General features: G+C 39.8%; 1 protein-coding gene and 1 pseudogene across 3 annotated transcripts; one reads left to right on the forward strand and one right to left on the reverse strand.

Moving 5' to 3' along the window:
* Positions 1–3,242: 3,242 nt before the first annotated feature.
* BCAT1 (branched chain amino acid transaminase 1) lies at positions 3,243–135,556 on the forward strand. Of its 3 annotated transcripts, none has more exons than XM_065940316.1 (11): positions 3,243–3,264; positions 49,011–49,082; positions 67,178–67,378; positions 76,119–76,229; positions 79,264–79,383; positions 100,068–100,231; positions 105,123–105,265; positions 111,176–111,261; positions 113,915–114,055; positions 116,720–116,794; positions 128,148–135,556. In XM_065940316.1, exons 1-11 carry the CDS (start codon positions 3,259–3,261, stop codon positions 128,187–128,189), a joined length of 1,161 nt encoding a protein of 386 aa, XP_065796388.1. In that variant the 5' UTR covers positions 3,243–3,258; the 3' UTR covers positions 128,190–135,556. The 3 variants fall into 3 exon arrangements, with proteins under 3 accessions (XP_065796388.1, XP_065796371.1, XP_065796380.1); XM_065940299.1 differs by lacking the exon at positions 3,243–3,264 and adding an exon at positions 47,776–47,903; XM_065940308.1 differs by lacking the exon at positions 3,243–3,264 and adding an exon at positions 48,120–48,234.
* Positions 135,557–144,921: 9,365 nt separating this feature from the next.
* On the reverse strand, positions 144,922–236,533 carry LOC136165398 (heterogeneous nuclear ribonucleoprotein A1-like; annotated as a pseudogene).
* Between the last annotated feature and the right edge of the window lie 51,825 nt (positions 236,534–288,358).

The following is a 288,358-nucleotide window of genomic DNA, read 5'->3' on the forward strand; positions in this document are numbered from 1 at the left end:
TAATAACACTGATGACAAAATGGAGCTGGGTTTCTGGGACTCTGAAGTCCCCTTCAAAGCTAGCATCTCTGGAGAATGCTAGAAATTCTATCTCTTCTTCAAGTTCAGCAAAAACAAAAACAAACAAAAAAACCCACTGTCTATGAATACAGATATGGACTACATTAAGTTTGAAGAATCTAACTTCCTTTGATATCTTTTAACTGTGACTTTCTTGAGTCACTGACAGAATGACAGTCTTGGCTGATGATGACACTCTTCATTTGAGAACAGAAATTTTGGTGTCCAGGAGGGAAGTTTGGGAAACGTGTGCATGTCACAGTGAGGGAGATCTGTGGGACCCTCCTCTCAACACCAGAGGGAAATGGGAGAACAAACACAGCCACAGCCGGATGGTTCTCAGGTCCTTCCGTAGATGTTAACTCCCCCCATTCCTCTTTCGCTTTACTTCTAGCTTCCCTTTGCCTTTATACCACCTTCTCTCTTCCTTCATTGCTGAAAGAATCCTTTCATGGGGAAGTCATTGGATCTAGACGTCATTGCCAGGCATGGTTCAGAATCTGCTCGTTAATTTGTTCAGGTCTGTGACCCCATCACTCTCTACCACCTTCCCATGCTTTATTTCTTCTCATAAAGTTTTCTACTAGCTACCTAATTTCTTAAAAAATACCTTCATTGAGATGTAATTCACCTCACACAATTTACCTTTTTAAAGAATATAGTAGTAGTGTTAGTTGCTCAGTTGTGTCCAGCTCTTTGCAATCCCATGCACTGTAGCCCGCTAGGCTACTCTGTCCATGGGATTCTCCAGGCAAGAATACTGGAGTGGATTGCCATTCCCTTCCCTAGAGGATCTTCCCAACCCAGGGATCGAACTCAGATCTCCTGCATTACAGGCAGATTCTTGACCATTTGAGCTACAGGGAAGACCTACTTAAAGAGTATAATTCTATTTTATTATACTCACAGAGTGGTACAACCCTCACCGCAATCTAATTTTAGAACATTTTCATCATCTCCACAAAATATTCAATACACATTAGCAGTGACTCTCTATTTCCCCATCCTTTCACCCCAGATTAGCAATAATCATCTATTTTCTGTCCTATTCCAATATTTCAGACAAATGGAATCACGATTGGTGATCATTTGTGACTGGCTTCCTTCACTTCGTGTAATGTTTCCAATGTTAAATGCAGCATGCATCAGTAGTTCATTTGTTTTTATTACCAAATAATATTCTGTTGTGTGAATATACCACATTTTATTTATCCATTCAGCAGTTGATGGACATTTTGCTACTTGATTTATGTTCATACAATTTAATCATTCATTCACCTAACCAAATTTAGCTAAGCATCCACACACACATTTGTGTTGAACACCCCCTCTCCAGGGTGATCGATATGATCTCGGGTGGCCTCGGTCTGAGATGGCTTGGAGTGGGGCTTGGGTTCCCAGCCGGAGATTGAGGCCGGGTCGCAGCGGGGAGAGCACCAGATCCTAGCCACTAGACCAGTGGTTAGTGACAAGGGCCCTGACTCTTTGGTTTGCAGAAAAGAATTCCTACAAAGATGGAAAGTAATGAACCAAATCAAGTATTTATTAAGAGGGGGAAAAAAGTAAAATGCTTGTGGATAGCCACACAGGTGGACTCCAAGAGTGTTGCTGAGTCGCGTCTTTGTGGCAGTTTGAATTACTTTTATGTGGTATTTCTTCTGGGTTTCCTTTGGCCAATCATTCTGATTTGCCTGGTTCACAGTCCATATTTGGTATATCTCAGGATCCTCCCATGTGTGCACACACATCTCTTAGCCAAAATGGATTTTACCGAAAAGGCGTATGTGTAGAACATCCCTTGACATACTCCCCCTTTGACCTTCAAGGAACCTTTTCTGTACTTGTGTGGTTGGGGAAATCTCCTGACTTCGAGAAAAGAACCATGTGGTGGTCTGGGCAGGGCCCAGCCTCCTCCCTAAATTGTCCTGCTTATTCTAGAGTTTCAGTTCATAGGGGGTAAATCTTCAATTGCTTGATGCTGCGGGGTAGGGAGGTATCTGCCTCCTGCCTCTCATTAGGTTTAGGAGATGACTAGCACAAAGGATCCATCCTCAGGAATCTCATAGTCTAATGATGTAACACCGTGTATGCATGCTTAGTCGCTATCCTTTCCGACTCTTTGCCATCCCGCGGACGGCAGCCTGCCAGGCTCCACTGTCCATGGGATTTCCCAGACAAGAGCATCCATGCAAACAAACAATTAAAATAAGGGATATGGACAAAGCACAGTGCACAAACAAGGGCTCAATTCTGCCTGAGGGATTCAGCTTTGATTTCATAGTAAAGACATCAGCTGATCGTTACAAAAACGGGAAGTTGCCTGATTGACTGAGTTGCGGTCAACGAGGAGGGCATTTAAGCAAAAATCCTGGAGCCTGACCTGAGATCTGGAGAAGTAGCAATGCTGGAGCTTTCCTATAGAAGACAAGAGAGGACCCAGAGAGGATGAACTGGTCTAGCAGGCAATGTTCAAATCAGAAAGAATTTCACATGTTCAGTCAATTAATTAAAATGATTTTCCCAGGTACAAAAGAAATTGACCAGAAATAAAAAAGTTTGAGCAGGGACTGTGGGACTAGAGGAAGGAGGTGGGAGAAATAGAGATTGGGCAAACTCTCAAAAACCATGCATGTTCTCCCTACTGTGCAAAAAACAACATTTAAATTTTTCTATTTTAGATGTCGGGGATCCACTATATAATTTTGAGCAGGGGCATGCGGGAAAGTTGCTCTGGGGAGAGTCGGAAGTCAGGTGGGCAGGCGGCTCAGGAGGGAACGGCAATCAAGGTCTGTGATCTGTTTTGTTTTGTTTTGTTTCCTCCTCCTTGACATGCTACATTTTCACATCAAAGATACACACACGCCCAGGCACTAATCCAAGGGTAACGTGTTTGAAACGCTAGCATCTTCCTCTAACCCCAGGGGTGAGCTGAGCGCTGGATAAGGGTCTGAGCTGGGTACCGGGGAGGAATTTTCGTGTTGGAAGACACGCTACCCTCTGGGGGCAGTGTGGGGGAAACACAGCCTCAAGATTCTTCTTGCTGATGCAATCTGCCGGAGAGCCAGCAGACTCCGCTGCCCGGGCCAGTCTGCGACGCGGCCGCTACGTGTGCCCGCTGCCAGCCGGACCGCTTCCCCGGGACGCAGCGCCTCTGCCTCGCCTCACCTCTAGGTGCTGTGTTCGAGCTCTGGCCCCACGATGAAGGTAACCGCTTCTGATTTCTGACTGTGCTTGTACAACAACGTGTGTATGAATTGAGCCCGCGATTCCTCAGAGTTGGCAGACAGGGGATGGAGGAAGAACCGCCTGGGTTGTTGCCATGCAAACGCTTGCAGCATCTTCCTTATCAATGAAGCTCGGACCGGACCTTCCCTTCATTTTTCTCTTAAGGTTTCGGCTCAACCCCTCACAGGATGAGCCGCCTCAAGGTTTTTCACAGCTTATTTGTGAACCGAGATAAAAGGCAGCACGCAGCTCCTTCCCCTGCCTGTTTTGAAGTCCGGAAAGGGAGAGGAAGCTCTTCTCAATTTCTGAGATGCACAGGAGGTGGGGGATTTTGAAGAGGTCTGGGGGTGTCACTGGTGGTACATGGCGGATTTTTGCTGGCTGTAAACTACAGAGGTTCAGAACTAAGTGACGGTGGGAGATGGAAGGAAGTTGTTCCATCTCTATTTAAAACAGAAGTCTCCTCTTATTCTGTTCCTTGTGGAAATTCAAGCTTCTAGGAGTTACAAATCATCAAATAAGCCTAAGGGCATTTTTTTTTAAATTCAAGAGCACCCTAGTGACTTTTATTCTTATGCTAATCAAAGATAAAGCGCCTAGCTGCTTCTTACTTAGGAAGGTGTAGAAATGAACCCTTTTAAGAGTTCTGTTTTCCCACGTTGGAAAACTGCAATTATTTATAAAACTGAAGAGTAGCTTTTTTTTTTTTTTTTTTTAAAGAAAAGCGAAGCATGGGCAAGTACTGTTGCTATCCAATATCCTGGAAGTAGGCGAGTCCTATATACAGTCTGAACTTTGAGGAGAAAAAAGGCCACAGTTCAGAGTTTCCTGGGAGAGCGTTAAGTACAGTTGCTGACTGGGCTTATCCACCACCCATCCCAGTCTACAACTGTGCTTACAAGAAAGGATGTATCAATGGTGTCTTCTCACCAAACAAAAATCTCCACTCTGATTAAGCAGGGAATGAGTGGAAAATGTAGTTCTGTATTAAAAGGGATCATGCAAATGTTCTGTGTCGAAAAAAGTCTCTAGAGATTTCTGACTTGCTCATGTCTGTCAATTTCAGATGAAAAATATACTCTGAGCATCGAATTAGTGAGTAAAAAGAGAAAATTATGAGGATAAACAGTCTTACTTTTCAGCTTTCCCCTGTCCCAGGTGGAACTTAGTGGATTATGCCTTTTTGTAAGTTCATGGGTGCTTTAGCATGAGTATAAAACCCCCGGCCCTTTACACAGGAAACTGGAGGATCTCTTCAAATAGTCTCATGTCTGTTTTCTTATAGTTTACTAAGATTAAGAAAGAAATGATTATGTGACCTAGGCATGGTCTAAGGCGTATGTAAGGTTCCTTTAAGTTGTTTTTATTATTTCAAAAACCTTTCTACTCACCTTTTCCCTCAGTGTTTCTATCATAATCATCCTTTTAAGAAATGTGATTTGCACACGGCACCATGATAAGATCTGCTGTGCTGCTGCCGCTGCTTAATCACCAGGTCATGTCCAACTCTTTGCCACCCCATGGACTGTAGCCCACCAGACTCTTCAGTCCATGGGGTTTGCCAGTCAAGAACACTGGAGTGGGTTGCCATTTCCTTCTCCAGGGGATCATCCCAACCCAGGGATGGAACCCGTATCTCCTGTTTGGCAGGCGAATTCTTTACCACTGAGCCACCTGGGAAGCCCTTGATAAGTTCTGTCCTCAGATAATTTTCCAGGCATAGTCTTGCCTGGGAGCTGTTATTTTAAGATGGACACAAACAGAACAAGCAACTGAGTGAGAAAAATTCCATATACATTGAATAAGATGTGTATAAAAGTATGAAGTACCTATTATAATTTACTGAATGAAAGTGGAGATGACGCGTATCTAAAAGGACAGAGACAAGAAGTCTTTGTCAGGTTAAGTGAAGGAAGAGGGCTGTTTGTGTGTGTGCAGGGGGCCAAACAAGAGGCCTGGCGGGGAGCGGGTGGGGATTCACATTCCAGACCCAGGATGTGGCCCCTCAGGCCAGGCTCAGAGAAGTGCAGCTGGTTAAGCAGCCTAACAAAGGGCCTTGGTAGAACCTGAGGTGGTGAGAAAAAAAGAAAAAGCAAGAACAAAGGATGAGAGTTTCATTTTGGCCAGTATTTCATTTAGAGAGTCTCTGCAATAAATAATTTCATCTGATTTTAGAACTATAGGGAGAAAGGAAGGTGAGTTAAGAAAACTTCCATTTGTCAGGCGAACGTAGAGGGATCCGGTGGAGAGGGAGGTGGGAGGGGGGATCGGGATGGGGAATACATGTAAATCCATGGCTGATTCATGTCAATGTATGACAAAAACCACTACAGTATTGTAAAGTAATTAGCCTCCAACTAATGAAAATAAATGGAAAAAAAAAAAGAAAACTTCCATTTGTATGCAAGAATTTCTCTTGCTTGTTGGGTCATTGAATAAAAAGGTCTAAATATTTGAAATGGGCTTAAAATCTTGTGGAAGAAAGCTGAAAATAGTTGATTATTAGAGATTTATGCAAAGAATTAATATCAAGTTATGGTTTCTTTCAGTAATTGTGTATCTCCCAATTATTTTCATAATTTCAGATGTTATCTCTTAGCTCAGGTCAGGACTTTTAGCTCTATAGAGGAGGAAAAATAATTCTCCCTCTATACTTCTCAATTCTTGGCTAAACTGTTGTTTAGTCACTGAGTTGTGTCCAACTTTTTTGTGATCCCATGGACTGTAGCCCACCAGGCTCCTCCATCCCTGAGATTTCCCAGGCAAGAATACTGAAGTGGGTTGTCATTTCCTCCTCTAGATCTTCCCAGCCCAGGGATTGAACCAGTATCTCCTGCTTTGGCAGGTGGATTCTTTACCACAAAGACACCAGAGAAGCCCTCTTGGCTGAAACATCCCCATAATAAAACACAGATTAGTGGGGGAGGAGTCAGGCTGAGCAAGTTTAATAACATGTATACCTCCTGTGTACATCGAAGATATCCAGGAAAACTTGAGTAACTCCTTGAAATGATCCAAGCTACCACTTTAAATATCATCTTCAGCTAAAGACTAAAGACAGATATTGAGGTTTGGGGCAAGCTAGTTATGGGAGGTTATCAAACAACACACAGAAAACAGGAATAAATTGCACGTTTAAGTCAGTACCTTCTCCTTGTTAAGAGTTTCTAGAGATTTTATTATCCTTCCTTTCCTGATACAGAGAGGGAGACACCCTACCAAATGGAGATTTCCCTTATAAATGCAACTTCTACTCTGTTTTCAGATATTCTTTTGTGTCTACAGCTTTTCAAAAATGATCAGCTCAAAATTGCCCTTATGCTAAAGAGGCATATTTTGGGGGTGGTCTATTCTGCTCCCCTTAAGTTCATTATTTCTGATGTCAAGATAATAGACCAGGGAAGGGTTGACCTAAAACAAATAGACTGCAGCAAATATTTCTCTGACACAGATGGGTTTATTTGGAGGTGAGCAGAGAATTAAAATTTGAGGTCTCAGCAATCCCACTCCTGGGCATACACACCAAGGAAACCAAATCTGAAAGAGACACGTGCACCCCAATGTTCATCACAGCACTGTTTATAATAGCCAGGACATGGAAGCAACCTAGATGCCCATCAGCAGACGAATGGATAAGGAAGCTGTGGTACACATACACAATGGAATATTACTCAGCCATTAAAAAGAATTCATTTGAATCAGTTCTAATGAGATGGATGAAACTGGAGCCCATTATACAGAGTGAAGTAAGCCAGAAAGATAAAGACCAATACAGTATACTAACGCATATATATGGAATTTAGAAAGATGGTAATGATAACCCTATATGCAAAACAGTAAAAGAGACACAGATATACAGAACAGACTTTTGGACTCTGTGGGAGAAGGCGAGGGTGGGTTGTTTCAAGAGAACAGCATCGAAACATGTATATTATCAAGGGTGAAACAGATCACCAGCCCAGGTTGGATGCATGAGACAAGTGCTCGGGCCTGGTACACTGGGAAGACCCAGAGGGATGGGATGGACAGGGAGGTGGGAGTGGGGATCGGGATGGGGAACACATGTAAATTCATGGCTGATTCATGTCAATGTATGGCAAAAACCATTACAATATTGTAAAGTAATTAGCCTCCGACTAATAAAAACAAATGAAAAAAAAAAAAAACTAAAAAAAACCACACTGAGATACTGTCCCTCAGAGAAATGCTTTTTCATGGGAGTAAAAGGCACTTTTGTTAGGGCTATTATTTTAACTTCTTTAATAGGCATTTCTGTAATAAATTGCAAGTTTGAATGCTCATTCAAAAAAAATAAAATAAAATAAAATTTGGGGTCTGTAAGGATATGGTTTTTCCAGTTGTCATGTATGGATGTGAGAGTTGGACTGTGAAGAAAGCTGAGTGCTGAAAAATTGATGCTTTTGAACTATGGTGTTGAAGACTCTTGAGAGTCCCTTGGACTGCAAGGAGATCCATCCAGTCCATCCTAAAGGAGTCCTGGGTGTTCCAGGACTGATCCTGAAGCTGAAACTCCAGTACTTTGACCACCTCATGCGAAGAGTTGATTCATTGGAAAAGACCCTGATGCTGGGAGGGATTGGGGGCAGGAGGAGAAGGGGACGACAGAGGATGAGATGGCTGGATGGCATCACCAACTTAATGGGCATGATTTTGAGTAAACTCCGGGAGTTGGTGATGGACAGGGAGGCCTGGCGTGCTGCAATTCATGGGGTCGCAAAGAGTCGGACACGACTGAGCGACTGAACTGAACTGAACTGAACCAAGGCCAGCCACACACAGCAAGTCTCTGCATAGCAAGGGGAGAAGTCTTTACAGAGAGGAAATGGACATTGGGAGGGCCATAATAAACAGAGTCAGTGGCTTTTCAGTGAGTTGTTGCTGGAGTCTTTCTTCCTCTTTTTGGACTTTGCTGATCGTGGGTCTGGGGCTAGAGAATTCCCTTTTCTGTTCTCCTGGATCATTTAGTTAAAGTTTTAAATTTTTTTAAAGAAGGGCACATCTGGGTAGTATAAACTGGGAGGTCTAGGGTTATGAGTAGGCTATTTCTGTGCATAAATGAAGAATTATTTCTAAACTGTGGGTACCTCGTGTGTTTGGTTTAGTTATATCTCTGGGGATTTCAGGTTGTCTGATTCTCAGTGGGGGTAAGAAGATGAAAATGAAGGGCTTTCTCTAGCTTATTTTAGGCTTGGCAACTGTTATTCCTCTAACAGATGCCACTCTAGACAAACCTAGTGGAATGGTCAGCCTTATTATGCCTGAGGGGATTTGGTTACCATATTAGAATGAGAATCTGGTAGCTTCCAAGATGGACATCATTATCCCAGGCATCTTCTACTTTCTATATAATACTATCATTCTTTGTGAGCACAGGAGGAAACCGTGGCCAACCTGCTCATTTTACAGTTGTAAATATGGCAGTCTTTGTGTCGTAACTTTATCCCCTTAACAGCTGTCCAAATGCTCTAAACACTTAAAGTGACATATGGTAAAAATTCCTACTGATGGGCTTTCCTGAGCCTCTGCAGCCCATTTGGTAATACAGGTCAGTGGTCATTCAACTAAGTCCACTAAAATTGGACACTGTATAACATCAACTTAAGGTACAACGTGCTTTAAATGTTTTAAAATGGAGTCTTGGGGATGCTCTGATTCTTAAACCTAACTTTGCAATTGCAAACATTCTTATCATAAGATCTAGTCTATGATTGACAGTATCAACAGTGAGTATGAAGCCAAAGCAGAAAGTCTTTTGTATCACACACAAGTGTTCACGTGTCAACTGCACCTGTGCTTCTCATTTGTCTTCTCAAGTCTACAGGCTGAATTACCTCTAGAAATTGAGTACTTATATCCTTAAAATAACTTAGAAATTAGATCAGTTTATTAATATAGCATAGCATATACATATTTTCCTATTGTCATATATAGGCCATGCCCTTTTTGTAGGAAAAACCACTTTGCAAAATATTTCTCTCATGTTCAATGATTAATGGGAGAAAGAAAATGTTAAAGAAAGAGATAATCACACCCTGGAAATATAGGGAAAAGGTCAAGAAGAAAGGAAAAAGGAAGACAAGTTAAAAAAAAATAGAGGAAATTACATTACAATAAGCAAAGGTCTGGAAGAGTTGTACTGAAAACATGTGATTCTTTGTGATTGAAAAATTGTGAAATATATGTAAAATTTGGCTAGTTACATTAACAGCTCTATTTTTCATCTGAAAAAACAAATTCATTGCTTTTTTTTTATTTTGCTATGTGGACCTGAATATGTGACCAATTGCATATACAGTCTCACCCCTTGTCTGAGAAATGATTTTGCTATTTTGACTGGAAATGGTTAAGAATTCTAGGACATGAAAGTTCAAATTCTGACTCCTTATAAATCTTGATATAAGGGGCACCTGTTGGGATGTTCTAGGCCAAACATGCCACGAATGTCTCTTATGTGACCAACAAAGACCTTCATGGAATTTGGGTTTAAGGCCAAGTATGGATTTGCACACGGTGATCACTCAGCAGTTGTTAACATTCCATCACTATGGTAAAGGGCAGTTTTGCCTAGTACCTTTCATTTCATTTTAGGTGACTTAGATTCAGAGTTGTATTGTTTGGATTTTAGTGCTAGATATTAGTGCAGGAATCTGTAATGACAATGAATGTTTCTTTGAACTTTGAAGATGAAAGAGTTGTAAGGTCTGCTTGGGAAAGCATAATAATGCATTATGAGGAATTTCATGGTTGGTGAATGGTCTGTATACTTGCAAGGTTAGTTTTGATGTTTATAGAGGAAACACATCCAGGTTTTGAGAAGGACTTCTTTGTTTAACAAACGTAGAGATGCTTTACATTTCTGAATGCTGTATAAGTTACATAACATTGAATTGTAACCTCAAAATCTTCATGTGAGGAAAGCATGACAATTATATTATTAACTCCTACTTTACAGATAAGGAAAATGAAGATCAGAAAACTTACTTAAATTGTTTAAGACCATAAATAGCACAACATGATGAGGAACTAGATATTTTGACTCCTAGTCCAGTGTGCTATCTCCTTCACTGGTGTTCTAATCCTTTTGCGGTCTCACACCACTTTATAAATCTTAGAAGAATGTACAATCTCCCCCAACAAAAAGTACAAATATATATAGGCACAAAACTTTATATCTAAATTATTTGTTGTTAAAATCAGGACAGTGTAGTCCATATAGCATGGGAGACTGGTGGCAAAATGCTGAAATAACCTAGTTTTTACAGCAGTGGAGAGTTATTGGCTCTTGCTCCTGTAATCAGCTAGAAATATAAGCAAGAGTTCCATACTGCTCTTTGAATATCAAACATATCTGCCTCTAGGGACATCCCTGGTGGTCCAGTGGCTAAGATTCTGAGCTCCCAATACATGGGTCCCAGGTTCAATCCCTGGTCAGGGAACTAGATCCCACCTGCTGCAGCTAAGTATTTGATGTCACAACTAAATGATCTCGCATGCTGCAACGAAGATGCAAGATCTTGGATGCCACAATTAAGACCTGGCACAGCCAAATAAATAAATCAATTTTTCTTAAAAAGGAAAATGTCTGTCTTTAGACCAAACAGAAAGACAACCAATATTTTCTTTGTTTTTTAACCGTACATGTTATCAGTTTCTGCTTTCTCTTTTATCTCATAAAGACCCAAGGTGTAGAGTGTAGGAGAGGAAAACACATTTTCTTCTATCTTTTAGGTTAATTTTTGGTGTTTTGCAAATTAGGCTGACAAAAGACAGTGTAAGAAGAGGGGAACCGTTGATTATCTCTGCAGCTTGCATACATACAGGAGAAACTCAGTGATGACTAACTCACAGGGTGGTTAGAATGTGGGTTTATATAACATCCTAAGAAAGAAAAACACCTTTGTAGAGAACTGATGAGGCAAAGGCAAATGTTTTAGATTTCCAAAGGCAGCAATCTGTGGGGAGGTAAATATACAAGGGATACTAATGGGGGTGAGACTTGTTTGTTCAGGTCCATCTCAGCACTGACTTTCTGGTTCCTTTGGGGCTGTAAAGCTTCAGCAGGAGAGAAGACTTGGGCAGTCCTCATTTCTCAGATGTTTCTACTTTTAGTCAGTGAAAGGGAGGCTCCAGGAAGGCTTCCTGCTGTGTCTGTTGACTCTCTTGTGCCTTCAGCTTAAAATAACCCTTATCCCAAAGTGGCATATTTTGGGATGTCATATTTTGATCTGCTACAATGGTCAAGAGCAGAACTTAATTCATGGAAGCTGCACCCTAATTTATTTGATCTTCGTCTCATTTTGAAGTGTTTACATGGCCATTTCATTAAACAGGGCTAATACATAATTTCTTAGTAGAGTTTAGTAGTTTGGGGTGCTTAGGTTTCCCATTTCATTAATAACTTCCTGCCCAAAGGGAACATCTATATGGCTGTGTTGCTACCAGATGACCCCTGCCTTAGCATATTTGGCCCAACTCCAACCATCTTTCATTTCTTTCTTATTCTCTCATCCCCCTCAACCCACTCCATTCCAATCAGATACCATATTCTACGGATTCTATTTTATTTGTTTCTATATGTTCTCTCTTTCCCACTGCTGGCGTAACAACGATTTATGCTCTCATTATTTCCTGCTTGAATTATTTCGAAAGTCTTTCAGTTGGTCTCAAGATTAATTTTTAAAAATTTTCCTCAGGCATTATTTTGATTATGTCACTCCCTCACTCAACATACCTCTTTGACTTTCCCATTGTCTATGGAATTTAACTTAGTGCGTGAAGTCTTTTTCTAATCTATCCTCTCTTTTATGTGTATGTGCTCCTCCGGTCATAGTGGAGGATTTACTATTCTTCAAGATGAGCTTTCACATTTCCATATATTCATGTCTAACTCCTTCCTTCCTGGACTTTGCTGGTGGTCCAGTGGTTAAGAATCTGCCTGCCAATGCAGGAGACACTGGTTTGATCCTTGGTCTAGGAAGATTCCACATGCTGCAGAGCAGCTAAGCTCGTGCATCACAACTACTCAGCCTTGCTCTAGAGCCCAGAAGCCACAACTACTGAACCTGAGTGCTCTAGAGCCTTATCCCAAAGTGGCATATTTTGGGATATCATATTTTGATCCTCTACAATAGTCAAGAGCAGATCTTAATTCATGGAAGCTGCACCCTAATTTATTTGATCTTCATCTCATTTTGAAGTGTATACATGGCCATTTCATTAAACAGGGTTAGTACATAATTTCTTAGTAGAGTTTAGTAGTTTGGGGTGCTTAGGTTTCCCATTTCATTAATAACTTCCTGCCCAAAGGGAACATCTAGTTGTGTCTCCACAACTAGAGACACCACTGCAGTGAAAGGCAAGTGTACCAGAACTAGAGCGTAGCCCCCACTCACCTCAACTAGAGAAAGCCGTGCACAGAAATAAAGATCCAGTGGAGAAGGAAATGGCAACCCACTCCAGTACTCTTGCCAGGAGGAGCCTGGTGGGCTACAGTCCATGGGGTCGCAGAGAGTCGGACATGACTGAGCGACTTCACTTTCACTTTTCACTTTCATGCATTGGAGAAGGAAATGGGAACCCACCCCAGTATTCTTGTCTGGAGAATCCCAGGGACACAGAAGCCTGGTGGGCTGCAGTCTATGGGGTCGCAGAGTCGGACATGACTGCTGTGACTTAGCATCAGCAGCAGCCAAAATTAAAATAAATAACTTTCAAAAAAAGTCCTTCCTTCCCACTTATACCTTCTTCCCATCTGTCCCCTCCATGATGCCACTCATCATGTGGCTCACCCCCATGTTCTCATGTGACTTGTTTTACAGTGGAGTGTAAAGCAGTGACTTGTTTTACAGTGGAATAAGAACATGACAGATGGGAAGGTTAAAAGTAGAGTCTCCTTTTGGAGTCAGGAAATAAGATATTGATCATATCCTACAATCTCTGCACTCAGCTTTCCTCTCTTGCGTGAAGCCTGTACCATCAGTGGTGCTTTTACAGATACTGGTTGAGCTAAATCAACATCCTCTTTCTGGACTTCCTAGATTCAGATTCATTGATTCTGTTTTATATTTCTTTGTTTTCAAACTGTAGATACATTTTTTCCACATCAGAATTTATTTGATGTCAGAACTGTAATTGACCACCAAAATATAGAGGGTTATAAAAACACAGACAACAGTAAACTCATGTTTTAATGCCTATTGCCAGATTCATTTCATACAGCTACTGAATGGTGTTTTTAGAGTGTCAGTGGTGACACTGAACATAGATTGTAAGCATACATTGAAAACATTTCTGGAAAAGTTCATTCAAAAAGATGCTACGTAACAATATGAACTGGACCCATGAAAATCATAAGAAACAAACTCAGTAACGCCGGTTCACTAAAACACTACTGCCTGCAGATTTAGGCAGTGTGTAAAGAGAAAGGGTCCCTGCCACACCCCAAGGAACTGACTTAGAATTTAGAACCAAGTCTTGAGTCTAGGAATGTTAACTAGTTCCCGTACTGTTTAACATGGGGATTTTTTGTTGTTGTTGCAAACAAAGCAGTTTTTAAGCAAACTAATTAATGCATGCGCCTGGCAAACAAATCCAACAAAAGAGGCAGTTAGAGGCAGTGTTCATTGAACACTGGAATTTTGAAAGAAAAAAAACCTCTTAGGTCATCTTAGGCATTTACTTCTGCTAAATAAGGATTGTTTTAAGTTTATTTTTCGAGCTTTCAATTCTATTCCACACAAATACCTCAAGAACCAAGACTTCTCAAATCTTCTGTGAACAATTTTGCCAGTTACTATAGTCACTATTTAAAGGTTTCCTGAAAAATAAATAAATAAATAAAAGTTCCCTGAAAATTAACTTCTTTTTCTTTTCTTTTGGGTCTGTATTCTATTTGCTCTAATTAGTAGTGTAATTTAATGAATATGTGGATATCCTATGTCAATAATGTTTATGCTACTTTAATGATTTCATGCTTGCCTCTTACATTAACATTGTGTCTGAAAACAAAACAAAAAAGCCTTGTGTCTGCTAGTCCACCAGGCAACCAAGTACCTTTCCTCCTCTTGATGTTCTTAGAACATTTATTCACAGTAGCCCATTGGTCTACAATTTGATATTAAAAGACAACATTTTGATGCTGGGAATGAGGGATCCTTTGCAACCACATGAACTTAACCACACACTGAGATAGATTTAATAGTTCAACATCATTGTTAATGTTTAATTAGAAGTGACTTGTATTTACTTGTACCTGTGTGAAATGACATCCAAACCAGAGAATTTACTGCAGCACTGTTTGTAATAACAAAAGATTGGCAGTCACCCACATATCCAACAGATGTAAAAAAGAATGAGGTTTAAAAAAAACAAACAGAAAAACTAGTGGAGGGAAGAATGAGTAAGCTCTCTATATACAGATTAAAGGAAAATCTCCATGATCCTTTTAACTGTGTACATTTCTATATTTGAAAAAGTCTGATCAGAGATGTCAAGGGAGGATTTACAGTGGAGGTGATATTTGAGCAGAAGCAGGAGAGAAGGCCAGCCGAACAAGGAAGTAGGAGCATTTTAGGCACATATGTGGTCGACTTCCCAACCCAACCCCAGACTTCTGGACCTAGGTTCAATCACCCATTCCTTTGCTGTAAAAGACCATGAGGAAATGTGTGCCTGGCCTCTCTTCCAGACCACTGGTAAATACAGGGCCCCGCATACCCAACATTCTCAAGGAATGAACTATGAGAACTCACAACACTGGCAACCCAGGGACTAGTTAAATTCACCACATCACACTTTGCTCACAGTATCTCCATTCTTCACTATCCCCCGGTGCTCTGGGTTTGTCTCTTGTCTCAACCCTAACTGGAACCTCCCACCCAAACTTGTCCACCGCCCCCCAACTCCTTCCTTAAATGCTTCCACCCCTCCAGCCCTCAGGTGAGATCACTTCTGTCACCTGGGGAGGGGGCTCACTTTCTGTACTCTTCCCTCTCAAGTTAGAAGGGGTTGATCTCCTTCACCCTGCCCATTCTGTCCCCACATCAGACTTCTCCTAAAATCCTCTCTCCACTGCTCAGTCCAGAAATCTGTGCCATCTCTTTCTGCCTCTTAACTATCACATGCTCTCAGACTTATCCACTGAAGATTTTAGCAATGGCTCCTGATTCTCTCTTCCATCCTAAGTCCTCTTTTCTCACATTATTTCAAGGTTCATGGATGGTCCATTCCCTTTTCTTGCATCTCATCTCCATTAATACACAATATTCCTCATAATCCACCCATACCTATGGTCATATCCCAGACTTTTAAATGACATTTAATTATACCAAGTCCCATCAATTGTTTTTGGTTCAAGATACATCTTACATCTCTGCAGTTCTCTCCGTTTTAGCTGCCATGTGCCCAGTTCAAGCCACTCTCTCTAGTCAATGGGCTTATATTATATGGGTATATAATATATATGGGTATATATATAATAAATGGATATTAAGTGGGTAAATACTAATAGGTTTCTATTTCTGTTTACCTCTAGCTTATCCATACCCCCACCCCAGTCTGTTCTCCACAAAGCCGAGTGATCACAACTCTCATTGGCTTAAAAAGCTCCTCAACCCTTTGACTAAAAGGGTTTGACTAAAAGCCAAAGTCTCCCCCATGCTCTAGTAGGCACCAGAAGTTCTGATCACTCTTACCTCTGCAGCCTCACTTCATCCTAGCTTCCTTCACCCCCCCAAAATTTCTTCAGGGCTGATCCTTTTGCCTTGGAGGCCTTCCCCCTGCTCCCCCTCAAGCTAGCTCCTTACCACCCTGCCAGCCTCCGACTGAATGTCACTACCTCACAGCTTAGAGCACTAATTGCAATTTACAGTTATTTATGGGTGTGATTGGGCTTCTCAGGTGGCTCAGTGGCTAAAGAATCTGCCTACAATGCAGGAGATGCAGGAGACTCAGGTGTGGAAAGATCCCCTGGAGGAAGGCATGGCAACCTACTCCAGTGTTCTCACCTGGAGAATCCCATGAACAGAGTAGCCTGACTGGCTAAAGTCCGCAGGATCTCAAAGAGTTGGACACGCCTGAAGCAACTGAGCACGCACACACCCACGCATGCATGTGATTATCTGTTCGGTTTGCGGATTGATCTCTGATGTACTCTCCCACTAGATCGTACATTTCTTCAGGACAGCATATCCAGTTTTTTGCCACTGTGCAAACACATGTAGTCCAATACTTGGCCTAGGATAGGTGGTTGGTAAGTGTGGTAGGCTGAATAATGAACTCTCAGTGATGCCCGTGGCTTAATCCCCTGAAACTTTTATGGTAAAGGAAATTTTGTGACTAAGTTATAGATTTTGAGATGGAGAGCTTATCTCTGATTTTCTGACTTGGATTAATCTAATTGCAAAGGTCTTCACAAGAAGAAGGCGGGAGGCTCACAGGAAGAGATGTGACAATGGAAGCAGAGGTTGGGGGAAAGAGGGACAAGGGAGGGAGAGAGAAAGAGTGAGATTTGAAGATGCTAGACTGCTTGCTCTGAAGATGGAAAAGGGGCCTTGAGCCAAGGGATATAGGCGGCTTCTAGAAGGTTGAAAAGCAAGGAAACAAATTCTATACCTTAACTTGGAGGGGCTTCCCTGGTAGCTCAGCTGGTAAAGAATCTGCCTACAATGCAGGAGACCCCGGTTCGATTCCTGGGTCAGGAAGATGCGCTGGAGAAGGGCTAAGTTACCCACTCCAGTATTCTTGGGCTCCCCTGCTGGATGGAACAGTAAAGAATCTGCCTGCAATGCAGGAGACCTGGGTTTGATATCTGGGTTGGGAATATCCCCTGGAGAATTTGACTAGTATCTAAATTCTGGAGAAGGGAAAAGCTGCCCACACCAGTATTCTGGCCTTGAGAATTCCATGGACTCTATAGTCTATAGGGTCACAAAGAGTTGGACAGAACTGAGCAACTTTCACTTCATTTCACTTCACTTGGAACTCTGACCTCCAGAATTCTACGATAATAAAGTTCTGTTATTTTTAAGCCACAGACTTCATGGTAATTTGTTACAGCAACAACAGAAAATGAATATGAATTTTGGTACTGACTGTAACAAATACCTGAAAATAAGGAAGTGGCTTTGAATTGGGCACTGGACAGAGGATGGAAGAAATCTGAGGATCACAGAAAGAAAAGCCTAGACTGTCTTGAACCGATTGTTGTTGGAAATACGGACATTAAAAGCATTACTGATGAGGGCTCTGAGAGTATTGGGGAAGACGTTCAAGGAAAGCAGAGGAAATCCTTATGATATAGCAGAAGAAACCTTAGTGGACTTGTGGGTTATAGCTATATGAAAACAGAACTTGGAAGTGGTTAGCTGAGATTTAGTTGAGATTTCTAAGCAACGGTCTGAAGGGTTCTTCTTTCTGATTATAGATAATAAAATGCAAGAGGAAAGAGAAAAGTTGAGGGGGAAACTGTTAAGCCCCAAGGAGGCAGGTTTTGATTGTTTAGAAAGTTATCAGACTCTCCAGATTATAAAGTAAGATGCTCACACGAGGAGATTCACCATTAGGAAAGCCTGCTTTGGTGAGGCAGCTGAGGCTGAGTTAGGAGATTACAGCGACATGCAAGGAGAGGTGATGATGCTTGGATTATTGGGAGTGGTGGTGGTGTGAGGTGTGAAAAAAGACAGGGATGAGTTGATTTTATTGGGACTTTGTTTAGGGTCCATTTGGGCCTTAAGTGGAGACGGATGCTATACTCTTAGTGCTCCCTTTCCTGGCCACCTGAACTGTTTGGCCTCTCTGTAAACCCTCTCTGGAATGTTCTTAGTGTCGCTTGGGACCAAATTATCATTTTTTGCTTGTATGCACTCTGGATTTCTCCTTGGATTAAAGGTCCAGTGAAGAGTGGTCTCTAGCTTCTTATTCTTCCCCTGCCACTCCACCAATGAGTCTTCTCGGTGCCCTTTAAGGAACTCACTGGATCCACTTGGCCCAAGACACAGTCACCATCACCCCCATTTCACCCTGGGCTCAGACCAGAGGACGAGGCCACCTTGTCCTCAGTCCTTGTGTAGCAGATGAGTTAATACTGTCTTAACAGGATTAGACAAAACAATGGAAACAGTGACAGACTTTATTTTCTTGGACTTCAAAATCACTGCAGATGGTGACTGCAAGCCATGAAATTAAAAGATGCTTGCTCCTTAGAAAAAACCTATGACCAACCTAGACAGCATATTAAAAAGCAGAGATATTATTTGCCAACAAAGATCCATCTAGTCAAAGCTTTGGTTTTTCCAGTAGTCATGTATGGATGTGAGAGTTGGACCATAAAGAAGGCTGAACACTGAAGAATTGATGCGTTTGAACTGTGGGGTTGGAGAAGACTCTTAAGAGTCCCTTGTACTACAAGCAAATCAAACCAGTCCATCCTAAAAGAAATCAGTCCTGAATATTCATTGGAAGGACTGATGCTGAACCTGAAGCTCCAATACTTTGGCCACCTGATGTGAAGAACTGACTCACTGGAAAAGACCCTGATGCTGGGAAAGATTGAAGGTGGGAGGAGAAGGGGATGACAGAGGATGAGATAGTTGGATGGCATCACCGACTTGATGGACATGAGTTTGAGCAAGCTCCAGGAGTTGGTGATGTGTTGGGAAGTTTGGCGTGCTGCAGTCCATCGGGTCACAGAGTCAGACATGACTGAGCAACTGAACTGAACTAACAGGATTAGAGAGAAAGGAGAGATAATAATAAAATAATGGAGCCACCAAATGACCCAAAGCCTGTCAGGAAGAAAGAAATCTCTTAAGGAAGAGGTCCAAAACCTAGAAGAACCAGAAACCATTGGTGCTGAAAGGAAAACAAAGCTGAGATGTGGGCAGTGATACAAGTAATAGCAAAGGAGGAAAAACATCCACCTCCTTCTTTTCATTTTCCTCAGGGTGATGACTTCAGATTACTGTAATGCATTTCTCTCTCTCTCTCTCTTTTTAAATAAAGTTTTTTTTTTTTAATATTTTGAATATTGATTTGTTTATTTTTGGTTGCACTGGGTCTTCATTGCTGCCAGCGGGCTTTCTCTGATTGCAGAGAGCAAGGGCCGTTCTCTAGTTGTGGTGTGTGGGCTTTTCATCATGGTGCCTTCTCTTGTTGCGGAGCATGGGCTCTAGGGCATGTGGGCCTCCGTAGTTGTGGCCGATGGGCTTTGTTGCCGCACAGCATGTGGAATCTTCCCAGACTGAGGCTTGAATCCTGCAGTGGCAGGTGGATTCTTAACCACTGGACCACCAGGGAAGTCCTGTAATGCATCTCTTGAACGAACATGTGAAGAGTCCTTTCTGTGAAAGCTTTAGGCACTTCTCAAGGTCTTGGAGCTTTGAGGAGGAAGAGTAGGGACAGTTGACACAGTTCATGGCACTTGTAGGGAAAGGCCAAGTAATGTGATGATTTTGAAGACAGTCTGGGGCCAGACTGCTGGTGTGTGATTCTCAGCTTTGCTCTCAAGTGATCTTCAACAAGTTATTTAACTGTGCCTCCGTTTTCTTATCTATTAAGAAAATAACAGTACCTACCCCACAAGGATGCTGTGAAGACTGAATAAAATAACAAATGTAAAGCCCTTCTATCCATGGTTTCCCTGGTGGCTCAGATGGTAAAGAACCACCTGCAATGCAGGAGACTTGGGTTCGATCCCTGGGTTGGGAAGAGCCCCTGGAGGACGGCAACTAAGTTTATTCTAATGTCCTCTCAAAGGCTAACAAAATATTTCAATTAGTGATGCAGTAGGAAGAAAATAAAATGAAGTGATGTTATGGTGAGAGAACTGAGGGGAAGCTGGTACTGAGTTGTACTGGCTACTCAGGGAAAGCCTCACAGGGGAGATAAACTTTGCACTAAGTCCTGTGTACCATGACAAGCCACCTGTGTACCATGACAAGCCACATGGAGGTGGCATCCCATACATGGTGAGCAGCAGAGTTAGCTTACTAAATTTCCCGGAGTTTAGTGAGCGAGGGGAAACATCATGAATACTCCTTTAAACCATGAGAAGGAGTGTGGATTTTATACAAAGTGTAGTGGATCATTTGAGCAGAAAATGGAATTCCATTTTAAAAAGTCACTGTGGGTCAAGTAATTTATTATGGTGACATTTTTGTTTTTCTTACACAACTTTTTGTCTTTCCTATAGTTAATCATTGCCTTAGTATCTTCCATTTGCTTACTTTACTATATATTTATTATGAATTATTCTCAACTCTCCAATAGCCTCTATAATTTTACATAGATCAAATGCATCCATTTATTTGTCAGTCCTTTTTTTTTTCCCCGGACTCTTTTTTTTCTGCTTCTCTTTTTGTTCTTGTTTCAGTCTGTGTTGGTTTCTCTACAGGCCAGTTGTAAAACTCTTTCGAAGACTTCTACTTGGCATCCTATATCCTCTGTGTAAGGTCCCAAGATTTCTGAATCTTGTGGCTTCCTCTTTCTTAGTTTACTTCCTCATTTGTGTGGAACATATCCTTCAGTAGTGGCCAATTGAACAGTATATGAGAGATAATGTTTTGATTCCTTGCATGCCTAAAAATGCTTTTGTTCTACTATTGGGCTAGAGTGATATTTGGTTGAGAACAGCTTTCTGAATTAGAAATGACTTTTGCATCCAAATTTTAAGGGAATTACAATGTTATGTTCTAGTTTCCTGTGGCACAAAGGAGAAGTCAAGGGGCACTCTTATTTCAGATCCTTTTTATATGCAACCTCTTTTTATTCTTTCCAGAAGCATTAAGGATCTGTTATTAACTTTATGATATGGAGAAGGAAATGGTAACCCACTCCAGTATTCTTGCCTGGAAAAGTCCATGGACAGAGGATCCTGGCAGGCTGCAGTCCATAGGGTTACATGACTGAGCATGTGTGCACGAGGGTGGAGGGAGATGGGTTGGTAGCAATAAACTGGTAGAACTAAAAAAAAAAACCAAAAAACTTTATGATAACATGAATCCTTATTTATCCTAGGATATTTTCTGGTCATTTATCTTTTGATAATTTCTTCTCTTCCTCTTCCTTTGTTTTATTTTCCTTAAATTCCTATCAATTTATTGTTAGCCCACCTTGATTGATTCTCTAATTAAAAACTTTCTCCCCAAAGGTCCAGTTTTAGGAGGGGGATATTTTATCAATGTTATCTCCCAAGCTTTTCCTTGAATTTTAAAATTTTAGTCTTCATATTTCTAAGATCTTTAAAAATTCTCTAATTATTAATATAATATCATGTTATTTCATGGATGAAATATCTTTTCTTTATTTCCGAGGAAAACAATTATATTTAAGCCATTTTTCTTCTACTGTCTGTATTAGCCCTCCCCTACACCTCTTATTTCTGTATTTTAGGGCAGAGGCCAAGCAGGTTGCCTTTCATGTAGGAGGTTTTCCTCAAATATCTGTTGACCAGTGGCACCTCATTTATATTTAATACTTAGGGCAGTAAGAAACCTCTAGGAAGCTCTGTGTACATGTTTAGGGCGTTCTCTGGTCCATTTCAAAGTTTTATGAGCATGCGGTAGTGACTAGGCTATTTCATTGGAGGACTCCCAACTAGTCTTAATTCTAGCTCTGTTTTCAGAGCCTTATGTAGTTTTTTGGAGGAAGAATTATCCAATTTGCATAGGACTTCATGCCTATGTTGGGCTTCCTTGGTGGCTCAGACAGTAAAGTATCCGCCTGCGATGCAGGAGACTCTGGTTTGATCTTTGGATCAGGAAGATCCCATGGAGAAAGGAATGGCAACTCACTCCAGTATTATTGCCTGGAGAATTCCACAGAGGAGCCTGGTGGGCTATAGTCCATGGGGTCGCAAAGAGTCAGACACGACTGAGCGATTAGCAGTACATTCATAGGGAACTAAAGGTTCCATCATTTAGTGTGTGAATTTTCACATATTTTCCCAGAAAAGTGTTTAGATTCCTTCAAGCCTGAATCGCTTATGTCCCATTTCTCCAGGGAATAAATCTCTCATTTCCTACTACAATTTGGAAGCAGTTACCTGGCTGTACTGGGTGGGTGTGGAGACCCAGAGGTAAGAGTATATGAATCTCATATGGGTGAGCGCTTACATACCAGAGCCAGAGTGTGACTCTCCCTTGGGATAACTTGGCTGACTGGTGCTGCCTGTGATGGGAGAGTCAAGAGAGGGGTCTTCAGAGGATGCAGTTTACAATTCCAGTGTTTCATGAGGCAAAGATGCCACGGGCTATGTGGACTCTTAGGAAAAGAGCCATATTAGAATCACCTGGAAAGGACCTGCTTTATACCACCTGCTTAGAGGGTGTAATGCTGGAGTCAGAGCTGTGGGGGTCCTTTCGGAGGTGTGGCAGAACATGCAGGGCAGAGGTCTCTTTTGGTGATGGGGCATGAGAAGACAGGTGTGAGACATATCCATAAATGCACTGTGATTTTATAAAGAGCCAGCATTTGACCATTTGCCCTGGGGGATGGGGGTGGGAGGCAATTGTAACAGTCCTAGCAAGTCTATTCCTGTTTCTTCGTGTTCCTGGTACACCTGACCCTGGGGGATGTAGAAACAGCAGCAGGGGAGTGGAGAGAAGATAGAACAAGGAAGGTGGTAAAAAAAACCAAAACAAACAAAATGTAAAAGGCTGCATTCCAGCTCCTGAGGTTGAGGTGGGGCCTGCTCAGAGAGAAACAGCTATCAATGTGATGTGAAAGTTTCAATTCAGTTCTTTCTGGGTCTTTTAAATACTTGAAAACAAGCTTGAACTCATACTTAAATGTGACTGGAACACAATAGGATCAGCCTGGTCATCTCCAGATGGGGAGGTAGGTTCAAGTGAGATTGAGGGTGGTGGTGAGAGAAAAATGAACTGTTTGCTGATTGTACTCTCCTGGGTTAATGCCATTGCAGTAATGGTTATGCAGATTTTTATCACAACTCCCTACTTCAGCCTCGCCTTTAAAAGTCCCTGGTGCCTTTGTTCTGAGTCTTTCTGAGCTTCTACGAGGGCGATCAGGTTTTCATTAGTGTCTCCTTTGGGCACTGTGGTTTTAGTGCTTCCTAAGTTGCAGAATTGGTAATTTCTCCACTCTTGGCTTTCTGCCTTCCAGAACGGGTTTACATCACTCAGTACTATTGCTTTGTCTCCCATGCTGTTTCCTCTGTGGATTGTACTTTAAAAAACATCTTTGAGGAACTTGCCTTGTGTGATCCAGTGGTTAAGACTCTGTGCTTCCACTGCAGAGAGTGCAGGTTCAATCCCTGGTTGAGGAACTAAGATTCCACATGACCACAGCGTGGCCGAAAAAACAAAAAGGACTGTTGTCTCAGTGAGTTTCTGGAAGGACTGTGCAAAAATGGTCATATGTTCCACCATGTTTAATTGGAATCTCAAGCAAATATTTTCAGGATAAATATTAATAATAACATACTCAGTTTTCCCAGTACTGTTACATAAAGCTTGTGTATATAAATCACCTTGAATTCTCCTCTTATCCCTCTATCCCCCATAACTGGATTTTTGGTCATTTCCTCATCACCAAAGAGCTGAAGATTTTTTCAATTTGGTTTGATATTTTTACCTTTTTTCTTTTTTTTCAGCTATGCCACACAGCTTGCAGGATCTTAGTTGCCTAACCAGGGATTGAACCTGGGCCACAACAGTGAAAGCACTGAGTCCTAAACCACTGGACCACTGGACTGTCAGGGAATTCCCTCTTCCTTTTTAATTCAAATTGAATCTGTGACCTGATTCTTTGAGACTGTGAATATCTCATTCTCCAGTCACTTTTATCTGATGAATTTAGCATCCCTTGAATGATCTAATTATATCACTCTAGCTTGCGTTAGCTAGCATTCTCTTGTGAAGGAGGTTTCCGTTTCTCTCCCTCCTCTCTCATTGTTATTTTAAGTTATTAAGAATTGCAATATTTTTTAGGTGGGATTGAAGGCGGGAGAAGAAGGGGACGACAGAGGATGAGATAGTTGGATGGCATCACTGACTCAGTGGACATAAGTTTGAGTAAACTCCGAGAGTTGGTGACAGACAGGGAGGCCTGGCGTCCTGCAGTCCATGGGGTAACAAAGAGTCGGACACGACTGAGCGACTGAACTGAATGGAATATTTTTTAATAAATTAAGGGCAATTTCCCCAGTCAAGGAAAGGGAGGAAATGAGACAGTAAGTTACAATATACCTGATTGAAAATAATCATGCCAACAGGTAGACCAAAAAGCCACCTGGTCAAAATCAACTTGTATTTTTGTGTTTGTTTTATAATAAAATCTGACAGTGAATGAGTAAAAATTAAACAAATTGATTGGGATCTCCAGTAATTGCAGAGATGGGCATGGGCTACATAGACTGCTTTCTACTTTCGTTATCAGTCAGGTTTCCAGTAGTCATGTATGGATGTGAGAGATGGACCAAAAAGAAGGCTGAATGCTGAAGAATTGATGCTTTTGAACTGTGGTGCTGGAGAAGATTCTTTAGAGTCCCTTGGACAGCAAGGAGATCAAACCAGTCAATCCTAAAGGAAACCAGCCTTAAATATTTACTGGAAGGACTGATGCTAAAGTTGAAACTCGGAGGAGGAGCTAAGATGGCAGAGGAATAGGACAGGGAGACCACTTTCTCTCCTACAAATTCATCGAAAGAACATTTGAACGCTGAGCAAACTTCACAAAACAACTTCTGACCGCTAGCAGAAGACATCAGGCGCCCAGAAAAGCAGCCCATCATCTTCGAAAGGCGGTAGGACAAAATATAAAAGATAAAAAGAGAGACAAAAGCTAGGGACGAAGACCCGTCCCAGGAAGGGATTCATAATAGCGGATGTTTCCAAACACCAGGAAACCCTAGCACTGGTGAGTCTGGGGGAAGTTTTTGAATTTCGGAGGGCAACCTAACTGGGAGGAAAAATAAATAAAACCCACAGATTACATGCCTAAAAGCAACTCCTAGCAGAAAAGTGCCCCAGACGCCCGCATCCGCCACCAGTAAGTGGGGGCGGAACGGAGAGGAGCGGGCGGCATTGCTTAGGGTAAGAACCAGGCCTGAAAACCCTGAGGGCAATTGGAGGGAGCTAAAGTGAGACAGCAACTTAAACTGTGGGACAGCAAGAGAGACAGAGAAAATTAACCGGCTGAACACACTGCCGACCGCAGAACAAAGGGACTGAGCGATCCCAGAGAAGAGCTAGCCGGCTGTGGACCGGCCCATCCTCCACCGGAAGCAGGAGGCAGGGGGGAGAGGAAAGGGTCAAACTCAGCCCCAGAGACGGCACCCCTACCAAACTGCGAACAGGCTCCCAGTTTCTAACCAAAGACTTCCTGAGATTCTGGATGGTCGACATCCTCCGGGAGGGTCGCGGCTAGAGGCCAGCTCCCGAGAACAGACATAGGGCGCACGCACCCGACTGGCGCGCGTGGAAACTGAGGCTGGGACGGCGGAGGGGAGAAGGCGCACCGCACCGGGGAGAGTGCGCCCGGCAAGCGCCTGGCTGCCTGAGCTGCTTGGGCGGGGAAGGAGCAAAACGCAGGCCCAACCGAGTCCACGCTTTTGTGGAGGACCCGAAAACGGGAACTGTGCACAACTCAGGGCCCACCCCCTATAGAGCAGCCGGGAGCCTGAGCAGTGTAGACGGGGAGAGCACACACCCACGAGCGGGGGCAAACCCAGTGCGGCCGGAACACTGCGAGTGCTCCCCACACAGGCCAGTGATATCTGTCTGCAGCGCCCCTCCCTCCCCGCAGCACGAGGGAACAAGCGAACCTGAGCAAGAGACCACCTGCGCCCGCCTGTGTCAGGGCAGAAATTAGACACTGAAGAGACCGGCAAACAGAAGCCAAATAAACAAAGGGAACCGCTTCAGAAGTGACCAGTGCAACAGATTAAAATCCCTGTAGATAACACCAACTACACCGGAAGGGGCCTATAGATATCGAGAAGTGTAAGCTGCAACGAGGAGCTATCTGAAACTGAACTGAACCCACACTGACCACAACAGCTCCAGAGAAATTCCTAGATATATTTTTACTTTTTTTTTAATTAAAGAAATTTTTTTCTTTTTATTTTCTTTTAAAATTCCCTATTACTCCTCCATTACTTCTTAACTTTCATTTTCATATACTTTTACTATTTTTTTATTAGAAAAAAATTTTTTTCTGTTTTTCTTTTTTTCTCTTATTTTCTTTTAAAGTTCGCTATTACTCCTCTATTACTCCTTAATTTTCATTTTCATTTCACTATAACCTTGCAAAAAAAAAAGAAAAGAAGAGGCCCTATTTTTAAACCAAACTTCATATATATTTCTAAAATTTTTTGGTTTTGTTTTTAATATTGTATTTTTAAGAGTCTAACCTCTACTCATGATTTTTAATCTTTGTTTTTCAGTATTTGATATCAATATTGGACATTTAAGAATCCAATATTCAGTACCCATTTTTACTCAGGAGTGTGTTGATTACTCTCTCCTACTTTTGACTCTCTGTTTTCTCCCTCAGATCACCTCTATTTCCTGCCTTCCCCTTCTCTTCCCAATCCAATTCTGTGAATCTCTGTGGGTGTCTGGGCTATGGAGAACACTTAGGGTACAGAGTACTGCGTAAATCTATCTCTCTCCTCTTGAGTCCCCCCTTTTTCTCCTCCTGCTCATCTCTATCTCCCTCCTCCCTCTCCTCTTCTTCATGTAACTCTGTGAACCTCTCTGGGTGTCCCTCACGGTGGAGAATCTTTTCACCATTAGCCTAGAAGTTTTATTATCAGTGCTGTACAGTTGGAGAAGTCTTGATGCTACTGGAAGAATAAGACTGAAATCCAGAGGCAGGAGACTTAAGCCCCAAACCTGAGAACACCAGAGAACTCCTGACTACACGAAACATTAAGTAATAAGAGACCATCCAAAAGCCTCCATACCTACACTGAAACCAACCACCACCCAAGAGCCGATAAGTTCCAGAGCAAGACATACCAGGCAAATTCTCCAGCAACACAGGAACATAGCCTTGAGCATCAACATACAGGCTGCCCAAAGTTACACCTAACACACAGACCCATCTCAAAACTCACTACTGGACACTCCATTGCACTCCAGAGAGAAGAAATCCAGGTCCACCACCAGAACACCAACGCAAGTTTCCCTAACCAGGAAACCTTGACAAGCCAATCATCCAACCCCACCCACTGGGTGAAACGTCCACAATAAAGTTGAAACTCTGATACTTTGGCCACCTGATGCGAAGAGCCAACTCACTGGAAAAGATTCTGATGCTGGGAAAGATTGAGGGCATGGAGAGAAGGAAGCGACAGTGGATGAGATGGTTGGATGGCATCACCGACTCAATGGAAATGAGTCTGAGTAAACTCCGGGAGTTGGTGAAGGACAGGGAGGCCTGGCATGCTGCAATCCATGGGGTCACAAACAGCCGGACACAACTTATTGACTAAATGACAATGACAATCAGTCAGGTGCTCTGTGTGGTCTGAAGACCTGGGTTCTTGTACCAGCACTGCCCCTTTACAGATGTGACTTTGATCAGGGCAGTCAACCTTCCTGAGATGCAGTTCGGTTATCTCTAAAGTGAGCATGAGAACTTTACTTGGATGCTTCATGCCCTTTGTCCTCAGTGACAACCTCTCTACAATTGGTCAAGTCAAAAAGCATTAACAAAGTAAGCCTGGGATGGCTCATCTTGGAAAGATCTGCTGGCAAGGCTGGCCCTTGTCTGGTGTCTGGGAACTTGAATTTTCAGAGACTTACCACAATTCCCAGATAAGAGTGGGTCATTGTGCCCACTTGTGCCCGCTTGTACAAACCATTTGTACAAGCAATGTGTTTTCTGCCAAACATCTATTTCTTTCTAAGAGTCTGAAATTAGTTATGCTGGTAGAGGGTGCCTATATGGCCAGCCCCCAATAAAAACCTCTGGCACCGTGTCTCTGATGAGCTTCCCTGGTGGATAAGTTTCACACGGGTGGTTGCAACGTGTTGCTGGTGGAATGAAGTGCATCTTGTGTGACTGCTGGGAGGGGACTCTTGGAAACTTGTGCCTGGCTTTCTCTGGGCTCTGTCCCCTGTGTCTTTTCCCTTTGCTGATCATCCTGTAATAAATCACAGCTGTGAGCACTGAGTCCTGCACATCATCCTAGGTAATCATCGCACAGTTTCCAATTTTCTCATCTGTAAAATGGAATGTATAATAACAATAATATCTACCTTATAGTGTTGTTGTATGAAACATGAGTGGAATTAAGGGCCTGATGTAGGATGTATCTGATAGAGGGTGGTTGTTATTATGCAGTATGTTCATTGTTTACATAAGGAACATCTTGTGTTTTGTGTGTGTTCATATCTTTTTGTCAAAGTAACACTGACACATCCACTCACGTAAATTAACTCTCAAATCTTAGATGACTCATTTGATGAGAACAACAGGTTCACATGCCAACTTATAAAGACACCTGCTTCTTTCACTAAAATGTATGTATGTGTGTGGGTGTGCTTTATCACCTAACAAATGTGAAATAATTTGAGGGTTTTTTTATGATCTGAGTGTGTCTCCCCCCGCCCCCACCCTCCAAGCATTCACATGTTGAATTCTAACTCCTAAAGGTGATAGTATTAGGAAGTGTGTCCTTTGGAAGGGGATGGAACTCTCACACTTGGTTAGTACTTTGGAAAAGAGACAGACAGATCCCTTGCCCCTTCTGCCACATGGGACAGGACAAAAAGTCTGCATCCCCAAAGAAGGTCCTCACCGGCCATGTTGGTACCATGACCCTGGACTTCCTGCCTCCAGAACTGTGAGAAATAAATGTTTCTTGTTTATTAACTGCCCGGGCTGTGTTTTGTTGCTTTGTTAGAGCAGCCCAAATGAACTAAGACAATTTTTCTTTCCTATTTTTTCTTTTTTTCTCATGCTTTCTTTTGATGTGACCCTGGCAATCTGTAGCGTGAGCACGCATTGTGTATTCTAACAATAGAAAGTTACAGAAGTGAGGAAGGAGCATGGAATGGATTTAGAGAAGAACTTTAGTTTATTGTGCATTATGCGCTCACTCAGTCATGTCCGACTCTTTGCGACCTCATGAAGTGTACTCCATCAGGCTGCTCTGTCCAAGGGATTTTCCAGGCAGAAATACTGGAGTTGCCATTTCCTCCTCCAGGAGATCTTCCAGACCCAGAGATCGAACCTGTGTCTCCTGCATTGCAGGCGGATTCTTTCACAACTGAGCCACCTGGGAAGCCGCTTATAGTTGACTAAGTTGTGACTAATGGAAATTATGAAAACAAAATGTACTAAGGATACATCATCAATCTTCACTCCCTCTACAACTACAGCTATTACAGAGTTTGTGCTTTGGTTGCCTTGAAGTGAAGGAGATGCTGCTGAATGTCTCATTAAATAATCTGGAGACCTCCAAGGTGTGTTATATCTCTTTCAATCAAGAAAGCAAACCACGGAGAATGCATCCGTGCATGCCTCAACACCACAAGCACCCACCACACTGCATGAAAGCTGATTTTCGGGAAAAACATAAATCACACTCATTAAAGGCAGGATTCCAGAATAGTATTGGCTCTTGGTTCTTTAACTTCAGATTGAGAATGGTCTCATATTGAACATCCATCCTTGAGAACTGTTTGTTAATGCTTTGTATTTAGAACATGGTAGGGGAATTTCCTGATGGTCCAGTGGTTAGGATTCCAAGCTTTCACTGCCAGAGATGTGGGTTCAGTCCCTGGTCAGGGAACTAAGATTCGTCAAGCTGCATGGGGCAGCCAGGAAAAAAATAAAATTATGTCATGCAGAAAACACATTTCAAAAAATAAATAAAGAAATAAAACATGATGGGGAAATAAAACATGATGGACTTTAGAGTGAAAACCGTTTTTCTTCCTCCCTGGTCTGCCAGCGAGTCAGTTTTCGTTCTGCAGACTCCAGAGTTTCTACCATTGATTGTCTGTACATTTTTTCTGGGTTAGGCCCCAGATGGTGGAATACATTCCCCAAAGAGCTCCCCTCTTTCAGTTCCTCCTGCTTCAAACCACTCTATACATGGTTGGGAGAATGATATCCCATGTAACGGTGTCACCTCACACCTTTCAGAAGGACTGTTATCAAAAAGACATCAACTAACAAGTGTTGGTGAGAATGTGGAGAAAAGGAACCCTCATGAACTGTTGGTTGGAATGCAAATCAGTGCAACAAATAGGGAAAAGATTATGGAGACTCCTTTAAAAAAATTAAAAAATAGAACTACAATATGATCCAGCAATTGTACTTCTGGATCTTTATCTGAAAAAAATGAAAACACTAACTCAAAAAGATTTATGTACCCCTATGTTCACTGTCAGACTTCTCTGATGGCTCAGATGGTAAAGCATCTGTCTACAATGAGGGAGACCTGGGTTCAATCCCTGGGTGGGGAAGATCTCCTGGAGAAGGAAATGGCACCCCACTCTAGTACTCTTGCCTGGAAAATCCCATGGATGGAGGAACCTGGTGGGCTGTAGTCCACGAGGTCACTAAAAGTCAGACATGACTGAGCGACTTCCCTTTCACTTTTCACTTTCATGCATTGGAGAAGGAAATGGCAACCCACTCCAGTGTTCTTGCCTGGAAAATCCCATGGACGGGGGAGCCTGTTGGGGTTCTGTCTATGCGGTCGCACAGAGTTGGACACGACTGAAGCGACTCAGCAGCAGTAGCAGCAGAAGCATGTTCAGCAGCACTCTTTACAATAGTCAAGACATGGAAGCAACCTAAGTGTCCATCAGCAGAATGGATAAAGAAATTGTAGTATGTACAGATACATATGCAATGGAATATTATTCAGCCAAAAGAAAAAAAAAATCTTTCCATTTGCAACAACATGGATGGACCTTGAAGGCATTATGCAATGTAAAATTGAGTCAGACAGTGAAAGACATATACTGTATAATCTCACTCATATATGTAGAATGTAAAAACAAAGAAACAAAACCAAGCTCATAGATGCAGAGAACAGATTGGTAGTTGCCAGAGATGGGTTGGCAGCTGGGCAACATGGGTGAAGGGAGTCAAAATGTACAATCATCCGGTTATAAAAGTAACTGTAGATATAATGTACAGCGTGATGGCTGTGGTCAACAGCACTGTACTGCATAGTTGAAAGTTGCTAGGAGAGCAGATCTTGAAAGTTCTCATCAGAAGAAAAAAAATTCTGTAACTATCTATGGTGACAGATGTTAAGTAGACTGGATGATCATTTCACACTGTATGCAAATATAGAATCATTATGTTGCACACTTGAAGCTAATATGTTATCTGTCAATTATACCTCAATTTAAAAAATATGTAAGTATAAGATACATGTGCTCACACTTTTAAAACCATCTTTTTCTATGGCAGAAGGTAGAGTGGTATGAGAAGTGCAATTCTTTACTGGCGAGCCTATTTTTATACAGTAGATGCGTGCATTATTGTAAAGTTATATTTTGTAAACTAATCATACTCAAATGCACACAGTAAATTGCTACTTAAAAGCCATTTGTGGTAAAAGTTTGCATTGTAGAAAGCCTGTAATATATCTATTTTGTAAATTGAGACTATCATATATTGGACTTACTTTAGTGGGAAAAATGTATACTGTCATCATTAGTGCAAAAGAGCTTCCATACCAATTTTTAAAAGCAGAGAAAAAAATTAACCAGACTTTTTGAAGCAAGTTTTAATTTACTTGAGAATTGCACCAAATCCAAGCATTGAAGCAGTAATGGAAAACTGGTCTTCTCTATGTTGCTCCAATAATCTGAGGGAAGGCTAAAAAGCCAGTGGACCTCTTAGTACAATGGTAGAAATGCTGACCACTTAGGGTGGTCAGTTTGCCAAGAGGATTTAAGGGGCATTTGAGGTGAAACTCCCACTTCTCAGCCAAACAGCAGGACTGAGTAAAGACCACAAGGTCTATTTGTAGCAAGGTGAAAGTCCTATGGTTCCTTTCATCTCTCTAAAATTAGAAATAATTCCAGTTTCACTGAGGCCAAATTTTCTCAAATATGAAGATTCAATATGAGTTGTCACCACAATAATTATAACCAACAGTGAGGGCTTACTGCATGCCAACACAGGCCTTACATGAATTACCTCATTTAGTCCTCATGAAAGCTCTATTAGCATTTCACGAGTGGAAAAACTGAGACACAGAAAGGTTAAGCAACTAGATGACGCTTGCAGAGCCACTGAATCTGGCTGGCAAAGTTACTCCAGAGTCTTGCTTGCTTTCTGACTGCGTTATAGGGTCTGTCTATAAACTCGATAACTTTATGTTAGAAAAAAACAGCTCCAATATAGTCTGTTCTTAAGTTTGCAAAATGCTTTAACTTACTTATTTCCTTTTTACCTCTGTAGAGAAAGTAGCTGAGATTCAGAAATTCATGTGAGGCTTACTAGAGCCTGTTATACAAAGTCAGGAAGAGAAGAACAAATATCATATATTAAAGCATATATATGGAATCTAGAAAAATGGTACTGATGAACCTATTTGCAGGGAAGAATGGGGACTCAGATATAGAGAACAGACTTGTGGAAACAGTGGGGGAGGGAGAGAGTGAGGCGAATGGAGGAAGTAGTGTCGACGTGTGTGTTTTACTGTCATGTGTAAAATAGATGGCTGGTAAGAAGTTGCTTTGTAACACAGGGAGGCCAGCCTGGCGCTCTGTGATGATCTAGAGGGGTGGGTTGGGGGAAGGGGAGGAAGGAAAAAGAGGGAGGGGATCTATGTATAATTGTGACTGATTTGTATGGTTGAACAGCAGAAACCACAACACAATATTGTAAAGCAATTTCCCCCCAGTTAAAAATAAATTAAAAAAAAAAAAGAAATTAATGTGAGGTTTAGAGATATTAGGTGATTTGCCCAAGGTTACAGATCTCCTAGATAAGGGAGCTAGAGGTTGAAACAAAATCCTATAATGAACTTGGAACTCATGACTTAGATTCAGAAAAAGTTCCAAGGGACATTTCTATTCAGAAATGTTTGGAAGTTAGGAGACATAGGCAAAATATCTTGTAAAAAGGTAAAGGTTTACAAGGTTCATTATATCTATGACAGGGAGCTTTAACAAACAGCCTCTTTAAAATCTGATTCTTTAATGCCTAACACAATTGAGTTTATTTAGGTATCTGTATTCTACTTTTTCTCCTTCTCTCCTTATATGCATGTTTGTGTAAAACATATCAGCTTATTTGTCCATTTTTTTTGATTGTCACAGTAAATTTTGTTAACATCCATTATATCATTTTTAAAATTTAAACAAAAGCCTGGTGGATTTATACATTCAATCAGTTTATTCAGAAGATATTTTTTGAGGTTCACATAGTTGTCTGGCTGTGCACTAATCACTGGAAATCCAAAAGAGAGCAAAGTCACTGCCCAGACGAGAGAAAACTGTGGTGAAGTGTCATAGCATCTCTAATAAATGTAGGTTAAACTAGCATCTTCCAACTGGGGGCCTAGGAAGACTTTCCAAAACAGCACCAGAGACAATTAACTTTCAGATACTCAGCCTTTATTTATTTCTTTCCCAAGTTCTGCCTGAAGAAACAGGAATTGCCTACATCTGAGGAGCAAGCAGCTTGTTGGTTCTCTTTTTCCACTTCCCTTCTCACAACAGCCCTTCTCCCATGCTACAAAAGAAAAGCTTTTCTTTCGTTCACTCCAAATCACCCAGCAAGCCACAAGAGCATGAAGAAATGGACAGTTCAGATGATTGTGTCAATAAAGCCATTTAACCTTAAGTCACCATAAACGTACTGCAGGGCTTCACTTCTTTATCTTATTGCTGTTTTTCACTCTGAATGGAGAATGGCATTAGAAGCAGGAAGTTTTAGAACTTACCTGGCAGTTCAGCAGTTAAGACTTTGCACGTTCAATGCAAGGGATGTGGGTCGATTCCTGGTTGGGGAACTAGGTTCCTGTTGCATGTCGGAAGCAAAAAAAGGGAGCAGAAAGTTTTGGTGTGTGTTGTGATAGTCTGAATTTGGACCATGTTTAAGGTCGAGGCAGCAGAAGCAATGACAACTTTTGTTGAAAGGGCTTGCCTCTTCCATTCCCTGACTCTGTTTACTGAATCATCTGGGCTGGCGAGGAGCATTGAAGAAAGTAGGGCATTGTTTTTCCAGGTGACAGACACACATGTCTGTCTTTTAATCTCTCCACTTTAAAATTAGAGGATTTGAGGTTTATAAAAAGCCTGCTGTAAATGACAGATATCCAAGGCATGCCCTTGGCCTTTTCACCTTGAGAAAGCTTGACAGCCTCACATTCCACTTGTTTGCATTTCTCTTGCATACTCGGAATGATCTCAAAGAGCAGGTGGTGATAAGTGCCCTGTTGACAGTTCTGATAGGGAAAGGCACTTCTTAGAGTAAAAGGGACATATCTGAAAGAAGCTAGTATTTTGTATTTTCTTGAACATATGTTATACTCACAGGAAAGGCACTTTCATTAACTTTTTCCAAGCATTCACTGTATTCCAAAATATCTAATTTTCCTCTGCTTTGTATTTTTGCTTAGGTCAATCATCAACCACTTCTCATTTTTTCCTATTTACCTATGCATTTATTAAAAGTAGTTTATCTTAATGGAAGTATGTTGTGGATTCTACTGTAATTAGAACTTAAGAATCATGATTAAAACTTAATACATCTACCTTGGTCGTGGTCCAAGCAAGGCCTTTTCTTTCTGCTGTTAATTTCCTCAAAGTAGATTAACTTGTGCTCTTAAAAAAGGGAGCAGCTGCTTTTGGTGGAAAACAAAATGTTCTCTAAAACAATCCAGGATATAATACCTTAGATTTCAAAAAGCAAACCTCATTTATTTAGGATTAATTTCTCCCTCTCAGAAGTTGATATGTGGTGCTATTTCTGTAAAATGCAAAATGATAAGTGTAATTGTTTCCAAACATGAAATGAAATTTCTAATCTTTCTGCCTGGAATCTTTAGGTGTCTGTTTCTCCGTCCACCTGTCACTCCTTTTTTAGAGTATGTGGAGGTGACCCTAGTGTAGAGATTTGCCATGCTAGGGGTTTCTTCTGTGTATCAAGGAAAGTGAGAAGAGCCAGTGAGAGTGAGGGGAAGGGCAGGAAGGGCGAGAAGGCAAGAACTTCAGGACATGCAGAACCCACTGAGGGGTCTGCACTGTCTGCAGGCTCAGTGATGGTAAAGTGGGTGTGCACACCCACAATGTGGACAGAGGCAAGTAGGGTGTCAGAAGCATTGATTATGTTTTCTCTAACATCTAGGAAAAAGTGAAATTGTACTAATATTTAATTTACATGAATCGACATGGGCACCCTCTACTCAGTCCATCAGATGGTCATACTGTCACCAACTTTGAGCAGTGAGTGTCCTGAGGAAAAGGGGAGAATCTCCTGTGTAGCCTCAAGGATTCACCCTCTTTCAGTAGAGTGAGTTGTGACTGGCAATTTATATGAGCTGGGTTAAGGGGCTTTGCTGTGTGGATCATAATAAACTGTGGGAAATTCTTAAAGAAATGGGAATGCCAGACAACCTGACCTGCCTCCTGAGAAATCTGCACACAGGTCAAGAAGCAACAGTTAGAACTGGACATGGAACAAAGGATTGGTTCCAAGTTGGGGAAGGAGTACATCAAGGCTATTTGTTGTCAGTCTGCTTATTTAACTTATATGCAGAGTACATCATGTGAAATGCTGGGCAGGATGAAGCACAAACTGGAATCAAGATTGCCAGGAGAAATATCTATAACCTCAGATATGCAGATGACACCACCCTTATGGCCGAAAGCGAAGAGGAACTGAAGGGCCTCTTGATGAAAGTGAAAGAGGAGAGTGAAAAAGCTGGCTTAAAACTCAACATTCAAAAAATGAAGACCATGGCATCTGGTCCCATCACTTCATGGCAAATAAATGGGGAAACAGTGGAAACGGTGACTGACTTCATTTTCTTGGGCTCCAAAACACTGCAGATGGTGACTGCAGCCATGAAATTAAAAGATGCTTACTCCTTGGAAGAAAAGCTATGACCAACTTAGATAGCATATTAAAAAGCAGAGACATTACTTTGCCAACAAAGGTCTATCTAGTCAAAGCTTTGGTTTTTCCAGTAGTTATGTATGGATGTAAGAGTTGAACCATAAAGAAAGCTGAGCACCAAAGAATTGATGATTTTGAACTGTGGTGTTGGAGAAGACTCTTGAGTCCCTTGGAGTGCAAGGAGATCCAATCCATCAATCCTAAAGGAAATCAGTCCTGAATGTTCATTGGAAGGACTGATACTGAAGCTGAAGCTCCAATACTTTGGCCACCTGATGTGAAGAACTGACTCACTGGAAAAGACCCTGATGCTGGGAAGGATTGAAAGCAGCAGGAGAAGGGGAGGACAGAGGATGAGATGGTTGGATGGCATCACCAACTAGATGGACATGAGTTTGGGTAAGCTCCAGGAGTTGGTGATGGACAGGGAAGCCTGGCGTGCTTCAGTCCATGGGGTTGCAAAGAGTCGGACACAACTGATCGACTGAACTGAACTAAACTGAAGGGGCTTTGCAGACAGACTATGTCAGCCAGTGTTCACTGAAGATCCTTCAGAAAGGGACAATGAACTTGAAAAGATTTCTGCAAACAGAAGAAAACAAACACAAACAAAAGTCAATGCATATATCATAAAAGAGCGTACAAATAATAAATTCTGGAGAGGATGTGGAGAGAAGGGAACCCTCCCACACTGTCGATGGGAATGTATGGAGCTTCCATAAGATACTGAAAATAGATTTACATTTGATCCAGCAACCTCATCCTGCATATATCCAAAAGAGATTAAAAAAAATAATAATTTGAAAAGATATATGCATCCCAGTGATTATAACAGCACTATTTACAATAGCTAAGACATGGAGACAACTCTAAGTGCCCATCAACAGACAATTGGTTTAAAAAGATGTGGAGATATATATATATATATATATATATACACACACACACACACACACAATGGAATATTACTCAGTCATAAAAAGAACAAAAGCTTGTCATTTGCAGCAACAAGGATGAATCTAGAGATTTTCTTACTAAATGAAGTAAGTCAGACAGAGAAAGACAAAGATTATATAATATCACTCATATATGGAATCTAAAAAACAATCAAATCAACTTATTTACAAAACAGAAACTGACTCACAGACATAGAAATCAAACTTATGGCTACCAAAGGGGAAAAGGAAGGGGCAGGGATAAATTAGGATTACAGGATTAACAGATACACCTTACCATACACAAAATAAACAACAAAGATATACTGTACAGCATAGAAACTATATTCAATATCTTGATATAATTTATAAGGGAAAAGAATCTGAAACTGTATACCTGAAGCTAACACAATATTTTAATAAATCAACTCAGATGGTAAAAAATCTGCCTGCAATGAAGGAGACTCAGTTTCGATCCCTGGGTCAGGAAAATGCCCTGGATTAGGAAAGGCAACCCACTTCAGTATACTTGTCTGGAGAATTCTGTGGACAGAGGAGCCTGGCGGGCCACAGTCCGTGGGGTCACAAAGAGTCAGACATGACAGAGTGACTGACACTAACTACCATAGTTAAATTTAGAGAAACAATAAAGTATTAGTGATACAAAAATAAGGAAATAACAAAATCAAAACAGCACTATTTTTCCAATTCTTATTACAACTTCTCCATTATCCATATTCCAAGATAGAAATATTGATGATTTAATCAGAATTAACAAACAGTGGAGCACAGAATTGTGGTATCATCAAGAAGACTATTTGAAAGGGAATTCTATCAACTGTCATTATTGATTACTTAGTCGTTCTGTATATTTGGCTTTTAACCAAGGATAGTAGAAGAAAACAACCATAATTCAGAAAACATTTTAAAATGCTAATGATTTCATGTTTATCTCATCTTTTTTATCCCTATTTTTGTGTATGACATTATGTATTAAGTTATTTTCATAAATAACTATATAAATATATGTTAGGCTTGCATGCTGTTTTGGTTAACACTGCTATATAACCAATTACCGCACAATTCTGTGACTTAAAATAATGTTTTATCATCTCTCACAGTCTGTAGATTATCTGGGCTCAGTAGAGTAAGGCTTTTTTTTTAAAAAAACTTTTTATTTTATATTACAGTATAGTTGATTACCAATATATTCATTTCAGATGTACAACAAAGTGATTCACTTATATATATACATGTATATGTATATACACATACATTTGAACTCTTCAAATTCTTTTCCCATTTAGGTTGTTATACGATTTTGAGTAGAGTTCACTGTGCTATACAATCCATCCTTGTTGGTTGTCCATTTTAAACATAGCAGTGTGTACCTGTCAATCTCAAACTCTCTATCCCTCCCTTCTACCCTTCCCCCCAGTAAGCATAAGTTTGTTCTCTAAGTCTGTAGCAGCAGAGCAGTTTGCAAAGGGCGTGTGCAGCAGCCTCAAAATGTAGTGTGGTTAGCTTTTATGAGTTGGGTAATTTCATAAGCTAATAAGTAGGTGGATTATTCCAATGATTTTGGGGAAGGGATGGAGATTTCCAGGAACTGGGCCACCACCCACTTTCTGATCTTTTGACATGCCTTGAAACTGTCATGTCACCTCTGGGTGTGTCATTTAGCTTGCTGACTGAGGATCAAGTCAAGTTGACTTGTCTGCCATCTTGGACCCATTTGATTCTAATCAGTTTATGTTGTGTCCTTGAGCTATGTCATTCTTTCAAAAGTTAGGCCCTGCCCTCTTCCCTCCTGTTTCATCCCTCCCTCAGAGATTTTACTCCCATATTCTTATGGGATCCTGAAGGATGATGGTCCATCATCTATAATTGCTTCAAGAAGAGCAGAGTAGTTTTAACCTGAGGTTTCTCATGTGGTTTGAGTCATCTGAATGCTCAACAGGGCTGGATGCTCCAGATGACGACTCCCACAGCTGACAGCTGATGCTGGATGCTGGCTGGGAGCTCATCTGGGACTGTTGATTAGTGAGCCTTACAGCATGGTGGCTGGGTGCCAGGTGCAGGAGTCCCAAGCACCTTCCAAGAGGAAGATACAGAAGATTCCAGGGCAGTTACAGTACATGCCTAAAACAGGAGCAGCATCATTTCTCTATTTCTGTCCTATTCTATTGGTTAAAAACAATCACAGATTCAAAAGTGGGGGTGGGGTGGGATGTGGAATTCCACTGCTTGATGGGGTTGAGCAGAAGAGCATATTCATGGGAGAAAACGTTGTGGCTAATATTTGGAAAACACAGCCTACCACACATGCTGCAATTTTTACTGATATGTTTACGGTCATAAAACCTAGAGCCACTGGAACAAGACACAATTGTAGGTGAGATCACAACCTTGTGGACAAATTGACTTAACTAACAGCTCTTTCATTCTGAGAAATTTAAGTAATGTCTCTGAATCACTAAAAATCCAGAAAGTAGAACCTATGGTGGTGTGTGGGGGTAGGGGTGAAGGGGGCTCTTTGGAATATTAGATGAGAAAATGTGTACCCAAAGTGTTCCAGAACCACACTTGAGTCCACTGGCCCATGTATGGTACAGTCAGTCTACTGACCCAGGTTTTGGTGAAGGAAAGTTCAGTGTTTATTGTAGGGCACCGAGCAAGGAGTCCAGGACAGCTAGTGCTCAAAGCACCCAAGTTCCCTGGTGGGTTTTAGCAAAGCCTTTCTAAAGTCCAGGTCAGGGAGGGATGTTCAAGGCTATGTGATCAGCTGGTGCACAATAATGATGGATTGATAGTGAAGTAATAGGGGTTCACAGCATCAATCTTTAGGAACTGATAGGTCTGGGAACTACATGCTCATGATTGTCAATTATTAACTTCCCCCATTTGGTGGTGGTTTTAGCCTCTGTAAAACAACTTGACATATGCATTAGATATGATTATCTAGGTACTTTAGAGAGGAGCTAAAGCAGAGAATATGGGGGAGGGGTCTCTCTTGGGAAGGCCCCAGCAGGTCTTCATTAGGTTACAAAGTACCCAGAACATTGTAACTGGCTCAACCTGCAGCAGATATCATTATGGTTTTGAATTGGGGAGTGACTGGTTTAGAAAAAGCTTTTCAGAGTGAGCACTTTGATGACAGCATGGTGGATGTAGGAAAGCAGGGAGGAGATGGGAGGTCAAAAATGGAGGCGGTGGGGGGATCTCTTGTGAGACTGTGGCCAGAAGAGAGGGGCAGCGATGAAGGAGAGAAGCTGGGGGAGAAGAGTAATATGCAACCCAATGAAGAGCAGCCTCTGCTTGCTGAAAATGGAGAATAGTCCAAGCACAGCAATGAAGACCCAGTGTTCCTAAAAATAAATTTAAAAAGAAAAAGGATAGCTTTAAAAAAAATAGGTTTTTTCAAACTCGAAAGAGGTTAGTCATTTGCTCAAGATCATAGAGCTGATAAGTGGTAAAGCCAGGATATCAACCCTCAGCTATGATCAAACATATTGTAATGCTCCCAAACTGCACTAAGACCAGAGCCACACATGGCTATTTAAATGAAATGCAAATGAATGAAAATTAAGCAAAATTAAAACTTCAATTCCTTAGGCACACTAACCACATTTCTACTCTTCAATATCCACACATGACTTGGCACAGAGACAGAATGTTTCCATCATCACATTGGAAAGCATTGATCCAATCCCTTAACAGTCATAATATGTTGAAAGCCCATAGGATGGCTGGTTAAGAGAAGAGATGAAGTAGTGGAAGAGAAGAGAGGAAAAGGAAGGAGAAAGATTTAGAACAGTTTTATGGAGAAAGAAGCCTAGATCTAGCGATAGATTAGCCCTGTTACATTTGCAAACTTTAGTAGTTAAAATTTCAAAATATGTTAAAGACACACTTTTAAAATATTTGAGAGCTGCAATTCAACAGTTAGTAAAGTCTCATTTGTGTGCCTGGCATTGGTTGAGGGGAGATTGCTAGGCAAACAAAATAGACACACTTTCCCATCATCAAAAATAGAGTAACTTTAATCAAATAATTAGAATAAAGCATTTCAGTTATTTTGTAGTGGAAAGGATTCTGTAGAAATAGCCAGGGGCCCGTGTAGCCTAGACAGGGCTCAAGGATCTTTCCCCTAGGAAGTGCTATTAAGTAATCTGAGAAAGGAAATGTTTCAGGGAAGAGAGTGTGGTGTAAGAGGATGGTCACTTCCCGGGTCATATCTGAGTGCCTCAGACGGCTGCCAAGTCTGAGTTCTTGGCTTTACACAGGAAAGAACTTAAGAGTGAGCCATAGTAAAGCGAAAGGAGGTTTATACAGGGAAGAAACACACTCTATAGACAGAGTGTGGGCCAACTCAGAAGAGAGAGGTGCCAGGGTATAGGGTTATTTTCTTGGTCTCCAAAATCACTGTGCACGGTGACGGCAGCCTTGAAATTAAAAGACACTTTCTCCTTGGAAGGAAAACTATGGCAAAACTAGACAGCATATTAAAAAGCAGAGCCATCACTTTGATGACAAAGGTCTGTATAGTCAAAGCCATGGTTTTTCCAGTAGTCATGTACAGATGTGAGAGTTGGACCATAAAGAAGTCTGAGTGTTGAAGAATTGATGCTTTTGAACTGTGAAGATTCTTTTGAAGAAGACTCTTGAGAGTCCCTTGGAGACCAAGGAGATCAAAACAGTCAATCCTAAAGGAAATCAGTCCTGAATATTCATTGGAAGGACTGATGCTGAAGCTCCAATGCTTTGGTCACCTGATGCGAAGAGCCAACTCATTGGAAAAGGACCCTGATTCTGGGAAAGATTGAGGGCAGGAGGAGAAGGGGAACACAGAGGATGAGATGGTTGGATCACATCATCAACACAATGGACTTGAGTTTGAGCAAACTCCAGGAGATAGTGAAGGACAGGGACTCCTGTGTGCTGCAGTCCATAAGGTCACAAATAGTTGGACACGACTTAGCAACTGAACAACAATAAAAATTTCATAGGCTAATGAGTGGGAGGAGTAATTCCAGCTTTTTTTGGGAAGGGGTGAGGATTTCCAGGAATGGGACCACCATCCACTTTTGATGTTTATGGTCATTGTATCTGTGGGTGTGTCATTTAGCATATTAATGTGTTACAATGATCCAGATAACCCGATGTTATGATCACTTACCTCCAGCCAGACACCCTGGAATGCAAAGTCAAGTGGGCCTTAGGAAGCATCACTATGAATAAAACTAGTGGAGGTGATGGAATTCCAGTTGAGCTATTTCAAATCCTAAAAGATGATACTGTTAAAGTGCTACACTCAATATACCAGCAAATTTGGAAAACTCAGCAGTGGCCACAGGACTGGAAAAGGTCAGTTGTTATTCTAATCCCAAAGAAGGGCAATGCTAAAGAATGTTCAAATCACTGCACAATGGCACTCATCTCACACGCTAGCTAAGTAATGCTCAAAATTCTCCAAGCCAGGCTTCAACAGTACATGAACTATGAACTTCCAGATGTTCAAGCTGGATTTAGAAAAGCTAGAGGAACCAGAGATCAAATTGCCAATATCCGCTGGTGGTGATAGTTTAGTTGCTAAGTCGTGTCTGACTCTTGCAGGTTCCTCTGTCCATGGGATTCTCCAGGCAAGAATATTGGAGTGGGTTGCCATTTCCTTCTCCAGGGGATCTTCCTGACCTGGGAATCGAATCTGGCACTCCTGCACTGCAGGCAAATTCTTACAAACTGAGCTATGAGGGAAGCCCATTGTCCGTTAGATCATTGAAAAAGCAAGAGAGTTCCAGAAAAACATCTACTTCTGCTTTAAAGAGTACGCCAAAGTCTTTGACTGTGAGGATTACAACAAACTATGGAAAATTCTTAAAGAGATGGGAATACCAGACTACCTTACTTGCCTCCTGAGAAATCTGTATGTAGGTTAAGAAGCAACAGTTAGAACTCGACATGAAACAACAGACTGTTTCCAAATAGTAATCAAGGCTGTATATTGTCACCCTGCTTAACTTATATGCAGAGTACATCATGAGAAATGTAGGGCTGAATGAAGCACAAGCTAGAATCAAGATTGCCAGGAGAAATTTCAGTAACCTCAGATATGCAGATGACACCACCGTTATGGCAGAAAGCGACAAAAAACTAGAGTCTCTTGATGAAAGTGAAAGAGAAGAGTGAAAAAGTTGGCTTAAAACTCAACATAATGGCATCTGGTCCCATCACTTCATGGCAAATAGATGGGAAAACAATGGAAACAGTGAGAGACTTTATTTTTGGGGGCTCCAAAATCACTGCAGATGGTGACTGCAGCCATGAAATTTAAAGACGCTTACTCCTTGGTTATGACCAACCTAGACAGCATATTAAAAAGCAGAGACATTATTTTGCCAACACAGGTCTGTCTAGTCAAAGCTATGGTTTTTCCAGCAGTCATGTATAGATGTTAGAGTTGGACTATAAAGAAAGCTGAGTGCCAAAGAATTGATGGTTTTGAACTGTGGTGTTTGAGAAGACTCTTGAGAGTCCCTTGGACAACAAAGAGATCCAACCAGTCCATCCTGAAGGAAATCAGTCCTGAATATTCATTGGAAGGACTGATGTTGAAGCTGAAACTCCAATACTTTGGCCACCTGATGTGAAGAGCTGACTCATTTGAAAAGACCCTGATGCTGGGAAAGATTGAAGGTGGGAGGAGAAGGAGATGACAGGAGGAGATGGTTGGATAGCATCACCGACTCAATGGACATGAGTTTGAGTTGTTATAGCCACGATTTCCAGGAAACAAACTCACTCAGAAGGACAATGCAGATAATGGAGTGCAGTTTATTACACCGGCGGGCCCAAGGTAGAGTCTCCTCTTAGTCAAGGACCCCGACCAGCATTTGTGAAAATCTTTTAGACCCCATGTGTACGTGTCCAAACCCACCACCCCAAATCCCTTGAGGCTTACAAAGGAAGGGTAAATACAATCACAATAACCCCATCATTCACGTGTTATGTGTTCAAACAGTTAATAATCAATAAGCCCATGGTTACATTCCAACCAGTTATTAACCGATAAGCCTGTGCTTACATTCCGATAGATACTGTCCGGAGGCAGGGGTGATTAGTGTCTGTTTTCTCTTAGGCGATGAGAAACCTGGAAACCATCTTCAAGGTTCCCCTGTCCGGAGGGGGTCTTATCCTTCCATTGTCGTTCCCACAGGCACTAAGCAGAGAGTTTAGAGTCCACTGGAGAGGTGGCCGAGCACGATCAGCGCAGACAGGCCTCAGATGGAGTCCAGGCCCTATGAATTCCTTCTTCAGAGTAAGCTCCAGGAATTGGTGATGGACAGGGAAGCCTGGTGTGCTGCAGTCCACGGGGTTGTAAAGAGTCAGACACAACTGAGTGACTGAACTGAACTGAACTGAGAGCCCCTTGGACATTTAGGGGATCAAGCCAGTCAATCTAGGGAAATCAACCCTGAATATGCATTGGAAGGACTGATGCTGAAGCTGAAACTCCAGTATTTTGGTCATCTGATAATGAGCACCTGACTCATTGGAAAAGTCCCTGATGTTGGCAAAGATTGAAGGCAGAAGAAGTGGGCATCAGAGGATGAGATGGCTGGATCGCATCACCCATGCAATGGGCATGAACTTGGGCAAACTTCGGGAGATGGTGAGGGACAGAGAGGCCTGGTATGCTACAGTCCATGGAGTCACAAATAGTCGGACACGACTAGGCAACTGAACAACAACAAACTCTCTAAGGCACTACCAATGGCCGCTACCTGGTTGGCTTTTTGCCTACCCTCCCAGGCTCACCTTAGCTGGATCACCCTCCTCGGGTGCCTCCTTCAGCCCTCATCTTTTTTTTTTTTTTTTTTAAATTTTTGGCTATGCTGGGTCTTCATTGCCGTAAGGGCTTTTCTCTAGTTGCAGAGGCTACTCATTAGTTGCTGTGCTTGAATTTCTCACTGCAGTGGCTTCTCTTGTTGTGGAACATGGGCTCTAAACCACAGGCTCAGTAATTGTGGCGTGAAGGCTTAGTTGCTCTGAGGCAGTGCCATCTTCTCAGATCAGGGTCTGAACCAGTATCTATCTCCTGCCTTGGCAGGAGAATTCTTTCTGGCTGAGCCTCCAGGGAAGCCCACCCTCTTTTGTAAGCTCCACATTCCTTCCCTTTTTAGAGATGTCCTTTCTGCCTGGAACTCACTTTCATCCCCGACCATTCTTCATCCTTTCTTCCTGTAGTTGAATTTTTTATCCTCCAAATCTTTCCTTAAGGATTCCTTGCTGGGCCTTTCTAAGTCAGTTACATCTCTTTAGTAGAGGCTCTTAAGCACAGGTAGCACTAGCTGCATATGCAATTTCACATTTGCAGGGATTAGTTAACACTTTTCAATACAAGTAACATTTTTCTATTTGGCTGGAGACAATGCTAGATAACAGGATGGAGGTGTGCTCACACTGCATCTCCAGCACTTAGCCCAGTGCAGGCACAAATGTTACACACTTAATGAATATTTTAGACTTTTGATTGTAAGCACATTACTGATCACGAGAGAGTCGGACTGAAAAAATAGTATTTAGGAGTCATCAGCATATAGGTGGAGCCATAAAAATGCTCATGAAGCAAAACCATTGGGTTGAGCAAAATGAAGGCTACTAGGAACCTTGCTTAGGTGGAATAATTGAAGCGAAGTCAAATTATAGTCACTTGAAAAGGAAGGAAGTAGCAGCAGTTAATACAGATGGTGATTGCCCACCAGAGTCTGGCTCTGAACAGGAGGAAAGAGGAAAGGTCAGTGGGGCCCTGTAGTAATTCTTTAATAACATCATTCTTGTATGATACAGGCTTTCTTGGATGAATAGGGAGGATTTACAGGTCACTAAAAGGTCACTTACAGGTCATTCCTTAAAATGGCAAGGAAATCAGAGCTGTTTAGTATCTACCTATAAAACAATAATAACAGGCTTTGAATGAATAGTAAGGTATAGACATTTGTGCTCAGTTGCTCAGTGGTGTCCAACTCCTTGTGACCCTATGGACTGTAGCCTGCCAGGCTCCTATGTCCATGGGATTCTCCAGGCATGGATACTGGAGTGGGTTGCCACTTCCTTCTCCAGGGATCTTCCCCATCTCTGGACCCAGGAATAGAATCCCAGTCTCCTGTGGTTCCTGCATTGGCAGGCAGAGTCTTTACTGCTCAGCCACCTGGGAATCCCCATACACATTTAAACCAGACTTTTGAATGCAAATAATTTGTTTGTAACTCTTCAACTAAGCGTTTCTTATTTTTATGCTTGGGGTAGGAGTACACTTAATTTGTATTTTCTTTCAACAGTATCCTTGAGTATACTTAATCTATATTTTCTTTTAATTGTCAAAAGTATACTTGAGTATACTTAATCTGTATTTTCTTTCAATTGTTCAATTTTACATCTATTTAACAAGAGACTCTGGTTGCCAGTGACATGTGACCTGTTAGGATTCCACCCCAGCATAAGAGGCTTTTCTATGTCTAGTACCAAGGGGAGAGAGGAAGGGAGAAGTGTATGCAATTTCTGGGCGATAAGATTACAGCTATATTGACTTTAGGACTGTATAAAATCAATTCTAAAACTAGACTGGGTTTAACCACCCTCCCACGTTCTAAGATCAAATCAGCGCAAGTCACCACTTCCTATTCCTTTAAAAGCCCAGAAGGGCTCATAATTTAGTCTGACATTGCTCCAGGAGCACACAGCAGACAATAGCCATTACATTCTTCCTTTTCCTTTTCCGATGTCACTTTCCCAGCTATTTCTAAATGTTTTTATCACACGCCGACATCAAAAAACTGTCAAAGCCGCTTGGTTAGGAGCTCGTGGTCTACTTTGCCTGAAACCGATGGATGGGGGTGGAGGGGTGGTAAGTGGGTCTAAGTGGCCTTGAGGTCTTTGGGCAGAAAAAGGTCTTAGGGGCTGTGAGCCTAGCAGCCCAAGTTTGCAAATCCGACTTGGTTGGCGGTGAAAAGAAATCTAAAGCCCGGACTCACGTTCTCCATCAGTTTGCGCGTTGAGGGTCAGTGGCAGATAACTGCCCAGGCATAATGGGCAATCCCCAGTTGTAAGTTCCCCGGGCAGGAGGGGCGGAGGGAAGCAGAAACTGCCTTTTGTGGGGTTGTGAAAGGAAAATCTGTCCTAAAGAAAATTAATTTCCCAGAGGTGGCTTCCCCCGGGCAGAGGGCGTTTCCAGGCCCACCGTGGCGTTGTTTGGTAAATAAGAATGCTTGCTCAGTGCCGGCTCCCCCTGAGAGGCGCTTCTGCACTCTCGTGCCCAGGGGGCTGGGACTAGGGCTTGGAGATTCCCGTCTGGAGGATCGGACAGTTTCTCCCCCAGGCATGATGGAGGGGCTGCGCTGTTCTCTGCGCCGGGTGGCCGGGGCACCCGGGCGCTGGCGGCCGGTTCCGCGCGGTGAGTGCGCTGGGGCTTGGCCGCGCCGCCCGCTTTCTCGTGGAGCCGGGTGCAGCGTGTCGCCGCCGATCTCTGCTGCCGCGCGCCCCGGGAGGCTCCGGATGGCCAGCCCGCCCCCCGCCGCCGCGGCCCTCGCCCCTCAGGTACCCAGACCACAGGCTTTCTCGGGGTGGGAGTAGGAATAGGGGTGGGGCAGACTGGACCCCAGGCTCTCGGAAGTCCACGGGCCTGGCCGGGCGCGCAGCTGCTGTTGCCCGCACCATCCTGCCTCGCCTTGCACCAGCATTCTGTCTGCATCCGGGAGTCTCCTCTTTCCCCATCCCTGCCCCAAATCTAGAGTCCCAGTCTGCGAACGCCTCGGAGAGGCCCCCGCCAGCCAGATCTGAAAGTCCCGCCGGTGACCTGCTCCGGAGCGAGGCGCGGACAGCCACCGGGAACATGAGGGTCGCCATGGAATCCGCTTTGGTGGAAGAGGTGGGGGTGGGGTGGGGGAGCAGAGGGAACGGAATTTTGGGGCTGCCAGAACTGACAGCCACATCCTGCGTGCCTTCGCCACCCCAAAATATTTTGCCCGTAGCCTTTTGCCTCCCTGAATCCTTTTCTTCCTCCTCTTTCCCCTAGTGATGTAGCATATTAGGTTTTTTTTTTTTTTTTTGAAGGTCAGTACCTTTTCCTGTTTGACCTGTTTCCATTGCGTCCTTAAGTGTTTTTTAAAATTTTACGCCCTCATTCCATGAGTTCTGTCCTTAACGGGTGCCCTTGCGTCTGCATTGGAGGACCCTACCCGTGGAGGAAATGGTTCACTCTGGTCCCCATAGCTTTTCCAGGCTTGCTATTGTGCGCCCATGATCGACAAGACCACGAGGCTGAGTGCGCCCAGGAGATTTCTCTGTTAATGGCTTTAAGCCCTAATCTAGACTATTTCCTCGGATAATAGGGAGACAATTACTTTCTTGTTCTTTGCTGGTGAACCCTGGCGCAGCAGGGCGAATCTGGAATTTAACCAGTCTGCTCCAAGCCAGCAGTGAAGGAAAAAAACTGCTGCGACCTCCGACAGGGCAGAAAGAGAAGGACCGCTCTCGCAGGACGCTCTCCTTTGGGGCTGGTGCCTGGGTGTTTGATCCTCTTTTTCCTGTTTGCTTGGGGACCAGACCCGAGCGCAGCGAAGGGTGTGATGGTGAGTGATATTGATTACCCCAGACCCCAGTGAGACACCTAGTTTTACTTAATGGAATTTATTCTTCTTTAAGGACTGCAATAATGGATGCTCCGCAGAAGGTACTGGAGAAGGCGGGTCCAAAGAGGCGGTGGAGACTTTCAAGGTAAGTTACTTGCCAGAGGCTAAGTGAAACAGCAGTTCAGTTGAATACAGCCATTTCTTGTTGAGATTTGGGGCAGTTTCTCAGCACAGGTTTATACAATAATTTAAATAACCTGCCATGCTTTTTAAATTCCACTCTTCTGGGGGAAAAGTCGTATGGGGAGCAGTATAGGACAGTCGTATAGAATTACCGGGCAGTTAATTGCTTATTTCATGAATTATAAAAGTTTTCTTGGAAAATAACCAGTTCATGACTTTCACCTTGAGGTTTATCTGATTATATAATACTTTTAACCCTTCACCCTATCTGTGGAAAAAGCTAAACTCATTTGTTTCCTCTTTAAGCAGCAGCTAATATTTTACAGTAAAAAGAAAAAAATGGTTGTATTTCCTTCATTTCTCTCTAAATTCTGGGGTTTATATATATTAAATAACCTCGTACTTCACAGAGGAATAGTGAGAAGAAAGAGAGAAAGAATCTTGTAAAGTATTTTTAAAAATCATAAGAACATAAAGGTAAAGTTTATTATCATTTTCTCCTTAATTCATTATCTCCACCTACTCGACTCCTCCAGGCCATGGAGATTTTTTCCTCCGTGGCTTTTCTTTTTTCCTCCTTCTGTTCTTCTGCTGCCTGTTTCAGCCACTGTCAATTGTCATCCATAGCACAGAATGTCCTAATGATCTCACATCCTGGCAGGGTTCAGAGACGGATGAGACTTGCTCATCAATTTCAAACATACCCAGCTCTTACTACGTGCCGGGGACTGTGCTAGGCATTGGAAATCCAAAGATAAATTTAATGTAAGATCTCTACTCTCAGGTTTTTTTAAAAATCAAAATATGATATAGTAATTTCCTTACTAAAATGTTTGTGAATTTTATTTGTTCGTGTTATTCCTTGTCCTTTAAAGATAGTGTCCTCCAACCCAACAGTCGATATACTCTGCTAGTCTATGAAAGCTAAGTTCTAATACATTTTAGGGATGTAGATGTTGAGATATGGATCCTTGAAAGAATGAAATAAAAAGGATTCCTACTTGATAATCTCTAAAGGTCATCTTATATAGTAAATTCTTCACAGGCTATAGATAAATGAAAAAATTTCCCAAAAGGCTTTTATACTTTTATACATAGAAGAAGTGTTTGCAAAGTGAAGGGTTAATTCATCATGTAAATTATCTCTTTGTTAATTTAAATTTCTGTATTTTAGATTATAGTTAAGGAGAGTGTATTGATATGCTCCAGGCCAGAATACTGGAGTGGGTAGCCTTTCTCTTCTCCAGGGGATATTCCCAACCCAGGAATCCAACCAGCGTCTCCTGCATTGCACGCAGATTCTTTACCAACTGAGCTATCAGAGAAGCCCATTGATATTCTATACGTATGTGTTTGCATATCAAAACATCAGTGGTAATGGTGGTTGGATTCACAGTGCAATGTGATGAGGCAAATGAAAAATGAAACTGGTAATTTGTGGGGGAAAAAATGGTGGATTTTACAGGACCCTGTTGACTTTGGACTTTTTCTATCTCCTTCTTGATCACCTCCTTTATAACTTTAAATTGCCTTTTGATCTCTCATGGATAGTTTTCATATTGTATCCCTTCTCCCATTTTGATACAGTCATTTTATTTTATTTATTTTTAAACTTTTTATCTTGTATAGGAGTATAGCTGATTAACAGTGCTGTGATAGTTTCAGGTGGACTGCAAAAGGACTCATTCACACATATACATGTTGATCCAGTCATTTTAAAGTAAGGAAACCATTTTCCCAGAGGCCGGTAATGAGGTACCTTATTACTGGGAAGTCCTAGGGAATCTTTCTGTGGACTCCAGGGTTATCTTCATTTCAAGGAGGTCAACTGTCTGTTTCTTCCCTGTCCCTCTCCTTCCACAGCCCAAATTCTCTCCACAACCCTAACTCTCCCATCCATACACTTCCTTATTAGATTTTTAAAAAGTGTCTCTCCTCCTCCTAAGTCGCTTCAGTTGTGTCTCTAAATGATAACAAATGTAGCACCCATGGCTTTCCAAGAAAAGCAAGACAGATGCCCTTGTTTTAAAGTTATGCAATTTCTAAGGGCTTCCCAGGTGGCACAATGATAAAGAATCTACCTGCCAGTACAGGAGACTCAAGAGACACAGGTTTGATACCTGGGTCAGGAAGATCCGTTGGAGGAGGAAATGGCAACACATTCCAGTATTCTTGCCTGGAAAGTCCTGACACATGTAATCCAGAGATAGCCTTTGAAAGTTTAAGTGCCAACTCAGAGAAGTACTGATGGCAATTGGGTGTTGCTTGAATTCAGAGCTAATAATAGCCCTCAGGGGCTCTTAACCTAGTTGCACTAGTCTGGTGCATGCTTCCCCATCCTGGAGCAAATGGTTCCCTAACCACACATTTTGCATCAAGAAATGCTTGTTTTTTTAATATGCTCTGTTTTTGTCATATTTCATGTTGTTTCACAGCCCAGTCATTGTGGCCTTCCAGATTTTTCCACAAGCATATGGTATGAGACATTCTGACTTTGAAATCATTGGAGAACATTGGAGCATTAGGAAGAGACAGAGTAATCATGAAGGAGAAAATAACATGTTACAAATATTGCTATCCTATCCATCTTTAGAAGGGAACTATAGGACAGAGATGGCTTCTAAAGAACCCTTATAAAAATTGTGCATAAAGTTAGTTTCTTTTACATGAGTGCTCTTTTCCTCTTTGATCTGTACTTCACATCTACTCAAACCAGTCACACACCTGCATATTGCCTGCTTACTTTTTATAAAATTTTTTTATTTTTTTCATTTACTTTCATTAGTTGGAGGCTAATTACTTTACAATATTGTAGTGGCTTTTGTCATACATTGACATGAATCAGCCATGGATTTACATGTATTCCCCATCCTGATCCCCCCTCCCACCTCCCTCTCTACCCGATCCCTCTGGGTCTTCCCAGTGCACCAGGCCCGAGCACTTGTCTCATGCATCCAACCTGGGCTGATGATCTGTTTCACCCTAGATAATATACATGTTTCGATGCTGTTCTCTCGAAACATCCCACCCTCACCTTCTCCCACAGAGTCCAAAAGTCTGTTCTGTACATCTGTGTCTCTTTTTCTGTTTTGCATATAGGGTTATCATTACCATCTTTCTAAATTCCATATATATGTGTTAGTATGCTGTAATGTTCTTTATCTTTCTGGCTTACTTCACTCTGTGTAATGGGCTCCAGTTTCATCCATCTCATTAGAACTGATTGAAATGAATTCTTTTTAATGGCTGAGTAATATTCCATGGTGTATATGTACCACAGCTTCCTTATCCATTCGTCTGCTGATGGGCATCTAGGTTGCTTCCATGTCCTGGCTATTATAAACAGTACTGCGATGAACATTGGGGTGCACATGTCTCTTTCAGATCTGGTTTCCTCGGTGTGTATGCCCAGAAGTGGGATTGGGTCATATGACAGTTCTATTTCCAGTTTTTTAAGAAATCTCCACACTGTTCTCCATAGCGGCTGTACTAGTTTGCATTCCCATCAACAGTGTAAGAGGGTTCCCTTTTCTCCACACCCTCTCCAGCATTTATTGCTTGTAGACTTTTGGATAGCAGCCATCCTGATTGGTTTTGTGCATTTCTCTGATAATGAGTGATGTTGAGCATCTTTTCATGTGTTTGTTAGCCATTTGTATGTCTTCTTTGGAGAAATGTCTGTTTAGTCCTTTGGCCCATTTTTTGATTGGGTCATTTGTTTTTCTGGAATTGAGCTTCAGGAGTTGCTTGTATATTTTTGAAATTAATCCTATTTCTGTTGCTTCGTTCGCTATTATTTTCTCCCAATCTGAGGGCTGTCTTTTCACCTTGCTTATAGTTTCCTTTGTTGTGCAAAAGTTTTTAAGTTTCATTAGGTCCCATTTGTTTATTTTTGCTTTTATTTCCAATATTCTGGGATATGGGTCATAGAGGATCCTGCTGTGATTTATGTCGTAGAGTGTTTTGCCTATGTTCTCCTCTAGGAGTTTTATAGTTTCTGGTCTTACATTTAGATCTTTAATCCATTTTGAGTTTATTTTTGTGTTTGGTGTTAGTAAGTATTCTAGTTTCATTCTTTTACAAGTGGTTGACCAGTTTTCCCAGCACCACTTGTTAAAGAGGCTGTCTTTTTTCCATTGTATATCCTTGCCTCCTTTGTCGAAGATAAGGTGTCCATAGGTTCGTGGATTCATCTCTGGGCTTTCTGTTCTGTTCCATTGATCTATATTTCTGTCTTTATGCCAGTAACATACTGTCTTGATGACTGTGGCTTTGTAGTATAGTCTGAAGTCAGGCAGGTTGATTCCTCCAGTTCCATTCTTCTTTCTCAAGATTACTTTGGCTATTCGAGGTTTTTTGTATTTCCATACAAATTGTGAAATTATTTGTTCTAGTTCTGTGAAAAATACCGTTGGTAGCTTGATAGGGATTGTGTTGAACCTATAGATTGCTTTGGGTAGTATAGTCATTTTGACAATATTGATTCTTCCAATCCATGAACACGGTATATTTCTCCATCTGTTTGTGTCCTCTTTGATTTCTTTCATCAGTGTTTTATAGTTTTCTATGTATAGGTCTTTTGTTTCTTTAGGTAGATATACTCCTAAGTATTTTATTCATTTTGTTGCAATGGTGAATGGTGTTGTTTCCTTAATTTCTCTTTCTGTTTTCTCATTCTTAGTGTATAGGAATGCAAGGGATTTCTCTGTGTTAATTTTATATCCTGCAACTTTACTATATTCGTTGATTAGCTCTAGTAATTTTCTGGTAGAGTCTTTAGGGTTTTCTATGTAGAGGATCATTTCATCTGCAGAGAGAGTTTCACTTCTTCTTTCCTATCTGGATTCCTTTTACTTCTTTTTCTGCTCTGATTGCTGTGGCCAAAACTTCCAACACTATGTTGAATAGTCGTGGTGAGAGTAGACACCCTTGTCTTGTTCCTGATTTTAGGGGAAATGCTTTCAATTTTTCACCATTGATGGTAATGCTTGCTGTGGATCTGTCATATATAGCTTTTGTATGTTCCTTCTATTCCTGCTTTCTGGAGTGTTTTAACCATAAATGGATGTTGAATTTTGTCAAAGGCTTTTTCTGCATCTATTGAGATAATCATATGATTTTTATCTTTCAATTTGTTAATGTGGTGTATTACATTGATTGATTTGTGGATATTAAAGAATCCTTGCATTCCTGGGATAAAGCCCACTTGGTCATGATGTATGATTTTTTTAATATGTTGTTGGATTCTGTTTTCTAGAATTTTGTTAAAGACTTTTGCATCTATGTTCATCAGTGATATTGGCCTGTATTTTCTTTTTTTGTGGCATCTTTGTCTGGTTTTGGAATTAGAGTGATAATGTCCTCATCGAATGAGTTTGGAAGTTTCCCTTCTGCAATTTTCTGGAAGAGTTTGAGTAAGATAGGTGTTAGCTCTTCTCTAAATTTTTGGTAGAATTCAGCTCTGAAGCCATCTGGTCCTGGGCTTTTGTTTGCTGGAAGATTTCTGATTACAGTTTCGATTTTCTTGCTTGTGATGGGTCTGTTAAGATCTTCTATTTTTTTCTGGTTCCATTTTGGAAAGTTATACTTTTCTAAGAATTTGTCCATTTCTTCCAAGTTGTCCATTTTATTGGCATAGAGCTGCTGGTAGTAGTCTCTTATGATCCTTTGTATTTCAGTGTTGTCTGTTGTGATCTCTCCATTTTCATTTCTAATTTTGTTAATTTGGTTCTTCTCCCTTTGTTTCTAAATGAGTCTTGCTAACGTTGTCAATTTTATCTATTTTTTAAAAAAAACCAGCTTTTAGCTTTGTTGATTTTTGCTATGGTCTCTTTAGTTTCTTTTGCATTTGTTTCTGCCCTAATTTTTAAGATTTCTTTCCTTCTACTAACCCTGGGGTTCTTCATTTCTTCCTTCTCTAGTTGCTTTAGGTGTAGAGTTAGGTTATTTATTTGACTTTTTTCTTGTTTCTTGAGGTAGGCCTGTAATGCTATTGAACCTTCCCCTTAGCACTGATTTTACAGTGTCCCATAGGTTTTGTGTTGTGTGTTTTCATTTTCATTCGTTTCTATGCATATTTTTATTTCTCTTTTGATTTCTTCTATGATTTATTGGTTATTCAGAAGCGTGTTATTTAGCCTCCATATGTTTGAATTTTTAATAATTTTTTTCCTGTAATTGAGATCTAATCTTACTGCACTGTGGTCAGAAAAGATGACTGGAATGATTTCAATTTGTTTGCATTTCCCAAGGCTAGATTTGTGGCCCAGGATGTGATCTATTCAGGAGAAGGTTCCGTGTGCACTTGAGAAAAAAGTGAAGTTGATTGTTTTGGGGTGAAATGTCCTATAAATATCAATTAGGTCTAGCTGGTCCATTGTGTCATTTAAAGTTTGTGTTTCCTTTTTAATTTTCTGTTTAGTTGATCTATCCATAGGTGTGAGTGGGGTATTAAAGTCTCCCACTATTATTGTGTTACTATTAATTTCCTCTTTCATACTCGTTAGCGTTTGCCTTACATATTGCAGTACTCCTATGTTGGGTGCATATATATTTATAATTGTTTTATCTTCTTCTTGGATTGATCCTTTGATCATTATGTAGTGTCCTTCTTTGTCTCTTTTCACAGCCTTTATTTTAAAGTCTGTTTTATGTGATATGAGTATTGCAACTCCTGCTTTCTTTTGGTCTCCGTTTGCATGAAATATTTTTTTCCAACCCTTCACTTTCAGTCTGTATGTGTCCCTTGTTTTGAGGTGGGTCTCTTGTAGACAGCATAGATTGGGGTCTTGTTTTTGTATCCATTCAGCCATTCTTTGTCTTTTGGTTGGGGCATTCAACCCATTTACATTTAAGGTAATTATTGATAGGTATGGTCCCGTTGCCATTTACTTTGTTGTTTTGGATTCACGTTTATACAACCTTTCTATGTTTCCTGTCTAGAGAAGATCCTTTATCATTTGTTGAAGAGGTGGTTTGGTGGTGCTGAATTCTCTCAGCTTTTGCTTGTCTGTAAAGCTTTTGAATTCTCCTTCATATCTGAATGAGATCCTTGCTGGGTACAGTAATCTAGGTTGTAGGTTATTCTCTTTCATTACTTTCATTATGGCCTGCCATTCCCTTCTGGCCTGAAGGGTTTCCATTGATAGATCAGCTGTTTTCCTTATGGGAATCCCTTTGTGTGTTATTTGTTGTTTGTTCTTTACTGCTTTTAATATTTGTTCTTTGTGTTTGATCTTTGTTAATTTGATTAATATGTGTCTTGGGGTGTTTCGCCTTGGGTTTCTCCTGTTTTGGACTCTCTGGGTTTCTTGGACCTGTGTAACTATTTCCTTCCTCATTTCAGGGAAGTTTTCAGCTATTATCTCCTCGAGTATTTTCTCATGGCCTTTCTTTTTGTCTTCTTCTTCTGGGACTCCTATGATTCGAATGTTGGGGTGTTTCACATTGTCCCAGAGGTCCCTTAGGTCCTCATTTCTTTTGATTCTTTTTTCCTCTCTGCTTCATTTATTTCCACCATTTTACCTCACTTATCCTATCTTCTGCCTCCATTATTCTACAGTTGGTTCCCTCCAGAGTGTTTTTGATCTCATTTATTGCATTATTCATTTTTAATTGATTCTTTTTTATTTCTTCTAGGTCCTTATTAAGCATTTCTTGCATCTTCTCAATCTTTGTCTCCAGGCTATTTATCTGTAACTCCAGTTTGTTTTTAAGATTTTGGATCATTTTTATTTTCATTATTCTAAATTCTATTTCAGGTAGGTTCCCTATCTCCTCCTCTTTTGTTTGACTTGGTGGGCATTTTTCATGTTCCTTTACCTGCTGGGTATTTCTCTGCCTTTTCATCTTGTTTAGATTGCTGTGTCTGATGTGGGCTTTCTGTATTCTGGAGGTCTGTGGTTCTTTTTTATTGTGGAGGTTTTACCCAGTGGGTGGGGTTGGACGATTGGCTTGCCAAGGTTTCCTGGTTAGGGAAGCTTGCGTCAGTGTTCTGATGCATGGAACTGGCTTTCTTCTCTCTGGAGTGCAATAGAATGTCCAGTAATGAGTTTTGAGACGGGTCTATGTGTTAGGTGTGAGTTTGGGCAGGCTATATGTTGACGCTCAGGGCTATGTTCCTGCGTTGCTGGAGAATTTGCCTGGTATGTCTTGCTCTGAGACTTACTGGCTCTTGGGTGGTGGTTGGTTTCAGTGTAGGTATGGAGGCTTTTGGATGGTCTCTTATTACTTACAGTTTCATGTAGTCAGGAGTTTCCTGGTGTTCTCGGGTTTGGGGCTTAAGTCTCCTGCCTCTGGATTTCAGTTTTATTCTTCCAGTAGTCTCAAGCCTTCTCCAAATATACAGCACTGATAATAAAACTTCTAGGTTAATGGTGAAGATTCTCCACCGTGAGGGACACCCAGAGAGGTTCACAGAGTTACATGAAGATGAGGAGAGGGGAGGAGGGAGATAGAGATGAGCAGGAGGAGAAAAGGGGGGACTCGAGGAGAGAGACAGATCTACGCAGTACTCTGTTCCCAAAGTGTTCTCTGTAGCCCAGACACTGACAGAGATTCACAGAATTGGATTGGGAAGAGAAGGGGAAGGGAGGAAATAGAGGTGTTCTGTGGTAGAAAATGGAGTCAAAAGTGGGAGAGTAATCAACACACTGATGAATAAAAATGGGTCCTGAAAATTGGATTTTTAAATGTCCAAAATTGATATCAAATACTGGAAAAAAAGATTAAAAATCATGAGTAGAGGTTAGACTCTTAAAAATACAATATTAAAAACAAAACAAAACAAAATTTTAGAAATACATATGAAGTTTGGTTTAAAAATAGGGCTTCTTTTTTTTTTTTTTTGGCAAGGTTATAGTGAAATGAAAATGAAAATTAAGGAGTAATAGAGGAGTAACAGAGGACTTTAGAAGAAAATAAGAGAAAAAAAATAAAACTGGAAAAAATTTTTTTTAATAAAAGAAGTAGTAAAAATATATGAAAATGAAAGTTAAGGAGTAATGGAGTAATAGGGAATTTTAAAAGAAACTAAAAGAGAAAAAATAAGAAAAGAAAAAAAAAAAAGTAAAAATATATCTAGGAATTTCTCTGGAGCTGCTGTGGGCAGTGTCGGTTCGGTTCAGTTTCAGATAGCTCCTCTTCCAGCTTCCACTTCTCGATATCTATAGGCCCCTTCCGGTATTAGTCGGTGTTACCTACAGGGATTTTAATCTGTTGCACTGGTCACTTCTAAAGTGGTTCCCTTTGTTTATTTGGCTTCTGTTTGCAGGTCACTTCAGTGTCTAATTTCTGCCCTGACACAGACGGGCGGAGGTGGTCTCTTGCTCAGGTTCGCTTGTTCCCTCGTGCTGCGGGGAGGGAGGGGCGCTGCAGACAGATATCACTGGCCTGTGTGGGGAGCAGTGTTCCGGCCACAGCGGGTTTGCCCCCGCTCACGGGTGTGTTCTCTCCCCGTCTACACTGCTCAGGCTCCCGCCTGCTCTATATGGAGCGGGCCCTGCATTGCGTGCGGTTCCAGTTTTTGGGTATTCCACAAAAGCACGGACCCGGTTGGGCCTGCGTTTTGTGCCTTCCCCGCCCGAGCAGCTCAGGCAGCCTGGAGCTTGCCGGGCACACTCTCCCCGGTGCAGTGCGCCTTCCCCCCTCCAAGGTCCCAGCCTGTTTCCGCGCGCTGGTTGGGTGCGCCTTGTGTCTGTTCTGGGGAGCTGGCCTCTAGCCGCGACCCACCTGGTGGATATGGACCATCCAGAATCTCAGGAAGTCTTTGGTTAGAAACTGGAGGCCTGTTTGTAGTTTGGTAGGGGTGCCGTCTCTGGGGCAAAGTTTGCCCCTTTCCCCTCCCCCCTGCCTCCTGCCTCCGGTGGAGGATGGGCCTGTTCACCTTTGGCTAGCTCTTCTCTGGAATTGCTCAGTCTCTTTGTTCTGCGAAGGGTCGGCAGTATGTTCCGGCGGGTTAATTTTTTCTCTCTCTCTCTCTTGCTATCCCACAGTTTAAGTCGCTATCTCTCGATAGCTCCTTCCGATTGTCCTCGGGGCATTTGGTCCCGGTCCCTGCCCTAAGCAATGCCGCCCGCTCCTCTCCGTTCCACCCCCACTTGCTGGTGGTAGATGCGGGCGTCTGGGGTACTTTTCTGCTGGGAGTTGCTTTTAGGCACGTAATCTGTGGGTTTTATTTATTTTTCCTCCCAGTTAGGTTGCCCTCGGAGATTCGAAAACTTCCCCCAGACCCGCCAGTGCGAGCGTTTCCTGGTGTTTGGAAACTTCCTCTATTACGACTCCCTTCCCGGGACGGGTCTCTGTCCCTAGCTCTTTTGTCTCTCTCTTTATTTTTTATATTTTGTCCTACCTTTTTTCAAAGATGATGGGCTGCTTCTGGGCACCTGATGTCTTCTGCTAGCAGTTAGAAGTTGTTTTGTGAAGTTGCTCAGCGTTCAAATGTTCTTTCGATGAATTTGTAGGGGAGAAAGTAGTCTCCCCATCCTATTCGTCCTCCGTCTTGCCTCCTCCTGCCTGCCTACTTTTGAATTTCAGTCAACTGTGTCACCTCGTTGTTTAGATTTAGTTTTCTTGTTATTTTTAGTTTCCAGAATTGCAGGAATTTTTGTCAATAAAGGAAAATTGGAGTTCTTGATGAAATTCTGAAGGCACCTATTAGTGTGCTGCTTTACAAAGCTGCATGTAGGAGCAATCCTTATGTACAAATCAGAATGTTAGAGAGTTGCAATTTGCTTCATTAACAAATTACATGTCTTATAAGAGGATGTAGCCGTTTACTGAAAGGAAACTAATACCTAGCAATATAATCATTTATTTTTTATTTCTATCAACTTAACTAGTATTAGTAAGTTATTACAGTAGTACTAGTTGAACTTAAAAACATAAAAAAAGCTTTGCCATTAACAGTGAGTCTCACCCATTATGGGGTGGTGTTAGAAGTATTTTGAAGAGAGGATTCAGAAAAGTATATACCAGGCCCAGATTCAAGTTGACTCTATAAGGGTTTGAAATCACAACAACAAAAAAGTGTTTTATGCTTTATAGTAAGTATAGGCTTTTGTTTTCAGTTTTGTTTTTACTATAGCAGTGTATTATGTTGAGATATCCAAAACCATGAAGATCAATCCAGGTTTAGTGAGGTTTAGAACAGAATTAGTCAAGCATATTTGATATGATACTGTGCTAAATTAGAGGCCAATGTGATCAAGAGAAATGATTCTCTTTCCCAATTGTTTAAATCAATCCAAGGGACTTTATAGAGGAAATGAAGCATTTGGGAGAGTGAACTGTCTATATGAAGGATTGCATGAGACATGGGTAAGGCAAGTGATTGGTGGTTGGAAAGCAGAGGATACCCCAGGCTACTGGGTTGGGTAGGGGTTCTAGTTTCCACACTTACTGCTGGAGAAAAAGGGAGGGAGTTGAGATAAACTGGAGGTGCCTTATGTTCAATTTTACATGTGGAAGAAATAATGGAAAAAAAGAAGTGAGAGTGGGAAGGCATCTGTAGCCGAGTTTTATTCCTTCTATCTGTTCCCATGTTAGACAAAGACTATACACAAGAATTCCTAAGTGCTGAGGCACTGGGCTAAGGTATATACCCATTACAGCCCTAGATGTGCTCAGTTGCTAAGTTGTTTGACTCTTTTGCAACTCCATGGACTGTAGCCTGCCAGGCTCCTCTGTCCATGGGATCTCTCCAGGCAAGAATACTGGAGTGGATTGCCTATGTCCTCCTCCAGGGAATCTTTCTGAGCCAAAGATCGAACCTGTGTCTCATGCATCTCTGTGTCTCCTGCGTTGGCAACGGATCCCACTGAGCCACCTGAGAAGCCTCATATACAGCCCCAGACATATTCCTTATTAACAGAACTCTGGTTTTGTTTGCAGTTCTCTGACCAACCCTGAGTGACAAACCTGCATTTCAACCTCCCCTGCAACTAAAGATATCAGTGTGATACATTTCTAACCAATAAGACATAAGGGAATTTCTGAGGATTTTTGCTTTTGCGATCAAAGGGTACAGATTTGTCTGGTATTGTCCTTTTCCTCCCCTTTCTTTGAACTTTGATTAGATCCTTGGGCTTCCCAGGTGACACTAGTGGTAAAGAGTACGCCTGCCAATGCGGGAGATGTGGGTTCAATCTCTGGGTTGGAAGGATCTCCTGGAGGAGGGGATGGCAACCCACTCCAGGATTCTTGCCTGGAGAATTCCATGGACAGAGAAACCTGGTGGGCTATGGTCCATGGGGCTGCAAAGAGTCCACCATGGGTGAAGCGACTTAGCATGCACACAGTAATTTGCTAGCAGAGGTCATCTCTGGAAAGCGTAAATGTGATTGCCAGGTACAGGTTAGAGATTTTTACTTTTCATTTTTCTTTCCTTCTTTTAGTAGAATTTTTTGAATAAAGGATGGAGAAGTCAGGAAGTAGAAAGCAATATGAATATCAGACACAGGTACCCAATTTTGAAGGAAATATTATGTGTTCCATTTTGGACATATTCTCTTTGAGATGACCGAGTTCATATGATTGTGAGAGAGTACGTGACTTTCTGTAAGAATTCACAGATCCGTGAGATCTGAATCTCTGTTGCTGGTTCTCAGTCCTTCCTGTGCACTAGCCTCTCCTGGAGAGTTTTAAACTAAAACTGATGTGGAGCCCCACTCTTGATCTCTTTTTCACTGATCTTATGGTAGGGCTTGGACATTGGTATTTTTCTTAAAAAAAGAAAAAAAAAATCTTCCCAGGTAAATCAGCTCAGTAGCCGATGATGGGAACCATTGCTATTAAGTTGATGAAATTTTCAGGAGAAATGTTACGGTATGTTTCTCAGCCCTGACTGTAGTTAGAATCCACTTGGATAACTTAAACAAACAAACACAGTCCTGTTCCATCCCTCTGGGATTCTAGAATGGTGTCCAGCTTTGTGTTTTTAAAAATGTCCACAATTGAGTCCAACGTTTTTTCAGGATTGAGAATCTCTGATGCCAAAGGGGAAGTGTAGAGGCTCAAAGAAAAAGCTCAACATCACCCAGATTCTCTTATTTTACCAGTGAAACTCTCCTCCTTCTTTCAACTTTGCTCCTTCATGCTTCATAAAAACAGAAGGAAATTAAAACATGGTAGCCATGCCTTAATGGCTCCTTCAAATTACCAGGAATGGAGAGATAAACTCAGGTTACCTCAACTGCCAGCAATGTCTATGGTAAAGGTCCTGGGGAAATAAGAAAGTTGGGGTACAATCTTGGTTGCATAGAGGCAGATACATGGAGAACTGAAATCTCAAATCAGTATACAGTTGGGTGGGCTTCCCAGGTGCGCTAGTGGTAAAGAACCTGCCCGCCAATGCAGGAGACTCTAGAGACACGGGTTCGATCTTTCAGGAAGATCCCCTGGAGGAGGGCATGACAACCCACTCCAGTGTCCTTGTCTGGAGAATCCCACGGACAAAGGAGCCTGGCGGGCTACAGTCCATAGGGTCACTAAGAGTCGGACATGACTGGTGTGACTTAGTGCGCGCACGCGCACACACACACACACACACGATGGGGTAATTGGTTCTCTTGGCCCCTCCCTTTCCCTGCTCCAGAAGTCACAGTGCCTCTAAGATTTTCCTGTCAATTCACTTCCCTTGCATCCTTGTCACACTGACTCTTTTTTGCGTTTCCTGTACCTACCAAGTGTGTTCCCACCTCAGGGCCTTTGCACTTGTTTCCTCTGCCTGAAGTACTTTGCCCCTAAATCTCTACATGACCTACTGTCTTCATTCAAGTCTCTGCTCAAGTCACCTCATCTGGGAGGCCTTCCCTAACCCTTCCATGTAAAATGAGCATTCTCTTTCCCATTCTATCCCTTTAAAGTTTCCTTTTTTTCATAGTACTGATCACTTCTTGACATCTATTTATTCCCTTACTCTTTTTTGTTTGCTTTTGTGATTGTGGTTGATTTTATTTTTTTCTTTATAATTCTTTAGTCTTTTTCAAATATTTGACAAGTAACACATACTGCATTTATAATGAGGGGGAAAAGTGCCACTTGTGAAGGGATTTTACAAAAACAGTAGAAAAACACCACAAGGTAATTATGCCAGCTCTGAATTTTCCAGGTATTTGTTATCTATTAGCATAATATGCCTGCCTTCTTTTTTTTTAATGTTAAAAATCTTTTTTTTTTCAGTTTAGTTTAATTTAATTTTTTTAGTACCAAAAGCATTTTGTGTTTGATTATAGCTGATTAACAGTACTGTGATAGTTTCAGGTGAATAGCAGGACTCAGCCATACATATACATGTATCCGTTCTCCCCCAAACCCCCTCCTATCGAGACTGGCACATCCCCCTGGCCCGAATCACTTATTCTTTATACTGTTTTTCCCCTCACTAAGAGAAGAGGACTTATTTCATTCCCTGAGTTTCTTTGTGCCTGGCTCAATACAGGTACATAGTAGCTCAAAAAGTTGTTAGGTTAACTTGGTACTGAATCGGTTGAATGGACCTATGCTAGGGTTCTACTCTGGGCCAAGACCCCTGTGTCTGCCAGGGAGGTTCTTTTTCTGGTCAAATTTGTGCAGCCAATAACAAAACTGAAGCTGAGCCTGGAGCAGCACAAGCTTTATTCAGTGGTGATGTGGGAACCCTCACAGATCAATTTTTCAACCCCAATCAGGCAAAGACACCAAATGTATAAGAGGATTGAAGTATAAGGGAGGAAACTGGGAAGGGTGGGAATTATAACATCCATGCATTATCTGAGAACAGGAGTGTGGTTTGGACCCGGAACTGACGCACCTCTGCTTTCCAGTTCCCGGATGTGGCTCTTCTGGCTGTTGTCATGGCAACTGTCAGCTGTCATTGCGCTGGTGGGTGTGTCGTTTAGCTAATGTATTACAATGTGTGTACAGTGAGGCCCAAGGTCTAGTGGAAGTCAGATCTTCTGCCATCTTGGTCCTAGTTAGTTTTAACCAGTTCTGCTTTTTTTCCTCTTTGTAGCTTCCTCCTGAAACTTAGGTAAGTTTCTGTTGGTTTCTGTTTAACAGAGGGGCAGGGGGATGAATTTGGGTAACAGCCTTGGTAACTGAATGAGTAACCCTTGCTCACAGAGGCTCCCACTTGTCCTTGACTGGCAGCGAGTGTGGCAGAGAAGGAAGACTGAACCCTTGCATCTTGGTATCTCCTGTGCTTGCTTAGTGCAGTGCCCACTGAGTGAATAAAAAGGCAAAATACTAAGAAGAATAAAGCAGATAAGGAAGAAACAAGAGTAAGGGAAGGAAAAGAAATCACCCTACAGTCTGATATTTGGCAAAGTCATAGTCTTGTTTTTAAAAGTTTCTATGCAGATTGTTGTTGAAATACTAATGGGAGTGTTAGTTGCCCAGTCTTGTCCAACTCTTTTCTGATGGACTATAGCCTGCCAAGCTCCTCTATTCATGGAATTCTCCAGGCCAGAATACTGGAGTGAGTAGCCATTCCCTTCTCCAGGGGATCTTTCTGACCAGGGATCAAACTCGGTCTCCTGCATTGTAGTTTGTTGGAAGAAAGTTGTATATATTCCATTGCCTGTTGGTTTCATGGCAGGTAGGGTTACTAGAAATCCCAAAAGGTAGAAAGACCCTGTGTGATTGGCTTCTTGTTGATTAACTAATGATAGAATTGACTACCTAATATTAGAAATAGCAGATAGGAAGTCAAACTTCATTTTACTTTTTTTAAAAAATTAAATTGCTTTATTAAAACCACACAATTTAGAATTTTTCCTTAGTCATTTTACTTTTGAAGAACCATGCAAATCATTGGTTTTGTCTTTGAGAAAAAGAAAAAGCCGATGTCTGTTGCCTTTGCAGTGTTTAAGATGTATCCTGAAATCACGGATAAAAAACTCACCCCTTCTACTCACAGTATCTCCACCCCATTTTCATCAACTTTCATCTTTCTGTTTTTGTTGTGTATCTTACTACTCTCCCCTGTTATTGAGAAACTTTTGTTAATGGTGTTAATAAGTGAAAATTTGCGTTGAGTTTGTCTTCTTGTATTGCTATAGTTCCAGATATTTCTTAGCCCAGGATCCCCCTAGCTGCTGAAAAAAAAAAGCTAACCAAAGCAAAAGCACAAGTGCTTCATTGTACAAGAATACTGTGAAACCATTCATGTAATAAAAAGTGTATGTTAGGATTTCATTCACTTTAAATCCTGGCCATCTTCTGGGAATGAGTCTGTCATTCATTATGGAGTGCAGCTGAAATCAACCAAATGTTATTTTCAGCATCTCAGAAAACCTTTACTGTTGTGTGTGCCAGGCACTATGCTGGGGCTGAACATTTAACTGCAAGTACTCTAGCTAGAGTTCTTATCTAAACAGTCTCAATGGACTGGCAAACTTCTTTTTTTTTTTTAATTCCTTTTTAATTGAAGGATGATTGGTTTACATATTGGTTTGATTTCTGCCATACATCAACATGAATTAGCCATAGGTATATATATGTTGGAATGGCAAAGAATCTGCCTGCTATACCGGAGACACGGGTTCGATCCCTGGGTCGGGAAGATCCCCTGGAGAGAGGGCATGGCAACCCACTCTAGTATTCTTGCCTGGAGAATCCCATGGACAGAGGAGCCCAGCAGGCTACAGTCCATGGTCGCAAGAGTCACACACGACTTAGCGACCAAACCACCACCACCACAGGTGATAACTGAAGCTATGGAAGTGAATGAGACTGTCTGGCAGGCTACAGTCCATAGGGTTGCAAAGAGTCGACTCACTAAAGCGATTTAGCACGTACACGTGCTGTTCTTTATGCTTTATGCTTCTTTGTAATGGAAGCTTTCTGATTGTTTTAAAATAAATAACATTTTGGACCTAAATATTACTCTAAACTTAACCGATTTTTTAATTATTCATAATATGTCAAACTATAAAGGTGGCTGTAAAGCAGTGAATTAATCAGATGTAACTAGGTCCTTCAAAGAATAATGAGGAGAGGTGATGATCCAAAGTGAAGTTCTGAAGCTCTGTATTTGCTTTATGGGGGTGGGGAAATGACGACTTTGTGTATTGAAAGAAATGAAGTCTGACCTTCCTAACAGCCTGAACTTGTCCTTGGTTCGTTCTGTGCTAAGTCGTCTGAATGCTCCTTCCCCTGTGGTTTGTGTCAGCTGTTTCACGTTTATGGTAAAGTTAGTGATGCTATTGTCTGGGTTCCGGATGCTTCTGTGGTGGTCATTTGTAATGAGCAAGCCGGCTGTGGAGAGCTGGTGCGACGGGGCTGTGTGAAGTCGTTTCCTATTACTCTTATTTATCTTTCTTTGAATAAGGGGTCCTTTGTTCACTGTTTCCTCAACACAGAATAGAGGATTTATATCTTAGTGTTCAATCTCCATTTCTGCTTTCAACGAGGAAAACATTTGCTTCACTCTGCTGCCTGTCTCCTACCATGTACCCAGAGGGTTTTGGAAGCTGCTGCCAAGAATTCTTTGGGGGAGCTGGAGTATAACCATCCCAAGAGGTTCAGTTCTTAGTGGCATTTTTTTTAGTTTAGTAAGTCATTGTGAATGCTGCTGTTTTGATTCTGAGACCCACCTGTCTTCTTTCCCGAATGTTCTACACAGGTCTGATGATGGAAGTGAAGAAGAGATATGTTCTTCTTTTAGGATGATTTCACTACATCTACTATTTCGTCCCAGTTTCTAAACATCACTGAAAAATTATAGTTCTGATATTTATTTGGTAGTGTACATTGCAAATAATTGTCTTATTTTTTTTTTGGTTACACCTTGCAGCTTCTGGGAGCTTAGCTCCCAAACTAACCTCTGGACTGCCAGGGAATTCCCTGCTTTGTAGAGATTTGAAACAACAGATTCTGAATGGAGGCATGGTTTTGCTTGGCTCACCCAGTGTTAAGTTTCTGAGTTAGTTGCCAACATTTAGACGTCAAATGATTTCACTTTTTAATGGCCAGTTACTTAACTTCTGTCTTTTTACTCTCTGCTTCCTCTTTCTAGTTCAGTTCAGTTCAGTTCTAGTTCAGTTACTTTTCTTTAATGATGCTGACTTTTTTCCCCAGGCTGAAGATCTAATAATCACACAAGCCACCGTTTTAAAGGAAAAACCAGACCCCAGTACTCTCGTTTTTGGAACGGTTTTTACGGATCATATGCTAACAGTGGAGTGGTCCTTGGAGCTTGGATGGGAGAAACCACGCATCAAACCTCTTCAGAACCTCTCACTGCATCCGGGTTCATCAGCTTTCCACTATGCTGTGGAAGTAAGTACTTGGAAATTAATGATGGTGACATATTGGTCTTCTCTGTGGTTACTAAGTAGCTTTCCCTGCTCAAACAGCTCTAGGGCAGTGTGGGCTTTACCATATTAACTAGAGGCAATCATAAGTGTCTATAAACAGTTGGATTTGAAGGTGAGTCTTAACTAATTTTTCAGATAATCTTGAATTTTTAAAATTGAAAAATCATGTAGGTGGTAAGCACACTGTAGGGTGTAGAGAATAGAAATATAATGCTTTGCATATGAAGCTTGTAACATTGGCTTATAATATTATCAGAAAATTATTTGGAGCAAATGGGAAGGAGAGTTGGCAAGAAAATTAGCCATCAAAAAGCCTGTACTGTTAATATCTCACTAAGTCACTGCTCTTCGATCTAATGATTGAGAATGGATCATTAGGTACAGTATTATATTTTAATGCTAGCTGCATGGTTTTATGACAGCAATAACTTGTTATGCATGTTAAGGGACATTTAATTAAATATCAGCCTTAAAGCATGAATGGAATAATTATAAGCATTAAATATTAAATAGAAGATGCTTTCTGTGGTCCTTCTTAGGATACACACTTAGCCAGATATATAATATACTCCCTGTTCCCTGTGTGGCGTCCCTGGTGGATCAGTGGTAAAGAATCTGCCTGCAATATAGGAGACCCAGGTTCAATCGCTGAGTAGGTAAGATCCCCTGGAGAAGGAAATGGCAACCCACTCCAGTACTCTTGACTGGGAAATCCCATGTACAGAGAAGTGTTGCAGACTGCTGCACTCATTTTTAATGTTTTGGATATCTTTCCTAGAATATTGGGATTCAAGAATCAAGCAACAGTCTATTATTTAAGGGGCTGAAAGATGGAAATAGTAAATATTCATATTGATATTGATAAAATAACTACATTTGTTTATTGAAATCCTGCAATATACCCTCTACTGGGTACCTTATATGGGTCAGCTCTTCTAATTGTTTTAAGTGAGAAAAATGTAGTTTATCAGTCAGATTCTGGAGTTAAACATCCTGGGTTCAGATCCTATCTAGAGTCATATTATTTTGATCCTCAAATCAGCATGCATATCGTCTCGTCGGACATCTTTCTCCTCCACTCATCAACCTCATTTTTTTTTTTTGTTTTTAGAGCTAAAACTACCTGTGGTTTTGTTGATTTCAAATGTATTTTTTGATTAAAAAAAGTGAAAATGAAAGTTGCTCAGTCATTTCTGACTCTTTGCAACCCCATGGACTATACAGTGAATTCTCTAGGCCAGAACACTGGAGTGAGTACCCTTCCCCTTCTCCAGGGGATCTTCCCAACCCATGGATCAAACCCAGGTCTCCCATGTTGCAGGCGGATTCTTTATCAGTTGAGCCACAGGGGAAGCTCACGAATACTGGAGTGGGTAGCCTATCTCTTCTCCAGTGGATTTTCCCAACCATAAATAGTAACACTTTCACATAGTAAAGGAGAGAAATGGAAGTGTGAGTAGGGAACCTGGATGAAAGAAAATGAAATTTTGCAACATGTACTTCATTTTTGGGTTGAGATAAATATTTAGTGACATAACGCATAATTTGAAAAAGTGGACAGCATACTATTTAATGAATTCTTATAAAGGAGTGCCCAAATAGCTACCATCCAGGCAAGGAAATGGACAGCTTGAGTATCCCAGAAGCCTTCTTTGTGCCCTTTCTATGTCATAAACCCTTTATTTTCTGGCATTTGTTATTCTTACTTTTATGATGATTTTTCTTTGCTTTTCACTTGGATTATGTGTACCTCTAACACTGCAGTTTTGCCTCTTTTTGAACTTTGTGTAAGTGGAATTATATAAACATATATATTGCGTGTGTGTGCACAAGCACACATATCTATTATTTGAGCTCAATATTATGTGAGATCTATCCATTCAGGACCAGTCCTAATGTCTGTGGGGTCTGGGACAAAAGTGAAAACAGAGACATCCCATAGTCCACCCTGTCCGTCTGTTTCAATCCTGGCTTATCCTGTACCACAAGGGGCCTTTTGCACATTCACATAGATGCCCACGCCACCTGCAAACAGATGACCCTTGGCCATCCCTTGGACTTAGATGCAAGCACCCTAGTGATTCTGTCTGTTTTTAAGAGGATGAACCTGTGGAGGCCCATTCAGACCCTGAAAATAGAATCAGGGCCATTTGGGCAGGGAATTCAGGGAATCCCTAGAACTGAGTATTTGGAATCTGTCTGGAAAAGGGTCCAGTCAACTGCTTGCTCCAAGGAGGTCACAACTAGGGGAAGATAGAGGTGAGAGGCCCTCGAAAGTGTGAAACTCAGGGCAGAGACCTGTGTTATCCGAGTCTCAGGGTGGTAGGTACCACATCATGTGTTCCTTGTAGCAGTAGTGTTATATTATGTGAATATATTCAGTCTGTTGTTGACTTGGCACTTGTTTAGTTTCCTTCTGTGAACATTCTTGAAAATAGTATGCTGGTGTACTTGTTTCCATGTTTCTGTAAGTCAGCAGTTCTCCAAGTGTGGTCCATAGACCCCCTAGGCTGCCCTTTGAAGAGATTGCCTAAGGTAAAACTCTTCACAGTAATACCAAGGTATTACTTTTCTTCCTCATTGTGTTGACATTTGTACCAGATAACGTTTTGGCACCCAACCTCTGTTAGTCATTATATTGTTTATTGCTGTGCATCACAGTATAAAAGAATGTCAGCTTTACTTAATGTTCTCAATGAAGCGTAATAATGATCGAGTTTATTAAATCTTGACTCTTACATAAACATTTTATTCTGTGTGAGAAAACATCCATTTCCCATGAAGCACTCTGTTGTACTGAAATGCTATGGTTGCCTCAAGGAAAAGCAACCGCATGATTGTTTTTTGTGTGGTGAACTCAACTGGCTACTTTTTCTACCTGGCGCCATTGTTCCTGGAAAGAACAAAGTTGTTCAAACTTGTGTGTGTTTTTTTGAAAATGAATGAAATAAGCCTGTCACTTCAAGTAAAACAATGAACTATATTTATTGGCAGTGATAAAATTCTAGCTCTCAAGTGAAAATTGGAATTTTTGGAAAATTTGTATCCACCACCCTTTCCTCCTATTAAAGTGGTCTTATTTTGTATTATATTGGTGGTTACCAATGTTTTAATGATATTGGTGGTTTTAAAAGGAGTTACCTTTTGAAAGATCTGTGTAACTCAGGCAACCAGTATTTTTCCAAATGAGTGTTCCATGATATTACGAATTTATGTATGAGTAAAGATTCATTCAAAGTGCAGGATTTCCCTGGTAGCCCAGTGGTTAAGACTCCATGCTTCCACTGCAGTGGGCACAGGTTCGATCCCTGGTCAGTGAACTGAATCCTGCTTGCTGCAGCCATAAAATTAAAAAACAAACAAAACCCAAAAATCCCTGAAGTACATTTTAAAATGAAAAAAAAAAATTTCAAGTGCAAGATAGGACTTTTGATGTGTCAGTTTGGTTATGTAAACTGAGGTCCCTAGAATTCGGTTTTTCATTTCCCTTTGGGGATGGACTGCAAGGACATTCTCTCGTGAGCCTTGGAGGACTTTGGGAGGTAGTGATCATTTTGTAGTGTGCACATGCCTTCTTCTTCTTCAATCACACACTAATCTGGGTGGCGTTTGAAGGAATTTTGCAGATGTGGTTAAAGTCCCTGATTGGTTGATTTGAAGTTATCCAGAGGGAGCTGACTGTGGGTGAGCCTGACCTCAGGACAGGCCTGGCTGCTCACATGCACTCACTCTCTTGCTCTGCCTCTCCCTTCCTGAGTCAGCTGGAGATGGACTGCAGCGCACATCTCCTGGTCCAGCCTGCTTGTGACCTTCTGTTTCTCCGTGCTTATCCTACAGATTTTGGACTTTGCTTAGCCAGCCTCCACAGATGCTTTGGGCACTTTCTTCTAATACATCTGTAAACGTTGTATATTTTTCTCCTGGTTCTGTTTCTTCTCAGTGGAACCCTGACTGAGACCATTGGCTTTTAAGAAATTAACAGAGTATAAAAACCTCGTTGATGGGCTTTCAGATTCTGCGGTGCAGCTAAGCTGTAAGGGACCAGCAGTTGTCAAGTTTTAGAGGAGTAACAGAGATTAATAGCCACGATTATCTGAAAAAGTTATCAAAAGTACTTTCTTCCTCAAGCGTATATCAGTATGAGACTCGATTTTCTTTGTGTACTTCAGCCAAAATTTCTTATTGCAAGGGACTGAATGCAGAAGCAGATATGAGAATCCAGTTGTCTTTTGTTAAGCCAAACGTTAAAGATTGGCAATAATGTAAAACAGGGCCACACTTAACATTAATCCTCTTGGAAAATATAGATAATGTGAATGAAAATATTTTAACGTCATAGCCTATTATTGTTAATAAATACAGTTTCTCACTATGGCTATGGTAAATATTGATAGAATACTTTTAAAATAAAAGGTCTTTGAGACCTTTATAATTTTTAAGAGTGGGAAGGCACCCGATACCAAAAAACTTTGAGAAATACTACTTGAGGGTATATTTAGGAATGTACTGCTGATATTGAATATATCTTCAATTTTATGAGAAACGGGAAACTTTTCCATAGTGATTTTACCATTTTTTTTACCCACTAGCCATGAATTAGCAAATACATTCAATCACAACTCATCAACTTTGCCAGTTCTTATAGCCTGACTTTAAATTTTTAGCCTATTAATAAAATTGAATGTTATTGTGATATTAATTGCCACTTCTGAAGAGGTTGATCACATTTTCAAATGTTTGTCAACTGGATTTCATTTTATTTGAGGTGCCTGCTTGTTTCCATCTTTTGCTCACTCTATTGTGTTGTCTTTTTGATTTGTAGAAGTACTTTCTATATTTTGAGTATGGGTCCTATGTCATTTATATGTGTTTTAAATATCTTCTTCCACACTCTGACTTTTTATTCTCCCCATAAATTTTTGATGACAAGAAATAAATTTCACTTTTTGGGGAGGTGGGGGGCTATGCCATGCAATTTGTGGATTATTAGTTTCCCGATCAGGGATTGAACCCAGGCCGAGGCAGTGAAACCCCAGAATTCTAACCACTAGGCCACCGGGGAACTCCACATTTCAATATTTAAAAGTTGAATTTATCAATCTTCGCTTTAGGTTTGGTTTTGTGTCTTGTTTACAGAGTCTTTTTCTACCTCTAGATTATGAAGACATCTTTCTGTATGATGTATTTTATCCGTGACAGTTAGGTCTTTAATTTCAGAAGTTGATTTTTGTATGAAGTAGGGGTCCAATTTTTTTTTTTTTTTTTTTTTTTTTTTTTTTTTTCATTTATTTTTATTAGTTGGAGGCTAATTACTTTACAATATTGTAGTGGTTTTTGCCATACATTGTCATGAATCAGCCGTGGATTTACATGTGTTCCCCATCCTGAACCCCCCTCCCACCTCCCTCCCCATCCCATCCCTCTGGGTCATCCCAGTGCACCAGCCCCGAGCACTTGTGTCATGCATCCAACCTGGACTGGTGATCTGTTTCACTTTTTGTTTGTTTTGTTTCCCTACGGATACCCAATTGTCCCAGCACCATTAAAGAAGACTTTTTTCCTTCTGATACATCATAGCACATCTTAGCCTGTACATGAGGCTCTGCTTCTAGATCTCCATTTGTCTTCCATTGTCTTGTCTATCTGGATCTCTCTTTTGTTTCATTGTTTTGCTTGTCTATCTGGGCAAAAGCCACACTGTCTTTATCTCCAAATCACTATAAGGAGTCTTTTTTTTTTTTTTTTTTTTTTTAATAAGGAATCTTAATGTCTACTAGGACAAGTCCCTCTGTTTCACTCTTCAAGAGTGCCTTAGATATTTCTTGTTCTTTTGCTTTTTCTTATAACTTAGATTCAGTTTATCATGTCAGTCCAACTTTTGTGATTCAGTTTGTCGCAAGAAAAATAAATGTCCTGACATGATTTTCATTTGGATTGCATTACATTTTATGAGTCAATTGTGGGAGAATCGGCATCTTTATATGTATATGTATTTTAATCCTAAAGCATTTTATTTTTTTAAACTTTTGATTTTGATTAGAGTACAGTCGATTACCAATATTGAGATAGTTTCAAGTGGCAACTGAAGACTCAGCCCTGTATATACATGTATCCGTTCTCCCTTGAACTCTCCTCCCATTTAGGTTGCCACATAACACTGAGCAGACTTACCTGCACTGTATATTAGTGCAGTCTTTATCATATTGAATCTTTCAATCTATGACTATGAGATTGCTTTCTGCTTTAGTTAGGTCTTTAATGACTTGGTAAGTTTTATATTTTCCTTATGTCATTCACTTATGTTACATTTTACCCACCTAGGAATTGGTTTTAATTCTACCTTAAGTAATGTTTTTATTTTTTAACTGCTGCTGTTACATGGGAATATAGTTTCTTATCTGGTTACCTTGCCTAAACAGGTAATTTCAAAAGATTATGTCAGTTTTTCTGGATTTTCTACATTTAATTTTTTCTGTGTCTCAAGATCTATGACATTTTTTTTTCTTCTCCTAACTTTATACTTCTATTTCAGGGTTTCTCAAGTGGTGCTAGTGGTAAAGAACCCTCATGCCACTGCAGGAGACATAGGAGATGTGGGTTTGATCCCTGGGTCAGAGAGATCCCCTAGAGTTACTTCATAACCCTTGCTTTATTTTATTGGTAGTACAATATTGATTTAAAGTATTTGTAATTACAGCAGGCAATGTGTGATGGCCTCAATCTGAAAGAAAAGCTTTAAATTTTATCACTTTAATAGGTAAACAACAAGGACCTACTATATAGGACAGGAAACTATATTCAATATCTTGTGATAACCTATAATGGAAAAGAGTCTGAACAAGAATATATATAAGTATATATAAAACTGAATCACTTTGCTGCATATCTAAAACTAATGCATTGTAAATCAACTATACTTTTTTAAAAATTGCCATTTTAAATATAATATTTGTTGCCAATTTATTGAAGAAAGCCTTTATCACTTAAGGAAGGTTATTGAATATATTTTTCCTTAGTTATTGAGGAAATTTTATTTTTAAGTCATAAATGAATGTTCAGTTTTATCAGACACATTTATTATATCAGTGAGATGATATATAGTTTTTTTTCACATAAACTATTACTATAATAATCATATAATATATAAATTTCATATATTTTCTAATGTTAAACCAATGTCTATTGTTGGGATAAATCCAGCTTAGTTAGACCATTATCCTTTGTATATTTTGCATATGCATTATTCAATGACATTATCATATAACCTTTATGTAAATTCGAACCTATATCAAATGTGTACAATTTTTAAACTGAAATAAACTGAACCTTATAAAGTTACTTACCTTCTTTATTTCCAGCAGTGCTTCTTGTCTGAAAGTTTGTTGTGTTATATATTTAGCAATATAACCTCACCAGCTTCATTTTTAAAAGTGTTTATATGACATTGCTTTTTATGCTTTTTTGTTTCAGATGTTATCAGCTGAATTAATCTGACAACCATATCTTTTAACCAAAGCTCTAGTCTTATTACAGTTAATAAATTAACCACATATTTGCACTTCAACAAAACTCATTTTGTGCTTTTTAATTGTGCTCCAGAATTTGTATTTCTTTTCTTGTGTAAGCTTTGAGGCTGTAAGCATCTGAAGGCTCTATTTTTCATTCTCATTCAGCTTAGCATATTTTCTAATTTCCATTATTTTTCTTCTTTAATTCACACTTAATATTAAGTAATGGATTTCTTTTTTTCCGAAATGTGTATATCTTATGGTTATATTTTTGCTTTTGCTATCTAGCTTATCTTAAACATGTGCAAAGATCATGCCTTCTGCAGGTGGTATGTGCTGGGCTTTGTGTCCACTAGGTTAGTTTGTTGTTCCTGTTGTTCAAATCATCCATATCTTTACTTTGTTTTAACCTGTTTGTTGTATCAATCACTTAGAGAACCTGTGGTAGAAATTTCCCTTTTTAAAAAAATTTTTATTGTAGTATAGTTGATTTACAATGTGGTGTTAGATTTTGGTCTACAACATCATGATTCAGCTATGCATATACATACATTCATCCTTTTTAGATTCTCAAATAGTTTATCACACACAAAAAATTCCCATTAAAATGTTCGCTTTTTTCCCTTTTCTATATATTTACCAATCAATATGCACTGACTTCAAAGTCTTTTCATATTTTGTTTGTGGCCTCACCCTAAGAAGGTGGCGTTGCCCTAACAAGAGTCTTTAGCTGCTTGATTTCTGTGATTTGGGAGGCTGACCCACCTCCAGTCACATCTAGATATCCACTCTTCAGAGTTCATAGGAGCCAGATAAAATGAAAAGATACATGGGTGTTTGGGGATGGATTGGGGGCAGGGTACTGTGGCGTCTTTGATTCCATTTCTGTTTTTTGGAGGCAGTCAGTCCACGTTGTGTACACATGTTTTCTTCCAGTCTCCACTGATGTGTTATTTAACCATCCAGCTCTGTAGTTGGAATAACTCTGAATTCCCTCCAGATCTTGGTGATAAAGGGACTTCCCTTTTATCCTAGTGACTAAAACCAGTCTGTCTGGCTTTTCTAGATTTAGGGTCTGTGTCAATAGCTTTACATGGTGAAGGTGATGAAGAGCCATAGAAAAGTCAGTCTTCAGAACATGGGGACTGTTTTCATCTATTTACCTTCTAACAAGTATTTTTCTTTTATCTTCAGTTATTTGAAGGATTGAAGGCATTTCGGGGAGTAGATAATAAAATTCGTCTGTTTCGGCCAAACCTCAACATGGATAGGATGTACCGATCTGCTATGAGGGCCACTCTGCCGGTACGTAAATTTAGGAATTTCTCTTGTAATGGGTCACTGAATTCCACCAAATGAAACATTACTGAGTATTTAGGTCAGTATTTACTGTAAACCATATGAGCACTGAAGTTATTTCTGGTCGGTTTTTTAATCAGTGAGGTAAAAATGCAAGGATGTAACCATCTGGCAATCCCACAATCTATTTCTTTGTGAGTGTCTGTGAGGATTTAATGTGTTTGTGGGACATAACAGGATAAGGAAGAAAAATATGCCTCAAACTGAAATAATAAAATTTAAAGACTATATGAAATTGTAGTATGAAATATGGTGTACTGCGCAGATAATTAAGGAGTGTTTTCCCTAATTGCTTAAGATACTACTAATAAGTATACAGTGATTTAAATAGTTGTTTTGATATTTTACCCCAAGTTTTATTAACTTTTTTTAAAAAAAGGATGTAAAAATGTTTTCTCATAGCCACTGGGTCCTGACTATACCATTGTTTGTTATGGAGCAGAATTCATTCTGAGGTGGGTTGGAAGACCCTAAGGTTCATGCCTAGGCAGGAGGTGACTTAGATTACTTTCATTCCCTGAGACTTGAACAGGCTGCGTTTCTAAACTGAAAGAAGTCTTTTCTCCATTGAGGTATTTCATTTGTCCCTGACCTTCACCTGAAGAAACCCAGGTGATGACTGTTTTTAAGCCAGGCTCTTCTCCTTCCTTTTTATTTTATTTTGGCTGTGCGAATTCTTCATTGTGGCATGCAGGCTTAGTTGCCCCACGGAGTGTGGGATCTTAGTACCCCTACCAGGGATTAAACCCACGTCTCCTGCATTGGAAGGTGGATTCTTAACCACTGGACCACCAGGGAAGCTCTTCCTTCTTCTTCCTTTTGGAACCCATGCTTCACCCACTTTCTTCAGAGGCCATAGTATAGTAGCAGAAGGAACATTCAGGTAATTTCTTTTGATTCAGTCCTAGTTCTACTCTTTACCCGTTACAGACAAGCCACTGGGAAATCCTTTTAAAATGGGGACAGATGAAAAGGGAAGTAACATTTATTGGACATCAACTCTGCCACAAATTGCATTATGTGGTTTTACATCCTTTGCATTTTTAATCGTAGCAGTGAGCCACTGTCAAGAAGGCATGCCTTGTAAATTTTAGCAGCACCTTTGTACAGATTAAAAAGCTTAAGCTCAGAAATCCGTGGTGACTCAGATGGTAAAAAGCTTAAGCCCAGAGAGATGAGATGACTTGCCTAAGCTCACACAGAATAAAGGGACAGGGTAAGAACTTGGATGTAAGTTTTTCAATCCCTAGTCAAGTTCTTGCCACTAAATCTTATCTCTAGACAGGAGTAACAGAAACCCTGTACTTGACACAGGGAGATTGGATGTCCTAGATGATTGGCAGCCCTGATTTCTGTAACACTGCTACGCTCTGATTGCTATTACAAGTTAGTACTTCAGTAGCCAAACCCTGACATCATGAACTCTATTCGTGTGTGTTTCTGACTCAGGTCTACCTTGAATAACCCATCCCATCTCTCTGAAAGTATGTTTCTTTGCCCTGCCAAGTAAGTAGAAACTACTTACTTTACAAGCTATCACCTATTTAGTACATAAAACCCTTTTTCAGCTTCGTGAAATAAATTACTCTTTGCTTTTGCCCATTTTCTTATTGTATCATTTGTCTCTTACTGATTTTCAGGTTATCTTAACATTTTCCATTTACTATCCTTTGTTGGTTATACTACCAAAAAACTTCACCCAATGTGTCCCTTTTTTTATCTTTTGAAAAATAGACGGTCTTAAGTTTGTTTGTTTGTTTGTTTTAAATGTTGGGACCACTGCTTTTATTTAAAAGTTTTATGTTGTTTAAATACACTTGGGAGAGGTGCAAAGAATTCTTCATATGTCATTAACTTTTTATACCAATTCAATTTTTCCACATAGGAATTAAATACTGGAATTTTATATTGGAAGGAATAAAAAACATCAAATATTTGAAGTCCTGATTTTGATTATTAAGCATTACATTAAATGTATTACTGAATTTAATCCAAGAGTTCATTAATATTAATGATAATGAGGGAAGATAAGCCCTTAACATTTACTTAAGTCCGAGGCTTAACTGAAAAATATAAATTCCCTTTATCTGAATATAAGCATGCTTTCTTTTTGAACACATTTTGAACATAACTGTTCAGCTCTATTAAAACCAATATTCTAAGACATTTCAACTTTATTAGACTGAAGATTTAGAAACCTAATCAAATGGATTAAAGATATTCACACATAACTCTTATTTTAATAAAATCTACCCATCACCTATATCCCAGGCCATAGTATCTTTCTGGCAACTTAACCCCATTTGATGGGATCAATACTGGATTATAGTCATTTCAGTTACATACTTTATAAAAAGCATGTTGTATTTTGCTTTACAACTCATTAGTTTTGTTTTTAGGTCAAATAATTTTCTTGGTTGGACAGCCTTAAGTTTTAAATAGTCAAATTTTGTCCATTTTTTTCCCTTAATGATTTATGTTTTATGTCTTTTATTTAAGAATTCTGCTTTAAGGTGACACTGATGCTTTGTATTTTTTTTAATAGAAATCTTAATGTTTTCTTACATCTAAGTACGTCATCAACTACAGTTGGTATTTGGGTTTGGTAAGAGGTAGGGAACCACTTATTTATCTTCCTTATGTGACTAACCTATCATTCCATCACAATTTGAGGGGGAAAAGTCACAGAAAAAGTTGCTTGGTTTTATTATTATTAGTTATAAATTTGTATTTATTTATTTGCTTACTTATTTGGTACTTTTTTTTTTTTTGCCCATACTACGTGGCTTTGCATGATCTTAGTTCCCTGACCAGGGATTGAACCTGGGTCACTGCAGTGAAAGCACCAAGTCCTAACCACTGGACCTCTAGGGATTTCCTTCTTAGTACTTTTTTAAGCGTCAAAGCTCTCATGAGGATCATTTCTTACTGCTGCAGTAGAAAAACGTTGCATTATTCATTGTGTTTTTCATTCCTTCAGGCGTTTGACAAGAAAGAGCTTTTAGAGTGTATTCAGCAGCTTGTGAAATTGGATGAGGAATGGGTCCCCTACTCAACATCTGCGAGTCTATATATTCGTCCTACGTTCATTGGAACTGAGGTGCTGACTGACTTCCTATTTCGGGGTACTTTGGTGGGCGATTATCATTGTTTATGCTTGTGTGAAACTTCTAGTAGGTAGTTTGAAATAACCCCCCAGTAGCATCACTAATGCTCCTTTCCCTTGATCATTAAGACTGTAAACATTTTCTTTAAAGGGCCAGATAGTATTTTAAGCTTTGTGAGCCATATGGTTTCTGACACTACTCAGCGCCGCTATGTGGTACAAACACAGCCACAGCCATCAACATGAGTAAAGCAAGGACCGAGGCTGTTTGCCTTTCCCTAAGGCTAACCGCATCTCCCCAGTTTACCGGTGTAATGCCTCCTATCTGGGTAGTTCTCCTCCAAGGTAAGAGTGGTAATGGTTTTGAAATTTGGAGGAGAGAGAGCTCCTGTTTTTTAATCTTCATTTTCTTGCGATTACATGGTAAGGAGTGGGAGTGAAGGACCTTCTTCTCCCATAGAAAATGTTGAAAATAAAGTTCACAGTAGGTAATAGGGAAATACTTAAGAGCTAGAGAGGCAGGTTTAAACAATTTGGCTATAAGATCTCCCAGTAGTTCAGTCTATTGGTTGGTGACCTTTCAAAAGAAGGACATACTTTAAGTGACCACAGCCATTTGTGTGGGTGAGTATGTGATATAAAATAGAAAGACTTTGTCCCTGTCTCCTTCCTCTACTGAGCAGGGTTAGCCCTATGGAGAATGGGTGATGTGAGGGGGAGATTGATTGCAGATGGTGGATGAGGAAGGTGTGGCATATGGAAAATGGGACAGAGCATTCGCTATAGTATAATTTGCTCTCTCTGGGGTAATTGTATAGTTACCAGGTTTTCCACTGCGTCATATGAATGTAAGCAGTAGAGAAATATATAAGGCCAGAGGATAGGTACCTAAGTGGTCCTTTGGCTTCCTTTTGATGCCTTTTGAAAGACTTAAGCATCTGGATAATGAATTTCATAAATTGCAGTCTTCCTAATAACTGTTAAAGAATTGGAACAATTTAAAGAGTCATCTTCTCCTTGAGTTTCTGATATTTGAATATTATTGAGTTTTAAAATATTATTATTTAACTTTAGGAAGAAGCAGTTTTTAAATTTTCAGAACACTACCTTCTAGTGATCTGGGGTGCTTTCCCATTCTAAGACCTGATTCTTCCAGTCTTAGTTTGTTGAGAGTTTTTGTCATAAATGGAGGCTGAGTTTTGTTGAATGCTTTTTCTAAATGTCTTGACATGATAATGTGATTTTTGTCCTTCATTCTATTATAATGTATTATATTAACTCATCTTTATATGTTAAAACAAACTTGTATTCTTGGGCTAAATCCTACTTGATTATGGTGAATAATTCACATTATGTTTTGCTGTATGCATTTTGCAGATATTTTGTTAAGGACTTTTGTGTCAGTGCTTATGAAAGTTATTGGTCTTTAGTTTTCTAGTTCTGTGATTTAGTCAAGTCTTTAAGCTCCTGAAGTTCTGTAATGTAGAGTTAAACAAGCTTTTAAGTCTGATTTTATAGTCTGGCTGATACTCCCAATAATTTACTTTATTGATGGTCTTCAAATCTTTTCATATGAATTACCCAGATAGTGTTTAAAATACATGTATTTCTACCAATCCCAAGATATTCCAGTTGAATATTCTGTTGCTCAACCAAATTTAAGAACTTCAGTGACAAAAATCCTGCCAAGTAGTCCCCTCCCATGGCACTCTATCAGCTTATATATTTGATCATACTTTGGATCTCAGAATCAAGAATTTTTAAATATCTGCTTTCCAAGTAGTAAGCTAAGAATTGAAAGAAAAGTCTGATACCATTTGATGTCAACATTGTTTATATTTGGTTGCTATGTTTATATTAACTGCTGCTGCTGCTGCTGCCAAGTCACTTCAGTCGTGTCCGACTCTGAGTGATCCCATAGACAGCAGCCCACCAGGCTCCCCCGTCCCTGGGAATTCTCAACTAGAATCTTCTAATTCATGGTACGGGCAGAAAAAAAAATCACCAGGCATTCAGCATGAGCATGTTACAAATAGCATTCAGTAAAGCATGTAGATTTAAAATTTGCACACCACACAAATGTTGTATAGTTCAGTCTGGTAATTATCACACATTGCCTTTCCATGGTATCTACTTTTGATACATGAGATAAAGGCTGGAGCATTGGTTGGTGCCCATGGGTTCCAGATCAGTGGGATTCTTCTAGCTGGGATGACTAACTTTCCCTTGCCTTTTTATGTTACTTGGTTCCCTGATGGCTCTGTCTTGTCTCTGCCTTCATAGAATTCCAGGCAATTCTATATCTGTTATCTGGTATTTTGGTCTTGTGTGCAGAATCTGGCTAACATCTGTCATTTCATCTTTTCATGGTTCTCTTAACTGATTAAGTGGGTCTTTTATCCAAGAGTTACTCTGAGTCGGGTAATTTTTAAAGAGATGTAACCACCAACTTGCTCACATGTACTAGGTCTGTAGTCTCTGGTATGGCACTCACTTGTGTATAGAGAATATTCTGTATTCTTCAGTAGACATATTTCTACTGGGCCCCAACTCAACCCACATAATCTAAATCCGTGGATCCAAGATCAAACACTCTGCTTTTAAATAAAGTCTCCAGAGATTTTTTAAAAAAACTTGCAATAGAATCGCCATCCCAAGTCTTGTGAAAGAATTAAAAATATGTCTAGCGGTCTTTAACACTTTATTTCCTCCAGGAACTGCAAACTAGTACCGAGGTGGAAATATTTTTATCTTTGAAAATGTCACTTCATCCTAAGGGCAGAAGTGCTGTTTTCACTTTCCTGAGCTGTGACATGACAGCCTGTTATTAATTACTGCTTCTCACACCCAGGAAGGCTTAGTAGCTGCCATATAATCTGAGAGTAACTCTGACACCAACTTATGGATTTCATTATGTTTTCAAAGGTACTGTGCTTCTTTACGTGTCTTATAATCAGCAGCTTCTTCATTTTTTAAGTTATTTTACGTAAGTCTGACTCTTTTCGACCCCACTGACTGTAGCCTCTCAGGGTCCTCTGTCCCTGGGATTTTCCAGGCAAGAATACTGGTGTGGGTAGCCATTCCCTTCTTCTGAGGATCTTTCTGACCCAGGGATCGAACCTGGGTCTCCTGTATTGCAGGCAGATTCTTTACCATCTGAGCTACGGGGAAGTCCTAATACCTATGTACCAATGTTTTTGTGTAATTCTTCTTGTCTTCCGGCCTTCTTTGATAATAATTGGATTCATTACTAAAATCCTTTGAGATTTAGGATGGTAATAAACAGAGGAGTATTTATTGGGACATGTATTAATAACTAATTAACTAATTAAATAGCCAGTGAGTAGAGAAAAAATTGTTGAAAAAAATTTATTTTCTAAAGTTTACATTATTAAACAAAATACTGAACAGTATTACATAAGCTTTTTGTAAAATATAGAGACTAAGATCATTCATTTTCCCAAACATATTCTGATATTAAAAGAGAATTTTGGTGGCTCGGTGGTAAAAATATCCACCTGCCAATGCAGGAAACCTGGATTCGATCACTGATCTGGGAAGATCCCAAAGCCTGTGCACCACAACTATTGAGCCCGTGCTCTGGAGCCCGGGAACCACAACTGCTGAAGCCCATGCTCCCTAGAGCCTGTATTCCACAGGGGGCTCTGCACCACAACGAAGCCTGCACACCACACCTAGAGAGGAAGCCCTGCTTGTCACGCCTAGAGAGAAGTCCACGTGGCAATGCAGACCCAGCATAACCAAAAATAAACATAAAATAAGAGAGAATTTCAGCATCATTTAAATCAACATCTTCTGAAATATTTACAGGTAGTTAAAACTTCGGAGAAGGCAACGGCACCCCACTCCAGTACTCTTGCCTGGAAAATCCCGTGGACAGAGGAACCTGGTGGGCTGCAGTCCATGGGGTCGCTAAGAGTCGGACACAACTGAGCGACTTCACTTTCACTTTTCACTTTCATGCATTGGAGAAGGAAATGGCAACCCACTCCAGTGTTCTTGCCTGGAGAATCCCAGGGACGGCGGAGCCTGGTGGGCTGCCGTCTATGGGGTCGCAGAGTCGGACACGACTGAAGCGACTTAGCAGCAGCAGCAGTTAAAAACTTAGAAATTAAAAGCAAACTGCTGCTGATTGTTAATTAGAAATTAGATAAAACCTGAAATCATATTTAAATTAAAAAAAATTCGTAGACCTGTCATTCTTTTCCTTTTATCACCTTGTAAAGTCTTTATATTCCATATATAATTTTACCTATAGTAATAACGATTTCCATGAAAAGAATTCCCTTTATTCGTAGCCCTTGTTTATTTATGCTTATACATCTTATCATCTTTTCCCTTCACAATTAGCCTCTAAATGAAAGAATCTGAACAGATTTGAAAACTGGTTATCAGAGCAGCAATTTGTCATCATTCACTTGGGTTTTGTCCATACTTTTAATGTATTCTTTTGCAGTCCTTTTTAAGATTATATGTGTATCTCATTCTGCTGCTATAAACCATCTTAAAATCTTACTTGGCTAACTGTTAACATGTTTCATATTAATAGCCCCCTTTTTTGTATCTTCAAATCTCAATTATCTGTTTTTAGAGATACAGCTTGTTTGCATTGATTTTGGTCTGTGATTATCAGTTTGCTATTATCAGGCCACTCCCCCACATCCTCTTGAGGCTGTTCTTGTTCATTTCAGCATTATCACGGATGATAGTTATTTGTTATTATCTTTATTTTTACTTTGAAGTGTTGGTGCACTTAGTTAATAATGATACCCCTCAGTTCATGCCACTTACCATTTTGGGGCAGAATGTGACCATCTCTTTGGTTTTTTTATTCCCTTTTCCACCCCTTCTCTCAGTCTCTGGAAATCATTCTCATGTATTGAATGAACATTCTTTTGGTTTATATGTGTTTTAAGTGTCTCTTATTACCTTGGACCCACATAATTAAAATTTATATAAATGGTTTCGTCCCACGCACCTCACTGTGTCTCTTAATGTTTTCCCTCCATGCTGTGTTCTCATTTCTATCCAGGTCATTATGTGTGGGTCCAGTCCACCACCTTTTTTAAAAAATGTTTTATTTTGTATTGGCTATAGCCGATTAACAAACAATGTTGTGATAGTTTTAGGTGAACAGCAAAGGGACTCAGCCCTATATATACATGTATCCATTCTCCCCCACACTCCCCTCCCATCTAGGCTGCCACATAACAGTGAGTAGAGTTCCATGTGCTATACAGTAGGTCACTGTCGGTTATCCATGTAAAATATAGCAGTGTATAGATGTCCATCCCAAACTCCCTCGCTGTCCCTTTCTCCCATCTTCCCCCCGGCAACCCGAAGTTCATTCTCAAAGTCTGTGAATCTGTTTCTGGTTTGAAAGTAGGTTCATTTATATCACTTCTTTTCAGATTTCACATAATAAGGATCTCATGTGATATTTCTCCTTCTGTCTGACTTAGTTCATTCAGAATGATACTCTCTGGGTCCATCCATGTTGCTGCAAATTTCTTTCTTATACACACACACACACACACACACACATCTTTATCCATTCCTCTGTCATTTATCCATTCCATGGGCATTTAGGTTGCTTCCATGTCTTGGTTATTATAAGCAGTGCTGCAATGAACATTGGGGTGCATGTATATTTTTGGGTCATGTTTTTCTCTGGATACATGCCGTGGAGTGTGATTTCAGGCTCATATGTAAGTCTTTTTTCATTTCTTTAAGGAGCTTCCATTCTGTTCTCCCTAGTGGCTGTACCGATTTACATTCCCACCAAAAGTGGAGAAGGGTTCCCTTCTCTCCACACCCATTCCAGCATTATTTGTGGATTTTTTGATGATAGCCATTCTGGCTGGTGTAAGGTAACATCTCATTTTAGTTTTGATTTGTATTTCTCAAATAATTAGCAATGTTGAACATCTTTTCATGTACCTATTGGCCATCTGTATGTCTTCTTTGGAGAAATGTCTATTTAGGTCTTCTGTCAATTGGGTTGTTTGTTTTGGTGCTGTTAAGCGTCATGAGCTGTTTGTAAATTTTGGAGACTAATCCCTTATTGGTCATATCATTTGCAAATATTTTCTCCCAGTCTGTGGGTTGTCTTTTTGTTTTGTGTTTCCTTTGCTGTGCAAAAGCTTTTGTGTTTAAGTAGGTCCCTTTTGTTTATTTTTGATTTTATTTCCATTATTCTGGAAGAGACAGTCCATGACTTCTAACTGCTATACCGTTCCCCATGCTGGACATGACTACACTTTGTCCTAGTTCTCTTACTGGGATTCCGTTTCCCTGTCCACTTATATGATACTGCAATGAGCAGTTTGAAAATATATATAACTTAGGGAATTGCTGAAAGAGTTACTATTTCCCTGAAAGATACCCCAGGCTCATCTTACTTTTCAATCTCAAGAAAGTCCTGCCTACTTTCATTCAGGGAAATCCTGGTTCTCTTTGATGAAACACAGTGGTCCAGTCTGCTGTTGCACCCATCACCTGACATTGTGAAGCTCTCCTGAGTGCTGGGCGCTACGCGTAGGGCTCTCCCTGCAGAAATTGACAGCCGCCCCATGAGGAGGTGCCGTTGGCATCACTTGAGAGACAGGAAACTTAGCCTACAGAGGTGAAATCAGAACCCCTCTTCTCTTGCCTCTGTTCTGCGCATCCCTTACGTGCTGGTTTTGGAATGCGATGCTAGGCAAAAGCACCTCCCTGCCTTCGTGGAAGTCAGTGTCTCATGGAGCTTGTGGAGTGTCAGATCCATGAATGAATGTATTGGTAGATGGAGGTCACTTTTGTGAAGAAATGGGTGTGTGGTTCAATAAGAGTGCTTATGGAAATGTAACTCAGATGGGACTAATAATTTCTTTCCTATTTTTTTTCTTTTTTATGGTAACTTATTTTGACAAGCATGTCAAAGCAGTCCATTGGGATAAAGTATAATCTTTTTAAAAATTAATTTTTATTGCAGTATGGTTGATGTACCATGTGTTAGTTTCTGCTATACAGTAAAGTGAATCAGTTATACATGAACATGTATGTGCTTAAGGAGCTCAGTCATGTCCGACTCTTTGTGACCCCATGGACTATAGCCCAGCAGGCTCCTCTGTCTGTGGAATTCTTTAGGCAAGAATACTGGAGTGGGTTGCCATTCCCTTCTCCAGGAAATCTTCCTGACCCAGGGATTGAACCTGGGTCTCCTGCTTTGCAGGCAGATTCTTTACCCCCTGACCCACCAGGGAAACCACCAGGTAAGTGGATACATGTATATATATCTCCACTCATTTTTAGATTCCGTTCCCACATAGGCCATTGCAGAGTATTAAGTATAGTTTCCTGTGCTATATATACAGTAGGTCTTTATTAGTTTATTTTATATATAGTAGGGTGTGTATATCAATCCCAATTTCCAGTTTAACCCTCCACCCCATCTTTTTTTTTTTTTTTAATTATTTATTTATTTTTGGCTATCCTGGGTCAGTTGCTTCATGGGCTTTTCTCTAGTTGCAGTGCACAGGCTTCTCATTGCCTTGGCTTCTCAAACTGCAGAGAACGGCTCTGGAGCACAGGCTCAATAGTTATGGCACACGGGCTTAGTTGCTCCGAGGCATGTGGGATTTTCCTGGATCAGGGGTTGAACCTGTGTCCTGTGTTGGCAGAAGTGAACACACTTTACCACTGAACCACCAGGGAAGCGTCCCCCTTCCCCCCATTTTGTAATAGTGTTAAGTCTGCCTTTGTGTCTGTTTTGTTTCCTTCCCTGAGCTATCAGCTTTCTTGCTCTCAGTTATATTTGACAATAATCGCTGCAGATTTTCTATATTGTACTGTGTATTTTACAATATGTAACATGTATCCATTAACATACATGTACACTAAGTCTAAAGTTCATTCACAATGCTTCTGAGTTTAAGAATATCAATTTTCGTGTGCAACTTGCCAGTGTATTTCTGGAATTTTAAGCAGGGAGGGATTTGAGGGAAGGAAAAACTTGGTAAAAATGAAAATAGTACCAAAAGCATACAATGAAAAGAAAGTTTCCTTCCTACTCTCATTCTGATCCAGAGTCCACTGTTCACCTTCTTCTAAGCAACTCCTATTGCCAGTTTATCCTTCTAGAGATATATATTGATAAATATTCCCACCCATACCTGCTTACATGTGTTTGTACGTTAAGTATTAGCCTTCCTTTTTACAAAATGACAGTAATTCTTTGTTCAATTTTTGCCAGTAATCAAGATTTTTAAAAACTACACGAAACACACCTACTCCCACCCACCCTGCCCCCACCCCCACACACGCAAGGTTTTAAAGGATAAAAATGAAAATCTGTGGACCCAACACCCTGTTAAGATTAGAATATGGCTAGGACACTTGACACTCTTTTATATCCTTTCCTGTCACCTCTCCTCCCCTCCCCAGTACAGTCACTGGCCCATCCCTCCTCCCCTGGGGCCAAATGTCTACAAATGGACATTTGAGTTATTTCCAACTGTTCTAACTATAGCTGTTGTGCACATCTTTGCATGTATCTTTTTGGTGGACTTATATTTGCATGTATCTTTTGGTGGACTTACACACATACTTCTCTTCAGTGTTAACCTCGGAGATGAATTGCTGGGCCAGAGGTGATATCATACACATATATACCGAAATTATATATGATATATAAAAATATATCTATATCTACTAAATACTGCCAGTTTTTTAAAGTATTTGCACCATTTCACTCCCACCAGCAATGTATGAAAGTTTTGCCTCATATTCATGCTAACATTGGTGTTATCTTATTCATTTTGCCCTATCTCTTTGTGGTTTTAATTTTCTCTTCTCTAACGCCAAATTATGTTGAGTACCTTTTCACATACTGACTGTCAGAAATCCTTTTGTGAAGTGCCTTTACGAGTCTTTTACCATTAAAAAATCAGTTTGTCCACTTTTTGCCCTCGTTTTCCTAACTATAAGCTGTTTCATTGTACATTATGCCATACTTAGTTGAATACAGGATGCTATAAATTATGAGGCAGCATTGTTTTATGCACTGATATGGAAACACATTGCCAATTACACCATGACACAGCACTTTTCTAGATAGTCCTGAGTGACTTGTGTATGAGTCATACCTGTCTTTTATTTTTTGAAGTGCATATTTTTTTCTGAGAAAATCTGTAGTTTCTCCTGCCATCAGATGCACTACTCCACTTGTGACAGGCATATTTATTTTTACATGTGTCTTAATAACAAAAGCTAACAACATTATCTTATGAGTTTCTGCTGACCATAGGTCCCATTAGATGACTTGGTTATTGCTTTGCAAGAAAATACTGAATTGCACTTGTTTAATATTAATACACATTTTTGTTTCACTAATAACAAATACATGTCCTGTTCCTGTTTTTGCTTTTTTCTTTGTAGTAATTTTTTGGTGCTAAATCAGAATGTAGTTTTTTGAAGACATTCCATATGGCCTATTCAACATTTGTAGCCTCACCAATGCCCATAGACTATTGGAACTGCCATCAGTATGAACAGCTATTTCTAAGTCTGAACAACTTTCCCATGATTGCTGCTTAGCCAATAGCAATTATAAAATGCTGAGCCCAGATTTTGGACACATTAAATGTGAAAAAGTAGACATCTTAGAATCTGTGAAAGAGTGGTGTCTTTTATATAACCAGTCACCTGTTGATTAACCATTATATTGTCAATATAACAGACATAAGAACTGTAATTAATATAGTGTGCAGTGTAGGAAAACTTGAATTTGGATCTTTAAAAAATGCAGACTTTCTTTACAGCATTTATGCTATAGACATATCCCCAAGTGCACATAAAGACAGACATTCAAGGATATTTATTACAGCTCACAAAATTTGCTTAGATCTTTATGAGAGTAAGAGGAAAGATGTCTAGTTTTGCTTTGGAGCCATTATTGTTGGTTAGTGACCATTTGTTGGGATGGGGGAACGTGAAGGAGAGGATTTTATTTGTTGGAGTGACGATAGGTAGACCGAAGAGTTCAGTCTTGGATGTGGGAATTTCAGCCAGTGATATCAAGTTGGTGGGTGGATACACCAGACTGGAATTCAGGAGGGATTTGGAGTTTTAAGTGCTACATTCCTGTCTTAGTATAAAATGTCTTTATAATCTGGGGCTTGGATGAGGTTATCAAGGAGATAGCTATAGAGAGAGATGAAAGGAAAGCAAGGAATGAGATCTGAGGCAGGCCAGCATGTAGAGAAAGGGAGAGGAAGAGGTGTCAGCTAAGGGGTCTGAGAAGCAGCAACCTGGAAGGTAGAAAGAAAAACAAGAGGGCTTGGTGTCCTGGAAGCCAAATGGAGAACATGGAGACGCAATGAACTGTGGCAAGTCCCACCCACAGGACCAGTGCCATGAAGCCCAAGACCTGATTATTGGATTTGACAACGTGGAGTCCTTGGTGATCTTAAGCATCAGTAGTGGGACTGAGAGCCTGAATGTCATGGACTCAGTAGAGGATGAGAGGAGGGAGGTTGTGATTGTGAGTATGCATTAATCTTGTGAGGAATTCTGCTCTGCAGTGGAACAAAGAGATGCGTGGGTACTTGGAGTGGGGCGGGTGATAAAGGGAGAATGGTTTTTTGAGACTGGAGGTGTTATGGCGTGTTTCTAAGCTGATGTCAATGGTCTAGAAGGAAGAGGAAACTGATCAAAGAGTCACAAGGTTTCCCAAATTCTACTTCTATCATGCATCTATTTCTGAAGGTGACAGTGTCAGCAGGCAGTGACATGTACAGGATGGAGGGACATCCAAGAACCCCCGCCTTGCTCCTTGGCTTGTGGTTCTCCACCTGACATTCATGTCACTGAGAGGGCTCTTCCGTGAGTGTAGCATCCTTCCCCGTTCGTCAGTCAGCTCACAGGCTGAGACTACTGCAGTTGCCAGCTCCCTGTGTTGATCTTACCTGTTGCTCTCCTCCAAGCCAGTGGCTTGCTTGGCCCAGTCCATTGAACCAATCTGGATGGAATCCCGCAGTCCAGGTCTGAGCACTGAGGCTAGGTCAGGGAGGAGACCCTGGTTTTAAGGTGATACCAGCCTGTGGCATTTTTCTGGCATCCAGAGGAAGGGCTGGCAGACATTGTCTGTTAAGGGCCAGGTGTGTGTACATGCTGCGTGTCTTCAGTTGTGCCCAATCCTTTGTGACCCTGTGAACCGTGGCCTGCCAGGTTCCTCTATGGGATTCTGCAGGCGAGGATACTGGCTTACCACGCTCTCCTCCAGATCTTCCTGACCCAGGGCTTGAACCCACGTCTCTTGACGTCTACTGCATTGGTGGGTGGGTTCTTTACCACTAGCGCCACCTGGGAAGCCAGGTAGTTAAATATTTTTGGCTTTGCGTTCCTTGCAACTATTCACCTCTGCCTTTGTAGCACAAAAACAGCAATAGGCCACACGTGAATGAAAGATTGTGTTCCAGTGAAACTTGAAAACAAAACTGGCAGCAGGCTGAAATTTGCTGACCCTTGATCCTGAGTTACTTTAGAAGGGAAATGAAGCATGGCTTTCCTAAGAGTGATTCATTTTGGCTCTCCCTGGGTACTTCCTCATCCCGTATTCTTAGACATTTGCTTAATAATTCATGCTGAAATTCCTATTTATGTTTCACATTTACCAACCTATATGTTCCACATCATCAGTACAGAAATCCTCGTCTTTTTTCCAAGGACCAACACGTTCTCCACAGTTCCAACAATGAATATTGACTAGTTCATTGCTCAGATCTACAATCATTTTAATGTCATCTGAATGTCCTGTAAATTGGTACATGTTGAATTTATTTACCATTATTACTATTATCATGTATTATTTATTTAAAAATAGTAAAAATTGGTATTTATTGGATGCATAAAAAAGATCAGACCCTGGGAACTTTCACCAACTATCTAATCCTTATTCTAACCCAGTGAACTATTAGTATATTATCACTGCCTTTACATATTATTAGACTGTAAAGTGTTCTTTTAGTCTTTCTCATCTGAGCTTTATTTTCTTTTAACAGTGTTTTTCTTTTTAAAATTTTAACATCATTTTTATTGAAAAATTAAAAAAAAAAAGAGCTGAGTGGTTAGTCTTTCTGTCTAATGTTAAATGTATAGTCTTTCTCTTTGAACAGGACTGAGAAACAAACTCAGCTCTGTCCCCTACCTGTTTTATAGCAGGTCTCAGAAAATGCTTGGGTTTTGTTTTCCCCATGATATTCTTTCAGTGTCTATATATTAACTACCCATTAGTCTGAAGGCCAGCACTAAAGGAAATGAAGCAGGAGACAGGAATATTTTCTCTATGGCATCAACTGAACAGATAAGGATTAGCATCAGCTTTTTTAAAATAAAATAATTCAAACTTGCTAAGTAGTTATCTAAGTTGGTTTCATAGCCCTTCTCCGTAAATGTCTTATTAAGATGGCCAACAGTTCAACCGATGTCTAGTCAGTACCTGGTATATCAAACAACAGAGGATACTTTGTGTAGGAGGCAAAGGTCCTGCACTTCATGGAGTGCATAGATGACTGAGTGGTGGAGAATTAAATAAGCAGTTGTAAGAAAACATGATGGGTATTTTATCTACATTTGAGGAAGTGCTAGATGCTATAATACCGTGTAACACAAGCACCTAGGCTTGTAACTGGAGCGCATTTCCTGAAGTGACAGTTAGATGACATATAAATAGAGATTTAAGGGTTTGTATTACTTAGAGAGCGGGGATGTTTTGATTGGTTTGTGTTGCCACAGAAAGTGAAAGTGTTAGTCGTCCGGTTCTTTGCAGTCCCCTGGACTGTAGTCCGCCAGGCTCCTCTGTCCATGGAATTCTCCAGACAAGAATACTGGTGGAATGGGTTGCCATTTCCTTCTCCAGGGGATCTTCCCGACTCAGGGATTGAACCCACATCTCCTGCATCGTGGGCAGATTCTTTACTACCTGAGTCAGCAGGGAAGCCTGGTGCCACAACAGAATTTCAAAGATGAGGCACTCGTGATGTTAGTTTCCCAACCAGGTATCAAATACTTGCCCCCTGCAGTGGAAGTGCAGAGTTAATCTCTGGACCACCACGGAAGTCCCAAAGATTAGGTGCCTTAAACACCAGAGTTCATTTTCTCAGTTTTGGAGGCTGGAAGTCCATAGTCAGAGTGCAGACAGGGTTGGTCTCTGGTGATGCCTCACATTCTCGCTTCCAGGGGTCCACTTTGTCACTCTGTAGTGGGAGGTCGCAGGGCACATCTGCTCTGGTGTCTCTTCTTAGAAGGATAACAGGCCAACCCACGTGGCTCAGTGGTAAAGAATCCATTTGCCAGAGCAGGAGACACAAGAGACTCGGGTATGATCTGCGGGTCAAGGACATCCCCTGGGGGAGGAAATGGCAACCCACTCCAGTATTCTTGCCTGGAAAATTCCATGGACAGAGGAGCCTGGAGGGCTACAGTTCATGGGGTGGCAAAGAGTCGGGCATGACCAAACATACAGAGTCCCACAATCCCAGCAGGATTGGGACTATGGTGCCAGCCTTTTGACCTCATTTAACTTTACCTCCTTTAAAGCTTTATCTCCAAATACATTCACATCAGGGGTTAGGCCTTCTACTTATATATTTTGAGTAGGAAAGCAAGGAGGAATCTAAAAGGATTCCATATGGTTTGAGCAGAGGGTGCATAGAATATGAGGCTGTGATGAAGGCTAAGGGTGGAAGGAAGGTCTGGTTTGAACTCGTTTCACATTAGGAAATCTCGAGAATTTCACCGATTTTTTTCTTTTCCCCTCTCTCAAATTTTGATATCAGAAAAAGAGCTCTGGACTAAAAGAAGGATGTCCAGAACTTAATAATGAAAACTCTGGGTGAATCATTTGAGCCTCAGTTTCTTTAACTTAGAAATAGGAATTACAACTCTTAACTTCCCGGATTGTTGGATTTTCTGAGATAATGGCTATAGAATGTCTTGGAAACCTGAAAGTACCGTGTAATTATTGAGGGTTGCTAATTATTTTTTTAATCTTAAATCAGACCACCTAGTTTTTCCTGTAAACACATTCCATGAATTTGGTGTCTCTCCCCTATGTGACTCACACTGAAACCCTACATGGGTCATTGATCAGTCCTGTGTTTCTTACAGCATCCCCTTATTTCATTGTTTTGTTTTTGTTTTTTTTAAAGATAGAAACTTAACCAAAAAAACATTAATTAACCAACTTGGCTAACCTGTCTTAGTCGAGGCCGATGGGGACTTTTCATGGCGGCAGATGGACTCTCTAGTTGGGGTGTGAGGGTTTAGTTACCCCACAGCATCTGGGATCTTAGTTCCCCAACCAGGGACCGAACCCGCATTCCCTGCAATGCAAAGCGGATTCTTTTTTTTTTTTTTTTTTTTTTTTTCATTTATTTTTATTAGTTGGAGGCTAATTACTTTACAATATTGTAGTGGTTTTTGCCATACATTGACATGAATCAGCCATGGATTTACATGTGTTCCCCATCCCGATTCCCCCTCCCGCCTTCCTCCCCATCCCATCCCTCTGGGTCTTCCCAGTGCACCAGCCCTGAGCACTTGTCTCATGCATCCAGCCTGGGCTGGTGATCTGTTTCACCCTTGATAGTATATTTGTTTCAATGCTGTTCTCTCAGAACATCCCACCCTCGCCTCCTCCCACAGAGTCCCAGCAAAGCCCGGATTCTTAACCACCTGCCTACTAGGGAAGTCCCAGTTCAGTATTCTTTGTCAATCATCCCCTTTAACTAATCTTTTTTAAGAACTGACAGAATTTTTTTTTTCTAAATTAGTCTACTCTTTGGATCAAACAAATAATTTGGAGCACCCTAAAAATTTCTTTTTGAAAAATGTTCCCCAATTATTTCTAATTATATTTTTTCTTCTGTCCCTTAATTGCCTTGCCTGGCAAAATCGTTCTCAAGCCTTTACATGGCTGCGGTGCTTCTCTGCATTCCAGGCCAAAACATGGACTACTAAGTAATACATTTCTCAGTTTGCTGAATGCCCACTGCAGATGGATCACCCTAGAAGTCCTGCCTTTCTATAAAGTAATTTTCTAAGTGACCCAGAAGTGGTCATTTCCACTGTGAAATGTGTCTTTATTTTCCATCACACTCAATTGTCCTGTTATTTTGTGTAAAATGTACCCACATTTAATGCTCATATATATATTTATTTGTTATTCGTGGAGTATAACTTAAAAGAGTATATTTTTTTAACATAACAGAATTTCAACTTCAAAGTCAATGTGGTCCCTTGAGACATTATAAACTTTGCATCTAAAATTTTGTATTTCTCATTTTCCAAGGGATTTCTTAGAAGCCCCTTTCAGTTCTTTATGTATTGAAATAATCCAAGAAACTAGTAGAGAAGTATTTTTAAAAATCAATCAAAATAAGACATTGAAACTGGTCTACATAACTTATCAGCTGTTACTATCCATATTTTTTTTTATGTATGTGACTTTTATTTTATTTCAACCAGACTCCTGATCTTGTGATCATAGAATGTTGTTTATTGCCATTTGATTATTATTATGCTATCATAAACTACTCTTTACTGTAGGGGTAGTGTAGAATTTAAATTGCTTTCGGGGAAAGAAGAGAGAACTGAGGAGCAAATGTTGGTTTCAGAGGGGAGAAACAGACCCAATCACCAGGTTCCCTTCCTGATCCAAAAAGTTACATTTTATTTACTCTCACTTATGAAACAGTGTGATCATTTTCAGTAAAGTCATAGTTCTTTTCATAGAAAAATATTTGACATAAATAATTATTTAAGGATGAAGGTGACTGAGCTATGATTAACACCAGCACTTAAAGTGCTTGCAAAATATGAGTTGACCTTGCTTAAATTTCACAAATAAAAGTTAGTACACATAAACACATTGTCTCTCAGCATTGAAAAATTCTAGTCTATAATCTACCTGCTTGCTAAGAATGGTGGTGGTTGTTTAATCCCTTAGTCATGTCTGACTCTTTGCGACCTTATGGACTGTTTAGCCCACTGGGCTTCTCTGTCCATGGGATTTCCCAGGCAAGAATTCTGGAAGGGGTTGCCATTTCCTCCTCGAGGGAATCTTCCTGATCCAGGGATAAAGATATTGTTTAAAGATTTTTATCAGGATCTCCTTCTCTAGAAATAGATTTAGTGTTACTCTGTTTTCCATCTGTTTTCTCTCTACTGCCATCTAGTGGATTAAATGCAAGTTTACCTGTTAATTAAAATCAAGGGAAGGAAATTAATAACATGAAATTTATCCGTGATGTTGAGTTATTGTTACTTTTTTTTAGTAGAGTGTAGGTTGCAAAAAATACAAGAGTGAAAAAAGTCCAGGCATTCATGTGATGTCAGTAATAAAATGCTTATCGGCTTATCCACAAATAAGGTATTTTATTTAGAACATTAGAAGCTAGATACATTATTGATACTGTGTCCTGCATATTGAATTTCTAAATTATGTTGAGAAGCTTAATTCCTTATTACAATGGTCAATAATTTTTTTTTTTAAGTGTAAAGCTTCAAAGCCCCCCTGATATAAAGTGTACTTACTTAACTGGCAAGTAGATAAAAGTGCAGAGATAAGATAGTCCATTTTTATCAAAGTTGGGAAGAAAGGCAGATGCATGTGTTATTCTGGGAATTTCTTTTCCAAATAATGAAACCAATAAAAGCAAATGGAGTTTAGGTCTCCTCATTCTTTGTAGGGGTGTCCTCTTCAGCCCCCACTAAAGAGCAAACCCAAATGAGCAAAAAAACCAAAACCTGTTGTTGCTTGCTGGCTGTTTTGCTGAAAGTTTTCACTTTTGTCTCAGGTCCAGAGGATTTGTTAACAAAATAAGTCACTCGTTATATACAAATAAGCAATACAAATATTTCTTAGAGAACTGTTGCAGGAAGGGGGCCCCTTTCCAGGGCCCGAAACTGGGCTCTTGTCTAACACTCAGAAATGAATTGTCTGAGGAGACACATGTGCTGACAAAGAAAGAGATTTTATTGGGGAAGGGCGCCCAGGTGGAGAGCCGGAGGGTAAGGGAACCCAGGAGGACTGCTCTGCCGCGTGGCTCGCAGTCTTGGGTTTTATGGTGATGGAATTAGTTTCCGGGTGGTCTTTGGCCAATCATTCTAATTCAGAGTTTTTCCTGGGCATCGCTCAGCCAAGATGGATGCTAGTGAGAGGGATACTGGGAAGTGGATGGGCATGCAGTGTCTCCTTTCGACCTTTCCCTAACTCTTCTGGTTGGTGGTGGCTTATTTGGTGGTGACTTATTAGTTCCTTATTCCTTATCAGGATCTCCTGTCATAAAACAACTCATGCACATGGTTACTATGGTGCCTGGCCAGGGTGGGCGGTTTCAACCAGTGTGCTTCCCCTAACAGAACTATCTAGTCTACTTTCAATATTCTAACATAAAAGAAAAAAGAAATAGAAACAGCAGAGGGGAGCAATAGTATCTACATCACCAAATTGGATTTGCCAACATCCGGACTTAAACAGCACTGGGATGTCTCGTGTGACAGCAGTCTGGAGTTCCAACTAGGCAAAGGTCCCAGGCAGCTTTGTGGGTGAGACTTCAAAGATTGCATTTCTCCCGCTCATAATCCCAGGATGCAAATTGATATATCATCATCAGTTCAGTTCAGTTCAGTCGCTCAGTCGTGTCTGACACCACGGGCTGCAGTACCCCAGGCTTCCCTGTCCATCGCCAATTCCCAGAGCTTGTTCAAACTCATGTCTATCGAGTCAGTGATGCCATCCAACCATCTCATCCTGTCATCCCCTCCTCCGGCCTCCAGTCTTTCCCAGCATCAGGGTCTTTTCCAGTGAGTCAGTTCTTCACATCAGGTGGCCAAAGTATTGGAGCTTCAGCTTCAGCATCAGTCCTTCCAATGAATATTCAGGATTGATCTCCTTTAGGATGGACTGGTTGGATCTCCTTGCAATCCAAAGGACTCTCAAGAATCTTCTCCAACACCACAGTTCAAAAGCATCAGTTCTTCGGTGCTCAGCTTTCTTTATGGTCCAGCTCTCACATCCATACACGACTACTGGAAAAGCCATAGCTTTGACTAGACGGACCTTTGTCAGCAAAGTAATGTCTCTGCTTTTTAATATGCTGTCTAGGTTGGTCATAACTTTCCTCCCAAGGAGTAAGCATCTTTTAACTTCATGGCTGCAGTCAGCATCTGAGGTGATTTTAGAGCCCAAGAAAATAAAGTCTGTCACTGTTCCCGTTGTTTCTCCGTCTATTTGCCATGAAGTGATGGGACCAGATGACATGATCTTAGTTTTCTAAATGTTGAGTTTTAAGCCAGCTTTTTCACTCTTCTCTTTCACTTTCATCAAGAGACTTTTTAGTTCTTCACTTTCTGCCATAAGGGTGGTGTCATCTGCATATCTGAGGTTATTGATATATCATCATCAATCTGTCAACAAAACTGCAGCTCTGGTATTATGTTATTTTTTTACAATGCTGTTTCCTTTTTTGGATAAAGAATTGGCAACCCACTCCAGTGGGCTTGCCTGGAGAATCCCCTGGACAAAAGAACCTGGTGGGCTACAGAGGCTGAAAGGACTGAGCAACTAACCCTTGCTTTGTTACGCAAATCTTGGAATGTTACTAAGTCCTAGGAGTGGTAGGCCAGACCTCCTCAAGGGACTTGACAAATTCCAAGATCTGCTGCCTCTCTATTTATTGTGTTTCTCTTCTCACACTCACAGCAGGTGTGGCTGACACCCACAGCAGTAGTCAGGGCTGTATCCATGTAGGTCAGAAGCAAGGTCGGAGGCCTGCTCTGCTTTGTCTCTGAAGCCTAAACAAGACTTTAATTTGCCTACCACTGACTCGTTTCTTTATATTTTTCTTTAATTTGAACTTTTTATTTTGCATTGGAGTATAGCCTATTAGCAATGTTGTGACAGTTTCAGGTGGACTGCAAAAGGACTCAGCCATATATATACACGTGTCCATTGTCCCCCAAACTCCGCTCCCATCCAGGCTGCCACATAACATTGAGCAGAGTTCCCTGTGCTATGCTTTAGATCCTTGTTGAATACAGTTGCATGTTCTTGTCAATCCTAAACATGCAAACTATCCTTTCACCCCATCCTTCCCCCCTGGCAACCATAAGTGTATTCTCTAAGTCTGTGAACTGACTCATTTCTTTAACTTGGTACCTGTCACTCTTTATCCGTTTCCTTTGGGGCCAACCAAGCCCTGTGTGACCCTCAGGTTCACATGCTGTGTGAATGGACTCAGTTTCCCATTTCCTAAGCCTCTCATACAAACACACTGTATCATACTTACACAGCTTTTACCTACCTCATTCTTCATCTGGGCGTAAGTAGTGGGTGAGGCCTCATGAGCTAAAAGCTAGCAGAGGAGATTTAATTGAAATTCAGAAAAAAAATATATAGCCCCAGGTCCACTTTTAGCCAGTTTCATTAAATACTACAAAAGTCACGAATTAGCTGAATTTGAATCTCTTCTCATTATTTTCACACCAGATTGCTACCCCATCCAGGCAGACTAGGCTTCTTTTTTGAAGACTCAGCGTACGTATTTTATTGACCATGACTTAATACAATAGGCTTAATTTGTTTTCTTACCTGCGTGGCCTGAAACTGTACAGGATAGCCCAGCAACCTTTAATGCCTTTAGGATATGTAACCCTCAAAACTTTTTAGTCTCTCAACTTTCCTCTTTAAAAAACAACTGAGGGTAGCCACTTTTGCGCTGAAGGAATTTATGATTGCGTTGTTGGCTTATGATTTTCTCAGTGTCTGTGGGGAAGGCCGTTTTCTCTCCCTGTCATTCCTAATATGAATTCCTGAGTCCTTCGTCCCCTGTCTTTTGGTGGGCAGGGGCCCGGGTGGCGGGGATTTGTCTTGTCTGATGTCTTTGCTTCTAGTGAAGCTACACTCTTGGTGTCTGTTATCCGTCACCGGTGGATGTCCTAATGGCACGTCCCCCAGCCCAAGTGTGCTGGCACCAGAGTGTTTTGAACGAAGTAGAGGGGCAAGTTAGAGAAGCAAATATTAGGTTTCAAACCCAAAGACTGAAATCATATCTAGGTTCTTTGCTTTTTCAGTTCCCAATCACTGCAATCCCGAAAGGTGTTATATGGCTAGTTGTCAAAAATATATGGCTAGTTGACAATGTACTGGTCTTCCCAGGTGACTCAGTGGTAAAGAATCCACTGACAGTGCAGCTGCCCCAGGAGACATGGGTTCGATCCCTGGTCAGGAAGATCCCCTGGAAGAGGAAATGGCAACCCTCTGCTGTATTCTTGCCTAGGATAATCCCATGTACAGAGGAGCCTGGCGGGCTACCGTCCATGAGGTCACAAAGAGTCAGACAGGACCGAGCAACTGAGCATGCACAAAGAACCTACTAATAAAACAATAGACAAATCTGCCTTTCCTTTAAAATTATAACTCTGAAAGCAAAGCACAATGGAACTAAGTCTTGGTGTTTTCTTCTCAGAAGACCATCAGGCTTTGTGTAACTCAGCTTCAGGAGGAACAGCTGTCATTTGATGACTTCTGGGAGATGTTACCGATCTGTTCTAGACTTTGAGACTGGCATCTGCGTTTTAGATTAACAGTTGTGTGTACTTTTACTATATTCCAGCCTTCTCTGGGAGTCAAGAAGCCGACTAAAGCCCTGCTGTTTGTAATCTTGAGCCCAGTGGGACCTTATTTTTCCAGTGGAAGCTTTAATCCTGTGTCCCTGTGGGCCAACCCGAAGTATGTAAGAGCCTGGAAAGGTGGAACTGGAGACTGCAAAATGGGAGGGTAAGTTGGTCTGTGTTTCTTTCTAAAGGATGGAGTCCCTTGTGACCATTTAGTTATGGCCATTTCACTTCAATACAAATATATATATTAGTATTCACACTGGAATGTTCATTTTTATTTTGTGTTTAGTCTTCAGTGGTTTGAATGTGCTAGTTGTTTGAAGGATAACCTCTGCGGCCCTTTGTAAGGAAGAAACATTGACCGTTACACATAAGCAAGAACTAAAGTAACTACACCAGGAATGAAATCAGTGCTTTGGATGAACTGCCCGGGATGCTGGTCCCTGGCCGCGGGCTGACAGTTGGCATTCGAGAGCATCTGGTGTCGGGGCCCACGCTCTCAGTCGGCTCCAAGGAGTCCTGTCTGGAGAAGGTGCCTGCCTCACTGAAGTGCTGTCTTCATTCCCGCAGATTGCTACCCGATCTGCTGCCAACTGGCTGTGGGACAGCCCTGCTTTGGCTCGGTCAGGCCAGTCTCATAGGCCATATGTAGCTGGCTGGAAATAAAAGAGCATTTGAAAGCGTTAGACGATTTCAGGGGTGGACTTGGCCGTGAATTGGGAATGCCCCGACGGGTGAACAAGGATAGCCGGGTTACCCAGTGTGGCTCTTCCTTTGGAAGAGCACCAGCTGGCCTGCAAGCTGACTCAGTGGCAGTCTTCTGGGCCCTGGTGCAAACTGTAGAGTCTCAGAGCCCTGGGAGAGAGGAAGGATGTGGTGCTGACATGCCAGAGAGATCTTGACAGCTGGCTTTGAACCCTCCATAGACTTTCTCTATTTCTCACTTTTCTACCCCCAAAAAGGGGTGGTGGTAAAATGCTATGTCCTGTCATCCCTACTGGCATTCACTCACTAACTGCAGTCCCTCATCAGATCAGAAAAATCCTGATGGTGGTGGCTTAGTCGCTAGATTGTGTCTGACTCTTGCAACCCCATGTAGCATGCCAGGCTCTTCTGTCCATGGAATTTTCCAGGCAAGAATACTAGAATAGGTTGCCATTTCCTCCTCCAGGGGATCTTCCCAACCCAGGGATGAAACCCAGGTATCCTGCATTGCAGTCAGATTCTTTACTGACTGAGCTATGAGGGAAGCCCAGAAAAAAAAAAAAAAAAATTCTGATGGAGTTCATTAAATAAACTAAGTCACTTTTTTCCCTGTTAGATCTCCTTCCTAAGTCCTAGGCTAGCCAGGTCAAAAACTTTTTTGTTTGCTCTCTTGATGGCTTTTTTACTTTTTCAGACTTATTCACAGAGCATATCTGTATTACTCTATTAAGACTTCTCTCAGAGTACACATGTCAGTAAAACAACAGTCTTGATGAAGAGATAACTTAAAATTTTTTCTTCTTTGAATCTTACTCGATTTTTTTTTTTCAATTATTTTTATTAGTTGGAGGCTAATTACTTTACAATATTGTAATGGTTTTTGCCATACATTGACATGAATCAGCCATGGATTTACATGTGTTCCCCATCCTGAACCCCCCTCCCACCTCCCTCCCCATCACATCCCTCTGGGTCATCCCAGTGCACCAGCCCCGAGCACTTGTCTCATGCATCCAACCTGGACTGGCGATCTGTTTCACACTTGATAAAAAAAAAAAAAAAGCCAACCATTAAAAAAAAAGGAGGAAAAAAAAATCTTACTCTCTAGCTCCCCCTACCTGCCTAGGGAAAAGATAATGTGGGGACGCAGAAATTGCAGGGAATCCTTTAGTTTGGTGTCTGGGCAGATGGTTATTTGTTGCAAAGAGGATATTGAGGCAGTCTCATAGAATATACAATCATTAAAAAACAGTTAAAAATCAATACTTTCTGTACAACACAAAGACTGAACTCTGGTGTTACTACGAACAATAAGCATTTCAATATTGTCTCATCAGTTATAACAAGTGTACCCCACTAGTGTGAGATGTTAATAAGAAGGGAAATAGAAATTGAGGAATAAGAGTTATAGAAGCTCTGTTTTTTGGTCAGGTTTTCTATAATCTGAAACTTCTCTAAGAAATAAAGCGAACTATAAAATAAATTACTAGTTTGACTCATTAGGCTCACATGGACCAGAATCAGTGGACTTGAAATTTCTTAGAGAAGAGAATATTGGGCCTCATACATAAAAACAAAATTGGCAAGAGGGCAGGCGTGAAGCAGAGGGTGGATTTGTCACACACCCGCCTGTTGTTTCCAAGACTTTCAAAGCTCTCTGCTCCTGTGCTCCCAACCTGGAGGATCACAAGGAAACAAATGATTTTGCATCTACCGTCATTCAGTTTAGTTAACAAAGGCATTTGGCGGCGACCTTAGATTTATGTATTATTGTTCTTTTCTAGACCTAACTTATTCAATGCTATGCTATGCTTAGTCGCTCAGTCATGTCCGACTCTTTACAACCCCATGGACTGTAGCCCGGCAGGCTCCTCTGTCCATGGGGATTCTCCAGGCGAGGATGCTGAAGTGGGTTGCCATGCCCTCCTCCAACTTATTCAATAGTTACCTTCTAATCTTTTTTTAGTATCCCTGTAGTCAATTGGTAGTTATTAAATGTCTATTGACTTTCATGAGCTCAAGAATTTTCTGCTTTCTGTCTAAGTGAATCTGAGGAAGAGAGAGAATATATATATATTTTTTAATTCTAAAATTAAATTTTTTAATCTTAGAACTTTTAAACTTAGATTAATTTAAATTCTAAGCCTTAGTTTGCTCATTGATAAAGTGAGGGTAATAATGCCCACTTTACCTGTGAGGATGAAGGAGGACAATGTGACGTGCCAAGGATCCTGGCTGTCACTTAGGGAGGTCTCAACAAGTATGGAGTCAGAACCTAGCAGTTCCCAGCATGGACTTGGGAATCAGAGATACCCACGAACCGTGCACATATCTGCATGATCTTATGCAATTAAGTCCTTTCTCCCTGCAAGTCCTCAAAAGTATAATAACATCTAGGGTTGTGTTAAGACAATTTGTTGAATAATGGGGTTCAGAACCTAGTGGCCTGCCTGGTAGGTGGTACTGTCTCAACAAATAGTTTATATTATGAGGCTCTCTTTCTTTCTGGTTTTACCTCCTGGACTCTCTCCTAGGAGCAATCAGTCAGATTGCACACAATAGGATTTACTCTTTTGGAGGGATGTATTTAGTATTCCTAGTCTCCCAGATTCTACGTTAAGATTATATGTAGACAGTTTCCCCACTTTTTCATTTTCCTCTTTCCTCCAAGGACATGTGTTTTCCTTCTTAATACTGGCAGCATGTGGAAGGAAGCCCAGGTATATTCCCAAAGTATCAATAACCCAGTGGACATCACCTGAGAGAGAATTTTGATACACATTTGTATTCAGGGAAAAACACACCTATAAATGGACTCCCCTGGCCTCAGTGGTAAAGAATCCACTTGTCAGTGAGGCAGATGCAGGTTCAATCCCTGGATCAGGAAGATCCCCTGGAGGAGATGGCAACCCACTCCAGTATTCTTGCCTGGGAAGTCCCATGGACAGAGGAGGCAGGTGGACTATATAGTCCATGGTATCACAAAACAGTCGCATATAACTTAGCAACTAAATAACAAGAAATAGATGTTAAAGAGCTGCATCTGGGCCTGTTGGCTCCAAAGCCGGGCTCTGTCTACCAAACTCTCCCTGCAGGCTGGTTTATACTCCTTAAAAAGTATTCATAATTGAACCCAGTTACTGCGCATTTGCCATTAGTTCTGAATATGGGTGGTCTGATGTTTTATGGTCCTTAAAAATGAAAGCCTCCTGAATATTAGAATTGTGTCATCTCCAGACTGACTAGTAATTTACATTTCATTGCCTGTGTTTTGAAGTATACATGTTGAGGGTCTTTTAAAGGAATCTGAACACCCTGGTGTAAGTAAATCTCATCATTCCCCAGATTGTATGATATCTATTTCCCATAGATTTCTAGAATACTTCAGTTATTAGTCACTAGTCTTTGAGTTACAGGTCAGAAGACTAGCTCAATCCATCTTGAGCAGAGAAGGGATTGACTGGCTCATGTTAGTAGGATGGTAGCTGTGGACCAGTAAGAGCTCGAATCATTGTCACCAGGTTGCTTTGCCCTTGCATATGTCCTGCTCATGCTACTTCCACCCCAGTCTCTCTCTTCCCTCCTTTTCCCTCTCTTTCCATCCTTCCCCCATCTCTTGTCAAACTTCTGGCTATGTGTTAGCCTAAGGCTCTCTTACTTCAGATGTCTTCTTTGAATGCTGGTGATCATGGATACAAGAGACCCAGCATTATAGCAGACAAGCTGCCACCATTCTCAAAAGGAGAAAATACATCTTTCAAAGGGTTTTTTTTTTTTTTTTTTTTTTTTGTACATTGAAATGAATGAGTGAGTAAACTCAAAGAACTTATGAGCAACTTAGTTACTTGCCCACCCTGGACTTCTGTGTCCTTCACTATCTCCGAGAATTTGCTCAGATTCACGTCCATTGAGTCAGTGATGTTATCCAACCAGCTCATCCTCTGCTGCCTTCTTCTTCTTTTGCCTTCAATCTTTCCCAGCATCATGGTCTTTTCCAGTGAAAAGAACTAGAACCTTGGAACAAGGGAAAAAGTAGCACGCCTCCAAAATGAAATAATTCACGTAAAATTGATTGGCATGTGACAAAAATACTCAATAACTGGCTCTTCACCTGTGTTCTCTTTTCAAGTTAGAATTGCAGCAGTTTTTCTTTGCTCTCTCTCAAACGAATGCAGTTAGACCATGTAGATTCTCGAATGTGTTTCCTTTAATATTATGCAGTTAACTGGAAAGGATATATAATTAAGAACCTAGTACATTGACTACATCCATGCTTGAATTAAAGACTTGCTGGGAGGTAGGGACTGAAGTATATTCATAATCATGTGTTTCCTCTTTCTTAAAAGGAATTATGGCTCATCTCTTTTTGCCCAATGCGAAGCAGTGGAAAATGCGTGTCAGCAGGTTCTGTGGCTCTATGGAGAAGATAATCAAATAACTGAAGTTGGAACTATGAATCTTTTTCTTTATTGGATAAATGAAGATGGAGGTAATCCACTCAGATTTCAGCTCTCTGCTATTTTTCAATCATTTTCAGTGGGATTGGAGAGAAAAGAACTAAAACCTTAGAACAAGAGAACGAGTAGCACACTTCTAAGATCTTAAGGTTTTCTGTGCTTTTGCTGTCCAGGTATACATGAGTTTAAGTTTACAGTATTTACAAAGATTTTTGGTTTTGTTTTTTGGCTTTAAATGTACTTACTTTTGAGTTGTCAACTTAAGGAATTTAAATCTCCACTATTTGAAAATGTGCTGCCTTATCCTTTTTATTATCTTATCGTTTTTCCTATCTGATTATTTCAGTGGTCATTTACCATGCATGCATGCATGGTCAGTTGCTTCAGCCATGTCCGACTCTTTGTGACCTCATGGATTACGATCCATGAAGCCCACTAGGCTTCTCTGCCCATGGCATTTCCCAGGCAAGAATACTGGAGTGGGTTACCATGTTCTCCTCCAGGGACTCTTCCCAACCCAGGGACTGAACCCACCCCTCCTCCATAGCAGGTGAATTCTTTACGTCTGAACCACTGGGGAAGCCTGTGGTCATTTACCATATACTATGTATAAGACACTGTAGTGTTAAACATAGTCTACTGTTTCTACTGATATGAAATTTAGTACACTCTTTTGTTGTAATTCATTTAACAATCATTGCCCTTTCTACATATTTTGATAATACATTAGAAACCTTCAAGATTTACACTGAAGCTCTATTTGAGTAAAGGACACCGTTTTTAGGACAAATTGATCTTATTTGGGGATTGTATTTAGATTGTGGTTCATTTAAGACCATTAACACATATCTACTACAAAAATCAGTACTTCTTTATTACCTTTAATATCCTGAATGCTCACTTTCCTTCTTTGCAGTTCTTTTTTTTTAAATTAGTTGGCAGAAACCACAGACTACAAATGTAAAATGGTAAGTTTCCAAATGTGGCTCCTCTGTCTGTAGGATTCTCCAGGCAAGAATACTGGAGTGGGTATCCATTCCCTTCTCCAGGGGATCTTCCCAAGTCAGAGATCAAACCCGAGTCTCCTACATTGCAGGTGGATTCTTTACAGTCTGAGTCACCAGGGAAAGCCAAATGTAAAATGATAAGTTTCCAAAGATTGAGTTGAGTTTGAACAATTTTTTGGCCAACCCAATACTGCTGAAATCTTGGTATTGGTTTTAATTCAGATTTTAAATGAAATTTTAATTTTAAAGCAGATACAGTAGCCTCTATTGCTCTTTTGTTATTTGGCTACAACTAGAGGGAAATGGTGATTCAGATGTGGCTGACTTCAGAGCTAATTTGAGCATTGCTTTCAGAGAATTACAGATGAGCCTTATATTCCAGTCACAGCGAGAATAAACAGAAGGTGTGGTGAGTGAGTACACTATGTTCTGGGATTGATCCTTGGTAACCCTTGGCATAGGAAAAGCCAGATATAGATTATGTTTGTCCTTCCATACCTGGCTGTTTGTAGTTGACACTCTTGAAAAACAAAATTTGTACTGGAATATTTGTGATTTCTAATTTGGAGTTTTGCATATGACATATATCAAAAACTGTGCCTGAAAGTTGACAGCCACTGTTGAACTCTGTACATAGGAGATAATAAATTGATTCAGCTCATTCTTTCCATCTACCCACTGCCATCCCCATCGCCAAGAAAACCCACACAACCCCAAACAAAACCAGTGACATCATACAGACAGAAATGGCACCATCCTTATTTATGGATGGGAGATGTCAGGATTTAAGCACAGTCTGAATCAGAGCTACATAATTTAACCAGAAACACCAGAAACTGTCCTGGTGAAAAATGACCCCTTATGCAAACAATAATCATGAACCATTTCCATGGCTTTTAAAGGTCAGAAGAGAATTGAATGAATTTGTCTTCTGGCTCTTCTAAAACATACAAGACCTTGAGCGTTCCTATTCAGGTTATGAGATAAGTATAGTTTTAATGTGAAGATGCTCCTTCAATTTGAGGGTGCTCACTGACAGATCAGATAAAATTTAAAGTAAGGAGAAAGGAAATGGAACAAATGTTTGAGCAGTACTCTGAGAGAAGTGAGGGAAATGTCAGGAATAATCTTTGGGCTTAAAAAGAAAACAGACATTGCAGCAACTCTAGTAGCTTTGATTTATACTGTGTGGCTTTAGGAAAAGACAAAGAATAATGTGTTGAAAATCAGCAAAATATTGAGTTTTTTCCCCAAAAGCTTTCCAATGAGAGTTACAAGCAGAGTTCTTTCCATGAGCACCCACTCTCACCGTTCCTTTGGGCCAAGGCAGCTGCCACAGTGTTGTGCCCTGTTTTGTGGCACTTGGCTTGGAACTCATGGGTTTTTTTGGTTTTGTTTTTAAACTGAAGTATAGTTGATTTATAAGGTTGTGTTAGTTTCAAGTGTATATCAAAGTGATTGAGTGTGTGTGTATGTTTATATTCTTTTTGAAATTCTTTCCCCTTATAGGTTATCACAACGCTGAGTAGAGTTCCCTGTGTATACAGTAGGTCCTTTTTGAGTGTCTTTTCATGTGGGTTTTGATTCCATAACCACAGCCCTGATTGTAAGATCACATGGCCCCGAATTCTTCTTTATTTCTTTGATGAGTCATATGACATACACACTTGCTGTTCACTGTTGAGAAAGCAGTTTTATCTAATCTAGACACTGGAACTTCTGTGAAAGTAAGATGGGATTGTCGTGGATGAGTTTCAGAGTGAGTTTGGGATGCATTTACACCAGATCTTCTCAGAGTACCCTTGCTGGGTGGCTGCTTACTCACCTCTTTCAAGTCTTTGCCACACACCCCATTCTCAGTAAGGCTTTTCTTGGATACCTTAATACAAATCTTAAACTCTCTCCCAACACTCCCCATCACCTTTTTTCCCCCCCTTTCATCACCTAACATGCTATTTAATATAATTGTTTGCCTCTGCTCATTAGAAAGTGAGCAAGGAGTTACATCGATTTTGTTCACTGCTGTGTCCCTCGTACTTAGAATGGCCAACAGCACTGATGCTGACACTGATTCTGATCGATGCTCAGTATATATTGTTGAATGAATGAATGATTGTGCTGTTGGTGTTTAGGTCATTAACAGAAACCCACATTCCTGGTTCCCATTAGTGCTTGAATTTGGGAAGTCAGATGAATCCTGCTGTTACTGCTTCTAAACTCTTCATCTCCCCCAAATGATTTCTCTGTCAAAAACAAGCTGTGTTCGTAGGCTCTGTTTTCCTCCTGTTGAGCAATCTGGAGCTCATTCTGGCTCCTGTAAGCTTGTTTGTGGTTGCAGAGGAAAATGAATATTTCTCACCCAAATGTTGTCATGTCATCATCTCTGTCTGGCAACCAGAGAAGCAGATGTTCTGTTCCTTGACCTCAGGCTAGTGGTTACAGATTTGGGTGTTACATATGTTTCACAAAACTGCATTTGCACAGGCGGGGCCACTGTTTTCATTGAACTTTATGCAGTCTTAGGAGGAGGGCAGGGCAACTCATTCCAGTATTCTTGCCTGGAGAATACCATGGACAAAGGAGCCTGGTGGGCTACAGTCCATGAGGTCACAAAGAGTTGGATACAACTGAAGTGACTTAGCACATGCAGTCTTAGAGCCCAGCAAGTTTTAGGGGAGGTCCAGTATGGGGGCACTAGAAGTGTTTTTTTATATGTGAGGGGTGTGTGTGTGCATGCACATATAGATCTGTACATCCGTGTATCCAGCTTGCTTGCTATTGCAAAACACATGTTTATTTTGAGATCAAAGTAGCCCCCAAAACATTGCCAAGAACAAATTTACTTTTGAAACAGTGGTTTTAAGCAGATGATTTTTTGATTCAAAATTAGAAGAAATCGTACTGCTATACCCTAGCAAAGAGGATTTTTTTTTTTAAACTCAAAAACATTAAGTATGTATTATATACTCATTACAGTGGTATGTATTACATACCACTCCGGGCCAGGCATGTTGCTGAGTTTTGGGGACATAGGAATAAACATAGGGTCTTGGCATTCCAGAGAGCTGTGTTGTTGTTGGGGACGTCTCACATGGCCACAGTGGAGTGGATGAGTCCAGAGCACAGTCTACAGAAGGAAAGGGCGGTGGCCACAGTGTTCAGAGACTTGAGTGCTGACATTGTTCCCCAGTGTCACCAGCCTTGGGAAGTCACATGTTTCTTCAGCCTCAGTTTCTCCTTCTGTAAAACAGGACTGTGCTAGGTGATCTCTAAAGTCCTTTTAGGCTGCATCAAGTGGCTCTGGAACTCAAAGACTGATTTCTACCCAACTTTTGCTACCCAGCGGTCCTTTCCAGCATCCCTTGTAAAGTCCTCTGCAGACACATGACAAGCAACACATCTGTTCTAAGGTTCAACATCTATATAAAGTGGTGGTTTAAGGCTCGAATTTCTCACTAGATTCAGCTTGCTAGGTGCCAGAGGTGAGGAGAAATGTTGAGTACCAGAGGCATCCTTCTGTAAGGAGACTGTGTGGCTGGTGTGCTACATTTTTTTTTTTTTTTTGGTAAGATTTATTTATTTTTGGGTGTACTGGGTTTTTGTTCCTGCAGCGGGAGTTGTTTGTTGTAGTGCACAGGCTTCTCGCAGGGGATGGCTTCTCTTTTGTGGAGCATGGGCTCTAGGTGCATGAGCTTCAGTGGTTATGGCACTCGGACTCAGTGGTCATGGCACATAGGCTTAGTTTAATTGTCCCATGGCCTGTGGGATCTTCCCCAGCCAGGGACTGAACCTATGTTCCCTGCATTGGCAGGCAAATTCTCAACTGCTAGGTCCCCAGGGAAGCCCCACACTGAGTCTGGTAGACAGGTCATCATGCCAACTTGCACTGTGGTTGGGAGTGTCTGCAGTCATTCTCTTAGTACACCAGTGTCTTGGCTTTGGCCCTGTGGGTCACCCCTGGAGTATTATTTTGTTGTTTGGATTTCTTCTTGTCTTCTTTCTTTATGTTTTCTTTATTAGGCATATACATGCTTGAGCCCGCCCTGAATGCATTACACTCGAATTTCAGAGGGTGAAGTCAACATCTCCATACTTGATGTGATGCTCCTCCATGGCTGAATGTCACCCTGGATAGACTTGTCAAGGCCAGTGTGGGCGCGGTGACAGCCTGAGTGGGCATGCATATCTCCTAGGACAGGGTTACCCCACCGTACTCTTAGAAGGTTTGGTAATGCCTAGTGTTTCTGGATAAGAGTCTACCTACATTTTCCTAATCACAACCAGCTTTAATCTTTTGACTTTGCAATGTTTTTTGACTTTTGGATTGTTCCTCTTTGGTTGGAATGTTTTTTGACTTTTGGAATGTTGCTCTTTGGAGTATTTTATAAGTCTTATTGTTTGTTAGTGGGAAACCATCTCAGTTTTCACTGGTTAAGGATAAATCAAAGGTGGTAGGATGACTGATTGGGCTTCCCTGATGGATCAGTGGTAAAGAATCCACCTGACAATGTAGGAGATGCAGGTTCAACCTCTGGGCAGGAAGATCCCCTGGAGAAGGAAATGGCAACCCACTCCAGTATTCTTGCCTGAAAAATCCCATGGACCTTGGGGTTCCAGGGAGGTCCTGGTCCTCGAGGACCAGGCTATAGTCCATGATGTTGCAAAGAGTCGGACACAGCTTAGTGACTAAACAGCAGAAGGATGACTGATTTTCTTTCATCTTTTTTCTGCCTTTTTTTTTTTTTAAAGAAAACATCAGGATCTACCTGAAGTATGAGTTGATTTGGAAATTTTGACAGTACAGAACAGTGGCCCCCTTTTCGTGTTTGTTACCAGAAAAATAACAAGAAGTGTTTTTAAAAATAATAAGAAGTGTTTGTTGTTTAAAAAAAGCATCTAATAAAGTTTGAAACTATTCCAATTTCTAATTGATAGAAGAAGAACTGGCAACTCCTCCGCTAGATGGCATCATTCTTCCAGGAGTGACGAGGCAGAGCATCCTGGACTTGGCACACAAGTGGGTGGGTACCTTCGGCATGAACCCCTTTTATAAAAGCATGAAATAAAAAGGAGTCAGAATAAGTCCAGCTTAGTGTTGAAATAATATCCTGTAGTTCCAACCAACATTATCTTATCTTTAAATCATAACTTGAGTGAAAAAAACTCTTCTAGAAGGACTGTCTTGGCAAGACTGTCAGTTAAGTACTGTTTATAGGGAAGGGCAGGCAGAAACCAGTTTAGCAAGTTGTCCTAGCAAAGAAGTATTCTAGTACTAGACTCAAGCTTTATGCCACGTATCTCCTATCGATTCACCTGGTTTATCCTCTGTGTACTTTCTTTTTGCCAGCCTTTTAAAATCTAAACACTCAAGTAAATGTAAAGTTGTTTTCAGTAGCCCTTCTGATTCGCATGACACAGGCAAGTCTGTTAAACCATTCGGTATTGGAAATGACTTCGCATATTCAAGATGAATATTGAATGAGTTGGTTAATCTGGCAAAGATTGTTGGATGGGACTTTTGACCCATGTGTTGAAATGGTCTCCAGGGGACAAGAAAAGGCTCTGAACATACTGTGGTCAAACTGTTAATAGGACAAATGTTTAGAAATACAGATATCTAGGAGAGTACAGTTTCTTTGGAAAAGGCTTTGGAAGTAGAGAAAATGTGCTATAAATAATTCTACAAAACCCTGAAGGAGACAAGACCCAACTGCCACATGCTGGCTGGCACATTGGGCATGCCATTTACAAACTGCTGGTATAATTTCAAACAGCTTGCCCTGTCCTAAATATGTTTGCAATTGGAAAGATGTATTTTCCAAGCTCAGTAATTTTTGTTTCATTAAAGAGAAAAATCAACCAAGTACAGAAGGTTTGATGACAAGTTGCAAGTGGAAATGCTTTCCCACACTAATGATTTGCTCGCATGAAAAATAGGTTATTATGGAGGAAGTTTTTTCTTGACTCCTTAGCTATAATTTATTTTTAAAACTGTGAGACATACACGCCAAGAGGCATGTGGGGGGTTACCAGTATTTGCCAGACAGGGGGAAATTGTCCAAAGATAAAGGAGGGTGAGGAGAGGAAAAACAATTCTGTTTATTTACAGGAGATTTTTTTTTTTTTTTTTTTCTTTTCCAGAACACAGAACTCAGCTTTAACTTGGCTGATTTTCTGGAGCTTATTTATTTATTTATTTACTTACCTTTGTACGACTTAATTGCAGTTGCAGACTGAGATATGTTGAAACTTACAAAAATCCAAATCTCTATTGCAGGCATATTTTTTCTTATCTTTCCGAATATACTTATAGCGTGAAGCAGTCTTCTTCTAATGCTTTGAATCTTGCCAAGGGCTGTGATTTCCATTTGTATTTGTTGTGGACTTGTACATTAAAAAAAATGCTCTCTTCTTACTTGAAGTATCCATGCTTTGCTGCCCTTAATTCAAATAGCCTCTTGACCAGCTTTTTTTTTTTTTAGCTTTAACTACTAACAAAGAATGAGAATTAAATAGATTAAAGAATGAGTATGAAACAGTTAGTTTAAACACAGCTTAAAAGCATCAGGTGTTTTTTTTTTTCCCCACTTCCTATCCTTGAGCAGATGTTCAGATAATTCAGAGGAAGTTGATGAAAGGGTATACCAATAATTCTGTGATGTAACTCAACCTAAAATGGCATCAGAGAAAAAGAAGAGGATTACTGCTGTAAAGTCAACTGAATCAGTGAGATTAGGGGGAAAAAAACACACAGTGTAATTCCTCAAATATGCTATCTATGTATGTTTTAAAATAATGAAATATTTCAAATATTTAAACTCAGCCCCTGTTTCTACTCTGTAAATGACACAGTAGGAAGAGGACTAGATTTGGAGTCACTCAGATCAGACCTGAGTTCAAATCCAGCTTCTGCCATTTCCTAGCTGTGAGGTCTCAGGGGTGTCATTCAGTGTCCTTGAACCTTAGTTTTCTCATCTGTAAAATAGGGTGATAGTACCCACCTTAAAAATTAGAGAACGTGGTGTGTAACTGACGCTCACTAAATAGTGGCTCTAATTACTAATATTAGATAATAATGTACTTTGTCTTATGATAAAGAGAGTTTGGAACACACATTAAGTAACACTGGAGTGCATCTGCTTGTGAAACTTTGGCCATGATAACAAACAAAAGGCAGAAAAGAAAGCAAGTGTTAAAATATACCGTGTACTTTATCATGCTCATCTTATATTTTATATTCTGGTCATCTCATTTAGAGAAGCGGTGACCTTGGAGTAGGTTGCTTAGCATCTTGGTGTGTTTCCCAAAAGATGATGTCACTCTTTCCAGCTTTTCTTCTAAACATGATTATGACATTGTTTCAGTTCAGCCAGAAGGTAAAGTAGAAAGGTCTGTACCTCAGGGCATTTTTTGCGTGTCTTTTCCTTAAATATATATATATATATATATATATATATATATATATATATATATATATGTATACACACACACACACACATATATATACACACACACATATATATACACATATATAAATATCTATTTTTTAATTGAAGGAAAATTGCTTTACAGAATTTTGCTGTTTTTTTCTGCCAAATAACATGAATCAGCCCTAGGTATACATCTGTCCCCTCCCTCTTGAATTATATTTGTTTTTATTTCTATTCCAAACAGGGTGAATTTAAGGTATCCGAGAGATACCTCACCATGGATGACTTGACCACAGCTGTGGAGGAGAACCGGGTGAGGGAGATGTTTGGTTCAGGTACCGCCTGTGTGGTTTGCCCTGTTTCGACTATACTGTACAAGGGTGAGGTAAGACATTGTTCTTCACTTCCTTCATTTTCAAACATTTGCCTATAATTTAACTCCTTGGATACGTATATGGACAAAATGCTAGTTGGCCTCAGGATGCAAAGGATTTTTTAAATAGCTTAATATTCTGTTAACTGAGGCAGTTGTCTTTATGAACCTGTGTTAGCAAATGACTTATTCATCTTTGCAGTGGTTTTCTGAAAGCTCCAACAGTTTCATCCTTGGTTATCATGCCTGCCTTAAGTATGCCAATAGGCTTACACTCATCTAGCATCTCGCTAAGGAAGGTCTTGTCGTTCAGTCGCTAAGTTGGGTCTGACTCTGCTACCCCGTGGGCTGTAGCCTGCCAGGCTCCTCTGTCCATGGGATTCTCCAGACAAGGATACTGGAGTGGGTTGCCATATCCTTCTCCAGGGGATCTTCCCAGACTAGGTGTCAAACATGAGTCTCCTGCATTAGCAGGTTCATCTTTACCGCTGGGTCACTAGGGAAGCCACAGGGGAGGACTTACAAGAAGTCACTTTCAGTCTCTGGTTTCCAAAAGTACTTCCTAACTGCGGGAGGAGGAATAGCAAATTGTTAAGGAAAACTCATCTGAATGATGAGTGAGTTTTTTCATCTTCATCATCATCGTTAATTAAACCACTTCATAAAAAACTTTCATTTGGCAAACATGATGCATTTACTTCCAGAAGCCTTTAGTTGGAAGACATTTTCTCCTATTAAATTAATCTTGTTTATATATGCTGTATTTCCATTTCTTGTCAGTGTTTTTTTGTTGTTGTTGTTTTTTCTGTCTTCTTTATAACAACATAGCTCTGTCCTCATCTAACTTCATAATTCAGAGGCATAGGTGCATTGTTTTTATAATATAATTGGCTTAAATTATTCATAATAGTAAATACAAATTCTATTGGTTTTTAAATTCAACATTATAATTATGTTTCCTCAACTGGGTGAACTGATTTTTTTTCTGCTGATTTAAATGGTGGTTGCTTCATTGCTTGGGATTTTCAAAAACTTGACATAATTGCATGAACAGATAGATGATTTCAAGGGAAAAGGATTATTCTATTATATATGGATACTTGTACTGATTATAAAGTTACTGTTTCACATTTTACTGTGGTAATAACTAGATAATATATTATTGGTCTACACTTAAATGAACTAAAGTTGTCATTAGGTCAGTTTCTTTTTTAAAGCACATGTTTCTTTTAATATTTGTTTATTTACTGTATGGGGTCTTCGCAGCATCATGCAGGATCTTTCCTTGCAGCATACAGAGTCTCTCTAGCTGTGATACACAGGCTTAGTTGCTCCACAGCATTTGAGATCTCGGTTCCCTGACCAGGGATCGAACCACTTCCCCTGCCCTGCAAGGTGGATTCTTGGTCACTGGACCATCAGGGATGTCCCTGGGTCAGATTTTTAAAGTCCAGTTGTTAGTTCATCTCTCCTGCTGCTGCTGCTAAGTCGCTTCAGTCGTGTCCGACTCTGTGCAACCCCATAGACGGCAGCCCACCAGGCTCCCCCGTCCCTGGGATTCTCCAGGCAAGAACACTGGAGTGGGTTGCCATTTCCTTCTCCAATGCGTGAAAGTGAAAAGTGAAAGTGAAGTCACTCAGTCCTGTCTGACTCTTAGCGACCCCATGGACTGCAGCCCACCAGGCTCCTCCATCCATGGGATTTTCCAGGCAAGAGTACTGGAGTGGGGTGCCATTGCCTTCTCCGTACTTCAACTCTAGAAGTAAGTTTATAAAGTTTAACACATTTTGTGGTCTTGTTTTAGGGGAGCAATCAGAGCCAAAAGGCATATCTAATTATCTTGTTATCCTAAAAAGTATAATAAGAAAAGTAGGAGTATAGACTGTCTACTAAAATCAAACTATCAAAAGCCTGAAGCCCAGCAAGGCATGAGTAGGCATGACTCGAAATACAGATTAGGGTCATAAAATCTCTTTGCCCCGACTTTAGCCATCTGTGCAACTTTGTGGAATTTGTGGCCCTTAGAAGCTTGGGTTAGAACTGACAGATTTAGTAACGCCTTTTGTGAAGACACAGACTTGTTTGCATTTATGTTACTGATGGACTTCCCTGGTGGTCTGGTGGTTAAGGCTCCATGCTTCCACTGCAGGGGGCACAGGTTCGATCCCTGGTCAGGGAACTAAGATCCTGCATGCCGTACAACAAGGCAAGAAAACAAACAACAACAACAAAAGCAACTTATGTCCCTGAAATGACTTGCTTTAATTCGTGGCAGAATATCTTTTGAGTTCTCATTCCCTGCCAAGAGGGTTAGATGTGGAGGCTAATATCTCACCTTTGTAGATTCTCAGGATGCTGGAGGAAGTAGGGTTCTTTAAGTTTAGCCACTGTTCTAGGTACCCCTGGGTTCTCATTGGTCCTTCAGATCAACCTGAAGATTGGCATATAAACCATTGTGCTTTGAAATCAGCTGGTAGGAGATGAACAACCTAGCATTGACTAGATTGTGTTTATTCAAATTAAGAATAAGAAAGAATCTTTGGCATAGAAGTTAGTATATGTAACAAGGTTATCATAGTGCCATTCCCTATTTTGGTAAAATTGCTTAGTTACTTACTTGTTGTCACTGTTACATGAATATCCTCTAATTAGTTCATGTCTGGTTTTCTTTTATAGACTATACACATTCCAACTATGGAGAATGGTCCTAAGCTTGCAAGCCGCATCTTAGAAAAACTGACTGATATTCAGGTAAGAGCATTTATTTTTAAGATGTTATTTATTTCTTTCAAAGCCTAGAACCAGATCTTACCTCTGTGGAGAGAAGAGAGTAAGTACTGTCATTTGAGGTCAACAAACTAAATTTAAGGAAGATGTTCCTGATAGTATGTGTGGGCATGAGAAAAGTGGAAATGAGAAAAAAGATGAATATTAAAAAAAAAAAAAAGGAAAGAAGGGGGAAAAAGACACACACACACACACACACATTATATACATACACAGAGAGTCAGAGACTCAATTACTTAACATTAAAAAATAAATATATTCAGTAAATTTGATAACACTTAAAAATCTCATTGAAAAGTGTAACATACTTTTATAAAAGAAAAAATCTTTAAAGTGAAGTGGAAGAAAGCACAGAAAAAATAATATTACCTGTGATTCCATCAAGGATAAAAGCACTGTTAATTTTTGATATCTTGATTTTCAATATTTTGTAAGCATTTATATATTTTTAGATAGATGTTTTTCTAACAATGGGATCACATATAATTTTGTTAACCTGCTTTTTTAAATTAATAAATCATTTGCTTTTTGATATCAGTAAATTTAAAATTTCATGTATAAAATTCCACTATGTTGCTAAAGAATAATTTTTAAAGAAATCTTATTGTTGAACATTTATGTTGTTGGAAATTCTTTCACTATTATGAACAGTGTATTTTTAATTTTTTTCTTTAGGATAAATTCCTGAAATTGTAATTATCATGTCAAAGAGCATGCACACCTGGTTTTTAGTACTGCTAATTTTGTTTTGTCTTTTTTTTCTGAGAAACAATCTACAGTAATATCATCAGGCAGTTAAGCCTCTTTCTAGGTAGGCAGATAATATACTCGGTAAACCTGGCTCACCTGTAAAAGATATTTTTTCAAAATTTGGGGAGCCTAGATGCCATCATTGCCAGTTGGTGAAAAGTGAGCCGAGATTCAGATTGAAATGTAAAATGAAGTTTAATTATGGGTGACATCAAATGGTGTGGGGTCTTAAAAACTAAGCAAATAATTAAAGTTGATTGGGAAAGCAACAGGTCCCCACAGAGCAACTGAAGACTTTGGATAAAATATGTTATTTTTTGAAGACTTAGCAACTTTTGTGCAAAATTTATAACAATAAAAGAAAGATTGTGGGTTTTGAATTTATGAGTTGTCTTATTTCTACTCTTCAATAGAAGTTGTCTATAGGAATTTTCTATAACCTTAAAGGAATATCTTAATATTAGAGGACTTAAAACTTAGATTTGTTTTCTACTTTTGTATGTAAAAACAGTCAACAGTAATTTGAAGAAATTTAATAAAACTTTTCAGGTATTTCTCTTTTAGTGAGTCTTTTTTTAAATTGATGTATGGTTGATTTATGATGCTTCAGGTGTATAGCAAAGTGATTCTTCTTTGCATATATATCAGTTCAGTTCAATTCCGTCACTAAGTCATGTCTGACTCTTTGTGACCCCGTGGACTACAGCATGCCAGGCCTCCCTATCAATCACCAACTCCTGGAGTTTACCCAAACTCAAGTCTGTTGAGTTGGTGATGCTATCCAACCATCTCATCCTCTGTCGTCCCCTTCTCCTCTCGCCTTCAATCTTTCCCGGCATCAGGGTCTTTTCCAATGAGTCAGTTCTTCGCGTCAGGTGGCCAAAGTATTGGAGCTTCAGCTTCAACATCAGTCCTTCCAATGAACACTCAGGACTGATCTCCTTTAGGATGAACTGGTTGGATCTCCTTGCAGTCCAAGGGACTCTCAAAAGTCTTCTCCAACACCACACTTCAAAAACATCAATTCTTCAGTGCTCAGCTTTCTTTATAGTCCAACCCTCACATCCATACATGACTACTGGAAAAACCATAGCCTTGACTAGATGGACCTTTGTTGGCAAAGTAATGTCTCTGCTTTTTAATATGCTGTCTAGGTTGGTCATAACTTTTCTTCCAAGGAGCAAACGTCTTAATTTCATGGCTGCAGTCACCGTCTGCAGTGGTTTTGGAGCCCCCAAAAATTAAGTCTGCCACTATTTCCACCGTTTCCCCGTCTATTTGCCATGTAGTGATGGGACCAGATGCCATGATCTTAGTTTTCTGAATGTTGAGCTTTCTGTTCAGTTAGGTTCAGTCTCTCAATCGTGTCTGACTCTTTGCGACTCCATGAATCGCAGCATGCCAGGCCTCCCTGTCCATCATCAACTCCCAGAGTTTATTCAAACTCATGTCCATCAAGTCGGTGATGCCATCCAGCCATCTCATCCTCTGTCGCCCCCTTCTCCTCCTGCCCCAAATCCCTCCCAGCATCAGAATCTTCTCCAATGAATCAACTCTTCCCATGAGGTGGCCAAACTACTGGAGTTTCAGTTTCAGCATCAGTCCCTTCAACGAACACCCAGGACTGATCTCCTTTAGGATGGACTGGTTGGATCTCCTTGAAGTCCAAGGGAGTCTCAAGAGTCTTCTCCAACACCACACTTCAAAAGCATCAATTTTTTGGTGCTTAGCTTTCTTTACAGTCCAACTCTCACATCCATACATGACCACTGGAAAAACTATGGTCTTGACTAGATGGACCTTTGTTGGCAAAGTAATGTCTTTGCTTTTTAATATGCTGTCTAGGTTGGTCATAACTTTTCTTCTAAGGAGTGTCTGTTAATTTCATGGCTGCAATCACCATGCGCAGTGATTTTGGAGCCCAAAAAAATAAAGTCTGACACTGTTTCCGCTGTTTCCCCATCTATTTCCCATGAAGTGATGGGACCAGATGCCATGATCTTAGTTTTCTGAATGTTGAGCTTTAAGCCAACGTTTTCACTCTCCTCTTTCACTTTCATCAAGAGGCTCTTTCATTCTTCAGTTTCTGCCATAAGGGTGGTGTTATCTGCATATCTGAGGTTCTTGATATTTCTCCCAGCAATCTTGATTCCAGCTTGTGCTTCATCCAGCCCAGCATTTCTCATGATGTATTCTGCATATAAGTTAAATAAGCATGGTAACAATATACAGCCTTGACGTACTCCTTTTCCTATTTGGAACCAGTCTGTTTTTCCATGTCCAATTCTAACAGTTCTAACTGTTCCTGACCTTCGTACAGGTTTCTCAAGAAGCAGATCAGGTGGTCTGGTATTCCCATCTTTTTCAGAATTTTCCACAGTTTGTGGTGATCCACACAGTCAAAGGCTTTGGCATAGTCAATAAAGCAGAAATAGATGTCTTTCTCAAATTTTTTTTTCCAATTTAGGTTGTTAATAGTGGAAGTGAAAGTGTTAGTCACTCACTCATGTGATTGTTTGTGATTCTATGGACTGTAGTTCACCAGTCTTCTTTGTCCATGGAATTCTCCAGGGAAGAATACTGGAATGGGTAGCCATTTCCTACTCCAGGGGATCTTCCTGACCCCGGAATCGAACCCAGGTCTCCTGCATTGCAGGCTGATTACCATCTGAGCCAATAGGGAAGCCCCCAGGTTATTATAAGATATTGAGTACATTAGTAGTTGCTTATGCGATACCATAGGTCCTTGTTGTTTATTATTTTATATATAGTGGTGTGTATTAATGTTAATCCCAAATTCCTAGTTTTTCCAACCCTCTGCTAGAGTAGTTTTATATTTTTGTTTTTTAGAGTTGTCTGAGTAAATCTGATGAAGGCAGATAAGTTATTAGTGTTTGCTCAAGTAAAAAGCATAAATTGAAGAAAAAAATATATAATTTGAGTTGTGAAAGCCTTTATCCAAAACAGAACTTAAAAGATTTTTAAGAGGGGAAGAAGTGTGGCTACAGTGATAAGGAAAGATTACTTTGGAGAGTTTTCTTGAACAAATTGTACAGAAGAGCACATTTCAGTCTATAGCAGTTAAACACAAAATAGATTCCAATACTACCACTTAGAAATGATATGAAATAAGAAAATTTACACTATTTTGATTTGGTTGTAAAGTGTTAGAAGAAAAAGTAGTCAAAAAGGCTGAGGGAAAATTAAATTCTATTAAATATGAATCAGAAGAAAAAGCTAAGTAGCGGTGTTCAGCCAGCATTATCATGAAACTTTGGAAGACAAAAGCAGAAATGAGTGTCATCTCCATTGAGATTGTGACTACATCTATGCCCCCAAACCCTAAGGTATGAATAAAAGAAGTCCAGAGGCAACTTTGGGACAAGATGGGAAGCCATTGCAAAAGGTCTCAGAAAGAGCATTTTTATTTATTTGTTTATTGGAGGATAATTGCTTTACAAAGTTGTATTGATTTCTGCCATACAACAATGCATATCGGCCATAAGTGTGTGTGTGTGTCCCCTCACTCCTGTTCCTCCCTCCAACCCCAGCCCTCTAAGTCACCGCAGAGCACTAGGCTGGACTCCCTGTTGTTGCTCAGTTGCTAAGTTGTGTTCAACTCTTTGCAGCTCCATGAACTGCAGCACGCCAGGCTTCCCTGTCCTTTGTTATCTCCTGGAGTTTGCTCAGACTCATGTCTATTGAGTCGGTGATGCCATCCAACCATCTCATCCTCTGTCATACCCTCCTCCTGCCCTCAGTCTTTCCCAGCATCAAGGTCTTTTCCAATGAGTCGGCTCTTCTCATCAGGTGGCCAAAGCACTGGAGCTTCAGCTTCAGCATCTGTCAATCCTAAAGGAAACCCTGAATATTCACTGGAAGGACTCCCTCTGTTATATAGCAACTTCCTACTAACTGTCTATTTTACCCTTGGTAGTGTATCTATGTCAAATCTTTGTGTTGGAGTATAGCCAATTAACAATATTGTGATAGTTTCAGGTGGATTGCAGAGAGACAACCATATTTGTATCCATTTTCCTCCAAACGCAGTCCATTTCAGACTGCCACATAAAATTGAGCAGAGTTCCCTGTGAGAAAGAGCATATTTAGAAGTAAGATTGCAGAACGCAGGGATGTAGGTGACAGAAGTGAATGGTTTTGATTCATTCATTCAACAATTATATTGAGCACACACTGTATACAGAGGCTGTTCCAGATGCCCAGGAGTAGAGTAGTGGAAAAAGTGACCAGGGAATTGGAGAAGTCAGAGCAAACTGATATAGCAGGACAGATTTATTCAGTTTAAATTTGAAACCATATCAAAAGGTTTAAAAATAAAAGTTAATATGAAGTAGAAAAGGAGGAGAAATAGAATATTTTTCTCTTACTTGCATGTATTCTCTTTATAACTTGGCTAAGAAGTTAGTAATTTCTCTTTTTACCTTAGGTAGGAAAGTATAATGGTAATAACACTAAAAAACTAATGATGAGTTCAAGAGCTCTCTACTGAACAAAGAAACAAAGGAATGCAAGCATGCATTTGATCAGTCATGTCCAACTCTTTGCAACCCCATGGACTATAGCCTGACAGGCCACTCTGTCCATGGGATTCTCCAGGCAAGAATACTGGAGTGGATTGCCATGCCCTCCTCCAGGGGATCTTCCTGACCCAGGGATCGAACCTGCGTCTCTTGCTTTTCCTGGCAGGCAGATTCTTTACCGCTTGAGCCACCTGGGAAGCCCAGGGATACATGAGATTCTGAATTAAACCATAAACCAAGCACCAAATCTGCTCCAAATTGTTAAGTAACCCAGGACCATCCCTTTGGAATCTAAGACCACCTCTTTCTTCTTCAATTATTTTGTGCCTGTGGGCATAAACCTACAGTTTCAAAATTATTCTCTTACAAGATGGCAAATTGATGCTGTCAGCCAAGCTACTAAATTGTCTGTTTCTCTCCAAGAAAAATAATTTAAGTAATTACTGAGGAAAAAGCATAGAATTGCACCATGTTTTACATTTGATCTCTTTGACTTACATGGAAACGTGTCGTTTCCTCCCAAGTTCTCTGAAATTGAAAAGGAGCGGCAGTAGCAACCAAAGAATCCTCAAGGTTCTTGCCAGTTCTTTCTCTGGGGGGAGAATTCCTTCTTAACCACAGATCTGATTTTCATTTAACTTGTATATTTCTGTACATCAGCAAGAGTCTCTGAGGCTGAGTGTTCATCCCATTTGGCTAATTAGACATATAGTTCCCTGGGTCTTATTGCTCTACAAATTACCTCTTGGGGGGAAACTTTTCAAATGGCAAGGTTTTAGAGTTTTCCCCTTTTTTCTTTTCCAATTTTTTTAATCAGTGAATGCAGGCTGATTTTGTGATTTTTTTTTTTTTTTTCAGTATTTATTTGAATGTGTTGGATCTTAGTTGTGGCACGTGGGATCTTCATTGCCATTTGGGATCTTTCATTGCACATGGACTGTCTAGTTCTAGCCTGTGGGCTTAGTTGCTCCTTGGCATGTAGGATCTCAGTTCCCTGACCAAGGATTGAACCATTGTGTGTGTGGATTGTTAACCACAGGATCAACGGGGAAGTCCCTTCCTCTTCTTCTTCTTTTTTTTTTTTTTTAATAATGTTACAAAAAAACAAAAAAAGCACTTCTGTGTTCATACTTAACCAGACTTTAACTTGGAGAACATCACCATGCTGTCCATATCCCTCGCTCTCCCATTGCTCTTTGCTGTACCTGTTACTGTCATATCAGCTTCTGCCATCTGGGGATCTCCTCTGTCCTCCAATATGCTCTGCTCTATTTGCGTCCTTCCTGCCTTCCTGTATCTTCTACAGTTTGCCTGTTTGATAAGATGTTGGTTGTTTCTTCAAGATGCATCTCCTTGAAGAATCTTTTAAATCTCTGGAATAACATCCCCTTTCCTCAGTACAAACATATTTACCCACTTAACTGCTGCTTCTTCCCCATTTTCCATAGCCTCTGGATGATCACGTAGGACTTTTAAAGTCTGTTCTGATTAGTCACACACTTGCCTTTGTTCCGTGGTTGTTTGAGTGTAGGTGTTATTTTATTCTCTTTTTGTAATTCCAATATTCTCACAGCATCTGTGCCATAGTACATACTTAGTAATGTTTCTTTCTTTTTTTTTTAAATTTTTTTACCCTGACTCCTGCTAATATTTTCTCTTTGTACTATATTCTTCCATTTAAAAAATTAATTTGTTAATTAATTTTTTTTAATTAATTCATTTTTGGCTGTGATGGTGCTTCACTGTGCCATGGGGGCTTCCTCCGGTTGTGGTACATGCGGGCTCCTCTTGTGGCACACGGCCTCAGTAAGTGCAACACGTGGCCTTCTCTAGTTGTGTCGTGTGAGTTCAGTTGCCCCGTGACTTGTGGGATCTTAAATCCTTGATCAGGGTTTGGACCCAGGTCTCCTCCGTTGGAAGGCAGGTTCTTAACCACTGGACCACCAGGCGAGAACCTCAGTAATGTTGAAAAAGGAATGAATGGGTGAGTGATACACCAAGCAAGTACTGAAGAACAGAAACGTGTTGCTCTTGTGTATTAACACATTCTGAGAAGAGATTAAAAATGTCAAATTATTTTATGAAAAGAAAAGAAAAAAACTTGAGAATCTGATTTAGATTTTTTCAAAGTGAGATATACATTGAAACTGCTGTCAGGATCAGATAAAAGCTGCAGTCCAAGTTGTAAATATTGGGGTAGCATATTTGAGTAACTAGCCGTGCTGCTATGGTCATTTCAGAAAGTGGGAGGAGTGATTGTCAAGACCCAGAGGTGGACATCTTCAGTAGTTTAGAATAAGGGAAGCTGAGTGGGATCAAAGCGTGATCCGTATTGATAGCCCATCACCAGATAGAATTTTAAAAATCTCTTTTCCCACCTGTGGCTGCAGCTTTGTGAGAATAAATAACCGTTCTTTCCCTGGAGAAGGCCTGAGCTATTCTGTGTGTGTGTGCAGACTTGGTGAACTTTCTAGATTGCTTTGATGGTGCAGTCCCTTGCTCAGCTTCCCAGCCCCTCCTTGTTCCCTAATTCACGCTTCACCCATTGTTTTCGGATCACAGAGCTTTGCATGGCCATTGAATATGACCTACAACCAGGATGATGAAGTGTTAACTGGTGGGCAGCACTGGTTCTATTTTTATTGGCCTTGTTGAGAGTTAAGTGCCTAACTTGCAGCTTGGCCTTTTTATGTTTTAGAATTTCCTGCCAAATGTAAAAGGCACGTTTTAGCAAAGGCCTTGTAAAATTATTTGCCAAATGTGCATTGAATGCAAGTAATAAGCTTGTCATTATTAGTCACGTTTTAGTTCACTGTTCTAATTGGAATTGATGAAAAGTTGAAAAATTCTGCACATCACACTGAGCCTTCCACATGGTCTCAAAGTACCACCCCACAGGCTGGATTTGCTTTACTGCATTGCAAACATTAAAGGCTATCACTATGGTAGTGTTAAGGATGCATTTTTGTTGTTTAGTCACTAAGTCATGTCCGACTCTTTGCAACCTTATGGACTGTAGCCTGCCAGGCTCCTCTCCATGGGATTTCCCAGGCAAGAATGTTGGAGTTGCCGTTTCTTCCTCCAGGGGATATTCTCGACCCATGGATCAAATCTTCCTCTCCTGCATTGGCAGGCAGATTCTTTTACCACTGTGCCACCGGGGAAGCCCGTTAAAAGCACTGACAGCAGCATAAGGACAGTCTGGTCCATGCAGACAAGTGTTTTCTTTCCCCGTCTTCTCTGGATACCTTTTAAAGGAAGTGTGTTTCTATTCCTGCTAAAATCTGTCATCTCTACTTTGAATTATTTCACCTTGGAAAATTAAAGTACATTATTCATTATTGAAATGAAAGGTGATAATCACCTAAGTCTAGATATTATGAATTAGCTGTATTATCACATCCCTTGAATAACATCTCAAGATACTATGATTTTACATGAAAGCATGAGTTGCAGGACAAGGGAGAAAAACCTTAATACATATTCTGTAGGTTCCTAGAATTACACAGCCTATGACTGTCCCTGTATTCAAAACTGATCTTGACTGTTGATAAAACTAAAATGGGTAACTGAAAGCAAATTCATTTTAACTGGTGAGACTCATGATGAAATTATAGTCATGAATCAAAAGTTTGTAGATCTGCTAACATGTCAATAGGGCTTCCCAGATCGCGTTAGTGGTAAAGAACCCAGCTGCCAGTACAGGAGATGCAAGAGATGCAGGTTTGATTCCTGGTTCTGGAAGATCCCCTGGAAAAGGAAATGGCAACCCACTCCAGAATTCTTGCCTGGAGAATCCCATGAACAGAGGAGCCTGGCAGGCTACCGTCCATAGGGTCTGTAGTTGGACACAACTGAAGCAATTTAGTATACAAGCATACACATACCCAATAGGAAATGTGGAAACCCACGTAGCATACAAAATATCAGTAGGCTGACACTCAATTATTACTAATGGCTAAAGTGTCTAATGTATTAATGGAAATTCAAATAGGAAAAATAAAATGTGTATTTCTCTCTATATATAAATCAGGCAGAATTTGGGAATGTTTCGTCTGGCATTCATTATGAAATCAACAGTGTCAACAGTGGGAAGCCATACTCTGTAGGCAACACTTTCTGATGTGGATTAAGTAAGTCACTTAGTGACATTGGCTTCCTTCATTCTCCTTTTCATGTAAACCAGAAGGTTATAGGGGGACCCATTCTTAGCTTCTAGTATTTTTACCAATTTGATAGATTCTGCTCTCTGAAGTCTTTAAAGCTCATTAAGAGGCACCCAGGACACAGACAGTGTGATGGAGGAGGAATAGCATTGCACAGATACAGAACTGGGCTGTAGTTAAGAGGTTCCTAGAAGAGACCAGATTTATGGTTGCCAAGGGGGATGGGAATGGAGGAGGGATAGATTAGGACATTGGGATTAGCAGAAGTAAACTATATAGAAAATGTATAAACAACAGAACCTATTGTATAGGACAGGTAAATGTATGCAGTATTCAGTGATAAACCATAATGGGAAAGAATATGGAAATATATATATGTATATATTTACATACATATATGTGCTGTGCAATGCTTAGTTGTTCAATTGTGTCCAACTCTTTGCGACCCCATGGACTGTAGCCTGCCAGGCTCCTCTGTCCATGGGATTTTCCAGACAAGAATACTTGGTTGCCATGCCCTCCTCCAGAGGATCTTCACAACCCAAAGATTGAACCCAGGTCTCCAGCATTGCAGGCAGATACTTTATCTTCTGAGCCATCCAGGAAGCCCAAGAATACTGGAGTGGGTAGCCTATTTCTTCTCTCGGGGAACTTCCTGACCCAGGAATCAAACCAGGGTGTCCTACATTGCAAGTGGATTCTTTACCAGCTGAGCTACCAGGGAAGCCTATATACATAGGCCTTTCTGATGAATATATAGATGTAGGAAGGGCTGAGACTAAAGCTGAAGCTCCAGTACTTGGGCTTCCTGATGCAAAGAACCAGCTCACTGGAAAAGACTGTGAGAAGGGGGCGACAGGATGAGATGGTCGGATGGCATCACCAGGTCAATGGACATGAGTTTGAGCAAACTCCAGGAGATAGTGATGGACAGGGAAACCTGGAGTGCTGCAGTCCATGGGGGTAGCGAAGAGTAGAACATGACTTAACAACTGAACAACAGCATGTATATATAGACATATATATGTGTGTATATATATGCACATGTGTATTCATAGACATGTATATGTGTATATATGCACATATGTATATATAGACGTGTATATGTGTGTATATATACACATATGTATATACAGACATGTATATGTATGTATATATATGCACACACATGTATATATGTATGCATATGCATGTATGAATCACTTTTTATAGCATAACTTAACATTACATTGTAAATCAACTATACTTCAATAAAAGAAAATTTTAAAAACAGAGTTTGCTAGAGCCTTAGTGTCCTTAAATGAGAAGCTGGACTTAAAAGTTTATTGCTCTTCACACTTGATTTTTTAAGACTTAGAACTTTCTGCAAAAGAGACCTTTCCTGGAATCCCAGTATATGAAACCAATAGAAGTGGAACTACTCTGAAGTGAAATCCAGAGCCACACTTATTTGGCTCATTCCCTGCAGACTAGACAATTTGTAATGTTCTTTCCAATTCAGGAATTCTAATGTTTTGTATTCATTTCAACTGAAGTTATATTCGTACTAAAGAGGCAATTCAAGCGAAAACGGTACATGATCTGAGAAACTAAATACAGAATAGCAGTGAAAAGGCATATGTAAGGAACCTATACCAGCTATAAATTTGAGCTCAACTATAATTATAAAATCTATGATTCTTCCCAGGTATTTGAATGGTTCTTTATACATAGTCTTATTTTCAATATGGACCTGCTTTTAATGTACAAAACAGAAGTGAACCTTTTGTTCAACGTTGGTTATATCATTAAGTTTATTTATAAGCTGTTCCTGTGCTGTTAGCTTTACCACTGAAACATGTTTTCTTGCTTTCCTTGTAGTACGGAAGAGAAGAGAGCGACTGGACAATCACAGTAGCCTGAGTGGAAAAGAACAGGATATCATTTGCGTGCGCTTGGGACCGACTGTTGCGTTTGAATTATGAGAAATGTCTTTGGCTACCTGATTTTAGTTGTGCATCATGTTGTTTGTATTATCTGTGTTACCAGGGCGATTGTTTCCTCATGCCAGAGAAGATGAATCACAATCATCCAATGGTAGTTTCTAAATTTGCTCCTAGAAGCTTTCCTTACCTTCTCTAGAGAGTTGATTATGGAAGTCATATAAGTGTAGGATTTTCCTCCATAATCTTAGTGCCTCCCTTAGAGCTTCACTCAGATTTTTAAAAAAATCTTTAGTATAAGTTATGTCCTGCTTCTCAACCAGTGAGTGTCTTTGTGTTTGAAAGCTGATCTGAGTACATTTCATAGGTACCATTTCCCAGGCCACATCTCCATCTTCAGAAAAGTGTGTTGTTGTTGTTGCTGTTTATAAATCAAGACTTAGAGAGACTGAATTTCTTTCCCGGTCCCCTAAGTCCATCTTAGGGAGAATCTCTCCTCCTTCCTGACATCACAGTCTGCACCAGGCTCCACTGGGACATCAACAAGCCCACCGCTGCTGTCTCCACACTGTGTTGTAATTCGTGGGCAGGCTTCACCACAGGACTGAGGGTCTTGTGCCTTATAGATCTTTGCATCCCCCAGCCTGGCCCATAGTAGGGAATGAATGAACATTTAGCTTCTATAGAAGTGTACCTTCTTTGTTTCTATATTATGAAACCTCTTTATTAGAATTTGTGATTGGTTCTGACTTTATCTATATTTACCTCATGCCTCTTTAGCTTCCACGGACTGCCAAGTCATTAGAGATGCTCTGATTGTAGTTTGTTCGAGGAATGATTTCTTATTTGAAGACTGTCTTGGAATTAAAGTAATAATTCTAGAAAGATGGTGATATCACACCAACCAAATAGAAATGACATGTTATATGTTAAATACATAAATGTTTAAGTGTTAAATACAAAATAAATCATATTTAGTTTTTTGGTAGAAAGAGAGGAATATACTGTGGATTTTATACTCTGGTTTTATAGGTGCTCTTTCCTGTTGAGGGGATTAGATAAGCACATGGTTAGGGTATAGAGAGAGTGATTATAGGTGATATTTTCCTTGTTCGGGAGCCGTGAGTTAAAATTGTAGTATCCTGGTTTATCTAGGGGAAAGTCAAATCTTGATAGAAAACATTTACCCTTGGAAGGTCAACTCTCAGACATTTTATTTTGGTTTCCTTCAGTCCTAATAACTTTCATCTTGCTGATCATATTTCATTCTCTTTTCAGAGCAAGGAAAAAAATTCTAAAAGTTTGACGTGCTGGAAAAATTTCCTTAAGGCATTTAGCAGCACATAGCAAATGGGGCTTTGATTCTTTTCCAAGACTTTTGGCCATAGGGTCTTTTTAGATAGGAATGGTAAAATGAAAATGAGGAAAGTAGAAGATGAAAAGGAATGGTAAAAATATCTTTTTTAGGGGGCTCTTAATTGGCAATCTGAAGTCTTGGGAGAGTCTGTTCTTTTCAGGTCTGACATGCTTTAACTGTCCTTCATGCCCGTTGTTCACCAAGTAGCATTCTAAGGCTATGCGTTTGCCTTTGCTAAACCTTGTGACCTCGCTTTCAATGTTGTAGTCTAGAAATGACCTAAGGTAATTCTAACCTGTCAAGTAGCACATAATAACCACACTCAACATTCCTATGAGAAATGGAAGTCATTTGTTTGCCACAAATACATTTTATACTTTGCATCTCTAAATTTAGTATAGCTAGACATGTTCCTCGTAAAAGTTGGAGAACAATATGTCTTGACATTATGTCTGTGTGATTTCTTTCATCAAACCTTAAGAGCATTTTAAGCCCTTAAAAACCAGACTTCATGAAGATGAAGAATATACATACATTTAAAGGAACCAAGTCTCCTAAAACAGCGAACACAATCTGCCATTCTCATTTAAGTAATAAGACAGGAAATTGACCTTGATACTAACTTGTTAAATAGATTTAAAAGGAACATCTGCACATCTTTTTTCCTTGTGCACTGTTTATTTAATTGCAGTGGATTAATACAGCAAGAGTGACACATTATAACTAGGCAATTATCCATTCTTCAAGACTTAGTTATCGTAACACTAATTGATCATTTAAGGCGTAAGATAGTCTAGCATTAGGAACATGTGAGGCTAATCTGCTCAAAAAGATCAACAAATTAATATTGTTGCTGATATTTGCATAATTGGCTGCAATTATTTAATGTTTAATTGGGTTGATCAAATGAGATTCAGCAATTCACATGTGCATGATTATAAACAGAACTGGTGGCACTTAAAATGATAATGATTAACTTATTTTGCATGTTCTCTTCCTTCCATTTTTTTCCCCATTTTTACATGTCAGACCGAGTTCATCAGCCTTTTTCAAAACAAAATCAGTAGAAACCAAGATCTTAAAACAAAGTGTTCAGGCATTAGAAATGACCAGAGCATTTCCTAAAGCTGTTTGCTTTTAGGAATTTCTCTGTTGCAGTCATTTATCAAGGAGTCAGCTCACAATACATCAAAAGATGAGTCCATTTCAGGGACAGGTACTGTGCTTCCCAGAACTTGCAGGAATGAATACGCTCATAATAAAACATTTACTTCCAAAAGTACAGAGGAAAAATAAAAGGGAAAAAGGAATAAATGCCTGGGAAACATTGTTCGAGAATCTCTCTCTTTTTTTTTTCCTACCTAGTAAACCCCCTTTATTCTTTTCTTAAAAGGTTGTCACTAGGGAGAAAAAAAAAAGATCTGCAGTAGCTATAAGAAAGTGCAGTGTCACACTGATTATATGACTTGGCAGTGTTAGCCTTCTGAAGATCTGAGAAACTTATGTTATATACCCTGGATGAGAACTCTTCATCATATCAGTTTTGTTGCTTGATACAGTTGTACCCAAACAAGTGGTCTCAGTTCAGTTCAGATCAGTCGCTCAGTCGTGTCCGACTCTTTGTGACCCCATGGACTGCAGTACACCAGGCCTCCCTGTCCATCACCAACTGCTGGAACTTGCTCAAACTCATGTCCATCGAGTCGGTGATGCCATCCAACCATCTCATCCTCTGTTATCCCCTTCTCCTCCTGCCTTCAATTTTTCCCGGCATCTGGGTCTTTTCTGATGAGTCAGTTCTTCGCATCAGGTGGCCAAAGTATTAGAGTCTGGCATTCCTCAAATCAGAACACTTTGGGGTACTTGTTCAGTTTCTCTGTCATGTCCGACTTTCTGTGACCCCATGGACTGCAGCATGTGAGATTCCTCTGTCCTCTGCTATTTTCCAGAGTTTGCTCCGATTCATGTCCATTGAGTTGGTGATGCTATCTATCTAACCGTGTTGTCCTCTGCTGCCCCCTTCTCCTATTACCTTCAATTTTTCCCAGCACCAGTGTTTTTTCTGAGTCAGCTCTTCCCATTGGGTGCCCACTTGAAGGCAATTAATGAATATATCTTGGTCAAAAGAATTGTAGGAACATTTTATTAAAGCTGCAGTTTCAGCTCTGTTTTAGGGAGTTGGTGCTATAAAATCAGTTGCTGACATAAGCTTATTTATTTTCCCCACTCCCACACAATCACTGTATTCTTTTTCCTTAAAAAGTTCCTTTTTAAAATTGTATGTTCAGTTTGCCCTTATGATTGGGAAAAGAATATTTTAAGCAGAAAACAATGTTTGTTTACTTTCAGTGAGTGACAGTTTTTATAATATTGAGAGCAATAAATATTCGTGGGGTGCACTAAAGCTTAGACAGGGGTTAGAGAAACGTTGGGCTTCCCTGATAGTTCAGCTGGTAAAGAATCCATCTGCAATGCACGAGACCCTGGTTCAGTTCCTGGGTCAGGAAGATACCCTGGAGAAGGGATAGGCTACCCACTCTACTATTCTTGGGCTTCCCTGGTGGCTCAGATGGCAAAGAATCTGCCTGCAATGAGGGAGACCTGGGTTCAGTCCTTGGGTCGGGAAGATCCCCTGGAGGACAGCATGGCAACTCACTTCATTATTCTTGCTTGGAGAATCCCCATGGACAGAAGAGCCTGGAGGCCTATAGTCTATAGGGTCCAAAGAGTCAGACCTGACTGAGTGCCTAAGCACAGTACACAGCCCAGAGAAACATTATAAGGAGGATCCCTGATATTCCTGGAATGTGGGTTTCTTCTGTGAGAGTGTGATAACTAAGTTGTAAATAGTAATCCTGGCAAGTAATTTTAGTAGATATAACACCTATCCGGCTTCCCTGGTGGCTGAGCAGTAAAGAATCCTGCCAGTGCAGGAGACACTGGTTTGATCCTTGGATTGGCAAGATCCTTGATACAGGAGAAGGAAATGTCAGCCCACTCCAGTATTCTTGCCTGGGAAATCCTATGGACAGAGGAGCCTGGCGGGCTACCGTCCACGGAGTCACAAAGAATTGGACATGACTTAGTGACTAAACAACGACAATAACACCTAACATTTTGTTTTGCCACAGGTAGAATTTGTTCAGGTGTCTGTTTTCTAAATAACCTCCCCACAAAAGAAGTCACTGTTTCAATAAGCTTAACATATTGACTGATAAAGATCACAAAAGCTTATAGTTAATTTGATGATGAGTTCATTTGGTGATTAATGTGACTAACAACTCACAGTAGGGATTAGAAAATAAGTAGTATATAGACATTACCCTCATGGCATTTGTACTCTCCTATTTAAAGTTTTAGGTATAAAAGTAGTATTTATTAATAATACAGTTAGATAATGAAGCAAAGGCCAGAGCACATCTGTTATCAAGAAATCACAATGAACATTTTCATCTCATTTTTAGAAGAAGAAATATGTCCTATTTTTTCATTCCTTTCTTTCCCTCTCATGGGAAACTGCATAGTAGATTAATGCTTAGCAGGAGGTAGGAATTACCTCCTGGTTTACTGCTTACTGGGCTATCCAGGTGACTCAAGAATCTGCCAAGCGTTCGATCCTTGGGTGGAAGATCCCCTGGAGTAGGAAATGGCAACCCACTCCAATATTCTTGCTTGGAAAATTCCACGGACAGAGAAGCCTGGCGGGCTAGAGTTTATGAGGTCTCAAAGAGTCGGACGCGACCGAGCACACACACACATCTGCATACTGCATATTGGAATAATTGTACCAACTTGGTATATTTGTTAACTGCATTCCTTTGGAGCTGTTGTGGTACATCTAACAAAAGAACACTTCAAAGTACAGCATCCTTGCTGATCTTCTTAAACACAAAGTCAGGTATTATTGGAATAAACAAAATGTTTCTAGAGTGAGTTTTTCTGGAAAATGTCAATTATGAATCAAACTGTTTAGACTTAGCTTGAAAATGATGGATTACAGCTACTCGGAAAATAGCAGGTGGAAGACTTAACACAACAGTTTTTCACAGCTTGAGGTTTTAAAAGAAAGGCCATTTAAAATATTGCAAAGAGATTTTTTTATTTTTTAAAAAATCATTGCCAGAAAGCTGTTTTAAAAACACAAAGGTAGGGAATTCCCTGGCTGTCCAGTGGTTTGAGCTTGGTGCAGTGAACTGCAGGGGCTGGAGTTTGGTCCCTGGTTGGGAAGCTAAGATCCTGAAAGTTGTACAGACAAAAAAGAAAAAAATTTAAAAGTGAAAGAAGAAAGTGATTTATTTTCCATCTTCAGCATACGCACCAGATATTCATCTTAGGGTATGATAATGAAGTTTGGAGTAAATAAGTCAGATACATGTAAATATATTTGCTTTAGTGGATGATAAAGGCATGAAGTTGTCTTAGCAAATGAGCCTGCTGGATTCAAGTATTGGTGTTTCAGGTAAGTAAGTATAGTTTTCATACCACAGTAGACCCATTTAATAAGGTCTAAAACTTGAGTTACATCATGTTTACCTATGGAATCCACTGTTGGGATGGTAAATATTGTGAACTGTGATATGAGAATGAATTTAAACGTATTTTCACTGACATTTCTACTCATGCTCACTATTGCAATGGCTAGATTCCTTGTTACACATCACTGAATGGAGACAATTTTAGTTAGAGATATTAGAGGAAGAAAGGTTGTAGAGAAAGAAAGGAAAATCTCAAACTTGGGTCTGTGCTGTCCAAAACAGCTTTTATTTCTTGTGCCAGCCATAGGGATCTCCAGCTTTCAATATAGGTGCCAAGTACAAGCATTGCCAGCTAGGAGATAACTAGATATAGTGGTCAGCTTATCAGATACTAGAATTTTGCCATGACCTTGAGGTCATGTTACATGGGAATCTAAAATTCGTGTTCCATGGGAACCACTTTGAATTACTACCAATATGGTTAAGAGTTCATAATTGCATATATATAAGATCTATTATGTCTTTTCTTCAACTGTTTCAAGATTTGTGAATCATCTTGAGACAAATAAGTAGCAAGGAGTAAATCATGACTTCTTTTTCCCCTTGGGAATACTATTTGCCACCATCCCCCCTTTCCTTGGTGAAGGTTAACTGACTTGGAAAATAGTTGAATATTATCATTTTGTTTTTAACTAAATGGTACAACATGCCGTGATGTCCTCAAGCTAATTTCATAGTGGTTGTTAAAGTCATTCTCAGGGTTGAGAAAGGATTGCAAATACCTGCCTCAATTTCTACTTCATTGATAAGTTTTTGAAGAGTGTTAGTATTCTCTCAAGAGTATGGCTGTGAGTAGATTTTGAATGAAATCTTTAAGATAAGCTGCTAATTTGTATGCATTCATAAATTATGCAGATGGCCCCCTATTGATGAATAAGAATGAATGACCCCACAAATTGCTCAATCAGCCTACACACGGAACCTAACTCCCTATTCTGAAGAATTTGTTCTTGCTTGATGGCTGAGAGAAAATCGGAGTGTGAGGAAGTAGTGTTTTATTTTGTTTTTGTTTTTTTTTTTGTGGACATAGTTTTAAAATCAGCGTTTATGGATAGAAATGGGAGAATACCAGCTTAACGATGGAATTTTTAGAACTTGTTCTCTTGCATCTGATTGTAATGAAAAAGTCCCCACCATTGCTTGTCTCAAAATTTTCCAGTTATGTAGTGATTCTTGAAATTCTCTTTAAGAATAATCAAGTAGAAAGAAATACTTTGTAAATAAGGCTTGGCTCTTATGAATAATTATTTAAAGGTCTCTTTAAAGGATTTAAGCTCACTAAAAGTGTAACAATGGTAATGTGGAAGATATGGTGGGTAAAGGAAACTACCTCATTCTTCAAAGGTTTTGTCGAAGCACAATTAAGCATTCTAAAATGGCTTTGTTACACATGAACCATCTGGTGTGAAAGAACTATATTTGTAATGTCTAAAGGACTTGGAGTAATTGTATTTTGCTGGCAATAGTCACATTCTTTATTGTTTGCAGGTTCCTCATCAAATCTTTAATTATGCACTGTTTTTGTCAACAATAAAGCAATTTCAAGGATTCCTGTTTGCATACTCTCTTGAAATCGGCATTATTGAATGCACAAAATAATCATGTCTAGTTACTGTTTTATAGTGTTCCAAGGTTTTGGGTCATGATGTAAATGTAGTATGATGTTTTAAAGCCAAAATGACATTGAGAAAGAAGGGACTGAGCACATTCCCCTGGATAGAGTCTAGATTGTCTCATATTTTCAAACATGTGGATTAAAAAATACAATGGGCACTTAAGAATTGTCCTTTCCCCTGGGTATGGCTCCATCTTTAGCAAAATTTACCTTTGTTTTTGCATTTTGAACATAAGGGGAATGAATTGCTTCTTCCCATTCACTGTCATAATGAATCTCACTGATAAAACAACACATGCCTTAAAGCGCCCAATGTAAAGTGAAAGGCATTCGATTTAAACTTAGAGAATGTCAACAGTGTGTCCTTTTTGTCAAACAATGATGTGTATAATTGCCCTCATATGCACATATCTTTGAGAGAATAAAGCCAATGCAGTATCTCTGAGGGTCACATATTCATTTTCTTGTGATTTGTCCCAGCAATTCCAAGTGCAGCAAAACTTAAGGTTTCTCACAGAGTACTGTAAACTGAACTTAAAAGTGTCAAAGTCCTCAGTGACCCTCTTCTCCTGACCCTGTCAACCTGTGAAAATATTGTCCTTTATCACGATCTTTATCAAGAAGTTACGTGCAGAGTTTGAAAGGTCCAGGTGAAGGTTATTAGTCAAGTTCTCTGACAGTGTCAGTGCTCAAATCCCACAAGGGTGACAAAGATAGACCTGTCACTCCTAAGGGTGATGACATACATTCGCTGGAGCTTATATGATTTATCAGATGCGACAGCAGTCTCCTTCAGGGTATGAAGTGTCTCTTCTACATCGGTTTACTAACAGAAGAAAAAAAAGATTAGGGGAGAATTTTCAGCCTTTGTAATTATTTTTCTGTTACACTGATTCAGTTTGATCTTAAGCATATTTTTTGAATCAAGAATTGATTCCACATATAAGACCTTTCATAGTTGCTTGACACCATATCTTCAGATGAAATATTCTATTATAGCCTGACTTTATTTAAAATAGTGACAACTTAGGATCACATTCCTGCAACCAAAAAACCCACAGCCAAGATATAGACTTCCGTGTATATTTGTTTTCGAACTATGTCTGTAGGCAGAAAGGATAGTGTTGATTGAAACTATGGTTCATTCTCTTCAAAGATCTTCATTCATCACTAAGGATTTTTGAAAAATCTATGAGATTCACTTATAGAAACACTTTCGAGTTTCAGGATTCAGGTTGATTGTATCCTGAATGCAATATATCTATTTTTAAACAGAACTGATTAAAAAGAGATTAAGCTGCATTTGTTTTCAAAGATAGTTACAATAATCTAGTAAACATTTCTCATCAGTATCCATGATAATGGTACACAGTGGGAGAAGGGGACGACAGAGGATTAGATAGTTGGGTGGCATCACTGACTTGATGGACATGAGTTTGAGCAAGCTCCGAGAGTTGGTGAAGGACAGGGAAGCCTGGCGTGCTGCAGTCCATGGGGTCTCAAAGAGTTGGACACAACTGAGTGACTGAACTGATACATTACACACAGGGCTTCCCAGGTGGTTCAGTGGTAAAGAATCTCCAATGCAGGAGTCACTGGTGATGCTAGTTTGATCCCTGGGTCAGGAATATTCCCTGGAGAAGAGAATATCCACTCCAGTATTCTTGTCTGGGAAATCCCATGGACAGAGGACCCTGGCAGGCTACAGTCCAGGGGGTTGCAAAGAGTTGAACACGACTTAGCATGCATGCATTATGTGTAAGTACCGTATAGGTCCTAAGTATATTAGTTCTGTTTCTCTGTAGAACCCTGACTAGTACAATAATAAACAATATTCTTAACACTCTTCTGGTTCCCTCTTCTAGAGAAGAAAATCATGTACTATTCAGTAAGTCCCCTACATATGAAGCTTCAAGTTGCAATCTTTCAAAGATGTGAATGTGCGTTCCATCACCATCAGGGTCAGGGCTGAGTGAAGTTACCACTTGCTCTCCATCTCCTATTGCTGATGATCCTTCAGCTCTACCATCTCCCATCTCTTCTCCCTGCTCCAGTCAGTAACTCTTCTTGCCTGTTCACTTGATGCCAGCCCCTCTAAGCCAACAGTTGTACCATACTACTCTACCTTTCAAAGTATTGCACTGTAATGTTAAAAATTTTTTTTTCTTTTTTATGTGTTTTTCTTTTATGTATTACTTATGTAAAGAGTATTATAAACCTATTACAGTACAGTACTAGAAAGCCAGTGGTGTTAGTTGGGTACTAGGCTAACTTTGTTGAACAAATTAAACCTAAAAACGAGCTCTTGGAATGAAATCTGTTTGTATATAGGGGACTTACTGTATTATTTTCTTTTGACTCAAGTGTCTAACCTAAGGCATGCCTAGCTTTCAGAAAATTGTTCATTGCATAAAGAACTGGCAATCGTTTTTTAAGAATTTCAGGACTAGTTATGTTATACAACCCAAACTGACTAAATGAAGACAAACATCACCAGTGAAATTTCAGGCATCAGTGAGGAAACCATTTTTTTAGTAGCGGGTCATTAAATACCCCATAAAATACTGTTACCTTAGTGTTTTTGGCCTGAATCAATGCCCTGAGAATGCAATGTGGCCAAAAGTAGATGGTAAGAAATGCATTTTTGGTATAATTAAGTGATGGGGTTATTTTGTCAGGTAAGCAACCACCCTGATGATAAAAATCAGTTTCACAGATTCACTAGGCTATGATGAACATCACAGAGCCACCTGGGCCCTGCTGACCTTACACAGCATGACAACCAGGTTCAACCCCATACTTACTGATGCTTTCACTACCACGCTCAATTTAAGAATCATCTTTGTAGTCATTTGGACTTTTATTTACCAAGATAGGTAGGAAGATAAGCCATATATTAAAGTTATATTTTGCAAGAGAGTCTTTGTAAATTCCTGAGTAAAGAGAATCAATGGGTCTGCTTCTCCAGTGAGCTTTGACAAGGCAATTTAAAAGGCAATAAGAAGTTGAATGAGGTTAAGTGATGGAGACAGAGAACTTCTAAAAGAACTCCTCACCAGTTTGGTTTTTCACATAGGAAAAGGTAATTTCATGTTTCCTATGAAAAGAAACCGTATTTTTCTTGGCCTGGCTTTTGTCATAATCACGAGGTAAATGTTTGCATCTTCTGCAAGAGTTTTCCCCCACCCTAGTTTAACACAACCTCTCTTTAATGTCAGTAATTCTCCTGACTCAATTCAACAATTATTCTTCTTGCTAGTCACTGATTTTTTTTTTTAATTTACTTATTTTTCTATTTACTTAGTTTTTATCATTAATTTATTTGGCTGCACCAAGTCTTTAGTTGGGGCATGTAAACTATTAGTTGCAGCATGTGGGATCTAGTTCCCTGATCAGGGATGGAACTTGGGCCCCCTGCATTGGGAGCTCGGAGTCTTAGCCACTGGACCCTGAGGGAAGTCCTGTAATTACTGATTTGAATGGCTACTCTTCAGCTGAGCATATGAAGGCCACAGACAGTTCTGCTCTCAGCCCTCCCCTTTCATCTAGGTGATCATGAGAACTTACTTGTGTCAAAGTTCCCACTTCCACTCGACCAGTAACTCCAAAGAATTGCATCTTCCTCATTCTATCTTCCCAGAGCAAAATTCTTTAATCATATAAAAGTAGTGGGTCTTAACATTCTATGTAGTGTTCAGCATCTAGGAGATATACCATATCTGGCAGCTCCCACTTTTTCTTGAAACACCACTTACCTCCAAGCATTGAAGACATTTCATCTAATTTTCTGTTCAGTTCAGTTGCTCAGTGGTGTCTAACTCTTTGCAACCCCATGGACTGCAGCACGCCATACTTCCCTGTCCATTACCAACTCCCAGGGCTTGCTCAAACTCATGTCCATCGAGTTGGTGATGCCATCCAACCATCTCATCCTCTGTCGTCCCCTTCTCCTGCCTTCAATCTTTCCCAGCAGCAGGGTCTTTTCAAATGTCAGTTCTTCTTATCAAGTGGCCAAAGTATTGGAGCTTCAACTTCAGCAACAGTCCTTCCAATGAATATTCAGCACTGATTGCCTTTAGGATTAACTGGTTTGATCTTCTTGCAGTCCAAGGGACTCTCAAGAGTCTTCTCCAACATCACAGTTCAAAAGCATCAATTAATTTAATCTCATCTAATTCACGAGTTAATTGGAAACAGGTCTCAACGTACATTTAACATCTGAAATTCAGGGGTATGAAATTAGCTTTGCTGTCCTAATCCTAGCATCTGGTGTCTCTTGGATGACCCCCTGGATCTAACTGCTTTCTCCCTAACCCTCAACATGCATGTCCACTCTTCCTGATTGACTGGATTTCTGCACCGGTACACTTCTTTGTGGGAGTCATTGTGCTCACAGCCACAGCCCATCTGACTGAGGTTCAGCCACCTTCTTAAGCCTGTACATTGTCTCTTCCCATGGAGACATAGATGGATCCATTTTCCATCTAGATTAACACCTTTGGAGCAAAATCACTGCCTCTTGTTCCATTATGTTTATTGCTGGACCCCATCAACCAGACTGTAACCATTCATTTTGAAAACAACCTTGATGAGACCTGAGTTTGCCATAACCCATGGACATGGTGATTCCAGCTAAGCCTTACTTCCCAATCAGGTGGCATCTTGCCTGGCACTGCTTTTGTCTACCAGCTTGCTCTTGATCTCAACTCACAAAAGTTTCTTCTTGGTCCAAAGAGACATGAGCCTTTGTCATTGAAACTCACCCTAGTTGCCAGTTGTTAATTTATTATTTTCAGAGAGTGTCTTTTAAAATCTAAAACTGCAACTGTTGGATGAGTTTAGAGGTTATCTAAAACCTAGACCAGCACCGTGGGCATCTCCTAGGCACTCGCTAGAAATACAGAATCTGGGACTGTCCTGGTAGTCCAGTGGTAAGACACCACACTTCCACTGCAGTGGGAATGAGTTCATCCTTAGTTGGTGAGCTAAGATCCCGCATATGACTCACAGTGTGGCCAAAAAAGAGCAAAATCTCAGGCCCGTCCCCTTGAAATGCCGAATCTCAGATCCTGTTGCTGTTGTTCAGTCACTAGGTCCTGTCTCTGTGACCCCATGGACTGCAGCATGCCAGGTTTCCCTGTCTTTTACTATCTCATGGAGTTTGCTCAGACTCATGTTTGTTGAGTCAGTGATGTCATCCAACCATCTCATTCTCTGTCTACTGAAGCAGAATCTGCATTTTAACCCAATAATTCATTTGCACATTCACATTTGAAAGAGGTGATCAAAACATTTCTCAGTAAGCATCAAATAGAGGTGTGTACTACTGAGAAACTACTGCGGGGTTAGAAAAAGATTTCATTTGTTTAGGTTATTTTTTTTTAAATATTTGCTATTGGTTTTATATATATATTATTTATTTTGTTTATGTTGTATCTCTTTCTTCCCTCTGATATTATTACTTGTTTGTTGGCTGCATCACACCACTTGTGGGATCTTAGTTTCCCCACCAGGGATTGAACCCAAACCCTCAACAGTTAAAACCCAGAGTCCTAATCACCAGACCATCAAGGAGTTTCTGTAAAAAGATTTATGTGAAAGGCATAATCAATTTTATCAACAACGGCATTTGTCCTGAAGTTGGAGTGATTTTATATCACTGTGCTCCAGCTAGTCTTGAGTCTGCTTGAAACCCAACATGTGCAGGTTTGATTATGAAATTGATGTACTTCCTGAATTGTTCATTCCTTCTGAGTTTTCTCCTGGCACTTCCTTTCTGTCTCAGCCTCATGAGAGAAAATTATCATGGTGGTCTCCATAAAAATTACCACACAGGAAACAAAAGGAGACTCTTGATTACTGGATTCCCACACACCATTTATTCTTTATATTAGAGCCATCATAGAGCCTCTGGGCTTATATGCACAATTAAAGAGATAAACAAGATAAACAAGATTCTCAGCCAAGTTGCAGCTGTTCTGAAGTTTCTTGGAACACCAACCTGATTAAGTTCTTCCTTTTATATCAAAGTAAGTTCTCTGCCAGTGACAGTTGGCTGTCTGATAACCTGAGGAACTCGAGTATTCTTGGGGGGCAGTGGAGATGCAGTGCTGACCCCAAGTGATCCCAATGAGTTTTCCTTCCCCAGCGCTGAGGGTGGTAGGTTTTTTAGAACCAGAGACTAGAGTGATGGGAGGCAAAGTCAGTTGGGTTGGGCTCCTACCAGAAACGTGTTCCTTGCTCTACTATGTATGTGTCAGTCACTCAGTCATGTCCCACAGTCTGCGGACTCATAGACTGTAGCCGCCCAGGCTCTTGTGCCCATGGGATTCTCCAGGCAAGAACACTGGAGTGGGTTGCCATGTCCTTCTCCAGGGGATCTTCCCGACCCAGGGATTGAACCCGGGTCTCCCTCACTGCGGTCAGATTCTTTACCAGCTGAGCCACCAGGGAAACCCTACTGTGGACCAGAAGTGTCCCTTGTCATCCTTGTTTAAAATACTTTCTCCAGTTTGCCATTAAATAACAAGTCTATGTCTAACTTCCAGATAGTAGTTGTGTCACTAAAATGAAATTTGGTGTCAACAGTGATAAAACAAAGAGAAAATCCCAGGCAGTTGTGGTGCAATTCTCGGGCAACAGCCTGAAGTCAGGAGTTCTTGACTTGAAGCTCTGACCACCTGTTTCCTCCACTAGCTCCGCCAACTGGTCCCATGACCGTGAACAGATTAACTGCTCTAAAAAGAAGGGCTTCCTTTAGTCAACTGTTTAAGTCTGTTCTCGAAGCTTCTTCAAGGCTGAGAAATCTCTCATCAGTGGACTCAGTCTTTCCCATAGCACTTTCCATCTGTCCCCTCTTTAATTTTTCTGTTTTAAGAGCTAACTTGCTTAAAGATTACTCTTAGGACACAGTCAGGAGGTAATCATCTGGACTTCCCTGATGGTCCTGTGGTTGAGAATCCACCTGCCAGTGCAGGGAACATGGGTTTGATCCCTGGTCTGGGAAGATCCCACATGCTGCAGGTAAACTCAGCCTGTCTGTGCGGCACAACTATTGAAGCTCATGTATCCTAGAGCCCACGCTCTGCAACAAGAGAAGACACCACAGTGGGAAGCCCACACAAGGCAACTAGAGAAAGTGTTAGGCACAGCAACGAAGAGCCAGTGCAGCCAAAAACTAAATAAATAAAAACTTTAAAAAAGAGCAAGCAATTATCTACTTTTAAAAAGGGAAATATTAAGAAATATATACAAAAATCCAAAACATTATAAAGATTAATACATTTATCATCCATGTACCCATCTCACAATATTAATAAATAAAATGTTGCCATGAAATTTTACTCCTTGGGAATTCCCTGGTAGGCCAGTGGTTAAAACTCCACGCCTCCAATGCAGGGGATGTAGGTTTGATCCCTGGTTGGGGAGCTAAGATGCCACATGCCCTAAAAAAAGAGTTTAGTTCTCTTGATATCCTAATATCCTCTCATCTATTGCCATTCCTTCTCTATACCTAGGAGGTAACCTCTCTCCAAAATAGTCTTTTAGTCTTTAATCTAAATTAAATCATAGTGTTATCTTTGCAAGGGATTTAGGTCTTATATTTCTAATAATAAAATAAATAGATTACAAATATCTTTAGCAGAATTTTGGGGCAGATAGAACAAAACACTAGGAGCAGAATATCCAACCCATGGAAAGAGCTGGCTCTGAGAATCATAATAAATTTACATTGTGTCCTCTCTGTGTCAACAAAAGGAGTTTCCTTACATACCTAGGATTCTCTAAATAGTACTAATTCTAACTTTTCTATCCCATCTTGTAATCACGTCCCTTCTTGCTCATTAGCTTTCTCTTTGGAAAATGAATATGGAAGAATATGCGAACAGTATATCAGAGAGACAATGACTACTTAAAGTTCCATTGGTTCAACAATGAACTTGTTTAATTTAGAACAAATATCAGTAATTATGTCAGTCGGAGCTGATACTCACCTATAACAATGCTTGGAGTTACTACGCTTTTGCTTTGCACACAATGTTTCCAAGATAATCTTTGCCTTTTCCTTGCCAACCATCTTCCAGACAAACTGGTCACCTTTAAGGATTCTCAAAAACATTCAAATCTCTCTCTCTCTCTCCTTCCTCTTCTCAGATGACGACCTTGTCTAGAGCAGCTCCTCACTCTCCTTACCTCATCTCAGCCCTCTCTCTGTTTTACTCTAAACAAGCATCACAACTGCAATTTTACTGTCTCCTCCTTTAAATTATAAGCACTACATGGGCAGACACATTCTCTGTCTTCTTTATCAACTGCTTACCATAGTTTTTAGCAACAGGAGGGATTCAATTGTGTTTCAAAAGGAAAAATGTAAGAAAGAAAGAAAGAGAGGAGGAAGGGAGAAAGAGAGGAAAGGAGAAAAAGAAGTAAGGGGACAGAGAGCAGAGAGAGGGGAGAGAAAGGAAAGAAGAGAGTACTTTTTTTTTTTTCAAGAGGATGTTAAATCTTTTATTGATTACCCATGATAATGGATGATACAGAAGCTTCATTCCCATCTATAACTTTATCTGGTACCATAACTCAATTTAGATATCTTGCATAGGATGTGCCAACAATCATTAATAATAAAAAAAAAAACCCAAAAAACTCCATGACTTTTCATGGGTGACCCTTCTAACAATGAACTCCAGGTCACAACACATAACTGTCAGTTCAACTACACCAAGGTTCTGAAGACACCAGTTTCTCCATCAAAGCAGGTTGTAAATAAATTTCAAATGGAAACTGGCATTACTCTGAAGGAATTCTAACTTCACACTGGGGGTAATTTACCAAAATGGCTTGAGAGTAGACTAACTTTACACAGAACATTGAAAAAAATACACATTTATTCTGCATCATGATCAGACTATTACATTTAGCAATCAACAGCATGGGTGTAAAACAAAAAAAAACACCTGCATTGAAACCTTTTGTTGGAATGCTTTACACTTTCCACAGAACAGAAACTGAAATAAACTGTTATACAATTAATCACAAGTAGAGTCCTCATGTTTTTTACCCTTACACGTGAGTATTGTCTAAAACATGTCTTTGTAGCAGCTAGGTCCTGTCACCACTCTGCTTGGCTAAGTTCACAAATCTGTTGTAATCTGTAGCCTCCCTGTCCCTTCTCTGGCTTTCCTCTCCTGCTAAGCTTTGTTTCCTAGCAGTAAATAAAACCTCTGCCACTGTCATAGCTACTGCTGGGGCTGGAACCACCATGGCCATCTTGGTTTCAAGATTTGGCAAAGTACTGACCTCAACTATCACAAGGGCCTGAACTTCTGCCTCCAAAGTATTTTCCTGTCATGGGTCCGAGATTTGAAGACTGATTGTTGTAATTGCCAAAATCATTGTATATTCTGCCACCTTGAACATTGCTTCCATCATCACCAAATCCATTATAGCTATCCCCACTGCCACCATATCCATCATCGCCATGGCTGCCACCAATGCCACCTTCACCACTGAAGTTTCCACCATGACCAAAGTTGTCATTCCCACAGAAACCACCTCCACGACCACCACCAAAGTTTCCAGAATCTCTTTCACCTCTTCGGCCAGATGAAACACTAGCCATCTCTTGTTTGGATGGGGCTTTCTTTACTTCACCGTTGTGGCCATTCACAGGAGGGAATTTCTGAATGACAGTCTTGTCTATGGAGTCATGGTATCAAAGGTTGTAAAAACAAAGCCTCTCTTTTTGCCACTGGCTCAGCCAGTCATGATTTCAAACACGTCAGTTTCCTCATACGGTTCAAAATAATCTCTCAGCTAATGTTATTCAGTGTCTTCTTTAGCACCACCCATAAAAATCTTTCACAGTTAAGTGGGCAGCAGGTGCTTGAGAATCTTCTCCTGAGATAGCCCTTGGGCTCCACAACACTTCATCACCTTGCGTGGCCTTGCCTTCACGAGCGCATCCACCTTCTCCACGCGACAGCCCCGAAGCTTCTGGAGAGCTTGCTGTTCGAAGCCCTCGTCACCACACAGTCTGTGAGCGCGCCCCATTGCTCAAAATGGCTCCTCAGACTCTCATCGGTTGTTTCAAAGCTCAGACGTCTGACGAAAAGTTTTGTAGCTGCTTGAGTTCTTTGGGAGACTCTGACTTTGACTTGACAGCACTGGAGGTGGGGAGACTTCAGCGATGCTTCTCACTTTTTTCATATATGAATTGTGTGCCTTTTCTTTTTAAGTAATTCATGGAAATATCCCTTGTCTGTGGTTTCCAGTCATTGCCACAATGATTCCTATTGCATGGTAAATTGGGAATTTCATTACATTATTGGTTTGAAAGAGAATCTTGACATTTTCAAATCCTTAAAAAAAATTTAAAGCACCTGCACTAGCAGCGTCTTTGGGAAGCTATTGTAGATTATTTTTTTTTAAAAGCTTTTAACTTTGAGATAGTAACAGATTCACATGCAGTTGTAAGAAACAACCCACAGGAGCCCTGTGTATCCTTTGCACAGCTGCCCCCAGTAGCAGCCTCTTGCGTTACTATAGTGCATGCGTGCTTGGTCACTTTAGTCGTGTCTGATTCTTTGCGACCCTATTAGCCCACCAGGCTCCTCTGTCCAAAGGATTCTCTATGCAAGAATGCTGGAGTGGGTTGCCATGCCCTCCTCCAGGGGATCTTTCCCACCCAAGGATCAAACCCATGTCTCTTTACATCTTCTTTGACAGGAGGGTTTTTTACCCCTAGCACCAACTGGAAAGCCCATTACTATAGTACAACATCACCACCAGGAAAGCTATTGTTTTTAACAAAGTGACAAGTTGTTTTTTTTATTCCCCCAACTTCCAATTCTTTGTTCATTCTCCATCTCTCACAAAAGGGCTTGAGGTAGTTTATCTAAAGGACAAATATAATACCATTGTTTTACAATTAATTACAATGGAGGAAACAAGGTTAAAAGCAGATAAGAAAATAGGTTAACTCTTGGGGCTAATTCAAAGCTCATAATCTAGTTCTCTGCAGAGTCAACAGATTCTAATTAATTTCCAACTGGAAACATGCCAACTTGTCAATGGAAGACAAAGCTTTTGTTAGTTCCTAGAACAATAAAAATTCTCATAAGGGACAACTAAGTATGCTTATAAGAGATACAGTTTTTATCACCTTCCTTGAATTACAGCGAATGTGACAACAAGTGGAGGACCACAAAGCTAACTTATTAGTTAAATAGCTTTCTCCCCCAAGACACTAGATCTTATCACAGACCTTCAGGGTCCACTCTCTTAGAGTCACACACTCAATGCTAAATTCTCCAACTACACTGTATCATTAAACTCCCATGAGTCAGTCACAGGTAATAGGCAATATGATAATAATGAGACCTACTCACAAATATTCTAGTTTACCTCCTTCTGGGTCCTTGTTAAGATTGCAATTTCCTGCCCTCTTAAAGTTAAGCATGGCTGGTGACTTGCCTTTAGCCAATAAAATATGAGTGGAAGTGACATGTGCCACTTCTAAGAGGAAGCATTTAATTGGTGGTACTGACTGCACATTTCTTTTTCCTGCTTCAGAGATGGTAAGTAAGTAAGTAAGTAAGTAAGTAAGTAAGTAAGTAAGTAAGTGTTAGTTGCTCAGTCGTGCCTGACTCTTTGTGACCCCATGAACTGCAGCCCACCAGGCTCCTCTGTCCATGAGATTTTCCAGGCAAGGATACTGAAGTGGGTTGCCTTTTCGTTCTCCAGGGGATCTTCCCAACCCAGGGATTGAACACAAGTCTCCTGTACTGCAGGCAGATTCTTTACCGACTGAGCTACAGGGGAAGCCTCAGAGATGGTGGGATCATGAATTGGCATGAAGTCTCTATTGCCCTGGGACCTGGGAGACTAAATGAAGTGGAGACTCTGCTGACCCATGCTGGACACACTTCATGAAGGAGAAATAAACCTGGATGGAGTCATGGAGATTTGAGGGTTGTTCATTATCATAGGTTAACTTGATAGCCCATCCTGGTTGTTACAGGAAACAGAAGTCCCTTAAAATATATTTATTTGATTGTTCTCTCAAGTCAGGTTCCTTTTCTTGAGGCTAACTATGCCCAGTTCCTTCCATGGATGAGTGTGGAAAAGGTTGATTGTAGTATTAAATGAATCTCTCTGCCAATTTAGCTGTAAGTATGATCTGCTCCTCATTTGCTCTGAATATAATCTGTCCATGACATTCTACATAAAAATGACTCCAGCAACATACTGAAACTTCTGGAACATCTCATGACTAGTCCCCTAAGAACTAGTAAAGGAGAAGAATTGATCATTAAAACCTCAACCTAGAGGGTCAAGTGACAAAGTGAGATGGGAGAGGACTTCCCTGCTGGTCAAGTAATTAAGACTCCAAGCTCCCAATGAAGGTGGCCCAGGTTCAATATCTGGTCAGGGAACTAGATCCCACATGTCATAACAAAAAATCCTGCGTGCTGCAATGAAGATGGAAGATTACTACATGCCGCAACTAAAAGCCAGTGCAGCCAAATAAACAAATATTGTTTATGAACTTCCCTGGTGATCCAGTGGTTAAGACTCCAAGTTTCCAATGTAGCGAGTGTGGATTCGATCCCTGGTCAGGGAACTAAGATCCCACATGCCATATGGCGCAGCCAAAAATTTAAAAAAATTGAAAAAAAAAAGATATTTTTTAAAAAGTGAGATGGGACAAAGTTGGCTTTTTTTTTGATACCTTTGTTATCTACCATGACTGTGACTGCTTCCTGCCTTTCATCCTTATGGGCTCTGCTCACTCTTTGGTGATGAAAGAAGAGGGAAGAGGTACTCACACAAACATTTTTAATAACTTGCTAATTGGATGAAATGGCAATTAAGATGCCTAAGGGCTCTACGCATATTCATAGATTGTCTTCAAAGGGTACAATTACCAAAGCCAATGAAAAAGATTATGAGTTAATATTGAATTGTGATTTGGGGCAGAGGAGGGTGAGGTATGTTCAGATATCTTCCTCCAAATAGCTGCTAAGATTAATCTGTGTCTCAGGCTTTATATGATAATGTGTAGAGGTACAGTTTGCCTGGAGCACAGCATGCTTGTCAAAGGAACAAGTTCCACAGTGGGTAGTCACTGGCCATCCTCCTGACTGGTCAGGGTGCACAATACTCTAGAGGTACAAAGTGGATTTCCCACTCAGTATAAAAACTTACATAATATTTTCCATGATATCCATGTCTAGTATTATTTCCATCAGAAATAAGTATTTCTTCTTGTGGTAAAGATTAAATATAATATCCCCTTCGTGAATTTCCACAGGAACATAAAAACAGTATTTTTGAGAACAGGAGCAACATTTCCTTTCGGAGCTGCCAAAAAGTGTATGGAAAAGAGATTTTGGCATACCATGTTGAAGTCCTTTCTCTGCCTTGAAGAACATCTTGACAGTTAAGATTGAATGTTCAAGTGACAATGCGGTAAGCATAAGTTCAGATTCCACAGGGCTCAGGATGGATGGGAATTACAGACACTTTATTCTGCCTGCCCTCATTCTGCTCGGCCACTGAGGTCCATGCAGGGAAAGATGTGGAAGTGGAAAAAGGCCGCACATATCCCCAGGGTACCCTCTAAGTGCCTGAGTTTTTGTCACTCTTTTCCTGCCACTTCAGATAATCCAAAATAGCTCACGAAATATAAATGCTCGGTGACCACAGTTGGGAGATTTCCAAAGACAAAAGCAGTTGCAGTTACTTTGTGGTCAGGTCCATCTGAAAGACTGACTCTTTAAAAACTTTTTTAAATGAATAGATTATTATTTTTAAAAATTTAATTAAATATAGTTGATTTGCAATCTTGTGTTAGTTTCAGGTGTAAGTAAAGTGATTCAGTTATATATATATATATATATATATATATATGTATGTATATATTTCTGTATGTATATATATATATATACATGTGTGTGTCTTTTCCATTGCAACTTATTACAGATACTGAGTATGGTTCCCTGGGCTATACAGTAGGTTCTACAGTAGGCTATCTATTCTATGTTTAGTAGTGCGTATAATTTAATCCCAGATTCCTAATTTATTCCTCCTTCCCTTTCCCTTCTGGTAACCATAGGATACTGGGTGGCATGCAACGGACATGAACTTGGGCAAACTTCAGGAAGTGGTAAGGGATAGAGAGTCCCAGTCTGCTTCCGTCTATAGGGTCCCAGAATCGGACACGACTGGGTGACTCAACAACACATAAGTTTGTTTCCTGTTTCTGAGTCTATTCCTATTTTGTAAATTAAGAGACTATTTTTTTAGAGCTAGTTTAGGTTTACAGAAAAATGGAGCAAAGCTACAGAGCTCCCATTTGCTTCCTTCCCTCTTTAATAACATTTTGCAATAGTGTGGTATATTTGTTACAGTTGATGAACCAATATTGATACATTATTATTTACTAAAGCCCATGCTTCACTTAGGGTTCACTTTTTCTGTTCTACAGTGTTATGGGTTTGGACAGATGCACAAGTTCTTACACTTACCATTAGGGTGTCAGATAGAATAATTTCACTGTCCTAAGAATCCTCTGTAAGAAGCATTGAGGGTTTTTTTTTCATAGGTAAGAAATGAATTTATTTAGGTTCGGAGAAGCAGACTCTACAGACAGAGTGTGAGCCATCGCAGAGAGGGATTGTGACTGATATTGACTTTTATAACTAGTTCAGAAGCATGATCCTGGCCTCATGCCCTCTGAACACGGTCTGGTTCTACAGGGCTGAACATTGTAACTGAAAGGGGCTCTGTAGTAAGGAGAGACGTGTGGCCTGGTGGTGAAGTGGGCTGGCCCTGCCTTGCCACCGCCACGTCATTTAGACTCTCTCATCTGTAAAACACGGCTAGGTGAAAAGTGAAAGTGTTAGTCGCTCAGTCCTGTTCGATTCTTTGTGGCCCCATGGTCTGTAGCCAGCCAGCTTTCTCTGTCCAGGGAATTCTCCAGGCAAGAATACTGGAGTGGGGAACCATTTCCTTCTTCAGGGAACCTTCCCAACCCAGGGATCGAACTCTGGCCTCCTGCATTGCAGGCAGATGCTTTACCATCCGAGCCACTAGGTCAGCCCGGTGTAGTACTTAATCCATGAGTAATAGACAAGATTACACACATAAAGAAGTTAGAACAGTGCCAGGCAGATAGCAAGTACTCCACTTATCATAGGCAAAATTGTTATTAAAAAATGAACACAAGTGCAGAACTAAACACATGCACACAAACATGCATACAAATTAAACTAGGAAAATCTGAATAAGCTCAGTGGGTTGTAGTGATGTCAGTATCCTGGGTGTGACAGAATCCTATGGTACTGTAAAATATTACTTATCACTGGGGAGACTGGGCAAAGTTTATCTCTGTATTGTTTCTTAGAATTGGCATATGAATCTCCAATGGTCTCAATAATAATTTCAATTATTCAAGGACTTCCCTTATGGTCCAGTGGTTAGGAATTCGTCTGCCAATGCAGAAGACGTGGGCTCAATCCCTGGTCTGGGAAGATTCCACATGTTGCAGGGCAACTAAGCCTGTGCATTACAACTACTGAAAGCCATGCTCCCTAGAACCTATGCTCTGCAACAAGAGAAGCCCCTGCATTGAGAAGCCTGTGCACCACAACTAGAGAGTAACCCCTGCTCAATGGAACTAGAGAAAAGCCAACACACCGTAATGAAGACCCAGCGAAGCCAAAAATAATAAATAAATTTATAAAAAGAGAAAAACATGGAGGAAGTGTCAGTGCATATTAGTAAGTGAAAGAAGCCAATCTGAAATGGCTACATAATGTATGATTCCACCTGGGTGATATTCTGAAAAAGACAAAAAAAAAAAAAAAAATTCAAGCAGGGAATGAGGGGCAGGGTTACAGGGGTTGCCTGTTAGAGATGGAGCAACAGCACATCTCTTTTTTTTTTTTTTTTTTAAATTTTATTATTTTTTTTATTTTTCAGTGGGTTTTGTCATACATTGATGTGAATCAGCCATAGAGTTACACGAATTCCCCATCCCGGTCTCCCATCCCACCTCCCTCTCCACCCGACTCCCCAGGATCTTCCCAGCCCAACAGGCCCGAGCACTTGACTCATGCCTCCCACCTGGGCTGGTGGTCTGTTTCACCACAGATAATATACATGCTGTTCTTTCGAAACATCCCACCCTCCCCTTCTCCCACAGAGTTCAAAAGTCTGTTCTGTACTTCTGCGTCTCTTCTTCTGCCCTGCATATAGGGCCATTGTTACCATCTTTCTAAATTCCGTATATATGTGTTAGTATACTGTAATGTTCTTTATCTTTCTGGCTCACCTCACTCTGTATAATGGGCTCCAGTTTCATCCATCTCATTAGAACTGATTCAAATGAATTCTTTTTAACGGCTGAGTAATATTCCATGGTGTATATGTACCACAGCTTCCTTATCCATTCATCTGCTGATGGGCATCTAGGTTGTTTCCATGTCCTGGCTATTATAAACAGTGCTGCGATGAACATTGGGGTGCACGTGTCTCTTTCAGATCTGGATTCCTCAGTGTGTATGCCCAGAAGTGGTATTGCTGGGTCATATGGTAGTTCTATTTCCAGTTTTTTAAGAAATCTCCACACTGTTTTCCATAGTGGCTGTACTAGTTTGCATTCCCACCAACAGTGTAAGAGGGTTCCCTTTTCTCCACACCCTCTCCAGCATTTATTGCTTGTAGACTTTTGGATAGCAGCCATCCTGACTGGCGTGTAATGGTACCTCATTGTGGTTTTGATTTGCATTTCTCTGATAATGAGTGATGTGGAGCATCTTTTCATGTGTTTGTTAGCCATCTGAATGTCTTCTTTGGAGAAATGTCTGTTTAGTTCTTTGGCCCATTTTTTGATTGGGTCATTTATTTTTCTGGAATTGAGCTTCAGGAGTTGCTTGTATATTTTTGAGGTTAATCCTTTGTCTGTTTCCTCATTTGCTATTATTTTCTCCCAATCTGAGGGCTGTCTTTTCACCTTACTTATAGTTTCCTTTGTTGTGCAAAAGCTTTTAAGTTTAGTTAGGTCCCATTTGTTTAGTTTTGCTTTTATTTCCAATATTCTGGGAGGTGGGTCATAGAAGATCTTGCTGTGATTTATGTCAGAGAGTGTTTTGCCTATGTTCTCCTCTAGGAGTTTTATAGTTTCGGGTCTTACATTTAGATCTTTAATCCATTTTGAGTTTATTTTTGTGTATGGTGTTAGAAAGTGTTCTAGTTTCATTCTTTTACAAGTGGCTGACCAGTTTTCCCAGCACCACTTGTTAAAGAGATTGTCTTTTTTCCATTGTATATCCTTGCCTCCTTTGTCAAAGATAAGGTGTCCATAGGTTCGTGGATTTATGTCTGGGCTTTCTATTCTGTTCCATTGATCTATATTTCTGTCTTTGTGCCAGTACCATACTGTCTTGATGACTGTGGCTTTGTAGTATAGTCTGAAGTCAGGCAGGTTGATTCCTCCAGTTCCATTCTTCTTTCTCAAGATTACTTTGGCTATTCGAGGTTTTTTGTATTTCCATACAAATTGTGAAATTATTTGTTCTAGTTCTGTGAAAAATACCGTTGGTAACTTGATAGGGATTGCATTGAATCTATAGATTGCTTTGGGTAGAATAGCCATTTTGACACTATTGATTCTTCCAATCCATGAACACGGTATGTTTCTCCATCTGTTTGTGTCCTCTTTGATTTCTTTCATCAATGTTTTATAGTTTTCTGTGTATAGGTCTTTTGTTTCTTTAGGTAGATATACTCCTAAGTATTGCAACAGCACATCTCAACGGCTCAATTTGTAGCCAAAATTGGCTGTTAAGGCCTTTGGGGAAAGTTGGGAGAAATTTGGATATAGAATGAGGATTAAGTGTTTTTATTTTGATTAGAATTGGGCTAGGTTTTAGTTATAGGGCTTCCCTGGTGGCTCAGATGGTAAAGAATCTGCCTGCAATGCAGGAGACCTGGGTTCCATCCCTGGATTAGAAAAATCCCCTGTGCTATCCAAAAGTCTACAAGCAATAAATGCTGGAGAGGGTGTGGAGAAAAGGGAACCCTCTTACACTGTTGGTGGGAATGCAAACTAGTACAGCCACTATGGAAAACAGTGTGGAGATTTCTTAAAAAACTGGAAATAGAACTGCCATATGACCCAGCAATACCACTTCTAGGCATACACACTGAGGAATCCAGATCTGAAAGAGACACGTGCACCCCAATGTTCATTGCAGCACTGTTTATAATAGCCAGGACATGGAAGCAACCCAGATGCCCATCAGCAGATGAATGGATAAGGAAGCTGTGGTACATATACACCATGGAATATTACTCAGCCGTTAAAAAGAATTCATTTGAATCAGTTCTAATGAGATGGATGAAACTGGAGCCCATTATACAGAGTGAAGTAAGCCAGAAAGATAAAGAACATTACAGTATACTAACACATATATACGGAATTTAGATAGATGGTAGCGATAACCCTATATGCAAAACAGAAAAAGTGACACAGAAGTACAGAACAGACTTTTGAACTCTGGGGGAGAACGTGAGGGTGGGATGTTTTGAAAGAACAGCATGTATATTATCTATGGTGAAACGGACCACCAGCCCAGGTGGGATACATGAGTCAGGTGCTCGGGCCTGGTGCACTGGGAGGACCCTGAGGAGTCGGGTGGAGAGGGAGGTGGGAGGGGGGATCGGGATGGGGAATATGTGTAACTGTATGGCTGATTCATGTCAATGTATGACAAAACCCACTGAAATGTTGTAAAGTGATTGGCCTCCAACTAATAAAATAATATTTAAAAAAAAAAAAAAAAAGAAAGAAAAATCCCCTGAAGAAGGGAATGGCAACCCCCTCCAGTATTCTTGCCTGTAGAATCCCCATGGACAGAGGAGCCTGCCAGGCTATAGTCCATGGGGTCACAAAGAGTCAGACACGACTTCACCTTCACTCTTTTCATTGTGGTTATAGAAAGAAGAAAAAATAAATTTAGTGCCTCAGCTCTCCATGGCCTGAATTTGCAAGGCTGTGACAAGCTGATTATTAGAAAACCTCCCTACATAACTCCTTACTTGAGTTATAATCACCACCACACTTTCAATGTCTACTCAAAATTTCTAGGAGAGAAACTCAATAAGCCACAGCAGGCCATTATTTTGCCGAAGACCTAAGACCTGGTGGCTCAAGTGGTAGATAATCTGCCTGCAAAGTGGGAGACCCGAGTTCAATCCCTGGGTCAGGAAAATCCCCTGGAGAAGCAAATGGCAACCCACTCCAGTGTTCTTGCCTGGAGAATCCCATGGACAGAGTAGCCTGACAGGCTACAGTCCTTGTGATCACAAAGAGTCAGACGTGACTGAGTGACTAACACTTTCACTTTCACTAAGCCTCTAGGTACTGCAAATCAAAAGTCTTTCTTTAAGAGGGACACTAGCTCTACAGGACATATTCTCAACAAAGGGGTATGAATCGTACAATATGTTCTGACTTCTTCTCAAAATGGCTCTACTGAGGATTCAGCTTCTTTGAATTTAAATGCTGCAGATGTATTTCCAGCAAGAAAAATGAATGAGTAATTATTACTCAGCACAGTGATAGACTGTATGTTTTAGACAGTGTCCTTTCAGTTTTAGCAGAGGCGTTTAATGTCCCTGTTTGTAAAACACTTTGTTCTCATAAACAGCTAGATCTTGGAAATTTTCTTATTGTCTAACTTTCTAGTTCTTGAAACTGATTGATGCAATTCTAAGTATGAAAGTTTGGAGAATGCCTTTTCACTTTCTGAAGATATTCACATTGCTTAGAAGCTTTAGATAAAGAACTGTTCTATCTCAGCTTCAAAGAATTATAATAACACATGCATCTTTTCCCCCTCTCCAGATCTTTTGTAGACCAGGCTTCTCTCTTTCTGATCCTTTCTGATAGAAAGTTACCAGTATGAACATGCTTGTGGTATTCTTGGAACTGTTACATTAAACCAGATTTTTAAAGGGATTTTGGATTCAAATATGAGAAAAAGCTCCTGTGGGGAATTTTTACTGAGTATAAGCATATGTATTTCTATTCCTATTTTTTAAATTATAAAACATGTCTTTAGCTATAAGCTTCAGAGATCAGATACTTAGAGCAGGTACCATCCACACACTTCCCACATAGTAGCTTGTGAATGCTCATGGAATTAATCTTAATAGACTAAATATTAATGGAGCAGTCGATCCCTGGGTCAGAAAGATCCCCTAGAGAAGGGAATAGCCACCCACTCCAGTATTATTGCCTGGAGAATCCCATAGACAGAGGAGCTTGGCAGGCTACAGTCCATAGGGTAACAAAGAGTCAGACATGACTGAGCAACTAATGCTAACACTTAATCACATATGAGAAACCCGGTCTATCAAATTTAGCTTTTCTCTTGCTTAGTATTATTTCTCTCAGAAGCTTTGTGCGAAGTTGCTTCAGTCTTGTTCAACTCTTTGCGAACCCATGGACTGTAGCCAGCCAGGCTCCTCTGTCCCTGGGATTTCCCAGGCAAGAATATTGGAGTGGGTTGTCAGCAGCTTGACACATAAATTATGGATTACTTCTCATTTGTTCACAATGAAGACACTCTCTCATGCATCAACGTGTTTTGTTTTTGTGGTCTTTTTAAATTCTGAAAATGGAGAAGTGTTTGTTTAGGTGATGATTTAGACATCACAATTTTCTCTCTTGCAAAAAAGGGGGGATAGGAATTGCTAACAGGTAGTTTCCCTTCAGATTCCATATCCTATGATTCCAGTCATTATTAGCTCAGAAGAATACCCACAAAGCTGTGACATCTAATATCTGTTTTAAAAAGATAATTTTCTATCTCCTCAACTACTCTTCTCAGCTTGAAATGCCCCAGTTGATTTAGCTTTTCCCAGATTTTTTTCCTGGCACAAAATCAGAGCTATTTTGGTAAATTTTAGCTTACTTTGCCTTCAAACGCGTTGAAGCTGATAAATAAAGTTATTTTTTCTCTGAGTGAATGGACATGAGACATTACTTTGAGAGATGGAAAGGGTGAAATTTACAACTATACTATGTTGAAGTTTTTGATAAATTGTGTGTTGAAGGCAACAGCATTAGGTATACGAAGAAAAATATTGCTCTTTAAGGCAAATCTATCTTTGGAAGAAGGAAGTAAGTAGAACAAGTATAGTTTTCTCTTAGATTCTCTCATTTAGGGCATTAATTTGAATGCCTTCCTCACACACACACACACTCACACACACACTCCTTCTGTAGTATCATTTAGAAATTAAGTACCTGGATTAAAATGAATCTCTGCAGAGATAGATAAGAAGATAGATAGGTAAATATAACCTAGCAGAAAGTCATTTATAGTTTTTAAAATATGGACCATGCTAACTATACCTTAATATAAATAAACAAATGAACAAACTTGTCTCTCCAAAGCCTTTTATGACTTTAATTGGACGGCTTGATCTCATTTAGCCTTTAGTTGTCATAGCTATATGGCAGTTAATTATACTTGAGCACGCACTGGCACTTCCTGGGTGGCGCTAATGGGAAAAAACCTGCTTGGTAATGTGGGAGATATAAGAGACACGGGTTCAGTCCCTGGATCAGGTAGATCCCCTGGAAGAGGAAATGGCAACCCACTCCAGTATTCTTGCCTGGAGAATTCCATGGACAGATGATCCTGCGGGCTATAGTCCATGGGGTTGCAAAGAATCAGATACGACTGAAGTGACTTAGTTAGCATGCACCAGGCATGTGTGAGTACTCATTATTAGGTAGATTTTAGTTTTTTTCCCCATTGTGTCGTTTTTACTAGATTCATTTAATTTGGTTTTGAATATAAGCAACTAAAAGCTTGCACTTGAAGCAGTGTAATAAACCAAGCTTGGTACAGCTGAAAGTTATCTCACAGATCGTTATTTTGAGCTTTTTCAAGGTAAACAAGTAATATTGTTCTCCTCAAAGAGCAAAATCTCTCTCTTCATACAAAGTCAGTCCTTGAGCAGAGGACTTTGCATTCTTTAACGTGGGAAAAATGAGTACTTTTTAAAAAGGTGAGCACTTTTATGGATTACAGTTGCTCTACTCCATAGGAGTTTAAACTAACTGAAAGTTTAAACTAACATTATGTTCTCCATCCTTTCTAGGTAACCCCTGTTCTTTTCACTTTTATCTTGTCCTTATTTTGGTTTTCCTAAAATAATCTCATTTCCATGGTTTGTGTAACTTGACCATACATTTCCTGATAAAAGGCAATTTCCAACCCTTATTTCTTTCACATAACACTTAAAACATGTGCTTGTCTCCAGTGATTGGAGGTCTTTGTTGATTTAAGTTGCCAGAGGCACCCCAGATTCTTCTTCACATCAGACTTTAGGTTTCATTTCATTGATGTGAACACAATTAATGCTTTTCTTTTCCAAAAGCTATGCAGGCCTCTTCTTCCTGTCTTAAATTAGCTTAGAGGTCTGATCTGTTTCTATCCAACACAAAGGAATATTGCTTCTGCTGGATAACTTCACACCTCCTAATCAATGACTTTCCTGAAAGTTCTTTCTGTATCTTTCAAGTCTGGTCCTTGACTACAAGTCCCTGAGAATTCTTAGAGTCTAGTCACAGGAAATTATGTCCTTTTCTCAGGAAATTTGATTACTTAGTATGGGGAAGATGGAAGAGGGTATCAAATATTACCTTAGCTTGTTAGGAGAGTGTAGGATTAATTTAGGATTTCTTAATTTAGAATTTATCAGAAATTAATAATCAATCAATAATTAATTAATAATGAATAATCCAATTATAATTTTAATTTTGATTTGATAATTAGATAGTTTAGTAAGAGCCAGTTAATAATTAATTGATTAGATTTAGAATTAATTTGGAAATGCATCTAACATTATGCAGATTTACAGCTGCAGTCTAGGAGTATAACTGGATGGATAATTTCCCTGAGATTTCTGACTTCCTCAAAATATTTGAAGACTTGTTGAGCTTATTTCTTATATTTATCAATATTGACTTTACAAACTTAATATGGTGCGGGAGATAATTGACATGATTCTGGTTAGTGGATTGGATGTGGGGACCTTCTAATTTAAGGTATATCCATATTTTTCCTCTTAGAAATGCAGAGAAGTTCAGAAGATCCAGTTTTATCAATGTGATTTTGTAGTTTCATGTTAGTTGAAATGAATTCCCTTACTTCTAAGGTTTGAATGAGAGATGATTAAGACAGAAAGGAACCGAACGTCTGAGCTACATGTGTTCACCTGAAATTCTCAACAGTTAACCAGGGAACACAGAGGTGTCATATGCAACACACATAGATGGTGCGAAGTAATGAAATGATGCCAGAATAGGCAAAGCAGAAATGAAACAAGGGAAGAAGGAGGTAGGGCCATGTGTGTGAAAAGACTCTTTCAAAAAGGTGGTCGAGGGATTGCAAAGGGAAGACACTTTTATTTTTCCTTAGTTAGGCTGAGTTTAGATGTTCACTTAATTCCTGTGTACTTCCATGCAAAATAAGAGAGCGAGTTCTTATACAGGATGCTTGGCTAATGCCCATCAATCACAAGTTTTGCTGAGAAATACTTCAATACAGAAGCATCATCTCTAAAGGGTCTTCAGTGAAAGCGTGTCTGAGATATATAGGGGTCTACTTATGGAGATTAAAAATATTCTCTCCTTAGCATTTTTCTTTTTCCTGCATCTTCTGGTTTAGTTCAGTTGCTCAGTTGTGCCTGACTCTTTGCAACCCCATGGACTGCAGCACGCCAGGCTTCCCTGTCCATCACCAACTCTCAGGCGGTACTATTTTCTTTGCTTGCTTTCTAATTTGAATACCACATATTGAACAAGCCCAAAGATTATAACTATATAACTTCTATGATCAAATGGTCCCCATTTTGCCTTAATTTTTTAATGAGTAATTGAATCATGAATGAATTTTAGAAATATTCAGCTAAGAGCCAGGAGCATTGATTAATTTCTGGAGGCTGATAAAAACAAAACCCATTTGATTATTTTTATTAAGGAAGTATTAGAGATTCCTTTTTGGTTTTGAAGAAATGTAAATTTTGTTCATTGCTGTGTAATAGCCATTGCCCCAGTTGATGGAGAAATAAAAGGGAATTTATTCAAAATTGAAATACTGTATCATAGAAATGATTTTACTTATAAGATTCAATATTTGACTATTTTTGAAGTAAATTTCGATGATATTATATATACCAAGTTGCATAACCTCACTACACCTGTAAGAATATAGAGGAAAAAAGCAAATTTGAGAAGAGTATAATTATACCTCTCAAGTGATTTAATAAAGTTTAACCTTTGGGATGGAAACAAGAACAACTTGACCAAAGAAAATGTCATTGCCAATCTCCTTGAAGCAAGTAATGATTAAATGCAAAGAAGCAGTATTTCTTAAGTTGATTGAAGAGTGCTGCAATTTTTCTTATTTTAAAAAGTTAAACATTTAAAAATTAGCATATACACTCTGTTGCTCACAAGTAAGAATTATATCTTCTGAATCCCTCTCTTACTAGCTAATTTTTCAAGAGAGGTGTTTCCCCTTTTATTGTTTCATTATGCAGCCTTTGAATCATTTTAAATTTCTTAAATGTTTTTAATTAGATGTAGCACTTTGAAGCATCTCATATGACATTATAACTTTTTTTTTAGTACTTTTAGTGCCCAGGATCCACATGTACATGGCTCTAGAAGTGCCTTCTATTTTTCCAATATTTAAAGGAAAAGTTTAGAAAGAAATATATCTTAGAATTTTTTCACATGGGGACTTTGTGCATTTAGGTTCATGAGTACAGTTGGCTTTCCATATTCGTGAGTTCTGCTTATGTGTGGCATTGAAAACCGACTGTACTAGCCATTTTACACAGGGGACTCAAGTATTCAATGTTTCTGGTATCCAGGGAGATTCTGGCTCCAGTCCCCCAAGGATACTGAAAGATGACTGTGCATTTGAAACTCTTTTTAATACTGGTATGTTTTGGTTTATCTATTTGTTGTGTCTATACTCTAAAATATCTATAGGGAATTTATTTCCCACCAGGACTTAATTGCCAGCTAACTACCTAAGTAGAAATTGAACATGACTTTATGAGTTCCTGCATGTATTTCTAAAATGTACTTACATAGCACTCTATGTCAGCAAGGGATTCCTTGGTGGCTCCAACGGTAAAGAATCTGCCTGCAATGTAGAAGACCCAGTCTCCATCCCTGGGTGGGGAAGATCCTCTGGAGAAGGGAATGGACCTACAGTTCATGGCATCACAAAGAATCGGACATAACTGAGCGACTAACACTTTCACTTTCATTATGTCAACAAGCCCAGTGATCATCTTCCAAAAGGCATGGGGTGTCAATGTAGTCACATGGATACTTAACAATATTGTACAATTATAATATTTGATAATTGTTAGTTACTGAAGAAAAAAAAAGCTTGCTTTACACCTTTTTGCTTTTAGGGAAGACCTGTATCAGTCTCTGTTTTTGTTAATGGCCATATCCATTAGCTAAATTCAAAGAGGATTCCACTTTTTAAAAAAAGGCAGAAAGTGAAAATAGTAATCATCATTTGTTTTGCAGAGAGTTGTTATAGAGGCATCTCGGGTCTAGTAGCTTGAGTGGCTTGGCCAAGCTCCTTCCCCAAGAAATACATGTAACATCTCAGCATCAAGCCACCATAGCTTTGAACTGTGTCTGTGAGCATCTGTACTTTATCTCATTTTATTTTGCTCATCCATTAGCTAGATGTGTTCTAAGGTAATTGCTTCTTTACTTTACACCATTTTGACTTGGGAAAGCTTTCACAGGAAGAATCTAATACTTTCAGGTAGTGGGGAAACCTAAAACTCCATTTTATTTTAGGATATGGATAATGTACCTCTCCCACCCCCAGCTTCCCTGATGGCTCAGATGGTACAGAATCTACCTGCGATGCAGGTTTGATCCCTGGGCCAGGGAATATCCCCTGGAGAAGAGAATGGCTACCCATTCCAGTATTCTTGCCCGAGAAATTCCATGCACACAGGAGCCTGGTGGGCTATAGTCCATGGGGTCACAAAGAGTCCTAGAGGACTGAGACACTAACATTTTCACTTATTTTCAATGTACTGCCCCCAGCCCCAACACATACAAATGCACAAATCAGGATCTGAACTTTTTTTTTTAACCAAAAAAAAACCCCAAAAATAATTAATTTTATTTATTTATTTTTGGCTGTGCTGGGTCTTCTTTGATGTCTGGGTTTTCTCCAGCTGTGGTGAGCAGGGGCTACACTTTGGTTGTGGTGTGTGGGCTTCTCATTTCACTGGCTTCCCTTGTTTCAGAGCACTGACTTTCGGGTGCATGGGCTTCAGTAGTTGGAGCTCCCGGGCTCCAGAGCACAGGCTCAACAGCTGCCGTGCACAGCCTTAGTTGCTCCAAAGCATGTGGGATCTTCCTGGATTGAACCCGTGAACCCCGTACTGGCAGCCAGATTGTGTATTCCTGAGCCACCAGGGAAGCCCCAGAATCTGGACTTTAATTAACCATATGGAATAATGATGTAATGGTGTCTGTTTCATTTCCAAATATGACTGCTTTGGTGTGTATTAATACTTGTGCAATAATAGGCTAGGGTATGTAGGGCGTGGAGGAGTGAGTTAAAGTTAGCACCAATTACACATGGTCAAGGAACCACAAACACATATTTCAAGTGGTCCAAGACATTGCTGCTATAACAATTTTCTCAAAATTGACTTCCTTTGCCTGAGAAGAGTAACTTACCTATAGTGTAAGTTAGCTCAGAAAATTAACTTGTGCCCATGAGCCCTGAGAGAAATCAGGTCATCTTCACAGAAATCAGCTAGTAAGCCCTTATAAAACAGTGTGTATGTTATCTCTTGCTTTCAGCTGTATTCTTGCCAGACCTTTGTGGCATTCTATTTGTGGTAGGCAATGTGTGAACACCTGACTGGCAAATTCTGGCCTCCTAATAGCCTGGGAGGAACCAGCAAGAAAGAACATGGTGGATAATCGAGCAATGTGAAAAGACCCTGAAAGATGGGAGATAGACATGGATATATTGGGTTGTGTGTTAACTCAGCTTCACCCATGTTCCCTTAAGCATTCTCCTCCTACAAGGAAGGACTCCAGTTTTCAGGATCTCTCTCCAACATATTTCTTCTTTTTTTTTTAAATATTTATTTATTTATTTGGCTGTGTCAGGCCTTAGCTGCTACACTCAGAATCTTTTGTTGCTTTTGTATAGTTGCAGCACACTGGTTTAGTTGCCGCATGGCATGTGGAATCTTACTTCCCCAACCAGGAATGGAACCTGCGTCCCCTGCATTGGAAGGTGGATTCTTAACCACTGGACCACTAGGGAAGTCCCTCTAATATGTTTCTTGACTCACTTCTGCTAAATGGTAGACATTTCCATGAGTTTTGGAAGGGGCATGAAGGGAGCAACATTATTTTCTCCAGGGGCAGCTGGGATTATCCATGGCGGTGCCCTTTGCCTTCTGGGGTCCTGCTGGGACTTACCCACTGTGGTGCCACCTTCAGATGGCTGAAGGTCTCCAGTGGAAGCTTTCCTGTGATCCCTATATTTCCTGATTCAATAACTTGGCCAAGGTCAAATAGCTAAGTGAAAAAGCCTGAATTCAAGCTCAGGAATTGAACTCCAGAGCCAATGCTTTTAGCCACTCTCCCTAGTGTCTGCTGCAGAGTGGAGATGGGATGCTATTCTGCTGTCTTCAAGTGCTCTTGTATTTTCTTTTCATCTTTGACAAATCCTCAGGCCAAGCTTTGACCATCTCTTGACTGTATAGCTTTAACCATTTCCATTGCTTCCATTATTCTGTTAAGGCCAAAGAGAGCAACAGAATAGAGCAATAGAGTCTATCCTTTTTGCCAGCCTCATCAACCTATAACATGGCTCTATTTTGTTAAAAGCCTGGAGAGGTAGCTTATTTATAGGATTTATGTAATAGCCTTCACTTAGAGAGATTGCACTGGGGAAGCTTTATTGTTAATAGCACTTTCCAGACCTGGTTGTACACCCCAGTCTCTAGGACGACATTTCAGTAACAAGCACCCCTGTATCCCACATCAGGCCTCCCGCATCAGAATCCATGAGGTCGGGACCCCAACATCTGCATTTCTGTTAAGCATCCAGGTGATTATCATGCATTCAGGTAGGTGCTGATTCCCAGCCTGTGTTCTGAAGATACTCAGGTGTCAGAGGAGAGGTTTATCTCAACAGAGGAGAGGTTTATCAGAGGAAGTTCTACATACCCTACTCCAAACAGAGCAAATCCATTTTTAGCTTGTTTACATTTTGGGGTTCTACTGGGTTTTATTTGCTAAAAGAGTTCCACTCCTTTTTTTTTTTTTTTTTAACTACTACCCTTCTGTCAAGTGAATAGCTCTCCTCAACTCTATATGTTTCCCTGTTTAATTCCTCAGCAGTCACACAAAGTTCCAAATGCTTTCCCAGCTCACCGGGACACTTCTTTCCATTTTGCATTCTATCTCATTCCGATTCTCATAGACAACTGGAATTGAGCTGAAAATATCCCCAATTAGAAACACAGTTCTTTAATTTTCTCCCAGGAATGAGATCATTGCATACATATAATTACAGAATGGAAATCCTGAGGAAAGCTCCTTGGTTTTTCTTTGGACAGATTTCCATCTATCTATGTGACCTTCTTTGTGCTTGTCAGTACATTAGTACATTTTGAAAGCAAAAGGAGTATTTAATTTGCTTGACATAATATTCAAAATCTGAATCAGGTGTACTTAAAAGCCCAGATCACTGTGTTAAAGTAATGGTTTCTGTCATTAAACAAAACTATTAGCTTCTTTCCCCATGTTTTGTTTTGCTTTTTAATTTTGGCTGTACTGGGTCTTCATTGCAGCTCATGGGTTTTCTCTAGTTGAGATTCATGGGCTCTAAAATAGGCAGGTTCAGTAGTTGCAGCACAGTTGGGCTCAGTTGCCCCACAGTGTGTGGGACCTTGGGGCCTGCCTGGTGGCTCAGAGGTAAAGAATCCGTCTGCAGTGCAGGACATGCAGGAGACATGGGTTCGATCCCTGGGTCAGGAAGATCCCTTGGAGGAGGGCATGGCAACCCACTCCAGTAATCTCGCCGGGAGAACTCCATGGACAGAGAAACCTGGTAGACTACAGTCCAGAGGGTCGCAGAGATTTGTACATGACTGAAGTGACTTAAGCAGGCAGACAGGCATGTGGGATCTTAGTTTCTTGACCAGGCATCAAACCTCATCTCCTGCACTGGAAGGTGGATTCCTAACCACTGGACCACCAGGGAAGTCCCTCCCTGTGTTTAATGACTATAGACCGTAGGCTCTAAACATGTTGTAAGTCGACGGAATTAGAGAAAGAGGGTGAACAATACCATGTAAAATAACCGATGATGGCTAGAGATGGATTTCAAAGCACACACCAACCATATCACATTCACATACAGAGCACAGGGTATTTCCGAATTTTTGCCTGATGAGAATGACATGAATTTGAAATAAAATATATACTCTTTAAATTTTTAATATGCATTTATGTCACTCTCGTATATATTTATATATATTTATATGTCTCAGACAAAACTGCAGACACCCTGAAGTGTTTTAAGTCCTCAGCTGTTGCAACCATTGCCACCTTCCCTTCTCTGAGCGTGAAACCTGCACCTTTTATCCATCATTTGTGAAACATCAGGCAAACACTCTATGTGAATCATCTCAAACTATCTCAATGTAATGACAGGATGTAGCTAGCATATATTATTCCATTGTACAGATTGGGAAGCTGAGGCCTAGAGATGTTAGCAAACTTTCCCAAGGTTCTATTGCTAGGGCCAGAGGAAGCTGGATGTAAATCCTAGCAGCCAAGCGCCTACCATGATGCTGTTTTGCCCAGTTCTCCAGTGAAATGAATGTCAAATGTCAGCTTACCAATCATTAGCCAAATCTCTTCTGTCCTCTGCCTTTTCCCACTTCCTTCTTCCAGGGTTCAGGAGGTAACATGCCCTAGTGGGATAAGCACTGCCCCTGTCACTCTGGCAAATACATGAACTTCTCAGATGTATTGATTATTTCAACCCTATGAGCTTCAGTTTTTCTGAAATATGGGCATGTCAACCCTATAGGGGCTTCCCTGGTGACTCAGATGGTAAAGAATCTGCTTGCAATGCAGGAGACCTGAGTTCAATCCCTGGGTCGGGAAGATCCTCTAGAGAAGAGAATGGTAATTCACTCCAGTATTCTTGCCTGGAGAATTCCATAGACAGAGGAGCCTAGCAGGCTATAGTCCATGGGGTTGCAAACAGTTGGACACAACTGAGTGACTAACATACACACAGCCCTATAGGGTTGCTGTGAAGATGAAATGAAATAATTTGTATAAATGTGCTCTGCCCACAGCCTGGTCAGTGGGTGTTTGATTAAAAAAACAGAAAAAAGTAAGCAAGAAGACAAGCTGGCATTTATCAAGCGCCCTCTTTCTAGCTTTGTTATGAGTTCCACAGAAACAAAGAGACCTAAGTTGCTTTTTATTCTATGTTCTTTGAGTCCCCATAATTGAAGGTGTCCAAGGGGAAAAAAGTGAATGACTCCTTGATGGAATGCTTCGGCTGTAATTCAGGCCACAGTTACCCAAGCTAACTGCTTCACCAACCCTTAACTCTCCATTCCTATGACTTCATGACAAATCACTGGTCAGAATGTATCATTTTATTTTTTAAAAGATTTAGTTACAGGTGACTCCCCTCTCCCCCCCACTGCCTTTTTTTGCTTACCTTTTAAAGTCTCAAGAACTGAATGACCCCAGCTCAGCCACACAAAGGCCGTGGCCAAGTGAATGGCAGTGTGTTCATTTAACAGCCTGCTATTAAAACTGATGATTATAAAGTAGAATGGAAGCACATACTTTTATATCTCTTCTGATTTGGCTGGTGCCCAGATTGTGATCAATAAGTCCTTCAAAGAAAGTCTGTGCTGCAAGAAAGTCACCTAAGCTTCTTTAACAAATTTCTCTTTTATTGGACATCTAAATTTTATGTTTAAGTCATCTCTAATTCTGTGTCCTAAAATTTTGGTAAAAACTTATTTTTGCTCACATGAACCATAACATCCTTGGTAAGGGATGGTCTTCCATATGATCATTTCAGGAAAGGACCCCAGTCTCCTTTCTCTAGGAGTGTTAACATCATCTTGGACTTTGAGATTCTTCACTGGGTTTTTGGTATCTCACCAACATAAGGAAAAGAGAGCTTGAAACATCACTCCAGAGATTTTGAATATTTAGGGACAAGAAGTTTAAGCTGTTTGTATCACTTCTTTTTTTTAAGTTAATTTTTAATTCTATATTGGAGTATAATTGACTTACAATGTTGTGTTAGTGTCGGGGTACAGCAAAGTGATTTGGCTATACACATACATATAGGAGTTCTTTTTCAGACCCTTTCCACATATAGGTTATTATAGAATATTGAGTAGTATCACTTCTGCCCACATTCCATTGCCTAGAACATAGTCTTATGATCACCTCTGCCAGCAGGAGAGCCTGGGAAATGTAACCCAGCCATGTGTCCAGGAAATAGATTTTGCTTAATATCCAGCAGTTTCTGCCATAGATTCTTTCCAATTTATTGCTATCATAAACAGCTCTGAGATGAACACGACTTTATTTCAATCTTTGGTCACATTCTTAGACTTTTCCTTAGGATACATTATTTACAGTGGAAAGTTTGCCAAAGACTTACTTTAAAACACATTTTTGAGTTTTGATATAGTCAACTGCCCTTCTGAAAAGTTGGATCAGTTTACCACACATTAGAATTACCCAGGGAACTCTTACAAATCCCAACGGCCAGGTTACACTGTGGATGAGCCAGATCAGAACATCGGGGGGTAAAGCCAGACATCAATATTTTTAAACTTTTTTTTTTACCTCACCGAGCAGCTCATGTGCAGGATCATAGCTGCCGACCAGGGACCGAACCTGTGCCACCTACACTGGGAGCTTGGCGTCGTAACCACTGGACCATCAGGGAGGTCCCCAGACATCAGTGTTTTTTTTAAACATCTTCAAGTGATCCAGTGTGCAGCAGAGTTTGGGAACCACTGCCTTTAGGATTCCAGGGCAGAACACTGAAGGAGCCTCTGTTACTGACAGCACAGCAGTCCAGAACTACCTGTCACAGGTCATTACATGTCAGAGAAATAGACTTCCGACCTGTGCAACTCTGTTATTTGGAGTCTCAGCTGTAGCCATGGAACCATGGAATAAAGGCGGGTTACTATCATTAAAACTGACTGACTTTAACAGAGAAGGAGCAATATCGTATGGCATCCCTCATATGTGGAATCTAAAAAGAAATGATACAAATGAATTTACTTAAAGAACAGATTCACAGATTTAGAGAATGAACTTAGATTACCAGAGGAAAGGATGGGGGAAGGCATAGTTAGGGGGTTTGGGATGGACATGTACACTGTACTATATTTAAAATGGATGACCAACAAGGGCCTCCTGTATAGCATATGGAACTCTGCTCAGTGTTATGCAGCCTGGATGGGAGGGGTGTCTGGGGGAGAATGGATACATGTATATGTATGACTGTCCCTTTGCTGCCACCTGCAACTATCACAATATTGTTCATTGGCTATACCCCGATACAAAATAAAAAGGTTTTAAGAGATTCTTTTTAAAAAACTGTCAAATTATTTCATGGAGAAAAAATAAGGCTTCTCTGCTAGCATGATGTAATGGTAATCATTTTTCCATACTTGTGCTAACAAGTATGCTTTTTGAGAATCTTAGTCAACTAGAAATGAGCGTTCGTTTCTTCAGTTGTAAAGTGATGTCTATCCCTTAGGGCTGGTGTCATTATCAAGTTAGATGATTGCGGACACGATTTATAAAATTTAATCTCTGTATAGACTCTAGTTATTTTGAGGACGATGTTCTGGTAGACCTTGAATGGCTACCTTCATTTTTAAGTCCTTTCAAAAATGAATTGTCTTTCTTTCATTACCAAATTGAGAAATTATCTTCAAAGGCTGCTATTTTCCAAAAGGTCCATTCTCCCCACCCTTAACTGAGAAACATCAAACATACGCGGGAGTAAATGAGGCCAGAGAAAACCATTTTCTAGGTATTTCCTCTCCCCAAGAGATCTTAAAGTGATGGTCACAGGTCACAAGTCAACAAGGACACAAACAGTGTTGTCAGCCAAAAGACAGTTCTTTTCACAACTGCCACCAGTGTCTCTGGTCAAAAAGAAAGCGGGTTTGGATGGAACGAGTCTGTTGAATATTCTTCTAGTTCCTGCCCTTTACCTTTACCTTTTCATCTATTTATTTATAGCTGTGCTGGCTCTTTGCTGCTGCTCCTGGGTTTTCCCTAATTGCTACACTCTAGTCCTGGTGTGCTGGCTTCTCTTTGCAGTGGCTTCTCTCATGGAGCACAGGTTCTAGAGTGTGTGAGCTTCAGCAGTTGTGGCTCATGGACTCAGTAGTTGTGGCACATGGGGTTAATTGTCTCACAGGTGAATTCTGAACCACTGGACCACCAGTGAAGTCCCTTTTGCCTTTTCTTCTAGATTAATCATAAAATGCTAGCAGAGAGCTAAGCCTCCTCATGGTCTGTATTGCTGTTATAAATACAACAGAACTGGGTGTTGAGTACTGATCTTCAAAGTTGTCCATCTCTAGCCTATCAATAGCATTTCTACAGAAAAGAAATAATAGTAACTAACATAAATGGTATTTCAATATTGTAACGTGGGTGGGAAAGTAATCTACATATTTTAAAAGAGGCATTCAAAGTGAAATCCCACCATAGAACAGAGATTAACTTTAGAAAATAATGACTTTTATTGAATGCACTGCTATCTGTAGGTGTTTGTATGCCTCTCTGTACATGTACATGCCCTGGTGACCAGGTTCAATGGTTGAATGGGGTGAGGGACAAATGTTGGATGTTGGAATGTAAGAATAAATAAGGACTGACTCTTCCTCCAAAGAATATTAAACTTAGTTGGAGATTTAGTAAGAGATGGCCATTTTAAGAATACTTATCTAATATGCATTAGGCTTCTCTTGTGGCTCAGATGGTAAAGAAACCTGCCTGCAAGGTAGGAGACCCAGGTTTAATTCCTGGATTGGGAAGATCCCCTGGAGAAGGAAATGGCAACCCACTCCAGTATTCTTGCCTGGAGAACCCCAAGGACAGAGGAGTCTGGTGGGCTATAATCATTGGAGTCACATAGTCGGACATGACTGAGGGACTAACACTTACTTTTCACTTTTCCCCCCCATGTATTAGTGAGAGAAAATTAACGAATTGTACCTTGAGTCCTTAAGAACTAAAATGATAAAAAAAAAAAATGTTGCTAGCACCAGAATGCTCTTTTCTCTACCCTGCCTCCAAGACAAATGATAATAAACCTCTGCCAACATGTTGACACCACCAAAAGTCAAGGATTTAAATCTTGGATGTTTGCTCAAGGTTTATAATTAATGCTCTAGCTTATAGACCCTGCAGTAAGCAGAATAATTGCTCCCCAAAGATGTCTGGGTCCTAATCCATGGAATCTGTGAATATGTTACTTTACATGGAAAAAAGGAATTTACAGATCTCATTAAGGAACTTGAAATGGGGAGGTTATTCTGGATAGATTGGGTGGGGTGACCAGCCTAATCACATGAGTCCTTAAAAGCAGATGACTTTTCCCAGCTGTGATCAGAATCAGAGGGAGATATAACCATGTAAGATTAGTGGGAAGAATGCAATATGGCTGGTTTTGAAGATGAAGGAAGGGGACTGTGAGCCAAGGAATTAGAGCAGCTGCTAAAAGCTGTGTCCACTACAAGCTAGAACATGCAAGAATTCTTGAGGAGGGAACTCTGTCCTGCTGACACCTTGATTTTAGCCTGGTGAGCCCTGTTGCCTACTTCTAACTTCCAGAACACAAAGGTAATAAATCTGTGTTCTTTTGAGTCAGTGAGTGTGTAATAACTTTTTACAGCAGTAATAGAAAAAAAAAAAAAACAATCCTCTCTTTAAAAGTCCTTCCTTAAGAATGATTTCCCCCTTTAGTTCTCATACAGTTGTTTTGTTCTTGAACAATAGATGGTGCTAAGCATCCATGTTTCTCATATTGTCAGCCAGCTCCTCCAGTTTGAAATAATTGGCACCATATGACAACAGTTGAAAACAGTTATTCATGGAAATCCACAAATCACATAGTTTGGGATTCAGAAAATCTTCATCAGAGAAGTGATGAACACCAACATGTTGGAGATTGGGTTGCTGTAATTCAAAATTAACTACTTATTAAAAACTCGAAGAACAATAAAATACATGTTCTGTTTGCTATATCGAATGGCTTACATCCCTTAAAAATATTAAAACATGAACTGCACAGCCCCCTTCAGAAACATGGAACACCCTGAGGCCACACAGTATATGAAAGTGAATTGGAGATTAGAAACTACAGGGAAAAGATGCCTGCAGAAGAAGTTATGCGGCTGTTGCTGGCTTTTTCACATGTGGTGCGATACAACATTTAAGAAAGGTAGCGGCAGTTAGGTTTTTCTTGCAAACTGTTCACTATACATTTTCTTATTAGTGCTGACTTTGAACAAATGCAGCATTGTTTATATTTAGTTCCTAGGGGGCATTTATCAATTTGACTACTTTTTAATAGTCTAAAGTATCTATAAAGTAGATTTTTACCAGAATTTTTGATAATATTTCTGGATAATATAATAAAAATACATTTTATAGTATTTTTGATAATATATTTGACATATATTTGATTGTAATTTTTAAAATTGATCTGGGCTACAATAATACTTTCAACCACAGCTCTGGATTCAATCCTCTTCAGTCTAATTTAATAATATGGGTGGTTGGCATCTTAGATTTGATGACTAGTGTTGTATAGTGTATCATTTTGGGGCTCAAGTAAACCCTCCTATAATAAGAGGGGGAAAGTATGCATTCAGAGGCCTTTGGGGAGCTACATGTATGGAAAGATTTAGGAGTAGTCAATGATCTCAGTATCAGTACAATCACTGCTTCCATCCCCTTCCTTTTCTCAACAGTAAATTAAAGAGACTCATTTTCTGAATAGAAGCAAAAACATCCTGAAGGATGAATATCTTTCAACTGAGAGTGAAGGCAGGCAATACATACCCACTTAGAAAAACCACGAACTCGTGGGAACTGAACGATGAATGCGCTGAAATTCTGAGACCATTGACTGGAAACATAGATAATGACAGAAATGTCAAGGAGACATCTCATTTCTGTTTAGGTAAATAACTTCTTAATCTCCTCTAAGCACAACTCAAGACTTTATCTATTTGAAAGCCTCTTCCATCACTCAAGGGCCAGTCCCTGGAAGACTCTGCTCCTATATATTTAAGAATCAGGAGCTGAGGGAGACAGTACTTATGCATGCTGACTGCCCCATGCCACTGTATATTCTGAGTACAATTGTATTCAGCTTGAGCTATTGAGTTACCAAAATTAAAGAAATGTTTAAAAGGACTAAATTAGGTGACTAAAAAGAAAGACTAGCCGTCAAGGGCCACACGCATGAAGAAAGATATTTTTATATATTTATTTGACCATGCTGGGTCTTTAGCTGCAGTATGTGGGATCTAGTTCTCTGACCAGGAATTGAACCCATGTCTCCTGCATTGGGAGTGCAGAGTCTTAGCCACTGAGCCACCAGGGAAGCCCCCAAAAAGCTATGTTTTAAAAATTAAAATAAATTTCTAAAGTCTGTTTCAGTAAAGAAGAAGCAAGAGCTATGATTTTCAATTGAGGGGAAGGGAACTGGCAATCGTTTTAATTTTCAGTAGTATCCCAAAACATGCGAACATTTTATTGTAAAATCTAATGCCGTGAGCATTCACAACCTAATACTGGGAATTTATAAAATGTTTAGCAGTGTATTTATATACTTGATAGGAATGGGGTGAGAAATTGTGTGTGGTAAGGGGCATGGGTGGCACAGAGTGGGTGGAATTGAAGACACAGAAGTAAGAGGGGTGCATATGGATGAGGCTGAGAGGGGTGACAAAAAAATCAGTCTCATTTAAAACTGAGTTAAATGACCACCAGAGGGACTCCAAAGTTCACTCATCAATATTGTACTTCAAGCAAGAAACGTTTGGAATATTTAGATTTATGAATATACCATGCTAAATCATTAAAATATGGATAAAATACAGCAATAGGCGTTAGCCATTAATTCAGAGGAAGAAACTCAAATGCTTAAAATTGAGAGTTTTCAAGGACCACCAGTGGGGATAGAAAAGACTGTAATAAGTGATATGAGAAATTTGTTAAATAGCTACGTTTAGTCTGGATTTAAGATGCTGTTTTATTTCACTCAGTTTCCAGTGTCTCTGTTTTGCCAGAAGGTGTTGCTATAATCTAGCTGGGCTCGGAGGACAAAGTCACGTGGAATGAAATGTGGTTAGACTGGATAAAAATGTAAACCATATAAGTATATAGAATTCAGGCACAAAGATATCCATTATATGGGGAAAAGAGGGCTTTACTGTAGTATGTGTCCTGCTATAAATAGTTCAGCAAAATGTAAACATGAAATATTTCCCCAGTGATATTTGCAGCCGTAGAAACAGTAGCCCTACTTTTCTTTTCATTAACTCTCATTTCTTAATAAAGGGACTTCTGTAGGGTGATATTTGGGCAAAAATAGCAATGATCTGTAACTTTTTTATAACAGGGTATAGCACACATGGAATAAAAACTAGAATTTAAAACCAGCAGATTTTTTTTGTTGTTTTTTTTACAAACAGAGCTTTGCTTTAATGTATTAAGTCCCGTATGTTATAGAAAGCACAGTGGGTGCACAAAGGAAGAAAAACTAACAAAGAATTGAAGAAACTGGAATTCAGTCCTCTTTTTTTTTTTAAAGTTGGGATTTCTTCCAATATTGGCAAACAAAACACAAACTGAATACTTCTTCTAATAATCTCACACTGTCAGTCAAGATTTTTAAAATGACCATTAAAAGGAATGTTTTTTCGCTGAGTTAAAATGTATTTTCACGCAGCCTTAATCCAGAATATACTGGAAATTTTACTCTCAAAATTCAGACCAAGTCACCTCATTTTTTTAAATGAAGAAGATCCTCTGGAGGAGGGCATGGCAATCCACTCCAGTGTTCTTGCCTGGAGAATCCCATGGAGAGAGGGGCCCGGCGGGCTACAGTCCATAGGGTCACAAAGAGTCAGACCCTACTAAAGAGTAAGACACAGCTGAAGCGACTTAGCACACAGCACACACATGCCATGCAAGGCAACAGAGATCAAGCACCTAAGTATGGGACCACAGCTGACCCCAAGCTGGCTCAGCACAGGTGAACAAACCAAAGATAAACTAAGGCACGTAGATAATACAGCCTCCTTGGAAATACTGTCTCAACATTCCCCCTCTCCGATTTTTTTTTTTAAACCACGTTGGTAAAAGTGGGTTATGGGAGTTTGGGAACGCCCTTTACACCTTGTTTTGCCCCGTTTTCACTTTGCTCGTGTTGAAAATTTGGCCCAGGTGTGATTTTGTTCAGAAAGTTTTCTCTGAATCAAGGCCTGGGCAAGGGCTCCTTGTGCATATTACAGAGCACTCTGAACCAGTTCACATCATTACAGGAACTGTGCTAAAAGGAAGGCTAAATCTTACTGGTCTAATGCTTAGCACCCTATCTGCAAGTTGGATCAACATCTGTAGGACTGAATTGAATTGAAACTAATTAAGACTAGGTAATTCAAAAATTGCTCTTCAGCAGTCAGTTTGGGGTTTCCTTCAACTCCCGATTATGATGAACTCTGTAGAGCTTTGTGGAAAATTGAGAACCCTGCTTCTTCATAAATAAAAAAGAAGAAGCAGAAGCAAGACAGAACCCTGCTAGGATAGGCCTGTTTTAGGAGGCTTGAACCCAGATTGCTGGAATGCTGTCCTGTGGACCACGTGGCTTCAGAAGAGGGCAGCAAGGTTGTATCTACGGTTTGAGATCTCTTTGTGGATTTCTTCTTTAAGAAAGAATAAAAAAGGGGAAAGTATCTGGACTAATGACCAAATCCCAATGTTCTGAGAGTTCCACAAAGGAAGAACTTTGGAATAGTATAAAATACACTTTGAGAATAATTTTTTTTATTCTTAGATATGTGAATGACAAGAGATATCAGGACATACTCATATTGTGAACTCATTAAGAATGTTAAGCAGAAACTCCATAAAATTACCATAAGAGTTTTTGTAGATGTCGTAGATAAAAAGAATTATGAGAATCAATGAAATAGCTTTTCAAATCAAAGTCAGAGATATAATTTATTATGTCAAATGCTTTTACTTTTTCCCATCTTTTTATTTATCTAAGGTATACTATTTTTTCCCTCTGTCATGACTATATTTGAGCACCTTGGTTTTTTTTAATCAAAATGTAATTGAGATGTAACATTATGTTAGTTTCAGGTGTATAACATAGTGACTCAATATAGGTAAATCTAATGAAATGAGTAAGTTGAGCACTCTTGCTTTTATCATCACCTCTGAAGTGCATGGAAATCTTCTTGATTAATTCAGTGAAATTCTAGTCCAATTACTTAGTCATAAAACATTTTAAAAGGAAATATTTTTGTTTCTAGTTCATAAGTTAAATGTTAGTTGCTCAGTTGTGTCCGACTCTTTGTGATTCCATGAACAGTAGCCCACTAGTCTCCTCTGTCCATGGAATTCTCCAGGCAAGAATATTCTAGGCATCCAAGTAGTGGTGAACCAATAATCTGAACAATAAACAAGCAGTATTTCCTTCAATGGAGAGATTGGATCTTTAAACCGAGGGCACAGCCAGTGGAACAGTTCTCTATATAAAAGAAATATTATTAAATGACTAAATGTATGTGATATAAAGTGAGATGGAATTTTAGACCTTATATACTTATATTCAAGAGAGAACCATATTCAGTAATCAAGATTGTAACTGATTTGGCGGCATTCTATGCACTAATCAGATTAGGTGCATGCACAATCGCTCAGCTATGTCTGACTCTTTGCAACCCCGTGGATTGTAGCCTGCCAGGCTTCTCTGTCCCTGAAGTTTTCCATGCAAGAATACTGGAGTGAGTTGCCATTTCCTTCTCCAGTGGCTCTTCCCCACTCAGGGGTTGATCCCGCATCTCCTGCATCGGCAGGTGGATTCTTTACCACTGCACCACATGGGAAGCCCTAGTGAAATTAAGTGAAAACCAGGCAAATCTACAAGTAACTTTATGCCAGGTAGGCATGGACCATTCATTTAACAAGTATCTATTGGATGCTTTCCCTGTAGAAGGGAAAGGCAACCCACTCCAGTAGTCTTGTCTGGAAAAATCCCATGAATAGAGGAGCCTGGCAGGCTACAGTCCATGGGAGTTGAAAAGAGTTGGACACGACTGAGCACACTCACACACACACTTTGGATGCTTACTATGGGCCAGGCACTGTTCCAGACCCATGGGATTCATGAGTGAACCAAAGACCCCTGCCTCTCTGGGGCTCACTTTCTAGCCAAGGATTCAGGGGATAGAAGCACATACAGTAAGGGCTGGGTCACAGAAGGGAGGGAGAGGTCAAAGGGGCAGGGTGGGGCAGGTTATCTGGGCCTCATGGGCCAGTGTGAGGACTTTTCTTTAACACTGAGCAAGATGAGAGGCCCTGGAGAGTTTTGAGCAGAGAAGTGATACGGTCTGGCTTATTTTTGAAAACAGTCCTTCTGGTTGCTGCGTTGGGTATAGCCTGTAGCAGCAGGCAGGGCATTAGCAGGATGTTAGTCATCCGGGTGAGAGAGGATGGTGGCTTAGACAAGGGCGGTGACTGTGGGATAGCAAGAATGTTTTGGAACCTGGATATACGTTGAGCGTAGAGCTAATAGGATTTCCTGCTAAATTACATAGGGGCTGTGTATGTATGTGAGGGAGAGACAGACAGTGGGACACAGAGAGAATGGTGATGCTAAGGTTTACCTGGGCTTCCCTGGTGGCTCAGATGGTAAAGAATCTGCTTGCAGTGCAGGAGACCTGGGTTCGATCCCTGGTACTTCAGCTGAAATATGGCAAATATGGAAAATAGGAAGAAAAACTTGGCAACAAAAGCATAAAAAACTTTTTCAGACAGTGTTTGTAAAGAGAATATCAAAGAAATGGCATACCAGTAACAGGAGACAAGGGGTCAGGAGAAATTTTAGGTGGGAGAAATAGCATGTTAATGTTGATTAACATGATCTATTAGAGAGGGAAAATTAAATGATGCAGGAAGGAGAGGCGGATTTCTCCAGTGATGTGTTTAGTAGGCTAGAGGAACTGGGATCCACGGTCCAAGCGGAGGTTCAGGCTTTAATAGGAGAGGAGACAACTCACCTATGGTAACCAGCAAGAAGGTAGCCTATGGAACTGTGGCAGGACTGGAACTCAAATGAAAGTCTGTTGGATTCAGAGCTCAAGTTCTATCCTCTGTGCACAGGGAAGAAAGAAATGAAGCTCATCATGGCGTTAAGCCACCCACCTAGATAATCCATGTACCCTTGCTAATCAGGGAAACTCAGAGAGGCATCAAAATGTGATGGAAAGCATGGGCATTTAAAAAATTTTTTTAGTTGCAGCATGCAGGATCTTTAGTTGTGGCATGCAAACTCTTAGTTGCCACAAATGGGATCTAGTTCCCTGACTGGCGATCAAACCCAGGCCCCTTGCATTGGGAGCATAGAGTCTTTTTTTTAAATTAATTAATTAATTTTTTTTTTTATTAGTTGGAGGCTAATTACTTCACAACATTTCAGTGGGTTTTGTCATACATTGACATGAATCAGTCATGGAGTTACATGTATTCCCCATCCTGATCCCCCCTCCCACCTCCCTCTCCACCCGACTCCTCTGGGTCCTCCCAGTGCACCAGGCCCGAGCACTTGTCTCATACATCCCACCTGGGCTGGTGATCTGTTTCACCATAGATAATATACATGCTGTTCTTTCGAAACATCCCACCCTCACCTTCTCCCACAGAGTTCAAAAGTCTGTTCTGTACTTCTGTGTCTCTTCTTCTGTTTTGCATATAGGGTTATCATTACCATCTTTCTAAATTCCATATATATGTGTTAGTATGCTGTAATGTTCTTTATCTTTCTGGCTTACTTCACTCTGTATAATGGGCTCCAGTTTCGTCCATCTCATTAGAACTGATTCAAATGAATTCTTTTTAATGCTGAGTAATATTCCATGGTGTATATGTACCACAGCTTCCTTATCCATTCATCTGCTGATGGGCATCTAGGTTGTTTCCATGTCCTGGCTATTATAAACAGTGCTGCGATGAACATTGGGGTGCACGTGTCTCTTTCAGATCTGGTTTCCTCAGTGTGTATGCCCAGAAGTGGTATTGCTGGGTCATATGACAGTTCTATTTCCAGTTTTTAAAGAAATCTCCACACTGTTTTCCATAGTGGCTGTACTAGTTTGCATTCCCACCAACAGTGTAAGAGGGTTCCCTTTTCTCTACACCCTCTCCAGCATTTATTGCTTGTAGACTTTTGGATAGCAGCCATCCTGACTGGCGTGTAATGGTACCTCATTGTGGTTTTGATTTGCATTTCTCTGATAATGAGTGATATTGAGCATCTTTTCATGTGTTTGTTAGCCATCTGAATGTCTTCTTTGGAGAAATGTCTGTTTAGTTCTTTTGCCCGTTTTTTGATTGGGTCATTTATTTTTCTGGAATTGAGCTTCAGGAGTTGCTTATATATTTTTGAGATTAATCCTTTGTCTGTTTCTTCATTTGCTATTATTTTCTCCCAACCTGAGGGCTGTCTTTTCACCTTGCTTATAGTTTCCTTTGTTGTGCAAAAGCTTTTAAGTTTAGTTAGGTCCCATTTGTTTATTTTTGCTTTTATTTCCAGTATTCTGGGAGGTGGGTCATAGAGGATCTTGCTGTGATTTATGTCGTAGAGTGTTTTGCCTATGTTCTCCTCTAGGAGCTTTATAGTTTCTGGTCTTACATTTAGATCTTTAATCCATTTTGAGTTTATTTTTGTGTATGGTGTTAGAAAGTGTTCTAGTTTCATTCTTTTACAAGTGGTTGACCAGTTTTCCCAGCACCACTTGTTAAAGAGGTTGTCTTTTTTCCATTGTATATCCTTGCCTCCTTTGTCAAAGATAAGGTGTCCATAGGTTCGTGGATTTATCTCTGGGCTTTCTGTTCTGTTCCATTGATCTATATTTCTGTCTTTGTGCCAGTACCATACTGTCTTGATGACTGTGGCTTTGTAGTATAGTCTGAAGTCAGGCAGGTTGATTCCTCCAGTTCCATTCTTCTTTCTCAAGATTACTTTGGCTATTCGAGGTTTTTTGTATTTCCATATAAACTGGGGAGCACAGAGTCTTAACCACTGGACCACTAAGGAAGTCTCAAAGCACAGACGTCTTAGGACCCTCTCTTATCCTCCACTGGGTGTGATACATCATTTGTAAGGTGAGAAAAAAAATTACCCATGTGCCCTTATTCCAGGGTTCTTTTTTTTTTTTTTTTAATTCCAGGGTTCTTGTGACGATCAAATGGAACCATGCACTTGGAAGTGCTCCAAGTTATAAAGAACTATATGCAACATGCTCTAATAATCAAGAGTATTAACTCCCTCAAGTCCTTTGTGCTTCTTGTTCCCTCTGCTTGGAATAATTTGACCGTCGTTCTTTGCACATTGCCCTTTAGTTTATCATTCTTGAATGAGCACAGGGAGGTCTTCTTTGACCACACAAATGTGATCCCCACGCCCCACACTGACTCTGTCATTCTCTGTCCGCTTGCTATATTTTAGTATCTTCTTAGCACTTATACATATTTGAAATCATCTTACACAATTTTTTGTTTACTTATGCATTGATCATCTTTCCTGGTGAAACAGCCTCCATATAGAAGTGCAATTTTTTTTAACTTTTTATTTTCTGTTGGTGGATAGCCAATTAACAATAATAGTTTCAGGTGAAGAGCAAAGGGACTCCGCCATACGTATACATGAGTGCATTCTCCCCCAAACTCCCCTCCCATCCAGGCTGCCACATTACATTGAGCAGAGTTCCTTATGCTATAGAGTAGGACCTTGTTGATTATCCATTTTAAATATAGCAGTGTATACATGTCAATCCTAAACTCCCTATCTAGAAGGCCAGTCTTGTCCCCTACTTTCCTACAGACCCTAGAACAATACCTTGCACATAGTGGGTTCTCAATAAATATCTATACATTTTATTATTATCTTAATTATCCTCCAGATAGCTTTCCAAAAATAAAATGCCAATTTAAGGGAAATACTGAAAAAAATCTTACCATGATTTAATGGCACAGCAACAGTAAATGACTTCAATTTAGTGGGAGCTTCCAAAATAGTTTCCTAACAGTCCTCCTTTCCTGTGATTTCCCTCCAGGAGGAAAATCTTATTTGATGTGCTTAAACATTGTATTAATTCATCACCGTGACAAACATGAGAGAGTTGTAGCAAATTGCATGTCTTAGGAAACATTCAATCAATATTAAGCCAAAAAAGGAGACTTGTCTCTTGTTTTAATGGAGCAAGAATCTCCCTTCTTACAGCGTGTTAATGATCTTTTATTGTTTTGCTTGACTATAGTCAAGAAAAGTTATGGTGCAAAAGAATGTGTAAGAAAGGAGGTGTACTCAGAGTCTGGGCCCAAGACACAGTGGACTGTTCTCCCTTCTGAAAGGGCTTGCAGAGATAGTGTTTGGATCTCCTTGATTCTTACCAGGAGTTCCTGTGATTATCTGTGACCTCCGCCATTCATGTGAATTGTGCTCTCCAGAATGGGAGAATTATAGGCTGTGATCATTCGGCTTTTGCTTTCAAAGACTCAGTCATTTTCCTTTGGGGCTAGTATGCTCCACGTGATGGAGTTGGTCATAGGAAAATGAAAAGTTATGGGACAGACATGATTGATGATCTGCACTGAATTCTGTTATATAAGATAATGACATGTGTCTTACTTACGGGATAGACAAAGCATGAATCAACTCAGTATATTTAACAATAGCCAGGGGGTAAGGAGAAAGAGGGATAAACTGGGAGATTGGAATTGGCATATATACACTATGACTATATGTAAGTAGATAAATAATAAGAACCTACCATATAGCACAGAGAACTGTACTCAAGTACTCTGTAGTGGCCTATATGAGAAAACACTCTAAAAAGGAGTGGATATATGCTTATATAAAACGGATTCACTTTGTCGTACACCTGAAACTAATATGACATTGTAAATCAACCATACCCTGATAAAAATTTGAAAAACAGATGACGGTCCAGTGATTAAGTCAGTTTACAGAAGGACTCCGGGCTAGATTTTGTCCCCCAATCTTTCTTTTCTTTCTGTGTTAATTGATGTTGTGTGACTCGTTATTTTTTGTAGCAGAAAAAAATCTCTTATAGCTCATTCGTGTGCCTTTATCTCTTCTCTCCTCTGGCCATCCCTCCTTCCCCCTCTCTCCTCTTTTACCCTGCTTCCCTCCCTTGCAGTCTTTCTCAAATGTTTTTTCTGCATAATGAGCATCTTTCAAAGAGCCTATAGTCCATTCTTCTTGGAATTTGTCCCCAAAAGGAGAATAAATCTAAAGTTACAGAAAGCTCATCTAGCCCACATTACTTTTATTTTTTATTTTATTTTTTTTTTAATTTTTTTTTTTTATTTTTCAGGGGGTTTTGTCATACATTGATGTGAATCAGCCATAGAGTTACATGAATTCCCCATCCTGGTCTCCCATCCCACCTCCCTCTATGATTTCTCTCATCCCTTTGCTTCCGATGTGAGCATTCAGGTCCTGTGTGCAGCTGCCGAGATAAGAACTGTGAGTTATGCTGCAGAGTTTACTCTGACCACAATGGTGGCCCATCAAGCAGCCATGGGAGCAAAAATCGATCATTTTCTTCTTCTTCCCTACACTGAGGCCTCAGAGTCTAAGATTTTTTTTTTTATTAAATTTTCTTAATTTACTACATAACAACCAACGAGCCAGTGACACATTCCAGAAACAAAATTACCAAATTGCATGAAACCTTACCATTTTTAAACAGCTCTGTCAAGAGGAAAGTGTTAATGTTTAGGTGTATGTCAATATGAATGACATATTCTTGCACAAACATCAGGCTTATGATGACTTCTCCCTCAGTTCAGAGAAGGAAAAGTCAAAGTGATTTGTATAATTCTTCCTGGACCAATTTGTGCCAAGAACACATGGTTTCTGGCGAAGGAGTCATACTATTAGAACATAAGAGCGATGCAATTCAGCAGAGTTTATTGTGTCACCAATTTTATTACATCCCCCAGGTTTCAGAACGGTCATTGCTTGGACAGAGAATGAGATGGTTGAATGACACCATCAACTCATTGGACATGAGTTTGAACAAACTCTGGGAGATAGTGGAGGGCAGGGAAGCCTGGTGTGCTGCAGTCCATGGGGTCACAAAGAGTCAGATATGACTGAGCGACTGAATAACAATAAAATTACTTGGACACTCCATGAAATCAGAGCATATTGGAAGAAACTGATGGATGAATGACAGGTGTGGCCATGTTTACTTTGGTCATCAGATAAAAATGTTTGGGTCCAGTTTCTGTGTTGTAAAGAGGAGAAGACAAAAACAATCTATCTCTAACTTACAACAAGCTCACAGAACACATACAATATGTCCATAACCAGACCATTAATTTTTAGCCCGATCTCTACAACAGGGGTTCAGTTTGACTTCACCACTAAGTCTTCCACATTCAGAGGATGCAAGGGTGCACACATCACTGGCCATAAAAGGAATTAAAGTAATGATGTTAAATTTTTAAAAGAGAAACTATTGTAAACTGTGACTTCCTCATTGCTTTTGATAGAGGGTTTTGTTTATTTGTCACTTCTTTCCAAACAAAACAAAATGAAAGCCAGTGAGGATGAAGATGGAAGTCTTGTACAAACAGTGCAGTTCTTCTTGAATTTCAGTGGAGCCAAAGCATCCTTGATGCCATGCCGAAGTCAGCACTTGCATCTCTCTCATGAAGCTTAGAGAAGACACTAATTTGTGCAGTGTGGATTACAGGATTAAGTGGGGGATGGTGAATCAGAGCACAGGGCATCCTGAAGAATATCTTGATGGATATAAATTGAAGTTCTGTCACACAATGAAGAGTTAAATACCAGCCACTGATTTCCTTCCATTCATCTCTTTTCTTCAGTTTCAACTTGAAATAGCGTGAATAATGCTTTCCCCAAGAGAAATGATCAATAAGGGAAAGTGTCCAAATATACATATGCTGTGCTGTGTTTTACTCAGTCGTGTCCAGCTCTTTGTGACCCCACGGACTGTAGCCCACCAGGCTCTTCTGTCCATGGGATTTCCCAGGCAAGAATACTGGAGTGGGTTGCCATTTCCTCCTCCAGGGGATCTTCCCGACCCAGGGATTGAAACTGTGTCACCTGCATTGCAGGCAGATTCTTTATCATCTGAGCCATGAGGGAAGCCCGTAAATATATATGCAGTTGGGATGCAATGAATGTTTTTTATGTTTGGGCAGAGCCTTAATTGTGATTGTAGTTTTTAAATTATGCAATAGTTCCTGAGATCCTCTAGGATCAAGCAGCAGCATGCCCTGTGTATAGAGCTTTTGAGTCAGATTTGCAAGGAAGTTAACTTTATGATAATGTGGCTCATATAGTCACAGTTGCCCCAGCTACTGAATCAGCCATGCATTTTCTTTTGCCTGGGAAACGGGGCAGAGTCTCCTTGGGACATGGTTCTCCTTCAGCCTCATAACGAGTAAAGTAACAAGTGAACCAAATACTTAAACATCCCGAGCCCCACCTGCTTAAATGCAATTTTGTAGACTTGGGAGTGGCATTCAGTTATAATCAACTCCTGACAGGTCATATGAGTGGGGAATGTTGGTAATTAAGATTAGAATTATCCTTATTTTTCCGCTCTAGATCCTTAATTAGAGAGAAGAATAGATTGCAGTTGAGAGCTTGGTTCAAAGTAGCTCAGATATCAGATAAACTTTCTGATATCTTTTAAAATTTAATAGACAAAATTGTTGTTTTCCAGTCTATCATGTATCTGTTGGCAGTTTGGTGTCCTTAAGCAATTATATCTCTTTCATTTAAAGTGCTGGGCAAATGTAGCTTAAGTCCATTTTCCCAACCAGATGACTGCCCTTAAACTCAATAGCAGGGACTGAAACAAAGACTTGGTTACAGGTAGTTTATTTGGAAGGTGAAAGAATAGGAAGAGGGAGCAAGGAAGGAGGAAAGCCAAGAGAGACTGCATCTTGCTGCTTGCTGTTGCCAACAACTGGGGTTCAAGCCTCTGCCAAACTATGTATTGAGTTGGTCAAAAAAAGTCACTCAAGTTTTCCCATAATATCTTATAGAAGAAACAGAATGAATCTTCTGGCCAACTCAATACACTGTGCCTCAGAACTGTTCCTCTGAAGGATAGAAGCTGGGACACTTACCCCTCATTAATGTAGATCCTGCCCAAGGATGGTAGCTCCCCTGCACTTCTGGATTTCCCTGGTGGCACAGACTGTAATGAGTTTGTCTGCAATGCAGGAGACCCGGGTTCCATCCCTGGGTCAGGAAGATCCCCTGGAGAAGACAAAGGCTGCCCCTGCAGTACTCTTGCCTGGAGAATTCCATGGACAGAGGAGCCTGATGGGCTACAGTCCTTGGGGTTGCAAAGAGTCAGACACCTCTGTGCGACTAACACACACTTCTGGGTCTGCCCTTCTGGCAGCTTGATTAAGCTCCAGAGGCATGGGGAAAGGGCTTGAGATAGAAAAATGAGAGATGGGATGGGAACTCAGACTGTGATGCTTTGAACTTGGCTGAGAACGATCCTTCACGAGTGCAGATGAAACCCGAGGTGATGGAGAGAATACAGCGTGGAATGCCAGAGGTAGGCACTTCATTCTAAGGTGCAGCACTGTTGACCCATCTGGATCATTTATGACCCCATGGATACATTTATTTTACACATTTTTCTCAATGAACATTCTGTTAAAACTGATGCTCTGGAAAGCATGTTCATCCTGAAATGTTGAGTGGCCCTGCATACCCATCCAAAAAGCCCAGAAACAAATGCTAATTTGGAAATCATAGTAGAAGACATGCAACTAGTTGACAAGTTGTCCAGTATGTTGGGAATGACAGTGGTCCCAAGAGAAGAGAAGGGAGCTTCAAACTTGTTTTTCATCTGTTCCCTTAGCTTCTCTGGATTATATTAATTTCTCTTTTATCTCCTATTGTAGAATCAAGTCTTGGCTGGCTGCAGTGTGCTCACTCATGTCTGACTCTTTGTGACCCCATGTGAAGGTTTCATTTTTTGAGGACTTCAGTGAGTTGTGGTAAAAATGCCTCAAAACAAGTCAGTAGAGATAATTATGATATATTAAGATTAATTTCTTTTTAGTTTTTTCATTCTTATCAATATTTTCATTTTTCATCTCATGAACTGTAGATTATCCTCCAAAACCTATTTTGTAGGTTTGAAGTCAAGAGAATCAAAGTGATTGATTTTTGGTATTTTAAATGTTGAAGTTTAAAAAAAATAGTTTCTAAATCAAAACTTTGGAAATGTTTCTTTTGCCTATTTAATCTAGAGATTTTGGTATTAGGCTGCCTTCTTTATTTTTAAGGTTACCTAATACTGGTTTTGGAAGTTATTTTGGAACTTATTGGCTTTGGAAGTTACAGAAAATTTTAACTTAGATTTTTAGGGGGAAATTCCTAAATTTTTGGTACTTTACTTTGCTACTGTTTAGATGGAGGAACTAAATAAGCAGGATTCATTTTATTGCACAAACATGAAGAAGCATTGTTCACAGTAGATCTCCTATCTAGAATAACAGTATATGTTCACAGCAGTAGAATTCAACTTACATTTTCCAAAAAGTAAAAACCAAAAATGCAAAATCTTGAGAAAAGTCTTTGAGAATACCAGCAACAATCTAGAAGAGCAGAACTTAAAGTTTATTAAATGAGCAAATATAGTGGTAGCTTTGGCCGAATAGGGCATTCCTGGTGGCTTAGCTGGTAAAGAATCTGCCTGCAGTGCAGGAGACCTGGGTTCAATCCCTGGGTTGGGAAGATCCCCTGGAGAAGGGAAAGGCTACCCACTCCATGGATCGTACAGTCCATGGGGTCACAAAGAGTTGGACACGACTGAGCAACTTTCACTTTCAATTTTTCCAGGCAAGAATACTGGAGTGGATTGCCATTTCCTACTCCAGGTGTCTTCCTGACCCAGGAATCAAGTTTGTGTCTCATGCATCTCTTGCATTGTAGGTGGATTCTTTCTGGGAAGCTGAACCAAATCTTAGAGTTTCTTTACGTATTAATAGTTATCGCTGAGAACTGCTAGGTGTGTGAGACATGACTGTGGATCACTCAGCTCATAGTAGAACAGAAACTTGGCCTGGGTTCTCTAATTCTAAGCCCAGTTAACCATGGCAACCGAAGAGAAACAAAAATCAGATGAAAGGTGGAAACATTATATTCAGATGATGGTGTATTTTGTCAAAGAGTGTGTAATACATATTACAATCCATTCACAGTCTCGGGGAGCTATGTCAAGAATAAAGAACTTAGGAAATGAGTCTGAACAAGGGAGTTTGGGCCTGATTTCTATTACTTAGGGGCAGAGGAAAAACATTTCTGAGTACTTGCTTTAAGGAAGGCATATTAGCTTAAACATTTTATATACAGTCAACTCTTACCATTTGCTGTACTTACATTTTATAGCTGCTGTGGACACTGAATTATAGCTACCATGGACACTGAATTAGCCAATACTGCTCTTAGATTGAAACATAGTGTTAGGTTCCTACAAGCCTCTCGACACCACATTTTTCTCAACTGATAAATACATATTAATATTGTTTTATGTGTGTTTCTGTTTAAAGACATCTTAAATATGTATTGTTTAGTCATTAACGTGGAACTCATGGTTCTGTACTCATAGCACATAACTCACACCTCAACAAAGCTTAATGTAACACGTGGATCTAACCTTATCTAACCTTTATAAGGTTCATCAGAGCTGTTTTGTGTTTAGGAAACACAAGACGGTATTTCGGCACAAAGTTAGGGGGCACTGTCAACAGTGAAATTACCAACAAAAAACACAAAAATGCAAACACACACACACACATGTCATTGAAAACACGGAAATGGCGTATTTGCCGTCTGAGAGCCGAATGAGAAGGCAGAGTGTGCCTTGTCAGATCTCACATATGTGTCAGGCGTGTGTCGGTTTTCTGCTGTTTTGTGCTTGTCTATAAATGATCACAAAAACACTGCAAATACTGACTTTGGAGTTACAAATAAATTGTAGCCAGTAGGGAAGTCACAAATAGTGAGGATCGATTATGCACATCTCATTTAATCTTCCCTAAAAGTCTGGGCAATATATTGCATTTCCCCCAATTTATAGGAGAAGAAAGTAAGATAACTGGCCAGAGACACAAAGTTAATATGTGGAAAAGAATGGCGTATCTATTGTGTTTTCTTTTTTTTTTTCCAGCTCAACTGTAAATAATTCAGTGTGTGTCTTATAGTTAATATCTTTTAGAAACATAAACATAATAATACTCTTATCACATCTAAAGTAATTAACATTTCCTTAATATACAAAAAAAGTCAATTTCTCCAACTGTTTTGTTTCTCCAATTGTTCATTTTTTACAGCTGGTTTGTCTGAGTCAGAATCCAATAGGGTACATGTTTTGCATTTGGATGATGTGTCTCTTAATTCTTTTAACCCTGTATATTCTACCTCTTTCCTTTCCATCCTCCCTTGGAATTTATTCATTGAAAGCTATTGTTTTTTTCTGTGTTTCCGTTTTCTCTCTAATAGCTACAAAGCTCATCAAAGACTTGAGGTTCAACTTTAGTAATTATGCAAGATCTTTTTAGCATAGTTAACATACAGACCTGTTTTCCTTTTTAAAAATTTATTTACTTTTTAACTGAAGGATAACTGTTTTAGAGAATCTTGTTTTTTCTGATGTTTGACAGAAACATCAGCCATAGGCATACATATGTTCCCTCCCTCTTGAGCCTCCCTTCTATCTCCCTCTCCATCCCACCCCTCTAGGTGGATATAGAGTTCCTGTTTGAGCTCCCTGCAGACCTGTGTTCTAATTTGTTGTTTATTGTCATCTTTCCATTGTACTCCTATTGTCCCTTCATTGTTTCTTTCAATCCATTTATATTTTCCTCCTATTGTATTACCTGTGTTATTGTAAAACACCTCAATTTTTCTTTGCATGTGCAGGTATATTCCTGCAGATGTAAAAATGCTGAAACAAGGATGTCCCTGAGGGGTCGACCCCTAATCAAGGAACTAAGATCCCACACGCCACAGGGTAACTAAGCCCGTGCACCAGAACTATTGAGCCCATGTGCTCAAAAGCCTGTGGGCCACAAAAGGAGAGAAATCCTTGCACCACAATTAAAGGAAGCCTGCCCAACACATCAAAGATCCAGTGCAACCAAAAATAAGTCAGCTTTTCTGAGATTTCTAATATATATATATACACACACATATATAAATATGTATATGTATGTACATATATATAAACAAACCTGAGTCAGTTTTCTATTATGCTTGTCATCTACCTCTGGGCTATATTTTCCCTCCAAACTCATCTGGCAAACAGGTATACTAATAATATTTACTCTCCTCTCAGAGCTGAATTTGGGAGAAAGGAGATGATATATGTGCCTGACACACATAATTAAACGGTAAATGCTTGTGGTATGAGTGACCAAATGCGTGATTAAATGGGAATGCTTCCCAAACCATAAAGATGCTGTATAAATGTTGTTTAAAATTATAAATGATTGATGAAACAGTTTGAATAAAGAAAAAATAATTCTCTCCAAGGCTAAGACTTTTATTGCCCTGTTGTAAAGTTAACTGTATTAATGAAGTGGATTATTTAAGTCTTTGTGTTCTTTCCTTCCTTCTCCTATCACTCTGGCCATTTCTCTGCCAAGCAGGAGAAGATGAACAGAGAAAGGAGGTGAAAGGTAAACTTGTCTGGACTTTTTCTTTGAGGATCTGGAAGAGAGTCTTATCAAGAAAAAGGTAAACATTTACTGAGATTGTTTGTTACTCTCTTTGAATTTCAACTATTTATCTTTGTTTCTGTCCTTCAGACTAAAATGTAAACTCCACGAGGGCAGGGGTTTTTGCTGTTTTTTTTTTACTGCTCTATCCTTTTACCTAAAATACAGTGTAATTAGTAGGTGCTCAATAAATCTTTGCTGAATGATTTCCTGCATATCACTGGTATGCTGGCTTAGTGATAAAGAATCAACTTACAATGTAGGAGATGCAGGTTCCATCTCTGAGTTGGGAAGATCCCCTGGAGGAGGGCACGGCAACCCACTCCAGTATTCTTTCCTGGAGAATCCCATGGACAGAGGAACCTGGTGGGGTACAGTCCATGGGGTCATAGGGAGTCAGGCACAATGGAAGAGCCTGAGTGCCTGGGCATGCACGTGCACACGCACACACACATAATGGTATGTTAATGAGACTTAGATTTGGCTCATGAATGGTGTCTTAGCTTCAGGTGCTATAACAACGTTACATAGACTGAATGGATAAAACTACAAGTATTCATTTCTTCCAGTTCTGGAGTCTAGAAAGTCCAAGATGAAAGTCCTCACAGATCTGGTATCTAGTGAGGAAATCCTTCCTGGTTGCAGATGGTTGCTTTCTCTTTGTATCCTCACATGGCAGAGAGCAGAGAGAGGAGCAAGCTCTCTGTCTCTTCTCACAAGGGCACTAATCCCATTCATGAGAGCTCCACCCTCATGACCTAATTACCCCACAAAAACCCAATCTTCTAATACCATCTTGTTTAGGGTTAGGATTTCAATATATGAATTTGAAAAGGACACCAACGCTCAGTTCATAACAAATGTAATGGCAATGCTAGTCACAGTGCCAGCCAACTCCACCTTCCATTCTAAAAGAAACTGTCAAACCTATAGTTTCCTCTACCAAGAAAGATGCTTTGAGCTTTTCCTTAGGCAACTGGTCATATTTTGTACCTTAGAGCTCTTCCACCTTCCATTTAGACAGACCACAGATAGGTACCTGAATCAAAATTAGTCAAACTCATAGTACTGGAAGCCCAGTGCCTCATGAGATGATCAGTTCAGTTGCTCAGTTGTGTCCGACTCTTTGTGACCCCATGGACTGTAGCATGCCACACTTCCCTGTCCATCACCAACTCACAGAGCTTACTCAAACTCATGTCCATCGAGTCAGTGATGCCATCCAATCATCTCATCCTCTGTTGTCCCCTTCTCCTCCCACCTTAATCTTTCCCAGCATCACGGTCTTTTCAAATGAGTCACTTCTTCACATCAGGTGTCCAAAATATTGGAGTTTCAGCTTCAGCATTAGTCACGCCAATGAATATTCAGAATTGGTTTCCTTTAAGATGGACTGGTTGGATCTCCTTGCAGTCCAAGGGACTCTCAAGAGTCTTCTCCAACACCACAGTTAAAAAGCATCAATTCTTCGGCACTCAGCTTTCTTTGTAGTCCAACCCTCATATCTATACATGACTACTGGAAAAAGTATAGCTTTGACAAGACAGACCTTTGTTGGCAAAGTAATGTCTCTGCTTTTTAGCATGCTGTCTAAGTTGATCATAGCTTTTTTTCCAAGGAGCAAGTGTCTTTTAATTTCATTGCTGCAGTCACCATCTGCAGTGATTTTGGAGCCCCCCAAAATAAAGTCTGTCATTGTTTCCATTGTTTCCCCATCTAATTGCCATGAAGTGATGGGACTGGATGTCATGATCTTTGTTTTCTGAATGTTGAGTTTTAAGCCAGCTTTTTTACTCTCTTCTTTCACTTTCATTAAGAGGCTCTTTAATTCTTCTATGTTTTCTGCCATAAAGGTGGTGTCATCAGCATATCTGAGGTTGTTGATATTTCTCCTGGCAATCTTGATTCCAGCTTGTGCTTCATCCTGTACAGCATTTCACTTGATGCACTCTGCATATAAGTTAAATAAGCAGGGTGACAATATACAGCTTTGACGTACTCCTTTCCCGATTTGGACCCAGTCTGTTGTTCCATGTCTGGTTCTAACTATTGATTCTTGACCTGCATACAGATTTCTCAAGAGGGAGATCAAGTGATCTGCTATTTCCATCTCTTTCAAAATTTTCCACAGTTTGTTGTTATCCACACAGTCAAAGGCTTTGGCATAGTTAATAAAGCAGAAGTAGATGTTTTTCTGGAACTCTCTCGCTTTTTTGATGATCCAGTAGGCAATTTGATCTCTGGTTCCTCTGCCTCTTCTAAATCCAGTGTGAATATCTGGAATTTCACAGTTCATATACTTGAAGCCTGGCTTGGAGAATTTTGAGCATTACTTTGCTAGCATGTAAGATGAGTGCAATTATGCAGTAGTTTGAACTTTCTTTGGCATTGCCTTTCTCTGGGATTGGAATGAAAACTGACATTTTCCAGTCCTGTGGCCACTGCTGAGTTTTTCAAATTTGCTGGCATGTTGGGTGCAGCACTTTCACAACATCATCTTCTAGGATTTGAAATAGCTCAACTGGAATTCCATCACCTCCACTAGCTTTGTTTGTAGTGATGCTTCTTAAGGTGCACTTGACTTCGCATTCCAGGATGTCTGGCTCTAGTTGAGTGATCACACCATCATGGTTATCTGGGTCATGAATTTTTTTTTATAGTTCTTCTGTGTATTCTTGTCACCTCTTCTTAATATCTTCTGCTTCTGTTAGATCCATACCATTTCTGTCCTTTATCGTGTCCATCTTTGCCTGAAATGTTCCCTTGGTAACCCTAATTTTCTTGGAGAGATCTCTAGTCTTTACCATTCGATTGTTTTTATCTATTTCTTTGCATTGATCACTGGGGAAGACTTTCTTATCTCTCCTTGCTATTCTTTGGAGCTCTGCATTTAAGTAGGTATATCTTTCCTTTTCTCCTTTGCCTTTAGCTTCTCTTGTTTTCTTAGATATTTGTAAAGCCTCCTCAGACATCGTTGTGCCTTTTTGCATTTCTTTTTCTTGGAGATGGTCTTGATCATTGCCTCCTGTACAGTGTCACTAACCTCTATCCATAGTTCTTCAGGCACTCTGTCTATCATATCTAATCCCTTGAATCTATTTCTCTCTTCCACTGTATAATCATAAGGGATTTGATTTAGGTCATACTTGAATGACCTAAATATGTTTTCCTCTACTTTCTTCAATTTAAGTCTTAATTTGGCAATAAGGAGTTCATGATCTGAGCCACAGTCAGCTCTTGGTCTTGTTTTTGCTGACTGTATAGAACCTCTCCATCTTTGGCTGCAAAGAATATAATCAATCTGATTTCATCTGGTGATGTCCATGTGTAGTCTTCTCTTGTGTTGCTGGAAGAGGGTGTTTGCTTTGGCCAGTGTGTTCTCTTTGCAAAGTCTGTTAGCCTTTGCCCTGCTTCATTTTGTACTCCAAGGCCAAATTTACCTGTTACTCCAGGTGTCTCTTAACTTCCTACTTTTGCATCCAGTCCCCTATAATGAAAAGGACATCTTTTTTGAGTGTTAGTTCAAGAAGTTCTTGTAGATCTTCACAGAACTGTTCAACTGATGGTCTGGCACAAAAACTCTGTCTAAAGGCCATTGAAACAGTGAAGTCCTCAGTCATGTCTGACTCTTTGTGACCCCATGGACTCTACAGTCCATGGAATTCTCCAGGCCAGAATACTGGAGTGGGTAGCTTTTCCCTTCTCCAGGGGATCTTCCCAACCCATGGATTGAACCCAGGTCTCCCACTTTGCAGGTGGATTCTTTACCAGCTGAGGCACAAGGGAAGCCCCAAGGCAACTGGTAGTGGGTAAACCATGAAGCACCCCCAAGAGAAAACTAAAGCAGAGTCAACCAAACTTATGTGTATGCAGGAGCCATCCAAAATAGAAGCCATGAGACAGAAAAGGAAAGCCATTTGTTTGAGGGTGACAATATTGGTAATGATAAGAAAGGTGGAAGCAAAGACAGAGTAGGGTTGAGTGACTTCTGGCAAAGCTTCTATGGACTTCTGTGCCTGAGCAGGGATCTTAGATCAGGTTCCCAGGAAATAGACTGAGATGGAGATTTGTGTGCAGGAGTTTTAGTGGTGCTAGTTCTCTGGAAAGTCAGTTGTGAGTGGGAAATAAAAGCAATATTGGGTAAAGAGATGCAGTGGCATCTGCCAAGTCAGATTCAGTGGCAACATGACATCATCTGACCCAGTGGGAGCTCTGGAACTGGACTGGCACATCAACGTTTGACTCAAGAGGGCAAGGGGCAGAGCCTTTGAACCCTCACATAGACCAGTCCTGGCATGAGGGCTGTGTGAGGATGAGTAACTTTGAGCTAGATGGCTCCCTTTCACCAAGGGGGATTCCTGGAGATGGGCCCAATTACCAGCCACCAGGGGCCAGTGCACCCTGAAGAGTGATGAGAACTTCATTCCTACAGTGGATGGGGGCAGTTAGGCAGTGAGCCCCGGTATCTACAACATGAAGTGACAGAATAACTAAATTTCTATGGCTATCTCATATATGTCTTGTTTTGTTTTTTAAAGCCTTTATTGAATTTGTTACAGTATTGCTTCTGTTGTTTATTTATCTGGCCAAGAGGTGTGTGGGATCTTAGCTTCCCAACCAGAGATCAAACTCACAACCCCAGAATTGAAAGGTGAAGTCTTAACCACTAGACCATCAAGGAAGTACCTTATATCTTATTTTTAAAGTATGCTTTCATTTCCGTGAAGCCCAGATAGATGTATAGGTATTCTTGGATGCTCTCCAAAATTCAGTTTTTGTGTGTATATAACACAATACTCTATGTATATAATATGTTTTCTGTGTATAATATAATTATATATATATATATATGTATGTAATAACCTCTCCTCTTGTTTCTTGAGCTAGTTTGAATCTCATGAGGGGAGAATCCATTCCATTGATCATTAAGGAGGAGAGCATGAACATTAAAGGGCTATGAGAAGAATACAATTAATCATCTTTAATATTAATACACCCACTAATCTTAAATCAATATTGAACCTTTCCATTTGTGAATGAGCTCACTGAAATCTGTCAGTCCTGTACCTCCATAATGGATATTGATTCTTTCTTTATGAGAATTTGAGTATGGAATATCCATGAGGGCAAGATTTGGATTAATTTCTATGAGTGAAAGAGAAAATTCTCAGAAGTTACCAAGTCCCTGAAGATACGAAATAATTCTAGGAGATGTCTGTCTGTACAACCTACTGGCATAAGGATGGCCCTTGAATGGAAGAAGCCCCAGATGTGACTTCCATTTCTGCCATTGCTTCCTCGGGCAAAACTCTCAACTCCGCTGAAAATATGCATTCTTTGTCTCTAAAATTGAGATGGCCACACATTAAAGAATTGCTGTGAGAACTAAATGAAATCATACATACACATCTCCTGTAGTTGAACTCTCCATCTAGTAGCCAGTCTGTATACAGTATCCATTCCTTTATGTTTATTAGAGCCAGGTTTTACTGACCGAGTAATCTTGCTAGCAGTTGAATGTAATTAATACTCATGGTGTCAGTTCTCCCTTATCTTGCAACCAGATTCCAGGGAGCTTAGACCTGCTTTGGGAATATATATTTAGGAATGGACTGGAATCCTTGCTTTAGCCAGAGCCTTCCTGTAAAACACATGGTACAAGAATTTCCTTGCCTGGAGCATCTCCCCCAAGTGGATCAGACTGAGGGCCTCTGTCAGTGCTCAGCTCTAGAAGAATTGCTAATTGCTAATTTTTGATTAGCATCACTTACTGGCTATTGCAGCTATTCAATACAGGGTGGATTTCCTTTTCCACCTTTGCTCCAGGTACATCTCTTGAACTCTTCAGAATCCCAGGAAGATTCCTTGAGATTTTACTGAACTGACAGGGAGTTCCTCAAACCAGTAGGCCAATGATTAATGGGAATTCTATAGATCATCAGCTTCTGGTTTCCCTGCTGCACCCTTCAGGTGCTAAATTATTACAGTCTCATAGTCAGAGTTGGATCCCAAGGAGCGAGAACTCCAGTCACAAGCTCAGCTCCAGGGAATAATATTTCTGGTTTTAGGTCAGTCCTGTAACAAAAACTGTAAAACCCCCCGCAGAATGTGGTGGCCAAAACACCTGCACCCTGGGGGGCCATTCTTGCTGCCTGCATTCAAGTCTGTAGTCTCCAAGCACAAAAAAATAATCGTGAATTCAACATGTTCTTATAATCTAGGGAAGGCCTTTAAAAAATGTTGGAACAAATAGTGTCCCAAATTGGTTCCATAATTAAGGTATGCAGAGCTCGGCTTCAAAGATCCCTTATGTCTGTTTTAAGGGATGCTGTTAGTGAGAAGATAATTGTATATAGTAGCTGTAGAGCCATTAGAGGAGCTTAATCTATACAGAAAGCTTTGGATATTAGGTGCTTCTGGGACACTGCATCTACAGTAATGTCTCATCGGCAGATATTACCCCAAATGTGCACTTTTCTCCATTATATTTTTTTTTTTTTTAAGCCAGAGAGTTTGCATTTGGGTACAGTTTTGTAACAGGATGAATAGGTACTCCAAAGATATTTTGATTGCTGTAAAAGGTAAAAACATAATGAGAAAACTAATAAAGATCACAGGGATACAATTCTCATGACCTGTTAAACTTGTGTGTGGGGTGGAGAGACAGGCCCAGCATGGCCCCGGAGAGGCAATGCTGGATTTGCTTTAGAGTCAGCCGTGTGCCTAATGGCTTCCCATTCAGGTTTCTCAGGTGGCGCTGGTGGGAAAGAACCTATCTGCCAATGCAGGAGACGCAAGAGACGTGGGTTCTACCCCTGGGTCAGGAAGATCCCTTGGAGGAGGGCATGGCAACCCACTCCAGTATTCTTGCCTGGAAAATCCCCGTGGACAGAGGAGCCTGGTGACTACAGTCCAAAGGGTCGCAAAGAGGCAGACATGATTGAAGCGACTTGGCACAGCCTTGCGCTAGCATGGTTTGAGGCACTTTATTTTATCCTCAGTAAGTTAGGCTAGTAGGAGATGTGAAATTCAAATTCAGTGTGTTTGTTTGTTTTGCTAAAAACCTCTGAATTGTACACTTTGTTTTATTTTTTAAAAATAATTTTTATTGGAGTATAGTTAATTTACAGTGTTCTGTTAGTTTCTGCCGTACAGGAAAGTGAATCAGTTAGACCTATACATATATATACTCTTTTTAAATTTTTATTCCCCTGTCAGCCAATACAGAGTATTGAGTAGAGTTCCCTGTGCCAAATAGTAGGCCCTTATTAGATACCTATATTATATAGGTGTATGTGTGCTATGGAGCTTTAATTGTGTCTGGTTCTGTGTGACCCTATAGACTGTAGCCCGCCAGGCTCTTCTGTCCATGGAATTCTCCAGGCAAGAATACTGGAGTCGGTTGCCACGTCCTCCTCCAGGGGATCTTTCCCATCCAGGGATTGAACCCACGTCCCTTACATCTCCTACATTGGCAGGCAGGTTCTTTATCACTAGCGCCACCTGGGAAGCCTATTTTATATATAGTAGGGTCTATACGTCAATCCCAATCTCCCAATTTACCTCTCCCCACCTTGTTGTTTAGTCACTAAGTCGTGTCCGACTCTTTCCGACCCCATGGACTGTAGTCTGCCAGGCTCCTCGGTTCATAGGATTTCTCAGGCAGGAAAACTGGAGTGGGATGCCATTTCCTCTTCCACGGGCTCTTCCCAACCCAGGGGTTGAACCCATGTCTCCTGCATTGGCAGGGGATTTCTTTACCAGTGAGTCACCAGAGAAACCCCCATACCCCCTGGTAAATTCAGGAGTTTTGGTTTGCCTAGGGATTTTGGTGGATAACAGATGAAAATCCGGGAATGTGGCTAAGACGAAATACTGAAGATAAGTATTCCTTCTGGAAATGCAACTTCTAGCTGGTACCAATGCCAAATCTCATAGATTTGTAATAAATATGCTCTTAGAGTAATAACTCTTAAACAGCTGAAGAGGAAAACCAAATCATCTCAAACAGTGACAGAGTTCATAAGAAAAAGAATCAAAATTCTTTGCTCGGTCACTTTAAATAGTATAGGAATTATCGTTATTGTCATTATTGTTATTTTTTTTAGTGTCTACTCATACTCAATTCACCTCACCCATCCCCACCACACACACACACTTTTAACTTTTATAGTCTAATCTCTTGCATAACCAACCACACAACAAAGGCTTGGTTAAAAAACCTCCTCCCAGCCTGTTGCAATATTTATAAAGCCCTGGTTTTTTAACACACTGGGAGAAGGGCTTAGTAAAACAAAGGGCATCATAATTTATTGTTTTAAGATTATTGATTCAATAAATTAACAATAATTTCCATGAAGGGTAGGAACCCTGGTGCCATAAAAGTTTATTTATTCCCACTTTAACTAGCATTGATTAGAGTATTCAAATTGTCCCAGTGCTCTATAATCACTCTTTATAGGTGAAATGCCCTCCACTGTGCAGGAGACAGTAAAATAAACATTCTACCAGAAGTGACAATGGCTCCTTTAAAAACCAGAAATGCTAGATTTTTTTTTTTTGTTTCAAGAGGGAAGAAATAGTTCAGATAGAGCTTTTAATATGTTCTGTGTGCACATTGGGCCCTGCTCTCTGATATATTGCAAGGACATAGTTTTAAGAGGCTATGTCCATTGTTAGCGAACAGGTAGAATCTAAATGGTGATATTTATACCCGTACCTCAAACAAAGAGCTCTTTTTGTTGTTGTCGCTTGGGTTTAAAGTATCACTGTATATTGCCTTTAAGAACCAGGTGAATTTTTTTTTTTTTAATGCAAGTATTGTTTCAGTGCTTTTGTTCCTCAAGTGGTGACTAAACTTTCAAGGTGACTTGGGGAGGGCCTTTAAAAACTGTTAATAACTTGAACAAACAAGTACTGCTTTTTCTTCTGTAACCACAGGGCAGATTAGTTTGAACTAACTATCTGAAAAGACGAGAACAATGGGCAAGCCAGTTCATTAGGCAACCCAGACCTGCACTTGGGTTTCTTCTGTTTTCACGATCAATTCTCCTTTCCAGCGCACCAATATGAAAGGACACGCTTTCCTTCTTCACCCGTCCTGTTTCTCTCCTCTCTTGACATCTGGATAACGGGTTTTATTTGTTAGCTTTCATGCTGTATTTTCCAACGCGATTTCTTTTCTTTTCCACCGACAAGAAATCTCCACGCTGAAATATGATTTAGAACCAGGCATTGGCAGTAATTAATAAAATGAAATGAAATAAAATACAATAAACCTCTTAGTCACCCAAAGGCTTACAATTTACATAGGCTTGAAATGATTGTTGGTGTTAAGATTGTTTCTCAGAATGCAACTCAGGAATTTTAAGTTGTCAGATTAACTGCTGTATTTACTGGTCTGTTTGATTAGGTGAGCATAGTTTATATTCCCTCTTGGAGACCTAAATAGCAACCATTTCCTACCAAAACAGTGCTGAGAACAAAGGCCCCATTCACAAGGCAGTGGGCATTGCTCTATAGGCCTTTGTATCTGAAACAACATGGTTACTAAGCACCTCGAAAGGAAAAGGTGCAACTAATTTTTTAAATGTACACATAATAGGCAGAAAAGGAATCGCGTTGCATACCAAACAATATATTCTATCAAAAGTGCACAGAGTGTTAGTTTGTATTGCTGGCTTTTCCAAGGCTGGAATAAAAATTGACTGTGGTCATTTTTAAGGCCATCAAACAATAGAAAAGCAGTATTGGCAGGGCCAACCTGGTCTCATCATTTTCACTGCTCACAAACACTCTCAGGATTGATTAAGATTCTTTTAGTCCATAACCATCTTTTTCAGAAACTTCCATGGGCTAGGCTCTGTACTGGGTGTTGGGGGCATAAAAGCCAGTCAACCTCTTTCCTCATCTGTTCCTTAGTCCTATGACTCATATTCCAGGGTTTAGACGGCACTGTGACACTGATTATTTCAAGGTTAAAGATGGAGCACAAAGAAGATGACCTCTTCAAGAAGATGACCGCTGGGCTTTCCTGGTGGCCCAGTGGTAAAGAATCTGCCTGTCATTGCAGAGAACAACAGGTTCAATCCCTGGCCGAGAAGATTCCACATGCCTCAGGGCAACTTAGCCTGTTTGCCACAACTATTGAGCCTGGACTCTAGACCCCATGTACCACGACAACAGAAGCCACTGAATTACGAAGCCCGTGCACTCCAACTAGAAAGCCGCCCCCACTCACTGTAACCCAGCACAGCCTAAAATTAAATAAACAAACAAATAAAATTTTTAAAAAAAGATAATCCCTAAGCTAGATCCTAAGGACAGGGGCTAAGGCAGCAACTCCAGATAGAGGTGATTGTACCAGCCAAGAGTGAGAATATCCGTTCAAGAATCCATAAGAGATTACTGATACTGAATCACAAATGGAGGGTAGGACTGAACGATGATGAAGAGGAAGGAGGAAGCAGGGTCCACAGAGCACTTTCCCTGCCACGCTAAGTAGTTTGAACTTGACCTTGTAGGAGACTCAGAGCCTTTGCAGGCTGTCGAAGGGTAGGGAGGCAGATGAAACTGACAGGTCTGTGCAGTTCCAACTCCAAAGTGATGAATTGCTTAGTTGTGCTTTTGGGATCCTGAAGTGAATCTCATCATACTGGTAATATATATTTTCTTGACCTGCCTCTCCTCACTTCATTGTCTACACTGTTTGAATTCACAGATAGCCACTCAATATTTCACTTTTCTTAGAAAGTTAATGTATCATTCCTTGAGAGAAGTCATTTGTCACCCACGGAGACACACACCAATCATTTTATTGAAGGACTTGCAAAAAAATAAAATGTGATAATACCAGTTCCTTAGAGTCTGAGGAGTGGTAGTCTTGAGGAGTTTAAAGGAATCTCAGAAGCATCTCCCAGGGCCATGGGGTAATGTAAAAATTACACCATAAAAGTTTTCAAAATTGAGATCAACACGGTCTGGCTTTTTGCATCAGCCGCCATATTCTGGCAGTTGTTCTCGGTTTACAATGCATTAAGATGAAGGGGATATTTAGGTGAAGCAAATAGTTACATAGATTGGAAAAACACATTTTCTTTACATATCTGGTATGTCATTCAGATGTAAAGTATTTAACTTTTGATCCCATACTGGTCACTTCATCTAGTCTAATCGTTGGCAGACAGCTGCGTGCGTTCGCCAAGACTCCCAGGTTTTAAACTCTCGAACTGAATGATCACTCTACAATGGGAGAACTTCATACAGAATGAAATGGAAAATTGCCATTAAAATTGAGACTGGACTCTATTTATCTCTACCTATAGTTTTTGCCACTTCTATGAGGATAAGAATTGCCCTGGGTTGCTTGTTAGGAGTGTGGATTACTAGACATGCCCTTGGTAATCTTTGCTTCAGGAGGTCTGTTTGGGGTCCAGGGATCTTTGTCAAGGTCCCCAGGTGTTCCTGACCTTCAGGGAACATTGCAAAAATGATTGAGTAAGTTGAGTTAAACAGCATTCTTTTATTCGTCATGTATGTAGCATTAAGTTTTAAGAGAAACACTGTGAGAGCTTACTAAACATTAAAATAATGAAGAAATAGTTGGGGTTACACATTCTATAATTTTGCAAGCTGCTTTAGTAGAAGGAATGAAAGCAATATAAAAAGCAACTGTGCCAAATTTTTTATTGGGTCTCCAGATTACTAAAATAAGTACTGCCAATTAGTTTGGGGTAAGAAAAAATAGTGGGTCAGGTGATATTTTCCTTTCATTACTAAGTGAAATAAATTTGTTATTGGTAATTCAGTTAAGAAAAATCAATCCTTTGTTTCTTCCAGATATAGTTGATTACATGCTCATATGACAATGAAGGTGATCTCTTGGGTCTGTGTCACTTGACATGTTGTCATTCTCCTCTATACTATTTCTCCATACAAGGTATTACAAATAAATTTCCTGGTAGCTCAGATGGTAAAGAATCTGCCTGCAATGCAGGAGACCTGGGTTCGATCCCTGGGTCAGCAAGATCCCCTGGAGAAGGAAATGGCTACCCACTTCGGCATTCTTGCCTGGAGAATTCCAGGGACAGGGGAGCTTGGCAGGCGACATACAGTTCATGGGATTGCAAAAAGTCGGACAAAACTAACACTTTCACTTTTCAAGGCAAATTCCTGCTTGCTAGCAATGGCTTTCAAACTATTTTTCTAGCAGCTGGACACTTTTTCTAAAACCCCAGTATATAAACTAGTAGGAACAGCTATGTTTTCATCGGGGGCTAGAGTACAGGGGGAGGAAACAGGTCAGCGGGTCTTCCCAGCTCTGAATCAGCACCTTCCTAGTTCACCAGCCTCCCTGCGGTTGGAGAGTTCAAGGCATTAGGATAACAAAGAGTTGATGTTCAATGAAAAATGGTGTTTTGCCAACTCCTGAAACACCTCCACAGACAGGGCAGAACAGAGTTGGAAAACTTCTGCTGGAGTTTTTCTTCAAGGATGATAGCCTGGTTCACTCATTCCGCATCTACCACATGCCAGCAATTCACGGAAGGTTTCTTTTAGGGCATTTTCATCACATGCTATCAGAGAAATTTTGAGTTTACATCCTTTTACAAGAAATGATTATGATTTTAATAAAGCACATAGGACCTGCAGATGGAAATAGAAGAGAGAACATTTGGACTCAATTGATAATATGGGCATGCTCATTTAGAATAATGTCCCACCAGTAATGGCGATATCCTAACTTTGTGTGTGGGCAGCCTCTGGGGTGCAGGGAGATGGGCTGGAATTAGAAGGCATGGCTGTTTCTGTTTAACTTGCTTTGCACAGAGCTGTCTGCAGGTGGGCACTCAACAGAAGCTGCCAGTCTTAGCATCCAGAGATGCAGTTGTGATCTGTCATGATATTATTAAATTATTCCTCTCATATTAAGTGACCACAATTTCAACATAGGCTTCTCTTGACAGATGTACAATTCATATAGACGATGGGAACTATATTCAGGGCGTGCTGTGATTTCATTTGCCGTGCCACTCATAGTGGAAAAAATATGCCACACTTTTTTAAGCAAACAGGCTTCTTTTCACAGTGGACAGAGAATACCGTTAAACAGAGGAAACACAGTATCCCTTTTCATAGCAAGAGATCAAATGTCTGCAGAAGAGTTTAATTTATACTTCTGCATGTGCCAGAGCCCAGTCTGAGACATAGCAGCATTTCAGGACTTTCAATCAGGTCATAGTTTCCACCCTGGATGACTTCATCCCTTTTAAAATAGAATAAATGGAATTCCACATTATACTATGGGTAGGGATTATAGGAAATTAAAAGACGTATAGTGCTCAGCACACTAAATAATTGTGACCTTGATCTGGGAAAATAACACTTAGACAGCAAGTTCTCATTGGGTATTATTTGTGAAAGAGATTTTGCTCCAGCTTTCTAGGAGAGTGGTAGAGAAGTGTTGCAATGTGGGCCAGAAAGGAAAATCTAGGCTGTGCTTGCTTTTCAAAATATATGTAAGTGTTAAGTTAGATCAGAGGTGTGACTTGATTTCATTGTCCACCAGCCCCGCTGTCAGACACTCTCTGGATTTAGTACTCTAGTTTTCGTGTGTTGGTGATGAGCGTTTTACAGGATAAAGTTCAGCCTCCTGCAGCTTGTTGGTCACTCAGTCCTGTTCAACTCTTTGCAACCCCATGGACTGTAGTCCACTAGGCTCCTCTTTCCATGTAATTCTCCAGGCAAAAATACTGGAGTGGGGAGCCATTCCCTTCTCCAGGCAATCTTCCTGAACCAGGGATCCTACCCAGGTCCCCTGCACTGCAGGTATATTCTTTACCGTCTAAGCTACCAGGGAAGCCTGTCTGCAGCTTGAGTTGGATGCCATTAGAGAGGTTGAGAGAAATCATGTTCAGCCAAAAGAAGCATCTGAAGTTAAAATGTGAGAGATACTCTACTAAAGCCCTAAAATATAATCATCCCAACATGAGCTGAATTGTTTAAAAAAAAAAAAAACAAACACAGAGGTTTTTGATTGGTCTGTGTAGAAATTGCCTAGAAGAGAAAGCTATCATGGTCAAGTTAGAGGCAGTCAGAGTCTTCTCTTGAGGGTCTTTCTTTTACAAGCTACCTTTTGGCTGAAAAGAAAGTGAAATTGTTCAGTTGTATCCAACTCTTTGCAACCACATGAACTGCAGCCCGCCAGGCTCCTCCATCCATGGGATTTTCCAGGCAAGAATTCTGGAGTGGGTTACCATTACCTTCTCTAGGGGATCTTCCCTCCCCAGATATCGAACCCGGGTCTCCTGTGCTGCAGGCAGACTTTTTACTGTCTGGGTCACCAGGGAAGCACTACTTTTTGGCTGACTTTTGATCTTATTTTCCATAGTTTTGCACGTGAAAGAATTTGATATGTTTCTTGAACAAAAGAATATACACACTAGACCCTCCAGCAAGAGTGTATTAAACTTAAGCAGGAGAAATGAAAAGACAATGCTTGCATTCTGTTGTGCCCTCTTTACAATCACATCCATTGGCATTAAATGGCCACTGTGTTGAGATTTGCATGCCTTTTAAAAAGAGGCAAGTATGCACGGCCTTCCCTTTAGGAAGATGACAACTGGAGAAACAGGGATGGTGAGAGAGATTGAGTACAAATGCATTGCAGGTGAACCAGCACACTTTAATCATATACTTATAAACCATCCCTAGGAATCCCTGTTTGCTTTGAATCTGCCTACCAGATAGGTCACAAGGAGGCAGAAATGGCTGACAGTGTTTCTAGTGCCTAGCGCTGGACGTATGTTCTGTTTCTGTTCACACATAATCAACAAACAAACGAGGAGGTGGCAGGTGCTCGAGAGAGCTCTCAGGAGGGAGACGTACAGGTGGGAGTTTTTAAATCTTGACACACTGATAAGATTTCAGCATGGCTTCAAAGCTTATTCCAAAAAAATGACCCATGCCAGGATTTCTTTGAAAATTCTAATCTGTTGCTAAAACAGAGCAAACCAAGTTCTCCTTTGTGAACTTGAGTAAACACATTCCTCACCACCATCAAAGACTGTGGGGAGAAGAAGGAAGGACCTGCCTTTGTGATTCAAGAGTCCTCCACGAGTAGGCTGTGCATATTTGTAGGAACAGTCATATCTTTCAAAGAACAACACAAACCAAATATTCTGGTAATCTCCAGTCTTTTAACGTGTGACAGAGCAGGGTGATGGGTGTGTTGTTCTGAGACTTTCTGTGACTGAAGGATCAGGTCAATAACCACACTTGCTCTTCAGGGGCACTTGTTTCTGGAAGGGGTTCCGAATATTGGAGAAAGAAGTGTTATAACAACAGATGGGAAAACTGAAACAATGAAGAATTCTTGACCTGGTCAAAGTCAATATGACTGGTCAATACAGGAGCAGATAACTTGTCTTGTCCAGCTGTCTGCTACCACATCATGTATGAAATCTGATGCCCTCAAGTTGGCGAGAAGGATGATCAGGGTGAGCCTTGAAGCCACAGAATCTAGTGTGCTCCACCACGGAGAATATTCTCTCCATGTACCCAAATTACAGTGAGTCTTACTCTTTGTGAAAGTTTAAAACAGGAAACATGATGAGCCCTAGTCTGATTGATAGCTTCTATGGTACTACTAAAAATGGATAGCGAGACTTCCCTGGTGGTCCAGTGGTTAAGAATCCACCTGCCAATGCAGTAAACGTGGGTTTGATGCCTAATCTGGGAACTAAGATTCCATGAATTTGTTTTCTATGCCTGTGAGTCTCTTTCTGTTTTGTAAATAAGTTCATATGTATCATTTTTTTTTAGATTCCACATGTAAGTGATATCATAAAGAAGATGTGGAATGCACGCACGTGTGTGCGCACACGTGTGCATGTGCACACACACACATATACAATGGAATATTACTTGGCCATAAAAAGGAATGAAATAATGTCATTTACAGCAACATGGATGAACCTAGAGGTTATCATACTATATGAAATAAGTCAGACAGTGAGAGACCTACTTTAAACAACAGAAGGAAATAACAGAAGGTCAAGAAGGAAATCTCTGAGAAGGTGATACTTAGCTCCAAGCACAGAAGATGAGAGTATAAAGGCAGAGAAAATAGTCATTTGAAGCATTTTCAGAAAGAAGGATTTGAGACATTAAAAGAATAGAGACATTAAAAAAAGAATAGAGATTTTTCTTTCACATACTGAGAGAAAGCAAGGACATTGTACATTGAGACTAAAAAGGTGAACAGGCCCTCACAGGCCATGATAAGGGCTTTGGACTTCATTCTAAGACCTATGGGAAGACACTAAAGCAGTTGAGTGACATCTGAAAAATTTATATTTTAATAAGCTGATTATTGCTGTTATAATGAGTTTGACTGGACAAGGAGTAAGAAAGGAAGAGGTGAGATCAATTAACTCTAAAATACACCATGAAGTGAGATGACAGTGAAGAGATATAGAAAATCAAGCTGATTGAGATGTATTCTAGAGATTGATTTGATGAGACTTGCTATTGTATGGATGTGGGGCAAGAGGAGAAGGAAAAATCAAGGATGAAACCCGTATTTCTCACTCGAGGAACTGAATGGTTGGTGGTGACATTTACTGAGAAAGGGAAGACTCGAGTTTCTGATGGTAAAACAGGTTTGAGGAGGAAATCAAGAATTCCATTTTGGAAATGCTGAGTTCAAAATGCTTGTATGGTATCTTATTTAAATAAGTGATGTGGTACTTGAGTGTGGAGCTCGGAAATGAGGTAACGTTCTGGAGTCATCAAAATTTAAATGGTATTTAAGCGCTTGGGAATGATGAGATTTCTGAGTGGATTATTTAAAGAAGATAAGAGGCTTCCTATTTGAGCCTTGAGTTCTATTTAGAGATTAGTTATAGGAGAAGATTCCAGCAAAAGAGAATGTTAGAGAAATAAAAGGAAAGTCAAAACACTGTGTTTTTACAAAAGCCAAGGAAAGACATAATGTCAAGACAGAAGCAGTATTTACCTGCTTATTTACAGTAAGCAGAATTTACAAATATACAGAAGCAGTATTTACAAATAGTGCTATAAAATTCCATATATTTAGGATAGCAAAGAGTCTATTGAATTGGGGATCATGAGGTCAATGGTGATGTTGATAAGTTCTCGTATCCTCTCTTTGAAGGTTCTTGGAATTGGGCATTTGCTGGTGGACCAGTGGTTAGGACTCTGCTCTTCCACTGCAGGGGGCATGGATTCCTTCCCTGGTGGGGAACTAAGAGGCCACAAGCATTGAGGTAGAGCAAAAAAAAAAAAAAAAAAAAAGAAAAAAGAAAATGCTTGGAGTAGAAATTAGAAATGTAGAAAATTCAAATATAAATGGGAGATAAAGATAAGGAGTCTATGTATATAGATCTTCCTTTTGAGAGATTCATATTCAGATATGAAGGTATATAGAATATCCTATATTCAGATAGGGTAATAGCAGGAGAGAGATGTGATTTTATTAATGGTAGATACCATTGGTGGCTTCCTTGGTGGCTCAGATGATAAAGAATCTGTCTGTAGTACAAGAGACACAGGTTTGATCCCTGGGTAGGGAAGATTTCCTGGAGGAGGGAATGGCTACCCACTCCAATGTTCTTGCCTGGAGAATTCCATGGACAGAGGAGCCTGGCGGGCTACAGTCCATGGGGTCACAAAGAGTTGGACACAACTGAGAGGCTAACACATACTGAGCATGTACATTTTCTGATAGCACTGACCTGTGATTCATAAGAAAGTATAGCTGAAAGAACCAAGAAGTAACACTTGAGATGGGAGAAGAGAAAGAATCAAGAGTGCACATGGATAAACTGACTGGTAGTATGTAACATGATTCACGTGGAAAAACCCTATAATAGACATTCTAAGATACACTTCTCTTTCTAACTCAAAGCCATTCTAAACAGATTGTTCAAGATTTAATAGAATACATCAACCCATGAAATGACTTGATGTCATTGTAGGGTAATCTTTCAGGGAAATAGAGATCTTTACTGAGAAAATAATGCAACTATAGTATTTCTTAAAAAGAAAATGTAAATGTATCTTTAATTTCCTGATTCTTCCCTCCTGAGTCTGGTATGCTCAGTAGATCTGCCTCAAGAGGCATAGATGGCAGAAAAATCTCTCCCCATCCTCTGTAGAAACCAGCCCACTAGAGCTTGTGGCACTCAGGACCTCAGGCTTTTGTGATTTCATACCCTGATTTAAAAATACCCTATATTAATCACTCAATCACTAAGACTTTCTTATTTGTTTAAAATTGAATTTGAGCCTTCATTTGGACAAAAGGCAAAAGACTTACTCTCAGTCAATTCAGGGTTGCTTCCATTTGCCTTAGGAATGCTTTGCTGAAATTTTTTTTTATTAAAATATAGTTGAAATATAGTTGATTTACAGTATTGTGTTAGTTTCTGATGTACAGTAAAGTGATTCAGCTTCACATATATACAAATATGTATTCTTTCTCATATTCTTTCCCAATATAGGTTATTACAAGTACTGAATATAGTTCTCTGTGCCAACAGTAAGATCTTGTTGTTTATCTATTTCATATGTAGTAGTGTATGTCTGTTAATCCTAAACTCTTAATTTATCCCTCCCCGTTCCTTTCCTCTTTGATAACCATAGGTTTGTTTTCTATGTCGGTGAGTCTGTTTCTGTTTTGTAAATATGTTCATTTACAACACTGTTTTAGATTCCACATATGAGTGATATTGCATGGTATTTGTCTTTCGTGGTCTGACTTACTTCACATAGTATGAGAAACTCTAGGCCCATCCATGTTTATACAAATGATATTACTTCATTCTTTTTAAGGCTGAGTAGTATTCCTTCACATATAGAGACTGCATCTTTATCCATTCATCCATTGATGGACATCATGTCTTGGCTATTTTAAACAGTGCTGCTATGAATATTGGAGTGCATGCATCTTTTCAAATTTGAGATTTATTCAAATATATGCCCAGGAGTAGAATTTCAGGGTCATATGGTAGGTCTAATTTTAATTTTTTAAGGAACTGCCATACTCCTTTCCATAGTGGCTGTACCAGTTTACATTCCCACAAACAGTGTAGGAGCAATACCTTTTCTCCACACCCTCTCCAGCATTTATTTATTTATTTGAAATTTGGTGGGGTTATGTGCTGTTGACATGTGGGGCTGGAAGGGGACCTATGCTTCTTTCCTTTGCAACGTACCCACATTGTCACCTGCTGAGATGCTCTCGTTGTTATCTGATCTTTGGTCATTAGTCCACACAGATTATTGCTATAAATTTCTTGTCCCTTCAAACCCTGGACTTTTTGCACAATGTCTGTGTTCTCTTGGATATTGGGAAACATTCCACAGATTTCACAGAACTGTGGATTGCAGTAAACTCAGGGAGACTGCCTCATTACCGACTGCCTGAACACCTCTGTAAGACTTTCTGCTGAGGAGTCTTGGAGAAGGAAAAAAAAAAGCAGATTTCTCCCTGTTCTCACATTTCTCAAAGCTATCTGGAAATTTCCACCCACTTCCTAAGAGTTGACATGTGATTAGGGAGGTGGACACACCAGAAAGTCCCTCTCTCTAGCACTCTACATCATAAACCCTATTACCTTGAACTCCACCTGAGCTCAATCCCTGGGTGGGGAAGATCCCCTGGAGGAGGGCATGGCAACCCACTCCAGTATTCTTGCCTGGAGAATCCCCATGGACAGTGGAGTCTGGCAGGCTGCAGTCCATGGGGTCACAAAGATTCAGACACAACTGAGCGACTAAGCACACCTCTTCTTTGAAGAGTTTAAAAAAAACTATTTAGTTTGAATGTAGGGTAGCTTAATTCTTTCTCTTCTCTCAAATATGCCTGATCTAAACTTGTGACTTTTTAAAGAATGACTTTATTGAGATATAATTCTGATACCGTATAACTCGTCCATTTTTAGGGTACAATTCAATGCCTTTTAGTGTATCTGTAGAGTTATACAACTACCAGCAAATTTTCTAACCTAAACTTTTGAAACTTTCTAAAGCCAATGGTTTGATTCCATGTTTTTTTCATTACCTTTCCTGATATATTGGAAAGGTTCCTGAGTGAGGAAAAAAATAAGCAGTAAAATAAAATGCACGTTGGGAAACCTTGATTAATACATCAAAATATTAACCTGCCATAATGTGGACCAGCTGGCTCTTCAATGCAATGAACTTCCTGTGTAACATGGATGTAGAATACTGTACAAAGCATGGTTTGGCTTGTTTGCAAAAGATCTCCATCTTTCTCTACTTTTACTCATCCCATCTTTAAGTTTATAGATATTTCTTTTACACGAATTATCAAAATTTAGAGAATGAAGCTGCACAGTGAATATAGGTCATTCATTTCATCTCATATTTCTATAACGTTAGCCTCAGTTACATCTCGTGTGATATTTGTTACAAATTCAAATTTTAACTCCATTTTATTTTCCACCACATTAGAAGAGCAATCAGGGACCTCTCTGGTAGCACAGAGGTTGAGAATCCCTCTGACAATGCAGGGAACACTGGATTGATACCTGGTCTGGAAGATTCCCCATGCTATGGGCGGAACAACAACTGAGCCTGCGTCCTAGAGCCCATGCTCCACAAGAGAAGCCACAGCAATGAGAAGGCCACACACGACAACTAGAGAAAGCCTGCATGCAGCAACGAAGACCCAGCAAAGCCAAAAATAAATTAACAAATAAAATTAAAGAAAAGGAGAAGAGCAATGGGGCTTAGGAGAAGTTTCACTTCTGTGATAAGGATCTGCGGAGGTACCACTGGTTTAGGGCATGGTAAGCTTTCAGGAGCCCACGAGGCATGAACTCATCACGCATGTTGCAAGATATGCCTGAAAAAGCAACATGGCATTTTTCAGCTAAGCAGTCTCATGCCAAGTCTCAATCATGTGAAGCCATAGCAAGAAATTATGACCTTACCTCTACAATCTGTTAATTTTCACAGACCAGGCAAATCTGAATATGGATCTAAATTACCTAGATTTCTTGATGATATAAAATTGAAGAACCATAACTTTGTCACAAAACCTTGCTGATCTACTCTTTCATCAATATGTGGCCAAAAAAAAAAAAAGAAAGGAAAAAGCAACTTTCTTTTTATGGAACTCTGGCATTTATAATTCCTATTTTCCTTGAGGAAGGGAAATGGGGAAAGAAGTGAAAAGAAATATTGGAAAACCTGCCAGCCTAGCGAGTAGCATTTTCTTGGATCCTAAGGAAACTTCTGGCCACATTCGGTTTTTTGTTTTTGTTTTGCTTTTGTCGAAGGTGAAGGCCAGCACTGCAGGTAAAATATTTTGCTCTTTGTTTTGCCAATATTTATTCCTTGTGGCTGTTGTGCCTCTGTCATATCTCAGGATAGAAATTCCCTTCTGAGCAACATGATTAGAAATGCAATGAGGGCTATTAAATATATTTGAATACAGGCAGCAAAATTGCCATGCAATCCATCTCAAGAGACAGTCCAAAAGTATTATGTGTGCACAAAAATGAATCCTGCCCATGCACCGTCCCTTCATCCGGTCCCATTTTGTCCTTCCTTTCATGACTAATTCCTTTGGTGTCAGTTTAGCCTCCTGATATTGGAGTATGTTTAACTCCTTAATGTATACCAACATCAGGCAGCAAGCCCAGATGGGAAAGGTGAAGGGGTAAGAGCAGAAAATGGGAAAGACCAAAAGGAACAAAATAAGAAACAAAGGGAAAACTGAGGTTTGAAAGGCTTTTTTCCTGTGGTCATTTTGGAGGCTGGCCTCTAGCACATGTAACCTCTGTGTCACAGTGGCTCTGAAACTGAGGGTTCAACTTTCACCCATGAAAAGAATTACCAGTGTACCTGTGGTTATTTGAAGATTATACGTGATATTTGGTGACCTTCTAATATGAACAGCCACGATTCCATTTTTTAAAGAAACCCTGTGCTTTGGAAAAATTCAGATTTTAAGCAGCAAAGTTCTCAAGGGCAGTGACCTAATAGTAACAATGAGCTAACAGCTGTTGAGTGCTCACTGCGCTTTGCACCAGAACATAAGGACCTGCTGACTCTATTGTCTCATTTAACCCTTACAAGAATCATTGGAGCAATTCTCTGTCATCGACCACCCTCCAATTTCACAGCTAAGACACTCAGGCTCAGAGTCCAGCATGCTAACTATTACACAATAATGGATACATGTGTATGTGTAACTGAGTCACTGGGCTATACACCTGAAACTAACAGCATTAGAAATCAACTATAGTCCAGCATGAAATAAAAATTTTAAAAAAGAGAATTCCCTGGCAGCCCAGTGGTTAGGACTTTGAGCTCTCACTGCCGGGCACCAGGGTTCAGGGTTCAATCCCCAGTTGGGAAACTAAGAACCCACAATCAGGGTGGAGACGCCAGAAAAAAAAAAGAGAGAATACAAAGTATATGTAAGTATATACTGTATTAGAGAAGATAGTTTAATATCTTTGCATTTTCCAACCAACTACATACACTATATATAATTGATATTTTTGATGTTAGTTAACATCAAAAGTAAAAGCATCAATCATCTAATTAATAAAAAAATTTGCTTAATGAAACAAATGAAAAGAATCTAAGGCTCCTGGAGAACATAGCACTTTGCCTGAAGACACACACTCGTCCAGAGGCTCTAGTGCCTACACTCCTAACCACTCTCCCTCACCGCTCTGTCTTCATAGCTAGCTGCTTCTGACTCTGAAGAATCTTTTTCAAAGAGAAGCATTTGTCTCAGTTAAAAGCCTTACAGAACAAGCAGTATCAACTCCTGGAATGAAATGTTTGTAAAAGTTCCCAATTAATTTTCCATTTATCAGACCCTTGAGTTCCAAGTGGAAACCTAAAAGAAAGACCAGCTCGAGCCCTCCCACCTACACCTGCCAACCCCTATGAACACAGCACGGTCCCAGAGGAGCCTGTGGGCAGCCAGGGACCACCCCTTGGAAAGAGAAGCACGTTCCCCTCACATACTCAACACTCTTGTGACCTTCTCTGTGTTACTGCAACATAGCTTCCTTATTTATTTAAAAATTCCTCTCCACCGCCCCCCACGCCAGAAGAGACCCAGACTTCGGTGGCTTTTGCATAGCTGAACAACCAACTATGTGTCTCCAAAGATATTGTTAAAATGTGGGGAACGAGGGTTGGAATGTGCACACATGTACATGCATCCTTGGCCTTATGAAAGTAATTTTTTTAAAGTTTCAATTGGTTACTGACTGAGACAAACAGAAATGAGGAAGTATCCAGGTCAGGTAGAAATGAGCTGATAACAATGGACACATACATATATATATATGCTGTATATAAGCATTTATATATATATAGGGCTTCCCTGGTGGCTCAGACGGTAAAGCATCTTCCCGTAGTGCGGGAAACCCGGGGTTGGGAAGATCCCCCGGAGAAGGAAATGGCAACCCACTTCAGTACTCTTGCCTGGAAAAGTCCATGGACTGAGGAGCCTGGTAGGCTACAGTCCATGGGGTCGCAAAGAGTCGGACACGACTGAGCGACTTTACTTTCACATGCATATATATATATAAATAAAAAATTTAACAGATATACATACAAATATATATATATATGCTGTATATATAAGCATATATATATGTTGTTGTTTAATCCCTAAGTTGTGTCCAACGCTTTGGTGACCCCCGTGGACTGTAGCCCGCCAGGCTCCTCTGTCCATGGGATTTCCCAGGCAAGAATACTGGAGTGGGTTGCCAGTTCCTTCTCCAATATAAATATACATCTCTCTCTATATATACATATATATATATGCACACACATATATATGCTTATTTATTTATTGAAAAATGTTCAGGCCATCTCAACATTGTAGTTTTCCTTTTTATATATATACATGCAAAAAAGTGCATGAATTCTGAATGTACCACATGACAAATTTTCACAAAATCAACACACAAATGTAACAAGTAACCAGTTTAAGGAGGAAAATACTAGCAGGGCCATAAAAACTCATTTTTCCCCTCCCAGTTACTTGCTACCCTAAAGGTAATCACTCTCTTGACTTCTAACCCATAGGTTAGTAGGTTAGCTCTGTCCATTTCTTAATTCTACATTCATGGAATCATACAGTGTGTATTTTTTGTGTGCCTGTCTTCTTTGCATGTAGCAATAGTTTATTCATTTTTGTTTTATGATATTTTATTTTGTAAGCACACCTCAACTTATCAATTCTATTGTTGGTAGACCTTTGGATAGTTTACAGTTTGAGGCCATTATGAACAGGGTTGCTGTGAATGTTCTTGTACATGTCTCTTGGTAAACATATATTCTTCTTCTGCGGCTGTTGTTTTATTCGCTAAGTCATGTCTGTTTCTTTTGCAACCCCAAGGACTGTAGCCCACCAGGCTCCATGGAACTCTCCAGGCAAGAATACTGTAGTGGGTTGCCATTTTTTTCTCTAGGAGATCTTCCCGACCCAAGGATCAAACCCACATCTCTGGCTTGTCAGGGGGATTATTTACCACTGAGCCACCGGGGAAGACCCTACTTCTGCTGAGATAACCATAAATATTAAAAACAGATTTCTTACCCATTTTATACTCTTCTGGGTGATATTTAGTCCATGCATTTCTGACTCTATTATTAAAGCAATTCAATTGTCTTTCCTTTTTTAACCTTGCCTCCTTCTTTGGTTTTCCTCTTCCTGAACTTTCTTTCTTTCTGAAACAAAACTAACTTCAGACACTGGGAAAATCGAAAATGCATAGCTCCAAGCTCATCATCTGAGGATATAATAATGAGTGTGTTGTTTTAAATTACTTTCCATCATGTTCCATGCTGCCTTCAAAGGTCAGGCCTTCATCACTTTTGTATTCCGTGGGAGGACTTGGTGCATGTGACCAAAAGTAGTTTCCAACAAAATTCAAAAAAACTTCTGGTTTTCTCACAAGTTTTGGGTTTTTTTTAAGGTGAAAGAATCTACATTTGATTCTCTGAATCTAGCTCATTTTAATATGAGCCATTTTTATATGCAAAGGACTGCTGACACCAGCAAGTTTTATAGTACTGATTACTATGGAAACATTTATCTATAAATATAAAATCCTTTAAAGCTTAGCCTTTTATCTTTATAGAAAAAGGCCTGTTTATGTCACTTCTAAGATTCCAGCTTTAATGTAGACATGAGCTATTCTAATGCCAAACAAGATAACCTCAGTGTTGGAGCTGTGAAAGCTTTGAAAAGTGGAATTTGTGCTAAAACTATTATTTTTTGATAAAATATTAATAATGAAATAAAAATATTTAAAGAGGCTCACTTAAGCCTGTAGCTCTGGCTTGTCAAATTCTTTTTATTGAATTTAATATTGTGACTATGTCTCCTTTTTTTCTCTTCTAATTCATTCCATTCTTTGTTGTGTGTGTGTGTGTGTGTGTGTGTATGTGTGTGTGTGTGTGTGTTAGTTGTAATGACAGTCAAAATAGAAGTAGTTCATTCATTAACCTTTTCTTTAGGCCTGTTTTATGATTTTTATTTTTCAAAGTTCTTGTAAAAACAGATATGATGATGTAATATCTTTGTATTGTTATCACTTCCTTTCTTGTTTCTCTTTTACTAAAACATATCACTTTAAATAACTAGAGGTTTATGAGAGGAAATTATTGCAAAATAAGAGAAGAAAGATTGCTATATGGCCCAAAGGAGAGCACTTTATGTTTTCCTGCTTCCTCCTGGGGATAAGTGAGTTGAGATGGAAGTGGGAAAGACCTGGGGCAGTAGGAAAGCACCCGAACAAGATAATTATTGTCCTCACTTTTTTCTATATAAATGGAAAAATCCGAGCATTATGGATCTTGCCCAAAATGAGCATCTCTTTCTATTTCTGCACCACCATCTAAATTTATCATGATTATTTCTCATATATTAATAGTCATGTTTCAACTCTGTCTCTAATCCAACAATTTCAAATTATGCTCCAATACTTATTCTGTGTAGTTTAAACCCACTGAGACACTTCTACTCTGTTCACTGGCAGAACCACTCCCTCCATTCTTACAAGCTTATGGTACAAAAATCTGTATAGTTGTCAAGCTTTCACCCAGTGTTTTATCAGTGCCGTTGTACACAACTCTAGAAATAAGGAGAAGAGGAAGAGAGTGATGCTGAGGTACAGGAGAAACACACGGCAGCCATTTTGTGGGTCGACCAGATGTCACTGAAGAGTTAAAGCGCCACAGGATGAAATCCAGAGGAGTGCTTCTCATTGTGACTGTGAGGATGGCAATGAGCTGCCTAAAACGTGTTGCTGTCACAACCGACCCGTTTAACTTTTTAACTGCCAAGTTCCTGCTTGTTTATCTTGGTGGTACATAAACAGAAGTTCAAAAAAATATCTTTGAGACACCGTCCATTTTAGACAACATTTTAGATGTTGTCAGGACTGACCCAGATTACTAGATAAATCTTCAGTCTGAGGGAAGTAAAAGCCTATTGACAGGGGATTATTACGGCAACATAGAATTGTAGAATCACAGGGTTGGAAGAAGGCCAGAAACTTATCTATTCTGACCACCCTGGTCTTAGCCATAATTTTTTAGAAGCAGAGTGAAAGGACATACTTCATAGATATTAAACAATAAGGGTCACAGAGTCAAATCTCTTTTCAGTATTTGCCTTTGATCTGCTATTTTCTCATTCCTTTAAGCACCAGGAAAAGGGATTCAGCTATGGAATATTTGTCTAACGCTGCTGATAGCAGCCACACTTATGGGCTCTGCTTTGCTATTGAGTGGCATAGATAGGCCTGACGCTGAGCAGGTTGTGATGTGAGGAATGTCTGCCAGTGCATTCCTACCTTCACTCTACCTTTCTGTCCTTTCTCTCCACACATCACACCAACCCCCTTTTCCCTACTCCACACCTAGATGTCCTTCGCTCTCCAGCTTACCCCAAACTTGAATTCTTTACTTGTAGCAACACAGAAATAATTTTATGCACTTCACAGTGTTGAGAAGATTACAAAGTTAAATAATGTTTATGATGTCTTTAGTTTCATGTCTAGCACACATTAAGGCCTCAATATTCAATGGTTCTCATTAGTTCTGCCAACTGCTAAGGATGTAACCTGTCCAAGAATATTGAGAACGTAAAATAGTACTTGAAGGTGGGGAAAACAAATAATGAATGGGATTGACATTTGAAAGCAGAGTGTTGCCTGTTCAACACCTATTTTTTGGGCATCTCTTGTGAACCGAACCCTCTGCTTCAGGGCTGGAAATAGAAGACTTAAAAACACTCAGTGTTCTCAACATGATGGAACAAATTATCTAATGACGGAAGCCAACTATGAGCATTAACCACCCAAGTATTTGTATAACCTCATTGTAGTTAGAGCAATGAAGGAAAATAAAGGGAGATATGAGCGTGCATAATGTGTGCACTAAGTCGCTTCAGTTGTGTCTGACTCTTTGCAACCCTATGGACCATAGCCCACCAGACTCCTCTGTCCATTGGATTCTCCAGGCAAGAATACTGAAGTGGGTTGCCAGGCCCTTCTCCAGGGCATCTTCCCACCCCAGGGATTGAATCCTGGTCTCTTATGTCTCCTGTGTTGGCAGTCTGGTTCTTTACCACTAGCACCACCTGGGAAGCCCATAATCAACTTTCAAAATCGAAGTTCTGGAAAGGTTGTCTGCAAAATGCCATTTGAGTTAGGCAAGGAGGAGATGGTGGAGTGGAAGGTGACTCTGGCTAACAGCAGAAGTGGGTGTGGTTCCTGGGACTGGCCGCAGGTAACACAGAAGGGATTTTAAAGAGAAGAAACTGGTCTGTGACCACCTTTCCTTATTCTCTACCCAACCCCCAATGTCTATTGGCTCAGCTGTCAGCATCTCACGTTTCATGGCCCAGCAACTTCTGGGCTGAATTACAGAGGACTGGGGCCCTGCTTTTCCTCCTCACGAAGTAGACCACTGCTGCCCTTTCCATCCCATGCTTAAGAGGCAGTGAATAAAATTCAGCTTGCTGTCTCTTCATATGTGTCCATCCTGGTGAATCTACTGAGTCTCCAAGGCCAAGATGTGACCTGAACACACCTTTCAATCGCAAACCATATGAAACTGCAAGGTTTGCTAAACTTGATATGAACCTGATGTTATTGTTATTTTTTAACTGAGCTGTGGACTGAATTTAAACCATTTCAAAGTAAACCTAGAGAACTTGTTTGAGCCAGACCTATGCTCACATGTTTTTTTTTTTTTAAACTAATAAACCAGAACTAAATCTGAACATTGAACCTAAACAATCATTTCATTTAGTTTGAGCATCCATCCTGAAGAAAGAATATTTATAAAGAGGCAATTGAAATATATTTATGTTTAGGTTAGTTGCAGTCAGAATCAGGCTTCAAGGTGTTTGGGAAATTTCAGAATTAGTTTCCATTTTTCTCAAGAAATTTTTGTCAAGGAGTATGTATTTTTTGCTGTTAGTCTGGGAATGTTACTATCCACCCCCGTGCAGTTTTCAAGGACCTCTAATCCCATAGGAACACCCAAATCGAGATTTACGTGAAAGTAAATAAAAATCAAAGGTTTGATTCTTTCTTGGTGTTCCTTCTTCCTTTCCATAATCATTGTATTTTGTTTTAGAGCTGGTGAAGAAAAGAGGGATTTGGGAATGTTTATTTCAAGTCAAATGATTCTTTTATGTGAGGAGACATTGGAAAAACCAGATGAGATATGGCAATGTAGTGATATGCAAAAAATTTTGACTGAAAAAATGAAGTCCATTAGAAAAAGCAGTAACTGACCTTGACAACCCTTCTGGGTCTAGATACTTCAGTGAGTAGAATCTTTTCCCTTTGGTGCCAGTAAGAACTAGTTTTATGGGGTCAGCAATTTCCACTTAAGGCTTCATCACTGTGTGAGGCATTTCATAACTTGACTTTGGATTTTAGACACTGAGCCCTGGGTAAAAAGCACAGAATTTCCCCTTTATTTAAGCTGCAGTTGAACCAAACCACTGGCTTCATGATAGTCTCTCAATTAGTAATGCTAACAAAGAAAATTTCAAGTTGAGTTACTTTGCTTTTCTAATGATCTGAACTAGTTTTGGACTTTTGAACTAAGTGGAGTTCTGTGTAGTATCTTGCCCAGATAAATTTGGATTCAGTTGCAAACAACAGAGCCAGTCACAAAAACACAGCACTTCCAACCACTTCTTCCCTCACTGCCCCCCAGCCAACCTCCCTGCCCCCAGAACATCTCCTGTTTTGGAAGGAAAAATAGCATTTTTTAAGTCCATTAAGTTCCAAAAGTGTCTCATATTTTATCATTTGATCCTCATAATAATGCTGTGACGTGAGTTTTTAGCGTGCCAATTTTTCAGATCAGGAAACTGAATTTTCTTAGGGTACAATAACTCCATTTCATGTGGCCAGTAGGGGGCACAGTCAAGGTTTGGCTTGTTTTTCTGATTTTGAAGTTTATTTTCCATGATGCCATGTGCACAAATAACACTAGATCAAAACAAATAGCATAGAAAGCCTTTTCTCAGAAGCTTAACACCATCATAATTGGGCCCTCTCCATCTGCAGAACGCCATGGCCCCAACAGCTCATTGTGTGGCATTCTTGGGGAATACACGTCAGACTGGGCTTAGGTTTCTTCTATCATTATCTTCTGGGGTAGAAGAATCAAACTGAAAAGGATTTCTTCTGGAAAAGCGTCCTTCTCAAACTCCTCAGTCCAATTTAAACTCTTGAACCTGTGGCAGTGACACAAGAGGCAGATATTTGGATGGGAATATCAGTGTCCTGGAGTAGGAAACTTTGAGGCTTCTCTCTCTTTGTTCCCAAACATCTCTGAAATATGCCATCTGCTTATTGTCAGACCTGAATGAATCATCACATTCTGGTTCTCTTTGTCTTCATCTCTTAAATGAGGGCCTTCCTAAGTCTTCTTGTACCTAAGCTGTGGTGAGCTTTAATTAGCCAAAATCTATAAAGTCTTTGAAGATCTTAGGGGGAACAAAGTGTTAAATGAATCTAACATTTTATTAAAAAGTACTATTTCTCTAAGGAGTAGTTAAATGAAATACTCTAATACAACAGTCTCATGGCAATCTTTGCTCACCTACATTAATGAATGAAGCATTTGTATAGATGATTAATATCAGCTTTGAAAACCCAGGGCTAAAAGACATTTAATGTTTGCATTTCTGGGTTTTGTTGTTTGTGTTTGTAAACTAAAAGTTATAGTGATTGGAATGTAAAGTTCCCAGCCTTAGTAACATTTGGGTTAGATCTTTCTTCACACACTGTAGAGTTACCACCTATTTGCCGTGAGTCCATTGGGAAGACAACTTATGCTTCTACTGGTTTGCAAGCTGAGACATTGACATTAGACCATCTAGAATTATTGTTCTGCATACATTAAGTTGAAATGATGATCATTTCTCCCTTTAAGTAATTTAAATGCAGTGTTTAAACCATAACTCTGAGTCAACCAAGAGAAAGGGGCCACCCCACCACTCACACATACACATAGAAATTCCATTGGAATATTGAGGAGGCAAGGGCTCATTATCTCAGTAAATGTAAGTAGCATAATATAAGTAATAGCATTGCCTTTCATTTGGGTTTGCCAAGTACTTTCCCAATATCACAACCCCATTAGGAACTAGCCAATCAAGAAAGTACAAAGAGTTTAGGTTTTAAGGACCAAATATAATCCTGAGCTCTAATTTACACACTCTGTCACCTCCCATTCAACTCACTTCTAAAGTTCAGAGATACAAGGTAATGAGACAGGAAAATTAAAAAGATAGTGTCTTACACATATCGCATACCCTATAAAAGTTTGTTGAATTAAATTAAATTGAATTAAACAATGACCTAACTAATCCAGATTAAGACATTCCATCCCTTAGCAGTTTCATTTTTGTTGTTGTTGATTTTGGATTCACTTCAGAGAAAAAGAACAAAGTATTCTTTTGGGAACTTGTTTTTTTAAAGTCCATTTTGGTTTATTTTAAATTAAATGTGAAGCCTTAGAGGAGTTTGAAATTATGCTTCCATTGCCTTCAGCATAACAAATGACAAATCACCTGATGAGAAATTTATCAAAACCACCAAAAAAAAATCCCCTCTCTTCATCATACTTCCTCTTTCCCCGTCTTTCCCCTTCACTGCAACATAGCATTTCTAGTCTTTATGGAAAAGACTTCTTTCTTTTGAAATAGGTTTACTAGTTTGGGCTTTCATCTTTAGTAGGAGAAACATAAAGCGTTGCATTGTTTCTAAGGCAATTATCTTAAAGAGATGAAAATTGAGTGGCCAACATCTCTAGAATCAGCACTGGTAGAGAGTAAGAGATGAGGACTCAGGCCTCAGTTTCCTCATCTGTTAAAGGAAGGAGTTAGAATAGAGTCTGTTCAAGCCTTAGTATTCACTGCAGTTAACTCAAGATTGTGAAATCCCAAAAGACTGAAGTTCAAAGGCCTCCTTGGGGAAAATTTTCCAGAGGAAATGCCACTTGGTATCCATGGCCACCACACTTCTAGAAGGAAATGCATTGAGGATATTGTTTCTCATTAGAAAGAAGACTGAGGGACTTGAGAAATTCCAAAGAGATTTTCAGACATGTCTGCACACATAGCTTTTATTTCCTCTTTTAAGTGTAGGGTAGAGTCTTTTGGTTAGTATGAGTTTTTTTGTAGTGCCATTGACCAATAGTTCACTATGTAATAACTAATTTACGGTTTGGCTGAAATGTTCACATTTCAACTGATTAGATGACATTGTGTGGACATAACCTTAGACCTGGCTAATTAAGATTTGTTTTATACAAATAACTGAAGTTTTTAGTTGTAAAACAACTTGTTTTATTATGTAAGAATCTTAGGCTGTAGGAAATGGAGTACACCTTAGAGATTTAGTCTGCTCCCATCATTCTCTAGTTGAGGAAACTGTCAAGAAGGGGAAATAGAAGTTAGATTTTCTTTCATACCCATTTTATATTGACTTTGTAGGTGACTCTGGCAGCACATCTTAGGTTTCTGTGACTGTAATAGGCCATTCTTATATCCACAAAACTGTCAGATTTTTTTCAAGTCTTTACTTTAGAAAAATTCTCCATAGTGGGGTGTTTTAGTTGAAACTTCCTGATATTTAATTTTGATAATTAATTCTATCTACCCATAGCATTTTGAAAGATGCAATGGGATCACATTTTTAAGATGTCTAGTAGTAAGCATGAGAGCTTCCCGGATGGCTCAGTGATAAAGAATCCACCTCCTAATGCAGGAGATGTGAGTTTGACCCCTGGGTTGGGAGGATCCTCTGGAGAAGGAAACAGCAATCTATTCCAGCATTCTTGCCTGGGAAATCCCATGTATGGAGGAGCCTGATGGGCTACAGTCCATGGGGTAGCAAAGGAGTCAGACATGACTTAACAACTACAGCAACCTCAACATCCCTAGTAGACACAAGCATACATTAAGGTCCCTCTTTCTTGCAGCCCACCCATGCCCTATAAAGTGCAAATGAGAGTGTTCTTTTCCTACCTTCAGTTGAAACCACAAGAGATTGTCTAGCTCTTAACATTATCATAAAAACAGCAGCAAATGTTTAGAAAAATGTTTCAATGATAGCAGGCAGAGAAATGCATTTGTAAATTGATTGTATTTCTCAGATATCTTGGGGCTTCCTCTTGGCCTTTTTTTGGTGTGTGTGCAGTGATTATGGCTTGCACAAAATTTAGCATATGTTTTTTGACTCACGTATGAAGTATGAGATAGTTAATAGAGGAATCTCAAAATGTTTATGGTAGACACACAAAACATTTTTAATTTGTCAAACTACACCCTTCATTATACTATGGCAATTCTCCTTTTCTTGTCCCTGATAGCACCTTAGACATATTGTATGATATACCATTCAATTACAGTTGTTAAAAATGTGTCCAGACTTAATTAAAGTTTCAATCTCATATTCAATTCAATGCTCTTTCCATCTTCATCACAGCCTAGATTTCTGAAGTAAAGAGTCTGGAGTAGAGAAGAAGGCATGGCGTGGCACTGGGCAGCTTCTCCTTCAAAGTTTAGTTCTTTTGATTTGTCTACAGTAAAAAGGAAAACAGAAGAGGAAGAAGTAACTTCAGTACAATGCTCTCTCCATGAGGTTGACTGTCCCTACCCTCCTTTCATCTTCAGTCATTTTTTTATATCGACTGTGGGAGGAGAAGTTGTAGTGGCAATTGTTCATGAGAGGCCCTACTAGTACCCTTGACTCCAACCGTCAGAACTTAATATAAGCTATCTAGGGGCTGAAGTGTATGTTACAGTCTAAGCTTTGAGCCTCAGCTGCAATTGTGGATAACAAAAAGTCCTTCTCATACAATATCCTATTTGAGCAACAAAGTAATTCTTGAGACAAGTTTGTATTTGTATATGTACCCTGTGTGTGTCTATGTGTGTTTGCAGCAGATTATCTGTAGGATTAAAGATTATAACTGAAAATTCTTGATGAGATTTTGTCCTGTTGCGTAAGAAAAGAAGTATAAGAGCTGGACATTCACTGGGTTTCCTGAGCAGAGTATTTCCTACAGTTCTTAACTTTTGATGTTCAGTCTGTCTCTGTCTGTCTTTGCCTCTCTTTCTCTCTCTCTCTGTCAAACATAAACACCAAAAATTCTTCCTTCCATAGTATTATGGAAAATAATACTACTATGCATTGTGAAAATAATACTACTATGCATTGTAAAAAGACCACAGCCACTGGTTTTCAAAGATGGAGCAGTAACATAAAGTTCATTGAATTTAGAGGGAATTCTGGGACCACATTTGGTAACTTCTCACTCTTCTCCCAATTTTGGCTACTTAAAATAGGTTGCTTCACCATAATGAATGAGAGGCTTAATACCTACCTCTTCAACTGAACTGAACTGAACTGAACTGATCTTTGAATAGATATTTGCATTTTACATTTAAAACATGGGGCAGACAAGACGCTAAAAATCAAGAGAACAGCCATATTTAGTTACTGATGTGGCAGGCATCAAATCCACAACAATAATAAAAGATCTTGGGCAACAAAATATTACCAACAGATTCAAGGAGAACATTAATTTAAGAAAATTTTTATGTTGTTTTATTTTAGGAGAGCAAAACATTCAGAGAAAGGTGTGTCTAAGAAGTAATTTGAACCTAGAACTTGATCTAACATATCCTCCTCTCTACCATATTGAATTCAATTCAAACCAGCAAATATTTACTAAAGCCTACTATGTGCAAAGCTATATTGTTTTAATCTCTGGGGAAAGTAAATAAATGAAGTCGCTTAGTCCTGTCCAACTCTTTGTGACCCCATGGACTGCAGCCTACCAGGCTCCTCCATCTATGGGATTTCCCCGGCAAGAATACTGGAGTGGGCTGACATTTCCTTCTCCAGGAGATTTTCCTGACCCAGGGATTGAACCCTGGTCTCCCGCATTGTAGGCAGACGCTTTTACAGTCTGAGCCACCAGGGGAAATTTTACTAAATTTAAAATACAATAATTTTACAGACTGTCTTTTTCAATTATCTGAAAGAAATATATTTTTGATACCTCTCAGTTATAGAAAAAGTGATGATTTATATGACAGATCTGTAAACCTATTCCTTCCAGCAATATTTTTCAAAGTCTCTAAGCTATACTGTACTTCATCTCTACCCAGTTGAGGAAAAGTTAAGTGACTATTAGCAATTGTACTAATAGATTTCATTTCATGAAGTCTCAGGTATCTTAACTTTGTAACAGTGTGGTTTCTTAAGATTGGTCTTTCAAATGAAAGCAGCAAATGTTTATTGAAACTTCTTAAAGTTGAACTCCTAGACTATGTCAGTACTTCAAAAGTGAAGTTGAAGGTGATAAAAAATGTTTGGACTGTCCAAATTTACAAATAACTCATCTCCAAAACCTGGTCAAGAATCTCTCTGAGGGTCATAGAAGAGAAAGTAGTGGAGTAGTATTGCTGAAACTTTCAGCTACTTTATATCTCTGATCTCTGCATAATCTCTGGGGATGTGGAAGCAGTTTGTTTTTAGTGACTCTCCACTATCATTTTTGTCCTGCCTTTTCTGGGCATTTTCCTCTAGTGTGTCTTATACTTATACTTCATTCTAGCTGCCAAAAGCAGGTGGGATGGTACAGGTAAAATATTACTCCAGTATTGCCCTTTCATTTCTTTTTCTTCTGCCTGCTTTCATATATCCCTCTATAAACACATCAAATTATCATCATTTCTGGGTGATGATTTTAATTAGATGGAGAGAGGGAATTGTTTTGATTGCCCTGAATTGCAAATGACCACTAGTTGGCTAGTGTATTCCACCACCAGGAGCACTTAGGTTTACAAGTGCTTAGGTTTACAAGCACTTAGGTTTACAAGTCAAACTAAAAGAGGGAGGCTCCATGGTGGATTCCTAGGCAATAGAACAAGAGAAGCTTTAAATCAAACTTACTGTCATTTTCCCTCTTAACATTTTACTTACCTTCATGGAATATTTCTTCTTATCTTAAATGGTTTTCTAGAAAAACAGAAAACACACACACAAAGCATTCATCTATACAAATTCTTATATCATTTCAGGTTATAAATTTGCTGTCAAGAATTACAAAGAATCTGAGAGTTTATTTTACTTGCAAGCTAACAAATTGATGTCAGAGTTCCATAAATACAAGTAGAAGACACAACACTCTAAGGTCAGAGACAAAGGACAGTTTAATACTCACAGCAACAAAAGGAGCCAGATCATCAGTATTTTTGTATTGGTTCCTTGAGCCCCAATCCTTACAAAGTGATGCAAAGAGAATTAGGTCACACTTTCAGCTCAGTGGGTTGTATTACTGAAGAGGAATCTGTTGTACATATAGGGAACTTGGATCTTTCACTGTAGGCAATAAATAATTATACTCTTTGTTCTAGAGGGAGACATCTTTATTATGCTGAACTCATGGCTCCACCAAACAAATTTCTCATGATTTTGCTATACCAAAAGCCCTGTGTTCAGTGACAAGTCCATCCTTCCTGATACCTTCTATCTAAACATAGGGAACCCCTTGACTCTGCAGCCACAGACATACTGTTTTCTAGCTGGAGGTGCAAGATTTTCTATCTCTGGGTAATTCAGGCTCGACCACACACAATCAATTTTCTTAGATCCATCTTACTCTGGGGAAACTGCTGGCTGTTACTAAGAAAAATCTTACATTCTTGCCCAGGTTCATTGTAAGGGTTAGCTGAAATTCTCCAGGGCAACAATACTGACCACAAGAATTTACATACATTTCTTTGGGTTAGTGTATCACTCTTTAGCGGATCATCTTCAACAGTTATAAAGCCAATCAGGACAAAAAGAACTCAATTCTTCCTGGAGCTTTTCTTAGGAGAACTCTCCCTTGAAAAGACCAAGGATCCTTTTTATCAACCAGGACTGAACACACACAAACTTTGAGATATTTATTGTCTTCTCCAAATAGATTTAAGGTTGATGTGATGACAAAGTCTAAGTCATTTGATGGGTCAACAGTTGCCATTCTTCCTTAATAAGTATTATACACCCTTCTCTCTTGAACCTGCTGGGCCAAGTTCTACCTGTATGGTCAGAATTTTCTCTTCTTTAATGTGCAAGGTAGGTGTTATGTCTCTGCAACTCTTGTCTGAAAGGGAGCATACTAGGATGAATCTGGTTATTTGTTATAATGTGGGGGCCCTGAGACTGCTTGCCAGATGGGATATGAAGTCTTCCTTCCACCCCACCCCTGCCATTCCCACTCCTGACCTGGAGGAGAGTTAGCAACAGCCAGAGCAGCATTTAGACAGCTATCTTGGAACGGCTTCCCACATTCAGTCTTCAACCACTTTCCAAATACCTCCTCCTTCTGGCATGCATGCTCAGTCTTGTCCAACTCTTTGCAACCCCATGGACTGTAGCCCACCAGGCTCCTCTGTTCATGGAACTTTCTAGGCAAGAATACTGGAGTGGGTTGCCATTTCCTTTTCTGGGGGATCTTCCCGACACAGGAAGTAGGCAATAAAGAGGAGAAAAACTTGCTGCCCAATACATCATTTTGGGTTAGCCAAAACATCTGTTCAGGTTTTTCGTAAGATGTAATGGAAAAACCCGAATGAACTTTGGAACAAACTATTTGACCAGCATATTCACGATGAATATGGACTCTTTTTGTATGGACTCTTTCAAGTCCCTTTAATTTGCCTGTGAGACCAGCACTCTTCCTTCTTCATGTTACCATGATCGGTCAGCTTCTTATCCTCGTCTCTCAAACCTGCCAGACTCTGTGAAGGTCATGAGATTTTACCCCACCTGCAAGCAACCGTGTTAGCCTGCCACAGTACCAGAGATGCAGGTAGACGGCACTGGACTCCCAGGTCAGAGACTGAGAACAATTTGTTACCCACAGCAGCAGCAGTCAGAGTGCCAGCATCTTTGTGTCAGTTCCTCTAGCGTCAGTCTGCACAGTTGATGTAAAGCGGGCTGGAGGACACCTGCATACACAGTGGGTTACATTAGAGGAGAGGAATTCAGAGCCTAGGGAACCAAAGTCTTTTATAATAGTCAGTAAGCATACCTGCCCTTTGTTCCAAGAGGAGACACTATTTCCATTTTCTAAAGCTTCTAAGCAAGCCTAATCTTTGCTCTGAAGCAAGGCACTGTCTCTATGTACAAAGCCTATTTGTGATACAAGCTTCCTTGAAAAGACAGTCTGGAACAAAGGTTAATCAATGCTTCTCTTTCAAGATGTGCAGAAATACAGTAGACCCATAGAGGATAGAGAATTGTTTCCCCATACTTGGAAGGAAGGGGAAATAGTCAAACTACAAGTAGCCTTTGTTTTATGATTGTAAGGACCCAATTGAAAACAATAGCACAGGAAAGTAAGTTTGGAAATATGAACAATTGAGCTTTTGTTTCTTTTTTGATAGTTGGAAAGTGCATTTCAGTGAACAGTATACTTAGCAGCTTATCAAATGTTGTATTAATCTTACAGGTTTATAGAAAATACGCACTGGGGTTTCTTCTGAGAGTTCTCACATCACAGTTGTCCTGAACTGTTCTCCTAATGGGAGAGACAGAAGGGAATGTCGCTCAGTCGTGTCTGATTCTTTGAGACTCCATGGTCTGTAGCCTGTCCGGCTCCTCTGCCCATGGAATTCTCCAGGCAAGAATACTGGAGTGGGTAGCTATTCCCTTCTCCAGGGGACCTTCCCAAATCAGGTATCAAATCCTTGTCTCCTGCATTGCAGGCATGTTCTTTACTGTCTGAGCTACCAGGGAAGCCTGGGAAAGACAAGGTCATTGCCTTTTAGTGGATGGGCCTGGACTCATCCCATTTTAGTGTATTCCTTAGGCTTCGGAGCCATAAAACTTGACAACAAAAGTGAAATGATAGATATTTGACATTGGATGGATTTAATTGGGCCTGTAGGGCAGTGGGGGCAATCTGTCTACTTTATTTTCTTCTTAGGAAATACGATAGGCTACAATTTTGTCAGTTATAACTTAATAAAATTGAAAAAAGAAAGAAAGAATTTTGACTTACTAATAAGATAGGCAACATCGTTTTCTCATCCTAAGCCTGCAAACATATACAAGTTTACATTCAGCAAGGTCTTATAGTTGGAACAGTTGTACATGCATGCTAAGCCTATTCAGTTGTGTCTAACTCTTTGCTACTCCATGCACTGTACCCGCCAGGCTCCACTGTCCATAGGTTCCTCCAGGCAAGAATACTGGAGTGAGTAGCCATGCTCTCCTCTAGGGAATCTTCCAAACTCAGAGGCTGAACACGCCTCTCTTACATTTCTTGAATTAGCAGGCGGGGTCTTTACCACTAGTGCTAACAAACAATTGTGCAAGATTTGGATAATGGCTAAGTGTAGAGCAATTGCTTGTTTGCTGTATAGGTGGATTTTGTGTCCATAGATTATAAGGAATTTTCCATTGCTGGGGTACACTGAGTTACTCTTACAGTTCTAACTGGTTTTGGGTCTTTCAAATTCTTTTTTTTTTTTTTTTTTCAAGTCTTTTATTTTACTTTATTTATTTATTGGCTGCTCTGGGTCTTCATTGCTGTGAGTGGGCTTTCTCTAGTTGCTGCAAATGGGAGTCACTCTCCAGTTGGAGTATCTTGGCTTCTCATTGCTAGGGCTCTAGGGCATGCAGACTCAGTTGCCTTGTGGCATGTGGGATCTCCCTGGACCAAAGATTGAATCCATGGCTCCTGCACTGGCAGGTGAATTCCTAACCGCTGGACCGCCAGGGAAGTCCTGAGTCTTTCAAATGCTGGCACTCCTGGCTATTGCGTAGACTTGAAGTTATATAATCCCTGAGCCATCTTGCTTTTTCTCTCTGTTAAAAAAAAAATAGGGAGAAAACTCACTTATGAGGTTTCCTGGCATAAAATTAAATATCTTAAAAAAAACCTTGAACATTGCATAGTACATAATAAGTCCTTAGTAAAAGTCTGCTCCCTCTTTTCTTATGTGGTTTGATTCCATATGGAGAGAAGGTCGTCATTCTTCATTTTCATGTTACTCGTTGCTCCATAGATTCCTCATTGATCCAGGAACACAAATGAACCCTCCCTGAAGGACTTTGCCTCTTTCTACTAGAGAACAAACCTCTCTGCTCACTGACTTCCTATTCTGTTGTTTGTCATGGTCCCCAGATTACATCCATGTGGAATAATGAAGGCTCACTCTGCAGACACCAGACAAGTCCTGGGATTGATTCCATGTGAGAGCTCCTAACAGAGCGGAGTGTGTTAAAAAGCTAAAGAACAGATTTAAAAAAGCCTAAAATCCTTAGAATCTCAGCTTCAGATCCTGGCAGGATTGAATTCGCTTTTTTTTCCTCTGGAGTAGTTAAACTTAGTTTCATGTGTTTTGTCTGAGTACTGCGTGTGGGAGTGGGAATGTATATCACTCAGATGGAAGCTTTCATCTGTTTCAAGCCCGTATGTATATCAAAACAGCCATGAAATTTTATATGTGCTCAAAGCCTAAAAATATCAGCACAGACCTTAAGAGAATCAGACAGTGGGCTGAAGAAAGATTTAATATTCAGTACTTCTCCTTTCTATTTCTTTTTGCATCATTTTAGTAAAAAGTTGGGTTGACAGGAGCTCCAAAATTGGACTCTGAAAACTGAGCAGTTGTCCACTTCAATGCATTCTATTAAGATGACAATTACAAACATATTAAAATAAAACAAAACCACAACCTTTTTCTCAATAGCAGGGATTTAGGGCTCAATTTGTCCAAATGAGAGCCTTAAATCCTTTTACTTAGTTTCTTGTTTTTGCTGTTTTTGTTTTTTTTTTTAAACAACTCCAGTAGTGTTGCCAACATAATCTTGAATTTCTTTAAAAAACAACAGAGAACAAGAGAAGGAAATAAGGATGCCTCAGGGGAATAAATGGCATCTGTGGATGGGAGTCTACCTTGAAAACAGATGTTTAAGGTTTTACATTGAGGTTATGTTCCTATATTTCAGAGTTCTATGTCATTGGTACTTTAAGTGATTTATCAAGCTCAAGGTGCCATTTTTTTTTCTTTTTTGCTAAAGAGCAGTGTGTCTGTCAATCTTCTAAAGCAATAAAATTGCTTTATCAAATAGAACTGACTGAATATTTTCACCAGAACAGGATTCCAATACACAGGAGAGCCACTGTTTTCCCATCCAAGACATCCCAAAGTTGTCTGTAGAGTAGACTTTGGCCCCAGGACAATGCCTCACCCACCAAAGACCTGTAGGTATACCACTGAATTCATCCATCCCTTTGCTCCATGATCCTGAAAAAAAATTTGCTTCTGTTGTACTCAACCCCACGACCCCCACCTCTTCCCCTCCTATCCACTCCTCCACATGAAAGTAAGAGCTAGAACATATGAAGACCTATTTTTGGTAAATGTCATGGTTTTTCACATCACTGAGTAAGCATGAAAATTTCTCTCTAAATATTTGAATCACTTCATTTATAGTCAAAGACACTTTCTCAAAATGAACATTTTAAAGCCAACCAATTTGACTATACATCTGGGTTTGAACCTAAGAAAGGCAGAAAGACTATAGTTGATCAAACTAATTTGTATTACTATTCTTATCTGGTGGTCTCACTTTGAGGAAACCACAAAGATGTCATTTTGGGAAGTCGCAGCTTTAGGGGTGGGGCTGAGTTAGAGGTGTTGGTCTTCTGGTGGTCACTGATTGTATAACACACAACATAAAATTGTGAAAAAGATTTTCAGTGCATTTTTCTTCTTAACACATTTGCTTTTTTCAGAGTAGTAATTTTGAATTATGACAATTTTGAAAGAATGAATGCAGTGTGACATCAAATGAAGAACAAACCACTAAGTTTAAGAATTAAAATAAACTCAGACCAGGGCCTATGTATGCTGTTTTTTCAGTTTTGTTGCATTGGGCAAATTGCATAACAATATGGTGTCAATTCTTTCTCCATCAAGTTAAGAATTGGTTTAGACCAGAATTCTCAAAATTTGTACTGTAGACTCATGAAATTGTCTGTAGAGGTAAAATTATAAAATAAAATAAATTGAGAATGCTACGTACTATACCCTCCAAACTTACATTAGCATGGTAAAGGCTGTGGAAGATTCTGCAATTAATGGTCCCAGCTATACTTTGTACAGTATTTTCCAAAAATGTTTTTCTAGGGACACATCTTAAAATATTTTGGGAACAGAGTATAACAAATATCTTTAGGAAACTCTGAATTCAATAATCTCTGACAACCTTTCCAGTTAACATTCAATTAAACCAGTTAGTCTGCTTTTGTTATTTTTTTTATATTTTGCCAATAGGAGAGTGTTTCTTTGTTCATTGTTGGTAATTTCTCAGATAAAGAATAACAAGAGATGAAATAATTTAGTTGCTTAAGGATTCATTAGAATGAGTCATTGGGCCCTCTGCCTCATTTAAGGTACTTTCCAGTATTAAAGTTTATGATTCTAAGATTCTAATTTGAGATCAGGGATAGTTCTTCCTATAAGAAAAATTAATTATATTTTTTACCTTCTAGAAAGCCTTATGTTACTTCATGCACCTATTAGCGTACACAAATGTTTACTCCCCCCCAGCCCAAATTATCATTTCAGCACAAGAATAAGTTTATCTACAAGCAACAGGGACATTTTGTCACCTCGTGGCTAGTACTTTCAATGCTTATGAAAAGGCCTTTTTCTTATTACATAATACCTTTAATTAAATTTTAAATTATATGTTGGTACAAATTTACAAATTATTTTAATTACAGGCATTAAAATCTCTGGTTACTCTTCAGTAAATTATTTCAAAATATAGGTGCTGTTGATTTTACTCATTTTTTGAACACTTTTTTTGGTCAAATAATCTATGTCTTTTGTTCAGAGAAAAGAGCAGGAAAGAGTAAATGCCTGAATCTTTAAATAGATGTTCAAGTTCATTTATAAAGAAGATAATCTTTGTTTTAAAATATTGCACCCTCATCACTTACAGTTTCTTTCCTTCATCAAAGTGGTTCAAGATGTATTGTATTTTGGTTAAAAAAATGCTTCCAACAGTTTCAGCATAAAAAAAAATGTACCTAGTGTTTTATTTACCATCAGAAAAAATTGTTGAAATATTTTCCAATTACTTCTTCTCTAACTGATCACTCTTTCTTTAGTTTGACGTGAAGGGTGGTAAAATACACCCAGTACCCACAAGGTGGCATGGCCTTCTTGTGTAATTCAGTTTCATTTGGTTTATTTCTACTTTAGCTGCAGCTCTATTATAGATTCTCTTTTATTAATGTTTTGAATTTCACTTTATAGTTTTATTTTTCCATGCTTGCAGCTCATGTACAGAGCTTCAGTTTCTAGAGGAAGACATATTTTTCCCAAATAGAGACATTCAAGTAAAACTCTTCAGTCTTTTCTAATTGTTTCAGTCCACTTTGGAGCTGAATTTAAATTATTTGGCTTTGTATAACGCTTAATGCTTATCATAATGCTAGTAATTGCTAGGCACTCAATGCTGTGGAATTTCATGTCTTGCCTTACGGGGAAAAGTATTCAAATACTCAATATCATCAGAATAATTCCTGGATACTTTTAAATATTTTACTTGCTGGTGAAAAAAATCTGCCCAATTGCCCAGGAAGTAACTGTTGTCTTATCATATTACAAAAATAAGTTATGGATTAGGATGAAATTTTCATCCTATCTCAATTGTAAGCAAGGTCTGGTTAATCCAATTTATCCGTGTACTTTTTTCCCCAGTAAACATTTGTGGATGCTCTGTTTATACCCAACACTGAGCTAACTGCTAAAGAACATGCGAGAATGCATAGGACTCAGATAAGTGGGTAAATACATAATTGCAATGGTGTAATAGTCATATAGTCATTTGTTCTTCCTACAAATATTTATTGAGTTTTATTGTGTGTCTGGTGTTACGGATGATGAATAGTGATAAAATAGAAATTTTACATGAGAGTGGGGAAGATAATGAACTAATAAGATGAGTGAAATAGACAGTAACATTGAAAATAATAGGTGCTAGAGCTCAGCTCAGTGCTCTGCGATGACCTAGAGGTGTTGGGGGTGATGGGGTGGGAGAAGGTCTCAGGAGAGGGGAGATATGTGTATTCATGTAGCTGATTCACACTGTGGTCCAGCAGAAACTAGCCCCGCACTGTAAAGTAATTTTACTCCAATTTTTAGACATTTTAAAAGTACAGACAAAAGTAAAGCAGAAACAAGGCCAGGATTGGGAGGAAGGAGGATGGCTAGACTTTGTGTAGGCAGGGAAGGCCTCCCTAAGAAGACAGACTTTGCACAGGAGTTAGAGAAGGTACAGAAGTGAGCGGTGTAGTTATCTTGGGGACGAACACCTCGGCAGGAGGGACGGCAAGTACAAAGGCTCTGGCATGGGAGCGAGTCACTGCTGGAAGGTGCGCGACCTCAGGGTCTCGTGTGAAATGAGATGGCAGCGAACGGGAGTGAGAGGCCCCTTGGGGGAAGCTAGCGAGGACTCTGCAGAAGAAGGGAAATTTCCACAGGACCAAGGGAAGTCAGTGGCACTCCTACTAGAGAGAACAGCAGGAGCAAAACCGTAGAGGCATAAAAGCTAATGATGTGCTTATCTCAGAAGCAAAAAGAAAAAAAAAAAAAGAAATGGGGATTGGGACCAACATGTGATCACGGTCTTGCATGTACAACTTCATTTTATATCTCTTTGGGAAAAACAAAAAAGATGATTTTTCCAGATTCATTTTGTGGGGGAAAAAAAAGGCTCAGCATTTTAATTGAGGCAAATCATGAAAAAAATTTAACTGACCATATATGTGCAGTCATCTTAACCAGTAATATGATTCTGCTTTCCATTCCAGAGAAATATGTGATATTGGGAAACCCATAACTTTGGGATTAGGAAACCTAGAGTTCAAAATGCCTAAGATGACAGATAGGAAAACTGAGCACCCTATATTTTCTGAATGCCACTTCTGCTTTTGAGATAAGGCTCCCCGTCTGCAGTGTCTACCCTGGAATGCACAAAATTTTAGATACCAGAGATCCGGACAATGGATAGGGTAAGTCTCTTTTACGAGAGATTTCACCAGAGCTCATGAGATTCTACCTGATGACTTTTTCCAGGTTTTAAACCTTTAGTAGGGCTCAGTAAGGGGATGGAAAACTGTCCCTTGATTGTTCTGGAAAAGCAGAATCTGACACTCTCAACTGTAACTAAATGAACTTACACTTCTGTCACTACAGCTATCTTTTCCTTTTTTTTTTAAGACAAAATGGTGGGTTTGGAGAACTTTCATAATAACTTTAGGTGTGCAAGCTGCCGTTTATTTTTCTAGAATTCAACTTAATTTCTACTTTCAGACATCACTAGCATGACAGAAAACTTAACTCTGGGACTTTAAAAAAAATTCATTGAAATTCAGTTGATGTACAGTATTGTTAATTTCTGCTGATTAGCAAAGTGACTCAGTTATACATACATATATTCTTTCTCATGTTCTTTTCCATTCTGGTTTATCACAAGACATTGAATATAGGTCCCTGTGCTATATAATAGGACCTTGTCATTTATCCAACTTCAGAACTTCTTTTTTGATGGGGTGGGTATAGTTGCTTTACGATGCTGTGTTAGTTTCTGCCATAAGACGCAGTGATTCAGCTCTATGTTTACATATATCCCCTCCCTCTTGGGTCTCCCTCCTACTCACCCTCCCACCCCACCCCTCTAGGTCTTCACAGAGCACCAAGCTGAACTTCCTGTGCTATTCAGCGGCTTCCCACTAGCCATCTTTTTACATATGGCAGTGCGCATACATCAACCCGTCTCCCTTCCTCCCACCCTCCTCCCGCCCCTGTGCCCACACATCCTTCCTCTACGTCTCATCTTTATTCCTGCCCCGTAAATAGGTTCATCTGTACCATTTTTCAAGATTCCGCATATATGCGTTAACATACAGTATACAATGGCCCAATTTTGATCCTTTTAATGGCCGAATAATGGGACCCTTCCTTCCTGAAGTTGTGCCAAGTGTTTGCAAAGGTCAGGATGAAGTCCCAGGCCCTTTGGGGGCGGAGTCTGCTCCATACAGACCCCATGAGGAGCCTGCCAACCCTCGGTCCTTGAGACGCCTTCAGGCCTGTGGCCCCTGCTGTCTGGGTGACACTTTTGAGGGGCAGGAAGTTGCTGCTGCTTCCTTGGCTTGCTAAAGCCAGAGGAGTCCTGGCCGGGCCACCCTTTGTCCCATATGCCTGATGCTAATTCCCTGCCCAGTTTCATGTTATCTCTCCCTGGCTCTGCCTTTTAACACAGTCTCAGTCACTCTCCCCCCAGGGCTAACTTGTTCCCTCTGTGTTTCCTCCCTACAATCCCAAAGAAACCCTTCCAAAGTCCTTCCAAAGTCTAGAAGGGGAATCTTTCTGCCACTGTGTTTTCTTCACCCACTGACCTAATATCCTGATATCCTAATACGGTGATGGACAGGGAAGCCTGGCCTGCTGCAGTCCATGGGGTTGCAAAGAGTTGCACACGACTGAGTGACAACTGAACTGAACTGAATACCCTAACATCCACCCACATACTCCTAGGAGCGGGGCTCTAGGACGATCAGAAGATGTTTTCTGTCCCTTTGTGTAGCCCTTCTGATCTAGGGCCCTGCGGTTTGTTTTCTGCTCTAACCACTGGAGGGAAAGGGAGAAAGATCAGAAGAGGAAAGAAGTCACTACTTCGTGAATGTTCACATAATTTCACACACATAGAAGCTATGTCCAGACTCTGTCCTCACTCATCTGTGTCTCTGGGTTATCTGTGGGAAGGCAAGGTGACAGACCTCCACTGGGCAACCTCAGGCCCCTACTTTAACCTTATAGCACTAGTTTCTTGATATATAAACAGTGGACACTCAGCCTGCAATTCCTAACTGGGATATGATTGTGACGCTTAAATGAGGCAACTGTATGAAGGTGGTTAATCGCTATGCACGTGACACATCTCGACAGTATCAAAAGCACTCTTTTGTTTTTAGTTCAAAATTCTGTTTTGAATTGCAAGAGGCCTGTGTTTTCAAAAGTAGTAAACCTAGTGAAGAAACAGAATTGTTAGACTTACGAGGTAAAGTGTCCACTTGTATTCTTTTTCCCAAGAAGAGTAGAAAATCTCATCCTTAAAGATTCCTCTAAGATTCCTCATTTCCTTCTTAACACCAGTGGTAGGTTGGGGTGAGCATAATTTTGCCCACATCTCTGAGAATATTGTAGCATCCTCAGGGCTGGTGGATGGGATAGTATGTGGAGGTTTCTGAGCCAGCTTTTGTTGAGAAGAGGAGATGGGGCCAGGGGCTTGCACCTGCCCTGGGACTCAGCACAGCACTGAGTACAAGACAACTTCCTCAAATAATAGGTCCCCGGAAGGTGGGGTCCTAGACGTCTGAACAGATGCCCACACGGTGAGGCAGCCGGAGTCAGGCAACAGTAGTGGGCCTGACATCCCCAGCAGGTCAGCTGCTGGCCCTTCCCTGTCTGTGGTCCACTTGTCCCCCAACAGATACACACACACGAAAACACACACACACACACACACACACGCTGGCCAAGTCCTGTGACCCGCAACAACAGATGAGCACTTTTGTAGACAACTAACCTCCACATATACGAACCTATGATACTTATGGTACAATTTAATTCTAGTCTTGTTCTTTTTTTTTTTATGCTATTTAATTACTTCTCCCTTCTATCATTTCTCTGAGTGAGAAAGACATCAGATAATAGTTGTGAGTTTCTCTGTGTAGAAAAATAATCTTTATTTATAATTATTATATGGCAATATTATTTGCACACTTATTGATGGAGCACTTACTGTTTGCTCAGCCTTGTGCTGAGATTTTTACAGTCACTGTGCCATTTGATCCTTGCAAGAGCCTCCAAGGTAAGATTGTCGTTCAGTTGCTCACTCATCTTCGACCCTTTGCGACTCCATGGGCTGCAGCATGCCAAGGCTTCCCCGAGGTAAGGTTACGATGTCCTTATTTTGCTTATGGATGATGAAACCAGAGCTTAACAAAAATGTGTCTTTCTCCACGGTCACGCTGTCAGTGGCAAAATGACTACTTTGACCCTAGGTGTTCTGACTTTAGAACTTATGCTCTTAAACACCACGGTTAATGGATAAGGAAGCTAGGACATAGAAAGATTCTGGGAACTCATTGAAAGTTCCCAAATGAAGAGTTGCTCATTCTAGGTATGTTCTCCTGACCTTCAATCCAGAACTCCACTCCATTTTCTTTGGTCAAGTCCAAACATGCACTGAACAGGAAAACTACCAGCTCCACTCAGGGACACACTTGGCTCAGCCTCACTCCATTAGATCACACAACCCTGCTTTCTCTATGATGAATGAGGACACACACTGCAAGCTTTCCCTGATCAAGTAAATACCTCTCTTCTTTCCCCACTCACTCGCCCTCTAGGGTGTCTCCATGGAACATGAAACTTAACATTTTGAGGGTACCACTTCTAAAAACACACAATTGTGGATTCAATCTCAGAAATACTTATTTATTTCAAATGGGAAATGAAATCATGTCAAATAATAAATGTCAGGAGGGTAAGTACCACAAATATCTTAAAATCCTTAGAAATCAGTTAATATTTTTCTTAATGAACTATCTGATAACCTCCACAATATTTTGCTTGCCTCTATTTTTCCCTACATAATTCAGATTGGCTTTTAATTTAAAAATAATTCAATCTTTTTTTAGAGTAGTTGATTGATTTTTTAATTAATAGCTGAAATGCACAAAACATCGGCAACTTGACAACCCTGAGTAATGTCGCTACAGTTTGTGGCATACAAGCACAGGAATTCTGACAAATTCTATTTCATGAAATTCACATCAAGAAAGACAAAATTATTAGTGCATTTGTAGCTGTAGACACACCATTATTAGGTATATTCTTTACTGGAGAGAGTCTATATGACTAATCAACAAGAAGAACTCAATTTCCTACTTAGAAATTTACATGTTACAGAATTACTCACAGAGTAACTTTGGATTCCATACATTTCAAACCTTGGCTGTCCTTTCCTTTCCACATACAGCCTGTGATCAGTGTTGAGGAATATGTACATATGTGTATGTGCTACTCGCTCAGTCATGTCCAACTCTTTGTGACCCCATGGACTGTAGCCTGCCAGGCTTCTCCATCCATGAGATTTCTCAGGCAAGAATACTGGAGTGGGTAGCCATTCCTTTCTCCAGGGGATCTTCCCGACCCAGGAATTGAACCCACATTTCCTACATTGCAGGCAGATACTTTACTGTCTGAGCCACTAGGGAAGCCCAAAGAATATGTTGAGGGGTATGTTCATATCAAATAAAACCTCTGACCCTGTATCTTTGGGGCACAACACCAGGAGAGTCAACACAGTGGGAGCGAGGAAACCTGGAAGCCAGTACTACGCTGGGATAAATGGCGGGAAGTCACACATGGATGAGCCTTAAACCACATTGATAGTCCCATGGAATCAAACACATGGATCCACTACCCAGGTTCACCTGAGTTAGATCCAAGAAGTCCCCACGACCACATCAACACCATCTGAATGGGTGAAAGTAAGACCAAGAATGGGCTTTGCAGGTGGCCCGCTGTATAAAGAATCCGCCTGCCAACACAGGAGTTGCAGAAGATGCAGAACTGAAATCTACGTCAGGAAGATTTCCCTGGAGGAGGAAATGGCAACCCACTCTGGTATTCTTGCCTGGGAAATCCCATGGACAGAGAAACCTGCTGGGTTACAGTCCATGGGGTTGTAAAAGAGTTGGACATGACTGAGCACACAAATACGCAGGACTGACAACTGGAGTGGAAAGAGCTGCCTTATCCAAAATATCTTTGGTTAATATCTAGTTTTTTCAGACTTTACAAAGACTGGTGGCCATGGGTACACATATCCAGAGCCTCTCTCAGAGCCTCGGATGTAAGCTTTTTAACTGAGAGGCCCTGAAACTTAACTTTATGAACATTTTTGAGTAGAGGAATGCTTTCCATCCATCATAACATGCTTCCTTTTAATTTTCAATGTCTCATACTCCTTTGTCACAAAAGCCTTGAGTGCTCAAGATTTACTTAATCGACTATTAGTTAAGGTATCTTTTGCATATAGATAGCTTCAGGAGAATTAAGTAAAGAATCATAAGGCCTTTAAGATACTTAATTTAGCTCTCTGACCCTAGATTTTTTTCAACTTTTTATTTTGTGTGTGGGTATAGCCAATTAACAAATAACTTTGCAATAGTTTAAGGTGAAGAGTGAAGGGACCCAGTCACACACATACATGTATCCATTCTCCCCTAAATCCCACTCCCATTCAGGCTGCTGCATAACGGTGAAGCAGAGTTCTACATGCTGTACCGTAGGTCTCTGGTCCTAGATTTTAAAGAAAGCAGAATCAGAGTTGAACAAGCAGACACCCACAGTCGCAATTATAATACAACTTAATTATGACATTAAAATGCAATGAGTCACCAAGGGACAGCAACGCAACTTGTTAAAAAGTGAAAAAAAATTGTTATCCAGTTGTTTCGTTTTCCCACACAAACAACTGCTTTAATGTTTGTGTTGGAGAAATCCATATTTCCACTTCTGTAAATGAACATAATCCTACCCCCATTTAGACTGTAAACTTAGTGGAACAGAAATCGTGTCCATTTAGCTTAGTCCTATATCCTCAACTCCCAGAGTATTAGCAGACATATGGTAAACAGCATAGCAATATTTGACAAATGAATGAAATTGTTGTTGTTGTTTAGTCACTAAGTCATGTCTGACTCTTTTGCAACCCCATGGACTGTAGCCTGCCAAGCTCCTCTGTCCATGGAATTTCCCAGACAAGAATACTGAAATGGGTGTTATTTCTTTCTCCAGGGGATCCTCCTGTCCCAGGAATCAAACCTATGTCTCCTGCATTGGTAGGCAGATTCCTTACCACTGAGCCATCTGGGAAGCCTGAATGAGATTAAAGGATATCAATTATCCAGCTTCTGCTATGGCACATGCTAATACAAATTTCCCATTGCTTTTGTAATAAATTGCTGTAAACTCAGTGGCTTAAAACAGCACAAATTTATCATCTCACAATTCTGGAGGTCAGGTTCAAAAAGAGTCTTGTCTGTTGTCTTTTTCAGTTTCTCAAGGCCTCTTGCTTCCCTTGGCTCATGACCCCATCCTGCATCTTCAAAGCACATCTTCTTCTTCCAACCTCTGATCCTCTTGTCCCATCTCCTTTTCCAGACTCTGATCCTAGTGTCTCTCTTATCAGGACCCTTGAGATTTCATTAGATCTGCCCAGATAATTCAAGAAAATCTTCCCATCTCAAGATCATTAACTTAATTCCATCTGTAAATTTCCTTTTGCCATGTAAGTTTAAGTGTTCACAGGTTCGGGGGCCTAGGGTGTAAATATTTCTGAAGGCCATACTTCTGTCTAGTAAACAAGTAAGAAAATCACTCCAAGAATATTTGTTTTCCTAGGAACAATTATTAGAACCAAGACAGTTTAGACCTTCTGAGCTAGTGTGTCTTCATTGAAACCACTCTTTTACTAAAGTAGAAAAAAAAATTTTTTAAGTATTTTAGTGTCTAGAAAGATTTACTGGACACAGGGACCACAAAAAGTATATATTCATACCAAGAGGTGGTACAGATGTTGGGAAAATTGGCTCTGTGGTTAGGCTCTCTTTATTTTAGCAACTTAACATCCAGATGAGTGAATGTATCATAGATATGATTCCCATCACCGCAGCTCTATCCTGATAGAGCTTTACTTATTGCCTATTCAATTCTGGGAGACACTCAAAACACTCTATTAATAAGGACTTATTTCCTTGTCTCCATCGCCTTTCCTCTTCTCTGCATGAATTACACAGAAACTAAGTTCACTCAAGTGTCAAGACTAAGATATTTGTTTAATGATGGTTCTCAGAGAGCTGATAATTTAAAAGGGCATATAATAATCCCTGAAAACATCTTCAGGAGAATATGGGTTGCAGATTGCTTCAATGTGAACGAATAAGCAGCAGAATTCTTGACACATTCTAGGTGCTCAATAAATATTTTTAAACTAATTACATGTTTATAGATAATGAGGATAGAGTGAGGATCCTTTCAGTTCCACTGAGCAGCTAATTTCTTTCTTCGTTAGTTTCTCATGGACACACTGGCTGGAATGTATCAGTGAGTCTGAAGTCACAAATTCTACTATTAAATGATGAAAAGATAGAAAAGAGAAGGGAGGGGTCCCAGGACCTCTTGGACAATAGACATTAAAAAAAAAAAAACAACCTTTTTTGAAACTTGGTGTCTTCCATTGCACATTAAAACATCACAGTATCATTTCTCTGGCCTGACTCAACAAAGTGCCACCACTGAGTCATCTGACCACTTCCTGGGTTTTCCCCCTTGAAGCCTTCACACCCAGGGTCTGCTCATACCTCACCCTGCCAGGCGATGATCTCAACAGGATTCATTAACTACAGCCTTGACAGACCCTACTTATGTCATGGTCCCTATGGAGACCAGGATCCCATCTCTGGAGACTGACACGGGGGAGGGTTTAAACAAGGGCAATTAGTTGGGAATTTTCTCCTACGTGTCATCTGTGAGAACCATCTGACCTCATAAGCCAGACTTTCTGTGGTGGAAAGGGTGGTATGTGCATTGCAGGAAATGAAAAAATGACTTCAGGGCACTACATACATGATTAACCAAAGGGTAAAGTGTAGCGCTGGAATCTTGCTTCAGATTTTTAAAGTAGAAAGACAATTAGAGGAAGAGAGAGAACAAAGGTCTCTTGATAAAGGGTGGGGTGGATGACACGTCTAAGGGAACAGAGCTGTGGCCTCACTCATTCACTCACTCACTCACTCAGCAGGTATTCATGAAGCCCTTGTTATGGGGCAAAGCCACTGTTCTAGACCTTTCTCCTCCTCACTCTTATTTGTTCCTGCTGCCAGTTCTTTTTTTGTTGTTCCCAATTTGAATATTTTTCATACTCAGAGCCGTATAAACTTCTCTTCATCACCAGATTCTTTGATCTAAGAACAATAGCAGCCCTTTGAATAGCAGAATAGGAATCTTTGTTTCATAATTTCACTTTTTCTAGAGACTTTGAACATAACCATGTCAGGAAAAATGTGAAGTTAAAGGGTTCCCACGGTTTGACCACACCCTGACCTCTTTGAGTCCTCTGATTTCCTTTTCATAGTGTTTTTCTTTCTTTCTTTTTTTTTTTTTTCTTTTGCACAATTTGGTCACACTCCTTTGAGGCTAATTATAGATTGGCCTTGCAGTCTTCACAAGATTTGCACATGACAAGTTCTGATTTGCTTGTTAGTCAGTGAAGGCAATCTTCAAAATGAAGCTTCATAAATAACCAAAAGGAAGATTTTATACTCAAGCAGTAAAGCTAATTTATACTTAGAAGGATTTTTTTCCATGATGTATTATACAGTGCTAGGCATAATATTTTAATCTCCTATACTTCAACACACATTTCAGCCACCCTGATTTTGATTGACCTGTGACATCTGGGTGATTCACATTTTTCGAGACATACTGCACTACATCATCTATTATAGGCTGTAATGTGTTATGATGCAATCTCTTAAGAGTCTTCCCCTCTGTCTTGCACACATTTGCACACACACACACACACACACACACACACATGCACGCACACAAACACACTGAGATGCTTATATTCAACAGTCCCCAAACTTGAATGATATCTCTCCCTCTCCCTCCACTATTTGTTCTGCTGGTGGAACAGAAGCAACTCCTCATTTCTGAGAGACTCTAAAGATGTGTTTGTATAGACAGCAACACATGCCAACAGCCTAAATATAGAATAATCTTCCCAGGGTCCTCTCAGCATAAAGTACCAGAAATGACCTGACAGATAAACAACCTATCAGGAGAAAACGCACTGTGATAAACAAGGTGTATAAAGACCTAGGTTCTAGAAATAGTTCAACTACTAATTAGTATTGTGACCTTCTGGATGGAGATCATCTAACCTTTCTGAACCTCTTAAGCAAACTATTACCTTTCCTACCTACTGCCCAGGTTACAAGGACAAAATAGAGAAATGCATGTGAAAGCAACTTGAACAAACTTAACCCTCTGCTTTTAAGAAGGTTAAGCAGAGAGAGAGACAACTTTTAAGGTCCCTTTTATCTAAGTCTGTGGATTTCCTTTAAAATGAAAACTGTTTCTTCTGTGCTTGAGTTTATCAGTTGGGTAACCATTTTAAAAATGGGGATTGATTAACTTTTAAGACAATCCATCACCCTTCTTAAAAGAAACAATATGAGCCACTACAAAATCCTTTTGTTTACATTCCAAGATTCAAATCGAGGCCCCTTGTGTAACACTCAAAACTCTTCACCTCTCCACCTAATCAGACTTGGACATGTTACAAAATACCAACAACTTGCCAGGGCTGTAAGTATAACCATCCTTCAAAAATCCAGGTGGACCTAGCCTTCGCTTTTCATCTGATTTCCTACACACACAACCAATGAAAGAGATGAAAAGGACAGATCCGTTTTAAAATTTTTTGTTTCCTGACCCTGGTGGTGTGTTGGCACTGTGTTTTGACTGCACTGACAGGAGCACATTTAGAGGGAAGAATTCTACCTCAATTCTTTTGTTCGGCTCATTACAATTGATTTGTTACTTGTATAAATGCAGGGCTATTATAATAATTAGCACAGATGTTAATGTAACAAAATAGTGTTTTCCAGACTAAAGTAATATCCGAATGCGAGCCTAGTTTTCCTCCACTAATGAGTTAAGTCCTTTCAATATCTTGAAAGGGAGAAAGTTCTTAATTTTCCATCTTAGGCTGAGTTTCCTTTACTTTTATTCTTTTTTTTGGGTCCTTGATTGAACCTTTCCAGGTCACAGGAATGTTTGTATTATTCAACGCCAATGAAGTGACAAATACTCTTGCAGAAGTCAAAGGCAGGATTTGAAGAGTGCAGGTGTTGGGAAGTTTGCACACCATGTGATCTTTGACTGTGGGACTCATTACAGCTTATGGGAAGATAGCAGCCCTTGAAGGACTGGAATGACAGAAAGATATTTGTAGCTTGCTGCCAAGCCATACAGATGTGGAAGGAATGTTTAAATTCATCTGAGAGAGACATGTTCAAGATTACCTGAGTCACCTCCATGGCCCTTATTCCTGGTTTGTTAGAGCCCAGGCTTACACACCTGCCTAAAAGTGTGAACACCCCTTAGGTCTTTGTAACATGGATCTGTGTGCAACTTTTGATAGCATTTAAAAAACATATAGTTACTGCTCCAAGTCAGTTCCCTTCAGCTGCTTTCTAGACAAGGAACAGAGATGTAAACACTTCTCGGGGGGCTGGAAATCCCAGGGATACTTGGATCCTGAGCTTTGGGTCCTTTTCTATCTGTTCCAGGCATGTTCCAGCTGAGAAGGTCAGGGTTCAAAGGACATGTAGTGTAGAAAAATACCATGTTCGTGTTAAAAATTCACCCTTGTAATACTTTGAGGAGTGGTGATTTGAAGTCAGCAATGAGGTGGCGCTAAGTGGTTAAAAAAAAAAACTGCCACCAATGCAGGAGACCTGGGTTCGATCCCTGGGTCAGAAAGATCCTCTAGAGGAGGGCACGGTAACCCACTCGAGTGTTCTTGCTTGGAGAATCCCATGGCCAGAGGAGCCTGGAAGGATACAGTCCACAGGATCACAAAGAGTCGGACACAACTGAAGGGTTTAACACACAGGTACAGTGAGAAATCATTCAGCTTCTGTGGTGACCAAAATGTGACAATATGCTTTGATACTCCTGTTTAGCAATATCAATTGCCTTTTTATGTATAAAAATCCTGAATAATGAGGGTTTTTTTGCAAGTTGAATGATACATTGAACTGCAAACTCATTACCACTGGGCTTTTGAATTGGGAGAAAATGGTGCTGAAGTAGTTGCCGCAGTCTTCGCGGTGAAGAGAATGACAAGGCCACAACCCAAGCTCTTTCTCCTCTTCCCTGAGGCCTGAGACCCTGTAACAGCAGCATCATTGTGTCATGGATGGTCTCCTGCCAGGCTGCCCGCCTAAGCTGGGGGTCCCTGGGGGTTTCATAGCTCAGAGGCTTTGGAGTTGCAAGTCAAATTCTTCACACGCGGCCATTATCAGAAACATTCATCATCTTCAGAAAAGTTGAACAGGAACAATGGTGACTAGTTTTTAATAATTTATTTTGGTCTGTGGTTAATTCATTCTCTCCCAGCTTCAGTTAGCCGTGTAGTCTTCCGGTCCCATGAATCCTTCCTTCTGTTTCGTGAACCCTCATTTCCCTTTTGCCCTCCAGGTCTGAGTCTGTCTTTCTCAGAAGTTCCCTCGTGGCTCCTCCTTTCTTGCAGGAGCCGCTCCGTGGTGGCACCAGGGTTATATTTGCACTCAAGCTGGAGAATGTGAAGTTCTTTCTGAAGATTCTGACCTTCTGATTTTCTCCTCCTTTTAGGAAGTCAGAGTTTGCAGCATCTTCTCAGGGCAGTTTTCACAAATCACACCACTAGAGATGATAAAGAATAGTTAAAGGACCAACTTGACACAGTAAATTATCACAAATATGAAAAGTGCAGAGGCAGTCCAGCTCAAGAAATATCTCCCTTAGAGATGCTATTATTTTCTCCTCCTTCTTTCCTTCCTATCCTCCCTCCTTCTTTCTTTCATTCTTTTTTTCCTTTTCAAAGATCTGTTCTTGTTATTTAGTAGCTGTTTGTCCAATTCTTTTGTGACCCCATGGACTATAACCCCTCCAGGCTCTCCTCTCTCCATGGGATTTTCCAGACAAGAATATTGGAGTGGGTTGCTATTTCCTTCTCCAAAAGGTCTATTCCTTTTCTAAAAGGTCTATTAATCATGAAATTTTTGCTCCTTATTTTATGTTCCAGGATATACCCCTTGGTTTATAGTTTATGGGAGCTTGAATAGAATTTGTACTCTGCTATTGGGCCTGGCAGTCTACAGTACATGGGGTGGCAACAGTCAGATACAACTTAGCGACTAGAGAGAGAGAGAGAGATTGTGTGAAAATTGTATACATCTTAACTATGTTGAATTGGTTCATAGAGTTTTTCGAGCCTATTTCCTTCTAATTTTCTGTCTATTCATTCTATTAATTTCTGAGAGTTTGATATTGAAATTTCAACTAAAAATCTTAATTTATCTACTTAAAAAATATCTATAATATGCAGTGAAACTATATGTAACTTTGTATTTTCCAAGTCTCCTATAAACATGTTATCATACTTTCATACTTAAAAAAAAAAGCTTTTAAAAATAAATAAAAGGTCTATTAGAGTCACTTCTATTAATATGTGCTGGTGTGTCAGCTGACTGTACATTTAAAAGAGGTGATTTGCATAGATTTTGATAAAGGGATCATGAACAAAGGTGTGGGCTGGGATAAGAACACTAAAAAGATATACTGTAGAATTCTGGGTCTCATGAATAGATAAGGAAGTTGTGGTACATATACACAATGGAATATTATTCAGCTATAAAAAGAATGCATCTGAGTCAATTCTAATGAGGTGGATGAAACTGAAGCCTATTAAACAGAGTGAAGTAAGCCAGAAAGAGAAACACCAATACAGTATATTAACACATATATATGGAATTTAGAAAGACAGTAATGATGACCCTATAAGCAAGACTGCAAAAGAGACACAGATGTAAAGAACAGACTTTTGGACTCTGTGGGAGAAGGCAAGGGTGGGATGATACTAGAAAATAGCATTGAAACATGTATATTACCATATGTAAAACAGATGACCAGTGCAAATTTGATGCATGAAGTAGGGCACTCAAAGTTGGTGCTCTGGGACAACCCAGAGGGATGGGATGGGGAGGGAGGTGGCGGGGGGTTCAGGATGGTTGGACACATGTGTACTCATGGCTGATTCATGTCAATGTGTGGCAAAAATCACCACAATATTGTAAAGTAATTAGCCTCCAATTAAAATAAATAAATTAATGTTAAAAAATTCTGGATCTTGGTCACAGTGAGGCACCATCACCACTCCTAGTCCTAAAGGGTTGACAGTCAGAAGCAGTTACAAGAACCCAGAAAGGGAGCTATATGGAGACCTCTTGGGAGGAAACCATGGCCTCAAAGAGAGGGACATGGACAATTCACAGCAGCCTGATTCATTTTTAGATGTTATTCTCTTAACTTTCATTCTGCAGCAGGGGCCTACCATAGGCCCACACAACTGGCAGTCAAATACTGGAGCCTACTATACAGAGTTAAGTAGGTCAGAAAGAAAAACGCATATATATGGAATTTATAAAGGCGGTAACAATGACCCTATATGCGAGACAGCAAAAGAGACACAGATGTCTCTGTATAGAACAATCTTTTGGACTCTGCGGGAAAAGGCAAGTGTGGGATGATTTGAGAGAATAGCATTGAAACATGTATATTATCATATGTGAAACAGATCGCCAGTCCAGGTTCGATGCATGAGACAGGGTGCTCGGGGCTGGTGTACTGGGATGACCCAGAGGGATGGGATGGGGAGGGAGGTGGGAGGGGGGTTCAGGATGGGGAACACATGTATACCCATGGCGGATTCATGTCAATGCATGGCAAAACCACTACAATATTGTAACTAGCCTTCAATAAAAATAAAAACAATAAACAAATACAGCGCAGGCTCCCAAGGTACAAGGCCAGGAGGGGGTGAAGAGTGGGCATCAAGCGACAAACAGAGGAGATGCCACGTAACTGGAAAAGGAGCACCCCTGATGATATGAACATGACCAAGGGGAAGGTCTATTGTTCAGGAAACGCACATCCCTGGAGTGGGCAGTAGGAAATGTGACATAGGATCACAGTGTGGCCACAGAGAAGAGCGGGAGATTTAAACCAGACCGAGAACTGCAGTGGCAGGGAAAGGGGGGGCAAGGTTGGGGAGCACTGACCTCAAAGGATTCTCAGAGGAAGCCTGGCCTCCACTAAGTCTGTAACAGAGATGGGCGAGGGAGTGTTAGTGCAGATGGAGCCGTATAAGCAAGGCCAAGAAGTGAGAGACTGATTATAAAATGCAGACCCTGGGCCATATAATGAAAATGACAGGTGGTTGGAGATGAAGCTGGGAAAGAGAACAAGGACCATATCCTGGGTGGATATGCTTGGAGCCTGAGCTTTATTCTAAAGACAATAAATATCCACTGCAGTATCTTCAGGAGTCAAGAGACACAGCCTAAGGTCACTGAAGGATTACACTATGGTACTTAGTCATAAAAAAGAATGAAACTGGATCATTTGTAGAGATGTGGATGGACCTGGAAACTTTCAAAAAGTGAAGTAAGTCAGGAAGAGAAAAATACTGTATATTAATGGGTATATGTGAAATCTAGAGAAAACAGTATATATGACCTTACTTGCAAAACAGAAATAGAGATGAAGATGTAGAGAACAAACATATGGATAGCAAGCGGGGAAAAGTACTCGCACTTCGTGCCATATACCAAGGGGAAGTGGGACAAGTTGGGAGATCGGGATTGACACATACTTACACTATGCGTAAAATAGATAACTTAATGAGAACCTGCTGTATGGCACAGGGAGCCCTGCTCAGTACTCTGTGGGGACCAAAATGGGGAAGAAATCCAAAAAGAGGGGGCTATATGTATATGTATAGCTGATTCCCTTTGTTGTACAGTCAAAACTAACACAATACTGTAAAGCAACTAAACTCAGATAAAAATTAATTTTAAAAAAGCAATATTTTAATTGCTTTTTTAAATAAAAATTTAGTAAATAAAATAAAAAATAAAATTTAAAAATAAATTAAAAAAAATTTTAACAAAAAAAATTACACTGTGCAGTGAAGCAATATATGAGGTAAGATTGGGGCCTAGAGATGAGTCAGGTGCCCAACAGTAAAACAGGGCAGTGGAAGCAAAAAGAGGGACATACAGGGCACTCCTGCCTGAAGGTCTAACTAAGTCCAGCTCCACACATTCGGGCTTCTTATTTCTGAACCACAATAGGTACATATTGGCTCCCCAGTCTAAGCTGCTCCTCTTCCTGATTCCTGCCAAGCAGAAGTACCTCTTCCCATCAGCAGAATCTTCTGAACTAACTCCTATTTTCCTTCTTTCCATTGCGTCTCTTTCTCCATGATGAGGCCCAATGCTTCCTCTAGGCTCCCAAGGACTCAGTCAACACCTATCTGCTGACATTTATTTTATTACAGTGCAATGACTTGTTGGCTCTGTTTCACCCACTGAAAAAATGAGGCCCTTGAAGACTGAGACCTCATCCTCCCCACTTTGGTGTCTGCGGTCCCCAGCTCCCAGTAGGTTTGAGTGCATATTTACAAAGTTGAACTCAACCTCTGACCTGCCTCCTTCCGGTCTAAGTGTCCAGTTTTCACAAGAATGAAGCTGGGCAAGAGACTGACTGGCTTCCTGACTGACTAGGTTCACTGAACCTACACTGAGGCTCCAAAGGGTGACAGATGATGTAACCAGATCACCATCACAACTAGATTTCCACCCAGCTACCTGAATTCTCTAAAATTCCCTTGACTCCAGCATTATTTTTGGTCCTTATAAAGACCTAAGAGCAACATTAAGTGAAAAGATATTTTGGAGAAATTTGTAAACTATGAGGAGAAATATAGCATTTCTACATGCCTGTATTTCTAGCTATCTGTAACTAATAGTTAATTTCTTTTAAATTTTTTTAAAATTTATTTTTTTTATTTTATGACTCCACTGCACACCATGTGGGATCTTAGTTCCCCAACCAGGGATCAAAACCACACCCCCTGCACTGGAAACATGAGCCTTGACCATTGGACCACTAGGGAAGTCCTAATAGTTAATTTCTTATATCCCTAGCTTAGTCAGTTTATGTATAAAGACAGGAAACACTTGAAAAAACATATCTTTAAGATCAGGCAAAGTCTCCAGTAAAGCCTGAAGAGCAAGGATATAAATATGTAATACTAGCTCTTCTGGTCTTCTCTCCTAAGGAATCCATCAGAGGAGATGAAAGAATTCTAACAAATAGCAGGGCCTGACAATCCTAAGGGACACAGTAGTAGAAGGGTATATCACAAGGAGATAATTATAAGGAGGGTAAGGAAATATTGTAACAGAAACAATATACTGGGTATACATTTGGGGCTAATAGCTTATCCACCCTACCTTTAATGTTCAGGATAAGCCTGTAGGGTAGATTTTTATCTCCATTTTGTAGACAGATTTACTGAAGTTCAAAGCAGTTCTTTCAATCAGCAGCCATTTACAGCATCCCTACTAAGTGCCAGGCCCTGTGCTAATTCAGCACATTTTCCAAGCCACTCAACAGAGTGGAATTCTGAACTCTCATGTCCTTAGTTAAAAGATTAATCTTATCCCTACACTGTTTTCTTTTCCCAACTCACTTCATTTAGCTTTGAAGCAACATTACCTTACAGAACAAGTAAACTTTTTGGAACACTGTGTTGCTGAATATTTTCAGACTTACAAGGTTCAGATAGCATCTTACCTGAATTTCCCAGTATTTTAACATCAAGCCTGCTGAGGTTTCACACAGTCTAATCCAGTCTTGGGTGCAGTTCTCTATGTGGGCAGAATGCATATGTGACAGGTTAATTCTAGGCACTTTTAGTTATGTTGTTACTGGGACTTTAATATGTCTTGAGTTTTGATAGATCATTTGCAAAATTCATGGTAGCTATTTCTCTGGCAAATATAAGCACAAAGGATGCCTAAATAAACTTTGCTCTCCTTCATATTGTGCTGACCCCTCATGGCTCTTTCATGGCTCCCTGTGGCCTGATTCAAGGCAATTAATAAGAAAAATATATCCACTTCTCACACCTCCCACGTGTTTTTGCTTGAATGGGACTTCCATGAATGATGGTCACCAGCTTGGACCATCTATTTTCTTTCTTTTTTTGATTGTGCTGAGTCTTCATTGCAGCACGAAACTCTGCAAGTATGTCTGTGGGCTTAGCTTCCCAACCAGGGATTGAACCCTCATACCCTGAATTGCAAGGCAAATTCCTAACCACTAGATCAGCAGGGAAGTCCCTCCATGTTCTTTTCAAATATGGTCAGGAAAGCGTAGGGAAATGTCACAGTGTCCATCACTGCATGCTTAGCTGCATGTGTGGCCAGGCCTGGTGCAAACCATACTAGAAAAATCATTTTAAGTTTTTAATTTTTACTGAAGAATAGTTAATTTATAATGTTGTGCTAATTTCTTCTGTGCAGCAAGGTGATCCCATTCTACATTTACGGATATATTTTTACACCCTTTTCCATTATGGTTTATCATAGGATATTGAATATTGTTCCCTGTGCTATATAGTAGGACTCTCTTGTTTAGCTTTCATTTGCTAACTCCAACCTCTCACTGCTTCCCTCCCTCAACACCCTCCCCTCTGAAAACCACAAGTCTGTAGAAAGCATTTTAAAGCAAACTCCTAGAATGTGAGATATTGGGTTTAATATCATCAGAGATAGATGTTCTCCTCTCTGTGGGCTCCATCGTACCCCATCCCTTTCTCTCCACCAAAGTTAGCTTTCTGTGAGAAAAGGAGTGTTTTTCTTTTTTTATTTTAAGCCAAAGTTGGAGAATTGAATTAAACTTATTTGGTATTTTCTTAAAAGGTGATGGGAAATGTAGAAATGATTGCTAAGAAAATTCAAAAGTTGGCAGATTTGTCTTCGGTAACCCAGTTCCCTTAAGATTTCCCTGTGGACATTTTTTGCCCCAGAATCAATCTCCCGGATCAATGCCTTGAGAACTCCCTATCTTGTCTCACTCTTTTGCTTCTTTTTCTGTCCCTTCCCAACCCGGCCTTTTTCCTTACTGCAAAAGTTAACTTATTCTCAACCTTGTACCCTTAAGTTTCTATCTTTCCTGTAGAGTTACTCGACCTTCCCTCAAAGGGGGAAAAAAAGTCTGGTTATTAAAAATGAAAGCTAAAAAAAGCTTAAAAATAAAAACTAACTTTTTTGCTTTATTATTGAGCATTTTGAGTACTTATAATACGGTTGACAGCATGCTAAGCCGTTTACATGTGTCGTCTCATTTAGTCCTTATAACCACTCATATACTGCAACAAAATTCAACCATTGATTCATTCAATCAATTAGCTATTTAAACAATAAGCCCTGAATGTCTTCTATATGTGAGGTAGTTTTCCAGCGTTTAACACGACGCAGGTCTGATGGAGCTTAAAGCCTAGACAAGGACACGGATAACACACAAGGAGACAAATTAGATCATTTCAGATAGTAATATGCAGCATAAGGAAAATAAAATAGGGCTGAGCAATAAAGATGGACATTAAATAAAATTAAGAGAGAATACTTCTTTGAGGCAATGATTTTTAAAAAAGATTTATTGATTGATTGATTTTTGGCTACACTGGGTCTTCGTTGCTGCCCTTGAGCTTTCTCTAGTTGCACAGAGCGGAGGCTACTCTTTGTTGCTGAGCACCGGCTCTAGGCACGTGTGGGCTCAGTAATTGTGATACATAGGCCCAGCTGCCCCACAGCATGTAGGATCCTCCCCAACCAGGGATCGATCCCATGTCCCCTCCAATGGCAGGCAGATTCTTATCCACTAGACAACCAGGGAAGCCCCGAGGTAGTGATTTTTAAGTTCAAACTTAACTAATAGAAAACTTAGACTTATAAATATCTAGAAAAAGAATATTCTATAAAAAAGGAGTAGTGATGATGAAATCTTGGAAATGTAAATAAACTAAGAGAAACAGGCAAAACACTGATGGGGCTGGACCATAGTGAACAAAGGTGACAGTATTCAATTAGGGAATAAGATCACGGCTGAGTGCCAGCACCTATAAAGCCATTTAGGCAACGGAAAGGCATTTGGCTTATATTCTGAGATCAGAATCAGAGAGTGGCATGGTCTGATGTGTCATTTTAAAAGACCACTGTAAAGAATAGATCTCAGGCGTCCAAGATCATAAACAGACATGTTGAATAGTCCAAAAGAAAGATAGTAATGCCTCAGAAGCTAGTGGTAGAAGCAAAAGTGATTCAGTCTTCAGCACAGATAAAAGAGAAGTTTTGAGAGTAGAGTTATTAGGGAGTAGGATGAATGTGGGTGAGAGTGATGGGAAGAGAAATGAAAGATGATTCATACCTTTTAGCTTGAACAGTTAGGTTGTGTCATGAACAGGGGGGAAGACTGGGGTTTTTGCATGTTTCTTTCTTAATTGGGATTGAGTTGAGGGAAATCCAGGGTTTTGCTTGGCATGACTTTTAGATATCTGGTAAAGATGCCAAGTTGGAGACGAGTCTAGCATTCAGGAGAACATTCAGGATTGAACATATAAATTGGGGAGTTATTAGCATTTTAATTTACAGGTGATATTTAAAGTCTTGGGACTGAATGAGATATTCTTAGATACAGAAAAAGAAGAAAAAGAATCCAGGCCTGAGTTGTAAGTCTCTCCAAGATTTAAAGGTTAGGTAGAAAGAAAGGATCCAGCAGAGGAAATTAAAAGAGAGTGGCCAGTAAAGCAGCTAGGGAATTAAGAGAAAGTGAAGTCACAGGAAGCTGAGAGGAGAATGTGTCTCAAGAAGGAAAATGTGTTTTCCTGTGTCTGTTGATGCTGAGAGGTTGGTTAAGATAACAGCAGAGAATGACCATTAAACGACATGGAAGCCAAAGAGACTAAAGCTTGATTAGAGAGAATGGGAGCTGAGGAAATGAAAATGGCCAGAAAATCAAGGCTTAAAGGACGGAGTAAACATGTTCAGGGTTTGAACTTAATTCAGCAATAGAACCTAAGGGGCTTGACTTCAAAGCTCGACTCAGAACTCACGTCTGTGTCAGGCAAAAGGATAGAAGTGATACCTAGTCACCCCATTCCTTCTTTTCTGAGTAACCAATGCTCAGTGACCTCTGGAAGCCAGTGATGTGTGGATGTTTACTGATCCAGAGAAGGGCTGTGACACTGAGGGGGAGAGTGCCAGGAAAGGTAGCGTGAGGGGAAATACTTTGAGAGAACACATTAAAGGCATGGTTTAATTATTTACATATGCAGAGTTACATTTCATACAGCATAATATCACTTGATTTCCCCAGCAATTCAGTCAGTTAGAAATCATTCTAATGTGTCAAGAAGACATACATCTGCACGGCAATTCCTGAGGAAGGCAGGGCAATGATTGCAGTTATGAGTCAATCATTTAAGAGATTAAAAAAATTTTTTTTTGTTTTCAGTTAGCACAGCTCATCGACCTGTCTTCATACGAATACTTGAAAAATCCTATATTGTATCTATACCATGCATTCATTTATTCATCCATCCATCCATTCATTCATTCACTCATTCATCAGAAGTAAGTACACTACACATCTGGTTTTAAGCTTGTGACAGGGGCCTCATCATCAAATCATGGGACTTATCCTTAAGAAACTTACGTTTGTTGAAATGAAAAAGTCTCAAAACTACACAAAGTCAACATTTGCTGTGATATACATATATCAGTGTATTATGCCTCACAGTGCCAGAGTCAACACGTATTGGAATTTGCTGGTCAGAAGACGTGTTATAGGGTTCAAAGAAGGAGCCAGTTAATTTGTTCCAGATGAGATAAAATAGCTTCATAGAAATATTGCCATGTTGACTTGGTGGAATCTAAAGTACAAAAGTAGGAAAAAAGGAACAGGGAGCACTGCAAGGTATTAAGGACAGAGTCTTCAGACAGAAGGTGTGCTATGAGTGAGGGCATGCAGGAGTGAAACAATTTTGGTACACTTGTGACATGGCAATTAGCATGCCTGAGCACATTTGGAGGTAGAGGGTAGGTGAAATGAGAAATGAGATTAGCTCAGTTCAGTTTAGTTGCTCAGTCGTGTCCGACTCTGTGATCCCATGGACTGCAGCACCCCAGGCTTCCCTGTCCATCACCAACTCCCGTAGCTTACTCAAACTCATGTCCATCGAGCCAGTGGTGCCATCCAACCATCTCATCCTCTGTCGTCCCCTTCTCCTCCCACCCTCAATCTTTCCCAGCATCAGAGTCTTTTCAAATGAGTTAGCTCGTCGCATCAGGTGGCCAAAGTATTGGAGTTTCAGCTTCAGCATTAGTCCTTCCAAAGAACACCCAGGACTGATCTCCTTTAGGATGAACTGGTTGGATCTCCTTGCGGTCCAAGGGACTCTCACGAGTCTTCTCCAACACCACAGTTCAAAACGATCAATTCTTCAGCACTCAGCTTTCTTTACAGTCCAACTCCCACATTCATACATGACTACTGGAAAAACCATAGCTTTGACTAGGTGGACCTTTGTTGGCAAAGTAATGTTGTCTAGGTTTTTAATATGCTGCTTTTTAGTATGCTGTCTAGGTTGGTCATAGCTTTCCTTCCAAGGAGCAAGTGTCTTTTAGTTTCATGGCTTCAGTCACCATCTGCAGTGATTTGGGAGTCCAAGAAAAGACTGTTTCCATTGTTTCCCCATCTATTTGCCATGAAGTGATGGGACCAGATGCCATGATCTTAGTTTCTGAATGTTGAGTTTTAAGCCAGCTTTTCCACTCTCCTCTTTCACTTTCATCAAGAGGCTCTTTGGTTCTTCTTCGCTTTCTGCCACAAGAGTGGTGTCCTATGCATATCTGAGGTTATTGATAATTTCTCCCAGCAATCTTGATAACAGCTTGTGCTTCAAGTAGGTATTAGTAATAACTATTGTATGCAAAAATGATTTCTTTAAAGTTTCAGACAATGCTATGGATACTATTATTACCCCATTTTGAAGATGTGGAATTAAAGCATTGAGATAAGCAGTCATTTGCCCTAGATCACAAACCTCTTAGTGGCTGAATTGGGATTTAAATCCAGGCAAACCGGCTCTGAGTCCTATCCCTCCAATGCCACATTGAAGGCTTTTGATGCAATTCTTAAAAGTTTGGTCTTTAATCTACAGGAAATGGAGATCTGGTGAGATTTCATATGCTATCACTTTCATAGACTCTCAGGATCCTTGAATCACTTATTATTATCATTTAGGATTCATTTATTCCCTGGATGGGCTTCCCCAGTGGTACAATGGTATATAACACTTCTGCCTGCAATGCAAAAGATGCAGGAGACACGGATTTGATCCGTGGGCAAGGAAACTCCCCTGGAGAACATGACAACTCACTTCAGTATTCTTACCTGGAGAATCCCATGGACAGAGGAACCTGGCAGGCTACAATCCATAGAGTTGCAAAGAGTTGAACACAGATGAGCGACTGGGCACACATTCCCTGGATAGAATTCAAGGGACCTTTGAACTTAGATGGAAAAATTACATCTTTAGTCATACAAATGTCTAAGTGTACTGCAGCGTTTCCTTAAATTATGAATTTAGGTAACAAACCTCAATAGTACCTGTGGCTGAGATATTTTCACAGACACATCAAATTTGTTGCAGTTATCTTGAAAAATCATTTACACTCAGTTCAGTTCAGTCACTCAGTCATGTCTGACTCTTTGCGACCCCATGAACTGCAGCATGCCAGGCCTCCCTGTCCATCACCAACTCCCAGAGCTCACTCAAATTCATGTCCATTGAGTCACTGATGTCATCCAACCATCTCATCCTCTGTCGTCCCCTTCTCCTCCCACCCTCAATCTTTCCCAGCATCAGAGTCTTTTCAAATGAGTCAGCTCTTCACATCAGGTGGCCAAAGTATTGGAGCTTCAGCTTCAACATCAGTCCTTCCAATGAACCTTCAGGACTGATCTCCTTTAGGATGGACCAGTTGGATCTCCTTGCAGTCCAAGGGACTCTCAAGAGTCTTCTTCAGCACCACAGTTCAAAAGCATCAATTCTTTGGTGCTCAACTTTTTTTATAGTCCAACTCTCAACATCTGAACATGACTACTGGAAAAACCATAGCTTTGACTAGATGGACCTTTGTTGACAAAGTAATGTCTCCACTTTTTAATATGCTGTCTAGGTTGGTCATAACTTTCCTTCCAAGGAGTAAGATCATGGCATCTGGTCCCATCACCTCATGGGAAATAGATGGGGAGACAGTGGAAACAGTGTCAGACTTTATTTTTTTGGGCTCCAAAATCACAGCAGATGGTGATTGCAGCCATGAAATTAAAAGACACTTACTCCTTGGAAGGTAAGTTATGACCAACCTAGATAGCATATTAAAAAGCAGAGACATTGCTTTGCCAACAAAGTTCCATCTAGTCAAGGCTATGGTTTTTCCAGTGGTCATGTATGGATGTGAGAGTTGGACGGTGAAGAAAGCTAAGCTTTCTTCCTAAGGCCCCATTGAGTTTGCATTCCAAGATGTCTGGCTCTAGGTGAGTGATCACATCAGTGTGATTATCTGTGTCATGAAGATCTTTTTTGTACAGTTCTTCTGTGTATTCTTGCCACCTCTTCTTAATATCTTCTGCTTCTATTAGGTCCATACTATTTCTGTCCTTTTTTGAGCCCATCTTTGCCTGAAATGTTCCCTTGGTATGTCTAATTTTCTTGAAGAGATCTCTAGTCTTTCCCATTCTATTGTTTTCCTCTATTTCTTTGCACTGATCACTTTATCTCTCCTCGCTATTCTTTGGAACTCTGCATTCAGATGGATATATCTTCCCTTTTCTCCTTCACTTTTTGCTTCTCTTCTTTTCACAGCTATTTGTATGGCCTCCTCAGACAGCCATTTTGCTTTTTTGCATTTTTTTCTAGGGATGGTTTTGATCTCTGTCTTCTGTACAATGTCACGAACCTCCAACCATAGTTCATAAGGCACTCTATTCAAAATTACGATAGTCATGAGATCTGCTTTAATTAAATGAGATTAAATAAATCTCATTATTTAATGCATTAATGAAGACACATATTTATTATTTCACAAATTTGCTTTTTAAATGTTGATAACTTTCTCGCAGTATCATTGGTTTCTTTTGTAATCCTCTGCATTTGAAAATCATTATCCCAATAGTCCAGTTGTTAAGACTCCATGCTGCCAATGCAGGGGGCATGGGTTCAATCCTGTGTCAGGGAACTAAAATCCCACATGCCATGAAGTGTAGCCAAAACTAAATAAATAAAAATAAAATAGCATATTCTCAAGCTCTTAAAAAAAAATTTTTTTTTTAACCAAGAGAAGGGGTCCATAGGCTTCTCCAAACTGCCAAAGGAATCAAGATACACATTAAAAAAAAAAAGTTAAAAAAAAACAACAACCTTAATCTAGTCCAAATTCACATGTAATACAGGAATCCCCATGGTTCCATTGCTTAGAGGCAGTTGGGTAGATTTTGCTCAATATATCCAGTGATTGGGGCATTCACTATCCAAAAAATGAATCCTTTTTATTTCTTTAGAGTTCAAAAGTCTTTGAAAGCTCTTTTTTATATTGGAAGTAATAACTGCATAGTTAAACTTTCTCCCCCCTCCCTCTTTTCAGAACTACGCTCCCCTCTTGAGCTACGTTGCTTTTAAAAAATGTGAACTATTTCTGTCTGGTTTCTTGAAGATCTGTTTTCCTGAAGGCCAGGATATGTTTCTGACTGTTTCCAAAGTTCCCACCCCTCATGCTTACAAATCTCCTAAATATCGGGATCCTGGTCTCACAAGTTCCCTTGCAATGACACACCACCATCTAGTCCTCCCCTGAAATTCATCATGAAATTGGGTCGTTAGTTCTCATTGCTTTCTCAGCCATCTGAGACATGAAACCACTGGGAAAGAAAGTCAAGAATTGATCAGATACTTGCTTTTATCTTGCTGGAATCTTCCCCGGTGGTTCAGACAGTAAAGAGACTGTCTGCAATGCGGAGACCTGGGTTCGATCCTTGAGTTGGGAAGGTCCTCTGGAGAAGGAAATGGCAACCCACTCCAATATTCTTGCCTGGAAAATCCCATGGGCAGAGAAGCCTGGCAGACTACAATCCATGGGGTCTCAAAGAGTTGGACATGACTGACTAACACACATACATGCTTTTGTCAATAGCAGAACAAACCTTCCAGTGCTGTCTAGGTAAAACTTCAGTCTTCCCCCATCGCTTCTAGATTCTGTTGCTTTGTCAGTGGCATTGGCCTGCAGTAAACCCTATGCCTCTCCAGTCTTTGGCCATTTGGTGTGACATTTACTTCATGAAAATATCAATTCTGTTTCTCATCATCAAAGGCCCAATGCTCTCTACCTATTTCTACACCTTGCTTCATGAATTTTCATACAAGTGCATGCCTTCCTGACAAGTTAGATCTATTTCTTTTGAAAAAGTGTGTCTTTCCACTGCCATCTTCCAGTTGGCAATCATCTCCTTCTTCCATCAAGCCACAGTGATTTCTGTTTTCCTTGGCTGCCTCTGTAAATTTGCAGAAAGGAAAGAATGTGCAGTTCCTGGGGACTATCTATGTTGGGTTGGGTGTAACCACAGAGTTAGAAAGGACTGCTACAGGCACCGCTCAAAGGAAACTTGGCAATAGAAATCCACTTCCCATCCCCTTACCACAGCTGTGAATGCCATTGTCAAGCAATTTATACTGAACTTTAAAAAAGTGTTTAAAGACAGAAAACTGTAGTGGGAGTTGGTACAGTCAGTGCTTTTTTTTTTTTTTTTACACTTCTCATTTGTTCTCTGGTGTCTGAGATGTAAGTTCACTCAAAAAAATGTTAGGAACCAGTTTTACTCCAAATGCCAAAAGAACAGCACTCTTAGTTATTTTCTGACTATAGAGCCCCAGAATATTACGTAACAGGAACTCATCAATCCGACTTCTTTCTCTCCACCAAATGTTTTGCTTCCATTTCCAAGTCTGAAATCAAATCTTTCAGGAAAAAAATAAGATAAATAAAGGATGAAGATGCAAAGTACCCAGTTCTGGAGTTTCCTATTGTAAGGGAATGAAATACTTTTTTCATAGTATTAATAATATTTCAAATATTTTTGAATTATATTTCTATAGAATAGTGATCCATAACATGATGCATTTGGGGGTAGAGACTGGGATAAAACCAGTATAACTTTTTAAAGTTAATTTTTTTAACTAGCTTGAAAATTTAATCAACTTGTATTTGGGGGAGGACATTAAAACACCAGTTCATACACTGATATATTTCTCTCTTGTCCTTTTCAAACATCATCACTTATAAACCTCAGATTAACACTAATTTATGAAAAATGATATTTATATGACAACACATGGTACAGTGACCTATGTTAAAACCAGTATAATTTTCAGAAGTTAAGAGCCCAAAGTAGTAACAGATCCTAAGTCTGAGAATGCCTACATAGCTGGAATGTTTGAGCATGGAAGATAAGATACACCAACTGTCACTCCTGGATACGTTTTATGATTGCCTATTTGAAAGGCAGTAGAAAGTAGGAGTCCAGAGACATAATTTTAAATGATTATCACATATCCAAGAGTAAAGACACCAGAAGACTTAAAAAGCATTTACTTTCAGTAAAATGTACCCATTTAAGCACCTATTTTTTAGTTTGATGATTTTTACCAAACTTTTACTTTCATGCAACCTTCACCACAAGCAATGTATCAAAAGGTATCAAGCCAAGTTTTGTTGTTTTTTTTTTTTTTTACTTTTAACCATATGTTTATTACTTAGAACATTCTTCATCCCTTGTATAGGTAAGTTTCCATGTGGAAGAACTACCACTTAAAGAACTACCTTGAAACATTTCTTATAGTGCATGTCTGCTAATGACAAATCCTCTCAAATTCTGCTTTTGTACAAAAATGTTTCATTTTTGCCTTCATTTTTTAAAGAATATTTTCACTGGATGTAGAATGCTGAGAGGGAAGCTTTTGATTTCTGTCTTTATTTCCCTACCATTTTTAAGATGCTGTTTTATTGTTTTTCTGCCTTACAATGTTCTGCCAAGAAATCTTTGGTCAATCTTATCTTTTTTCCTTTATTCAGACTCCTTTTATGGCAGAGGACACAAATAGTGTGTCTTGTCTTTTAGCTGCTTTAAAATTTTTCTTGTTATTCCTGGATTTCAGTAATGTGATTATGCTGTGTCTTGGTGAGCTTTTTTCTTTTTTTAATTTTAATTTTAAAAAATTTTTGCTTTATATTGCAGTGTGGTTGGTTAACAAAGTTGTGTTAGGCGTATAGCAAAGTGAGTTTTCTTGTGCATTTATAGTGTCTGGGCCTGTTTATAATTCCCAAATCCATGGGTTTATAGTTTTCACTGAACTTAAATTTTTGGCCATTATTTATTCAAATATTTTTCTGCACCTTCCCCTTAACACACATACTCTTCTTCTGAGAGTCCATTGCAAAAGTTTTGGGCCACTTACTGTAGATCACAGAGGCTCTGTTCATTTTTTTTTACAGCTTTTTTGTTTTCATGTTTCATTTTAAAGTATTTCTGTTAGTATGTCTTCTTGCTCACTGACCTCTTATTCTGTTGTACCTAATTTTCTGCAAACTTTTTCTGTCCATTTTTTAAAAATTTCAGATACTGTATTTTTTTTTATCTCTAGATGTTTTGTTTCAGTCTTTTGATATTATCCATTTCTATGTTATATTTATGTTTTCTTTTAAATACTTGAACATATTTGCAATAGGCTTTCAAACATCTTTGTCAATTCCATCAGGTCGGCCAGCTCTAGGAATGTTTTTCTGGACTAATTTTTCTTCTGGCCATGGGTCACATTTTCCTGTTTCTTCACATGGCTGGTATTTTGGGGAGAATACTAGATGTTTTGAATTTTACACTGTTGAGTTTCTAGATTTTGTTTCCTCCTTAAAAGGGTAATGGACTTTATTCTATCAAGCAAAGTTTCTTGTTCAGGGTTGAATCTTTCTGATTTGAGAGTTGCCTGTTCTCTAGGACTAGAATACTCCTACTGCTAAGGCATGAGCCTTCTGAAATCTCCAAAAGTCCCAAACTTCGACCCTCATTGAACTCTGAGAATTGTTTGGGCTTTTTTGTTGTTGTTGTTCTCCCAGACTCACAGAGTTTCACCCTAAGCACCCATAGCTCATTTTCATCAATAGACTCAAGGGGACCACCTGCCACCCGGCCCCAAAGATTTCTGAAGCCATTTCTCTGCCTACCTTCTTTTACTCTCTGATTCTGTGATTCACAGATATCAGTTGCCTTGACCTCCTTAAACTTACACCTGTCTTCTCAGCTCAGCAAGTCCACTATGCTGTGTTTGGATTGCCCTTTCTGCATCATTGTCCAGAAAGTATCTCTAGGCAGAAAGCCAAGGTGATCACTGGGCTCATCTCATTTGCTCCCCTGCTCTCAAGGATCATACTCTGACCTGCTTGCTGTCTGACATCTGAGAACTATCAGTGCATTGATTTGTCCCTGGTTGCTCATGATGGGAAAGTGGGTCTGGTCCCATGACTAGCAAAAGAAATCTCAGCCCATGACATTTTTGAAGAAGCTATTTTCACAGAACTCTTTGACATGATACAATATAAAATCATCAAAATTACAGATTTTTGTCCTTATTTAAGCATTACCAAGCTTCTCTGGTGGCTCAGTGGTTAAGAATCTGCCTGCAGTGCAGGAGACCCAGCTTTGATCCCTGGGTAGGGAAGATCTTCTATAGAAGGGAATGGCTACCCACTCCAGTATTCTTGCCTGGAAAATCTCAGAGACAGAGGATCCCAGTGGGCTAGAGTTCACGGGGTCATAGAGTTGGATACGACTGAGTGCCTAAGCACAAGCATTACCAACAGGAAGAAACAGATATCTTCGCCTCATCTGGGCACCCACATATCAGTTCAGTTCAGTTCAGCCGCTCAGTCATGTCTGACTCTTTTGAGACCCCACGAACCACAGCACACCAGGCCTCTCTATTCATTACCAACTGCCAGAGTCTACCCAAACCCAAGTCCATTGAGTAAGTGAAGCCATCCAGCCATCTCATCCTCTGTCGTCCCCTTCTCCTCCCACCCTCAATCTTTCCCAGCATCACAGTCTTTTCAAATGAGTCAGTTCTTCACATCAGGTGGCCAAAGTATTGGAGTTTCAGCTTCAACATCAGTCCTTCCAACGAACATTCAGGACTGATCTCCTTTAGGATGGACCGGTTGGATCTCCTTGCAGTTCAAGGAACTCTTAAGAGTCTTCTCCAACATCACAGTTCAAAAGCATCAATTCTTTGGCGCTCAGCTTTCTTTTACAGTCCAATTCTCACATCCATACATGACTATGGAAAAACCATAGCTTTGACTAGATGGACCTTTGTTGACAAAGTAATGTCTCTGTTTTTCAATATGCTGTCTAGGTTGGTCATACCTTTTCTTCCAAGGAGTAAGCGTCTTTTAATTTCATGGCTGCAATCACCACCTGCAGTGATTTTGGAACCCCCAAAAATAAAGTCAGTCACTGTTTCCACTGTTTCCCCATCTATTTGCCGTGAAGTGATGGGACCAGATGCCATGATCTTAGTTTTCTGAATGTTGAGCTTTAAGCCAGCTTTTCCACTCTCCTCTTTCACTTTCATCAAGAGGCTCTTTAGTTCTTTTTCACTTTCTGCCATAAGGGTGGTGTCATCTGCATATCTGAGGTTATTGATATTTCTCCCAGCAGTCTTGATCATATACCCCTTATTGCCAAAGAGAAGGATGCCAACAGCTTGAAAAAAATGGGGTGGACATCAGAGATAGAGTGAATGGTGGAGGAAGATTTAAGGAACATCTGATTGATGAAACAAATGTAATCAAAAAATTTTTATTTGCATTTTGCTCATTTAAGAAAGTTCATCAATCTCTCTAAGTTTTTTTAAAAATTGAAATATAATTCACATACCATAAAATTCACCTTTTTAAAGTGTACAGTTCAGGGGACTTCCCTGGTTGTCCAGTGGTTAAGAATCTGCCTTCTAATGCAGGGAATGCAGGTTCAATTCCTGGTCGGGGAACTAAGATTCCCACATGCCTCAGGATGACCAAGCCCACTTGCCGCAACTACTGAGCCCATGAGCCACAACTAGAGAGAAGCCTATGTGCCTCAACGAAGAGCCCAGGTGACTAACATCCTATGCAGCCAAAAGTAAACAATAAATAAATGTTTTAAAAATAATAAAGTGTACAATTCAGCGGTTTTTATTATATGGACAAACCATCATCACTGTCTAATCAGAGAACATTTCAACACTTAAAAAAGAAACCTCATATTCATCTGAAGACTATCGCCACTTCCCTTTCTCTCCCAACTCCTGGAAACTACCAATTTGCTTTCTGTCTCTATGGATTTGCCTACTCTGGACTTTTCAGGTAAATGGAATCATACAATACGTGACCTTTTGTGTCTGGATTCTTTCCTTTAGCACAATACTTTTTCCAGGTAGTTTCTTTTTTTTTCAGCACAGTGTATTCAAGCTTTGTTCATGTTATTGCACGTATCAGTACTTCATATCTTTTTATGACTGAAGAATATTCCAATGTATAGATATACATTCTACTTATCCATTCATCGACTGACATTTGAATTGTTTCCATTTTTGCTTATTTATGAATAGTATAAGCCTCCATGAACAAGTTTTTTTCTGGTCATATGGTTTCATTTCTCTGAGGAATAAAATGGCTCAGTTATATGGTAACTCTATGTTTAACCTTCTAAGGAACTGTCAAACTGTTTTCCAAAATGGCTATACCGTTTTACATTCTCATCAGCAATGTATGAGAGTTCCAGTTTCTCTAAATTGTTTCTAGCTGGTTATAGCCACCCTTGTGTGTGTGAGGTGGTACCTTCTAGAAGTTTTTTTTTTTTCTTTTTTGTTGTTGATAATATATTAGTTTATTTTTGGTTGCACTTGGTCTTCGTTGCATGTGGGCTTTTCTCTGTGGGAATGAGCAGGGGCTTCTCTTGTTGCAGAGCACAAGCTCTGGGTGCGTGGGCTTCGGTAGTTGCGGCACAGGAGCTTATTAGCTGTGGTTCGCGGGCCCTAGAGCATGCCGGCTCCCGTAGTTGTGGCACACAGGCTTAGTTGCCCCACGCATGCTCGATCTTCCCAGACCAGGAATCGAACTGGTGTCTCCTGAACTGACAGGCAGATTCCCATCCACTGTGCCACCAGAGAAGTCCCTCCTTGAAGTTTTGATTTACATTTCACTAATGACCAATAGGGTTTCCCTGGTGGCTCAGACGGTAAAGCGTCTGTCTGCAATGCAGGAGACCCGGGTTCGATCCCTGGGTTGGGAAGATCCCCTGGAGAAGAAAATGGCAGCCCACTCCAGTATCCTTGCCTGGAAAATCCCGTGGGTGGCAGAGCCTGGTATGCTACCTTCCACGGGGTCGCAAAGAGTGGCACAACTGAGCGACTTCATTTCACTAATGACTAATAATAATGTTGAACTTTTTCATTGGTAATTTGTATATCTTACTTGGAGAAATGTCCATTTAAATCTTGCCTGTGTTTTCATTGTTTATCTTTGTTTGCTGAGTTGTAAGAGCACTTTATGTGTTCTACAGGCTAATTACTTAACAGATACAGGATTTGTAAATATTTTCTCCCCTTCTGTAGGTTGTCTTATCACTTTCTTTGTGGTGTCCTTTGAAGCACAGAAGTTTTAAACTTTGATTAAGTTCAATTTATCCATTTTTTTCTTTGTTGCTAGTGTGTCGTATCATATTTAAGAAACCACTGCCTAATATTTTCTTATAGGAATTTTGTACCTTTAGCTGTTACATTTTGATCTTTGATTCATATTGAAGTATTTTTATATACGGTGTGAGGTATTCTCAAAGCATTTTGAATGTTCTACTGCTGCTGTTGCTGTGCACCGCCATAGTCGTGTCCGACTGTGTGACCCCATAGACGGCAGCCCACCAGGCTTCCCCATCGCTGGGATTCTCCAGGCAAGAACACTGGAGTGGGTTGCCATTTCCTTCTCCAATGCATGCATGCTTGCTAAGTCGCTTCAGTCAAGTCCGACTCTGCGACCCTATGGACAGCAACCCTCCAGGCTCCTCTGTCCACAGGATTTCCAAGCAAGAACACTGGAGCGGGTCACCATTGCTACATTGCTGGAAGTATTTGGAATGGTCCATATCATTGTGCGGACTACAATGGTCTGCAAATTAAATACTCTGATTTTTGTAAATTTATGAAGATGATATCACTCTACTTTCAGTTAAAACATAGATCTGTGTAATAATCATTTTTATTCTCTCTCTTTAAAAAATACAGAGTACAGACAACTCTGTATTTTTTAAGCTTTCTCTTTGGGGCATTTTTTTTTTTTTGCACACATACTAAATAATAGATCTGGCCAAGATATGTTTCTTAGTCTCAATTATAGAAAATCCTCAGTTAAATTTTAAATAGCTCTCTTAGTACTCTATTGGAAAATAGATGTGATAGTATTTTTAGAATCTAGCTCTAGAACACTGATACCCATAGTTTTTCTGGATATAAAGATTATTTCTATACCTGTAAGAGTCAAATAATGCAACTGGAAACCCCAAGCCTCTTTTAATCAGGTTAAGGATGAACAGTCTCATTAGTGTCAACTTAATCATTACTTGGAGATTTTTTTTTTTTGAGATTTTTTTAAAAAATGAATTGTTTTAAATTTGCTGTTTTACCATAGCTAAATCAAAATAACTTTGTGAAAATATCTTTTATTTCCCCAAATGCTTTTTATGACACTCACTTTATTTATTTTTTTTTTTTTTTAATATTATTTTATTAGTTGGAGGCCAATCACTTTACAACATTTCAGTGGGTTTTGTCATACATTGGCATGAATCAGCCATATAGTTACACGTATTCCCCATCCCGATCCCCCCTCCCACCTCCCTCCCCACCCGACTCCTCAGGGTCCTCCCAGTGCACCAGGCCCGAGCACCTGACTCATGTATCCCACCTGGGCTGGTGGTCCGTTTCACCATAGATAGTATACAAGCTGTTCTTTCAAAACATCCCACCCTCACGTTCTCCCCCAGAGTTCAAAAGTCTGTTCAGTACTTCTGTGTCTCTTTTTCTGTTTTGCATATAGGGTTATCGCCACCATCTATCTAAATTCCGTATATATGTGTTAGTATACTGTAATGTTCTTTATCTTTCTGACTTACTTCACTCTGTATAATGGGCTCCAGTTTCATCCATCTCATTAGAACTGATTCAAATGAATTCTTTTTAACGGCTGAGTAATATTCCATGGTGTATATGTACCACAGCTTCCTTATCCATTCATCTGTTGATGGGCATCTGGGTTGCTTCCATGTCCTGGCTATTATAAACAGTGCTGCGATGAACATTGGGGTGCACGTGTCTCTTTCAGATCTGGATTCCTCAGTGTGTATGCCTAGAAGTGGTATTGCTGGGTCATATGGCAGTTCTATTTCCAGTTTTTTAAGAAATCTCCACACTGTTTTCCATAGTGGCTGTACTAGTTTGCATTCCCACCAACAGTGTAAGAGGGTTCCCTTTTCTCCACACCCTCTCCAGCATTTATTGCTTGTAGACTTTTGGATAGCAGCCATCCTGACTGGCGTGTAATGGTACCTCATTGTGGTTTTGATTTGCATTTCTCTGATGATGAGTGATGTTGAGCATCTTTTCATGTGTTTGTTAGCCATCTGTATGTCTTCTTTGGAGAAATGTCTGTTTAGTTCTTTGGCCCATTTTTTGATTGGGTCGTTTATTTTTCTGGAATTGAGCTTCAGGAGTTGCTTGTATATTTTTGAGATTAATCCTTTGTCTGTTTCCTCATTTGTTATTATTTTCTCCCAATCTGAGGGCTGTCTTTTCACCTTACTTATAGTTTCCTTTGTTGTGCAAAAGCTTTTAATTTTCATTAGGTCCCATTTGTTTATTTTTGCTTTTATTTCCAATATTCTGGGAGGTGGGTCATAGAAGATCTTGCTGTGATTTATGTCGGAGAGTGTTTTGCCTATGTTCTCCTCTAGGAGTTTTATAGTTTCTGGTCTTACATTTAGATCTTTAATCCATTTTGAGTTTATTTTTGTGTATGGTGTTAGAAAGTGTTCTAGTTTCATTCTTTTACAAGTGGTTGACCAGTTTTCCCAGCACCACTTGTTAAAGAGATTGTCTTTTTTCCATTGTATATCCTTGCCTCCTTTGTCAAAGATGAGGTGACCATAGGTTCGTGGATTTATCTCTGGGCTTTCTATTCTGTTCCATTGATCTATATTTCTGTCTTTGTGCCAGTACCATACTGTCTTGATGACTGTGGCTTTGTAGTAGAGTCTGAAGTCAGGCAGGTTGATTCCTCCAGTTCCATTCTTCTTTCTCAAGATTACTTTGGCTATTCGAGGTTTTTTGTATTTCCATACAAATTGTGAAATTATTTGTTCTAGTTCTGTGAAAAATACCGTTGGTAGCTTGATAGGGATTGCATTGAATCTATAGATTGCTTTGGGTAGAATAGCCATTTTGACAATATTGATTCTTCCAATCCATGAACACGGTATGTTTCTCCATCTGTTTGTGTCCTCTTTGATTTCTTTCATCAGTGTTTTATAGTTTTCTATGTATAGATGACACTCACTTTAAATGATTTCAGTATATCCCATCAAGTGGACATAGCATTGTATACGTAGTTATTTTCTTTTTGTTTTAAAATGTTATGCTTTAAATGAATTTTAAGTTGATTTATGTTATCCTGATGATTACACCTAATATTTAGGTTAGCTCTTAGTCCAGTTTATTGGTTAGAGCTGTCATAGTGTAATAGTGTATTTTTTCTCTCTCTGGTGGTCAATTTGTAATGCTCTTTATAATAAGCAACTATTTATTTATATGCCCAAATGATAGTTGGTTGTATTAAAAGAGCCATTTATAAAAGTTATTATTTCTCTAAATGTGAGTTTCTATATGGTTTCATTTAATCATTTGTATTTTTATTTTCCAAAGTAAGTGAGCAAAATAGTAAATATCTGTAAAAGTGGGCCTTTTAGCCTAGAACAAAAAGTTATGCTTGTACTTGGCAAAGGTATGTACAGATATTGTTTATTTGGATGAGGCAGCAACCAGTGAATATAAAATAGTGATTTTTTGAAAATTTCACCTACATGTCATTCATTGTTCTCCCATACTTTCTTGCAGAGTCTCCAGTGATATTGATCTCCACTCTGTTCTTCGGTCCACAGCGCAAATCATAGGTGCTAGGACAGTTTGCCCTGTGAAGCTTCCGGTAGAAAAAAAAAGCAGAATGTCTCATACAAGGAAAGGAAAGAGCAAAGAAATACTTAAGCTCGCAACTTAAAATGTACAGGACATTTGCTTATTTGGTTTGTCAATATTAGGGAATTTCAGGTTACAGGATATTAGCTGAGGCCTTGAGAAGCCTTAAGAGGCCCAAGTAAGATATTAAAATCAGTTAACATTTAAGAATCATTGAGTTGTTTTCCTTATTTTTCAAGGCATATGCTAATCATCAGTTGGAATTAAGTGTTTCCTCTCATGGAGTACTATTCCATAGTTAAGTAAAAGATAGGATTTCCTTTGAAGTATATGATCACTGCTTATTACAGGGGAACTGACAAGAAATGGCATTCATTATTTTTTAACCATATAGAAGCTTGATTTAAGGGTTCAAAAGGATAACATTTATTTTAAGCTATTGTTAGTGAACATGATGTTTTCCTAGGACTATATTTTCATTTACTTTTGGCATATTATCCATTATTTTATTTAATCATTCAACTCTTTTATTTAGCTCAAATTCTCTCATTCTCTCAATAAATTTGCTCAGTGAACATTATTTGAATAGCAGCCAGCACCAGGCACTGGGGTCCATGTTACTGTCTGAGAGACCCTTGGGTTATTTGGTGGTTTAAACAATTTGATAAGAATATACTCAGCTACTGTGTTCAAACCATAGAATTGTGTGGGCTTCTGAAGTAGAAACTACACTGCATTTTTCTTTGTATCTCCAGTTATATAGTAGACACTCAAATTACATTTTTGTCAAATTAAATTGGGGCTTCCCAGATGGTACTAAGTGGTAAAGAACACATCTGCCATTGCAGGAGATATAAGAGATGTGTGTTCGATCCCTGGGAGGGGAAGATCCCCTGGAGGAGGGCATGGCAACCCCTTTAGTATTCTTGCATGGAGAATCCCAGGACAGAGGACCCTAGTGGGCTATAGTCCATAGGGTCATAAAGAGTCGAACACAACTGAAGCAATTTAGCATGCATGCACGCACAAATTGAATTGAGTAGAATCCTTGAGTGTTAGACTTGGAAATGTAGTGTCTAAGAGGCTTACAGCTGTAACCTAGAGATCACTAAAGGTAGGGTGATGAGGCAGATTTCTGGGAGTTTCCTACTTGTATTTCAGCTAGAGTGGCCTCCCTTTTATCTACTGGTCTTCTGTATAAGATTGCATTTTTTTTAAATGTAGCTACTGCTAAAAAATATTAGAAAGCCATTGATAATTCATTTACTTCAATTATAAATGAGATAAATCTATTTTCAGCCATCTACACCAGTTACAAATTATGTAAATCTTTCTAAATAGATAGAGTTCAGATAATGTCCCCTGCTTGCCCTTTCTTTCTTTCTTTCTTTTTCCTTTTTTTGGTTGTTGTTTAAAAAAGAAAGGAGGGGGCAACAGCCTAAAAATAATTTTCTCAAGAAATGATGAAGCAATAAAAGTACAGAAGCCTTTGAAGATTGCTAGCAAGTTATGTCAGTGTCTGTAATGTGAAACTGCTTGAGGTCTCTTCAGTGCTGTGTGCCCTCACACTGTGAATGAATTCATTAAAACAATGCAGAATTCATCTGGGGCAGGAAAATAAGGAAACTAATTTTTAAATGACTAAGGACTGAGGATAAGCTTCTCTCTTAATTTCCCTGGCCTAATGGAGAACACATACATATGCTATCAGCTCATCTCTATCATTAAAAAGAAGTTAGAACCAGAAACATACAATCACATCAAGGCTTGTCAATTAAAAGACAACCCAAGAAAGATGTTTTGAAGATTACTGATCTTGTCAGCTTCCATCAAAAGTGAGACGAAATCCAGAGAGCAAGGCTTTGGTTAATGGTGAGATCTTTGTTAAAAAGCAAAGAAAAAACTGTTTCCTACAGGTAATTCTACCTTGGTATCATTTGCCTTAACAGAGTACTTCCAGGTCATCAAACAGATCATGAATTATACACTCTAACTTGTGAACTCTAGGTACAAGTCAGCAAGACTAATTCAGAAGTACAGGGGTTAAATGTCTTGAGAGGTGTATTTCACCCTTTTGAAGCAGGAAATTATAGAAAACACTCAAATAAGCATTTTTCTTACAATTAAGATTGTGGGATATTCTTTTAACTTCAGAGAATGAAATGCAACTTTCTGATGGACTTTCGTCTTCAATTTTCAAAACAGTTTCATAAGGCGTGGCCGGGAATCAATGCTATTTACAAATTCCAGAAGCCCATGATCTTTCTTCTCTTTACAAAATGGCCAACTGAATATTTTGAACTCATGTGTCTATCAAAAATGTATAAGAAATAAATTTCTATGTCAGCTAAGGCCAAGTGATAGTTTAAAAACACAATACAAAAAGAATGAAATGAAGGCAGTCTTCCTAATACCTTTTTTTTTTTTTTTTTTTTTTTAGTTGGGTTAAACTTTTATTTTTTTTTATTTTTATTTTTTTTTTAATTTTATTTTATGTCGGAGAGTGTTTTGCTATTTTTTTTAATTTTATTTTATTAGTTGGAAGCCAATTACTTCACAACATTTCAGTGGGTTTTGTCATACATTGACACGAATCAGCCACTGAGTTACACGTATTCCCCATCCCGATCCCCCTAATACCTTTTGAAATGACAGGCCAACCATGTCATTTTAGTGTTAAAAAGTCAGGATGATGAAGGAAGAAGGTTGGGCAGCCTACCAAAACAGAGGAGGTAGCAGCCAAAAGCAAGTATTGCTCTTCTTCCATCGACATAGAAAGGCTGCAAGAAGGAATAAACAGCAGTGAATTAAGGAAGCAGGATATATGACACAGACCAAGAGATTATCATACTAAGTGAAGTAAGTCAGAAAGAGAAAGACTAATGCCATATGATATCACATATATTGGAATGTAAAATATGACGCAAATGAACCTATCTACAAAACAGAAACAGATTCACAAACATAGAGAACAGACTTGTGATTGCCAAGGGGAAGGAGATAGGGGAGAGAGGGATTGGGAGTTTGAGATTAGCAGATGCAAACTATTATATATAGAGTGGATTAACAACAAGGTCCTACTGTATAGCACAGGGAACTATATTTAATATCTTGTGATAAACCAGAATGGAAAAGGCTATGAAAAAAATACATATATTTATAACTGAGTCACTTTGCTGTACAGTAGAAATTAACACAACATTGTAAATCAAATATACTTCAATAAAATTAATTTAAAAAAGAATATATAACACAAAGCATTTATCCAGATGAGAATTGAGTAACATAGGCAATAGGTAACATGGGAGGAGATGAACTGATGTAGACCCTCTCTTTATTGTGTTCTATCATAGTAGATGGTAAAATAATATGAATATTTTACAAATATTCATTTTTTCACAATGAAAATAAGTGACTACCAATGCAGAGTATTTATTTTCTGTGAGTATCTAAAATGTGTGTTCTACATGTCTTGATAAGAAATAAGATCTTTTTTGTTAAGTGCAGTTTAATTCTAATTGTATTTATTCCATAAATATCCCCTAAAAGACAAGGTACCTTTGGTTGCAGACCAATAATCTTTGAATCCTGGTTAAGATCTGTCAGAGTCTTATTTTGTACCCTTCTCTATGGTGACAGTTTTGTAAAATAAAATGCTTATACTTTAAGAAGTTGTGTAGGCTTATTGTTCGATTGCTAAGTCGTGTTTAATTCTTTTGCAACCCTAAAGACTATAGCCCGCCAGGCTCCTCTGTCCATGGGATTTTCCAGGCAAGAATAACGGAGTGGGTTGCCATTTCCTTCTCCAGGGAATCTTCCTGACCCAGGGATCGAACCCAAGTCTCCTGCATTGGCAGGCTGATTCTTTTACCACTGAGCCACCAGGAAAGTCCTGCATAGGCTTACAACAAAGCTTAAAATAAAACAATGTCTGCTCTAGGAATTCAAGCTCCACTTTCTACAGAGGCAACGACTTTCAACAGAGAGTTTATCTGTTTCCACAAATGCTAACGCACGTCTGTCAAGGTTGCATGTGCGCACACACATGCACACACGCACCTGGAGTAGGAATAAGCAGGCTTTCCCACGTGAACTATAGATTCCGCCCTTAGAGCTCTCTCAGGGCTGTTCCACTGAACAACTTGCAGGAACACCTTTCTCATTTCTCCCAGAGGTCTCATGAGATGTGGCTCGGGCCCAAACTGACCCCCAAATCAGTTTGAATGGAATATAATGCTCACAAACTTGGACCCTAGACACAGGCTCCAGCTTTTCTGGGAGAGATTTTAGATACTACTTGCTAATTTGGATGGTGTTATTGTTATTCAGAGTTCATCCTTCTAATTTGAGTCACATCTGTGACTGCTTAGCTGAACTGGGAGCCTCAGCATTGAGCTCTATCTTCATTTGCTCAAGGGACACATGGTGTGTGTAGGAGCCATCATGCTTTGTTTTTACAAATCAAACTCTTAATTAATTACTGAACATACTGCAATCCACTAATCAAGCTGTATTTTTGAGACATTTCTGACTGATAAATATCTAGTCATCTGGCTTTGCAATATCTCCTTTTGTCCTTGCTTTAGACAAAAATGGTAGGAGTCATCGGAAATGTTTCTTTTTATATATGATCTGTTCACCATTAGGCAGGAGTTTGGAAGAAAACAATTTCCCATAGAACTATGTCCATATTCTTCTGGCCCACACTGAGAGGCAGTGTTTTCCAGTCAGAGCAGATACTGAACGCAAAATCGTTAAGAGCTTGGCCATTTCCAACTAATTGAACTTTATTTTTTTTCAAATTTTAAACTTTTTATTTTGTATTGGGATATCGCCAATTAGGCCTTCCCCAGTGGCTCAGCAGTAAAGAATCTGCCTGCAAGGCAGGAGACTCGGGTTCGATCCTGGAGTGGGGAAGATCCCCTGGAGGAGGGCATGCAACCCCTTTCAGGATTCTTACCTGGAGAATCCCATGGACAGAGGAGCCTGGAGGGCTATGGACCACTGGGTCACAAAGAGTTGAACACGACTATAGCAACTGAGCATTCACGCATGCGTAGCTGATTAACCGTGCCGTGATAGTTTCAGGTGAATAGCAAAGGGACTCAGTCATACATATACAAGTATCCATTCTCCCCCAAACCCTTTCCCATCTAGGCTGGCGCATAGCCTTGAGTAGAGTTCCATGTGCTATACAATAAGTCCTTCCAACTTATGGAACTTTAAACCTGTTTCTTATTTGTAAATTTGTTTTGAAAATTAAATGAAAGAAACCACATAAAGCACACACTTCTGTGCTGGCCATCTATCTGGCAGTGACATTTCCAATCATCCATTCATGCATTCATTCCCACAAATATTTATGGAGGATCACCTGCAGTTCCCTAGGCTTTTAGGCATGGAGAAAACAATTGTAGACAAGATAGAAAAAGTACCTCTTTATATAAAATGTACAGTCTGAAGGAGGGGGTGTCTTAATAAACCAGAAACAAATAAATAAGCTAAATAATTGCATGTGTTTTATAATATTTTCTATTTTGTATTTTAGATAATTGTGTATATATCTCATTTTCCATGAGATGAAAAGTTCTTATCTTTTATTTGTCAAGATCACTATTGCACAAATTAGGAAACCTATCTGTTGAATAAATAAATGAACAAATGCAAGAAAATCTCTAACTTGTCTACATATTTGGAATGGCTTTACAGGAATATTTCAGTAAGCACAACTATTACAAAATTAAAGGCATTCCTGAGATTCTTAAAGAGGCAGTATAGTGCAAATGTTAAGAACAGTAAATACCCTGCATCCAGTTTTCCTAGGTTCAAACCACAGTAAGGCTATTCCATAGCTATGTGACTTCAACACTCTGTGCCTCTGTTCACCCACAAGGAAAGTGTGGATAACAAATACTTCTGTAATATAGTTGTCATGAAGATTCAAAGAATTATTTCATGCAGAGCATTTAAGAAACCACGGCATATGGCAAACATTCAATAAATGTCAGATTTTTTCTTTAACTAGAGAGCTATTTCTCCAACTGGACTCTAAACAAATAAGGTTCTTAGGAATTTACTTAGAAGTATTCTAGTTTGTATAAGAATCTTACATTTTGTGTTTTTATTCAGATGAAAAAAATTTTAAATATTAAAGTTTGTTTATTTTGGAAATCTACCATCCAATTCCAGTGCCCATATTTGCACTTACACTTAAAGCTACTTTGAATGATCACCCGATATGATAATGTTTAACTTCTAGTTTCTCAAGCTGGGATTCCATATATTCTTGAGGATAAAATTTCTCAAGATTGAAAAATACTACTTTGGAGCCTCAAGCATATGCGTGCCATAGGCCATAATATAAATGTTCACAATGTAAAACTCAACTGTCGTTCAACATGTTTATCATAGCCCTCATTCATGCTTGTCTCCCACGTCTCCCATTTCTTTTGGATACTCTGTCTTCAAAGGACATACACTTCTGGACCACATTTGTGTTTGGATAATGAGGGGGGCCAGTGGCTACTTCTGGCCAATGAGTGATGAGCAGAATCGACACGTGTTACTTCTATACCAGAGTGTTTAATCGCTGGTGTAAGAACCCACTTTTCAATTGGTTGCAACTTTGAGCCTCCTTGCCAGCTTGTATGGGATATGTAGCATACATGAGAAATAACTTCTTTGTTGATTGAAGGTATTGGGATTTTCATGTTGGTTTCTATAACTGCAATCCAGCTGGAATGTAATTTCATTGCACCTATTGTGTCTAAGCCATGATGATAGCTGCTGTATAAACCAAAAGTAAGTCAATTTCCCAGTGAAGTCTTTTTCTCAGTTTATACCTGCCAAATTATTCTGAGATCTGAGTTAAGGTAAACCTTTTATTGGATTTTCTTGGAGGTTCAGTGGTTGAGAATCCACCCTCCAGTGCAGCAGATGAGGGTTCGATCCCTACTCAGGGAATTAAGTTCCCTCATGCCACAGGGCAACTAAGCCCATGTGCTGCAACTAAAAAAGCCCGTGCACTGCAATGAAAACCCAGAACAGCCAAAAATAAAAAGAAATGTAAACCTTTTCTTATCTTGGGCTTTCCTGGTAACTCAGCTGGTAAAGAATCCGCCTGCAATGCCGGAGACCCCGATTCAATTCCTGGGTTGGGAAGATCCCCTGGAGAAGGAATAGGCTACCCACTCCAGTATTCTTGGGTTTCGTTGGTGGGTCAGCTGGTAAAGAATCTGCCCGCAATGTGGGAGACCTAGGTCTCCACACCTGGATCTCCTGGGTCAGTTCCTGGGTTGGGAAGATCCTCTGGAGAAGGGAAACATTACCCATCCAGTGTTCTGTCCTGGAGAATTACATGGACTATATATGGGGTTGCAAAGAATTAGACATGACTGAGTGACTTTCACTATCTTAAACTTTCAATCAACTTGTAACTCCTTATGTTCATGTTATTCTCCCTCATCAATGAGGACAATAATAAAACACCTACAATCTCTATCCTTTTCACCAGATGCTAAGTGAAGAGTAAACATTTTCTCCTTATTTTCCCAAGAGAAATGGAGAGCTGCCACAGGGGGAAAAAAGAATACTGTTGGTAAGATCATGTGCTACTTCCCGTCTGGATTTTTGGAGTACCTGATGGTGGTTCCTAGAGGCAGCTTGAGGTCGATTCAGAGAGCCTCAAGCTCTATGAAATTAATAGTGGTTTCCTGATGCTCCATTTCCTGGTCATGGTCCTAAGCAAAGACTTAGAGATCGTTCAGAAGTCATATTTGCTCTCCATGCTCATTCAGTCACAAGACCCAACTGAATCCACTGAGCCAATTTGAAGTGCTTTAAAAGAACAGATCTTTTGAATATTTGCCTATAGCATTGCTCTGGTAGAAAGTGTAGGCCCAGTGAGCTAGTGGGAAAAGCAAATGATCTTGCTTTTATCACCATGTCCTCTAATAATACCTCTGCTCTGCTCTGAAATGAATCATGGGCCCCATGCTCTACAGGTTTCTCCTTGTCTCCTAGCTCATTGTTCAACTCCCTCAGAGATCATCGTCCAAGGAGTTGAAATTTATATACCAATATTTTCTTGTGTCAGGACCTGAACTCAAAGAAAGAGACTTAATCACAACCAAAAGATTTACTTAAAAAACCACCCCCTCCCAGTTGAGTCCAGGTTAGGTACTTAAAAATAATTTTTTTCCCAAAATGTGAAAGTCCTCGCTCACATTTAAAATACCAAAGCATGAACTTTGAAGTGAGATACTTTCTCTTTAAGCAACATTTTACTTTATACAACATTGATTAATGCATTCAAGATTTTTTTTTCTGGAATACCAACATATGCAAGCCACCATATTCAACAAGAGGGAGAAAGTGGAAAGAAGTAAGGTGGGAATGTTTTATGGAAGCATGAGCATGAAGGATTTAAACAATAAATTGTTTAAATTTATTCGAGGGCAATAGAAAACCATTAAAAATTTGGGAATGTGTAACAAGGAATGTGTAAAATATGTGCATTTTAAAATGATCACTTTGACTGCATCAAGATGGTGGGATCAAGACTGGGAGTGGAGATAGAAGTAAGGAAGTTGTTTTAGACAGTCACATGAGACAGAGTGGTGACTTTGACTTGAAGATCAAGAAAAACACAATATGAGGGTACTAACTTGAGAATCAGCATAGACGTGAGCATTGAAACCCTATGAGCAGTTGATAGCATGTAGAACGTATGGTGAGAGCATGATTAAGGACAGAAGCAAGGAAAACATCCCATGCTTAGGGACCTGTCAGGAAAAAGACTTGTGCAGGAAACCAAGAAGTATCAGAGAAAAGATACACCAGAGGAGTGTGGTCTCAGACCATAGGAAAGAGATTGTTTCAGAGACTAGTGTTAAAAGATTATATAAGTTACGGACCAAAATATTTCTGTCAGGTTTCTCAACCTAGGAGGTTTTTGTTGGAACTCATAGTGTCAATGGACCATGGTAGGAAAAAATCAGATTATGGTAGGTTGGTGAGTAAAAGAGAAGTAAAGAAATGAAGAGGATAAATACACATAATTCTTTGAAGAAACTAAGCTTTGAAAGAAAAGAGAGGAAAAGGAGATATAGGCTCAAGGAAATTTTCTTCGGTTTACTATTAATTTTAAAGAGAGAGGTAGAAGATCTAGAGGAAGCAGGTGGAAGAATTTTCCTAAAGGGACAAGAGGGAATGGGTGCAGGGATTAACATCAGACATTGGATTTATCTCTTCCATTGTAACTGGAGGGAAGCAGAAAGGATGGCTCTGGAAATGGTTAAATTTCTGGGTTTGATAATCTACAGTTAAGGGAGTTATCTTGTGACTATTGTCCTTTTGGAGTGGAGGTGAGATAATCTGTTATTGAGTGGTGAGTTTGCAGTAGAAGTTTGGGGAGAGAGTGTGAAGATTCTTTGAAATGGATGCTGTAAAGACTGAAGAGAGCTGATTATGGAAATACCCAAGCTTCCTTTGCAATATGGGAATGATCATACCTTGCTCACAACTGGGAGGGGGGTTGTTAAATGAGATGGTATATGGAAATTTGTCTCTGGTCAATCCAAAATAGCTCGGTAAATAGTAGTAATTATTATTATCAATATCATTATTTTCTTTTTCCTTTCTTATGCCACAACACTAATTCTAGCTTTTATTTGCAACTCCACTTCTTTGAAATTTGATCCATTTGGTTTCTCTTAGTTTCCTCCTTCACTCCACTTCCAGGCTCTTGCTTTCAACTCATCACTTTAATCTCTTTCAACACTTTCAGCTTGCTGGTTTTACATAATGCCTTATTGATACTGTCCCTTCCAAGCTGCCTGGCCCCCAGTATATCTCCTTATTATTTCCCTGAAAGATAGTTCATCATCTCTCTCATGAGCTCATCAACAGAACTCAAACAATACCAACGGCGGGAAAATCATGACTGTTCTGTGGTTAACCAAAGATATTTGCAAGAGAAACCCTATAAATGGCTCTGAGTTTCAATAGTATGATTACATGAAAACAATCAAATAGATTAGAGGATCTGATTTAAGCATTTATAAGGCTATGAAGCTGAAAGTCTTAGAGGTATTTCTGGTTCTAGCATGCAAAATGAGGTATTTTGCCTTTTATATATTTGCAATTGCCACCCCATATATTGGACCATAAAGAAGGCAGAGCCCTGAAGAATTGATGTTTTCACTGTGGTGCTTGAGAGGACTCTTCAGACTCCCTTGGACTGCCAGGAAATCAAAACAGTCAATCCAAAAGGATATCAACCCTGATTACTCATTGGAAAGACTGATGCTGAAGCTGAAGCTCCAATACTTTAGCCACCTAATGTGAAGAGTTGACTCATTGGAAAAGACCCTGTTGCTGGGAAAGACTGAGGGCAGAAGGAGAAGTGGGCAACAGAGGATGAGATGTTTGGATGGCATCACTGACTCAATGCACATGAGTTTGAGCAAACTCAGGGAGTTAGTGAAGACAAGGAAGCTTGGCATTCTGCAGTTCATGGGGTTGTAGAGAGCTGGACATAACTTGGTGACTGAACAACAGCAACAAATCCATATCTTAGGTAAATCTTTAAAAAGTTCTTTTATTGTAGCAAAGCAAAGTTGATCTCCACATTTCTGCCTCTTTTGCTGTTTGAGCTGCTGTCAAAAAAATTTTTATTGCCTAGTGCCTTTCTCCCCAACTTGAGCCCTTAGCTTTAGCTCATGACTTTCTCTTTGTGCTCCATGACTGGAACCCTGGGGTTCTGGCTCCGACTACCTAAAGTTTATAGTCTAAGAAGGTAGGGCAACAACTCTTCCTTTCTCAACTCCTTTCCTCACTTATAATCATGTCTAAGCCTTCCCTTCATCTCTTATCACTTCCAAGAGAATAATGTGAAACTGAACTCTTTATAAATAAGTGACCAAGTAAAAAGATCCACAATAGATGATCACTGAACACTGTGGACAAACTAATCACCGCTTCAAAAAATGATAAGCCCTTTTCATTGGCTGGTAATCCACAGTTATGAAACAGGAGGGAAGGGGGAAGGGCACAATGTTTAAAAGACTGACAGAACCAATGGATGTGACAAAGACTGGTTAGAACCAACTGGGTCCAAGATGGCAGAAGATTCCACTTCGTTTAGACCTTGAGCCTCCTTATATGCTTATTGCAATAATACCTGGCATGCTAAATAACACACCCACCAGTGCCATGACAGTTCTGACCATAAAAGCTCAATTTTGGGGGGCAATGGTCCAATTCCTGGAAATCCCTACCCCTTCCTCAAAATAATTGAAATAATCCACCGCTAAAAACTAACCATGTCATATTTTGAGGCTCTCCCTCCTCTTCTGAGATGGCCCACACTCTATGGAGTGTGTTTCTCTCTAAATGAATCCACTTCTTACCTATTGCTTTGTCTCCAAATTCTTTCATGACTAAGTAAATACCTTAAATTCACCCAAAACAGCTGTATGTCATGAAGTTGACTGTGCATGGATCAAACTCTAAACCTCTTACAGTTCACCCCTTGGATAAATTTTTAGGGGTACCTACTATACAGTTCATTTGATTATTAAAGCAGTGCAGCTTCTCACCACTCACTGTGTAGGAAAGCGTATAAAAGCCTGCTGTCAATTTAAAAGTATGCACGGAGTGTGTTTTTGCAACCTGGCAGAGAGCGAATCTAGACAGACCAGAAACATCCTCAGCCTCTCTGTCTCAGTGAACTTGGTTGGAAAGAAACTGAGGTACAAAATGGCTGAGTGATTTTTTTTTTCTGACCAACAGAGCTGCTCGTTAACAACTTGAAAGAATGCCTAGATCCAAAATAGTATTAACCAAGTGTTTCTTCAATATGAGATCATTATGTTTCTCTTCTAAATCCAAATACTAATTGCAACCTTGCTGTGAGCACACAATATTAGGGCTATCATAGCCATGGCAACAGAATGCAACATGAAGTGGGATCCTATCATTGGTACAGCCATTGCTAGTGGCTTGGGTGGCTAGAGGAGCACTTTCTTACAGCATCTCTAATGTCCAGCTCCAAGGACAGGATCGCACCACACACCTTTAGGCAATTTTGCACTACAGGTTCTGTGATCTTTGAAGGTTTTGTGTATCTCTGTAGTTAATTTCAATACAAGGTGGCTTGTTAATCCACAGACAAAAATACAAGCACAAATGAAAATTTCAACAAGCACTTTACAATGGCCATTTACATTTCAAAATGAAACCCCTAATAAAAACTTTTGTGTACTTATAATTGGACTGATTTTTAACACCCAATGATAAACATCTATGTAAATAGCCTCCCAAAGATTTTACACTTAAGGGGGAAAAAAGCACTTTAAATGAGCTGCTTAAAGTCACCTTCTCTGCTTTGCATGATAATTGTAATGCAAAATAATAAACAGCACAAGGCAGGGTACAACACTACCAGGATGATAGGGTGCCATTTATATGAAGATAATTAGGCATTTAAAACCTACCAATACTAATTTTAAAACCTACCAATTAAAAAAAAAAAAACAGTGTGCTTACAGTAAACTCATTGAAATAAATTTCCATTTGCCTTTGCAGGGCTTTCATTGCAAAGATGTCCATAGTTTGTGCTGCCCCAAGGACGCTTGTTTTTGCCTGGAGGAAGTAAAATGCAGATTTAGAGTTCATAACCGTCTATCCTTCTATAAAAACAAAAAAGCATTTTCTATAGATTTGCTATAAATATCTGAACCATATGCCATTGTTAAAAAGAAAGGAAACAGTTGTGTTGGCGGAAAGACTTGTTACTATTAGGAAGGTTGAGGTGTGAACAAAACTCCCTACTCATTCACTTCAAGATTTCACTGAGAAGAGCAAAGTAGACAATAGGACCTGCCTTCCACAGTCAGAGGCAAATACATCAGGCTTTGTTTTCATACACATTTCCTCAAAAAGAGAAATGAAATGATCCTCAACATTGTAGATGGGAAAATGTGTATTACTTTGGAAACAAATCCTGTAAACTCTTTTATTTTGTCAAGCAGATTTGAAGATTTATTTCCCATCCATATCCAATTCTTTTGCACCATCTGTAACATTCCAGTACTTTATTTGAAAGAAAGAAAGAAAGAAGAAAGTGAAAGTGGCTCAGTCATGTCTGACTCTTTGCAATCCTATGGACTGCAGCCCACCAGACTCCTCTGTCCATGGGATTCTCCAGGCAAGAATACTGGAGTGGGTTGCCATTCCCTTCTACAGGGAATCTTCCCGACCCAGGGATCAAACCTGGGTCTCTTGTCCTGCAGGTGAACTCTTTACTATCTGAGCCACCAGTGACTCCCTTTTTATATGTGAATTATAAGCTCCTTTTATATATGATAAGTCTAAATTACCAATGGCATTTTTCACAGAACTAGAACAAAAAATTTCACAATTCATACAGAAACACAAAAGACCCCAAATAGCCAAAGCAATCTTGAGAAAGAAGAAGGGAGCTGGAGGAATCACCTTCCTGACTTCAGCCTATACTACAAAGCTACAGTCATCAAGACAGTATGGTACTGGCACAAAAACAGAAATATAGATCAATGGAACAAGGTAGTAAGCCCAGAAATAAACCCATGCACCTATAGGTACCTTATTTTTGACAAAGAAAGCAAGAACATACAATGGGGCAGAGACAGCCTCTTCAATAAGTTGTGCAGGGAAAACTGGACAGTTCCATGTAAAAGAATGAAATTAGAACACTTCCTAACACCATACACAAAGATAAACTCAAAATGGATTAAAGACCTAAATTTAAGACCAGAAACTATAAAACTCTTAGAGGAAACATAGGCAGAACACTTAATGACATAAATCAAATAAGATCCTATAAGACCCACCTCCTGGAGTAATGGAAATAAAAACAAAAGTAAAAAAGTGGGACCTGATTAAACTTAAAAGCTTTTGCACAAGCAAAGGAAACTATAAGCAAGGTGAAAAGACAACCCTCAAAATGGGCAAAAATAATAGTAAATGAAACAACTGACAATGATTAATTTCCAAAATATACAAGCAGCTCATACAACTCAATATTAGAAAAATGATCAACCCAATCAAAAAGTGGGAAAAAAAACCTAAATGGACATTTCTCCAAAGAAGACAAACAGATGGCTAACAAACACACATAAAGATACTCAATATCACTCATTATCAGAGAAATGCAAATCAAAACTACAATGAGATATCACCTCACTCCAGTCAGAATGGCCATCAACAAAAAATCTACAAAGAATAAATGCTGGAGAGGGTATATAAAAAAGGGAACCCTCTTGCACTGTTTATGGGAATGTAAATTGATACAGCCACTTTGGAAGACAGTATGGAGATTCCTTTAAAAACTAGGAATAAAACCATCATATGACCCAGCAATCCTACTCCTAGGCATATACCCTGAGGAAACCAAAATTGAAAAAGACACATATGCTCCAATGTTCATTGCAGCACTATTTACAATAGCTAGAATATAGAAGCAACCTAAATGTCCATCAACAGATGAATGGATAAAGAAGTTGTGGTACATATACACAATGGAATATTACTCAGCCATAAAAAAGAATGCATTTGAGTCCATTCTAATGAGGTGGATGAACCTAGAGCCTATTATACAGAGTGAAGTAAGTCAGAAAGAGAAAGATTAATATCGTGTACTAATGCATGTATGGAATCTAGAAAGAAGGTACCTAAGAATTTATTTGCAGGGCAGCAATGAAGAAACAGACATAGAGGACAGACTTATGGACATGGGGAGAGGGGAGGAGAGGATGAGATGTGTGGGGAGAGTAACATAGAAACTTACATTACCATATGTAAAATCGATAGCCAACAGGAATTTGCTGTGTGGCTCAGGAAACCCAAACAGGGGCTCTGTATCAACCTAGAAGGATGGGATGGGGAAGGGGATAGGAGGGAGGTTCAGAAGGGAGGAGATAGATGTTTACCTATGGCTGATTCATGCTGAGGTTTGACAAAAATTAACAAAATTCTGTAAAGTAAATACCCTTCAATAAATAAATGAATAAATTTTTTTAAAGGATGATAAAAATCCCTCCTTTCATAAAAGGACCAGTACAGGAAGTGCATGGGACTTCACAGGTGGCTCAGTGATAAAGAATCTGTTGGCCAAGCAGGAGACTCAGATTCAATCCCTGGGTGGGGAAGATCCCCTAGAGAAGGAAATGGCAACCCACTCCAGTATTCTGGTGTGGAAAATCCCATGGACAGAGGAGCCTGGTAGGCTGTAAGTCCACGGGATTGCAGAGTCAGACATGACTTGGTGACTGAAGAGCAAGAGCAGCAGAGGAAGTGCATCCACCATCTTATTATGGTGAAGGGCTCAGAATTGTAATTAATTGGCTTTATAAACTTGGTGTACAATAAAGATCGTTGGAGTCTTAACAAAATTTACCTGAAAATGGGTCATGACACGCATATGAAACCAATGAAAATATCATCTCATTTTTCCAGATATACAAAACACAACTTGTCACTTTAGACCTCAAGGAAATTCAAGCACTCAGACAGTAAAGAAATTCTTAACAGATAGATCGGTAATTAAAAAAAAAAAATACTATTAGTGCTTCATTGATTCATCCATTCATCCATTCACTCCATTCTTCAAACATGTATTAGTCACTGTCAGGTTACACTGGATGCTGGCAGTACAAATAATAAATTTAACACTAAGAGATGAAACATTAACAAGTAACTTTGACAAAAACAGGGAAAAATTATGAGTGAGTTTTATACAAAATGTGGTGGAAGCAGAAAGGAGAAAATACTTTAATCTGCTTTTATAAAGGAAGAATTCATAATAATAGAAAGTGTTGAAGGATAAGCAAGCATTTGCTGGAGGATAAAGAGAAAAAAAATAGGCACTGGGTTTTGATGCAGGTAAGTAGTGATACCTAGAACACAGGGTGTTCATCTATAGGATACTTGCTATTTTCCTGTTTACCTTTGATTAAATCTTATTTGCTCAGCCTGTCTAAAAAGCTTTTTGTACTGGAGTAGGGTCAAATTGTTGACTTAGATAACTTTGAAAACCATGAGAATTATTTTGAACATCGTTGAATTTAAGTGCACAGAAGAATCAGTCTCTATCTCTCAGATTTGCTTTCTTTAGTGGTGGTTCCATTTTTAAGGTTACATTCTATGTGTAACCCTAGAAACCCAGCAGAAATTTGGATTTGTTTACGGGATGATTTTTCCAGAGGAAAAATTGAGATATTATCCCTAAACTGTTAACCATTTTCCCAGAATCATTTATTGGATCATCAAGTTTGTTTTGTATATACTAAAAAAAATTGGAACAGCAAGTGTTCTTGACAATATATTTGTGCGAATTCATGAATTAAGTCAATAAATATCTGTTGGATGCTTTCTATGTGCCACACCCTTTTCCAAAGATTTATGTATGTATCTTTGACATACTTTGTTTTTTTTTTTTTTTTTTAAATCTTTGCAGTTTGTTTTATTGTCTGGTAAGTCGGTGTTTCCCAAAATGTGAAACACATAAGTTGTGAGGATACTGAAGAGTTATTTTACACTCAGAAATAAAAGATGTTGAATCAACCACTGTGAATACTTGTTCCTTTTCAGTTCTCTATTCTTCTCATTATGTCAGCAAAAAAATCTGTTTGGTACCTGGTGCCTGTATCATACCTCTTAATAAAGAGAACTTCAGGTAAGAATGCATTGAGATAACATCATTTTCTTCATTAAATCGCATATATTTCCTTTAAATATATATTTAAGCATTTTTCAATTTTGTTGCTATTATTAAAGGGATTTTTTTTAAATAAAAAATATACTTTCTACTTAATTATTGCTTATATACAATATGGCTATTGCTTTTGCACACATTCATATCTAATTTTTCTTCTAAATTATTTTGCTAGTTGGGATAGTGTTGTGTTTCATTCTCACTTTTTTTCTAGGCAGACAATTTTATAATTTGAAAATTATGATTATTTTATCCTTTTCTTTTCAATATCTTTCCAATTGTTATTACCCTTATTTTTATTCCATGTCATACTATCTAGGACTTTGAAAATAGGTTTATTTGACATCAGTGATAACAATTTTACTTTTTATTTGCTCTTAATTTTAGTGGGAATGCATCTTCTTTTTCACCATTAAGTTCCATATTGGATATTGATTTAAGAGATTTTGTGAGGCTTTTTTTTTTTTGTCATTCCAAGAAATATTCTTCCATTTCTAGTTAAGTAAGAGTTGTAGAAACATGACTTTTTATGTTTGTAATACAACAATAACTTTAGTCTTTAATGTATAAAATATTGTGATTTCACAAAAGACAACAGAACTATGACTCTGATCAAATTTAAATTGATGGTAGGAACTTTGTTTTCATAATAGTAGTTTGATTACCCTCATCTGTCTCCTTCTTGACCACCTCAAACTAGACTTTACATGGGGAAAATCAAACATTTGACAAATGTTTCATTTTGTCTGAGTATTTCATTGTGAGAGTGCTTACACTTTAACAAATTTTTTTCTTAAGTACAATAGTTACTAATATACTCACCATTTAGATTTAACCATGGGCAACATTTTAACCATATATATATGTATGTACATATACTCTTTTCTTTTTGATTGGCAAATATTGATGAAATAAAATTTTTGCCAGATGGTCACTCTGGAAGGTTATATATCAAGAAGTTAAAAGTGCTTTGCTTCTGAAAAAAAAATCAGAATTTTTTAAAACTAGATTAGAATTTACAGATTATCTAGTTAGAACATTTTTATTAGATTTATTTTAAAGATTTAATTGTGTAAGCTACTAATTCTTTATTTAGTGTTAGTCTAATAGTATTAGATAAGGAAGGGCAAAATTCTTAGTCTTCACTCTCTTTAACATATGTGAAGTTAACATATCATATAACAGCAAATAATGCCCCCAAAATAAAATATATTAACATATATGAAGTTCAGTCAGATTTTACGTTTCAGAATTTCTATTTTACTTTGTAGTCATTAATATTTAGTGAAATAAAACAAAACTTTTGCCTTTTTTATACTGGCTTTATTTGTATGCTATTGAGTTACAGATGATGTGAGGTTGTCAGATGCACTTGAACAAGGAGAGAATTTGGAGTTTGGAAAAATCTATGTAGGAAACAGAAGAAATAGAAGTTAATAGGTTCCCTCAAAATTCAGAGGAGATGAAAAATAGCCTCGAGTGTCTTTCAGCACCAGATAAATGGTTAGAAGTTAATTGGAAACTTTTATAACTTTTAAAAAAGAGGGGGACATCATCATAAAGAGGAAAATGATCATACCTTTTCTTGGGCTTTTTTGCCTTTTTTCTGTTTTGTTTTATTTTGTTTGTAATATACACACAAGTAGGGCTCTAACAGCTTTTTTTAAATAAATCCCTGTCAGGCATGAAGGTGAGAGAAATTGACTTCTTCTTCCACTGTTCATCTCAAAGCCACGTGACTTGCCTTGGCCTTTTTTGTTATCTTTGAAATTAATGCATACTGAGTAAAATAGTGTATCAGACAAATAGAGAAACAGATCTTGACATACCAAAAAACCTATACTATTTCTTCTTGCCAAAATATTTGAATTTAACAAAGATGAAAATATTTAATTATCAGGCAATAATAAACTGATTGTACCATTATTGATTTAAATTATTTTTACATATCTTCATAAATATACCCCAAAAGAGGAAAGTATAGGACATATTAGAAGTGGAAGTTTTATTGCAATGTTAATAATAGTTCATATTTAATTGAGATCACAGCTTTAATCTTATCTCTCTCCCACCAATGGCTCGTTTTTATTCTTATTATCTTGTTTTCGGTACAGAATTATCACCCACTGGTTTTCAATTACAGAGATGCCCATATTGATTCTACTCTTGATTTTAACTCACAACTGAAAAATTACTCATCTAGTCCTACAAAGCTGTATTCTGTAGCTAGTTTAAGCTCTTTTATACATTTATGTGGACTCAAAATACATAAAGATAAAACTCATAAACAGAACTGTTCAGTTATATGAAGCTATTGAGAAACAGGCTTTAAATTATTTTAACTCAAATCACTATTAAAATGTAAGAAGACAAATAGTAATCAAAAATGTCATCACCATATGGAGGAAAACTTGATGTCAGTCACAGCATTTATAAAGAACAGGTGGCGCTTAAGCAGTCAAAAACCCCTTATGGAATTACACAAATGTAACCTAAATTCCATAGATCTGTAGTAAAGCGATGTACATAAATTAGACAAAAGATCTTTCATTAACACATACATGCTAAATTGTTTGACTGTAATTTCCGAAGTTTCAAAAGGAATGAAAATATTCTGCACACCAAACTGTTTACTTCTACATTTCCTAAGGAAATAACTGTATCCTTTGTTTCCTGTCAAAGACTATGCATGTTATTTATTTTAAAAGGGATCTATCTCTATGAAACCACAATAGGTGTTCTAATATCCTCTGTTTCAAGGATCTGGCAACAAGAATGGGGGGAGAGGGTGGACAGTGGGGCCAGCCTGGTTTTGAAAACC

Source organism: Muntiacus reevesi, chromosome 1, assembly GCF_963930625.1.
Source record: "Muntiacus reevesi chromosome 1, mMunRee1.1, whole genome shotgun sequence".
In the NCBI taxonomy this organism is placed as follows: Eukaryota; Metazoa; Chordata; class Mammalia; order Artiodactyla; family Cervidae; genus Muntiacus; species Muntiacus reevesi.

Excerpts from the sequence above, each read along its gene's own strand:
- BCAT1 (XM_065940299.1), top strand. The coding sequence starts at position 47,862 with ATGGCCAGCCCGCCCCCCGCCGCCGCGGCCCTCGCCCCTCAG. Across the intron at positions 67,379-76,118 it reads CTTTCCACTATGCTGTGGAA|TTATTTGAAGGATTGAAGGC; the intron begins GTAAGTACTTGG and ends TTTTATCTTCAG. Across the intron at positions 79,384-100,067 it reads CTACGTTCATTGGAACTGAG|CCTTCTCTGGGAGTCAAGAA; the intron begins GTGCTGACTGAC and ends ACTATATTCCAG.